Genomic DNA, 250,824 nt, shown 5'->3' with positions numbered 1-250,824 from the left:
GCAACAGGAGATGACCAAACTGAAGGGCAATCTACAAAATTCAAAGGTTCCCCCGTTGTTACTAATGCTTGTTTAGCATTGCAGCAATCACTAAACAGTTGTGGGTTATCACATGCTACCATGTGTGATCCACATGTCTCAATGCATGTTGGCAGCCTGCATTTTGAGTTTCCTGTTTTGACACAACATGCATGTTATTGGAAAGCCCTGCACTATCATACTAATTAAGATACAGGGTTATTCAAATGATGGATACACTTTCATTCATGTATATTTCCTTGAATATACATTGAATATGAATAATATACATACAAGAGAGAGGGGAAGGTCTAAAGTTTCGAATACTACCGCTAGAGTTCAGTTACGTAACCAACCACTGGAGTGCACATGCTCGTGCCACCAAGGACCCTTCAGTTCAGTTCCAAGTAAGATGGCCACCATGCAGCACAAGGTTTTCTGCGTTCTTGAGTTCGGCAAAACTGAGTCGGCAACAGCAGTGCAGCGAGCATTCAGTCTTCGATTCGGCATAGAACCACCAATTAGGAGGAGCATATACCGTTGGTTTAACCAATTTCAGCAAACTGGATGTCCCTGCAAAGGAAAAAGCACGGGCCGACCGCGTGTGTCAGAGGAGGATGTGAGACGAGTGAAGGCAGTTTTGTGCGCAGAAAGTCAACTAATGCATTTAGCAGAGAACTTGGAATACCTCAAGCAACTGTATGGCGAGTTTTGAGATGCCTTTTACTGTACAAACCATACAGCTTACAACTTGTACAGGTGCTTCTCGAGAGTGACAAACAAAAGCGTATTGAATTTTGTGAGAACATGCTAGACAAAATGGAGGATGACACATTTCTCCCACGCGTAGTGTTCAGTGACGAAGCGACATTTCACCTTAGCGGTAGAGTGAACAGGCACAATGTTTGTATATGGGGTCTGGAAAATCCCCGTGCTACACTGCCACATGAGAGAGACTCACCAAAGGTAAATGTGTTTTGTGCCTTATCGCACAGAAATATTTACGGACCATTTTTTTTGGGCGGAGAGCACTGTAAGTGGGATTTCGTATCTCGACATGTTGGAACACTGGCTTGCTCCTCAACTGAATGAAGATTCCCAAAACTTCATTTTTCAACAAGATGGGGCTCCGCCCCATTGGCACCGTGCTGTTCGAGGATTTCTGAATGAAGCCCTTCCTCACCAATGGATAGGTCGCATAGGAAATTAAGACCTGGCTCTTCTGTCGTGGCCCCCTGAGATCTCCTGATCTCACACCATGTGACTTTTTCCTGTGGGCGTATGTCAAACAAGCCGTGTACGTACCACCTCTACCACAAACTGGGCGAACTGAAGAACCGTATCACAGCTGCAGTGAACTCAGTTACACAAGAGATGCTTCTTCGCGTGTGGGATAAGTTTGGCTACCACTTAGATGTTTGCCGAGCAGCAGGCGGTGGCCATATTGAACATCTGTAACCTCTATTGTAAGTTTGTAAACTTTAGAATAACTTTTGAATAACCCTGTATATGGGCATGTTCTCCAGGTGACATATGATGAATGCGACAATGTGACAATTTCACAAGTTTTCCTCATACACCCATTCATTTGAAAAGGACACAAGCTGCTGCTTGAACTGAGGTCAGACATCTCTAGTTCTAAAGTTACTCAGGGTAATACATACTGGAAGCTACGCAGACAGTAGCTAGTAGCACAAAATATTTCTACATTTATTGGTCTATACATCATAAAATACACCTGCACTCATGTGCCTTACAAATAATTGGCTGTACCAAAGTTTCAGTTTGAAACACCTGTCATCTTAAGTGTCCATGCCCACTGTGAGGACACATCTGCCATATCTGGGAAGTTCACAAGGATTCCTTGCTCGTCATTGGTCCACTGAAAATAAAGAGATGAGATTTGTTACTAGGGATGACCAAATCCACATAAAGTTTTATCCAGATATTGGATAATTTTCTATTCAAATGTGTACCTTATCTGGAGAGTTTTATTATTTATCCATTTTACAGGCTATCCACATATTATTTTATTTGACTGTATGTATTTTCATCAAGTCTGTTTTATCCAGATTATCCGTTGCATGTGGAATGGATATTAGATAATTTGAAATCCGGATTTTGTTGTCACGTGTAGGTAGCATTATACATTTGTTGTATATTAATATGATCTGCTGTCTAAGGCCCAGAAGGTGTACCATCAATGATAGCCTGTAGTTTAGGCTATATTGTGGAAACAGTAATGATGACGATAACAGTTCCTGTACACCACAGGCATTATGAATGAATGTAGAGTTGGGGGAAGGGAAGACATGCCTTCCTCAATATTTGCAGAAACGTGTGCATAATTTTCATCACATGTTTTTACTAATAAACATGCAACTCAGCAGAGAAATAGTGCCATAGTGTGAAAATTTAAACTTTTTTCTCTGGAGGAAGGAGGGCTTGGTGATTTGTCCACACCCCATATAACTTTTCACAACTTCCCAATTTTTTGCTATATTTTTAAAGTTACCTTACTCTCCCTAAATACAAACGTATATCTCCCAGATAGAAGAATATGGATAAACCTCTGACTCCACACATTCTCAATCTCAGCCATAGTGGAGTGATGTGACTTGATGCCCTGGGTGCCTTTTTCCCTCTCGGGCCAGACCCACATAGGCTTTGCATTCGAAAACGTGGTCAGTGAAGTGAATCCTGTCTTTGCTGTTGTGTGTTCATCTCTTCTCCACCTGTCCTCATAATGTTGGATAAACACTTACATTTTGGAGCTTGATAGGGGATCAAAACTGGGAGAGCTTATACCAAAGTCAAGACTGCTGTAACAATTCAGCTACATGGTAGCTCTGGTTTACATAAAAAAGTGATTGTGATTCTAATGTAAAAATGCTGTCAGCCAACTGTTGTTTTTCACAGCAATAAGTCTTGCAGCAAAGGAACCAAATGGCATTCATCAAGAAATGTGAGACATGTAATTAATATAAATCAGGTTTTAAGGAGAAGAAAGATGTTTTGACTTTTTTTTTACCATGGATTTTTTAAAAGTGTTAAGCAGTTATATTAGATTAATGTGGAAATTCTGTCACTCCAGTTATATAGTGAGTGACTTTTTAAATCATTTTAATGCTGGGTGCAGTTTAATTTTTGTGAATGAGATTTTTTGGAAAAATAACACTAATTTTGTTAGACCCCAAGTTATGTATTGTCTCATGTCAATGATAAAACCATGAAGGTGGAAATTTTTGTCTTTTTCACTTAGTACAGTTTCTAACTGCATTTTCTTTACATATTCCTATGCTAACTTGTATGACCTAACAAGCATTCACATGTTACCAATGACAACATTTATCCAAACATAAAACCTGTTTTTTCCCAGGACATTGAATATCAAAATGCATTTAGCTCAAAGTAATATTTAGCACATTCGTGGTTTTGGCATAGGTGCGATGATAAGAAACAGATTTTTGTTATTTTTTTATCCTTGGTTTTAACACAATTGCACTTACCTCAAGGTCACCATCATAACCCAGCATGCTAATCGTAGAATCAGGACCTAGCTGGGGGGCAGCAAGTAGCTGACTGCCATCTGCAGGCCATGATAAAACCATAGCATAAAGAGAATCATCCTTCTTGGTATACCTGCAGGAAATTTAGATATTAACAAAAATAATTTGGAGGAAACAATAGGTCAATATTCAAAGCTTGTAAAGTTGAATTTATGTATTGTAGGAAGGAACAGATGTGAAATTTTAATAGAATACTGATATTTACAGATATTTTCATATAAGACACTTCAATACATTTATATTTTTCATATGAACATACGTTTTATAACTTATTTCTCTTGTAGTCTACGGTTATTACAAGCATAAAAACACAGTTTTTCGTTGTGACGTTTAAGGAGACATTTATTTTTAGTTTGACTAAAGATATAATTATAACAATGGTTACAAATTTTTAAACAAAAAAGAATCAGTTATACAATGCATGTTGTCAGTGTAACAAGCAGGCTGTTTCATTTTTATTTCAGATAAAAATTTTGATCACATTATTTTTTATTTAAAAATTATGAATCCCAAATATCATCAGGCAATTCAAAATCATTATTGCATTCACAGAGTTTCTTGATGTTTTCCGTTACATTGAATTTTAAAGATTTTAGATTTAAAAAAAATAAGTTTTATAACTTGTATCATATTCATTATTTTGAAATTAAATCTTTGCACAGTCATGGTAGAACTAATAGTATTAATTAAAATTTGTTTAAATACATTTTATGCACAGGTAGGCTAATTGGGACTGGACCTACAGTTTAAAGTGGTGGTGATGTGCGTCCACCAGGGAGTGAATCCCTTGATTACAAGATGACAGAATTACCACTACACCATTGGGGAGGCCCAATAATAATTAAAATTGGGATTTTAATGACTGAAAAATGGTGAGTAAACACTTGAGTAAATTAAAAGTTCACTTACTACAAGTATAGGCTTTTATTATTTATATTAATGTTCTTTTTAATGTATCGAAAGAATTTATGGTTGTGGAATTTTTACATATTGGCTTTTTGAAATCTAAGGTTTGACCTATGCTAGAAACAATAAAGTGGACCTCCCCAGTGGCATAGTGGTAGTGCTGTTCCCTTGTAATCAAGGGGTCCCGGTTTCGATATCTGGTGGAGGCACATGTCACAGTTGTTCGGATCTCACTTTAAACTGTAGGTCCAGTCTAGATTAACCTTTCTGTGCATAAAGTGGACTTTAAACAACAATTCAGTTCAATCAAATGTTATTACATTTTAAAAAATGGAATGCATTACTAATAAACTGGTTTGAAATTGGTTGCAGACTTTGCAAAATTTCTCTCTCATCGAAAGTAACAAACAGATTTTAGCAACACACAAATGACTGGTTGCAATACTTACCATACCCCTGATGAAACTGTATCATTCTGGTAACTCCATGGCTGTGTTGAATAGATGGCTTCCCCATTAACACTCAACCACTGACCCATTTGTCGCAACCTTTCCTCATAAATTGGAGAAATTTTCCCCTCTTTCGTTGGCCCAACATTTAACAAGAGATTACCTACAAGGAATGACCTCTGATTATTATCGGTATATATATAAATAACTAAAAAGGTGATTTCTGTTAGAAAACATGAAGCTTTGAATGAATGAGTTAAAAGTTTTGGGTGTGTCTACATGTATGGACAGTTTGCACCTTTCAAAGTATATGAGGAAAGCATCGTCTTATCTAAGATCCTTACCTTAGAGAGTTAAAGCAGTGGGGGGGGGGGGGTCTGTAGAAGGGTTAAAAGTGCAAGGTTGTAAAAGGACCTTCAGAGGACACATTAAATCAGCACATATTAAAAAGATACAGTTAGTCTAAAAGCTTCCTCAGAAACAATGCAAGAAGCCTGCTTTTCTCCAAAACCCAAAAAAACATTTGTTAAAACTCTGTTTTCATCCCAACATTTATGCAGTTGGGAAGATAAAAAGTTTGTCGGATGACAGTAAAATCAGCACATTAAATAATAATATTCCGGAAGCTTAAAATAACATTAGAAACTTGACACATTGAAGGGTCCAGCTCTTGCAGAAGTGGCTATGGGTGAGAAGGCTATGTCCAATACGAAGCCAAGTTAAAATGACTTCTTGCTGGGAGGGGCAGTTTGAAAAATGCTATACACCAATGGTGGGCTTGATGGAACAGAGCTTATTTTCCACTATCATCCCTGCCAAGTGTCAAGAAGGAAACAAATATATTCTACACGTCCCTAGCTGCACATAGTAAACAACAGTTCTTTTTTTTTCTCTCATCATTTCTGTATTTCTTGCTAACACAAAATGAAATTCAAGCTCATGATGGATGTTAATTTGACTGGTAATTATTTTGCTGTTTTTCAGTTGAAAAGTGGACATTAAATTGAATACTGTATTTACTCATGTATAATGCGAACTTTTTTCCAAAACTTTTGCCCCCAAAAACTTTGGTGCGTATTATGCACGGAATAATTCAAACAGCCAACATGAAACCGTAGAGGGTCATTCCATAATTTTGGGACACTTGCATTGATTTTTCATGTTTACGGAAACATATCATGTTATATATCGTTGTAAAGCTTGAATCCTGCAGTTTCTGAATATGGAAACAGTATTCCATACAAGATAACGACACTAATGTGAAATGCGATTGAAATAAGTTCATCAAAAAATGAGGAAATGTTCTGATTTTTATGGTACTTTGGATGAAAGAAAACATAAGGAAAAAGGTAATAAAAATTAAAATGTATTACTGGCCAAATAATAAGACATACATGGAGTGTGTAAATTCCTTAATGGAAGAAATCTTGTGCTGCTAACTGCTATTTGGAAGGTCCTGAATGTGCCTCGTATAAATGTTACATTAGTCACGGAAAGAAAAAGTATATATTTTGAAAATGAAGGAATAAGCAATTGAATAGGTATGACGTCATTCACTCTTGATCAGCATAGCAACAGATTGACAACCTAAACCTAAGAAAGCCATTTCTTGAAACTGGATTGTACTGCGCATTATATAAGAGATATAATTTTTTGTCACTTTTACCCATCCAAAACCAGAGTGCGCATTATACACACGCGCGAACTATACACGCGTAAATACGGTAAATGTGTTCCATATGTGGAAAAAATAAATTTTTGACAACAAATAAAGTAACTAAATATAGATACAATTTTTACTAAGAGTTGGAAAGCAAATATTTAGGAGTAATTTTAACAATGGAAAGTCATATTAAAAAGAGAATTAAATACGATTTTTTTCAGGTAATTCACAAACTATTATCCTGTTATCTTATAATAAAAGATATAATAAATCAAATCCGGGAACTTTTCTAACGGTGGAAGCGGCCCCGGTGCCTACCCAGCGTCGAATAACATGGGTACCTGGGGGAAACCCTGGGGGGTAAAGGTGGTCAGGGGCATGATGCTGATCACATCACCCCCACTCACAACCGGATCAAGAAAGTGTGGGGCGTTACCCCCACACCCCCTATACGCCTTCATGGCATGGTGCTATGCACAGGGGAACACTTTACCTTTTATCTTATAATAAAAAAATACACATTGAAATACCTATCAGTAGTTTTGTCTGTAGCGTTATATGAATGTGAAATATGATTCATTTAGAAGAATATTTGGACCTGAAATACGAGGGACACGTCAAATGGAAACTTTAATTTTTTTTTGTTTTGTATCTAGTATATTTCTGCATTTAAAGTTGCATAAGTTTGCTGCATTTTAGCGTAAACCCATTGCCGATCTACTTATATTTTCAAATCTGAGTTAGTGCCTGTATTACTCAAGAAGAAGAATATTTTGAATCTATGTGCAGTCGCTTATGAGCCACCACGAAGGTCTTTCCACCTGCGTGCAGATGGCCATTATCGAACTTCCTCCTCTACTTGTTAACTTGCTGATATGGTAAGCATGCAGACAGACATTGAATTTTCATTTGGCATAGAATGTCTATAAGCTTTAGGCTTCCAGAGGGCAAGAAACCACTGTTCTTCGCTGGTTCAAGTGTATGCATGTACCAGGTAACCAAGAAAGTTCATGCGGTTTTAGTACAAAGAAGAAAAGGTCCAAAACAAATGTGTTTACCTTATATTTATTCTGCAAAATATCCACCATCCGCTTCTACAACCTTCTCCCATCTTTGTACAAGCCTGTAGATGCCATGTTTGAAAAAGTCTTTGTGTAGGGCCGCAAAAAACTGCACCACCGCGTTTTCAACCTCCTCGCGAGTTTGGAAATGTCGATTGCGCATATGGTTGTCCATAGACAAAAAAATATGGTAGTCTGATGGAGCGATGTCGGGTGAATACGCTGGATGTGGCAGAAGTTCCCAGCCGAGAGAAGAAATCACCTCCAGGGTCATCTTTGCTGTAAGCGGTTTAGCGTTGTCTTGGTGGAAAAGAACACGTTTCCTATTCACTAATGCTGGTTGTTTTTTTGCAAGCTGTTCAGCCACTCTTTGCAATTGCGCGGAGTACACCTCTTTGTTGATGGTTTTACCACTTTCCAAGAACTCATAATGCACAATCCCAGCCTTAGTCCACCAGACACACAGCAGAACCTTCCGCTGATGAATATCAGGTTTTGCAGTTAAAGGTATGCTGTCATTTGACGATAGCCAATGGTATGAGCGTTTCTTGTTATCGTACTTACCCACTTTTCATCACACGTCAAAATGCGGTCCAAAATTGGACAGTTGGTGTTCCTAGTGAGCAAGGAAGCGCAAATGTTCAGTCGTTGGAGACGGTTCGCAGCAGTCAGCTCGTGCGGGACCCACTTACTCAGTTTCCATGATTTGCCAAGCTCATGTAAGTGCACACGAATTGTTTCAGCACTTACGGCAAATCGTTGAGCGAGTTCTTGACACGTTTGACGTGAATCCTCTTCAATTGCTGCCTTCAGTTGGTCCACATCGAGAGATTTTGGTCTGCACGATCGAGGTTTCTCTGCCAGTGTCTCATCGCCACTCGAGAAGGTCTGAAACCACTTTTGCGTTGTCCGTTCACTAATTGTATTTTCTCCAAACGCTGCACATATTTTTCTTGCTGCTTCCGCTCCTTTTGTGCCCAACTTGTACTCATACAGTAAACACGCCCTGATTACTGCATTCGACACAGCCATGGTGACTGCGAATACTTGCTCCCGAACTATCGACTGCGACCTGTTATCTACGTTAGCCGACGTGCCAAGGAATGAGCTTTCCGCCAATCACACATACATGTACCCCTGGCTTCTGAACTGCGTACTACCCCACGAAAACTACGGGCAGTTGTAAAAACCGCATGAACTTTCTTGGTTACCTGGTACTTTAAAATGATGAAAATTGTATTGTGTAGCTTACTTGATCAGTGTTCGAGGCCATTTTGTAAATAACATTCGATACCTCATGTACATTTGAGCTGTTTACATTTTGTCCTGTAATTGTTGTTTGACTTTTAAGCTTTTCATGCTTCTCCCTCGTACGTGAAGAAACAGATGAATGAAGAAGGCTACATAGTACTGATCTGTATAATCCATTTCATGATATAATTAAAGCAAGAGGACTTAAGTGTGCGTGTGTCTATGTGGCATGCATGAGAGAAGAGTTCACAGGACCGTTATTGGGAGACTTGTAGGAAAGCCATGACGAAGGTGGAAGCACTATGTTGAGATGGTGCAGATTTGTTTGGTCCATTGCTCGAAGTGGAAATTCCTAGCTGGGGTATGCTTGTATGGATCAAAATGGAGACAGTGCAGTAGGTGGGGGAATGCTTATGCAATTTTTCCTAACTGGGAAGGATATTGATGAAAAAAAATCTTAACTGGGGGATATTGCCTCATGACCCTCCGCCTTCATTTTGAGCACTGGGTTGATCTTGGAATAGAGTTTTAAGCCATTAACTGTGGCGGATCTATATATGGACTCTCTAAAAATTGTATTTTTTTGCGGAGCATCTATGTATAGACAGTATTTCAAAATTGTTGTATTGCGGCAAGTAATTTTGTAGATGCCACTTTAACATGCTTTCTTTTAATCTTTTTCTCTGAGTGTTTTCCTGCATTTTACAATTTGTGGCAGAGTCTATGGGTTGCCCAAATGAAAGTGAGAGTCTTGGTTTTTTCTGTAATGATTTATTGGTTGCAATATATGAACATACAGGAAGTAAAAGTGATTCATGTGTGACATATCGTCTACACATAGTCACCTTGTCTGCTCAAGTAAGTGTCACAAGGTTATGGATACCCTGAGCGAAGAACGTCCATGGTTCAATGCGGAACCAATCTTCAGTGGCATCACGGACCTCGGCATCGTTGGCTCCACTAATACCTTCGACGAGAAGGGCCCATTGCTTTTGGATTGGCTGGATGCAGGTGGGACTGTCAACCACATATTGAACTACCCTAAACAAACTGAAATCGGCCCTCAAGAAAAAGCGACCTGGCATGTTGCACAGGTGAGCCTTGATCTGCTGCAGCGTTTCTGGTGGGAAGTCCTCGACCATCCTACAGCCCCGATCTCTCGCCCTGCGACTACCACATCTTCGGGCCACTAAAACAAACATCTGAAGAGCCGCCGGTTCGCCAACGATGCTGAGGTTTGTGATGCCGTTGAAGATTGGTTCCGCAGTCAACCACAAACATTTTTCGCTCAGGGCAACCCTTGTGACGTGCTGGAACACTTGCTTGAACAGACAAGGTGATTATGTGTAGAGGATATGTCATCCATGGATCACTTTTACTTCCTGTATGTTCATATATTGCAACCAATAAATCATTACAGAATAAAACCAAGAGTCTTACTTTCATTTGGGCAACCCTTATATAAATTATTTTCCTTAGCTTCGTTATGTGATAAGTCTTTTTATAGTTATTTTTTACGTTATTTATTTATGATGAAACGATTTTGCACTTGCATCTATATAGAGATGATTTATTTTTTGGAAGCACTTTCCTTCACTGTCACCGCAGGAAAGGGGTTAATGCAGGAAAATTATCCTGTATTGTAACTTCAATATAATATTGTATTGATTATACGCAGACATGGATGTCCGCAGAATTTTTTCCAGGGAGGGGCAATAAAGGTATTTTTTTCCAGGGGGGCAAACTAAGGCAAATTTTCCCCAAAAATAGGGTTGTTCCCTAAAAAACATTGCTTAAATTTGAATTTATGGTGTTCATGCAATAATAAACGCATATTATTGTGGCTAAAATGAAATTGTATGTGTGAAATACATATTTTTCGGTTGACTTTCATTTTCCATGGGGGGCAGACCTCCCCCCCCCTTGCCCCCCCTTCTGGACGCCCATGTACTCGGAGTAGTACATACCTGCACAACTGACAGTTGTAATAAGACTTGACAAAAGTTCTTCTATTCCCAGATAATCTTCAAGTTTTGCTTCTCGTCGAAATCCCCATGATTTTGAGTCAACTGTCATACAGTTTTCCCACTTGTGTGGCTGGAGAACTCCTGCAAAAACAAAGGTAAATAAATAAAAATGGAAAGTATCTACATATTTTTCATAAGTAACTTTAAATTTTTAACACATTTACTCAACTAATTATCGAGTTACTTGATATCTTCACATACAAAATTGATTGCATGGTAGTCTGCAGGAATTTTTTTTAGGGGGGAGGGGTATACAAGTATATTTTTCCAAAACCATGCCACTCCTCAAAAAATACTGCTACAATTTATGGTTAACAAGTTTCTCTAATGGCCTGTATCAGTCTTACTTGTAATTATCAGTCCCTTAAAATAATTAATGCATATTACTGTGACTGAAATGAAATTATATGTATGAAATGCATATATATATATATATATATATATATATATATATATATATATATATATGGTAATATTTGTGTTACGGTCATAGGCATGTGCATACAGGCATGTGCATACCCTCTGATTAGGAAGCCAAAAGTTTTGCTGAAAGTTAAATTTACAAAACCGTGTACAGAACTCTCCAAAACAGCGGCATATCTATTTAGAGTTGGTGCATATCCCATGAAAATATCATTTATTGTAATTTCTGATTGTGGAAATGGAGCTAATAAGTATTTACCAAGTGAACAAAAGCTGAATTTAACTAAATTCTCAATCTTCTTAATCCAAAAATTTCATTGCGCGCGCACACACACACACACACACACACACACACACACACACATACACACACACACACACACACACACACACACACACACACACACACACACACACACACACACACACACACACTCTCTCACTCACTCACTCTCACTCTCTCTCTCTCACTCACTCACTCACTCACTCTTGTAAATTCAATGCACACATATTTACAAATATCGGATAGCATATGAAGCACTGTTGGTTCAAGATTAGAATAAGTTGTAAAGGGTCTAGCAATTTGAACATCAGAACTTTGAAAGAGTGTTGTGGCAACACTGACTGAAATGATGAGATTGAACTGTGACATCTGTGTTCCGTAGTCTGTGGCAAGTTATCATGTAACAATGCATAGAAGGTGCAATACAGCTTGCCAAACAATGGAATTATTGCAGGAAAAGTTCCCCGGATGAATTCTGTCCAAAAAGGGTGATGTGAACTTGCCACCAAGATCATGTGATCTAACCCCCCCTGGATTATTTTCAAGGGGGTTATGTCAAATGTAAGGTCTATGAGACTAAGCCACGCACAGTTCGTGACCTGAAACAGAACATCGAACGAACCATTGAGGCTATACCATTCAATATCTGTGCAGACGTGCTGGAAAATTGGACATTCAGAATCCATTCCACCCACCGAAGCAGAGGAGGACATTCGAACGACATATTGTTCAAAACTTAATGCCATTGTTTCCTCAAAAAATAAAATAAAAATATATATGTCATTATCATTTGTGGTTTTCATTCTATCTAATTTTAAAGTTGTGACGTTCAAATTAGTAGACCCTTTATGAAATATCCTATCTAACGTTGTTGGTCTTTGATCAGTTGATACAAGAGTTATAAACACCTCCACTTTGTCACTCACACATCCAATTTCCATCCTGGTACATAATCACCACCTCGTTGCATGGAGCTTTCTTCAGCTTGAAAATTTTTCATTTTTTTTCTAAAGATGATTATATTGTTTATTAGCAGTGATAAAATCCCTATACACTGAGATTCTAATTATAACACTATTAAGCCTTGTTTCCATGATATGAAAAACTCAATATGCTGATCAAGGCAGAAAATTTATTTAAAACCTAAACTAAACTTAACGTTTCAACTAGGGATGTGACGAAGCTGAAAATTTACCGATGCCGATGTACTCACCGATAATTTTTGGAACCGATGCCAATATTTAACCGATTCCGATACATAAGATTATTAAACAGAAATGGTATGTTATTTTCTGCATGACAAAAATAAATTTGCTATGTACATTTCTATTGCATATCATATGCATATACATATATATTCTCAAGAGATGCGAATGTACATTTCCATCTACAAAAGGTTATGTGAACCTAGAGATTTAACATTAATACACAAGCAGTTCTTTGAAATACAAAATGAATTCCTGTTCTGCCAGATTCAACTTCAGAAACACGAGATTTGGCACTTCAGGAAGTAACCTACTTCTTCTCTTATCTCAAATCTGTTCAGCAACACTGAACACTCAATCACTGAATACTGACGCAGCAGGTATGCCCAAGTATTTTCTCAGCACTTGCTTCAGGTTTGAATACTCATTTTTGAATTTCCAATACAACAGCAGATCCTGGTTCAGCAATGTACTGTTTTATTTCCGATTTATAGTTAGGTTGATCCTCTGAATGAGAGTTTGCAATAATTTTATTACAAAAACTCTACAATAATGACGAATCATAACCAAATTTTCAATAAATCTTACAAAACTAGAATATAAAACTTATTAGAAGGTAAAACTCTAGTATAATCTGTACCGGTTTAAATATCGGATTTTTGCTGATTCCGATACCGATGCCGATATGTCAATTTCGGCCGATTTTCATACATCAGTAATCGGCTTCGGCACATCCCTAGTTTCAACCTTCTAGCAAGGTCTTCTTCAGACTCTGTACCCAGTACAAATGAAACAAGGTACAAAACAGGAAGATATATATACACAGAAATCACTCCCCTCCAGACAAGGTTATTAGAAAGTTGTTTTCTCTCTAGAACATTCCAGCAGGTGGCTTTCTTGAAAGGAAATTTATCCAAATAGCCTGTCAGGTGAAAGTACAGTTGACAAGGGAAGGCCACCTGCTGGAATGTTCTAGAGAGAAAACAACTTTCTAATAATCTTGTGTCTGGAGGGGAGTGATTTCTGTGTACATTGATGAGGGAAACTGAGCAAACGTTACAACATCACCTCTTCACACAGTACACTGGCCCAATCGTGCAACCAATACCTAGCACTAACATTCCTCCGTCGTTACTGGGTTCAGCCTCCTGATAGAGGTAATCAACCCAGTGGTAGAGGAATGAAAACCTGCAAGGTCAACACATTATGACAGGGAATAAAATGTCACCTTTGGGATGAAAATAAGACAGTTATCGTAGATCACAGAAACCGTCGGGATGAGCACGGTAAACGCCGCAAGCGAGTTGAATCACGGAGGATGCCCGAGTCGAGACGAGGTGCCGATTTGGCCAGGTAAGTGTGGAGAGAGCTCTGTCTTCTTCATCTTCCCTCTTCTCGGCCAGGCGAGCCAACGAGTTAAACTTAACCGCTCGCTTTTCTTCAAGCTACATCCTTGTCTCTCCAGCGATCCCCATCACTAAATGGAGTCACACTTCAATATATATCGTCCTGTTTTGTACCTTGTTTCATTTGTACTTGGTGCAGAGTCTGAACAAGACCTTTCTAGAAGGTTGAAACGTTACGTTTAGTTTGTTTTATAATAAAATAAATTTTCTGCCTTGGTCAGCATATTGAGTTTCTCAGAGATTCTAAGTGAAAATATTGGAGAGGCTACAGCCCCCATGCACATGCCTATGATTATTATAGTAAATATTGTAATTGAGGGCGGAAGAGGGATAAAATTATACCAGGCAGGAATAAACAAGTACCTTCGTCGCCAGCTATTCTAGTGGGTTTGCTTTCAAGTGGGATAATAGTCACAATTTAAAATAAATAATATACCAAATATTATGTTTCAAATATACGAGGGTGGTTTGAAAAGTTCTCAGAATGGAATAGAAAGAAACGACTTACAACAGTGATTTTTTTTTATTTTTCAATGTAGTCTCCCTGTACACTAATGCACTTGGTCCAGCGATGTTCCAATGCCTTGATCCCATCTCGAAAATTAGATTTCTCCAGGCCTGTGAAATACGTGTCAACTTCGGCTATTAGTTCTTCCTTTGAAGAGAATCTCCGTCCACCGAGGAAACTTTTGAGTTTGGGGAAAAGATGGAAGTCTGAGGGAGCCAAATAAGGCGGATGTGGCAACAATTCGTAACCAAGTTCATGAATTTTTGCCATGGCAACGACACTTGTGTGAGGGCGCGCATTGTCCTGATGCAAGATGATTTTCTTTCTTGCCAAACCTGGCCTCTTTTCCCGTATCTTATGCTTTAGTTGGTCGAGGAGATTAGCGTAGTATTGTCCCGTAATTGTTTGACCAGTGGGAAGATAATCGATCAACAGAATCCCTTTCGCATCCCAAAACACTGACGCCATCACCTTTCCGGCCGACCGTATTGCCTTTGCTTTCTTTGGTGGTGGTGAATCAACATGTTTCCACTGCTTTGACTGTTGTTTTGTCTCTGGGGTATAGTAGTGGACCCACGTTTCATCTGTTGTCACAAACCGGCGCAAAAAATCTGTTTGGTTTCTCTTAAAACGAGTCAAACATTGTTCGGAAATGTCCAATCTGATACATCTTGCAGATAATTTTCTCATATCCAATTCAACTGTTAAAATGTGATCCGCCCGTTCGGATGACATTCCTATAGCTTCAGCAATTTCACGCACTTTCAGTCGGCGATCCTCCATGACCAATTTATGCACTTTTTCAATAATTTCTGGAGTAGTAGCACATTTTGGGTGACAACTACATGGATCATCTTCTAAGCTGTCCCGACCAAATGTAAACTCGTTTGTCCACTTTGCAACAGTTGAATATGAAGGAGCAGAGTCCCCCAGTGTGTTCAGAAAATCGGCATGAATTTCCTTTGCTTTCATACCTTTCTTTACGAAGTACTTAATCACCGCTCGAATCTCAATTTTTTCCATCTTCACAAAGCACTGCACGGGAACAACTACAAAGTGACGTCCGCACCACAGATCTCTACCCAGAACACTGACGTGCCACGTGTTTATTAATAAAGGATGGCCTATTACTATGCGGGAACCTCGTTGTCCTAGCACTGACATCTGGTGGTGATTCCGAGAACTTTTCAAACCACCCTCGTAAATACAAAGGAAGGAAGAGTCATTCCATGCAAAATCAACACAGCCCCCAACTTGACCATCTCAGATTTTCATGAAATTTGGGGAGTTGAAGCTATGCATGGAACTTGGTAACTATGAAAATTTTTACTTTCATTTGTCTTGTAATTATTAAATTATTCAAGGCCAAAGTTAGCAGAAATTGCCGTTTTTGAGCCTGCTTAGCTATACTAAATGTGCTGTAATTCCACCACTATTTCACCTAGGAAGCTCAAATCAAGTCTATTGTACAGGGAACAGAACAAGCTTTCCACTGATATATAACAAGCTTACCTTTGGATAAAAATATAATTTTGTCACGTGACCTTGACCTTGAATATCTCAAAACATGTCATCACCAAAAATCGTGAAAAAAATATATTTGGTCTCCCATGCCATACTATAAAACATATCAAAAAATCATTCTGGGACTGCAATGGGATCAGAAGATACAAAATAATATGTGTAACTATGCGATTGATAAATGCCTCATTTCATGAACTAAGTCAAAAGTCCTTTAACGCCCTCTACAAAATGTAAAGGATTTATCCTGGTCATGAAAAAAATAGGTTAGCCACAGGGAGATCCCTAGCTGTGTTTGTCAAGCGCAGATCCGGCATATTGTTGACCGCCATACTGAATTCAACGCAAAAATTTCAAAGGAAAGGGGGTGATGTGATATATCAAATTAGGCTAGAATTTCACGAGAAATGAAGCAGCAAGGTTTTTTAAAAAATAATCATTAGCCAGCAAAAAGTTATATCTTTCAATTACGATATATGCACATTATAATGTTGTCGATATTCCTGTGAGCACACTCGTTGACGACTGTCACACTCATATAGAACATTTGGCAATGTAGCAGGTGCAACAACATCGCAAGCAGCAACTATGCCTTCTCTCAGATGGTCAATATCATGGACTTTTAGTGCATGCACCATTCTCTTCAAATGTTTCTGAGGGTAAAAGTCCTCCTAAGATGTTAGATCTGGGGAATGTGCAGGCCTTTTAATAGATCCCCCCATCTGCCGATTAATCTACCTAGAAATTTAACATGAAGAAATTGCCAAAATGTCCACATACTGTGGTCACACGTTGTCCTGTTTCAAAACTCTGGAAAAATGCCATAACATGTAAGCAAGGATGAAAAACCTGTTCACTTAACAAATCCAAGAAGCCCTCATCATTTAAGGTTCAGTTGTTGAATATGGACCAACCATTCCCATTCTCCATACACTATACCACATCATTAGCTTACCAGCAACAACCATTCGGCTGGGATCTGTCTACTATAGATTATCAAATCACAAGTATTGCATATTAATTTTATTAACTTCATTGTGAACATAAAAATTAGCCTCGTCACTGAAGAATTTTTCATTCCAAAGGAAGTGTCACGTAATTGTTTGAGATACTTTTCCCAATATTCTTCACTATTCAACTATTTGGTGAATATCGCTGATTAAAATCATATGCAATGGTGCGTATACTTCTTTCTCTCCCAAGATGTCAGCGTGATCTCGATGAGTTCCTAACACGTTAGGAGCATTCTAATGCTTTGTTTTTAACACATCGAAAAGGAGAAAAAGGTTACAAGCATGCAGTAATAATTTTTTGCTGGTTAAATGTATGTTGGAAAAACCTTCGCCGCTTCATTTCTCGTGAAATTCTAGCCTGTTTTGATGTATCACACCCTTTCCTTTGAAATTTTTGCGTTGAATTCAATATGGTGGTCAAAAATATGCTGGACCTACGCTTGACACACACAGCTAGAGATCTCCCTGTGGCTAACCTATTTTTTTCATGACCAGGATAACTCCTTTACATTTTGTAGAGGGCGTTAAAGGACTTTTGACTTAGTTCATGTAATGAGGCATTTATCAATCGCATAGTTACACATATTATTTTGTATCTTCTGATCCCATTGCAGTCCCAGAATGATTTTTTGATATGTTTTATAGTATGGCATGAGGGACCAAATATATTTTTTTCACGATTTTTGGTGATGACATGTTTTGAGATATTCAAGGTCAAAGGTCAAGGTCACATGACAAAATTATATTTTTATCCAATGGTAGGCTTGTTATATATCACTGGAAAGCTTGTTCAATTTCCTGTACAATAAGCTTGATTTGAGCTTCCTAGGCGAAATAGTGGGGGAGTTATAGCACATTTAGTATAGCTAAGCAGGCTCAAAAAGGGCAATTTATGCGAACTTTGACCTTGAATAATTTAACAATTACAAGATGCACGAGACTAAAAATTTGCATACTTACTAAGTTCCATGCATAGTTTCAACTCCCCCAAATTTCATGAAAATCGGAGATGGTCAGGTTGGAAATTGCACATATCTGTGTTGATTTGGCATGGAATGACTCAGAAGTAAGAAAGGTTATTAGATCTTATCAGATAAATAAAGAACTGTACTTGTAGTAGAATTGTAATTACCTGGATTGTAGCGATCAGAACAAGTATAGAAATCTCCATGCTCACAGCTGCACCCAGGAGTACACCACCTATCATTGGTTACTATAGTATCCTTTACAGGACTCTCGTTGTACAACCAAGCAAGAAATTCTTGAGATTGCCAGTAATGGTCTGGGCCTGCATCGCCATCCGACCACAACACTTCTGGTTGGTATGTGTTGATCTATACGGAAATTAATGAATTAGCAAGGTAACTCATGACTCCAAGACAATAAAATACCCTTACCTTCACTGTTTCTATATATGGTCAAATTCTGTATTCAGGGCGATCATGCCTCTTGTACAGGTGTAAATATATTCATTTTTAGTTAGATCCAAAAAGTAAAGCAGTGTTAGCAAGATAAGGAAAGTCAAAAGTCAGTGTTCGTTCTTAGTACACTTAATGCTCAAATAGGCTAATCGGGACTGGATCTAAAGTAGAATCTGAACCACTGTGTATTATGTCTCCACCAAGTGTATGAGGTTTACCCTCAAATCCAATTTTACAGCACCATCCTATAGATTATGCAACAAAATCATCCCGTTCGTACAACAGCACAAAGATCTTGGAGTCATTTTCGACAGCAAACTCACTTTCAGCCACCATATAGATTACATAACTTCGAGAGCCATGAAAACCCTTGGGCTAATTTACAGATATCAGACATGTTTCTGCCCTCAAAACCTACTTTACATCGTGCGTCGTACCTGGTTCCTGTATTTGGTCAATGGCCTGTGATAGCAATATAAAGAGAACAAACAAAGTGGTAAATTGCTTTATCAGAATAGTCAAACCTAGATGTCCAGCCCTTGCAAACTTTTCCAAACATGAAATTCTATCCACTCTTCAAATTCAAGATCCTTCCCTTCACCGTCAAGTTTCAGATCTAATATTTCTTTTCAAAATCATGAATGGACAACTTTTCACTAACGAACTCTTGCCACATCTTCACATCCGGATCCCACGTACCAACAGCAAATGCAACAACTTCTTTTACACAAAAGCCTCAAGGCTATCCCTAGAACAAAGGTCATTTCTCTATAGGCTACAAACAAGGTACAATACACTAAATGATCCTCCAGGCTTCCATCTATCTAAGCAGGCTTTCAGAAATGCGTGCATCAAGCAGCTGAAGAGAAATTAATATTTGTTATACCGTAGTTATTGTTTTATTATTATTATTTTTTATTTTATTATTCTTGTTACATATGTGTGTACTTCTCATTTGTTAATTTCTATTTTTCTCTCTGTTGATTTCCTGATATAAAATGGATTCTCTCTGTATTCAGAATTTCTCAAATAAATAAATAAATAAAAGACTGAATCCAGATTATCTTATCTACAAGGTGACACCAGGCCTGTAGCTAGAAGTGATCTCCGGGGGGGTCTTGTAAATCAAGCCCATTTTTGAAAAATATAACAGTATTTAATGAAGGTAAAATTATGGGTGTGTGTGGGGGTCATTAAGTTATATAAAATTTATAAATATCATACAAATGGTACATTTTCTCCATCTTTTAAAACATCTCTTGAAGTGTTAATTGACTGATACTGAAATCATCCCTTACACACTCCACACTACTTTAGATACAGATATTTATATCATACACAAAAAAATGCAGCACAATATTCAATCACATTGCCTGCAGTACATTCCACGCCAGCCGAATCAATGAAACTCCTCTTCCTTCCCAAAACTTTAGAGCTGTTGGCTTTTGATGCAAATGCGAAGGGAATTTGCACGATGACATCAGTGTCACAGATTTCTGTCTAAACGGGAGGTTGCAATAGAGACAGTGAAGGTACAGATAAAGAAGCTCCCCTATGAAAGAACTTACATGGTTTAGCTAATCTTCTAAATACTTGCAGTTACTTAGACTTCAGCTCATAAACTAGATGAGCGAATGTAATATCTGCTGTTCATGTTCTGTGGATTTATCCTTATTTAAAGTTGTGAGCTGTCTAAATTTTCACTGCAAATAAATGACACAAAATAGTTTTACCTAATGTCAAGGGGGCAGATGGCAGTTCCAGGGGGCTGAGCCCCCCTGGCTATGGGCCTGGGTGACACTATTACCACTACACCATCAGGGAGGCTGAGGTCTTCCCTGCTAAAAAAAAAAAAATGCTTGGTCAGCACGAAGAAAACCCCAGTCGTAGGTTTTCATCACCGAGTTACGCTACTCATTCATAGGTCCCCAATTTCCTCACGATGATGGGTGGCCACTGGTCCCATACACAGGCCAAAATCTTAGGAGAAAAGTTATTACGCTCAACCCAGGAGACCCGAACCTGCACGTGTCCCGTAGCCAGAGCCCAAACGCCTTCGACCACACAGCCACAGTGTGGGACAGAAGTGAACAATGCAAAGAAAATAACATAATACCATAAGGAGAAAGTAGGAGTAGCATTATGAATGGGAGCTGTATGGAACACAAAGCCTTTACTTCTCCTTGCATTTTGAAACCGTAACAAATCTCCTACTGACCAACACTGTAATCTGCATCTTTTCTTTTAGTGAAACTTTGAACTTTACATAAAATGTCGTGTATTAATTATCTTTGGTGTTTAATAGCTTGTTGACTTCTTTATCCCAGTTGGGTGATGGCACCGAGTGGTTGATTCGTGGTCTTTACCAAATGCTCCAGGTTATATCGTGGCCTGTGCATGGATGCTTCTTTGCAGGTATCTCTTCATCAATTTCATCTAAGTATAATTCAGCCTCATCATCATCATCTGACAGAGGAGTAATGAAGATAAGAGAAATACAAGAAACAAATTTTTACTTCTACTACTTGAAATGTTTCTTTTCTCTTCGTTTAACTTAATTAAAGTTACACTAATATAATAGCCTTTTGATGTATACCTAGTGTCTGTTAATAATTTTCTGTTTCCCTGATGATATCAACATAGATCTGACGAAATATAGTATTTTAGTGCTTTTTAATTGCAATACTTTTGTTATTAATAGTTTTGTTTTATTGCAATCTACTTATTTATTGAATAACACTAATGTGCCACTCTGCAAAGGTGTATGAGAAAATATTAGAGAAAAGAATAAGGGAAGTAATAGACATGGATTTAGAAGAGGCAGATCAACAGTAGATCTGGTATTCACCATAAAGCAAATGCAGGAAAGGCACTACGAGTATGGAAATGATTTGATTATGGCATTCCTAGATATAGAAAAGGCATTCGATAACATGGACAGAACAAAGATTTGGATGGTTCTAAGAGAAAGAGATAGTGTGTAGAGTGCAGAGCACATACAAGGCCAACCAGAGCTGGGTGAGACACCAGTGGGAAGAACAGAGTGGTTCAGTATAAGTAAGGGACTAAAACAGGGAAGTGCTCTTTCCCCACTGCTCTTCATAATTACAATGGATGCAATTAATGAAGCGGTGGGGAAGAAGATAGGAGAGGAAGAGATGAAGGCCCTGTTGTTCGCTGATGACTTAGTAATATGGGGAAACCGTGAAGAAGAAGTACAGAGACAGCTTGATAGTTGGAATGAGGAAATCAGACGAGCAGGAATGAAATTCAGTGCAGAAAAGAGTGAGGTGCTAATAAAAACAAGAAACAGAGACAGAAATGGACCAAGAATAAAGATGGACACGGAAGAGTTGAGGGTAGTGGAGAGCTTCAAATATCTAGGAAGCATAATTGAGAGAAGTGGAAGAATAGATGAGGAGGTAAACAGAAGAGGACAAATGGAAGGTGCACTCTATCAAAGCATTCGAAGGTAATATATAACACATATGATGTGCCAATCATTAAATACTTAGCAGAGACTTGGACAATGACAGAGAAAGTCAAAGGGAAGATGCAGGCAGTGGAGATTAAATTTTTAAGGAGTATATTGGGGAAGATTAGAAGGGATAGAATAAGGAATGAGGAGATCCGACAGACAGTGGGGGTGGTGAAGCTTCAGCCCAGGATAGATCAGGCACAGATGAGATGGTTCAGACACATGAAGAGGATGGATGCAGAAAGACTACCAGTAAGAGCTTACAATGCACAAGGAGTGGGAATAAGGCCAAGGGGGAGACCAAGATGTTGGTGGAAAGAGCAGATACTGGGGAGTGTTAGGAGAAGAGGACAAGATTGGAACACCGTGGAAAGAGAGGAATGGTGGAAGATCAGGAACAAATTGGGAGGCTTGACTTCTATGCTGACCCAGCCATGAGGCAGGAAACGGCCAAGGATGATGATGATATTGCAATCGAGCCAGACAATGAAGGTATTAGCTTATATCTGAGCATTTGTGTAAGGTGATGTAATCAGCATTTTTTTTTTATCATTAAGAATTCATAACCTTTCTTTTGTTTTACAGAATAACTATATACAGTGTGTGGCATAAGTCACTGCCTTGCTGCTATGTGAATGTATGCTCACTTGAATAACTGCCACGAGGGAGAGTCTAATGCAGTTGCCAGTTACAGCTAAGCTTATGGCATTGTTGAGGTGATGTGAATGGCTGCATTGTTTATGCTCCTTTCTCCTCTATGAGTAGAATATTGTCAATTAAAAAGCATGTTTTTGTTTTGAAGAAGTGGTGCTGAAGTAAGGCATAGCACTGGGTGAAGACCTATTCACCACTCCATACTAAGGCTCTACTCTGCTCAGTCAAAGATGACCTGGAAAATATATATTCCAGGGGTATACCACATCCCCTGCGAATGTGGTTCACCATATGTAGGACAAACAGGGTGCACCAATCATGAGAGACAAAATGAACATCAAAACTACATCAGACTGTTTCAACCAAAGAAATCAGAACTAGCAGAGTGCAGTATTAATAGGGGTCATTCATAGAATTTTATTTTCTGACACCAAAATAATAGCCAAATGTGCCGGTTACTGAGACAGAAGAGCAAAGGAAGCCATAGCCACTTTCCGGGAAAGCACGAATCTGGACAGGGACGCGGGACACCAGCTCAGTCATACCTGGATCGCACTACTTCATAAAAGCACACCATTCACCAATAAAATGCCAGGATCCAGAGCAAACCAATCACAGGACAAAGTCTAAGCTCAGCTCTTGACGCTCACATAATTTACCTTATCCTGGTCTCCACTTCAACATTTCCTGATGAGAGCAATGTATGCCCTCGAAACATTGGACACTAACATTGAATTAACCAGGCTGGTAACATGAGAATCAGTTCGCCAGGGAAGCTACAATTCCTACTAGAATTTTACACTTTGAGCACTGATATATGTAACAGTACTACAGTAAACCTTACATTAATAAACTTTGCAGTAAAATTGCACATTCTGTTTTAAAATATCTATAAAATCTTTCAACAGTATTTAATTTGATTTGTAGATAAAATCATTAATGGATCCTGTCCACACATATTGTTGTAAAGTTATAATGGATTGAAAATCCAGCTTTCCTTTGGGGAAGTTGATCTCAGAAAATGTACATCACCTGAAGAATGTAAAGGTACAGTCATGGACACTTCTGGGTTGTAGTGATACCATTAGCTTTCAATGGGATTGTTACAACCCAGCAGTGTCCATGACTGTGCAATGCAACGTGCCACCACTCGCAACTCCAGGGTATGGAGTTGCGAATTGGCAACACACCGCTCCTTGCTCCGGCTGGTCAGTTGGGAGCACCAGTTCTCACCCAGGGATGGGGATTAAGACAATCCACCCTTCCTCCAGGAAGGAAACCACCGAATTGCGACACGTGACAGTAAATAAAATTCCAAATACTTTATAATTAAAATGTCCAAAATCTTTAATCACGAATCGCGCGCGTACGTACTGATTCGCACAAGTTAAAAGTTATAATTTATTGGGTCATGCACGCTCGCAGGCAGTCATAAGCAACTTATTTAACACGAGAGTCCGCGCACCGCCTTCACAGTTAATAGCAAGACCTCAACTGCTACCTCAAGCGCGAGGCGCAGCATAACAGATTGTTCTAACTTACAATACAAACTCATAACATAAAATAACACAAGAAAAACTGATAAATTATATAACCCATCAATGTTAATTAGCGATAGTAAGCTAAAGTTAGGGTTGGCAACAATTAAAAATGCCAACGTGGAAGTTTTTACATTGCCAAGAACACGAAGCGTGGTTCCCCCACTCCTAACATAAACAGCCAATAGGAATACGATATTTTATTGAAAACGAGGGAGAAATACTTTGCTATAATATTACAATATTAAACTATATAGAAATAACTAAAATTGTTTTATCAAATAAATCATATTTGCCCTTGCACATAAAAAAATGATTAAATAAAGATTTAGTTTATAACGAAGACAAATTACTTCAATCTTGTACATTGTTGAACAAAAATCGATATTAAGAAGAAATGTATTTAACTTGTGCTTGAAAAACAATGAAAACGTTGCATATATTATTTGGGATAATTATTAGCCTATAAATTCTGAATAAATATTGCAAAAATACGCGAATAATATAAGATAAAACGTAAATATATATATGAATTATGAAAACAATTAAGTATAAATAATTTAATCCAAGTTCTTAACTTGAAAGTATACCAATAAAATAAATGCCAATATACAACTGAAATCTGCCTAACATGGCGGTCGTTACAACTGTACAAACCAATATACTGTTTAAATGGGTAAGGAAACCATTGCTATTTATAAAGTTGCTCACAAGTTTATGTGTACATTAGCTTCTCTCTCTCTCACTGTCTGTCTGTCTGTCTTCTCGCACACACAGCACGTTCAAAAACTCCTCCAATCAACTTTCGTTGATGGCAGATACCATAAAAACAAGTAACTTCCCTAATAATTTTCTCGAAAGTGCTTAGTTTCAGTGCCAAGAGTGTTTAAATCTGTTCTGTGATCACTGGGGTCATAAAGAGGATTCTGAAGGCCTGAAGCAAATTTGATTTTGGAGTTCCTGTACTTCATTTGTTTCATTAAGAACATCTTAGATACTGGAAGTGTGTGTGTGTGTCAAAATTAAAAAAAAAAAAGTTCCCAGACCTAATGAAAAACTAAATTTGTATGAATAATTTCACAATATACTTACCAATTCATAGAGCTCAGGTATAGCTTTGGTTTCAGCGTAAGTTCTATTTTTAAAAAGCCCTTGCTCATCAGCAACATACAAGGGATTGAACCATTCAAATAAAGAATGATACAGCCCAAATCGTAAATCTGTTTTGCTCCTTATTGATTGTGCAAGATCTCCTAAAAACAAGTATGGAAAATGTAATTTTAGAACAGTTCAGTATTTGATATGCAGTTTGGTTTGAAAAATTGTAAAATTTATTTTTTGGCAACAAAAGTGCTTATACATAACATCTATTATTGTTGAATGTAGTTTGAAATATGTCACACTGCTGTTTCAGTTTTTTCTTAACTAGTTGATTACCTAGTGTTGCCCGGGTATTTATTTATCCCAATCTTCTATTAGAAAGGAAAATAATGCATTCTAACTATAGTGTAAAATGTAACTAATTTTATTTACAGGTATTTAAAAGTATAAGTACAGTATTCAAATTATAAAGTAAAATCTTTTACAAATTCACTATAATATTAATTAAATTAGTTACATTTTACCCCCTCTCACCCCCCCCCCCCCGCATGCTGATAGGTGATTAACTTGGAGTTGAACGGCATTTGCAGTGTCACTATGCATCTTAGCGACCCAGAAAACTATGGATTTCACTCTTATATCGGTCGTCGATTATTTTTACATGACACCCCTTCCCACCCCCACCCCTAGGGGTGCAGGGGTGTGTTACCCCCACAGTATTTCTTTCCAGATTGTAAGTCATATGTGTACCAAGTTTTGATTGAAATTGCTCCAGGCGTTCGAGAGTTATGCCGGAACAAACATGCATACATATATACTACACACATGCATCAATTTTTATACAGAGCATTCCCTGACATTCGCTACGAGACTCGGCGGCAAGTGGCCCGGCATCAGCGTTTGTCTTTCCCAGTGAACGGGTCCGCGACAGTCACTAGAGTCAGCTATTAAAATTACAGTTTTCATATTGTATACTAACCTTGACTACAGGTGTTGAAAATGATGTCCCTCTGCAACACATTCCTGGCATCTCCGAAGGAAATTGGCATTTACGCGTGCAAGTTCGTCTACTGTAATTCTCCCGATTTTTCATACAATACTCTCTTTTAACTCGGTGTGCGGATTGTCTTTGTATACTTTATTTCCCCATTTTTCTTTCCACTTTTATTCAGAACTGACCCTGTTACTCTAAACTTTATTTACAAGGTTTAATATAAGCGACTGTCGCGGACCCATTCACCGCGGTAAAGACAAGCGCTGATGCCGGGCCACTTGCCGCCCAGTCTCGTAGTGAATGTCAAGGAATGCTCTGTGTATATAGATTAAAATGTACAATTATAAAAATTACAATGAATTACTTTTATGGTGCTTTCAGTCTGAAGGGATGAATGACAATGTGTCCAGTTTCAGCTTGTATTGCTTGTCATTTCAATATGAAACTCCCATGCCATTATGTCATTTGTTGCTTATCACTTCAGTCTGAGAAGCTCCCTTAGACTTGTTAACTTACCAACTAAGTCTCTTTTCGGTCCAACATCCATGGCATTCCAGCTGAATGAATACTTGGACGGCCACAGTGTATATCCTTCATGATGCTTGCTCGTAAGTACTACATATCTGAAACATAAAATAAGAAAGCAAATCTATTTGAGTTAAGTAGTAATGTCTTAGAAAATGAAGAAAATATGTTGATCTTATGCTGCAAAGAGCAAGGATTTTAAGGGTATAAGTGTAAATTTAAAACCAAAATTACGGGGAATTAGGGGTCACCCTTTTCTAGACACCCATATGTCAAGCTCACTTCCATGTCATACACCCTGGACTGCATTTTGCAGACTAACGAGGTTCTAGTGTCTGTACCCATGGGACTTTGTTGTGTATTGTCATTTTATCACTATTCATCCTCATCTTTGCGATTTATCAAATAGGCAGAATGTGAAGTAAAATAAACAAAATCAATCAAACAAAACCAAAATTACCATACATTTTTCTTGTTTTGCATGGGTGGTTTTTGCAGGTTTCATGATGCTTACTGGTCAGAACTTCGAGGTGTGGCTAGAAAAAAACCGGATTGATGTTGCTGTCGACAAACGGCAAGCGCCTCAAGGTCAAGCGGTGCACGAGTCTATAACGTGATATCCTGCCTATCGACTGTGTGATTTCCCAGGGTGCATGGCGATCAGTTCCGCTGTAGCTTGTAGACAAAGTGAACCGTACATCTGTGCTCCGTCGGAAACATGTTAAGTGTGAAAGTGGAACAGCATATTAATTTGATGTATCTTATGAAACGCGAAAAATCCGCCACAGAAACTTATGGTTTGTTGAAGGAAGTATACGGTGATGAGTGTTTATCACGCACGCAAGTGTTCGAGTGGTTTCAAAGGCTTAAAGGTGGACGAGAAGTGATCGCGGATGACTCGCGTCCTGGACGGCCTTGCACGTCAAAAACGGAATCAAACATTGCAAATGTTGGTGAATTGATTCAAAAAGATCGTCGCTTGAGTATTTGAGCTATTGCAAAACAACCAACATTATTGCATTACGGTGCTGACCACCCTTCGTGAGCGACTAAGAAGACGATGACCTGATTTGTGGAAAAGCAAGTCATGGATTCTTCATCAGCACAATGCTCCTGTCCAAAGGGCATTGTCAGTCAAGGCTTTTTTGGCCAAGCATGGGATCGGAGTGTTATAACATCCACCCTATTCACCGGATCTCACTCAGTGCGACTTTTTTTTATTCCCAAAGATCAAATCAGCACTAAAAAAAACCCAGATATATGACCTTAGAATCTGTGAAAACAAAAGCGACGAAGGTCATGAACATGGTTTCAGAAAATGATTTCCAGCACTGCTTCCAGCAATGGAAGATTTGCATGGAGAGGTGTATCGATAGTTCAGGGGAGTACTTTGAAAAGGATAATGTAGGTATTGTACAAAATAACCAATAAAAGATTTTGTAGCGACAGTCCAGTTTTTTTCTAGCCACACCTCGTATGTACCTTGAACAAAAATTGTGATTCATGAAAGCGTAGCGTGCCTCTCATTTTGAGTTACGTTTAGCCTTGTAGAAGGCAGGAAATACTAAAGAATGCATTAACTTCAGCATAATGCATTTCCAGCTACAGCAGAGGTAAAGTGGAGTGAGAAGGGGAGAAGTAGGCGGAGCCTAGCTTAAGAGCATGCAAGTTTAATCTTGAACAGGACAGTCGGTTGGCAGTTTGAAGGAGAATTAGTCTGGGTTTGGAGTTTTACACAGTGGTCGGTTTCGAGTTTTGAAAGACAGTCGGTCTTTAGCTTACAATGAAACGTTGGTTTTGGAAGTTTGGGGAATAGTGAGGAAAGGTAGAGACTATTACTGAGTGAGAAGTTAAGAGAGAGTTTAAGACACTAATGGGAGTATGTGTGTGAGAGTAAAGTATGGAATTATTATTGATCATCTCTTCGAAAACGAGGTTTACATTTATATCTAGGTACCTCAGCAAGTGAAAATGCAGCAAAAGCGAGTGGCCATGAGCTAACGCTTTCTCCCTATAGTAAGGTCAGTAGAGGTCAACTGTTTAAGTTATTTTACATGGTGTAGATGCAGGGAATTTCGAGAAAATTATCTCATGTAACGGAATTTCTGTTGCCAAAAGACTGATTCAATTTCTGTAACACTAAAGTCATATCCGTCCAATCAGGAAAGATGGTATCAGAAAAGTTGGTAGACAAATTAAATGGTAGATGAACATCTTTCACCTCGACTGTTGCATTTACAAACATTATGAATGTTAGGTATTTTAAGATCTTGATAAAGGTACCCAAATTGCATATTCATCAACTTATTTGTGTCCCTCTGGGTGGCACATAATGAGGCCCTGGAGGCATTCAATATATTAGGTTTGTCCAAAAGGAAACCAAACTTTTTCAAAATAAATGTATTTACTTTGTATTCAGCTTAATTGGATTTATTGCCTTCAAAGTAGTGTCCTCCGCTGTTAATACACCACTCCCAGCACTTCTTCCACTGTTGGAATACATTCTGGAATGCAGTTTGGGGAATAACCTGCAGGACTCGGGGCAAATTTTTCTTAATCTCATCTATGGACTGTAAGCGGCATCCTTTCAGGGTGGATTTTAACCTGGGAAACTGAAGAAAGTCCGAAGGTGCCAAATCAGGAAATAAGAGGGGGGGGGGGGGTGATAGGTACAACAGGTGTGTTCAGCTTGGCTAAGGAGTACCGAATGTGCTGGAGCGTTGTCATGGTGCAGCGTCCGATACATGTTAAGTTTTCCACCAAAATCGTATGACACGACGTTTCACTTATTCCCACTTCAGCTATTTTACAGATGATCAACCGACGATTTTGTCACACCACAGCATGCACTTGCTCAACATGCACATCATATCTCTCGATGTTGATGGCCCTCCAGACTTTGCATTGTTTTCGATGGATGTTCTGCCTGCTTTGAACCACTCGTAACATTGTATCCGGCTCATACAGTCTTCCCCATATATGCTTCTTGCATTTTGAGTGTTTCTGTAAAGGTCCTACTCAATTTGAAACAATATTTGATGCACACGTGTAGCTCTTCGAGTATCTTCATTTTCAGTGTGTCAGAACATTGCCGCAGTCATGCAACACGATTTCACTTAACTGCTCACAGGATGAAAACTAAACAATGTAGGCTGTATGAATTGTAGCTTTCCTGGCGACGTGGTTCGAACAGATGTTCTCAGATTACCAGCCAGGTTAAATCATCGTTAGCGGTGCTTGAAACGTTGGAAGCTAATGCCGATTTAACCTGGCTGGTAAACCGAGAACATCTGTTCGAATGTAGGCTGGTGCACTCAGGATGAGAGAGAAGAACTAACAATGTAGTACTTCTGAAGAATCGCTCTACATGTCGCTAATAAGTTGACCAACGTGAATTGTTTCATTGGTGGACAAATTTTAAAGTTCAGTTTATTTTTGGACAAACCTCGTATAATATCCATATACGTACTTTGGAAGAAGTTACTGAAATCTCCTCCCTAGACTCATTTATTACATATAGCTATGCAATATCATTAGCAGATTTTGTTCATAAATTAATTAAGCAGTTCATTGACAATATCAACAACATTAATGAATTATACCTGGCTCCGGAACTTTGGAAGATGTCCGCCCACTCGTCTGGATCAAAAAATTCTGCTGTGAAGTCACGTGCAAAGTCTGCATATGTGAAACCAGGTGGGTAGTTGTCTTTCATATACTGGATTACTTCTGTATAGTTCCTCTCTATAGAGCAAAAGTATATTGTAAATTTAACATAGTGTATGCTGATTGTGTTGCGAGATTATACCTGTGTTACATCGAAGAATATCACTTGAGTTTTCCAGTCACAGTGCGTATAAAGAAACTTAAACTTTGTAATTCAGGATTACAAAATCATTAATTAGGAAAGAAGCATTAGTAGATTGAAAAGACATTTAAAACAATACTTTTTCACCTTGTTTAGTATGTAATCTTTTAGTTTCTTTGTAGCAGTAGGGGAAATTATGCCTCATTCTTATTTTACTATCAGTTTCAAAATATATCCCGCCGACAATTGATAGCGGTGTAAACATTATTGAGGGAAAACTTTCTTCGTCATTGTTGTGCAAGCTACAGAACTATGGGAAAGGAAGAAAACAAGTTTCAAAGGAAGTAAAGAAGTTTCAATTGTTCTCATTTCTTTACCTTTTTTCACTTCTCACAACGGTCAAAAGTAAAAATAACATTTGGCACATTACAGCCCCATATCTATCGGTAATCAAATACAGGAACTTATGCAGCAACATTGTAAGCGCATTGTGGAACGGAAACGTATTTAGTGTAACTTGTTTTGACAAAAATTTTGTAGGCTGCTTTTCAGATTCTATGTAGTTAAGATCTGCCTAAAAAGTTGTGTTTTTGTATTTATTCCCTACATTTACCACAGCTGTAGCAAGTTGCCAATTATGCTTTAGTTTCCACAAACATGTAAATCTGACATAAAAGTAAATTAAACTTAGGATCATTGCAGTGAACATCATGATATTTTCAGTATTTTTCCCACTACATTCTTCGGTTAAAGGAATTGTGACTTCATTTAATACCCCACCTCCATCCTAGTCGATCTTCCCTGGAAGACCGACTTCCCACATAATGTGAAATTCGAAAGTACTGTTGTGCAAATTTTTGTCTTTACTGGGAATATTTGTGCATTTTCTGACATATTTTAATTTTTTTTATATATTTTTCAATTTTTATGACTAGGGCCCGGGACTTTATGTCCTATAAAACTGTAAAATATGTATGTAATTATGCCATACAAATTGGAAAATTTGTCATAAAAAATTCCAAATATGTCAGAAATATGCAGAAATATTCCCAGTAAAGCCAAAAAAATGCACAACAGTACTCTCGAATTTCTCCCATACCCGATAGAGTAGAGTAGGGGCTGTAATGTACCGAATGTTATTTTTACTTTTGACTGATTTTTTTGAAAAGCGAAAAAGGCAAAGAAATGAGAACGTAACTTCTTTACTTCTCGTTCAACAATGAAAGAGAACATTTTTCCTCGATAATGTTTGCATGGCTATCAATTGTCAGCGGGATAAAAAAAGTGGGGTATTATTGTTCTGTACTAAGAACAATACCTTTCCACATCCTGCCATCGACAATATGAACTATCCGTTGTGCTAAAGCTACGAAAAAAAAAATATGAAATAACCGATTATGTGGGAATTACGAAATTATACAGAAATATGTCTTATTACAACAAAATTGAAGAAATATGTTGTAAAAACGTGAAATTGGTGAAATATGTTAAAATATGCTTTGTCAAGTTTGTTTATTTCGGCTGATTTTGATCAGATATATAAAGATCTCACGCCAATATTAGATCCGAAGCCAAATGAAAAATATGTTCTAACATAAAGTCCCGGCCCCTATTTATGACATAATTACGTACATATTTTACAGTTTTATAGGACACAAAGTCCCAGGCCTTACTTATTACTGTATTAATTTATGCAGTTACCAACCCCTTAAAATGACAATCATGCGATCATTGATTGGTATTCTTCAGTTCTTAATCTACTTTATGATGATAGATTGGTTCTGAATCTACTTTCTTTTATCTATGTTCATGATTATCTTTCAGTTATTCACATTGATCTTATTATGAAATAAATAAAAATATAATTGACAGGTTTAATTAACTACAGCCTGACCAAGATGAGAATAACCCTGGCACACCCTCAAACTAAAGTGGATAATCATTTGTTTCCTCTTTTCTCATTGTGCCTAAGTGCCCCTGTGCTGCCATATTTATAGCTTTCCTCCCTTGCCTCATTGTAAAAGAAATCAACAAAGTTAAATATTATGTCTCTACCTTGGCCGTGCACTGTTTTGCTCTTCATGATGGATACAAACACTTGGATGATGCTTTGAAGAACTCTGCACATTTTGGCAACTCAAGGGTAGGATTTCATGGTAAACACTTGTTTGCTGAAGAGAAACTGAAAGACAATGGAGTAAAACTGAAGAGTAGTTTGGCTATTGAAAGGATAACACTGGAAAAGCTACATGTGCAAACTGAGTAATTTATTAGGAAAAGAGTTCATGCAATAGATGTGAAGAATATGCAATGAAGTATTGTGAATGATGAGGGTAGATTCACAGAGAAATATGTTGCACAAATTTTTGCGTTGGGTGCCAAGTACCAGGATAAGCATACCAACAACAATAATAATGACATTATTATTATTATTATTATTACTACTAGTGGTGGTAGTAGTAGTATTATCAAAGACATTATCCTCATAAATTACGCAAAAAGGGAGGAGAAGTCTGTGCTAAAGCATTTGTTTGCTCACACGATTTGAAATATTTTCAACACCGTCAATTTCATATTAGTTAATGATGGAAAACAAGCACACAAACTGTATTTTTGATTGGCAGAAAATGAATGAGAAATGCATCCCGAAGATAATTTAGCTATGGCTCTGAACTTGACGAAACTGAGAAAACCAGGCTTTGCGAGCAAGAAAATTTTGCGAAATGTATTTTAATTTGCATAAAATTTGAAATCGAATCGGTGCCCTTGGCTGTCAATGTTTCCCCTCCCTAGAATTGACTTTCGTTGAAGATTGGGGCAGGGGGCAATGCCCCCCCTGTGGTTGTGCCATTGTGTAGGACACGTGTACATACTTGTAATTGAGATGTAGAGTGTAATGCACGCATATAAAATGTTGTTGATTTAGGCTCATTTTTAGCAGTACTTTTATTCTATAATGTTTCTTCCGAGTAACATCAGCCGGGTGATGTGACGTTCAACAGGGTTGCCAAATTGAAGACTCTGGCCTCATTCAGAATAAAGATGGTCGTGCTTGTACTCATCACAATTAACCAAAATGGCATACAAGCAATGGTAAATAACAACAATACACTCAGATTGCAAGTTAGGTTGGTTGGTAGACAATTTTAAAGAGCAGAGATCATATTCCCCCCACCACCTCATATTCTATATACTTGAATGGACACTGGATACCTGAAAACATGGCCAAATACAATGCTAAGTAGCTTTACAAAATGGTATCTGCAGGTAAAAAAAGGTGGATATGCTGGAGCTAAAATTCAGATAAAGCAGTATACTTACGTAACCAGAAACTCCAAAACCATTCTGATCGAAAACTGGGAACAGAAAACACTCCCCAGTGAATGAAAATTCCAAATTTGGCTTCATCGTACCATGTGGGCAGAGGGCGTGAGTCTAGACTCTCCCAAGTAGCTTCATACTGTGCAGAGACTATTTTCAGGCTAGCGAAAACACCCACCAATAATATAAGTAACGGAATTCTTGGAAGCATTTTGTCTGTCAACTTCTTCCTTTGTAGAGGGCTGGATCTACAATGGTTATAAATCTATCCATTTCACACTATATTAAAGTCCTAGTTTTTCTGAAGTCATGACAATCAAGATTTAGAAAATATACAACCACTTAACCTTGATAAGTATACACAAAAAATAAGATATGACCCAACAAGACAACATTAGTTCAAAGTAAACACTGGAGAAGTTAATGAATACTGATAAAAAATTAAAAAGAAGAAATTATCAGGTTTCGCCAATGAGAGCACCTATTGTAACCTAAATTACTTATCTGTTTATCTCCTTCAGGCAATATGTACTTTATACCGACTGGTAATCTTATTGTTCAGAAACAAGGTGGGTCCATGTAGCATATGATGTCACATGGAGGACCTAGAACTGAAGAATAATAGTATAAATTGTAACAGATTTATGCTTATAGAAAATAAAACTAAGCCAACAACATCCCAATTATCGAAATTGTGACTGTTTCAACATACCACAGTTAAAAAATAATTGTGTACTTATATGAAAATGATGAAAATAAGCAATTGTTAATAGTGTGTAGTGTACTCTCAACAATGCACAGATGATGCACAATTCTGACAGTCTCTCTTCTGCTTGAATGGCAGGATTTCAAAATTTTACCAGATCAGCACAATGAGTACCATCATTGTTGTTATTCATCTTTTGTAGAGCATAGCATACAGAGAGAGAAATGGAGGAAACTGGGATGAAGTCATTAATATTGAGATTACACTACAGCAAATATATAACTTTTAAAATACCGTATTGGCCTGAATATAAGCCGCACATTTTATCCAAATTTCAATTGTGAAATAATAGAATGCGTCTTATATTCGCGACCTTAAAAAAATCATGACATTTCATCATATCATATGAGAAAGGAGAGTGGAAAGAGGAGAGAAGTAGAGGAAAACAAAAAAGGGAGAAAGGCAGAGAAACAAACGTAGAGAGAACATGAGATGAAGTAAGAGAAAATGGAAATTCAAATTGTGTGCTATACGGTTTTACTGTAATTGTAGTACAGTAACTATACAGGTGTTATATTTAATTATAGGCTCTGTCCGAAAGGTACAAAGTACGAGAAACAAACGTAGAGAGAACATGAGATGAAGTAAGAGAAAATGGAAATTCAAATTGTGTGCTATACGGTTTTACTGTAATTGTAGTACAGTAACTATACAGGTGTTATATTGAATTATAGGCTCTGTCCGAAAGGTACAAAGTACGGACTTGAAGTATGGTCTTAGCGGAAGTGACGTCATCTAGTACAGTTCGAAAGCGCCAAGAACAGAAGTACGCAAGTGCACAGCTTGCAGTACAGACGGGAGCTGACTAGGTCACGTGATTTCCACACTCGTTGTTCATTTGTTTAAAATCACGGAGGTAATGGGCCAGCAAGTTGTTTTAAAGTTCTTATAATGTGTAGAAATGTATGTGTACGAACATTTTCTATGGTGAAAAACAAGTGTTTAAAACGTGGGGAAAACAACGAGTACTAAGTTTTATCTACTGGTCGTATTTGGCGCTGCAGTCGAATTGCAATTCAAAAGACTTTCACTTCCAATCCATGACTTGAAGACAGCACTCCAAGACCATACTCGGAGGATGCTCGCTTCAAGTACGGTCTTGCACCTTTCGGACACAGCCATAATTGTATCATAGTATATTGGCATCTCTGAACTCCCTGAATCTGCCGGTAAATGGTTACCGGTATTTTCTTTTCTTCCCTCGACTTATATTCGGGTATCATTTTTTTTTCTTTTCACTCCTTCATATTTTAGGGTGCGGCTTATATGCTGGGGCAGCTTATATTCGGCCCAATACTATATTGTGTACAGTGCGATCTGCAAGTATTGCTCTGCAAATTGTCCATGACTACTTTCATTAATTTCTCTCTTGTATTTTGTTAGTTTTTAAGGAATGGATTTTTACTTACGCTGATGCAGAGGTTGCTAAGCTGCTCGTCAAGTCAACCTTGCAGCAGGTTTTCGCATATGTAGTTCCAAACGTGCGCGCAAGAACATAGTTCCACTGAGACGGGTTCTATTCCGACACAACTGCATACTTGCAAGAAAACAGTTATTTAATTTGTAATATACAGACAAAATAGTACATCCATTAGCAGGTATGGACTTAATTGGTTGCAATCACTGTGCAGACGAACTTGGAACCGTAGATTCGCCAACTGCAATGTGTAGTGCGTTGAAGAGACACTGAAACTTTAGAGCGAGTCGAGCGAGACTGAATGCGTTGCAGAACGCGTGAAATCGGCGATACCAGTGTTGCACATCCCACTATTTTAACCCTATGTTTATTGTAGAGCGGCGAGAATGGCTGAATCTACTGTTCAGCGCGCGGTTTTACCCGAATGTTATTTTGGACTTCGTCCGAAGGGAAATTTTCTTCAAAGACAAGCAAGTTGTTTTGAATGCATAATCCTCCTTGCGGCAACAAGATCAAAGTAAAACAGGGCGTGAGGTGATTTGCCGTCAATGTGCGCACGAATTGTATCACGGGTGTTGAATGATTTGCTGTTTGAGTTTAGCAAGAGGAAACGATTGTTTGTTTTTTGACGACAAAAGAATCTCCGCGGTATTAAAAGATATCGCAGTGAGAAGAAACATGTTTATTATTTGGACGAGACGTCCTTCAACTCGGTGGGTGGGGGAAGGGGGAATAAAACATGGAAGGATACCAGCATGCAAAACCACGCCAGGGCTGAAGAAACCAACGATGAGGGGAAGGGGGAGGCTTATTGTTTCACCCACTGGCGGCAATGAAAGCTTTGTTGAAGGTGCATATTTACTGTTCCGCGCAAAGAAAGGGAAGGGTGATTATCCGCAAGAAATGGACAGACCAAGATTTGAATCCTGGTTTAGTGAAGTGATTCATAAATTGAAACCAGAGTAATAGCGACAGACAATGCACCTGATTGTATATATCACCAATAACAAATGATGCTTTTTTGGTGGTATAACTTGAATTGCGTGTGTCTTACAGGAACGGATGTATTGCGGACGAAGCAACCACGTTTTTCATAAATGTATTTCTTTCTAAACCAAAAAAAAAAAAAAATTGTCATTAAATTCAAGAGGGCCTATCGTTGTTTACTTTTATCTTTGTTCATTTTTATTTTTGCGTGCTCGAAATATACACACACGCTCTCATGTTTCGAAGATATTTCGCATTTATATTAAGTAATGACACATTTATTAAATAATCTATGCGCAGAAAGTACTTTTAAAATTTTATGTTTCAGGAGACAAAGAGAAGCAAAAATACATTCCACTTGACATGCATGCGGGTTTTGATGTGTTGTGCGGTTGGCAATACTGTGGATTTTCTCAGTGTCTGCGATGTAAGCAGTTCGGCGGTTGAGGAAAGACTGGCACGGAAGATTCTGAGCTCAGTTCTCGCGCGGATTGATACATAAAACCTGCTGCAAGGTTGACTTGACGAGCAGCTTAGCAGCCTATTTGGCATTTTGTTCGAATTCTTGAAGCTCTCATTTCGTAAAATAAACAGAGTAAACTTGGTGATGGACAATTTGCTTCGTAATATTCATGGGTCCCACTGTACATGATGTTGAATTTGATCGAAATGCAGTCGAGGAACCCTTCTCCCCTAAATTGAGTGCTTCAACTTCTACTCATACTTTAAAGTTCTTAGTACCTTCAGGGCAGTTGGGAAATTTTGGCAGGGACTAAATGAAAAAAAAGTATGAATTTCTTGTTTAATTACAGTTTCACATTGATTCTAACCTCAAAACGTGCACGCTGGCAGGATTTTGTTTCCAGAGAAAGGAGAATGCAAACAAGGCATAATATTTCCCCCATAATAGCATTGCTCCTTCAAAAGAAAGAACACACTTAGTTTGTTATCATGTTTCTGCAACACCCTCTGAATAAAATGAAATTATAATGTGTGAAGCATATAATTTTAGTTTGGCATTCATTTTCTATGGGGTGACCGTGCCCATGGACAAGAGGGCAAGAGGAACCCATGGAAAATGAATGTCAAACTTTAATTATATACTTCACACAAATAATTTCATTTCAGCCACAGTAATTTATGCTAGGACATGGATGTTTATGTTTGTCCGCAATTAGAAAACAGATAATTTAGTGAAAATTGGTATGTGTGAAAGCTCTGGAAGAAAGCTAAGGTTGTTAAAGGTCCAGGAATTTTATATAAATTCAATTCCGGTCCAGGAGAAAACCTTTTTATTTGTAAAGTATTTCAATTCTGTCCAGAAACCTTTTTACCAGATCAATTTAAATTCGGATCAGGAACCTTTTTTCAGATAATTAAAATTCGGTCCAGGAACCTTTTTTCCGGCTCAATTTACATACGATCCAGGAACTTTTTTTTTTTTTTTCAATGAAACAAAACTCAACTTGAGTCGAATTTAAATGGTGCGAGAAAAAAGGTTCCGTCCTGTTACGGAACAAAATAGAACCAATTAAAATGTATGGATTTCTGGATCCTTAATAATCCCAAGGTTGTTAGTTTTCAGGAATTGTAAATAAATTCAATTCCGCTCCTGAAGAGAAAATCAGCAAGTGAAAATGAGTTCTAGGCCGCAAAGAACCTTTTTATGTATAAAGTATTTCAATTCGATTCACGAACCTTTTTTCCTGCTCAATTTAAATACGGTCCAGAAACCTTTTTTCAATGAAACAATACGCAACTTGGAACGAATTTAAATTGTGCGAGAGAGAAGGTTCCGGTCCTGTTGTGGAACCCAATAGTTGCTGGACCTTTAGCAGCCCTGAAGAAAGCAAATAACGGAGGATACTTTCCGCTTAGGGGTATTCCTTTCTTTAAAAGAAAAAAGTCGGCAGGGCGTCTGACTACAACGTGGAAGACCTGGTTCGATTCCCGGGGTGGGTAATCTAAGGTGGAATTTTTCCGGCCTTGTCCCCGCATAAAGCGGCTCTGGAGCTCACCCAGCGTCAAATCAATTGATACCTGGGGAGGGCGTAAAGGCGGCGGGAGCGTGGTGCTGATCACATCACTTCTAAAATGATCGAGCTCGAGAATATGTAGGGCCGTACCCTCACATCCTCTAAGTATACCTCCATGGCAGGGGGAATTTTACCTTTTACCTCTTCTTTTTGGATCAGACCCTTATCAACCATGCTCCATATTCATTTTTCGAAGTTTCTACTAGTCTGAGGCGTCTCGTGAACGCATGCGGTGCATGCTGCGCATGCGTCAATTGTGGGAAAAGGAACAGCTTGCTCTGCGACGACATTAATGAGCATTTCTACATTCTAATTTCTTCATATAGGAGAAGTATTTATTTTACACGAGAGTTCTGAACTAAGCTTATATTACATTTCTTGGATTTGAAGTGACGCATGCGTCAATTGTGGGAAAATAATTATTACTTTCTTTCACTTCATACCCAAGAAATGTAATATAAGCTTAGTTGAGCGCTCTCGTGTAAAATAAATACTTCTCCTATATGAAGAAATTAGAATGTAGAAATGCTCATGAATGTCGTCGCAGAACAATCTGTCCTTTTTCCCCACAATTGACGCATGCGTTCACGAAACTCCTCTGTTACTAGTGTAGTCCAGAATGTAATATGAGGCCCTAAAATACTGTAAGTTCTGTGAGTTTTGATCATAGGCGTGAGCACACCTTCTGATTAGGGGGGGGGGGGGTAAAATTCTTCATAAAGTTCAGTCGTGGAAAGAAAATCTACACTCCAGCTAACTGCTTTACAAACTCTGTATTGAAGCATACGAAACAGAAAACGTTGATCTGGACTCAACCCCTCCCAAATAGGATTCCCTTGTACATTTTGCGTAATTTTAAACGTAATTATATACATGTCATACTTCTGATCCGAAAATGGAACTCATATTTACTCCATGTAAAGAAAAGTCGAATCTAACATCCACGGCATCTTTAAAACACGGTTGTGAATTGAATGCACATATATTATCCAAATATTTGATAGCATATGGAAGACTGTTGGAACAATCTCTCTTTCAGGACTCCAGCAGTCAAAAAGATCACCATCCATATGAAATGATGCAATACTCCTTGAAGATTCAAGTTACTGGGCTAATCTCTTTCCAAATTCTAAGTTGATCAGAGCCAAGCAACAATTATTGCAAAAAGTAGAAGAATTGCTTCATTTTGGCAGGTGTGCCGGCATCAGAAAACATGTGGGAATAATTTTATTTACGCAACATCTATTGGTAATTACTTCCCGGAAAGTGTAGTGATGATGAGGGTTTCCTTCCGCAACGGGGATGGAATTATGCAAAGCCACGTTAGAAGATCACTATACTGAAATCAGTCGCCTGATAGAAGCAAAGTCGAGGTGATAGGATCGGGTGTTTCAGTTTCGCGTTCTTGCCGGGCTATTGTTGTTTTCTACAATCTTTTGTTGAAGACCGGGTAGAAGTGCTATTTTGAATTACGTTTCACGTGAAGAATATGCCTCCTACACACTCCAAAATATATCGTAGGACACTTAAGGGACAAACGCGTGAAGTTGTCGCGAACGTATTGAAATTTATGCAGGAGGAAGCCGACCAAAAGGATCTGAAGTTGCCTCTGAAGAAAGTGATGGACCGTGTTTGTGCTGTGACTGGTGTCTCTGTAAATACAATAAAATCAATTAAAAAGGAAAGTTCACAGGTTAATGCGGGAACATCCTCGTCATATAGCACGCCATGTAGAAATAAAAACCGACCGCGACCATGTACAAATATTGACGATTTCGATATGTGCGTTGTTCGAAGCACAATAAACGAATTTTATACCACAGACAAACAAGTGCCTACAGTAAAATGTGTGCTCGCTAAATTAAAGACTTCAATAGGGTTTAAAGGGCAGGCGTCTAGTTTGTTAAAGATTTTTAGAAAACTCGGGTTCAGGTGGAAGAAAGTGCAGAGTAATAGGCGCATACTTATTGAAAGAAATGGTATTCGCAATGCGAGAATAAGTTATCTGCGTGCAATTTGTAGATATCGAAGGGAAGAGCGTCCTATTATTTATTCCGACGAAACATACATCCACAGCTCTCACACAACATCCAAAGCATGGTGTGACGACACTGTTCAGGGCCTAAAATCACCAGTATCCAAAGGGCAACGCCTGATTATTGTTCATGCAGGCACCCACAATGGCTTTATCCCGAACGCCCTTTTGATATTCAAGTCTAGTCAAAAAACTGGTGATTATCATACAGAAATGAATTCCAACAATTACACGCGATGGATACGGGAAATGTTATTACCAAATTTACCACCAAATTCAGTATTAGTAATTGACAATGCATCATATCACAATGTCCAGAAAGAAAGAAGCCCATCCTCTAATAGTAGAAAAAGTGAAATGCAAGACTGGTTATTGAAAAACGGGATACCTTTTACTAATGATATGTTTAAACCTGAACTGTACAGTCTCATAAAACTACACAAACCAAAAACAAAGTCTTACGTTATAGATGACATAATGAGTGAGCATGGTCTCACTGTCCTTCGTTTGCCCGCATATCATCCCGACTTGAACCCAATTGAGAAAATTTGGGGGATATGTAAACAAAATGTTGCCAATCGCAATGTCACCTTCAAATTGAACGACGTCTGGGAACTGTGCAAGGAAGTGTTTGCCGAAATTGGCGAGAAGGAATGGGAGCCCTGTTGCTGCAATGTCAAAAAGGCTGAGGAAGAATACATTCGTTTGGAAGGTTTGCTGGAACCGGAAATTGAACGTCTCGCTTTCAGTGTTGGTGACAGCAGTAGCAGTGCAGACGACTCTGTTTCAAGTGCCGGTGAGGATTCGTGCGACATGACAGATTCGGATTCCGAGCTTGATGGCATTGAGCAGTTGGAATAAAAACAACTTCGTTTCATCATGACATTTGCGGCATTACAATACACAAGGTAAGTTTATTAAATTAAATTGTTTTGCGTGTGCCTTTCTAGTCAGATGTCTGCTTTGTGTCACTGTCAGCCGCCGTTCCTTCGTTTACTTGCAACACTGCACAACGCGCGCTAACATCACTTGTTTCTCCTCCCCCACAGCTGTAGGGGCTCGCTTCGAGCTCGTACATAAGAAAACCTCATAGCTGTTCCGAAAATACGCTGGCCTCAACTTCTCTCCATACGTTTTCTTTACTAATTTATATGTTTTGTGTAAAGGATAGAAAAAAAATCAAGACGAGATTCTGGTTAAGTGTTGTCTCGATATATCATCCTTAAATCCGTCCTCTCGGTTTTTAGTGCTACAAACTTGTCACGTACACAAACTGCATTGTTGTTGTTTGAGGTAGAGGATCATAGATGACAGGAGCGACGCTTATATTTGGTGATGCATGAAGCAGTTTAGAAATTATAACACCATGAAGCCTTGTTTCCATGATTATGAAAAAATATAAATATGCTGACCAAGGCAGTAATTTATTTTATTAAAAACATAAACTAAACGTAACGTTACAACCTTCTAGCAAGGTCTTCATCAGACTCTGTATCAAGTACAAAAGTAACAAGATACACAAAAAGGGCATTATACAGGGTGTTAATTTTAACTTGACATATGAACATAGCGGGAGTGATATGCATGTGAGGAAAATTTGGTCCAAACAAACCATGATACTTGTCGGGGGGAAAGTTAATGGGGGGCAGGGTGGCACGTTGTGTTTTTCAAATAGGAACCCCCGAATTTTGTTTCATTTTGGGATTCGCGGAGTCAAAATAAATAATAATTATGCTTGACATGGGTGCAACAACATGCGAAATAAAAAAGATATGGCCATGTGTATGTTTGGAAACACGTAAATGTCGTGCATGGAAAAACGGTAACAGGCCCCCACGAAAATACGAAGAATGGCGTTTGCAGAGGAAAATTTCATTGCTGTCGATGGTGTCATTGAAGAGTGGAAGAAGTACCAAAAGAAGAGTGCGGAGGGGATAGGGGGAGGGGGCAGCATGCAACGAACAAAGTGGAAATACATCTGCTGGATTAATGCAGATGGCATGGAGATGAGGGAAACACAAAAACGTTTCAGGGATGCCAGAAAAGTGTAGGAGATGGGAAGGATGGAATGCAAATACTATTACCCTCGAACCTGTGGGGTGCTTGTTTCACGTGAGTCCCCTTGCCTCTCACCTGTGGGGGTGGGGTGGTGCGTGGGCATACATGCCTTACCCAAGCAAATGCTCGAAATGGTGACCATGAACGTCGATGCATTTATTTATTCTTGCATGAAATGACTGTTCACAACGCAAAAGTGTGGCGGCATCAATTTGTGTGCAAGCATTTCGTATTCGTTGCATCATGTCGTTGCGCGTTGTGGGTACAGTTTGATACACCATTCCTTTAAGAAAACCCCACAAGAAGAAATCTGGCGCAGTAAGGTCTGGTGATCTAGCCGGCCAATTGACAGGACCACGTCGTCCAATCCAGCGATGATGGAACTTGCGCGTTAATACTTCCCGAGCTATGGCAGCATAATGCGCCGGACAACCATCATGCTGATACCACATGGCCTGTCGCTGTGCAAGGTTTAGATCCTCCAGCAATATCGGTAGTTCGTCCTGCAAGAAATTGCGATACTTTCGCCCATTCAATGTACCGTCAATGAAAAACGGACCAATGAGTTTGTCACCCATGATGCCACACCATACGTTCACTGACCACGGGCGTTGATGTTGAACTCACGCAACCAGTGTGGGTTGTCGGCACTCCAGTAGTACATGTTGTGCCGGTTAACCTGGCCATGGTTTGTGAATGTTGCTTCGTCGGAGAACAAACAGAACGTCCCGAAAGAATGCCGGATTTCGATGTATTTGTCCACGTGCCCATTCACAAAACACCATCCGTGCACGGAAATCATCACCATGAAGTTCCTGGTTCAGGGACACATGGTACGGGTGAAACTTGTGAATCTTGAGTATGTTCCAAACACTGACATGTGACATCCCACTCTGGCGAGCTATGTTACGCGTGCTGGAATGGGGATCATACGCCACTGCAGCTAATACAGCGATTTCATTATTTTCCCCAGTGACAGTTCTTCGACGCCGTCTTTGTTGCGGACACACGCTTCCTACTGTTGCAAATTGCTTGACAACCCTGGCGAAAGTCGACCGCGAACGCACTCTGTTCGGATAGCGTCTGGCATATTCGGTGACAGCATTGTCCACATTCCGTCGACATTCACCATACATGAATATCATTTCAATTCTGTCTTCCACAGATACACGCTCCATCGTCCTAGGTATACCTGCACTTTTACCCTGCACTCACTTCGAACACGGGCACGTCGACTAACCTTCTGAAGCACTCGCGCCCAATAACCCAATAACCCCAAGCAAACACGGGCACAGAGAGCTGACTTCAGCGCAAGGTCAAATGGCCTAGTTTGTACCTTACGTGTGGCTGGCGTCTGATAACACAGCTGATCCGACAACGTCGGTGGCGATAACATACTCTTCGCGTGAGTTCTGGAAACACGATTTACATCCCCTACCCCTTCACTTTTCTGGCACAGGCACAGTTCGTTATTTTGTTTCCCTCATATCCTTGGCATCTGCATTAATCCAGCAGATGTATTTCCACTTTGTTCGTTGCATGCTGCCCCCCCTATCCCCTCCGCACTCTTCTTTTGGTACTTCTTCCACTCTTCAATGACACCATCGACAGCAATGAAATTTTCCTCTGCACACGCCATTCTTCGTATTTTCGTGGGGGCCTGTTACCGTTTTTCCATGCACGACATTTACGTGTTTCCAAACATACACATGGCCATATCTTTTTTATTCCGCATGTTGTTGCACCCATGTCAAGCATAATTATTATTTATTTTGACTCCGCGAATCCCAAAATGAATCAAAATTCGGGGGTTCCTATTTGAAAAACACAACGTGCCCCCTGCCCCCCAGGGGGGCCCTGTGCGGGGGCTCATTTGTACGCCATTAACTTTCCCCCCGACAAGGATCGTGGTTTGTTTGGACCAAATTTTCCTCACATGCATATCACTCCCGCTATTTTGATATGTCAAGTTAAAATTAACACCCTGTATATACACAAACTTCACTCCCTCCAGACTATTAGAAAGTTGTTTAACTTCAGTCCCCCATTCCAGTTCATTGTGTCTTCTTCACCTTTCTTCTCTATTTCCTTGGCTTCCTTCCATTTTCTCACCAACATTCTCTTCTCCCTTCCTATCTGCTTAGCCTCATCCCACTCTATGTCATGTCCTGTTTCTCTCGTGTGTTTAAATATCGCATTTCTCTCTCTCTTAAGTCGTACATCATCCCTATGTTGTTTCAACCTATCTTTCAGTCTCTTTTTTGTTTCTCCTATGTACACACTCTGACTTTCTTTACATTTTACTTCGTAGATAATCCCTTCCTCTTCCTCTTCTCTGTTTTCCTTTTTCTTGTTTGCATTCTTCGCTATTCCTAAGATGCTTCTTCCTCCCTTCCTGTAAGTTTTAATGCCCGCTTTCCTAAGCACTTTGCATATCTTTTCCGTGGTCTTGCCCATACTCCTTATTCCAAACCTTCTCTCTTTTTCTTTCTCTTCATCTTTTTCTTTCTCTTCCAATTCTCCCCTTCCTCTTTTCTTCAGTCATACAAGACTGTAGGAGGAGTGGATTCAAGAAATGCATAAAAGAGACAGGAAGACTACCAAGTTTGAAAGGCTTTCCAAAGATACACAAAGAGGAGATAAAGTTAAGACCAGTAATGAATTGCAGAAACAATATTTTGGAACCCTTGGAAAAGAAATTAAAGAAAGTTATTGAAGTGTTAGTAACACAGCAAGAAAGCAGAGCAGTTAAGAACAGTGAGCAAGTAGTAGACCTCATAAAAGGACTTAAGTTAAATGAAATAAAGTCGACAATGTTTAGCTTAGATGTAAAAAGTATGTTCCCAAGCATCAAGAGGGAACACGTTTTGGACATTATTAAAAAGAGAATGGGAAAGGAAATTATAGGAGAATGGGATAGTGAAAGGGTAGTGAAGGCGCTGGAAACCATTTGGAATAACGGTTACAGTATAATGGGAGATAAAATAATGTTAATGAATGAAGGACTGAATATATGTTCTAGCCTAAGCCCAGCATTGGCTGAATTGGTTATGAACGAATGGGAAAAGAAAGTGATAGAAAAAGGAGGTGACAAAATAATTCTGTTTTGCAGATATGTGGACGATTGTTTTGGCATATGGAAGGGAACAAAGAGGCAGCTCGACATTTTTGCCAAAGAAATTCAAGATGAAGAAAGAGGGATTTTATTGGAACTTGAATTAGAAGAAGAAGGCAAGTTAAGCTACCTTGATATATTGATGAAAAGGAAGAGAGGAGAAGAAATTGAAACAGCTTGGCATCAGAAGAAGTGTGCAGCAGGGGTTTTCTGCCACAAAAGAAGTGATGTAAGTGAGGGGACAAAAATAAATTTCATAAAGAATATGGAGGACAGAATAACGAAAATATGCACGAAGGAATGTGAAAAAGAAGGCAAAATAAATAGCCTATGGAAACAGCTGGAAAAGAATGGCTATGAGAAGCAGGATAGACTAGACATAAACAGAAGAAGGAAGAAAAGAGGAAGGGGAGAATTGGAAGAGAAAGAAAAAGATGAAGAGAAAGAAAAAGAGAGAAGGTTTGGAATAAGGAGTATGGGCAAGACCACGGAAAAGATATGCAAAGTGCTTAGGAAAGCGGGCATTAAAACTTACAGGAAGGGAGGAAGAAGCATCTTAGGAATAGCGAAGAATGCAAACAAGAAAAAGGAAAACAGAGAAGAGGAAGAGGAAGGGATTATCTACGAAGTAAAATGTAAAGAAAGTCAGAGTGTGTACATAGGAGAAACAAAAAAGAGACTGAAAGATAGGTTGAAACAACATAGGGATGATGTACGACTTAAGAGAGAGAGAAATGCGATATTTAAACACACGAGAGAAACAGGACATGACATAGAGTGGGATGAGGCTAAGCAGATAGGAAGGGAGAAGAGAATGTTAGTGAGAAAATGGAAGGAAGCCAAGGAAATAGAGAAGAAAGGTGAAGAAGACACAATGAACTGGAATGGGGGACTGAAGTTAAACAAAGAATGGAAGAAAGTGTTAGAAAGAGTGGAAAGGACAAGAGAGAAAGAGGAGAGGAGAAGGGAGAAAAATGAAGGAAAAAGAGCGTGAGATATTCTATATGAATATCTCTTCACATTCTATATGAAAGTAATTATGTTTAGCCTTTTAGGTGAAAGTACAGTTGGAATGTGAAAGCCACCTGCTAGAAAGTTCCTAACAACTTTCTAATAGTCTGGAGGGAGTGAAGTTTGTGTATATATAATGCCCTTTTTGTGTATCTTGTTGCTTTTACTTGATACAGAGTCTGATGAAGACCTTGCTAGAAGGTTGAAACGTTACGTTTAGTTTATGTTTTTAATAAAATAAATTACTGCCTTGGTCAGCATATTTATATTTTTTCAGTTTAGAAAGTGGGCCAGAGATGGCAACACTCAAGAAAACATCCACTATTGTAAAAAGAGAAAAAGGAAAGCGCTGATGTGGTGAAATAATGATTGTAGATATTAATACTAATTATAATGAAAGAAATAAATGAACTTAGCACAATAATAGGATATAAATAAGGCGGAAAGGGTAATTAATATTCAGTAATAGCATAAGTGATCATTATATAAAAGTAAAGAAGTCGAATAGTAATTACGATTCTGAGTCTATTACGGTTCCCACGAACTGAGAGTTTCGTGCGGCTTTTGGGTTGTTTTCCCAGGTGTAGCACCATTTCACGGCAGGCATCCAAGCACTTTTGGTAGGCGCATCTATTGCAGCTCCAAGTTAAGGTTAGCGCCGGCCAGACGGCGATCTTTAACTAACCCCTTTCTCTTTGTTTGTCTGGGAGATCGATTTTATAATGTGGATAAGGTAATGCCAAAGAAACGAGGAAAGAGAGGAGGCAGGAAAACGAGAGAATCTATTCTGGCAATACGAAAAAGGGAAGGAGGAGAAATCATAAAATCTCCAATCATCAACTATGATCCACTGGGTCTATTGCACGACGTTTCCAAACAGGAAAGTGCATATAAGCTGCAGAACCTAGATGTATATATCGTTCCAATTAGTATATACAAAGATACAAAGGGAAGCGTATCTAATGACCCACGTACAAGTAAAAATCAATCCAGCCAGGATCTAAAAGATTCATTAGCAAGACCAATGAACGAACCAAAAGATGTAAATAAAGAATAAGGAAAGGATGATGTTATTTAGATGAAGAAACTTAAGTAGCATCAGGAATTTGTAAATAAGGATGTAAATATACAGTATGTAGTAATTACAAGAAGAAAAAGCCTTAGTAATTATAAGAAGAAGATGCCTTAGTAATTACCAGAAGAAAAAGCCTTAGTAATTATAAGAAGAAGATGCCTTAGTAAGTATAAGAAGAAGATGCCTTAGTAATTACAAGAAGAAGAAGCCTTAGTAATTATAAGAAGAAAAAGCCTTAGTAATTACAAGAAGAAGAAGCCCAAAGAAGAGGATCGGCTGCAATTAATAAGAAATAAAAATAGAAGAAAAAAAATATTGTATGAAAAGATTTCCAAAGTTATCTAGTACTTGTACATATTATTCAAGAATATATTACGAATTGTACCCTCCGTAGTGGGTTAATCTATTGTTTTCTTTCCATATATTCGTAGTGTTAGTCACTTTGATCTCGATACGTTACTGACGCGCTAAAGACATTTCAATGTTAATTTCTGACACCTCGAGAGGAGCAAATTGGTACCAGAATTCAGTCATAACATTTTATTGGTTGAAGATATGTCGAAAAAAACCTTGACCATTGCATTTCTCGTGAAATTCTAGCCTGATTTCATATATCACCCCCTTCCCATTTGAAATTTTGAAGTCGAATCCAAGATGGCGGATTTCAAGATGTCCGCCGGAAACGCGGTATGGTCTATGACATTTTTCCCCTCGCCTATAACATGTGTTGGGACATTTAATTCTTGTCTGTCGCGTATTTTTTTTATTTTATTCGACTGTTCTACGACTTTTGGCCCACCCTGTATAAGAGTTTCACCATTTGTTCATTTTCTGAAAGATAGATTCGCGACTAAGGTTAAGAATAGTAATGATAATGAAAGGAATGTTTGAAGATGTGGTTAGTTGTGAAATAAAACTACTAATCAACTCCTATGTTTATACGTATAATAGAATTGAATTGTCCATTTGCGCTAGATTTCAAATTAGCTTCGAAAATTTAGGGGGGCTGTGTTCCTCCCAGTCCCCCTTGACTACAGAGCTAATTGGTGCCCGACCCTGTGGCCGAGTGGTTAGCACATCGCGCTGCGACGCCAAGGGTCCCGGGTTCGAATCCCGGTCGGGCTTGGTTGTTTGTGAATGTCCCGTCCATTCATCAATTTCATCTTTTCATGCCAAGAGTCACAAAACGCGAAGTAAAATAAACTAAATCAAATAAAAAACAAACAAAGCTAATTGGTGTATTATACACCCACCAATAATGACAGATATCACTTTGTATTCTCGCTTGGCAACTCTGCGTTTCCAGCGAACAATGCAGCTTTGGAGCACTGTTCTGAGTTTTTGAATTCCTTCCTGAAGTATTAGCATTGCGTTATTTCATGATGGAACAAAGCTAAATAACAAATAGTGCTTTGAAGAAGTAGACACCGCAAACATACATTGAGATAACACCAGCGAAGTTAAAATCAAAGATTTCTTACAGAGATTATGTCAACAAGTTTGTTTTGCAACGTTCGTAAGTAAAGTTTCTCGCACCAATCTTTTTCTTTCTTTTTGTAAAGTCCATTTGCTTATCAGTCAAGAGCGTGGGATTTTTCCACATAATCAAACAGCCTGGATGAACGAAAGGAACATTGAAATTGTATAAGAAAAGTTGACATGTCATGCTTGCTACTTCTGAACAACAAAAGGGGTAGGTCAAGCACGTAAGTCTGTTCATGAACTTGTTTGCGTGACAACACAAAAGCTGAACATGAAATTATCTTCGGGATGCTTAAAATCGGAAACAAAGCTGTATTATTGGGCAGCGATCAGTTCAACCACACACAGGTGGCGCCAAGTTACCGAGTCTCATCAGGCACGATGTTTCTTGTTTCATAACCAAATCTGAAAAGTTATACTCGTTTGCATTACAACTTACAAAAACGCACTCATGAAAGCAGGGGTGCCCACGGGAGGGATTATGGCGCAGGTTGCGCCATCGAGATTTTTTGGGGGTATTTTTTACCTTCAAATAATATAAAATTCAACATTTATATATATATTTTCTCAAATATATGTAAAAATTGTACGCCTTAAATGCACCATAATTAACCCATTAGATGAAGAGAAGGAAGTATTTAAGGGTATTATCGAAAGGGAGGGGGGAGAGAAATATCCAACTATTACACATTTGGCCTTAATTGGCACGTGGGTTTTGTGAGGATTCTGAATTAAACGTTTGGGGGGGCAGTATCCAACGCTAGGTCTTTGATTATGGGGGGTATTTTAGTTAGAGGGAGATTGAGCATTAAATTGAGGGAGTATCAAATTCTTGTGTATTATTATTGTCTTAGACTGTTGCGGAAATTCTGGTGTGGAGACTCAGAATTATTTTTTTGGAGGACGCAATATCCACTCTTCAATATCAACAGTAAGTCTAAAATCGGCATGGAAATTTTGGTGGTAGGATTGAGTATTAAATTCAAGGTGTGCGATTTGAAGCTCTTGATTAAATGTTAAATCTTAGATTGTCAAGGGATTTCTGTAGTGGAGAGAGAGAGTTCGAACATTAAATTTTGGAGATTGTATTTAGCAATATCGTATCCACACGTTTTCGATCCCGAACGTGCCAAAAGAAAAGCTGGAAAAGACTAAATATTTCTTGATCCTAAGAAAGTATTGACACCCCATTAAATTTATATTCTTGAAAACCTGCAAAGAAATATATGTAAATGTATTTTTGCTCGCTTAGCTCCCAACAATGTCTTGCGAGAATGAGTGTTTGCCGCCTTACTGAGATAAATGTGAAGTTTTATACTATACCTGCAGTGCAAGGCATAAGCGATATTCATCGCCGTATTATATTATCACCCTGGGCTTAAGAATTTCTAGCCGGGGTTCTGTAATGTCTCGTGAAACAATAATTGAATCGGTCATACGGCTGGAGCATGTTATTTGGTTGGCCAAGGTTACTTAAGGTAGACACGCTCTCGTAATTAAATACTTTGTATGGATTACACGATATGGTTTGAGGGCGCGAATTATATGATTTCGGGGTGAGACGCATGATATGATTTGGGGGACGCATGATACGAGGGGCGTACTATAATGATTTACACTTTATTTTTTTCAGGTCCCATGGTCCACCATTCGAGAAGTGAGGACTGGCATAGGAAGCTACGAATCTAGTCTACCGACTGCAGGCAGCAGTGCCAATAAAGGATTCCCGGTGTTCACACAGCATCACGTTACGTACATCATTGTCACTGCTGTTGTTGTTGTTATTATTATTGTTGGTACGTTTATCCTGGTACTTGCCCCCCCCCAGACAAAAATTCATGGTTGCGCCTGTGCTTTTAAGGAGTCGGACACATTCCTAACGATATTTATTTCCTCTCTCCTGTGAATTTGATAAATTACAGTCACGTCCCTTAGCAATATTTTTATTTTCCAACTTCAGTATGGCTACGTTTTTACATTGATGTCATATTTCAATGTGAATGTAAACTTTTAGAAGATAGCGTTGGAGTTTACGTATATAGTGTGCGGTTATAATATTTAAATTGTAGTGAGCATAAGGTTTGCAAGTTAGTTTTCATTTAAGTAAAGTTCGCACAATCATAAATATGTCGACTTCAGAATCATTTTTATTTTTTATCATCTTATGTCATATTTCTAGGTTAATTATCAGAAAAATGAATTTAAGAACTCATGATATGAGAAAGTACATACGAATACATAGTCACGTTCGAAACACCACACATGCTTGTTATCTCAAATATTATCACGTGGTGGTCAGAAAGCAGTGGCGTCTAATTCTAATACAATTACCAAAATATGTCCACATGAATGACAAAATACAGGACAGACTACTAAATAACGGCATGATCCCCTCGCCTCTTACGAGAATACAGGGTGTCCCAAAGAAGTATACACACTGTTACCCAGGGGTGCCCCCCCAAGGCCAATGGCAAATCCCCCCAAAATCATGTCATGCGTCCCCCCAAATTATATTATCAAACCATATCGTAATTCCCAGAAAGTTAATCTCATAGCGATAGTATAATGCGGTTCCTTTTTCAAAGAACTCACCCCCCACCCCACTCCCGCTTTCTTGGTGTAAACAAAATTATTTTAGTAACCCATAACAATAATTATGTGGATTTTATATTCAGTGCAAATTTAACTTGTTAAAGTAAAATTTTCTTGTGACAACAAATTAGGAATGCGGATTCGATCTCGTATGTTTGTTCCAAAGGATGCACCTGCTTTAAATTAAGCAGTATACCAACACTAAGCATTATATTTTCAGAAGTGATGTTATTAATGAATATCGAGAATATCGCTTATGTCTTGTAATGCAGCTACAGTATGAAATTTCACATTCGCCTCAGTAAAGCGCCAAACACGCCCCGAGAATCCACATGTAAATTAAGGCCTAATATGTACGAGGTGGATATTCTCCCCCCCCTCCCTTCGATAATACCCTTAAACACTTTCTCTTCTTCATCTAATGGATTAAATATGGTGCATTTAGGGTGTGAAATTTTTACATATATTTTGGAAAAATATATACATATTGAATTTTATATTATTTGAAGGGAAAAAATCCCCGAAATATCTCGATGGCGCAGACTGCGCCATAACCCCCACCCCTCCCCTGTGGGCACCCTGCTGTAACCGGAATTTCAAAACCAAGTGCGCATTGCATTTTGAAGTACTGGCATTGGAACAGTTACATTCCAATCTCCCAATGCAGATGATCCGGATCGGACAGCGCAGTTTTGTGAATGGCACTTGAAAAGAATATGCCAAACAGATGGATTGTTCAAAGGGGCACAGAAGAATTCCCTCAGCATTCACTGGACCCCACGCCACTATACATTTTTACATAGGGATACATAAATGATGAAGTTTACAGTACAGAACCGGCAAGGGTTGATGAATTGAATTGCAGCCATTGAACGAGAATGAACATACAGAACGAAATGATGATTCTTTGTGTTTGGATTTCATTGCTTCAGATTTCCAGCAGTACCTGGACCACACTAATATAATAATAATTCAAATTGTGTATATATTTTATTGGGACACCCTGTATTTCCTGTTTTGTATCTCATTATTTATGGCCGGTTTGAAATATAGTCAGTTCGTTTGAACGCCACTCCACTATAGAGAACAAGGGTGGTTGTTAGAGGTCCAGGAACACTTAAATTCTAATGACTTCTATTGGGTTCTGCTGTAGGACCAGAACCTTTTTCTCTCGCACAATTTAAATTCGGTCCAAGTTACGTACTGTTTAATTGAAAAAAGGTTTCTCGGAAAAGAGGTTGCTGGACCGTATTTAAATTGATCTAATAAAAAGGTTCCTGGACCGAATTGAAATACTTTACAGATAGAAAAGTTCTTTACGGTCCAGAATTAATTTACGCTTGCTGATTTTCTCTCCTGGACCGGAATTGAAATTATTTAAAATTCCTGGAACTTTAACAACCCTGCAGAGAACGCCCCGGTGTAAAAAATTTCCTGCGGTTGACCGTTCATGTGCGACACTGTTACCAGGTGCTTGCATGCAAAGATAAACGTACGAACATGAGACTGTAATGAACTATGAACTGTTCGTTATCTCTTCGGCAAAACGTTGAGTTGTTTTTGTTTCTGTTTTCTTTCCATAGAAAACGTACGATCGCCGTTAAAGCTGTCAGTCATGGCCAGGCTAGTGATATGGACGTTCCTTGCGCTGCTAGCGCTTGCAGCGGCACAATACGAACCTACCTGGGCGAGCTTGGACACGCGCCCTTTGCCAAGCTGGTACGATGAGGCCAAGGTCGGAATTTTCATCCACTGGGGCGTCTTTTCCGTTCCAAGTTTTGGATCCGAGTGGTTTTGGAAGAGCTGGCATGGTAAGAATAATTGCTCACTTATAAATTAGAAATTGTATGTACGAAGCTCTTACTAGGAGCAATATCAGGTAGACCCGTAGAAAGGCGGATAAAAGGCACCTTCCAAAGCTGCTTTGTTTTGACAACTAAGTCAATCAAGGGGTTCCGAGTTCGATATCCGGTGGAATCACATTTCACAGTGGTTTGGATCCCACTATAAAGTGTAGGTCCAGTACTGAATAGCCTTTCTTTGAATAAACTAGATTTAAAAACAAACTCCAGTGATTTCGCATAACTCATCATTCAAAACTAAATTTCAATTATGGGCTGCACTGTTAACGTAAAGTTCAAATCACAAACCCTGAGACCTTCTGTAAACAAAACCACGTGCATACAGAAAGCATTGCAAACTCATAGAAGTAAAATAATCCACACGAAAATCCAACGTTGTTACAGGATTCGTTACATAATGTAAAACAATGGCCAATTTCTAGTATGGGATACGCTGCCGCAAATGACGTCTCACTTTAAACCCAATGCTCTTTCTTTTTTTACTTATTGCTTCACCTTTATGGCTAACTCTTTGCACCAGTAATCATTTCCCATGAATTTGGCTTGTTTCTTGCGTGTGAATTGAATATATTTTACTTGCATTTTTTTAGACAAAATGATATAACATGGTAATGTATATTTCTAAAGATGATATAGATAGGAGTGTATTTGAAATTTGTTTGTAGATTTTATGTAAATTGTATCTTATGTAAATAAAATATATAATGGGCAAAAACAGCCATATGCATTGCTGTAAGTCCAATAAATATATTGATGATGATGATCAAAACAAGACAAAGAAATTTCGTAAATTTATTGCGGTTGGAAACTTTGACAAGCATCCTAATAACGATTTTTGTTCTGCTAAATGTAGTGCACTTCGTAAAATAACTTGGTGACATGGCAAGGCAAGATAAGTGTGAACATTTTGTAGTAATATGCATTGTAACTTTCAATGAGCTTAGAGATTTGTGTACATAATGATATTTTATAATATTGGTTATTTTCTAAAAATATTCATGTGAACAGCAAGAAAGTAGTGCAACTTAGTAATTTTGCCTGACTTATCCTTAGAAAAATAACATGCCGTGTTCTACGCGTGCGGGAAAGTCTCCGTGTTCTCCGAGCTTGTTTTCAAAACACCAGCAAGGACAGCCTTTGAAAAGGGGTGAGAAACAGATTCTACTCAATATTTATGTAACGTTCTGTCAGTGGTATCCTGAGAAACCAGTAAATGAAGTGGTTAAGTTCGTATCCCAGTGCAGTGGTGTGTCAGTGTCTGCAGTTTTAAGGGTTATGAAAGAGAGAATGACCGGGAGAGTAACAATGTATGCGCATGCATATTCGTCTGATGTTTTGAGATCGGGTTCTCACATTCAGAGGCTCTTATATAAAATGAATAGGTGCGGCGAACTATGAGTGTAACAGCAGATGATTTCGGTCATGAATCAGCTGACGCGGAGTGATACATCGAATCGGTGAGACCGTTTGTTTACAGAAGGTCTCAGGGTTGGTGATTTACACTATAGAGTATTTCGCGGTTTTCTGTTTTCCCGCAATTCTCGTTTTAACCACATTATAAATCCAAGGCATACGAGCTGTTCCACGATAACAATTCAGCAATTATTTTTCTAATCCAAATGGGCTTTGATTTTTTTCTTATTAGGCCTACACTCTAGAGTTTGGGAGGAAATCTGTGCTTTCGGTATGACTTGAGATGACCGGATCCCTCTCCGATTTTATTCATATTTGACATAGTCACTAATTGAGGCCTCCTAATCACGAATCTGAAGTTAAAATTTGTCGGAAACGTCTAGAAATTGTGAACCATTGGCGCTAGCCCCACGAACCATTGGCACGTGGTTAGGTTAGTTTCGGTTAGGTTAGGCAAACGTAAAATTTGGTGTCGTGGTAGTATCAGGATCTAGAAATTGCAAATAATTGCGAACCATTGACGCTAGCCCCACGAACCATTGGCGCGAGGTTAGGTTAGTTTCGGTTAGGTTAGGCAAACGTAAAATTTGGTGTCGTGGTAGTATCAGGATCTAGAAATTGCAAATAATTGCGAACCATTGACGCTAGCCCCACGAACCATTGGCGCGTGGTTAGGTTAGTTTCAGTTAGGTTAGGCAAACATAGTTAAAATTTGGTGTCGTGGTAGTATCAGGAATATATATATATATTTGCTTGTGAAACAAAAAAATTCGCTAAAATCGACGGCTTCATTCCGAAAACTAACGCCTTATTTTGCTTATTTTGCAATTTCTAGACGTTTCCGACAAATTTTAACTTCAGATTCGTGATTAGGACACCTCAATTAGTGAGTATGCCAAGTATGAAGAAAATCGGAGAGGGGTCCGGTCATCTCAAGTCGTTCTGCTCGCTTTCCTGTAAGGCGTAATGTGTGTTGCCTAACTATGCGGCGGTGATAGAAGTTGCCATTAAAAATTTGCTACTAAAATCAACTTTTCACCGTAGAATTAGACAACACACATACCGCCTTGCAGGGCAGGGAGCATTTCAGGATCTAGATCCCCCATTTATATTGCTGGTGACTGTACACGGTAAAAAGAAAAGGAAGAAGAGAAAAAAGTTTTTTTTAGCCTATCTGTGCATAAAGTGGACTTAAAACAATTCAAATTCAAGACAAAACTAAATGGGTAGAAATGTCCAAGCAAGTGATGATGAAAATTTGCATAAAGTTTGTAGATGAAAAATACGGACCCTGTGGGCCTGTATGTTACGCCCCTGACTTGTCCTTGTTTGTGTGTCACTATTAAGCTGGATATTGAATTTCTTCAAATCTATAAATTTAACAACGGAGATGAAAGATATGCAAAATAGCTTTAAAACAATATGAAACTTACGTATAAATAGGCTACCCTAAACCTCATTTTCTTTTCCAGACAATTCCTCTGCTTACGTTGATTTCATGACTAAGAACTATCCTCCTGGATTCACATATGCAGACTTCGCTCCAGACTTTACTGCTGAATTTTATGATCCACAACAATGGGCTGAGATTTTCCAGAGTTCTGGTGCTAAGTAAGTACAGTGGAGCTTTGAAACTTCCAAAATACATTTTGTCCGTTATTGAAACACTTCTAGTTTCGAATTTCAGAAATGGCCATTTTTGTTTCTCACGGTTGTCCGTTGTTCGGAAGTTTTAATTAAATCGGCGCTGGGGTCTAATTTTCAGTGGTCGCGTCCGTTATTAAGAATGTCTTTTGTTAAGAAGTAATCTCTCCATATACAACTATGTATTTCTGCCGGGAATTAGAAAATGTCCGTTATTTAGAGCTGCCCGCTTTACTGTATTTGCAGAACACTGTAAATTCGTTTGTATCATTTTATCTCCCCTTGTCTTCTTTTGGTAGGATATTGAAGGCTGACCTCTATACAAGCACAAGATTTTTCATAAAGTGTGAACACTGATAAGCAGGGAAAGGATTCTTAAAATGTTTTCAAAAAGTTGCTGATAAAATGCGTTTATTCAATGCTCTCTTTTTCTGCGCCTTCTGTATATAATTCGCGCGGACCGCAGAGAGAGCTGTGGATCTGCCGAATAGGTTTCGTTGAAGATTGTGTTTTTTCTCGCGGGTTTTGCTACATTATCTTGTGAACTATTGGGGCTGCAATGATTATATTATACCAAATCTTAGCTCTTGTTCTGCTCTACAAAATGAGACTATAGGATTTCATGTAGCTGCTCAAGAAGAGTGGAAATAATTTATTTTCGTCTCCAATTTTTTAACAAAACATGAAAGAAAAGGAAGGGAAAAAGTGATGAAGCATCAAAGAGGGGGTGAAAAGGGAATAAATGTGCTAATCTCACGAAAAGGTCCAAGAAGGTGGAACAAAGTGTGTTCATTTTACTTGATTTCATGTCCTAAAATACATATCTTAAACGATCGACTTTAATTTTGTAAAGGTGCTGCTAAGGGAAAAAATAGAAAGGACCTGCAGATACAGAGGATGCAAATGCACGATGCAATAAAATTTCACTGTAGGGCATCTGGCTAGACGTTGGAAACGTAGACAAATGTGCCAGAAATGCGAAGTAAAATATGCCAAATCAATCAAACGACTTCAAGTAATTTTGAGTAATAATGTGGAAAATAAAATATGGGAATATTTGTTTTAATTAGTTGAGAACGCCCCCGTCCTCACGCATACAAATTGTACATACCCAAGGTTCATATTGACCCGTAAATGTGACTACTAATATAGTGCATCATGATGTAAGCTTGATTTTGGTCCCTTTGAATATTTTTTGTTGGTGGCCATTTGTGTGCATGTATTCATTTGTCTATGAGTACAACAATTCTCTTTATATTATTGAAGGCATTGAGGAAGTAGCCCAAACGATGTGAGTATTCGTGATTTCCACCTCTCAAAAATGTCGGTCACAAGTCCAATTCAGTAACCAGAACAGTTGGGCCATCTAGAGTTTTTGTGTGTCAAAGGTTGGGTTTACGTTCGTTGACAAATTTAATGAAATTGGTCTTAACGTTGACCTTGTTTCCGACGCTTTCCGAACCATGGAAAAGTGAGTCAAAATCAATTTGAAGAACTACTTGTGGTTACATAAGTCTATTAAACTATTGATAATATCTAGACAACAATGAAAGAAAACTAAATGAAAATTCACGTCAATGCTCTAGAAGGAATTCTAAGCTGATGAAATGTTTCATATTTTGAAATATCCAAGAAGTTTTTCGAATGGAGGGGAAAATTTGAAAAAAATCGCCCATTCACATGCCAAAGGACCAGCCGAGCCTTAAGACAGGGCCTCCCCGATGGCGCAGTGGTAGCGTCGTCGCCTTGTAATCAAGAGGTCCAGGGTTCGATACCCGGTGGAGGCACAGTGGTTCGGATCCCACTTTAAACTGTAGGCCCAGTCCCGATTAGCCTTACTGTGCATAAAGTGGACTTAAAACAACAAATCAATCAATCCTGTTAAGACTACATTCAAGAGTAAGTGTAAAATAAATGACGTGAGGCTGTGTTTCTTTTCGAACATTTCAGTGACAGCACATAATGAAAATATAATACGTATTTGGTAACTTGAAGTTTTTCGCCAGTGTTTTGTCAGCTGCCAAGAGTGAATGATTTGTGTGTTGTGAATTGCGTGTTTGTCTGTAGCGGAACACGAATGTTTTTACAGGTATCCGTTTGAAAGTGATGCGTTATCTAAATGTATAAGATAAACACTGCTGTTTGAAACTGAGTAAACTCCCTAGGAAGTGTTTTGTGCTACCACTTGTTCACTGGCGTACGCAGCATTTTTTCGTGGGGGGCTGGACATTTAAAATTGGCTAGTGCATAGCTGCGTTTTAGGGGCGGGATAAACAATAAAATATTTCGTATATTTGGAATTTTTCACTCTATTTAAATTATACTGTATATATGCACTGTAATAATATAACTTTTAAGCACACATCAATGCTTATTTCAAAAATAGATTTTCACGAATTCTGCTTCCGCTGAACCCCCTTTTCTACAGCATATCAATGTACTTAACCACTCGTTAAAAGACAATTTCAGTACACCGTTGCAATTATGTAAGTTTTATCTATATTTTAACGTTTAGTTAATAACGTTTCGCTTTTGTTAACGAATTCAGCTTCCAGTTAATGCTTCTTTTTATATTAGAGTTCTTAACAAACGAATTGTTAAAAGTTACATAATTCCAATGCTAATGTAATAATGGAATAGTACAAAAACGATAATTATCAACCAAATATTGTTAATTTTTAATTAGGTTTTACGGAACAAGATGCAAACCCAGATCCAACAAAATGGTCGATGACTTGACGTGGTTCGTGATTTCTAATACCACATTTCTATCAATAAAGAGTAGGGCCTGAAGAGAAAAAATCTCTTTATCTCTCTGCGATAGAGAAAGATATTACCGGCCGATAGGGGGGCGGCGAAAGTTAAGATTCCCAGGTTCGAATCTCGCCTAATTTCACTTGTTGTATTTCTGAACTACATTTTAACTAATTTCAGTCTTGAAAAATGTCGTTCAACCGAGCGTGTGTGTAGAAACGGATAATACAGAAAGTATTTTCAACAGTGTATTTATCTAGGAAAGGTTTCTATCAGTTTTGTTATAAATTACGAAGGCCGGCAATGAAAATGGGACACCTATACTGCAGGAGGCCTTAGAAAGAGCGCTTCGCGGGCTAACAGCAGACGTCGCTCGCACGCTGTTGCCGATACTCTCGTGTCGTCTGCTCCTCAGCCGAACAAACAGGCCGAGGTAGCAAGAGGCAGAGGTCACTCACCCTTCCAGAAGGGTGCAGCGAGCTAGCTGTGGCAACCGGGCTCGCTCATTCGCGGAGCTGATTGGTTCTCGCAGACACACCCCCACATTATCGTCTGCTGCAAGCCCGCGAAGCGATCTTTCTAAGGCCTCATGGAGTATAGAGCTTCGAATCCTCGCTTCCTACTTGTCATTACTTGAGACCACACAATCTTCTTCTTAGCTCCAGAAGATTTATCCAGGAGCAACTTTCTTAGACGTCATCCATATAACTCACGGACCACCAGGCGAGTTGAAGAGGAAACCTTGAAACTTCGCCGCGCTTGATTGTGCTCGTACTTAAAAAATGTCCAATACTGACCCACGTGTTTGCATACCGAATTGTAATGCTTGTAAAGTATATAAAAGGCTTCGCTGGAAGTGATCTTACTAACAAATGTGGTGCTCAGCAATAAAGAAGTGATTGCTCAAAGATGAATCGCTTAGACAGGTTCGCGACATTTTTCTTGCATGTAGTAACTTTGCGGGGGAAAGAGGGTACTTGCCCCCCCCCCCCTCATTTTCAAGTTAATGGCACTTTTGTTAACCTCCTGATACCTGAGGAGCAAAGCAATGAGCAACGTTTACAGTGCCGGATCTACACATCTTGGGCCCCCTGAAAAATATTACCAAAGGCCCCCCACATACTAGGGATGGCCAGATCCGGATCCGAAATCCGGATCCGGTTGGTTCCGGATCCGGTACTTCCGGATCCGGATCCAGAATTTTCGGATCCGGATCCCGTGCTTTCGGATTCGGATCCGGAATTTTCGGATCCGGATCCGTTTTGCCATCCCACATGCGCTTGTTTGGAAAGTAAGAATGTGCTTATAACATATTGTTACCTGCTAATATACATATATATATAATATACATACATATATAGTGTATGTGCGCGCGTGCGCGATTTGTAATTAATTAATGCACTTTCATGGGAGGTCTAAGTCTCCCCCTCCGATTTCCATGAAACTTGGCAGGTGTATAGAGCCCCCCCTCAAATGTCAAGTCGAGGAGAAATTGAAGTGGGGATCTGACCCCGAAACCACGTAAATATGGCATAGGAAGGAACAGGGGGCATAGGGCCTCTCTATACACCTGTCAAATTCCATGGGAATCGGAGGGGGACACAGGGGTCAGATCCTCACTTCAATTTGTCCTCATCTTGACATTTGAGGGGGTTTTGCCCCCTAAAACAGTTTTTTAGCTGAACCAAAAAACACGTATTTCTTCCTTTGGGCCCCACTATACGCCTTCCAAGTTTCATGGAAATCGGAGAGGGACACTTAGATAACCTCCCTTTTAACACTTTGTAATTATATAACACTGCATATATTATAATGTTTTATTTTAATTTGTAAAACTGTAACTGTAGAAGAATTGTATAATTTTTGTATAACATTTCTATCTTGTTATATGTGTTAAAGGTTTCATCCTGGAATGGAATGTCTCACATTTATGTGTATTTTCATTTCCAATACATTCGAATGAATACATATTCGTTTCAATGGCATTTACAAAATCACCTCTGACATTTTATGTTAAACAAGTAAGATTATTTTTGTGCACGAGTGTGTTAGCCGATGCGTAGCAAAGTATTTTAGGAACAACACTTGAAAAAAAATCTAATGAAAGATTTCCTTGTAATCGAAGATCATAATACCTTTTAAGGTGTGGTAATATTATAATGGGATTGAGATACGAAACTCTCGGATCCGGATCCAGATCCGAAACTTTCGGACCCTGATCCGGATCCAGATCCGGAATTTTTGGATCCGGATCCGAATGAATCCGGATTTTTCGGATCCGGATCCGTTTGGCCATCCCTACCACATACCCTAAATGTGCCTTCATGGCACGGTGCTATATGCACAGGGAACTTTTCCTTTACCTGTATATATTGTATTCGTTTATATTTTACATACGCATATACGAACCTTCTACTAAGTCAATGGCTGAGAGCCCCCTAAAGGCTTCTTTGTCTCCGCCCCCCGCCGCACTGCGGGGTCTTGCGGCTTGTAGATCCAGGCACTGAACGTTTATGATTTCGCGAATGCAACAGTTATTAACAAAATGGTCCTGGACGCCGTTTTTATAGGATAGAAACCTTTATTCGTTGGACCCCAAAAGTTAAGCCCGAAAGTTCGATTCTGCCCCTCCCCTCCTGTCACGTGCCAGTTTCACACGACACAATGAATGTTGCAAGGAGGAATGGTTTCTCGGAATCGACAAGAGATGGCAGCACGCTATATATAGAGGAGTGAAGGAAATTATAAAAAACTTAGAGCGGAGAAGAGGGATTATATATATTATAGTAAATTGAGAAATATATAAAAGAAGAGTTCAAATACTATAATAGAAGTAAATAGAATGATGTATGTAGTAATTTAAAAGAATTAAGAATATGGCCGCATACGAAACGTTTAGGAAAGTTATTAGGTGAGCAAATGAATTCAGAAATGTATCTCATCTCAATTTCTTTTTTGATTCTCTGACGAGGAGAACATCGTCAGCTTTTGCATTTGTCCGTTCCCCGGTGGCGCTGTGTCAAATTAGACGCCCCGAAGCACTTTTCGGTTGCGCTTTTTATTAGTCGCACTGGGCCATTGGCAGCGCTCGTTATTAGCGATCCTGGTTATTCCCCTTTGGTCGTCAAATAGGAGGTGGCGCTATTGTCAGTTTAGTCGACCCTACTCTTTCTACAAGTATAGCTTGTATTGCTTGACAAAGAAGCGGGGGGAAAGCGAGCACATAAATAAGATTACGCTTTAATAAAAGAAGAAGAAATTCAAAGAAAAAGAAGAAGAAGCCATTTCCATATTAAAAGAAGAAGAAGCCGTTTTCATAATAAAAGAAGAAGAAGCTTTTTCCATATTAAAAGAAGAAGAAGCCTTTTAGAAGAAGAAGAAGCCTTTTAAAAGAAGAAGAAGCCGTTTCCATAATTAAAAAAGAAGAAGCTTTTTCCATATTAAAAGAAGAAGAAGCCTTTTAAAAGAAGAAGAAGCCATTTAAAAGAAGAAGAAGCCTTTTCGATTATACATATACATATATTTTCTCTGTATTTTGTCAAGTTCTCAGAATATAGATCCGCATTTTACTATATCCTCTTGGCTATAAAACGCTTTCTTATTTGGAATTCTCAAACAAAGAACCTATCCCCCTGAGATTAAGATATCTGTAGCCGTGGTAAATAACATGTAAGTACGTACCCACAAGGGGCGTAGCACTCCCTCCCTCAAAGTTAGATCCCAAGTCACTCAAGCGTATCTCCTTTATGTCCCATATGCTATGAACCCAAGTAACAAACTTCATTTCTTTGTTCTCTCGCCATCCAAAGAGGAAAAGTACTTTCCCTTTTCATCTGCAAAGCCGCTATTGTATTGTAAGCATCAACGATGACACCCTCTGCTTTGATATTAAGAAGAAAAGAAAAAAACATTTGTTGGAAGACCTCCGTTCAGCCTTAGGCGCCTTGACCGCGGCACGCTTAACGGCCGCCAGGACGCCAACTCCCGTCAAATCGCGTGCGATATCTCCGCTATGGAAACAGCTTCGAGATCTCAGAATTCTAGTTACAATTACATTCAAAATAAGCGCGTTAATTGTCACGGGGGATGTTGGAAATGTTATCCTCGTGCATCCACACCTTTTCTGGCATGCTTTTAGGAAATTTCTCGTAGCTTTGGTAACAAGACACGCTAAAAGGGAACTTAAGTTTCCTAACACCTCGTGGCGCCAGAGTGCCAACTGAAAGACATGGCTCTGAGCATAACTTGTGGATTTCTTTCTTAACCCCATTTCATTTCAGTAACTTCGCGATCTCAGTTCAGTCGTATTTGCGATTTTCTATTGTTTTGTAAAGTGTTTGTTAAGTGTTATATGCGCTTTGCTATAGTTTTAATAATGGCACATACGTACACATTACAACAAAAGTTTTTATGTACGATTCGTATGTGATTACAATTCTTGTGGGAACGTTCGTAGACGATTTTCAACAGAATTCCCAGGTGTGCCTGTTCCACACAGAAATAACGTGCGAAACCTTGTAAACAAATTCAGGGAAACAGGATCTATTCTCGATAAGAAGCGAACGGTAAAACGGCGTGTACTTACCGAGGATAAATTGGACGATGTCGGAGAAAGATTAGAACATACTCCTCAAAAATCGCTCCGACGACTTGCACAGGAAACAGGAACATCCGAAACAACAGCATGGCGAGCTACCAAATTTTTAAAACTGAGACCGTACAAGGTGACTGTTGTCCAGGAACTGCTACCACGCGATAACCAGAGTCGGGTAAATTTCTGCAACTGGATTTTGGGGAATGTTAATGGTGGGGTAATTGATCCACGTTTAATATTCATCTCTGATGAAGCATGGTTCCATTTAAGGGGCCATGTTGTGTCACAGAATAACAGGTATTGGAGCTCAGTTAAACCCGATTTCATACACGAAACTCCTTTGCATGACCAGAAAATCGGTGTTTGGTGCGCAGTAAATGCATAGGGCCCATATTTTATGAAAATACCATAAATGCACAGAGATACAGGGACGACATACTCACACCATTCTTTCAACAACTAACTGACACGAAAAGCCAGTCAGGGTTTTTCCAACAAGACTCTGCCACTCCACACACAGCTCAGGAGTCGTTGGATTTCATTCAGGAAATATTTGAAGACCGGGTTATTAGCAAAGAATTGTGGCCCCCACGGTCCCCTGATCTCACCGTATGCGATTTTTATCTATGGGGGAAATTGAAAAATAAAGTCTATGCAACAAATCCCCACACATTAGAAGAACTGAAGGAGAATATTAGGAGAGAAACTGAAGCAATTTCAGAAGCTGAACTGTTCCGTGTAAATGAAAATTTCCTGAAAAAATGCCAGAAATGTGTGGATGCAGGAGGACACCATTTCCAGCATCTCTTGTGACAAGGTACGTGCTTATTTTGATTATAATTGTAATTGACACTTTAATGATTGAAACTGTATTTGTTGCAGGAATGAATTTGCAATAATTATCATAACATAGTAGGTCATTACAGTAAAAATTGGCATCTCTGAGAGTCCGATCTGCCATCTTCCAAAATATTTTTTCTTAATTATTAAGGGCCGTGCCCTCCCGTCCCTACGCTTTCGACGCCAGTATTCCCATGAAGCCAGAAGTACACCCAGCGTAAAGAAATTATTGTAGTTTAGTGAAACAAAAATAGGGGATAGTGCCAGTGGCGCCAACTTAAATGAGCCTGTGCGGCTCGGTCCCACACAATAATTTGCCTGTTATATTTTTTTTAGAAATAAAGTCTCTGCGATTAATAAAGGTTTTCATCATTAAAGACTGAAAGAATTCTCACAAGTTTAATTACTAACTGTTTTCAAAATGTTACATATTTTTTATATGAGACTTTTCAGTGTCCTATATAATTTACACCATCCACGGTCATTGCTATTAGAAATCTAAGGGAGGTTAAATAAGGGCTTATAAACAGGATGAGAATTGATAGGCTTTCATTTGATTTTTTGTTTTTTGAAGCCTTCATTATACTCAGAAGTTTAGGAATTAAGAGAACTCCTTACCATAACTAAAATAACATAACTGTAATGTCGTATAATTAAAATATTATAACATTCTGACCAGTGGCGAAGCGTGACATTTTTACGTAGTCGTCTCAAGACTTGCCAAACGTCAGGGTCAATCTTTCAACCCGGAAGGAGAAGGGGGCATTCCTACATTGATAATAATGATGATAACAGCGTTCGTACATGACGTGTGAAGTAGAGATGGCTAAATATATATATAGAAAAATTGTTAAACTTCTCTCTCCGAAATTCGGATTGCTTCCGAAATCCGGGTAGTATAATTTTTGAATCGAGATTTTTAGATTTTCCGGAATCCTGATATTTTTGGCCATCCCTGGTGTGAAAGTAAGATATATATTAGGGAAAAGGTTCTGTGTGAGTAAGTATGTCCATCACCTCGAGAACAAAAATCTTGATCAATCTTGTTATTTGTAAGCATAGTAAACACAAAACAGCAGGAAGTACTTCGTGTTTTGTAAGCCAAGAACATTCCCCCCCCCCCAAAATCGATATTTGAACCGCAGGATCCAAAAAAAATTTAAAGAAGAAATACTATGAAGAAAATAGAATGGATCCAGAACTGCTTTTTTTTTCAGTTCTTTCTAGCACTAACCGTGGGGAAATTTATGCTTTAGCTTACTTATATTTTTTCTATGCACCATTACTTTCATCATGTATGCTGTGTAAGTTGCGTTGCGATGCTCTTCAATATTTTTTCCTTTATCTCAAAAAACAAGAGCGTTGCATGCTTTACAGTGCTGGACATTCTGAGAAGTTTCATCTTGATGCCACAGAAACTCTGCCGTGTTTGTAAACAAGGAGGCTGAAAAAAAAGGTATCTTATGACCAGACCTTCAAAAGCAGGGGAAAAGTGGTCGAAGGACCTTGGATTCGCAGACCTGCTGCGATGAGCTGGCCCGTTTCACACCATTGCACTGAACGGAAACGCAGGGGGACGGTTGGGCACGGGGGGAGAGGGGTGTAGAACTGGGCTCTCCTTTCGATGCGCTAAACTTAGCGAATCTCTTGCTGTTTAATGGTGTTACTTGACTAATTTCGCTCAAATATACAAATATTCTGATTTATTTTTTCTTCTTCCCTAAAATATTTAAAAAGCAATATTTTTATTATTTTGCTTTGTCATCTCCGCATCTCCCGATGACCGGACGCTCGCCTCTGATTCTGACTTCGATTAAAAGCTGAGGTTTCAAAGGGACACTCAGCACACATAAGGACAACACACAGAATTATACTGGCCATGGAGACAGTCGCCAGAGCCTCGTTATCGACCATTTTGTTGGATCTGGGTTTGCAACTTGTTCTGTAAAGCTTAGTTAAAAATTAAAAATATTTGGTTGATAATTATTGTTTTTATTCTATTCCATTTTTTACATTAATATTGTAATTGTGTAAGTTTTAACAATTCGTTTTTTAAGAACTCTAATATAAAAATAGGCATTAACTGGAAGCTGAATTCGTTGACGTGACGTGATGACGTGCCTGTATCATGGGAATTTTTTTGTGGGGGGACAAGATTTTATACCAATTTTATATATCTTCACACAAAAATGGGGAGGGGGGGTAGTTTCGTTTGATTGACTTCTTATTGATTTTTAGTTATGGTTATTACGCACAGTTTTTCTACCTACCTGTGGGTGATCGCGGTGATAGGGCTGAAATGAAACACCACCTCTTATGCCTTTAGAATCGGTTTGGAAAGGTGGGGAGGACGTGCTGCTCGCATTAATACAAGTTTAACCAAACGGACAAACTGTTAAGAATAAGGTTCAGTACACTAACAATGGCAGTGAGCTTGAGCAGTTTTGTACGTTTTATGTTAGCAAACCTGAAAGCCTAAAGTACAATGGGATCTATGAGTATTAACGTGCAAATTGTCCATGACTATTTTCTTTCCTTTTTCTCTTACATCCTGTGTGTTTTAAAGCAATGGATTTTTATATATGCTGGTACAGAAGTTGTCAACAGCTTGTTTTGAGTTTTCTTTTAATTCTTGAAGCTCTTATGGGGTCAAATAAAGTGCACGAACATGGTGATGGACAATTTGCACGGTAATACTCATGGATCCCACTGTACCTAATGTAAACATATATTGTTTAAATATGTCTGTATTATATTGTATGGCAAATTTTGTCTGACCAAAATAATTTGAGTAAATTATTCGGCATAAAGGGGGGGAAGGGAAAGTTCTACTTTGGGGGGAGTGCATCATAGGCCTTGGGGGGGGCACCTTTGCCCTGTATAAATGTTAAATTGGCCAGGAGGTGTCCTGGACTTGATCCCAGTGTCAGATTAATGCTCCTATAGTTTTGCTGAAGCCTTCATTATACTCAGAAGTTTACCAGAGCTTGAAGTGAAAAATGTTATCGGGGGTGGGGATGAGCCTTAAGATTAGCTGGAGGATGCTCCTATGGTTTACCATGATGACAAGGAGACAGCTGGTGATCCTCTATGAAAAGTTTGCTAGCTGGGGGATACCATCCTCCTGCAATCCCTACTCACTTCAAGCATTGGAAGTAACACTTTTATTGATTGATTGATTTGGTGTTTTAAGTCAACTTTATGCACAGTAAGGCTAATTGGAACTGGACCTACAGTTTGAAGTGGGATCCGAACCAATTTGTGCCTCCACCGGGTATCGAACCCGGGACCCCTTGATTACAAGGCTACGATGCTACCACTGCGCCGTTGGAGAGGCTCAAGTATATAACGGTCAAATATTGAGTAACAGGTAATTAATCTAATTGCCCGTTATTAAGAATTAATTACAATTGGTAATATTAAAATCCGTCGCGAATACAGGTGTCTAGCGACTGTCTTAGCCAACACTAACTTGCTCAACCACCGTTTTTCGCCCGAATTCGGATTTACATGCATTCTTATGGGGAATAGCAGGAAAAGAGCAACTTCTAAACCAATAGACCGAATTGGATGAGATTTTAACCAGCGGAAGACCACATCTTGAAAGTACTGATTCCAGAATTTGAGCCTAATCAGAACAGAACTACGGGAGTTATGAATTATTAAAGATTCATCGCTGGATTCAATGGGTGACGATACACTACTGAGATAGAACTCTCTGTCCGTGACTGACACAATAGCGGAGGATTTAGCCTAATCTCTGCACGAGGGGCTGCTACCAGAGGTTAAGGACCGGAGTGAGCGTTGACCAGGATAGGAGGACAACGGTCAAAGCACCAGAAACAATAAATTGACACCTGAACACAGAGACTAGAGCGTCACTTCGTTCAAATCTGGAATAAAAGGGATGATTCGGAATAGCGAGAAAACAGTTTGCCTACAATCGCCACCGGAGTGTGAGCTACGTGTGACCTAGCTCAGAGTCGCGATCAGACCCGTGGTCTGGATTTGTCTTTTACTCGCGTGAGTGTTTAGAGTAGAACAGAGTAGACCCAGGGGGGTCGTTTCCCCCTCGCCGTCAACGCATTCGTGCACATAGTACGTGTGGTATGTGAGAATAACGCCAGACACGTCCACCTGTGTCAATCGTCCGAAACAACGTCCTAAGTTAGCAGAAGTTAATAACATTTAATAGCCATGTGAGTCCATGTGAAACCGTGAAGGACTGACCTATTACTGCGCTAGTTGTCGTATGGAGTCGACAGTGTAAGTGTATCGCCATGGACGTCCCTGTGAAGTGAACGAGTGAAGCCAGGATCCGATGATGCCATACGGAACTGCCGGGAGATCAATTTTCGCCAACCAGGATAACCGCAAAGTGCAACAATGGAGTGCGGACGTCTTCCAAAACTGTAGGACCACTTTCACCCTACCCAGGTCAGAGGGAATGCAGCGAAGGTAAGATCAAACCATGTGCGTGTGTGTGAGAGATGACGCCAATCTACCGCGAACCTGCGTAAATCAAATCATTGCATAACCTAAATCAGTGCTATGGCATACCTAGACATCGTTATTCCGGCAGACTAATCATGTTATAGATCAGAGTTTATGTTAACAGCAAAAATAGTTGATTGAAATATATTTATACCTTCAGAAAAGATAAAAGGGGTTCGCAAAAGGAACAATTATTCATTTTATACTTAAAATCCTAAACGGTAAATTGTAAACGGCAATGTAGCCAAGAAATAGCATGAGTACAGTCAAAGTATTAATTAATCTAACCTTTGTAATTGTCATATTGTCGCAATATGCCATGGAATGAGTGTATGAATGAGAGATCGAGTGAAAGAGGGCAAGATGTACTGTCTATTTATATGTGTTTTAATATATGTGTATATTCTGAACCACTGTAGTATTATGTAACGTCATTTCAGGTACATAAAATCGAATCCTCCTAGGTTAATTCTCGGTAACTCCGACTGTAGGCACTTATCCTGACCGTATTATAATTCATGTAATGTTTAACCCGCGTGACAGGTGTCACGGGGAGCGATTCTGCGTTGTTGCGTTGCTTAGTTGAGTTAATTTTTCAGCGCGTGACAAGTAACAGTTTGACATCTTCCTTCTATTCTCAAACTTTGTACACCAACGGCAAAAGAAACAGTAGGCGAATTGTCCATCACCATTTTCATTCGGTTTGTAATCCACAATATGATGATAGTGAATTGAAATAAAGACGTCAATAAGCAGAGGGTGTAGGAAAGATAGTAATGAAAATAACGATGGACAAGGAAAGATAGTAATGAAAATAACGATGGACAATTTGCCTACCAATACCTTTGCCGTTGACTGTACTAAGGCACAGCTTATGATAATTTTGTTTTCATTTTACACACAAGCCTCTACTCCTTAAAATGTCATACACTGTCCCAATTTGAACACGAGGTCTTGCTCTTTGCAGTAAGACAAAGAATTGCTTAATTTATAAGTTGCTACTTAGCCCAAATAGATTTGACGTTTTCTTTTTATATGTTTTAGATATGTTGTACTTACAAGCAAGCATCATGAAGGATATACACTATGGCCATCCAAGTATTCTTTTAGTTGGAATGCCCAAGATGTTGGACCAAATAGGGATCTCTTAGGTACGTAAATTAAATATTAATTAAAATAATAAAAACATTAAGTTTTCCATTATAATAATACTTTTCAGAGATGTTTAAAGATAAAAATTCTGTCTGGATAAACAATTTCTTTGAGGCCTCCTTCGCTACTTCCTTATGAAATATGGTTTTGGAGGGGGTGAATGTATTCCTATTCTGCTCAGCTTATGTTAAATACTACACTATAGTGGAACCACAAGGAAAGAAACCTGCGCAGACCCCATCGCGCTGGCGGGTGGGGGAAAAAGACAGGGGGAAAGAGCCTTCAGAGCGGCCAACGCCAGTGTTGCCAGACCTATTGATTTCTCGGTAGGAATCCATAATAAACTATTGCTATGGCACCTCCGACGGCCTGCTCAAAAACAAGTTTCCTGGTCACCTTACTTGAACATGGAGGGGAGAGTGGAACTCCACTCAGCCATGAAAAGTGCTGTTTGAACTGTGAAATTATGCCAAACGATGTGCTAGGACATTATTATTATTTTATTACTATTACTACATTACCATGGGCGTCCGGAAGGGGGGGCGTTGCCCCCCCTGGAAAATGAAAGTCAACCAAAAATTATATATTTTTCACATATAATTTCATTTCAGCTGCAATAATGTGTGTTAATTATTGCATGAATATGATACATTGAAATTTATGCAATGTTTTTTGAGGGAACAACACTATTATTGGAGAAAATGTGCCTTCTTTGCCCCCTGGAAAAAAATACCTTCCTTGCCCCTGCCTGTAAAAAATCCTGCGGACTTCTATGTACATTACTATTTTTAGATGGTTGTATTTTATCCCAGCCGAAAATCTATTTCTATTTTAGTTATTTTACGTCGCTTTTGTGCCTCTACGGGTAAGTACGACAACAAGGATGAATGAAAAACTGATGAAATGGATGAAGTGATACAAACACGGTGAAACGTCCTTGCCTTACTAGGTAGAAACACTGACTTCGTAGCGTGGACAAATTATTTTATATATGTGTGTGTGTGTATGTGGTGGCCGCGGTGGCTCAGTCGGTAACGCGTCTGATTACCATGCTCAAGGTCCCGGGTTCGATCCCCGGCCGGTTCAAATCCGGGAACTTTTCTAACGGTGGAAGCGGCCCCGGCGCCAACCCAGCGTCGAATAACATGGGTACCTGGGGGAAACCCTGGGGGGTAAAGGCGGTCAGGGGCGTGATGCTGATCACATCACCCCCACTCACGACCGGATCAAGAAAGTGTGGGGCGTTACACCCACACCCCCTATACGCCTTCATGGCGTGGTGCTATGCACAGGGGAACACTTTACCTTTTTTGTGTGTGTGTGTGTGTCTATTATATATTAAATGCAGCAACATAGAGGCAGCATAACTGACGAATAAAGCATGTGAGTGTTAATAACAAGAAATTTGCTAGAGAACGAAGCGGCATAGTTCAATTACAAAGGAAATAATGCATGCCCTACCCCGTAGTTGCTTGGAACTTTCATCGGCTTGAAAATACTTAATTTTCTATCCTTAATATACTATTCTATACTTAAATACTTAATTTTCTACAAAATTATAAAGCGGCATGAACGTCCAGAAGGAAGTGCAAGAATGGTCGCCACCCCCTCCCGTTCTGGAAAATGAATGTTGACATAAAAGTACTTATTATTTCAGACGTATGAGTTGATTTCAGTTACAGTAATTTACATCCATTTTTTATAATAGGGATGTAGGAACGTGATAATTTCAAACTCAAGTGGTGTTTTCTGAGAGGGCAACATTATACGGGGTAATATGCCTCGTTTACCCGCCTGATAAACATACATTGTTTCCCCGTCGCTGGAAAAAATCTGCAGACATCCTCTTGCCCCCCAGTGCGCACGCCTATGCCGCCCCCGAGAAGGTCGTTTATCCGCTACTATTAGATCATCGGATTTTGTAGCAGATCTTCTGATTTCCCAAGGAACAATCTTCCGATTTTTTCAAGTCTGACCTGGCAACACTGCCCCGAGCACCGATAACGGCAGGGAAGATGCGCGAACGCTTTTGAGGGAAGGTTTTTTTCCTTGTGGTCGAGCTATACTTATGTTTACTGCATTCTAAAGCAATTCTGTTTCAGTGGAAGTTTATTTGTCAGTTTGAAGCAGTGTGCTGCTGATATTCTTTTTACATTTTGTAACTTGCTCATTGGGTTGGCAGCCAGTTTTCTCTAGGATGCATTTATTAAACCCATTGAATCATTTGGCATAAACATCTTCATCCCATCTCATCCCACAAATGTGGAAAGTGAAATGGAAGAAACATTGCAACTCAGCTGAAAAAGGCAACGTAGCAACCTGCTTGCATAACAGTGCACACAATTCAATAAATCGATTCATGTTCCACACCCACAGTACATTGATGATACGTAGAATAAGCAGTGACGTGCACTGGGTAGTAGGTAGTCTAGCAGAGAGAAATCAATCAATTTCACATCTCTTATTATTTTCAAATCACAATATTTATTGTCTTGTTAAAGCCACAGTTCATATGCAACACTTTCTTTTTCACGCGCTTCTCGTCCCTCGGTGTGATCCGCGGACAAAACTGGCCTAGCTCGCTCTTTTTCCGCCTTAGCAGTTCCAGGTAGAAACGGGTTTCCGAAGGAAAAGAGAAGATTTCTGCCTCTACCTCCCTTGCCCCCTCGCCCCCGCTGCAATGGTTGAAAGCCCGTGCTTTCAGGTCCCTCAGTCTATCTCCTATAGGACAGATAGGGAATTGGTTTCCATTCGATTCCTTTGTAAATCCTCTAAAGAACTCAAGGGAAAATTTTCTGCAGTACTTATGTTCTCTGTATTTACACAACCTTTTACACGTTGTACAATATGTATGTATAATATGGGATGTAAAAAAAAAAGAAAAAAGTAAAGTGTTCCCTGTGCATAGCACCACGCCATGAAGGCGTATAGGGGGTGTGGGGGTAACGCCCTACACTTTCTTGATCCGGTCGTGAGTGGGGGTGATGGATCAGCATCACGCCCCTGACCGCCTTTACCCCCCAGGGTTTCTCCCAGGTACCCATGTCATTCGACGCTGGGTAGGCGCCGGGGCCGCTTCCACCGTTAGAAAAGTTCCCGGATTTGAACCGGCCGGGGATCGAACCCGGGACCTTGAGCATGGTAGTCAGACGCGTTACCGACTTTTTTTTTTTTAAAAGGAAATACCCCCTACACGGAGGTATCCCCCACCATTCACTCTTTTTCTCACTTTTACACTTTTCAATTCTTACATTTTTCTTTGTTTCTTATCAACTGGACGAACACAAATACCCATGCCTTACCCGGGACTCGAACCCAGAACCCCTGGCGTTGTAGCGCGCTCTGCTAACCACTTCGCCACGGAGGTCGACACCGACTGAGCCACCGCGGCCACATAATATGGGATGTAGTTTTATTATTTATGAAATGGGAACGTATTTTGTACAGACAATAATGTAATGCTTTCTTTCTTTATTTTTTTTCAAATATGGAATATATAATGATTAAATTACAAATATTTGCTCAGGCTCTCTCTCGCTCTCGTTTTAGTAGTATTTTTTTTTTAAATATACTAATCTCTTGGTTTCCAACGGATGTACAGGGTCCGGCGGAATGAATAGCCTGATTTGAGTCACGTAGTACATCGTCGCTGTTGCGCCTGCGCAACGAAGTATGTGCGCGCTGCATTGAGGAAGGACTGCCATTTGCAAGTATGGCCTTGTGGAGTTCGGAACATCGAGCATTCGCCGTTCAGGCGTATTTAAAAAATAACGAGTCTCCAATCACGGTGCAGCGACTCTTTCGTCGCCATTTCCAGGGGGGCCGATATCAGAACGTCCCGGATCATAGGACGATTCTACGGTGGGCGCAACAATTCAGGACTACTGCATCGTGTGCAAAAAAGAAAAGCCCGGGGCGACCAAAGACACAACGGACCCAGGGGCAAGTGGAGGAGGCCCGTCAAGGACTGATCCGAAGTCCTCGGCGTTCTGCTGCCAGACATGCCTTGGCGCTAGGAATGTCAGATCGTTCCCTGCAGCGCATCATCCATGAAGATCTCCACTTCCACCCCTACAAAATGCAGATCGCACAGAAACTAACCGAACAAGATAAACATGCCCGACGAACCTTTGCGTTGCGTTGCTTGGAACTTTTAGCAGCCGAGCCGCAGATGCGGAACAACATACTGATGTCGGATGAGGCTCATTTTGATCTGCACGGTGGTGTCAATAAACAGAATTACAGATACTGGGCGCCATTTAATCATCATTGGCTGCATGAGCAGCCCCTGCACAGTGAACGTGTGACGGTGTGGTGCGGTGTGGCATCGTTTGGCATCATCGGTCCATATTCTTTTGAGGATCTTCATGGACGTGTGGTAACGGTTAATAGCGATCGCTATGTCCAAATGTTACATGACTTTCTCCTTCCAAGGGTGAACAGAGACATATGGTTCCAACAGACAGGACGGGGCAACAGCTCACACGGCCCGCCGGTCCATGACTGTCTTGCGGCGTTATTTTCCTCGTCGATTGATTTCCCGATTTGGGGACATTAATTGGCCATCACGGTCGCCCGATTTGCCTGCCACTGACTTCTTCTTGTGGGGCTACCTGAAAAGGCAAGTGTACGCTACACGTCCTCATACCGTGGCTGAACTGAAGGCAAGGATACGTACAGCCGTGGAGACGATCCCATTGGACATGCTGGAGCGGATGATGCGAGCTTTTGTTCGCCGCCTGGAAGAATGTGCTGAACGTGATGGCGACCATCTGTCGGGCGTTATCTTCAAAACAAAGTAAAATAGCATATATGGTATGTAATGGCATCTATTATTCTTTGTTTTCAATGTGTGTTTCAATAAATTATTCGATTTGTTTCGACGTTCTATCCTTTTTATATCCTACTATTCATTCTGCCGGACCCTGTATTTATTTAGGCAAGAGAACGCACATTCATATTGTTGTTGGTTTGGTTTATTTTACTTCGCTTTTCTGACACATTTGGTTATTGCGAAAATGAGGATGATGTGATGAAATTAATGAAGGGACCTCTGCAGTGAATAATGAAATAATTTGAAATGAAAAATGTATCTCAGAACTCAAGAAGCCAAATGAATATTATTGAAGAAACTACAAAAAAGTGTGTTTTGTTACCTGTTTTGTTTCTGTGCATAAAGTGGACTTAAAACACCAAATCAACCAACTGTGGGGGAGTGGTTATCACAGCGCGCTACGACACCAGGAGTTCCGGGTTCGAACCCCGACCTGGGCATGGGTGTTCTTTGTGTTTGTCCCTTTATTAATTTATCGTATCATCTTTGCAATTAACCAAATGTGAGAAAAAGCGACGCTAAGTAACAAAAATCAAGTCAAATCATCGATTGATTGCTTGATTTGGTTTATTTAACTTCGCTTTTCCGCCACTTTTGGCTAATCGCGAAGATAATACAATATAATTGATGAAGGGACACACTCAAAGAATAGCTACCCATGGCCAAGCCGAGATTTGAACCCAGGATCTCTCGCTTAGTAGTCAAATCAAATCTTTTTTATTTTCAAATAGGGTGGGGGTTACGTGTACTTTTTTTGTACTCATTCATCATTTTGCAATCTTTTCCTGTTATTGACGTTCTATTTTTAGGAATACTGGGCCCTAAAGGGGGGATGGGTATGAGCCACACCAACCTCCCCCCCCTTGAGCATGCCACTGATTGCTACCCCAAGTGTCGACGTCACCGCACGTCAATGAGAATGAGTGCAACAAAAGCTTATACAGATACTATTTTGTTCTGATAATTCGAAGAAGTGTGAAACTAGGTGTCAGATGCCTGTGAAATGGCTTTTGGCAAATGCATAGGTTTTACCCAACTTAAATCCTTCCTCATTTACGTTAACATCTGAGTGAATCAATTTGCAAGGAGACTATAATGGTTTAAACGCTCAGCTTTCAAGTACGAAATTCGATTTTTGTCCCCATTATCTGAATTCTGGCACACTGTGCACTGGCCTTAAATGTCAATATGTGGTGCCAGAAATCAGTTTCTACAATTCGATGTTTCATTTTAAAAGTAGTTTAAATTATCTATTTCAGTAGTTTAGAATTAAAGTTTTTAGTTACAGTGATTAGAATGTTTTCTTGTCCACACGTGAATACTCTATTTCTTTAAAAAAATTCTTGTGAATATGATGAGACTTGGCGATGTTATAACTACATATTAATAATTTAGAAACATTTTTGTAGTTTGAAACCATATGTGTGTCTACTGAGAAATTATATTCACTTTCCACAATTTTGTAGGGGACCTAGCAGCAGCTATTAGACAGAATACAGACATGAAGTTTGGACTTTATCATTCACTCTTTGAATGGTACAACCCACTCTACTTACAAGATCAGGAAAACAAGCTTCAAACAAATAATTTTGTTGCAACAAAGACAATGCCAGAACTGTATGAATTGGTAAGACAATATTGATATTTTATTAAGCATGATAACAAATTTACTTCAAAATCAATTCAATTTCGTATGCTGAAGTATGTGTTTCAGTAGCATTGTAAGACTTGTTAAAAAAATTTGTATCATTGCATTTATTTTAAAATGCATAGTTTTCTTGTGCATGGGCGTAACTTGGGACCTAATTTTGAGGAAGCAGAATTATATTTGGGTCTAATTTTGAGTGGGTAGAATCAAACTGAGTCTAATTTTGAGGGACAGATTTAAACTTGGGCCTAATTTTGAAGGGGTAGAATCAAACTGGGCCTAATTTTGATGGGGTAGAATCAAACTGGGCCTATTTTTGAGGGCAGAAGAACTTGGGCCTAATTTTGAGGGGGTAGAATCAAACTGGGCCTAATTTTGATGGGGTAGAATCAAACTGGGCCTAATTTTGAGGGGGCAGAAGAACTTGGGCCTAATTTTGAGGGGGTAGAATCAAACTGGGCCTAATTTTGAGGGACCAGAATCAGACTTGGGGCGTAATTTTGAGGGGGTAGAATCAAACCTGCGGCTTAACTTTGGGGAAAGAGAATCGAAAAGTTTTCCATCCCATAAAAACAGCATCCAGGATTATTTGCTAAAAATCTGTGACGGTTGTGTAATTACATATATGACTCTTTATTACTTTGCTTCGCAGGTCAATTTTAATAAACAAACCTGCATTTTTGGGGGGGGGGGGCAAGTGCGTTCCCTTGCCCCCGCCAAGTTACGCCTATGTTCTTGTGGGTGTGCAACTTATATTCTACATATGTACTCATTTTCTTGACCAAATATATGAGGTTTGTGGTGCTTATGTCACCTATTGACAGGATCTATGACAAATCTGTGACAAGGGCCAGTTGTAAACTGCCCTAGACAACTGGCGTCCTTAGCAGAAGGGACAGGGAGGTGCATCACCTGAATAATCTGGGAAATCTGGGCTTATCCCACCAATAACTCAAAGGTAATGCCACTTATGTTGATTTCCTAAGGAAGAATGGACTCCCATCTTTACTACATGTGACTGTACAGTAATGAGAAGAATATGAGTTGTCATTACGCACAGATCTAATAAACATGTTTTCAAAATTGGATCGGTGATGGAAAAAATTGTTCTTCCTGGTTTTCCTATTGGTATCTCCTGGACGGACATATCCAGGGGATACCAAATGAATATTTACTGAACATTGCTGGACATTTCTGTGTATCAGAAATCCAGCATGAATATCCAGAATATATCCATTAGATGTCTTCTCGATATTTAGGTGATATATGGGGAATCAAAGGTCCTCCTTCGTGGCCGTGTGGTCTAAGGTGCTGTGGTTTGGCCTCCTATTGCAGAACGGCATGGGTTCGAGTCTGCCTGAGTTCAGTCTCTGGGTTCTCGGCCTGTGTATAGGACCGGTGGCAACCCACCATCGTGAGGAAATTCGGGAGCTACGAGTGAGTAGCGTAACCCAGTCTCGGAAATCTCCTATAACAGCTGGGGGTTCGACCCCACATCACCCCAATACCAGTTGGAAGAACTCCACACCTCTAGGTAAGATTGTGGGAGGGAGACTGGCAGTTGGGAGATAGGCCAAGTCTCTTCCAGGGCTGTCGAGCCACTGGTTATTTATTATTATGGGTAATCAAATGTAATAAGTCTGTCAATGTCATGCATTTTGATATTTTTAGAATTTTATCACAACTGTATGCATACATGTATACAAATGCACTTACTCGTGCAGTTACTGATATTGTTTATTAACAATTTAAGTGGGCTTTTTTCTGTTAATGCAATATGGTATGCTCTTAGGTGGAAACTTATGGACCTGAAGTCATCTGGAGTGATGGGGAGTGGGAGGCCCCAGACTGGTACTGGAACTCCACTATATTCTTGTCCTGGCTCTATAATGATAGTCCTGTTAAGGAAACTGTAGTAGTAAATGACCGTTGGGGGCAGAATGATATTCTCTGCCATCATGGCGATTTTTATACATGCTCAGATAGGTATAATCCAGGTAAGTAGTTAAGATATTTTATACGCTTATCTTTCAAATTGAATTCAATCATGTTACAGCCTTTCTTTGCAATAACTAATGTTTCATTAGTACTAATTAATAGTCTCTCTCAAATAAAATATAATGAAGTAACATGCATAATAATTTATCACATTATGTTATCTTAGTTTCCTGTAAATTTTCCACTCTTATTCATAGTTTACTATGCTCTTTTACAGTGTTCAAATTGAAAAAAATTGTAGAGGAGGAGACTTCAAAGCTACCTATTTTCATATTTTGAGATTTTTAACTGATGTGTATTTTTGAAACAAAGGACCGTATAAATTTTCCATGGTAGAATTCAGAATTCCTTATGGGAAACATATGTGCCAATTTATAAAGATTACATTTGCTATTACAGGTGTTCTTCAGCCACATAAGTGGGAAAATGCCTTGACTGTGGATAAACAGTCTTGGGGTTTCCGTCGCAATGCCCAGTTCTCAGATTACATGACAATGGATGAAGTGGTGGAGCAGTTGGTGACAACCGTCAGTTGTGGAGGTAATCAGTATGCTAATTAAAGGTTTTGCTTTGTAGGGTGGGGATCTTGCATGATGATTCTCATATGAGAAAGAACTGTACATATGTGTCAAAATACTTGTGTAAAACTAAATTCCTGGAACCTTAAAACAAGCCCTAAATACAAATTTACTAATGCAGGTATATTATACAATATTTCATTCCCTGATAAATTATTGATTTATTTTGGTGAGATCCATTCGAAAGTTTGAAAACATTTAAGATGGATATTTACACATTCATTTACAAAATACAAGACATTAACATTGCCTTCATTTTACATTTCAGAATGCCACTTTATGCAAGTAAAAACATCAACACTAGAGCTCGAATGAACACAAAGACAACATCTGACATAATTGCTTAATAAATTCTTACTTCACCAGAAATTCTTACGTCACAAAGAAAAAACTGTTTTCTTATGCTTGTAATAACCGTAAACTACAGGAAAATAATTCACCAGATTGTCACAGTCAAAGTTGAACCAGCATATATGACTGTTAAAATATTCAACCAATTGCTACTTTAGATAGAAACAGTAGGGCATATGACAAAAGCTAATTTTAAAAGTTCTTATTAAATTGCAAGTATTATAATATAAATGATAATTTAGATTGTAACCTGTGGTCATTTTTTGTATACAAGTGTTTTTTAAACTAACAAAGAAGAGTGTGTACATAGAAGAAACGAAAAAGAGGCTGAAAGACAGGTTGAAACAACATAGGGATGATGTACGACTTAAGAGAGAGAGAAATGCAATATTTAAACACACGAGAGAAACAGGACATGACATAGAGTGGGATGAGGCTAAGCAGATAGGCAGGGAGAAGAGAATGCTAGTGAGAAAATGGAAGGAGGCCAAGGAAATAGAGAAGAAAGGTGAAGAAGACACAATGAACTGGAATGGGGGACTGAAGATAAACAAAGAATGGAAGAAGGTGTTAGAAAGAGTGGAAAGGACAAGAGCGAAAGAGGAGAGAAGAAGGAAGAATAATGAAGGAAAAAGAGCGTGAGATAAAGAGTCCAACCACATTCTAGGTGGAAGAAAATATGTTTAGCCTTTTAGGTGAAAGTACAGTTGACAAGGGAAAGCCACCTGCTGGAATGTTCCAGAACAACTTTCTAATAGTGTGGAGGGGAGTAATGTTTGTGTATATATATCGTCCTGTTTTGTATCTTGTTACATTTGTACTTGGTACAGAGTCTGAAGAAGACCTTGCTAGAAGGTTGAAACGTTACGTTTAGTTCATGTTTTATAATAAAATAAATTACGGCCTTGGTCAGCATATTTAATTTTTTTCAAATGTTCTGTTCTTCATCACCAATTTTAACAGGGCAGAAAATATTTTTAAAGTTTGATTTAAGTCCACTCTATACTCATGATAGGCTAGTCGGAACTGGATCTGTAGTTTAAATTTTGATCCGAAACACTGTGCAATATGCCTCAAATTAGGATCGAATCAGACACTCTGAGAGAATAGGTTGTTGTTTCTTGTTATCTATTCATTTTACTCCTCACCAGTTCAATTTAACATGTCAATGGGAGGAACTGTAATAACTGCATGTAATAATAACCGTCTATTCCAGGCCTGAACTCATAGTCTTGCAAAACTATATACTCTAATCTCTAGAAGTCAGCTCCGTTTCTGTTTGCAGTATGCTATATTCTTTATAATAAAACAGTGCAAATGTATGTTAGAATTGATTCGCCCTTCCAACTGTAACTACTGAATCCCCACGGCATTACCCCATTTATACCACCCTGTTTATAGTTATCACAAAAAAAAGTGACACAATCAGAAGCAGCCAGGAAGAGGAGACAAGAAAAACAATATTCACAAACTGTCCTCCCCCAGAAAATATTCTCGTCCCTGCCTCTCCACTATTTTTATCCTAGCATCATCACTGATACTGTTATGCAAGGACCATAATAGGAGTTGTAGATATCTACATCTACTGAGATGAGGATTCATTCGCATTGCCTCATGGATGAAGGTCCTCCTCCTTGGTCGTGTGGTCTAAGGTGCTGTGCTTTGGGCTCCGGCTGCGAGACGGCATGGGTTCGAGTCCACCTGGGTTCTCGGCCTGTGTATAGGACCGGTGGCAACCCACCATTGTGAGAAAATTGGGGAGCTACGAGTGAGTAGCATAACCCAGTCAAGGATATCTCCTAAAATGACTGAGGGTTCGACGTGCTGACCCCACGTCACCCCATTACCAGTTGAAGATCTGCACAGCTCTACATATGTAGGATTGTGTGAGGGAGACTGGCAGTCGGGAGACAGGCCAAGGACCTTGCAGGGCTGTCGAGCCACGGATTATTATTTTTATTATTATTATAAACCAATGAATATTTATTTTTGTTGCTGATAATATGATATAAAAGAAAATAATAATACAAATTACAATCTTCTTCTTAGGAAATATGTTACTTAATGTTGGTCCCACAAAATATGGAATGATTGCTCCCATTCAGGAAGAAATATTACGCAATCTGGGATCATGGCTACAAACAAATGGAGAGGCTATATATAGTAGCCAGCCATGGACTTTCCAGAATGATACCCTAACTCCAGGTGTCTGGTAAGTACATATGCATATATTTATTTTTGTAATAACTTCAGATCCTATCCTCCAAGGCAATGAAAGTTTGCACTGATGTCTGATCAGAATTATCAAGATGCAAATTTAAATTATTCATTGTAAACACACGAGAATGCTTTTAGGATAATTGGATCTTAGTGCTTAAAGATGCTTTGTCATTTTCCTGTACACAGAAGTTTATTTAAGTTCAATTTATGTACATATAGGCTAATCTGAAATGGACCTACAGTTTGAATTGGGATCTGAATGACCATGTATCTACAATCGGAATTAAACCCATGACTCGTCAATTACATCATGACAATGTTAGCCACTATACTCTTAAGAAGGCATAACCACACACACACACAAACACAAGCAATTCTACATTAGAACAGGTCCACAGCTGTCATTTTTTAAACTCATCATCATCCTTTGCCGTTTCCTGCCTCTGGCTGGGTCGGCATAGAAGTCAAGCCTCTCCATTTTTTCCTGGTCTTCCACCACTCCTCTCTTTCCACGGTGTTACAATCTTGTCCTCTTCTCCTAACACTCTCCACTATCTGCTCTTTCCACAAACATCTTGGTCTCCCCCTTGGCCTTATTTCCACTCCTTGTGCATTGTAAGCTCTTACTGGTAGTCTTTCTGCATCCATCCATCCTCATGTGTCCGAACCATCTCATCTGTGCCTAATCTATCCTGTCCTGAAGCTTCACCACACCCACTGTCTGTCGGATCTCCTCATTCCTTATTCTATCCCTTCTAGTCTTCCCCAATATACTCCTTAAAAATGTCATCTCCACTGCCTGCATCTTTCTCTTGCCTCTCTCTGTCATTGTCCAAGTCTCTGCTTTGTATTTAAACTAAAATTTGCATAACCTTGGACTGCCAAAAAATGAGCAATAGTCACAAAATAAGTTTGAACTTTTTTATATATTTTATGGCTATTTTCAAGATAGTTTCAACAGGTTTTAAAAACGTGTATAATTCAGGAACTGATAAGGGATGGGCTTCATTGAACATTCCATCATTTTTCACTAGTTTTTACTTCCTTATAAAGTGTGCCACTATATACGCATCTTTCATGGCATGTACAAAATTTGTGTATTTTCAATAATATTCTGTCATGATGCGGATATGTTGCTTCTAGATATTTATAAGTGTTTATGATGTAAAAATGGTGTTAGTTTACAAGATACACTTTGTTTGATTATAATTAAAAAATATGAATACTTATCAGGTACACAAAGAAAGAAGGTGCTGTATATGCTAGTGTCCTCCATTGGCCAGAAGATAATGTTCTGACACTTGCTTCTCCACAAACTTCAGAGTCTACAACAGTAGTCTTATTGGGTAGTACTGGAAATCTTCAGGTTAGTAATGAAACTTTGGTAATATTTATTTCTCTAAAGTTATAGGTTTTATGGACTTGTATTTGTTTACTATTAACTAGAACTTTGAAACTACAAGTCCTATTCATCGTTTAACAGTAAAGAAATAACAATTGTTCATGTAACTATGGAGTATTTTTAATAATGAAATTTGATATTGAAAAGACTGAGAAGCTATTTTGAAAAGAGTAGCATCGTCTTTTCAACAAATGTGATAAATATGACCTTGAAAAACCTTGTTAAGACAACTGCTTAATGAAATATTAAATACTTCAACATTGAACTATCTGTTGAAGCAGTTTAACTCCGCCTTTACTTGTATCATTTTGAGGGCATCTTAATTTCCATTTATTCAATCTCTACTTTGATTCAGAGCTATACCAATCACCATCCGCCTGTTAGTAGGTGAAGCAAAGCTTTTTCTTCCTTTGTCGAAGCTAATAGAAACTTAACATACATTTTTACATGTAATTGTAATTTATTCTTGTTCTGTTGACTACATTGTAGATATTTCTATCTGCAGAAGTATACAGCACATCATTTGTTACATATAACATTAGCATGATTTCAGTACAAATACATCCACTTGATTACTTATTTGGGATGCAGTATGATTAAAGTTACAAGTATATATTATTACATATCGGCTTGATTACATACATGGCATATAGCAGTTATGGTTTACAAATATATATTACATACTCTTGATAACATATTTGGGATGTAGTTCAGCATAATTCAGTTACAAATGTATATTATATCCACTAGATTACATATATGGGATGCAGATCAGAATAATTGAGTTACAAATATATATTACATACCCTTGATAACATATTTGGGATGTAGTTCAGCATAATTGAGTTACAAATGTTTATTACATCCATTAGATTACATATATGGGATGCATATCAGATTAATTAAGGTTTCATACATGTTGATATATTGTGTCCAATTGATTATGTACATGGGTGAGAAAAATCGAAAAATAATGTGGGAGTCTATTAGAAGGGCAACCTTGACTTGCTAAATATCAGGCATCACAGTGTCACAGGTTGCTGGTAATTTGTTGTACATTGCTTATGTATTTGTAGTTTTGGCTATTTAGCATCACATCTCTGCCACTTGTGTTTAATCATGATGTTGATGATGCAAAAATTTGATGAAGGGACAGTCACAAAGAACACCCATGCAAGACTGAGCCTGAAATGTGGGAATTTTGGTGGCAAAATCAAACGTCTACAACTTAACGTGCTCGACCACTACATTCCTATGGGAATTGTCACCAAGTGGCACGCATTGTTCTTAATAGACTGTGAAATGGTTTCAACCAGTTTTTGATGCTAAAGTAGGTAAATGTGGAAAGACTTGAATCAATGGGTGTCTGCTGGTATCTGCCTTAACATGATAGAGCATGTTTTTGATGTATTTAAGTATTATACACATGTTTTTTTTATCAAACATTATTTCAGGACAATGTGTTCCGTGAAATGTCAACGAATGCACAGTCATAGACATTTCTGGGTTGTAATGACCCAATGACTCCTGCTTACAGGTGACAATTCTAAATCATTCACTGAAACAGCCCCTAAAATGAAGGTGCGGGGTGTGAGCGCTGTGTCTAAATGGGGTAATTGGACAGCTGCACCATAAAGGCAGTCTGGATGCATATGTTTCCTAACAACTAGTCATGCAGTTCATAAGCCTACTGGAAGAGACCAAGCATTAATTCTGGTTTCAGCAAGACACATAGGGCCCGGGACTGTATGTCCTATTACACTGTAAAATATCTATGTAATTATGCCATAAAAATTGAAAAAATATGTCATGAAAAATTAGAAATATGTCAGAAAAATAAAGCCAAAAATATGCACAATAGTACTTTTGAATTTCTCATTATACGGAAAGCTAGTATCTTTCAGAGAAGATCAATTGAAAGGGGGGGGGGGATGAAGTTAGAATCCTTTTAACCGCAGAATGTAGTGGGAAAATACTGAAAATATTGTGAGGTTCACTGCAATTATCCTAAATTTCATTTACTATTATGTGAGATTTACACCTTTGTGGAAACTAAAGCATAATTGGCAGCTCGCTACAGTTTGGTAAATCTAGACCAATCAATACAAAAGCCCAACTTTTTTAGACAGATTTTGATGTTTCGCCATGTCTAAATTCTGCAATACGGAAGATCTTTTTGAATATTCTACCCCAGTTTCGCACAACTTGCAAAGCAGAATCTTGTCATATTTGGAGAGCACATCTCTCCCAAATTCTGTAACATAGCCCCTCAGTTTCACCGCAACAGATTCTTTACAGGAGGCATTCTATTCACTCACACTGCTACATGCCTGTCTGAAACAAATGGCCTATAAATTCTCCAGTATTCTATCCAATACCAAATGAAAATTAAGTTATAATATATAGTTCCGGACCCTACACATGATCATTAACTATGCCTGTAGAGCCTCCTCCTCCCCTTCAACAACCAGAAAAATTTATAAAGGAATGGATGCAGCCAGATCTGTGGACCTAACAGTTCTAGATTTCTTGTGGAATTATCCCAAGAATGCAGTGTACAGAAGTACAGAAACCCCTCCCCCCAAAGTGGAGGAGCTGAAGTTGAACATCACTAGTGCAATCCATAATGTAACTGGAGAATACTTCAAAGCAGCTGGAAATACAGTGAGATATGTTCCAAATTCGTGCTAATGGAATTTGCTGTAATTTATAAAGTACACTGAATCAAAATTTTCAGTATTTGTTGTGCTTTTAACCTGAAATACTGTACCTTAAATTCTTTATGTAATATTCTACATAATTTTATATAAAAAAGTAAAGTAAAGTGCTCCCCTGTGCTTTGCACCATGCCATGAAGGCATATAGGGAGTGTTGGGTTAGGGCACCACACTTTCTTGATCTCGGCCGAGCTGGGTGTGATGTGATCAGCACCATGCCCCTGGCCGCCAGAGTTTCCTCCAGGTACCCACTTTATACGATGCTGGGTGGGCGCAGGAGCTGCTTGAACAGGTTGAAAAAGTCCTGGTTCTCCCCCACCGGGGATCGAACCCAGGTCCCTTGCATGGTAGCCAGATGCCCTAATGACAGAGCTACCGCAGCTATATAATTTTATATATAATACACAATTATATATAGAATATTTGATGTTTGATAAAGTTTGTTAATACTTTTCCTACTTATTACTGTAATAATAATAATAATAATAACCCATGGCTCTACAGCCCTGGAAGGGCCTTGTCCTATCTCCTTACTGCCAGTCTCCCCCACAACCCTACCTAGAGGTGTGGAGATCTTCAACAGGTAATGGGGTGATGTGGATTGTCAGCACGTTGAGCCCTCAGCCGTTATAGAAGATATTCAAGACCAGGTTACGCTACTCACTCGTAGCTCCCCAATTTACTCACGATGGTGGGTTGCCACCAGTCCTATACACAGGCTGAGAACCCAGAGACTGAACCAAGCCGTCCTGCATTCGGAATCCAAAGCATAGCCCCTTAGACTGGATGGACAAGGAGGAGGACACTTGTTACTGTATATACATTTCTGTTTATGGTGTAAAAGTTTCACAAAATTCATGCTGATAACAGATAATTTAAATTAAATATGAATTACTTGTTTCATCCTTATCTGGGCAAGCAATGTTTGTAACGTGTCCGGGCAAGCAGTGTCTGTCAGACACTGCATTGTTTTGAATGGCTCTTGTCCTTCTAATGCAAGATTTTTATGTTTCATCGATGTGGAAACAACCGAGTAACATGATATTTAACCTAATCATCATTGTTATGTCCATAATTCTTGTATTCATCATCATCATCATCGTAATTGCATGTTGTAATTTTTGCAGCATAGTATATGAAACATGTTAGGCCGGAAGGTAGCGTGAGGAAATTGTTTTATTTGCTCATATATTTTTCATTTTTTCTATATTATTGCTAATAATATTTTTATGCGATGTCTTATTAAATACTTTATTTTTGATTAAACATTTGTTAATACATATTCAAGTAATATTACAACTTTAGTTTGTACACTGTGTCCGACAGACACTGCTTGCCAGTTTACGTAAGTGAAACCCCAAATATTTTTTTACGCCTGACATACTTTATCAAACAAAGTCAAATATTGTGAAAAGAGAAAAAAGAGAGAAACAAAGAAATTCAAAAAATATCACGTTCGCAGGGAGTATCATTTGGAGTATGTCACAAAAATATAAGCAACAGTGTCTGATAGACACTGGTTGCCCGGAAAAGGGTTAAATTACACAAAAGAAATGCCTGTTCTCATTTTGACAGTAAACACTTCTTTATGACTACTTTTGCCATGTAAATAAATCTGTCGTTTTGCATATTTCACCAGATCCAGGTAATCAGAATAATATTAACCAATCTAAGGCTTTCTTCGTATCAATGATGTTTATAAATGAAAGTATTAGATTATTATGTCAATGGAAGACTAAGTGGTGATGTAAAAAGTAAGGGTCTGATTGGGGTTAAAGTATTAAGATTCACATAGTTTATTGTATTTTATTTTTTTCAGTGGGCAAGTACAGGTGATGGAATGAAGATAACCCTTCCTGCCAAAGCACCAGGCAACTGGGGATGGGTTTTGAAGCTAACGGGCATCACAAACTAAAGCCAATGACTTCAACAGCCTTGAAAACATTTCATGTTATGTACTGTATTGAAAGTATACAATAAAAGTATGCTCTGCATAATATAAATTGGAGATACTTTACAGTGTTGTCATTGAGTATTAGATTAATATAGTGAATGGCGAAGATAATAGTTGGAAAATTGAATCTTTTTTTTTAATTTTGCATCCTGTGTTGTTTTAAGGAATGGAATTCTGTTGATGCGATATAGATGTGCTCTGTTTCTTGATGTTTTCATTTCAATTTGTGATCATCACATTGTGGAAAACAGATTGAATGAAAATGTGATTGACTGTTCACCCACTATCACTTTTGCCGTTGAGATCCATGCTGACAAACAGTACTGGTCCCATATTCTCAATGGCACCAATTTTCAGTACGAAAGAGATGAAATCCTAAGATCTAGAGTCCCGGATGCATGGCTGTCAGTCATATATCCAGGGACTCTACTATGAAGAACTATTTTTTTAGCTCAGTTTCAACTATAGGTATCGGTAAGATATGAGAACCATGGAATATACCTTCAACATCCACTAATGGGATATAGTGACGTCCTAGTTAACTACGTACTACAAACCTAAGACACTTTGCCATAACTAACGTGACGGGAAGATGCTCCTTCTAGACTGATTTACGAGTAGATATTGCCGTAAATACATCATAGAATACTGGAGGAAGGAAAGGATATTTCTTGCAAACAATGTTAGCACACAATTGCTATGATACAAGCTTTAGATTTTTCCCATTTTTCTATTAAGTCTGCTGGTACCCAGGGGCGCTGAAACCAGGGGGCCGGGAGATAGTTAAATCTAGTTGCTGTTTAAGTCCATTTTATGCACAGTACGACTAATTGGGACTGAATCTACAATTTAAAGTGGGATCCGAATCACTATGTGCCTCCACTGTGCATCGAACCCGGGACCCCATGGTTAGAAGGTAATGAATCTACACTACACCACTGGGTAGGCTCTGGAGTAAAGTTAAAGGCACTGGACAGTGGATAATGTCAAATCAATACTGCATGCCAATAATGTATATAACTTTAAAGTTATAATTATATAGCTTCATAATTTCTTGGGTATTTCACTAGTTCTTGAAAGAAAATCAATATTTCTGGATGAAAAGTAGTGAGATATAGTAATTTGCCTACTGTTTCACATGCAAAATCAAACAATTAAAATATTTGCAAGTAAGATAATATGTTTTATCCTAAATTAAGATCATCCCTCTATATAATATTTATAACTTTCATTTGAATATCTTATTTCACTTGCAATATTGGCCTAGAGATATAAAGATACTAGTGCACTTGCTCTGATACTGACTGCTTCTTTCGAGAACGTAGTTTCAGTGCTTTGCATCATCTCAAATGCTATTTATGAAGTACTATGACCCAAAAGTGTCTTAATTCTGTGGCACTGTGTCACGTACACAAGGAAATGCTGGATAATATCAGTAAAGATATCATGAAGGATTTCATTGAACACTGCGATAGAAGGACCATCACCTTCGGAAAAGTTGAGTAGACGTTGGAAATATTATGTTTTGAAATATGTCATTGTTTCATTTAATCAGGATTAGCACTTTTTTTTATTTACACCTGTGAACACATGTGTGTTACTTGTGGCTGGAAGTTGCACTGTTATATATTTATACTACAATGCGTAACCAACATTTTGCAAAAAATATGTGTGTGTGTGTGTGTGCATGTGAGCATGTGTGAAGATATTAAATTCCAAAAATGGATTGTTGGGAATACGTATTTTAAACAGAATGTGATAAATTCTCAATCAAAAGTATCATGTTGTGTAATTATATAATCAAAATATAGTATTTTTTTCTCTGGCCAATAAAAGTTTGATATTTGTGTTTTCAGAGCTAGTTAATTGTAATTACAATTTTCCAAAGATTAACTCAAATTAATTCCTAGCTCCATAATCTTGAAGAAAATGGAAAGAAGTCGGTATTTATGTTTTACTTAACTCTGGGCTCCCCCAAATATCGGAAGAAATCGGCGTCTATGCAGGTACCTCAAATAGGTGAACTAAAGGATTGTTAGCTGTGAAGGTTGGTGGTGTAGTAGTCTGCATTGTAGACCATGAAGCTGATGGCATGAGTTCAAGATCAGAGTAAAACAGAAACTTTTGTTTTCCTTCAAAATTGTACTATGTCTTCGAGATTTAAGCAGAGAAAATATATCCATATTTGTAGCCCTTGAGCTTTTCCATCACGATCAACATTGCCATTCATGATATCAGCAGTGGCGTCTCGTCCCTTGGGGCTTCCGGGGCTTAGCCCCTAAAGAAAAACGGACGTATTCACGTAATTATCAATCAACATAACACATAACTATCACACAGTCTTTTAAACGGCGATTTTTACGCACGTAAATTCATCGTCTGCTGCAATGGATACGACAGCGCTCGTAGCGGCATTGATGTCAATTATCGTTTTCCGGGGCAAGTCGCAAAGGAAGGCGTGGCCTACACCCACCTACGCTACAGTGAAGGTCACATGCTAGCAGAGAGAGGAGGGGAGAGTGCAATGGATTTGAGTGCTGATTCGGGGCTACTTCTGTTGCGTCGCGTTCGATCTCGCATGTCGTTCTGTAGTGTTTTGGTGGCTTTCATTCGCTATGTTTGAGTGAGTTTGGCAGGGTTGACGTTCAAACACAAATTGATGAAGGACATAGGCTGTCAATTACAAGACACAATGAATTTGTCCGGAAAAATAGGCATATATTAAATAGAATTATCGATTGCTTAAAATTCTGTGTGTGGTCGACATGAACTTGCTCTACGAGGACATAATGAAAGAGAACAATCTTTAAACAGAGGCATCTTCCCAGATTTATTATCCCTTCATAGAGGAGGGAAAACTAAAGAGGGAACTTCGTGTTCTTTATTGTAGTGAAGAGTTGAAAAACATAAACTCTATCAGTAGATTGCATTCATTTTTTATTTAAAATTATTTAGAGAGTACCTTTTAAGAAACAGTAAAAATGACAAACATAGTTTTAATAACTCCAGTGGCAACAGCTGAATCTGAACGATGTTTCAGCACATTGAAGCGTATTAAAACCTGCTTAAGAAATGCAATAGGACAAGACAGACCAAATGCCTTGGCACTTGCTTACAATAGAGATAGAATACATTTCAAACATAGAGGGCTTCATCGAAAAGTAATAACAAAATTTGCTGAGCAGAAGAACAGGAGTCAACGTTCGTAGAAAAGTATGTTTCACAACAATACCTGTTTCTTTTGTAATCATGTGAATTGTCATTATATTTTAAATTCTTTAAAAAAATAAGTCCAGTTTTGTAGTTTAGAAGAAGATAAATACCCGTTTTTTTGTAATTCATGTAATTTGTCATTACATTTTGAATTCTTTCAAAAAGTAAGTCCAGTTTTGTAGTCTAGAAGAAAAAAAATACCTATTTTTTGTAATTCATGTGAATTGTCATTATATTTTAAATTCTTTAAAAAATAAGTCCCGGCCAAATTTGAGGCCATGAGACGCCACTGGATATCAGCGCCAAGTATCATGACAGTTATGTAAACAAAGATACTGGATGGTACAGGGACTCACACCTGCACTCTCAGGAACCACAGTCAGCTGTGTTAACCACTGTTCTACACTAACAAGTCAATAACACTTGCCATTGGTTAATGAAGGAAGAAAGTATAGAGAAAATAAACAGTGTACATTTTCATTATTAATATTTATGTCTATTGAGTAAAGAGGAAAATTTTCTCAGTATGATATGGAAATTCTGTTAGGTGACTGTAATGCACAGATTGGCAAAGAAGAGACATTTAAACCCACGATTGGTAAAGAAAGTCTTCATGAATTAAGCAATGATAATGGTATAAGATTGATTACTTTTGCAACCTCAAAGAATTTAATTGTGAAAAGTACCACTTTTAAACATAAAGATATCCATAAATATACCTGGTCTTCTCCAGATGGTAAAACTCATAATCAGATAGATCATATTCTCATTGATAAGAGAAGGCATACTAGTATAATTGACGTTCGTACACATAGAGGTGCTGACTGTGCCAGTGACCATTATTTAGTAGTTGCTAAATTAAGAGAAAGACTCTCAGTGATAAATCATAAGCAACAAAATCTAAAAGTTCTAAAATTTGATCCAGGAAAGTTTACTGATGAAAGAATTAAGAAAGATTACCAAATTAAACTGTCAAATAGATTTGATATTTTGCAGGATTTAAATGATGATGAAAATATAAATGAAACAGACGTAAATAAGAATTGGGAGCACATACGTAATGCAATAGAATCAGCAGATAACGAAAGTATAGGATACCATAAACCGAGAAAAAGTAAGCCATGGTTTGATAATGAATGTCATCATCTAATAGAAATAAGAAATCAGGCTAGACTTAGGTGGTTAAATAACTCTGATGATACAAATCTAAACAATTATAATAGAATAAAGCGAGAAGTTAACCGCACGTTTAGAAGTAAAAAAAGAAATTACTTGAAAAGCAAAATTAACGAAATTGAAACAAACAGCAAAAACAAAAATATCAGAGATTTATATAAAGGTGTAAATGAATTTAGAAAGGGGTGGCAACCTAAAGTAAACTTGATAAAAGATAAAGACGGTGATTTTCTAGCTGACCCAAGCGATATTCTAAATAGATGGAAGAACTACTTTAATGACCTTTTAAATGTCCATGTAGGAGATAAATCAGAAATAAATGAAGTCCACACAGCAGAACCTTTAGTTCCAGAACCTAACTTGACTGAAGTTAAAGATGCTATTAAAAGGCTAAAGAATAACAAAGCACCTGGCATTGATTTAATACCAGCTGAGTTAATTAAATATGGTGGAAATTCATTAATATGTCAAATTCATAAATTAATTTGTTTAATATGGAATAAAGAAGAAATCCCTCAACAGTGGAAAGAATCCATAATTGTTCCTGTGTTTAAAAAAGGTGATAAAATGAACTGCAATAATTACCGTGGAATTTCTCTACTCTCAACAACATACAAAATATTGTCTAACATTCATTTAACAAGACTAACCCCATATGCTAATGAAATTATAGGTGATTATCAATGTGGATTTAAATGTAACAGATCAACTACAGATCAAATTTTTCACATCAGACAGACACTTGAAAAAAAGTGGGAATATAATCAAAATGTCCATCAGCTATTCATTGATTTCAGAAAAGCATATGATTCGGTCAAAAGAGATATATTATATAATATATTAGTAGAGTTTGGAATACCTAAGAAGCTTGTTAGTATGATAAAAATATGCACCAGTGAAACAGAAAGTAAAATTCGTGTGGATATTAATATGTCTGACAAATTTACAATTCATGATGGGTTAAAACAAGGAGATGCATTATCTCCATTGCTCTTTAATTTTGCCTTAGAATATGCTGTTAGGAAGGTAAAAGAAACTAAAGAAGGACTAAAATTAAATGTTGTGACTCAGTTGTTAGCATATGCAGATGATGTAGACTTACTGGGGGATGATGTGAATACAATTAAGAATAGTGCTAAAATATTTTTCAAAACTGCTTAAGAGATAGGTTTGGAAGTTAACAAAGAGAAAACTAAATACATGCTTACAGGCCCAAACCAATTGTTAGGTAATAATCAAAATCTAATTATTGATAACAACTCGTTTGAACCAGTTTCCAAATTCAAATACTTAGGAGTAATATTAACAAATGAAAATTATATTAAAGAGGAAATAAAAAGTAGGCTTAATTCAGGAAATGCATGTTACTTCTCTCTTCATGAACTTTTGTCTTCTCGTTTAATATCTAAGAAACTAAAAGTTAAAATATACAAAACAGTAATGTTGCCTGTAGTATTATATGGATGTGAAACTTGGTCCCTTACATTGAAGAAGGAACATAAATTGAGAGTATTTGAAAATAAGATCCTTAGGAAAATATTTGGACCTAAAAGGGATGAGGAGACAGGTGAGTGGAGAAGGTTACATAATTTAGAAGTACATAATTTGTATTCATGTCCAGATATTATTAGAATAATTAAATCAAGAAGACTTAGGTGGGCAGGCCATGTGGCACGAATGGGAGAGGAAAGAGGAGTTTACAGGATTCTTGTTGGGAAACCTGATGGTAAGAGACCTGTAGGAAGGCCAAGACGAAGATGGAAGGACAACGTTGAGATGGACCTAAGGGAAATCGGTAGGGATGGAAAAGAGTATATAGAACTTGCTCAAGATAGGGAAAGATGGAAGGCCTGTGTTGCTGCAGCCATGAACCTTCGGGTTTAAGAAGGCTAGAGAGTTAGTTAGTTAGTTAGAGTAAAGAGGAAAATTGAGGGTATGGTCAATGCCACTTACGTGTTTTACACAGGAGAATAATACGGGTTCGATAACCATGGGTGGAACATTGGACAGTGGCTCAGATCCCACTTTAAACTGGAGGTCCACTCGCGATTAGCATATCTGTGGATAATTTGGACTTCAAAAAATTCAGACAGCTAACAATAAAAAAATCGAAATCGCCTGGAAAACAAGCGAGTAATGCAAAACTTGGAGCACGTAGTTCGCTTTGAAGCCATCAGATAGAGTTACTGTAGTGAAGGTAAGCTCTACCGCTATTATGTGTTCTTGTAGACACTTCTAAGAAAAACAACGATTTTCTCGCTCGATTTCGACGTTTGGTATCAGGAAAACATACGAACCGTGGAGTATTCGCGATTAAAATTAACCGATATGCCATCTGCCGGGATTTTCAGGAAGTACTCTAAGTAGGATACGTTGTGTTGAAGTCGTTTAAAGCATGGTGAATATGCGAGAGAGTAATTAGGTCTACTGTTCAGGTCTTTTTTCTCTAAATAGTTTTATGGGTCAGAACAAATTAAAAGTTTTCATGTGTTTCCACCCCGTGGAATCAACAAAATGAAATTTGTTAATAAATCAGGGAAAATGTAATTGACGGAAGATTGGTATGGGGGATACAATACTGTAATTCGGCAAGGAAATTACGAAGAATGCACGAGTCTGCTTACTTTATTTTTCGAGAGATAAATATATATTTCCATGAAAGTAAAGTTTTAAATTGTACTTTATAAATAAAGCTTTTTTTTTTCGAAAAATCATGAAGCGTCTTATGCGTCCATGTATTACCGGTATTACGTATGTGTGAAATTTGGAACAGGTGCAAGTCGATTAAGAGGGAAGATGAAAATAGTTTGAGAATGAATTAATGTCAAATGTAACCAGAAAAAAAGTGGACATGCTAATGTTACTGTTTCATTCAGTACGATGTCCTTTTTCAGTGAGGTAGCCTGGTCATGAAATCGTGAATATTATTATTAAACCAGACTTTCTCTTTCGAGAAAGAACTGCAACGATATGTTCGCAATTTTCTCCTGTCCCAGCTTTTCAAGTACAGGTCAATTTCAATTCCTTTATTTTCAAATAATTTCCGAGAACCCCAGTTACATGACGTGCAGATCATACAGCACTGCTTTGGACAACCAGTGCGTATACATAGTTTCGTCTGCATTTTCCGTGTTATTTTTGCCTATCATAATTAAATGCTTCGTTCTCAGTACAGCTTCACGTTTGTTAGAGTACCTGGAATTCACATCGCATTCGCAATATTTAAAAATAATGCGTAATTTAAACGTTTTCTACCATACCAGTCATAACAACACGCTGCTCTTTTGTACTACTGCTGAATGTAAACAAAGATGTATCCTACTTAGAGCGGCCATATTGGAAGCGACACTAGCGCTCAGGTGGTAATTTTAATCGCGAATACCTTCAGCATTGATCTCAGCACATGAATGCGGCTTCCCAATGAACTACGTGCTACAAACTCCAGACATTTCGTCAATTTTTGTTGCGATTTCGGTATCGCTAGTTTGGTATCAGGAGCACATAACTGCTTAAGAGCATGCTCTTAAGCCACCACGTGGGATATGCACTTTGTACACTGACTTACGAGTAGATATTGGGTGAAATAAAGCATAGAATGCTGGAGGAAGGAAGATAGATTCCTCGCAAACAATGCTAACGCAATATTGATAGAATACAAGCCAAGCTTTTCTAAAGTTCGTTATATTCTAATTGAGTCTCCTGTCAACTGAAATAGACGAACTAAAGACTAACTCAACATGAAGGTTGCTGGTGTAGTGGTCTGCATTGTTGACTATGAAGCTGACGGCCCGGGTTCGAAATTCGAGCACGACGGAGTTTTTTTTTTATTCCAACGACGTGATTTAAGGAAAACAAAATACTTAAAAAATTAAACTCCTTGAGACGTATCTTTGTCAATGTACACTGTCAATGTATGTACTTGACTTCGTGTGGAGTCGTGATGTCAACGCAAAGTTGGACGTGGCTTAAATTACTGAAATAAAGATATTGGACCTTACAGGACTTCCAACCCGTAACCTCCCACACCACAGTCAGCTGCTTTAACCATTACGGTAAGCCAACACGTTAAAAGCACATGGCATTTGATGTTGAAAGGAGAGAAAAGGGGTGGAAATGCATTGCGAGGTATTTAAATGGACCTTTAATGTCTGTTGCGTGGTAAAGAGAGAAATACTCTACGGCAGTTACGTTTTACTCATATCAGAAAGTGGAATACTAACGAGTATTAGGAAGCATGGTGCACGGAGTACCTTCCGAAGCCACTAGTTGGCATTAGTGTAGCTTCTACACTCTACCGCGGTTATGTGTTCCTGATACCAAGGGCCAAAGTCGCTGGCTTTCACGGAACTTTTACGTTAAACAACCATTTTTCACTTGATTTTGAAGTTTTGGTATCAGGAAAACATAAGAGCCGTGGAGTGTACCTTGACCGTTGTTTCCCTTACACTAATGCCGTCTGGTGGCTTCCTAGTGAACTACGTGCTAAAACTCGAGACGTTTCGTTATTTCCCCAAACGATTTGCACCTTCGGTATCAGGAGCATTTAACTGGCTAGGAGTATGCTCTTCAGCCACCACGTGGGAGATGCACTTTGTAGACTGATTTACAATCAGATATTGCCGTTAAATACCGTTTAAAGAGCTAGAGGAACAAAACGAGATTCCTTGCAAACAATTTTAACACACAATTGATGCGATACAAGCGTTTGATCTCCGTTAATTTCTTATTCAGTCTCCTGGTACCGCAAATACTTAAACTAAACACTCACATGATGTTGATGTTTATGGTGTAGTGGTCTGTGTTGTTTATTACGAAACGGGTGGGGCCCGAGTTCGAGACTCGAGTTCGATGTACATGTTTTTTTTATTCCAAATTTATAAGATTTTATTAAGTAAAGTAAAATATATGAGTATTTGTAGCCCTAGAGCTTTCTTTTATTTTTATCAGTGTTCTCTTCCCATTCATTTTCTCATGCGTTTGTAGTGTCTTATTGAACTAGAGCCTTGCAGCATAGTCAGGTTCCACAACAACTACTGTACGCTTACAAGTTAGGACAACGTGCCATTTATTGTTGAAAGAAGAAACTCTGTGGAGGAAATGGATGGTGGACATTTTCATGTTCTACGCAGAATTAGACACCCCAGCACGCCCTCAAGCTTCATTTTTCATATCTGGAATAAAAACTGCCATCTTCAAAAATTTCAGTCATTTAAAGTATAGATTAGAATTAATGCATTTTAAACCTAATCATTTGGAGTTTCTAACTCTTCATGATCCTGAGAAGCCAGGAAATTATTTTCCTAAGTCGAGATTCGAACTGGATTTATTTTTCGGTCCCGCTACTGACCTTACACAGCAATTGCTACATAATCACTTTGAATCACTATCGCAAATGTTACTACAGCAAACTGTCTTATGAAGATTACCGGAACTTTTCTTCGCAGAAAAAAAACAGCAGTGCAAAATTATAAAGCTGTGACCTATGAACACTTTTCACAGCAATCACGCGAGAATTCTACCGTGAACAACAAAATTTGACAGCTTGTAGTGGATCAATTTCTTGCTTCCTACTAGCCCTCGTAAATCAAATATTTTATCCCTTGTGTATGAAGCCATACAAATGTACTAGCAGATTCATGAGTGTGGCTAGTGCCAGGATAGTGTTTCCAACCCTGAATAACAAGCTCGCAAATTTTAACTTTAGTTCTGTAGAAGTCAGGTAAAAAAAAACTTTTCATTGTTACAAGGTGCCTAAGAATAACCTTGACATGCATGTGATTGTGACATTTGGTGTAGTAGAAATCTCCAAGAATTTTGGGCAGAATGTATACACTAGATAAGAAGTACTATACAACTCAATAAAACAATATCTACATCTACACGTAAATAAAACAGCAATTGAAAGAAACTATGTAATTTATTAATTTTTTGAAGATTGTTTGTTTCGTTACAAATTTAATTAACAAAAATATCAACTATTTCCAGTTCTAAATCCTTAATCGCATGTCATTCTCATACTATAAAGGATAAATCTAAGCATATTGCTGATAACATGCGTAAATTGTCATGATCTATCAAAATATACAAACAGATTTTAGCTAGCGATGATATTTTTGGAATTGGGCCATTAATTGGCAATAAACTTGGCACAAGTCAATTGTGGTCACACTATGATCACGTGGCGACAAAGCCCAATTTATGGTCATTGGCACTAAATTCAACTTTATAGCCCCTCAATATAAACTTTTGGATAAACTCTGGCCAGTAGCTCCAGGTACCCCTTCGAAGGGATGGGTGGTCAGTTGGAATAAAATTTTTGACAGCATTGTGCCTGCGAAAAGAAAGATGAAATGTCGTGTGTTGCATCCTTGAAATTTGAAAGGGTAAGTGGGCATTTATTGGAGCTACTTCTACCCCCTTTTTAAGTGGGTGTACGCCACTGGCCCGCAATAACGACATGCTTGCTTTTAAAGAACAAATATGTATTATTCTTCAATCTTCACTTGGTTTCCGCTGAGTACAGACCATTAGAATTTATACTGAAAATTTAAAATTGTTAAATGTCATCTTCATGTAATAAAAGTATTGATTCCTTTCGATCGTCATCACAGATAAGTTCAGATGTGCGTAGACTGCCTTCCATAGACGGAAGCGATTGGAAACACTAGTTTCAATGTCAAGGTTGTGCTATGAAATCAGAAAAACTGTGTAGGGAAACGAAACTATCAAGTTTCATTGATATACCACTCATACTAATCAACAATAACAGTATGTTGCTCTTTAGTGAGCTGAATCATATTCGTAGCTTCTCAATATTCGAGGCTTTCGTCCTGTTTTCAATGAACTTGCAAATAAGCATGATAAATCAGTAACTTGCGATAAACGGGGACTTTAGCAGACAATGTGTATAGCTCATTGTCCATTCAAGCTTCGATCCATTGATCAATTTCTGCCACAAGTTTTGATCAGATTAAAAGATCCTTTCTTCACCCCACCCCACTTTCAGCGCTAACAGTTTTGCATTTAAAAAAACAACTTTTAAATTGTACAAAGACGCATAAACTGGATTAATACAACCCAGGAAATGTCAACAACGAAATTGTACAGCAACAAACAACTAAAATGCATTATTATAAATATGTCGCAGTAAAATAGGTTAGACGCTTGTGAGTTTTTCTGTTCGTAGCATGCCGACCGCAGCCTCGCTTCTCCTCCACAGTTCCTGCCTTGCCAAAGGGTCGAGAACCAGCTTGTTCACGTTTGACTCCTCCTGCAAATATAAAAGGGCACGCATTATTCTAGAGCAGTTGTTCTCTACCTTCGTGAGCCCGCGGCCTGGTACAATATTATTTTAAATAGTCGATGCCCCGATCACAGTAATTTTATTCATAAATACATTTCTAAGTTTTTAAACGTTACATATTGAATTACACTTTTAAAATGGAGGTATTCAATCTTTTCCCAAGGGAGGTAAATTATCTGTAGTTCAGAAATTTACCGGTTATGGCGCTGAAATCAAATATACTAAAATTACGCTTTTAAAATAGAGGTATCCAATCTTTTCCCAATGGAGGTTAATTATCTGCAGTTCAGAAATCTCCCGATTATGGCGCTGAAATCAAATATACTAAAATTACGCTTTTAAAATGGAGGTATCCAATATAGTTCAGAAATGTACCCTTGAAATTAAATAGTAATATATAAATTGTCATAATCATGCAGAGTTATAGGTCGATTATGCCTGGGTTTGCTGACAAAGATAAAATAAGGATCTAATGAAATCTTGTAGATATCTCAAGCCAACATCATTAAACGACGACCATATTATTTAGTTTGTAATGTAACAAAGCTGTGCAAGCTGTGGCAGCGATTGGGTTCCAAAACTTGGGGGGCAAGGTGCCAAAACTAGGGCATAGGGCGGGTGCAAAAGTGATCTAATCGCTGCCACTGTGAGCAAGTGTGGAAAATCCTAAATTGACTCTTTTTTAGGGAAACATAGGATGCCTAAACAAAAACTTGGAACCACTTTTGGTCTAGTTTTGTGGAGGAACATAGTGATTCGCATTCCACATTAAAACTGTAGATCCAATCCTGATTACCCTATCTATTGCATAAAGTGAACTTAGAGAAACAACTCAACAACACCTACAAACCAATTTTGGTTATTGGCAACAAGCAATATATTAGTGGGCAAGATAACACCAGAACTGTTTCTTAGAAGTCACGTGGCTTTTGTTTACATTAGCTTCGTTGTTGCAGTGAATGGAGAATAGACTACTCACCCGGCTGTCGACGAAATATTTCCCCGTCACTCCCTTCAGTTCAGCTGCCACTGAGAGGTACACGTGAGTCTCTGCTCCAGCCTTCACAGTCTGGGAATAAAAATAAATAAATAAAATAATCAGCTGCACGCACACAGACAAATGAATGATCATGAATTTCATAAAGATATTAATAAAAGACACAGTGAATTTATGGAATTGAAATAATAATAATAATAATAATAATAATAATAATAATAATAATAATAATAAAGCATCATGAGCGTCCGCAGGGTTTTTCCAGGGGGGTAAACTAGGCACATTCTCCCCATAATAGTGTTGTCCCCTCAAAAAAACATTGCTTCATTTTGAATTTATCGTGTTCATGCTATAATTAACACATACTATTGTGGGTAAAATGAAATTATATGTGTGAAATATATAATTTTCGGTTGACTTTCATTTGCCATGAGGGACCGTGCCCCCTTGCCCCCTTTCCGGACGTTCATGTAAAGCATACGGAGACGGCAAAGTTTTCATAACAGAAATGTGGGTTTGTAAGGGGTGCCCTGAGAGGACATCCCGGTGGAGGATCATTGCACAGTGGTTCGGATCGCACTTTAAACTGTAGGTCCAGTCCCAATTAGTCTATCTATGGATAAAGTGCACTTCATACAAAAATTCAACTCAGTTCAACTGAGAAGGCACCCAAACGTCAACATCCCTTCCACGTAGTACAGACAGACCATACATGAAGAGAAAGAAAAAGTCAGGGTTTCTTTAAGTTTATCCAGAACTATCCGGCCATATTTCCAAGAGACAGGAAAAACATGCTTATACCTTGATTGATCTCTATTGAGAGACAAAGGCTCTGTCCGAAAGGTGCAAAGTACATACTTGAAGTGTGGTTTTGACGGAAGTGACGTCATCTAGTACAGTTCGAAAGCGCCAAGAACAGAAGCACGCAATTGATTGATTGATTGATTTAGTTTATTTTACTTCGCGTTTTGTGCCTCTTGGCTAATTTGCGAAGATGGGGATGAGTGATGAATTGATGAAATTGATGAATGGACATTCACAACAACCAAGCCCGACCGGGATTCGAACCCGGGACCCTTAGCGTCGCAGCGCGATGTGCTAATCACTCGGCCACAGGGTCGGGCAGAAGCACGCAAGTACGCAGCTCTCAGCAGAGATGCTTGGTGACTAGGTCACGTGATTTCCGCACTCGTTGTTCATTTGTTTAAAATCACGGAGGTAGAAAGCCAGCGACACAGGTTAAATATACGTTATGGGCCAGCAAGTTGTTGGTTAACCCTGGAATAGTACCTAAAAAAATCTATGTTTAATGGTACCTATACGTCCCATAGACGTACACATAAAAAAAAGTTACTATACCCTCTATAAATGATTTAATTTTTTTCCATACTCTTCTCGCTGCATTTTAGATACTTTTTATTGTTAATGAATATAATTAAAATAACATTTTTCCGTAAACTCATACATTTTAAACATTTATAAACTAGGTTGCATAGAAAGAGTCATAATATATATGCAAATACGAGTAGGTAACTCGAACAGCAAGAAAATAATAAACAAATAAAGATTATACTTAGGTATAAGACAATCCCTTTAACTAGGAAATGGATGTAAAAGTATTAATGAAGAATACATGAACTAAAATTTACTCTCTATCACTAACAAACAGTCATTTAGACTAGCCACAATAACTGGAAAAAACTTCATGAATAAAAATGTTCACTCCTCCTTCCACATCCAGAACAGTAAATAGTTACAAACAAATCAGTCTTTAAATTATCATTTTTTAGAAATGTGGCAAACGATGAAAGAATGCTCGCCACAGATAGGCTTTTTGCAGTTACAGCAGATCATTTTACTCATCCTTCTCTTTTTATACGAGCAGTAAGTACAGTACTGCCTCTTTCCAGATTTCGCTGTAGGTTGAACCACAACAGGTGGATCCACAACGCCAAGGCAATTTTGTATGCTGCTTCTTAGAGTGTGAGGCATATGTGGCTGTTTCATTCGTTCCTTCATCCATGGAAACGTTAGTTGATTTGCCAATTTGATGAGGAACTGAAATCTCGACAAAGGCTTTGCGTCGTCATCTTTTTTCTTTTTCTTGTAAAAGTTGAGCACATATGTTATGTAAGAGTTGTAGCATGCAATATTGAGCATGTTGTAGAACTGGTTCATTGGCCACCTTCTTGTTTTTCGTATGCAAGAAGTATTCGTGACACACTGGTCAAAGGCATCAACTGCTCCCTTTGTTTGATTATAACAGAATTACCTCAGGCTTCATACTGTTTTCATTTATTGCATCGTCGTCATGCATTGTGGAAATAAGAGTGACCAGTTTGTTAACACGTGGAGTAAATGAAACTGCTGTCAGATCCTCATGAAAAAGAAAGAGCGATGACTGAGGAGGTCGTGAAAGATAACAGGGGTCCACAAACTCCTTAGGAAACTCAGGTTTATTTTTCTTCGTCGTCCCAATCATTGTGAGGACAAGTACGAAAGTTCACTTTTTGTCATCTTTCACACTTTAAGTACTGAATTGCAGTACACAACGAAAATCATATGCAAATTTTCAAAAGTGAATGATTGTCGGTTTTCGGACAAGAGAGCCTCCTTTTCTTGTACATGGAAAAACTTCTCTCGACTTCCACCGACACAAGAAGAGCGTACTTGAAATGAACAATATCACTTGCTGTTAAGTGACTTTCAATTCCATGGAGTGCATTTTTCTTCCCAGACAAAATGTCCGATACAGAGCACAAAACTTTGTACCCCTTGTTTTTTAACAATAATCCGTCTGGCGACAATGTATATTTACTGATAGAGGGGTAAATCACATTGATGAGCTGAATTGTTACACAACAGCTTGTATCAACAATACTGCACAGAATTTCTTTGTTTCTTCAAACACAGTCGTTCAGAACGGCGCTGAAGACAATGAGACGAGAGTCGGGAACCTCTCTCCTTCAAAGGATTAGATTTGCATATAAAACGCCCCTTCTTTCACCAAAATGTAGAGAAAAATGCATAAGATGATTTTTAAAAGGCCGAAAAATGACTTAAACGGTTTAAAAAGTTTAAAAAAATTACCTTTACTCCAAAAAGGGTCAAAAATGCAAAAAAAAAATGCCCTAACAAAGGCATCTCAATTAATTCACTATCTACTTATGCAATGTTTCTGCCTTACCAAAAAAAAGATGCATTTGCATCAAAATTCTAGCAATAGTTATAAGAAGTCATTATCTTCTAACATGGGAGGATGGATTGCTATAGAGCGACCACAACAAAAGAAGCTTCCCCTTGATCCCTTGAGCTCGGGACATAAGGAAGCATAGTTCACCCTGCCTCTCCCCGCCTCGCGGAAGTACGGTCGTGGGTCTGCGCAGGTTTACTTGCCTGTGATTCCACTATAGACACCGTACCCCTTTAAACACAACGCTCCATCAAATATATGCCTCTTGCACCGACTTCCATACCTTTGCGCACATGGTGATCGGTTTCAGGACGTAATACAGCCACTGGGGTTCCACGTCGAAGATGCTTGTGTTGACAACACCTGGGTGCAGGGCGTTCACCGTCACACCTGCGAACACACGAAATCAAATATCAACATCTGTATACAAAAGCTAACACACACTGCTAAGCATGGCCGTATTTAGAGGGGGGGTTTCTAGGGTTCAAACCACCCCCCCGAAACATCTGACATGTTGGATTAATGGAAGTTCAGAAACCAAAATCTGTAACTATTTTCAATTTTTTTTTCGAATCATCATACTAATACAAGGAGACAATGTTGAAACGATAGAGCTAGAATTTTCATACATTTGGAATTCTGAAAGTTGAGTGAAACAGGATTTATTCTCGGAATTGCAGCCCACCCATGACCCCTCCATTTTCATTTATGCTGTCCTCTTTCCAGTTTAGTTCCTGCGTCACAAGGAATATACACTGAAAATTCCCTTATGATTGTCCCAAAATTCCCTTTCCAACTTTTAAATTCCCTGTCCGATAAAGTTGAAATTCCCCCTGATAGGAGTTCAAACCTAGGATCTCCAGTTTCGTAGCGCATTACGCGATTGAGGTTACAATCCATGCACCAGGATAAGTTTTTAAAGAGAGTAACTGGTTCCACACTTTTCAAAATTCCAAAAATTAAGTTGTAAGGTCAAAGAACAAGAACTTTATGACTAAAATTTCTATCTAAATTTTAGAGCTTTTTCTTGAAGGTATCTTAAAATTTGATAACAAAGTATAATAATTGTACATTTCAGTACACACTGTACGAAACGTAAAAAAAGGAAAACAAAAACAAAAAAAACTTGTGCTCGATATTCACTCATCTGCTGAATTGAGTAAGCCCCCTTAAGGATATAATAATAATAATAATAATATTATTATTATTATGGAATATTATGGAATAAAATTTTAATTATTATTGTATAATTATTGTTATTATTTCTATTATTCAAATTTCTGGCGACGCCCATAGGAACAATTATGAATGAACCCCCCCCCCCCCGAAAATTTTTCTTGCCTACGGCCATGCTGCTAAGTACTTACACTACAAAACCACACCAAGACTACAACGAACGCCATAGTCCACTACGTAAGCTCAAGGGTAAGAAGATTTCCTCAAACCCAGCAACACACAGACAGGGAAATACATATCATTAGGAAACATTAAAAAAATATAGCTGTTTTCACACTGATCGTTTGAGATATGTATTTTAGGACATGAAATCAAGTTGCACACTTTGTTGCATCCTTTTACATCTTTTCGTGAGATTAGCACATTTATCTCCTTTTTACCTCCTCTTTGATGCTTCCTCACCTTTTTCCTTCCTTTTCTTTCATGTTTTAAAAAATTGGACAGAAAAGTAATAGCCTCATTTTGTAGAGCAGAACGAGAGCTGTAAAATGGTATAATGTAATGTATTTAGTTATTTGCAGTGTTGACTAATGAATGTTAACGTAACTGCTTCAGACCTGAATGAAGGCATTTTATCAGCACCTTTTTTGCACATTTTTAGAACATTTTTTTCCCTTTCCCGACCATAATTTTGCACCTAAAAATCCTTTCCCTACATATCATAGATACAACTTTAACAGAACCATCCACAGACAATCACACAAACAACGAGATACAAAGACTGAATCAACAGGTTATCAGAAAAGATAAGCAGAAGTTGTTAAAAAATTCCAACTTAGGGCAACATTCAGCACTAAGAAAACACTCAGAAAACCCCAAACAAGTCAGTGAAAACTGGATGCACCAGTGGCGTATGCTGAGTCCAATATCTGGGCTATCGCACTATGTCACATGGTCCAAGGCTATGGATAGAAATAAATTTACCAACTCTAAGAATTCAGGTTGCTAACTAATAGGAAATCAGGTTGTCAACTCATAAGAATTCAGGTTGCCAACTCATAACAAATCAGATTGCCAACTCACAGGAAATCAGGTTACCAACTCATAAGAAATCAGGTTGCCAAGTCCAGAATCAGCATCATCATCTCACTGATATGAATAATATTATTTACAATTTCTGATCGATTTCTCCCCTGTATTTTATTCTCTAGACTTCAGGCTTCGCCGATAGCTTAGCTAGCCTAGAATATACGCTCCTGGCATACACAACCATGTGAATACAGACGAGCTTACATAGAAGAATCTGGACGTCCTCCTCAGAAGAGGATAAATGACCAGAAGCAGCATACACAGAAAGAAGAAATAGAAAGTTGGTACATAACTGAACATGAATCACATGGAATTTAATGGTTCAACATAAAAGTATTAGTACACAAAGAACGAAATTGGAAACAGAAAAATCTGAGAAGCAGCTTTCATAAAAATGGATCAAAACTCTATTAGTCATCCTAGTTCATAATTCAAGCAAATATGTTCCGCTCTCCGCAGAAAACAGAAATTGTAGCAGAAGTGGAGCAGAAAGTGGTTGGAATTGCGGAAGGAGCAATGGAGTGCAAGGTCTCGTAGGGTCGGCAAACAGAAATTGTTCACCTGAAGACGAGAGAAGGGGGTGTTCTGTCGAAATGTAGTTTTAGAATAGTTGTAAGTAGTAGAAGCACTAGACAATGGGATAATGTCCAGTGGCGTAGCAACATATCGCGAGACCCTGGGTGAGATTAGAATGCGAGGCCCTCATCCGTTTCTAAATTGAAATCTCAATGTGAATCGATACAAAAATCTTCAAGGATACATCAGCAAATTATCATATTTAAATAATAATACATTACTGAATAAAATGGTATTTAATAATTTCACTCTTTCTTTGTTTTCCGTGAGCTGAAATAAGAAGCTGTAGGAAGGAAGCAAGAACTGCTTATATTCTCCATTGCCTTCTTGAGTTGCAAACAACCCATTTGTTTCCTGGCGATTGGAGGTGCTTTATTATTAACATAATTAAATCGGGAGTGCAAGGTCTAGAGAGAGAAGAAAAGATAAGAAAATTCGAGAAAAGAATAAATGGGTAAAAATGTCCACGCAAGTTATCGTGTTTTTTTGCGTAAATGTTTTACATGAGAAATATGATAATAATTATCACTTTTTACGGGGCCCCTTAGGCTTAGAGCCCGCCCCCCTGTGTGTTACGCCCCTGATTTGACATATTGTAACGTTTAACTAGAATTTAAAGACAGATAGAAACAGAATGTTTTAATTTTATTGGCTACAAAAATTAGCCTTTCCATCTTTGCAAACCCCCTCACTTCTATTTAATACACTTTTTGTATTAAATATGATACCCCATGAGACGCGAGGCCGCTGGCAGTCGCCCACTTCGCCCACCCTTTGCTACGCCACTGCAATATAATAAATCTCTGAAATGTCTCATATTAATTGTAATATCCATTTAATTTAAAAACCCCGATTTTTGCCAGGTTTAGTGGCACTCAATTACATTCTAAACTCAACGTCTTGTACGAATGTAGAGAAACATCATCATTACATTATTATAATGACTACGAATTATGTACAGTATGGGGTGTAAGGGGTGATCTTCCACGTAGTACACCCAAATGTCAACCTCACTTCCATGTTAGTACAGTGGGATCCATGAGTATTACCCTGCAAATTGTCGATGACTATTTTCATTGATTTTTCTCTTACATCCTATGTGTTTTTAAGTGATGGATTTTTATGTATGCTGGTTCAGAACTTGTCAACAGCTTGTTTTGAGTTTTCTTTTAATTCTTAAAGCTCTTATTGGATCAAATAAGATGTACGAACATGGTGATGGACAATTTGCACGGTGATACTCATGGATCCCACTGTACACCCTCGACTGAAGACTAACGAGGCTCTGGCGACTGGCCCCATGGCCAGTATAATTTTGTTTGTGTTGTCCTGTTCTTTTGTCCTTATGTGTGCTGAGTGCTCCTTTACAGCCTCAGCTTTTAACAGAAGTCAGAACATTTTAAGATTTTTAATTATGCAACGTTAGAGTTGTTCTTTGTAATGATAATGGGCTGGCCCCCGTATAATGTGACGGGAGCAAAATAGCCTAAGTGCTGACGCTCCCACAATTTTAAAATCAAATTCAAATTATGTACAGTATGTAACATACTTATTCGTACACACGGATTTTCAAAGAAAATGCTTTAATATCTGAAAGGAAATACACTCTTTTGAAATTGTTTCTTTACAATTCAATAAGTAATATCATTAGAAACATAAAATCTTACCCAAATTCTGTATAACCAATGACAATAATAAATTAAATGAAACTGAAAGAGAAACATGCCATTTTTTGTACAACTTTTCTATTCGTACACTTAATAATATAAAAGAAAAAGTATATTCAGAGCAAATTGACTGACAGTTCTAATACTTTGATGCGTTTCCTTTGGCTTTAATTACTGCTTGACTCCTGTTCTTCATGGAATTCATAGATCCTAACCACAGTGCAATGTCTTGAACTACAGATTATTTACCTACTCCGGTGAAACATTGGATCCCAAAGCGTGATTTTAAAATATTTGATTCTAGCGCCGTCATCTGGAAATGGTTGAACTACAGATTTACCTCCCATGGGAAAAGATTTGAGACCTCCATGTTAAAAGCATAATTTTAATGTAGTTGATTCCAGTGCCAACATCATGAAATTGCTGAACTACACATTACTTACCTTCATTCAGAAAAGATTGGATACTTCCATGTTAAAACCGTGATTTTATTTGATTCCAGCACCATCATTGGGAAATGGCTGAACTATAGATTATTTACTTCCCATGGAAAAGATTGGATACCTCCATTTTAAAACCGTAATTTTAATGTATTTGATTCCAGCACCATCATCGGGAAATTGTTGAAATGCAGAGAATTTACCTCCCTTTGCAAAGATTGGATAATCCATGTTAATACCGTGATTTTAATATAAGCGACTTCAGCGCCAACATCGTGAAATTGTTGAACTACACATTAATGACCTCCCCTGGGAAAAGAATGGATACCGCCATGTTAAAGCCATGATATTAATATATGTGATTTCAGCGCCTCCATCGGGAAATGGTTGAACTACAGATTTACGTCACACGGGTAAATAGTGAATACCTTCATGTTAAAAGCGTAATTTTAATTTATTTGATTCCAGCGCCATCATCGGAAAATTTCTGAACTACAGATAATTCACCTCCCTTGGGAAAAGATTAGATACTTCCCTTTTAAAAGCGTAATTTTAGTATATTTGATTCCAGCGCCATCATCGGGAAATTTTTGAACTACAGATAATTTATCTCCCTTGGGAGAAGCTTGGATATCTCCATTTTAAAAGCGTAATTTTAGTATATTTGATTTCAGTGCCGTCATCGGGAAGTACCAGAACTTCAACAAATGATGCCTTTCCCAGAGGAAGATAGTTCAGCCATTTTCCGATGATGGCGCTGGAATCAAATATATTAAAAATCACGCTTTTAACATGGAGGTAACCAATCTTTTCCCAAGGGAGGTAAATTATCTGTAGTTCAGAAATTTCCCGCTGATGGCGCTGGAATCAAATATATTAAAATTACGCTTTTAAAATGAAGGTATCGAATCTTTTCCGTATCGTTTGTGACGATATTTTCTTGACGATATATGGCGATATCAAATTTCTGATATCGTCCATCCCTAGTGGCTACTTCGTACACTAAATTTATCTTTGCAGCTCCTTGTCGGAAACTATTGGCGAGACCTACCGAAAACACACGAAAAGTGAGGAGAGTAGAAGTTTAAAATTCTCCGTTTCCTCCGCAACCCCGCGCCAATCGATGCGGAGGCGAAGATAACTTTTCGCCTCCGGAATTCCCAGCATTCTCCATTGGAAGAATTTCGCGCCGCTTCCGCCTCAATGGGCGAGCTTGTACTTGATTACATGTATTTTCCTGCCTTTGGGTCGCTTCTGTATCAGTGTGGGTCCAGCCATAGATTTCAGTATACTCAGTGTTTGTTCGGAGTTCTGGGGAGTTCAATTCTACCAGAGGCGCAACCACAAATTTTTGTCGGGGGCGGGGGGCAAGTACAAGAAGGATAAACGTCAAAAATGACCGGTATAATTATTTCCGTACATTTGACATATGTAACTTTCATGTAGAACATATGATTTACACATATGCAACATGAAGCGACGTAAATTCAGAAGATACATATGCAATATGCATGTCAATACTAAATAGTGCACGCATTCCAAGAAAATTTTTAGATCCAAATTTTTGCAAACTGAGAACAATATTGATTTAGTAGGGTGCAATTAATTTCACGGGGCGCCATGGCATTCTCTTTATTACAACTTTTTTTTAAAACTTAGATCGTTCAGTGCCCACGTCCAACTTCTGCCTCCCCCTAGCTACGGCTCTGAACTTGATGAGACTATAAGAAAAGCAGGCATTGCGATCGAAGCGAGCATGATAATTTTACGAAACGTATTTGTATTTCCATAAAATTTGAAATCGAGGGTGGCATAATTGCCCCTCTGTGCCCCCTGCAGGTGCTCTTGCTGTCTGGAAGAAAATTGCAAGAAATATATGAAAAATAATTTCATCTTGAGTATAATTTTGTCCTGCTACTCGTAGATTCTGCTAGCCTTGCTTTTCTTTACTTCAATGTTTGTCCCCCCTGTGGTTGCGCCACTGTAATTCTACTGTAAAGGTCGGTATTGCTGCTACAACCATTTTCGTCTTCTTCTTCTTGTAAAAGAACCTTCCTTCTATACTCTAAGACCAAACCCAAATAGACTAACCTAACCACCACAGATTATTTACTACCCCCAAAAGCTTGAAAAGGATGTAGCAGCAATCACTACCTACTGAAAAACACAAATTAACATCGTTCCACCCACCTGCACCCTCCAGCTTCCTCGCTAGGTCCACGGTGAACATGAGAAGGTAGAGCTTCGAGTAGGAGTAACACGTGGACGCGTCCAGGGAGAAACTGTCGAGGTCCAAACTCTGTACCACGTGGTGCAGGCAGGAGCTCACGTTCACCACTCTGCTGGGGGACGACTTCACGAGGAGACCTGTGGGGGGAGAGAAACCATTAGTCCAGTCTCGTTCGCTGCACGTTTTGACACTCGGTGTAGTGCAGGTGTATCCAGTGTCAGGCTGGTGCAAGGAAATGACGTTCAACCAAGTAGACGGAAAGCGGTGTTCAAGTTGAGAAGATTCAACAAATGCCTGTCTGCTGCTTCAAACGTTCATTTGATTAGTTAGCACGTACCACATGACCATACAGCACACACTACACCGTTCCAGAACGTAGTGCAAACGGTGCAGACACCAAATACACTACTCGACACCAAAGCAACGAAGTGGACGAGTCGGAGTTGCAGCGTGTAACCAACGGAGTCCATTAGTGGTGACGTCACAGCAGACGACGCGCTAGGACTGAGTCCTCGCAACGAGATAACTTGTTTTTTTCCTATTCAAGTCAATGCTGTTTTCCTTCGGAAGGGGTAGCTTTAATTATTGTGACAGCAGTTAAGAAACAAAATTATGATGCGTATCGTACATCAATGTAAAGATGAGATTTCGGAGAATACGACTATATATCACACGTACCTTACAGAGAATAATGTAAAGAATAACTGGAGTAAGAAAATCATGCATTTTCAAAACATTCCACTTCCGAGCACAGTCGAAGCCGAAATGGTGCTCAAACTTTAAGCGTGGTGATTTTTCCACAGAAGATGGTGAAAGGTGTAGGAGGCCAGTGTCAATGTCAACTCTGGAAAAAGTGAATCAGGTTCATGACCTGATTTTCAGTAACAGACGAATTTAACTTCAAGCGATAGCTGAGACCTTGCACATATCGAAAGAACGTGTCCGGTCAATAAGCCATGATCAGTTGGACATGCACAAGCTTTCCGCAAAATGGGTGCGCAATCGTTTGAACGCCGATGAGAAACGCAAACGTGTGACTTCTTCTCAGGTGATTTTGTGGTATTTTGCGAACGATTTATTGAATCGGCTTTTTATCCAGGATGAAAGTTGGTTCCACTACTTTGATCCTGAGACCAAACAGCAGTCATGCGAGTGGCGCCACTCAGGATGTCCCAGGCCAAAGAAATTCAAAGCACAAATGTCCGCAGGCAAGGTGCTTGCCTCAATATTCTGGGATAAGGATGGTGTTTTGTTATCAGACTGCCTTCCAAAGGGACAAACCATAACATCAGAGGATTACTGCAGTCTTCTGGCTATGTTAAAGGACGCTATTAAGGAAAAGCTCTGGGGAAAGTTGAGAAGAGGGGAGATGTTTCTGCAGGATAATGCTCCCGGTCACAAGGCTGGAAGAACAATGGGTTTTCTGAAGGACCTAGGGTTTCAGTGCACCACCCACTGTACTTACCAGACCTTGCACCCTCTGATTATTATCTCTTCCCTACTGAAAAAAGTTTTAAAAGGACAGACATTTAGAAGTGATAACGAGGTTATAGCAGCTGCCGAACAGTTTTTTGCAGACCAGGAGAAATATTTTTTTTCGGAAGGGTTAGAGAAGTTGGAGCAACAAAGTTCCAAGTGTGTTGACCTTCGGGGAGAATACGTTGAATAGCCTGAAACTTTCGCACCTGTAGCTAAAGTCCTTCTGGGTTTGGTCGAGAACGTATCAGCCCCCCCGTATATATCTTTATCTGTGCTTCGACGTTGTCTGGTTCCTCCCAGCGTAGAGATGTTAATTAATTTCGCTGAAAATTTCTACGTAGTACATCTCCTGTGTGTGCCTAATCTTCAATAATTGTCACTTACCATGTTTTACACCCGAACCCTTCAATTAATAACATTATGAATATGTATATACACACACATTTATATATATATATATATATATATATATATATACAGGGTGGTGCAAAATTCCGTTTACAACGCTTGGGAGGTGATTCGACAAGTAAAAACAAGGAAAAAATGCCATGTGAAAAAATGTCGAAATCGGCACCGTTTTCGAGTGACAGGCGTGCGAAAATCGCCTCACACCATGTTTATAGCACAATAACTCAAGAAGGAAGAAAGATATCAATGTCGGAATAAAATAATACAAACAAAATCGTACCTGACGAATACAATGGTGCAGCAATTGAGGCCCAGTGTAAATTGCGCAAGGGGACTCTCAAAGAAAGTGGGGAATCCCCTGATGGAAAATACAGGAAATTTACTACTATTTTCTACATAATGTTGAGATCGGAATGTAGGCAGTAAAAAATTACGACGTATGTCCACATGTCCAACTACTGCTGGGACACCGTCCCACACTCGGGAAATAGGAAAATAACTGCAAATTTCCTGTTGTACACGGTTCACATTGCGGTACGAAGAAGAAAAGAAACCAATTTGTCGCATGTCCCACTACTGCTGGGACACAATTCCAAATGGAAAAAATACGAGAAAACACTAAAAAAACGTTTTCAATCCCTTAATGTTGACACACTACTTTGCAGTACAAAAAACAAAAGTTAAACAATGGCCACATGTCGTCAGGCTGTACATACTACAAGAGAGCTCCCCAAAGAAAGTGGGTAATCCTCGAAGGAATGAAGAAGGAGAATGGCGAGAAAACGCACACAATGGCATGTAACATTTCCGGACACAGCACATCTTGAAGGGATTCCACTGAGAAGCGCACAACCTCCGCACATGCAGATCGATGGTATGAAGAACAGCGATCTCCAGCATCTTCACTCGCACCTTTCACTAAAGGACACTATGCTATGCTGTTAGGGGCTCACAAACACCGGTATACTCAGAGACTTTGTTGAAAAAGTCCGCCATTGACTTGAAGACAAAGATGGCATCGGCGAAGCACTGATTGTCTGGTAAGCGAAAATACCTTTGGCATGTCAACAATTGTCCCAGCAGCGGCACTAACACGAACAACGAGATCCTCAGCACTTTCCACATGGGTTCCATACACGAGCCTTTTCATTTCTCCCCACACAGAGAAATCCAGTGGTGTGAGGTCGGGGGAACGAGGTGGCCACGGTAAAGGTCCACCCTTGCCAATCCAACGATCGCCGTAAATATCGTTGAGTAAGGCCGGGCTCCCCGGTCGAATTGTGCGGGGCCGCCGCGGGGTGAAACCAGATACGTTGTCTACCTGCCAGTGGCACGTTTACCAAAAGTTCAGGTAATACGTCATGTAGAAACACCCGATTATTCCCAACACACAAAGTAGAGGACAAAATGTACGGGCCTATCAAGTGGTCACCTACTAAGCAACACCACACATTCACTGCGAACCTATGTTGATGATGGCGCACAATGATTGCATTCGGATTGTCCATATCCCAGACGTGGCTGTTGTGGCTATTGAACATGCCGTCTCTGGTGAACATTGCGTCATCGGTCCACAAAACTCTTGTTGGGAAATCTGGAATGGCAAGAGTTTGTTGCACGTACCATTGGCAGAAATCCATGCGTAGGGGAAAGTCCGTGGGCAGTATGTAGTGCACCTTATGCAATTGGTATGGGTGCAATCCCTCCTCCTGAAGAACGCGGAACATATTGCTATGGTGGGATTGTTGCGTACGAGCAATGACACGTGTGTTGGTGTCAGGACGGTCTCGTATCGCGTCCAACACGTCCTCTTCAAATTGCACAGTGCGCACAGTGCGGGGTCTTCCACAATCCCACCTACGGGGTAGTAGAGATCCAGTTTCACGCAGTCGAGCATCAAGTCTTTGAAAAAGTGCATGTGCTGGTAACCGACTATTGGGAAAACGTTCGTGATACGAACGCCATGCTTCATATTCCTTGGAGCAATTCAACCACACACACACGCCAGACTAAACCCTACGCTGCGACAGGCAGAACAGACAGGAAGAACAACGGTCGACTACACTCTCTACGTAGTATCCACCAACACTAATACGTAACAGGTGACCTACACTCCCACAGCGCCTCTAGTGGGGCTTTCTGTATCAATTAGCTGAAATCAATCTCAGCGTAATCTGACGGCATAGCGTCATTTTCGGGTGAATTTCCTATTTCCCGAGTGTGGGACGGTGTCCCAGCAGTAGTAGGACATGTGGACATACGTCGTCATTTTTACTGCCTACATTCCGATCTCAACATTATGTAGAAAATAGTAGTAAATTTCTTGTATTGTCCATCAAGGGATTCCCCACTCTCTTTTAGAGTCTCCTTGCGCAATTTACACTGGGCCTCAATTGCTGCACCATTGTATTCATCAGGCACGACTTTCTTTGTATTCTCTTAATCCGACATTGATATCTTTCTTCCTTCTTGAGTTATTGTGCTTTACACATGGTGTGAGGCGATTTTCGCACGCCTGTCACTCGCAAACGGTGCCGATTTCGACATTTCTTCACATGGCATTTTTTCCTTGTTTTTACTTGGCGATTCTCCTCCTCCAAGTTGTAAACGGAATTTTGCACCACCTTGTATATATATATATATATATATATATATATATATATATATATATATATATATATATATATATATGGGCATGGACGTCCGCAAGATTTTTCCCAGGTAGGGACAAGGAAGGTATTTTTTCAGGGGGGTAAATAAGGCACATTTTCCCCAATAATAGTGTTGTTCCCCTCAAAAAACATTGCTTAAATTTAAATTTATCATATTCATGCAATAATTATCACATATCAGTGGCGTCCGGCGACAACTATGAAGGGTAGTGCCAACGTGATCAAGAAATCGAAAAAAAACAACCTCCGCAATGTCCCCCCTCCTGCCCCCTCCTTGAGGTTGCGCCACTGGCCAAGATGTTTATCCTCGTTTGATAACGTGGAATACAACGTGTGTTTAAGTAATAACGTACTAATCCGATTCATCTTCACTCACTAATCTATCTTTATACACTACAGGACACTTTCCTAAAAATATAACAATTACAAGAGGAAAGGAAAAATAACTCCTATCACCTTCTCCTCCCCCATGAACACGTATTCTAACTGGATGTCGAAAATATCTTTGTTATGAAAAGAAATTGTCGAAATGCCAAAGGAAACTCGCATCATCATAGGATATTTTAAAAAAGTCTGGATGGCCCTCTTGGTGCATCTATCTATTATCAAAAATGTTCATTTAACTTTGGAAAAATACTAGGTTCGTTTCTCCAAAAGTAGGCGGAAATTACTTTCCCAACGGGTCTTACAAATCAGTCGTATTTAGCGACTTTTCTCTGAAGGTGGCAACTGTGTCAACACTGCGAAAGTTCCCTCGCCGTGCCAGGCGAAGAGGGCACGGTTTCTTATGGGCTAACCCCGTCCCCTACCACTTTGTTCTCGGCTCATGGTGGAAATGTTCCTCGCTGAGACTTCTTCAACCCTCTGCACGTGTGTCAACTTGGTTAGGCCAGATCTTGGACGGCACGGACTGTTGCCTCGCGAGGGAACGAACGAAACAGCTGGCGATGCAGTGAGGAGGTTGGGGCGGTCGTCACGTCAGCTTGACCGATTGCAAGATTCGAATCTCCTTGTAAACTATCAATATATTCATTTAACAATACTTGGTGAGGTATGCGTTTCTTCTGAGGGTAGTGCCATGGCACGGCGGTTCTACCCCTTGAGCCGCCGCTGGCTGGAATGAAATCATATGTGAAAAATATGTAACTTTTGGTTGACTTTCGTTTTTCAGGGGGTAGGGCACGACTCCCCTTGTCCCCCCTTCCGGACGCCCATGTGTATGGGGGGTAGAAAAAGATCTATCTTCTCCCACCAGCTTGAGTATACGTACCTGAGAGTAAGTGCGTGAGGAGAAAGGGTCCCAGGTAGTTGGTGGCCATGACCTTCGAGTGCCCCTCCTCCGTGAAGCCCCTGGTGCCCGCGACGCCGGCGTTGTTGATGAGGACGTGCAGCCTCTTCTCTGTCCGCAGGATGTCGGAGGAGAACTGGCGCACAGACTTCATGGAGCTCACGTCCAGGTACCTTACCACTACGTTGTCGTTACCTGTCTCGGCGATGATCTCGTCTGGAAAATGGCAATGGTGAGTTTAAAGCTGTCAGTACACGAACAACACATTGGATTCAAGGCTCAAAGGAAGTGACGTCAAACACGGAAAGTGTAAACATGTGAAACTTATCAGAAACGAAAGGTTTTTGTGACTTGCGAGAAATGCAATTGAACATTATTGTCTGGATTTATATAATACAACATGCGATGAGTAAAAATATGTAATAATGCAGTAAGAAATATGATTATAAATTATATTCAACAACCAACCGTAAATTATTTTGTGTTGATGTTAAGTTATAGTTTAAAAATAATAATGTAATATTTATTTGTCCGTAGACCCATGTCGGAGCTTTCAGATTGTCAATAAGAATATTGTTAAACAACTTTCAAGTGCCAATTTGGTGCGTTTTGGAAATGCTTCTTCAATGACAATGGATGATGTTTAACTTAACGTCATCACGCAGTGCACTTTGGGAAGAAACAGCATGAAGTCGGGCAAAGAGATTCTCACGTGTTGAGGAAAGAGTATGAAAAACCTTCTTACAATGTTGCCATAACTTGTACGTACACATTCCTCATATGAATATGGTAATCATACCTTGAATCACTTCGGCAAAGATCATACGCACACTGCTTGCCCAGCGTGTTTGCAGGACATTATCTCTTTGCCCTTAATATGGCGGCGAAGCGTGATCTCGCGCAATGAATTATGGGGGAAGTTGTTCGTCGAATATCATCCATTGAATCTTGTAGGGATGGCTTAACCAGCATGAAGTCAGGTAACGTATAGTCAATTTTATGAACATGTGCTCCCACCGGAAATAGTAAAGACATAAGGGAAACAAAATTTGAACTCCAAGAAACTCATCGTTATCCCTTTATGAGCAATGAACAACCAAATGAGAACTACCCGCACCTGACACAGGCCCGTAGCCAGGCAGGGGCCAGTGGGGGTTGAGCCCCCCCGGAACTACCGTCAGCTCCCCTGGCACTGTCGTCATTAGGTAAAACTATTTTGTATAATTTGTTTGCAGTACAGAGTGAAAATGTAGACAGCAGATATTATTTTGCTTCATGGGCGGAGTTTGAGTTTTTGCTTTGGGGGGGGTAGACTCTGGGAGAAGCATATGATGTACCTGAGGGTTGTTGAATATCCCCTAGCTTATAAGGGGTCCGGAGACCTTCACCGGGAAATTAAAAACAACAACTTAAAAACGCTGAGTTCTAGGCCATTTAGATTTGAAAATGTTAAATTTCCTCGCTTAAGTAAACAAATATTAATTAGTATATTGGATGTCAGTTTTAAAATAAGCAAAACAATACAATTATTGCATTTTGCATTTAATTATTTTTTTATTGATACAATACTCGTATTACTTTAAAAGAGTTACGGTACAATAGTAAGCTTCAGAAATTTTAGAAAAATTTAATTGAAAAGTTCTTTTGATGCCTCAGCAGTAACTGTTGACTCAACACAAAGCCATTTTACATTTTTGTTTCTTCAAACTACACATCAATCAAATTGTCTAAGACCAGCTATTGCGGCGCAATTACCGCACATGCCATTATGCCAAACGTCAAGATTTGCGGTATGGCTTCATAACAAAAATATATTAATTGAACTTAATCATGTGTTATTTTTTTAGTATTTTTTAAGTTGGGGGGCAAGCCACCCTGGCCCCTCCAGAACTCCGCCTATGGTAATCACTATGATTGAATGGTGTCCTTTTTTTCTTGTGTGATATAAATACGTATCTGTATTATTAAAAGTAGTATGGAGTGTGTAGTAAGGGACGATTTCAGTAGCATTCAATTAACACTTCAAGTGATATTTTAAAAGATGTAGAAAAATGTAGTATTTGTATGATATTTCTAAACTTTATGTAACTTAATTACCCTCCCCCCCCACACACACACACAATTTGCCTTCATTTAATACTGTTAAACTTTGGAAAAATGGACTTGGTTTACAAATCTCCCACTGATAACCCGCGAGCCTCCCCAGGAGATCAATTCTAGCTACGGGCCTGACCTGACAGCTAGGAGGTATGAAAACAAAGATCCTACAATTATAAGAGTTGCAAAAACAGATTTGTCCGTAGCAACCGTGAAATCTTACCTCTGGCCTTGGTTGCTTCGTCGACGAACAGGCAGGCGAGAATGACCCTCGCTCCCCTCCGGGCGAGGTTCAGTGCCGTCTCCTTCCCCAGACCTTCAAGACAAGAAGACACAACAGGTGTTGCACAAACGATAAACGGCTTTAAACGTTGTAATGGTCAGTTTTGCAACTATCATTGTTTGCTTTTACCTCTTGAAGAAATTCTCAAGGTATAAAACCCTTTTAAATGTTGATTCTCGTTTCCAATGTTCATTTCTTCGACAATGAAAAATAAATCTCAGAGTTTGAGCATTTGTGTTTATCCGGCAATTGTAACATTTTAGTGAATAAAAAATAATTTCTCTCCGTATAATTCATTATACGGTGGGATAATTAGACACTATTTTCTGTTGAAGGTAAATTAATAAATAAATAGCTATTACAGTTATGTATAGTTATACCTGACGGTTTTCAATTACAAATGAAAGCTAAACTCTTACATGCAACGAAGTTAATTTAATACTTGTTGTACCACATCCCAAAGCATTCTAGGAAAATAGCATGACTGTCAATTTCATGCAGTTTCTTGACAAGATAGTTCAATTTTTGAATAGCACACCTCTTACCCCCACACCCCCTATACGCCTTCATGGCGTGGTGCTATGCACAGGGGAACACTTTACTTTTTTTTTTTTTTTTACACCTGTGAAGTGCGGCAAATGAATCCAGAGGCGTCTCGTGAACGCATGCGTCAATTGTGGGAAAAGGACAGCTTGCTCTGCGACGACATTCATGAGCATTTCTACATTCTAATTTCTCCATATAGAAGAAGTATTTATTTTACACGAGAGCGCTCAACTATACGCTTATATTCCATTTCTTGGATCTGAAGTGACGCATGCATCAATTGTGGGAAAATAATTATTACTTTCTTACACTTCAGATCCAAGAAATGTAATATAAGCTTAGTTCAGCGCTCTCGAGTAAAATAAATACTTCTCATATATGAAGAAATTAGAATGTAGAAATGCTCATGAATGTCGTCGTAGAGCAATCTGTCCTTTCTCCCACAATTGACGCATGCGCGGCATGCATCACATGCGATCACGAGACGCCTCTGAGAGAGAGTGGGTGAAGGAGAGAGATAGTTTAGGTTAGGTTAGGTTAGAGATATGTAGAGATAAGTCACATTTCCGTCATCTCTATAGAATCCAACATTTGATTTGGCAATTTGTAATGTCGTGGGCAAAATGGTCGCTTCGGAAAGAACTATTTAAGTACTCTAACTCTGTTACAGTTAATCTCTTTCGAAACCAGTACTTGAAGTAGGGAGAGCGTGAGGCATGCTACACCTCCCCCCTCTTCACGGAAAATTTCATATAGCACATATATAATTTGCATAACCATGTCATACATATTGCACTATTTCCATGTTAACCAGAGGCGTGGCGTGCATGTAGCCGGTGTTACCGCAGGTAACGGCAAAATGTAAAGAATTAAAAAGTTGTTTCAATGAAATGATACCATTGTTAAATACGTTAATGAACACCGTTGCCGTCGAGTAGATTTTCCCTAGGACATTTTTTCTGCAGCCGACAGAAGCGAAGAGGGAGGCCGCTCCGCTACCCTGAAGAGGCACCAAGGGAGAAGAGGGCGCCAATGCAAGGAAAGAGCGGGGAAGGACTTTGGGGTTATTCATATGCCTGTTAAGAGGCCCTGTTGCCGTTCATACCTACCGGATCAGCCAGTGTTGTCACATTGGATTGGCAGAAAAGAGCTAAATCCCGCCTAAAATAGGAATACCATTTCTGTGAAGCAACTAGAGGTAGACTGCAGAGCCAAGGCTGGATTGAGCTACAACTGAGACCAGTTAGGTAATAGACGAAAATATAGTTCCTTGGTGAGATTCGTGATTTGGACAAACCTTGCTCCAAAATACTAAGTTGGCAACAGTAGTACACACAGCTGGACTTTCCTTCCACGAAGGAGAGGAGTTCTGTCGTCTGCTCAGTGCTCACCACACAAACCTCAAACTGACCCGAGAAAAGTGTGTATCTTCTTCTTCCCCTTCGCAGCTCATTTCAAAGAAACGGAGACATGAAGAATTGGCAAAGGTCTACCACTATTCATTGGATTTTCGTGGTAACTGTCTCATGAGTGGTAGTTCTTTCTAGGAGTGTTTGTAGCTAAATCACTGTGCCGATTGCAAAACAAGAACAAAATGAACAAATACGTATCTAGCTCGAAGACATGTTTTCTTAACCGGGGGGGGGGGGGTGATAACGTCTAGCAGGCATAATTGTCGTACTGATAGCCGGTAACACTTTTGAACACGCCACTGATGTTAACCCATATGCGGATTCCCCACATATCCCCAAACTCTACCAAGCGTTCACCCAGCTAAGCTGGAAATTTCCATTTCGAGTACTGCTCAAAACTAACCCAAAACTTGTGATATACACACATTTATACAGGTTGTATCAGAAGTGATAGTGCAAACTGAAAGGCTGAAAAGTACAATAGTAGAAGCAAAAAGTCTCAGTAAACATGTGCGTCTGGAGGGGGGGGGGAGTCGAACGGGTCGGCGCCCTTTGGAATTGACATCGTTCATTCAAAGATACAAGAAAGCTGAACGTTTGTTACTCTTATTGTTAAGAACAGAAATGAAGTTCATTTAGTTTGCATTCGAACAGAAAAATCAAAGTCAAAATGATTGGATGCAAGACATTGAGTGAAAAATACACGAACAATGTTATATTCTACCATTTTATCCAAAGTACAAATGTTTCCACAGTTTTCAAAATTTTAATAATTACAGTTGTAGGTGAGAGATCACACAACAGACTTTATGGAAAAAAAAATCTCCCTAACTTTTAAAGCCTTTTCTTGAACGAGACCTGCAAAAGTTAATATCAAAATGCATTTCAGATAGTAACTGCATAAAATGCAAAAGAAATAGTGGAAAATGGTTGTGCTGGTACACTCGTTTGGTGGATCGAGTCTCCCCATTTATATAATAATAATTATTATTATTATTTCGAATAAAATTTATTTTTGTTAGTTTATAATATTTGTTATTGTATAATTACATTTATAACCGTGGTATTAACACTTATTATTATTATTCTACTATTCAACTTTTATCATTTGCCCGACCCCCCCCCCCCCCTCACCCTGCAAAAACTTCTGGTAACGCCCATGGGATCCCAAACGTTTGCGAGATAATTGCGAATGTATTGTTACGATCCGCCACTGACGTCATCGTTAGTACACATCGTATGCTTTTCACGTGTGAGGTGCCATGGTCCTACCACAAATAAGGATATCCTTATCTGTGGTCCTACTGAGTAACAAAGGAGAGAATTGAAAGGTTCACGTCAGTACACATTGCTGTTGCTTTTATTACATGGTCGGTAGTGTTCAGTGTTAAACAAAGAAACCTCGGAGTGTGCAAGGAGACAAGCGTGCGATGTGTAGTACAAACAATCAAGTCAGTGGTGGACCGTAACCATACATTCGCAATTATTTCGCAAATTGTTCGTGTGCGACCCCACGTTTACTGAGACTGTCTTCCATCTTCTTCTACAGAGGCTTCTACTTTCGTGTACTTTTCATCGTTTCACTTGGCGCTATCACTTATTATACACCCTCCCTAGCAGTTTTTTTTTTTTGGTGGGAGGGGGAGCTTAACCTACCTGATCCTCCTCCGGTGATGATCACAGTCTTGTCCTGCATGTCCACCGACCTCACACACCTCCTGGGCTTCCTCTGAAACACCATTCGGAAGATGTCTTTCGCGAAGAAGAAGACGAACCTAAGGATGGTGAGGAGCGTTAGCTTCTCTTCCAGCAGTTCGCCAGTGCTCAGATTGAAGTAGATCTGGAAGACAAAGCAAAATACCTTCTCGCTCAGGAATCCAGTAGCATGCGATGTTACTGAGCGTTTTGAAGTCCGTTAAAAGGGAACTTAAAGTAGAAAGATATATATTTCATGGCTCCATCAATAACTATGCAACCATTTACTTGGACCAGTGGCATGGCTCTGTTGTCTGTGCAGTGCATCCAGTGAATACAGTGTAACATTGACATTCTAAACTGCATTACTTTATATTTCTCAATTTATTATTATTGCTACTATTTTTCTGATGGAAAGTTTCTTCTTTCAAAAAGAAGATATCTTAATATACCTGCAGAGGCGTCTCGTGAACGCATGCGTCAATTGTGGGAAAAAAGACAGCTTGCTCTGCGACGACATTCACGAGCATTTCTACATTCTAATTTCTTCATATAGGAGAAGTATTTATTTTACACGAGAGCGCTGAACTAAGCTTATATTACATTTCTTGGATCTGAAGTGACGCATGCGTCAATTGTGGGAAAATAATTATTACTTTCTTTCACTTCAGATCCAAGAAATGTAATATAAACTTAGTTCAGCGCTCTCGTGTAAAGTAAATACCGTGCGTCCATTTCGATCTGGAGCCGAGAGATCGGGAGAAGCGTGGCGGGCGGCGCTGACGGAGAAGCCGACATTTGCGGGATGTAATGCCCGCTTATTTTTATAGACATATGCAGACATTTATATAAATATTGCAAAACGATCACTAACCTGTGTTATAACACGCAAAAGTTCTTCTGTAATTCATCCAAGTTCTGCTCTTATATACACAAATAAATACGCTATAGAAACGATGTTAAGAGCCACAGATAAAAAAGCATTTTAATCATGGTTTTGATCAGTAACGTCCTGCTTAAGTTTATATCCTTGAAAGAGTTTTGTGGCGATGGGAATCGTTTGGAGGTTTCGAATGTGCAAGACTGTATCAGGATTACACTGCAGACGAAACCGATAAAAGTGAATGGTTTTCGTGAGCTTCCTCGCAATCCGAAATCTCCGAGCTCGAGTTTTTTGTTCCTTCGCGACTAGATGAAGACAGAGTTGTAAATATAGTGGCGAGCAATGTAAACCAAGAGCGTGTTAATTTCGTACTGTGCGCAAGAGTGTTATTCTTGGTTACTTGCAGTTACTTGTTTGTGTTATTGTAGTGTGTATGTGTGACGTGTCAGTGAGACGATTGGAATGCCAGCCGCAAGATTCACGTTAGAACAAAGATTTTTTATGTATGACACGTACCTACGTGAAAACAAACTCGTGTAGAGACGTGTGTAGGTAATTTGTACAGAAATTCCCATGCGTTTCAACTCCACACAGAGATACGGTTAGACATCTTGTCCTTAAATTACGAGAAACTGTATCGTTAAATTTTAAAACACGTAAGCAAAAACGACGGATTCTAACCGAAGCAAAACTCGATGAAATTGGTGACGCGTTAGAACGTTCTCCAAACAAACCTCTACGCCGTGTTTCACAAGAGGTGGGCGTGTCAAAATCATCGGCACATACAGTCACTAAGCTACTAAAATTAAAACCATACTCTTATAACACAGGTTAGTGCTCGTTTTGCAATATTTATATAAATGTCTGCATATGTCCATAAAAATAAGCGGGCATTTCAGGCCGCAAATGTCGGCATCTCCGTCAGCGCCGCCCGCCACGCTTCTCCCGATCTCTCGGCTGCAGATCGAAATGGACGCACGGTACTTCTCCTATATGAAGAAATTAGAATGTAGAAATGCTCATGAATGTCGTCGTAGAGCAAGCTTTCCTTTTTCCCACAATTGACGCATGCGCAGCATGCAACGCATGCATTCACGAGACGCCTCTGTACCTGTATAAAACGATAGTTCGTCCTATACTTGAATACGCTAATGAATTATGGTTTCTGACAGCCACGAATCACCTTCTAAAAGTTGAATCAGTTCAAAAACCTTTTCATCACGTTATTATGCACAAAGTTTCAGAAAAATTACTATGAGCAACATTATTCCGAGTGGTTAACACAGTTGAATATGTTTACCTTAGAAGAAAGAAGAAAAATGAAAAGGATAAATTTTGTACAAAAAATTTTAACTTTCCAAATAGATAGTATCTCAATTCTTACATGTTTAAATAAGCCAGAAGTTTAGTAACTGATCTTGTTGAAACCTACAATTTGAATTTATGATGATGCATAAGATTGTAGGATCCACTGTGTTATTTTATAATTATGTATTCATACATAGTGATGTGCCTGATTTCAAATTGTGCTCATCACGTAAAATAAATATATTATTATTATTGTTTCATTCATTGTTCCAGCTGACTGTCTTTCATGTACTAAAAATGAAAGCGAGAAACAATGCATATCTGTGTCGATTAGTTTATACATATAATCCTTTTTCTTCTCTTTTATTCAATTTTATTTTATATTCAATCCATATCCATGAAGCTTACATGTAATCAACGTGTATTCTTATATTACATTTTTGCATTGTAATAATAACCCAGACAAGGGACTGTTGTAAGAACTGTCCTCGAGGACAAAACACGCCCGCTTTAATAAAGATGATTTATTATTATTATTATTATTATTATTTAGGGTATCCAGTGCATTTAGTGACTTTCCAGTGTTGTGGTTTGTCCAGTAAATTTTCCATGTAGCAGTGTAACTGTCCATTGTCGTGTTCAGATAAATAACACAAATCATTGTGACTAAGAACCTTCTGTAGTACATATGTTCACAGGACACCTTTAAAGCTGAATTATTACCGAAATTCAAAATTACGAGATGTGGTTTTCCTAGTTTGTGATCCGTCTACAAATCAGTACTGGGAAAAGTTCGTGTATTTCGAATGGTGAGATTGAAGCGATATTTTATTACAAATATTATTGCTTTGTGTGATATACAGGCTGCAAGTCACATCAATTAACTACTGTGTCCAATAAAATAACGAGAAAACATTTTTACCAGAGACATTAGAATAATGTTGACGTAATTAGGGGTATGCAGGACTGAAAAAAATCTATATAAGTCCGGAAATTTTCTAAATTTCCCGACGTGGTGAAAATCTCGAATTCTGCACACTATTTTCCCCTCAATTCATTGTTTTTGGACCTCTTGAGTAAAGACAGTTAATTTCAAGAAATTTCAGACACTTATAGAGCAGAAAACACCAAGAATTAACCATTCTTAGAAACCTTCGTTTGGAATTTCTCGGAAAGTTGGGAAATCATGCTCCGAAATCTGGATCTAACCATGACAATTCATGCGCCGTCATTTTGAATTACTGTTTTTTGTTTTACATTAACTTTCTGTGGGTGAGAGCAGATTAAGTGGTTTCTGTTTGATGTCTGTACGGAAATAGTACAAAAAGACAAAAAAATCATTCATGAACAATTTATATATGTTTATGGCAAGGATGCAAAGCGAATCCAGTTTCTATTTATACAGTGGACTCTGAACTTCGTCGGCCTCCGTGGCTCAGTGGTTAGCATAGCGCGTTATGACGGCAGGGGTTTCGGGTCTGAGTGGGTGTTCTTTGTGCGTGTCCCTTCATCAATGTCATCATATCATCACTCATCCCGATCTTCGCGTTTAGCCAAAAGTGGCAGAATGCGAAGTAAAATAAAGCAAATCAATCAAGTCTGAACTTGTCAACAACGCCAAAATATTTTCAATTCAGTTTCAACTTTATGATTTGTAAAATAATAATAATAATATTAAGAGGTAAAATACAAAATTATATGCCTGGAGGGAAAGACGTGAAATCTTGCTCTGTCTTCAGACTTTTCATAGTTTCCACACCACTTCACGAGTCCACCACACAGAATAATGTAGCAGCCTATGTGATATTGTGAACAAGACTGTAAGTTTTGAAAAGAACACACAATCTTTGCTGGGTAAAGAAGTACATCACTCAGATTTCAAACCAATGATTTCATCGCTGCATGTTATACACTAGGGATGGCCAAACGGATCCGGATCCGAAAGTTGCGGATCCGGATCCAAATGTTCCGGATCCAAATGTTCCGGATCCAAAAGTTCCGGATCTGGATCCGGATCCGAAAGTTTCCGATCTGGATCCGGATCCGATAGTTTCGTATCTCAATCCCATTATAATATTACCACACCTTAAAAGGTGGTATGATCTTCGATTACAAAGAAATTTTTCATTTGTTAGTCCTACAAGATTTATTTTCAAGTGTTGTTCCTAAAATAATTTGCTACGGATCGGCTAACACACTCGTGCAGAAAAATAATCTTACTTGTTTAACATAAAATTTCAGAGGTGATTTTGTAAATTCCATTGAAACGAATATGTATTCATTCGAATGTATTGGAAATGGAAATACACATAAATGTGCAACATTCCATTCCAGGATGAAACCTTTAACGCATTTAACAAGATAGAAATGTTATACAAAAATTATACAATTGTTCTACTGTTACAGTTTTAAAAATTAAAATAAAACATTATAATATATGCAGTGTTATATAATTACAAAGTGTAAGACTAACAAGGGAGGTTATCTAAGGGTCCCCCTCCGATTTGCATGAAACTTTGCAGGTGTATAGATGGGCCCAAAGGAAGAAATACGTGTTTGTTTTGTTTCAGCTAAAAAAACTGTTCTAGGGGGCAACCCCCCCTCAAATGTTAAGATGAGGACAAATTGATGTGGGGATCTGACCCCTGTGTCCCCCTCCGATTTCCGTGAAACTTGGCAGGTGTATAGAGGAGCCCAAAGGAAGAAATATGTGTTTTTTTGTTTCAGCTAAAGAACTGTTTTAGGGGGCAAAACCCCCTCAATTGTCAAAATGAAGAAAAATTGAAGTGGGCATTTGACCCCTGTGTCCCCCTCCGATTTACATGAAATTTGGCAGGTGTATAGAGGAACCCTATGCCCCCTGTTTCTTCCTATGCCATATTTACGTGGTTTCGGGGTCAGATCCCCACTTCAATTTCTCCTCATCTTGACATTTGAGCGGGGGGGGGGGGGTTGCCCCCTAAACCCGTTTTTTAGCTGAAACACAAAAACATGTACTTGTTCCTTTGGGCCCCTCTATACACCTGCCAAATTTCATGGAAATCGGAGTGGGACACAGGGGTCAGATCGCCGCGTCAATTTGGGGTATTAATTACAAATCGCGCACACGCACTATATATATATGTGTGTGTGTGTGTGTGTGTGTGTGTGTGTGTGGGGTGTGTGTGTGTGTGTGTGTGTGATGGTGTGTGTGTGTGTGTATTAGCAGGTAACAATATGTTATAAACACATTCTTTCTTTCCAGAGAAGCGCTCATGTGGGATGGTCAAACGGATCCGTATCCAAAAAATTTTATGATCCGGATCCGAAACATTTTTGGATCCGGAACCAACCGAATCCGGATCTGGCCATCCCTATTATACACAAGTTGCTCTTCGGAAAGTACAAGGTAACACAGTTGCTGAAATCGTGCGAGAAGAGTTTCAGTTGGCTGACGGCCAATAACTGCCCTTTAATGGGATGAAATCTGTTGAACTCCGTCTATTACATTTGCACAACATTTAGGTTCCATTGCAACGTATGACTATTGTGTGCAAGGGCGTGCTGGCATATATTATAGCGTCTAGAATACCTGGTTCTGATTGGTTAAGAGACGGATGAAATCGCAGTGGCGCTGTTGTCGACCATGATATGTAATTTTTGTCTGTTTTAAATGATAATAAACGGAGTTTCGCTAAGGAATTGAGCTATAGAGAATTTCCGAGAAAGAATTCATTCCTGTGTGGCTTTTAGCGTGCCCTAGTAATGCATTTTCTTCCTTTATACACTCCTCACGAAACGTTTGGAATCTTGTTATGTTAGGTATTAGGTGATAGACACAGGCACATCCTTGAAATGCAACAACAGCTGGTATACGTCTGTCTGCTGGACATTCTTGAGTTTTCGCCGACATATGCCACCGTACCTATTACCTATTGGTAGGGAGGTGAGGTTCTGGTCTTATTTTTCCCTAAATTTCGGTAATTTTACCGTAATTCGGTGTTATTTTTCGCGGTTTAGAGCAAAATTCTGTGTTTTTTTAAAATTTAAAATCGGTGATATTTTTTACATGCATTTTTTAGTTTTTTTATGCTTAAAATTTTCACATTGTTTTAGTTCTGGAAAATTTAAACAAATTTTAGTTTTAATGACAAAAAAATAAGGCTTACCTTTGTGAGAAATTACCAAATTGCTTCCATTTGGAAACTATTTAATCTCATCAGCCACTAAATATTAGTTTATTGAATGATAACACCAAAATCTTTTAACACAATCATACACATCACATCACAATGCCAAAAAATCCCTCTACGACCTAAAAATACCGTTTTGTATACACACATACACGCACTCATCCGAAGCAAACACAATCTCCCTGAAAATTTTCCCGTTCATACGAAATTTTCCTTCTGGGAAGATCCCCTACCCTGGAGCAAATTCTATTTCAGGTTAAACACTGTCAGTCATGTCTGCACCAAACTGCAAGAAATGAAGCATGATGATCTGTTTTGAATCGAAATATACCACCAGCTAGACTACAAATCACAGAATAGCGCTTCAGGTATTTTTTTTAACAAAAGAAGTGTTATTATCAGTTTCTATTGCATATTTCGCGGCGTTTTCAGCGTTAAAGTGTAAAATTTGTTTTTATTCTGAAAAATGTCAGAATTCGCGATATTTCGCGATTTCGAAACACCGAAAACTTGCCCCCCCCAAATACATTTTAAACACTTTATTTTGATTTCGGTGTTATTGTTAAAACGAACACTTCACGTCACTACCTATTTCCTAATGTAACAATATTGCAAACTTTTTGTGAGGAGTGTATTTTGTTATGGATATATTACTTGTGAAATGGTATTTTTTTTAAATTAAAATATTTTTGTCTTAGAATAAAAATATTGTTAGGTGTAAAGGGCTTCTTCCTATTCGCGTGACTTTTTCTATGTAGGGTAGAATAGGGCCATCAGATGAATAGGGCCACTCACAACATAAATCAATCTAACATTTTATAGAAGTGAGGGGGCGAAGCCAGCGCCACACCGTGTGTCGACTGTGAGCCTGTACAAGTTTATTGTGCAGTTGGATTCCGTAAATGTTGGATGCTGATTGTGTTGGGCAGCAGTTTTCATCAACAATCGAAGGTAAGTGTTATGAAATATGGCTTATTGTTAATATTTCTATCATGTATTCATTCTTGTTAGGCGTTCTTGTTTTGTTGAAGTTTAGAACTTTAATTTCCTTAGCTTCAACAAAGACCGAGACAACTTGTCATGAATTCCTTCTTTATCGGAAATGAAACAAAGCAGGGTTGCCAACTCATTTCTCTATATATTACCAATCAGGGTGAATGTGCCACTTTTCTAATTAAAATGTGAAATGTATGTAATTGGCCTGACGTTGATAAATAAAAGTAATGTCTGTTTTCTCGTTCTTTTTTTATTTCAGATGAGAAGATATAATCGTAAAACACAGCAGAAATGCAGTGAAGATGACGTTAAGGAAAGCAGAACAGGCAGTGCGGACGTTGTCTCAACAATCCAGGAACATAAGAAAAGGAATGTTTCAAAAATTAGTACTTATGAGCATGCAAATCTTGCCGTGGCCGTATTCGCCCCATCTATCCTATGTAAATCAGAAGAATTATCAGTTCTAGGTTCGAGCATAGGTATTTGGAAATTTGAAACTTTCCAGCGAGGGAACTTCTTTCGAAACATCTGGATTTTGGTGTAGCCCAAATGTGATCTCTTCAGAAAGTACTCAACTCTCAACCTCTTATGCACATGATAACTGGAAACTCCATTGTCGCAAGCGAACGTAACGAAGCTTCGGTGCTTAGACCTTGTAATAGTTAATGCTGTGTTGTCCATGTTTGTTGGGTAAATGTCCCTTCCTCCACTTCGCCACCATGCATTCTAATCGTCGCTTTTACTCAAAATGGAAGAAAAGCGACATTATATAAGTCCACTTTATGCACAGTAAGGGTAATTTAATCGGGATGGAGCTACAGCTTAAAGTGGGATCCGAACCACTATGTGCCTCCACCGGGTATCGAACCCGGGACCCCTTGATTACAAGGCGACGACGCCACCTCTGCGCCATCGGGAGGCCCATCAACCACAAGGAAGGGAGATTGAGTATCCAGAAGGGATGTTCTCTCTCACCCCTCTACAAATAGCATCCTGTTTCTTTACCGCGCTCGCGCGCATGACCAGGAAAGGACCCCTTTTCAATGTATTTATAATAAAACAAGTCGACACAGGAAGCTATAGTATTATATCCTCTCAAAGATATTTCGAAGGATGTTGGGCTAACCCTGTTCAGCTTTCTCTTGATATCCCCAAGGACAGTTTTAAATTCTTGAAGTCAAAGATATTTGAAGTGCCTCCCGGATATTGTAGTGGTAACGTCACCACATTGTAATCAAATGTTCGCGGGTTTGTTACATCGGTGGAGGCACGCAGTGGTTCGGATCACACTTTAAACTGTAGGTCCAGTCCCGATTAGCCTATCTGTGCATACAGGGTGTGAAATCACTGCAGATTGGTGGGGGGAAGGAGCACACAGACACTATATATATATAGCCCCAATCCAGCCACTCACTGACATAAATGTTCTCCATGAAGGAAGCCCCGGAGTCGAAAAATGCCCGATTACGACCCCCCCCCCGAAATCGTCCCAAAAAGCCCAGAAAATTAAAAAATAGCTCAATCGATCCTTCCTTAAGGGTGAAAATGCCCTTTTTCACGTCCTTAGCAACCGTTTCCAAGGGCATTTCTTACAGCACATTTCTCACAGATCAATAGCACACAGATAAATGAACTCCTGGTTTCGAAAAGGTGCCTGAAACAAGAGTGACATCTACATAAGAAGTTGATTCAGTCCAGATACAATTACGCATATATTGTTATACTCAATGCGTAAATATCTACATCGCGCTTGTTTTAACTAAATCTTTAAGGGGTATAATGACATGCAATTCTTGAGATCTTGCCGTGCTTGTTATTGTCTATGGGAACGGACGTTGCTACGGAACTTAAAGAAATCTTATTTTCACCCCGAAAACTACTGTTAGGGAATTATGCTAGACTTTTCGAATTTCAAAATATGAGCGTCAGAATGTATAACAGAGGAGAGGTAGGAATTTGATGGGAATGGAGGAAAACAATTATTTTATAATTACGTTTACAAATGTGAAAATGACAAAAGACATAAATGCTGATTTTCCAAAATGGTGTAGCTATTCAATTCGTTGATATGAAATATCTAACTATTTTGAAACGGACAATATTTACCCAGTTTATTATTATGAAAATAGACAATAATATGTTGAATATTTGTACAATATTAGAGTACACATGGACTTATTTTCTAAACTTTTCAAATTAACTAACTTATACACTGTTCCCCTTTATCCAATACAACATGCAGATATTTTCAAAATCATTAAGGTCATTGAGGAATCCCATCTATAACGTGATTGCGCCCACAACGTAGCCGAAGGTCACACATGTAAGCGTACGTCACGGACACTGCCGGCTTGTAACGATTCCATTGAAAGTCCATGTATTCATTGCAAGCCGGCAGTGTCCGTGACGTCCACGTCGAAAGTACTCGAGTATATGTATATAATGTCATTAAATATGTGTACTGTCTTTCATTCAAAATGTAATTGCAAATTGAAGATTTTGCTGTACTACTGATGCAATGAACAATGATTTGCGTAAGAGAGGAGGGACAAGAATTAATAGGCATAATAAGAAGATAATAGTTTCCTGCATAAAATTCACATATATGTGCTATTATGTGTTTTACTAATATATTTATATACTTCGTGGTTGCTAACGAAAGGCGATGAGAAATGGAGAAGAAATATAAAGTCGGTCTAATTTCTGTGTTCTGAGGATTGCTGGGTTCAGTGTCCTAAGAGATGAGGCTCTTTGTTGTCCGTTCTTTTTGTATGTTACCGATATTATTCCAGTCAAGTATATTCGAAACCCAAACTAATTGTTTATGTTCGTTGTTAAAACAAAAATTCCCCCCGGAAGAGTTTGGTGGGGGGGGGGAATTTCAGGACAAGATTGTTGGTGGGGGGAAATTCTCCCCGTCCCCCACGGGATTTCGCACCCTTTGTGCATGTAGGGGTCGTAAATATTTGAAGGAACTATACGTTGATTGTTTATTTTAATTCGTGTTTCTGCTACTATTGGCTAATCGCGACGGTGAGGATTAGTGATGATATGATGGAATTGATGAAGGGGCACTACTCAGGTTGAACATCCATGCCCTGACCGGGTTTCGAATCGGGATCCCCTGGCATCTTTGCGCGCCGTCCTAATCACATCGCCACGGAGGTCTGTAAAGGAATTATACATCGCAGATATTGGAAATTGACTGAAGACGCGAAATCAGTGATGTCTTAACTAACGAAATGGTAGTTCTATCTGCTTGTTCTTTCGTCCAGGCAACATTTGTCTATGTAGTGGTAATGGTAGAGAAGCATGGACGTCGGCAGGATTTTTCCATGGGGGCAAAGGAGGCATGTTCTCCCCATAATAGTGATCCCCCATCAAAAAAACACTGCTTCAGTCTGAAAATATCATGTTCCTTCAATGCACTTATAATAAATAACTGAATTACTGTGACTGAAATGAACTGTTTGAAATTTTAGGTGGACCTTTATTTTCCAGGGTGGCGTACCCCCCTTTCTCCCTTCCGGACGTCCATGTAGAAAAGCGTAGTCAAACAACCAATCAGAGAAACAGAAAGCAAGTAACCACTGATGGGACCAAACGTGGAACCTCTTAATTACAAATCATTCTTAACCAGTACCAGAGACGTCTCCTGAACGCATGCGGTGCATGCTGCGCATGCGTCAATTGTGGGAAAAAGGACAGCTTGCTCTGAAACGACATTAATGAGCATTTCTACATTCTAATGTCTTCATATAGGAGAAGTATTTATTTTAGACGGGACCGCTCAACTATACGCTTATATTACATTTCTTGGATCTGGAGTGAAAAAAAGTAATAATTATTTTCCCATATCTAATATATAAAAATGGATGTATGTCACTTCAGATCCAAGAAATGTAATATAAGCTTAGTTGAGGGCTCTCGTCTAAAATAACTGCTTCTCCGATATGAAGAAATTAGAATGTAGAAATGCTCATTCATGTCGCAGAGCAAGCTGTCCTTTTTCCCACAATTGACGCATGCGTTCAGGAGACGCCTCTGACCAGTACACTATTGTTGAAACACTAGTTATCTCACCATGCGTTTAATAACAGCAGCCGACCTCGGTCATATCATTTCATCATATCATCACTCATCATCATCTTCGCGATTAGCCAGAAGTGGCAGAAAAAAGCGGAGTAAAATCAACCAAATGAATCTAAGAACAGAAGAACAAATATGTTTTCACATACCTTGAAGCCGGATCTAGAGAACATGGTGAGGGACGTTTTACGTTGCACTGGAAAGAAACGGAACTGGGGCCCAGGAGAGACGGGGAAAGTGTTGAGCAGGAACTTATCTACATTTATCTCCAACAATTGAGCAAACGGATTAGAAGGTCAAGCGGCTCCTTCGATTAGCTTCCTCCAGTCAAATGCAGCTGAAATCGAAAGTTGCCGTCGAGGTCCAGGAAGATGTTTTTAGAAAGCGGCCTCTCCCAAAGACCAGCTCCATTTTGGACTTCCTCGTGGAACAGCGGAAGCGCCTGACTGGTCACATGTTGAGACAAGTTTTTACGTAAATGCTCAAGGGAAGGAAGGTAAGGTGCCGCGATGGGCAAGGTTCGATAGCAGAGGGGCAACTGGGACATTCGTCCGAGGCCCAGCGCTTCAGGGGGCCCGCGCCAGATACAAATAATGGTTTGTACGGTTTGTCACGAGTTCACAGGAGCCTTGCATGGGCGTCGTGAGGGGGGGGGGTCGAACAGGTCGGTGGACCCCCCTGGAAATTGACATCGTTCATTTAAAGATACAAGAAAGCCAAAAGCTTGTTACTCTTATTGTTAAGAACAGAAATGAAGTTAATTTAGTTAGTATTCCAAAAGAATAAACAAAGTAAAAATGCATTGGATCGAAAACATTGAGTGAAAAATACAGGAAAAAGGTTATATTCTACAATTTCAAAGAACACATGGTTCCACAGTTTTCAAAATTCTAATAATTGAGTTGTGGGGAGAGGTCACAAACAAACTTTATGAAAAAAAAAATCCCCCTAACATTTAAAGTCTTTTCTTGAACGAGACGTGGAAAAGTTAATATCAAAATGCTTTTCAGATACTAACTGCATAAAATGCAAAAGAAATAATGGAAAATAGTTGTGCAGTTATTCACTCGTTTGGTGGATCGAGTCTCCCCATTTACATAATAATAATAGTAATTAATAATTATTATTATTATTTCGAATAAAATTTATCTTTATTAGTTTATAATATTTATTATTGTATAATAACATTTATAACCGTGGTGATAATACTTATTATTTTTCAACTTTTATCATTTGGCCAACCCCCCCCCCCCCTGCAAAACTTTCTGGCGACGCCCATGGAGCCTTGTGCTTCGAATCTAATCGGATCTCTCTTTACTTCATGGATTGTTCTGACACTTAAAAAGATTCTAAACAAGGTACTACGTACAAATCGTGTTCAAATATTTTAATGAAAATTAATGCACTATTTGATTAATTATAGTGAAATTATGAAGTGAAATGTGATTTTATATGAAAGAATGTAAATTCCCCACAGGTCAAAATTCAATAAAAATGAATAAAATATATGGTTTAAAATGCCTACTTTGATACATATTGAACATACCCAGTTTTGTAATTAAATATACTGACAACATCGCACCAGTGGTATATAAGAAATGAAAAGATACACTAATTTAGAAACTTTTATTGGCCTCCCATAATTCTTGGTTTCAGTCTTCGACATGCTCTACTTATTGTTCTTAGATAACAATACGAAATATATAAATTAGTTTTAAATGTTAAAATAATGTTTAAATTGTGAGCATATTGGCCACCTGCACTTCAGACTACGAACAAAAATCCCTGATTTTTTTTTAGCGTTGTGGAAAATATTTGTTAGGGGCCCATATACTATATTGGATTAGCCACACTGTCTAAATATTCGCTTCAGGATCAATTTCATATTGACAGTATTTCTTCCGGATACACTGTACAGTGAGATCCATGACTATTCCCGTGCAAATTGTCCATGACTATTATAATTCATTTTTCTCTCACATTCTATGTGATTTTAAGCGATGGATTTTTATGTATGCTGGTGCAGAAGTTGTCAACAGCTTGCTTTGAGTTTTCTCTTAATTCTTGAAGCTCTTATGGGTGAAAAACAATGCACGAACATGGTGATAGACAATTTGCTAGGTAATACTAATGGATCCTACTGTACACATGGTTATGTTTTATTTTCCCATGTCTTAGATAGCAAACTTTATATCGTGACTTTCACCTTCCGTAGACTAAACAGATGCACATAACGATATTCTCAAGTTTACTCTAGGAATTATTTTTTTTAAATCTCAATATTAGTAAATATCATGCATTCGTCATTGTCAGGGTTTAAGTACCTCTCCTATATGCTTACTACGTGTGTAGGTTAGGCTGATCAGATTTGGTGCTTTTATCATTATAATTGCACACTAATATGACAACACAAGGAATAAAACAAAACGCACAGGGCATAAAATTAATATTTATTGTGAACTTACAACTATAATTAAAATAGACATCGGATCAAATTTACACTTCTCAAAATAAATACAAATCAATCAACATTCAAATCACAAATACACATATCCACACACTCACTACCAAGGTCTGAAACTTCACAGCTACACAAGTTATCAGACAGCACAATGTTCATGTATTTACACCAGTAGCTGATACAAAAAATATAATTATTTACACTAAATACAGTATTGTTTAGGATATTTACATTTTGCGGCTATTATTAGTCTTCTTATAGGTGCGTTGATTTTCTGATTATCCTTCTTCTTTAGTCTAGTGTATGTCTTTAGTTTCCCAACTTCTATATATTGGGTTGGTGGTATGGCAACTGTACCTTGTGCAAAATTCCATCACCATAGTCTGTGTTAACATAATTTTATGTATTAAATCACTCCAAACAGAAACGATCTCAATTACAACCCATGGTTTGGTTGCTTTGAAATTCTAATTCCTTTGACTGGAATATAAGAACACTAAGTCCGTTCTTGAAATTGCACATCAACTCTTAATATTATATTATTTTTACATGAGAACTAAACAGTTTTCTAGACACTCTGTACATAAACAGTGTTGCAAATTATGGGTGGACCAACATTCTATTCACAGCATTAGCGAATCAGTATGCCATCTTGTATTTTCCAACGAATGTAGTGAATGAAAAAGATATGCACTTTGCCTCGACTTATTAGGAAAAAAATGTGCATGTCCATGTGTGTGAGGATGTGTGGGTGCTCGATGCCCTTTTCATAGGACGTTTGAAGATCGTGGGAAGCCAGTTTCATTGTGAATGAAGAAGGCAAGATTTGCTAGGAGACTTAGCCACGTTGTCACCGAAGTTGCCAAATTGAGGGAAGAATTAGTAAATGGGTGATTCCTGCGCAGAACTTCAACCAATTTTACACTGCGCATTTGTGTACAGCAGTTTCTTCTGTATGAATTTGATTCCAAACTGAATTTTTCAATTAAAAACACACTATATTTGGGAAAGGGATATGAAAGGGGAGGAATGGCTTCAATCAGGAAAAAGGCAATTTTAATATTTGAGGCCCATGTGTGATGGAGCAAGTTTCGTTATTATCAGTTAATGTTTGTTCGTTACTTAAGTGTTTCAGTCTGCAACCAGTTTAGTAGCCTATCTAAATCAGGTGTGGATTTATATACATTTGGGTCATTGTGACCAGTCGGGCTACGTTGTGAAATGTGTTGGATTCGGACCAACTCGTGGACGTCTGCTGGCTGTGTTGGTGTTTACTCGTTGGATACACTGGGCCGATTGGCGAGTAAAGATTTGGCTACACGTTTCATGGATGGTTTAGACGATTGTTCTACGAACATTGGTGACATATTTTCTACATTTGCCATGAAAAGTTAATTGAATCCATTGCCTGGTGCTTTTAACTATACTCGTCTTCAGGTGAACAAATTATTTTTGCCGGTTGTGGGAATCGAACCTACGATAGACTCGGTGCGCTAACCAGGGTGCGCCGTGGAGTACTTGGTTCGTAGGTTCGATCTTCACTACAGGCAAAACGAAATTTGTTCACCTGACGATTATAGAAGAGGAGCTGCCTCGAAACTAAGTGTCAGAATAAGTATAGTTAAAAGCACCAGGCAATGGATTCAATTAACATTGCATACTAATGATTCAGGAACCGACGTCTTTCGGTTCACGTACGTTATCCGAATTGCGATTAGTATAATAGAAATTAATGCACTTCTCTACAAATTTCCTTTGCGTAGCGGGGATTTTTAGTCAGAAACGGCGCGAATTATGGACCACATGTTTTAGGGATTGTTCAGGAACAGAGATTTGGGTTGAAGTGACCTGCTCGTGACACGTTACGAAGATATATAGACAAGCATCTTCATTTCTATTGCACTAACCACAACTCGGACAACGTACGTGAATGGAAAACCTGCGTTCCTGCACCATCCCCGAATTGCGTGGCCAGACCTTGAAGGTCTTGTCGCTACCGAGGGCAAGGGTCTCCTCGATATCGTAGTGGTCAACGCCGCCGCCTTGAAATCAAGGTGCCCCGTGTTCGATTTCCTGTGTATGCGTTCTAAACTTACTTTGCTACTAACTGCAATGCCTCGCTCTTTAAGTTTTGACATTTCTCCTTCAGCAGTAGCATGAAGAAACACGACAACGTTAGGTAGCTGTATTGTAACACGCAAATAATAGAACGCATCAGGGTGAAAAGGAAGGATATTTGAATTCCTGCTGGAATTTTGGACTTGACGCAGAAGTTTGAAGCACCCACACCCCACTACACAGGTACCCTCCAAAGTCTGCAAGAAAGATGATGCAACGCAGAGCGACAAAGACTCGACCAGTGGGAAGAATTACATTGCGCCTGTGTGTAGTGACATGTTATGTTGTAGATTTCCTGTATTTAAACTGTGAGAGTGCAAACTAGCACAAGAATCCAATGAAAATCCTCTGGCTCATTTTCAATTTGTTTCCAAGAACAAGTTCTTACACTGCTAGTACGCAGTGGGTCAGTTGTAATTTCTCTTTTATAGATGTTGCCTATCATAAATTACAAGAAGCATATTTCTGGACATCTACATTAAGATACAATGACCATATAAAGTATTTGGTTAATACTTACATATACATCAATGAGTTGACACAAAATAAATTACGAAGTGAAAAATCCCTGAGACAAGCAATAAAAGACTATTTACTTTTAACATGTGAACAACCAAAGATAGCAGAGTGAATTGCAAGGCATTTCATCACAAAAAGCTTATATTGAAAAATGTATTACAACAAATCTTCGGCAGAGTGTAATAACTCGAATGATACTATTTCTTTGAAAAATATTTCACCGTCTTGTGACATTTAGACTTATGTCCGATTTCTGCATGTACTGTTTGCAAACCATGAAACTGATTGTGTATGGAAATGTTTATAAATACGCCAGGAACTATGAGCCATTGACACACCTTTCAAAAAATTGGTTGGTGACTGATACCAGAATGGTTCTCATACTCGTACTTTGTCGTGTTGTTTGTCGAATATGACATAATGTATTTCCCTTGTACTTGGAAACTTCTTAGTGTTCAATTTGCTAGACTTTACGAAATATAAGAAATCAGCAAAAATATGGATTAATTTTTACTGATACATTTATGACTGCATGGAACTATATCACACTTCTTGAGAACAACACAAAATATGTAGGATCTGATAATTCCAATAACAAAATCTTACGCAACCCAAATAAACACGGCAGCTTTGAATCTTTGCAATTAACACCTAAAATATATGGCGTATTTGCTGTTTTAATGAGTAACTATAAGCAAGCCAGTTTTGCAATATATTGGTGGAATATAAAAACAATCGTCTTAGGCTTGTTCGGGTCAAGTTTTGTACATTAGTGAAATTGGAAGCAGTCGCAGGTAGATTATCCTGTACATATTCATTTCGGTCAGTCATATTCAGCCAGGTAACATTAGAACACAGAATTATTTCTTACTTCCCAAAATATACAATATGAAGATGGGTAGAATATTACATTTCTAGGAAAATGTGTACTTTGAAGGCAACAAATTTTACAAAATTTAACAAGATCCTTCCCTTTCAGTTTGTTGGATGGTTGGCTTAACAAAGCTACAAAGATGGAGAGCAGATAAACGAGTTGTTAACGAAATAATATATCAATGCGTAATCACTTTGGTTGTATTCCTTCAAGTTTCTCACAGCTACCTGCTAAAATGACCTTCGAAGCTCGAAGTTCTGAATACTTGATTCCTTTCCAGCATTCTGACTTTATGCTTTGTTACGTCATCATGTGCTTTTCAGACTCTCTGCCGATAGATGATAGATGCGTTGATGAACTAGGGCACTATGAAATTGTTTGCCTCGGATATTCCGTTGTCGTGAACGGTTCAGTCGATATTTCTTCAGTCGTCGATGTTACAACCATGCTTTCGGTTATCGTGGGTGTCGACACCTCATGCCCATCTGTTGATGCTGTCACCGTGTTCCTTTCTGTAGTGGATTGGTCAGTTAACCATCTCTCTGTTGATAACCTTTCCACTGACTCAATTACCTCATGTTCTTCTTCCGCTGGTTCAATTTTGTTCACTGATTGACTTAACGTAAACCGTTCGGTCGTAACTCCATCACGTATTTCCTTCTCGGCCAATAACTTCTCTGCATAACTTGCAAAGAATCGTTCAGTTTCAGAACCTTCCATGGGATCTTCATTGACTCCTGATCTTGAAGCCGAATCTGATCTTCCTGATCGCCTGTTTGTTTCTTGTTCACCATTTTCTTTTGCGTCTGCTTTAGAAGAATCTGCAGTGCTAGAGCCATCTGGAGAGTCCCAGCGACGGGGGTCTAGATTCAACACCAAAGGACTGAGAAGATTTGGATCGGCTGGAGCAGGAGGCAACACCCCAAAGACTGCAGGAGCTGTGCGAACGCTCACAGCGGACGCGGCTTGGTTCAGGTCTCCGCCAGGATTGTTGATCACCTTTCCTGCATTGGCATTCACAGGATTTGTTTGAGTCGAAATGACTTGGAACACCTTTTGATTCTCCGAAAAACGTCCTGGATGCGACGAGCTCCAATATTGGTGTCGATCAGCTGGTTGGTTGAAAGTGCCTGTGCTAAAGTGATGACGGTTGTTGGATGGCAAGTACTGTGCGCTGCTGAGATGATTGTACGATGGACCGAAGTTGTATCCACTGTTCGCTCCGTATGTGTGTGGTTGGGACTGATGCGGCTGAGATGAATAGGAGGAGGTGCCACCATCGTATGGAAGTTTATATCCTTCAGTCTCTGGTTGGCTGGGTTGCGGTGCGTAGTTCGAGAACGGAGTAGTTGGAGGATAACCGTTTGCAGCAAGAGGGTTATAACCCAAGTAATTGGCATATGCGAGAAGTTGAGGAAGCTGGAAAGGAGAGACGTAGGGGAGTACAGGGCGGTATATGTGTATCTGCGGAGGAGGAGGCGTCGCTGGGTACGAAGAAGAGCGGCGCCGTCCCCACAGGGTGTACATAATCATGAGGCCGGTCATCACGGCAGCGATTTTGGAAAAGGTGATCAGTGTAATGAGTGCCAGGATGGCTCCAATCACTATCGGGATTATGGCTGCTACTCTCGCCAGGATATTCAGAATGAGTGGCATCAACATGGGCAAGCGGTGACTCTGAAGCTCTTCTGCCTGTCTACCTGCAACAAGAGAGAGAAGATAGCCTTAGAGCTACTAGAGTTACTACATGTTACGTTACACGTACAGAATGGTAAGTATCCAAAAATAAACAGTTATACCATATAGTCAGTATATTGTGGCATTTATTAATGGTACCCAAATATGTTGAGTGATCGACTTACGATTTCGCCACTAAAAGTTCTGGGTTCGAGTAGCAACCTGGGTAATTTCGTCCAATTGTCATTCATCCTGGTCGTCCCAATTAACTTAAAAGAAGCAGAAATCTACTTAAAATTGATTTATTTTATTTTTTGACTACCTTTTTATTAGTTGCATCTTATGTAGCTACAGTACTCAGTATGTACTGTCGTAGCATTCGTTATACCAATGTGTATGTTCTCAAACATTATAGAAGTTTCTATCAGGCACTATCATTAATAATGTCAAAGCAAATTTAATAAGCATGTGCTTGCGGAACGTGAACATCTATGAGAATGGCTTGATAATGTGCTAACTCTATGGATTTACAATAGGTAGATTTAGATAATTTTAAAGTTAACCTAGGTTTATAAATTGGTATTCAAATACTTCAAAATTTGTCAGGCTGGGAAACAAAACCTTCTTTTGGGTTGGGGTGTGAATGATGTGATGGCATGGATTTTGTTGGGAGCATTGAAAACTTTCAAGGAATTCAGGTAAATAGAGAGACAATTTTAACATTTTCACTTCGAGACTTCCTGAAATGGATCTTACTCTGTTGCATGACATGGGATTTTTCCTTCTGGACATTCAATTTGAGAAACCGAGAATTATACCTAGATGTGTTGAAAGTAACTTCTATAGTTGCCTTTAATTTTTAAATGCAAAATAGACTTGCGGCGTTAAGCTTCCTTAGATAACTAAGGATGGAATCCACACAGGAATTCATAAATTTTCTAAGTATACTTAAAATATGTGATTCTGGAAAATTTATATCAAAGCTGTTTCTCAAACAATAGACGTTTTAGAAAGACTTTGCTGAGAAAGGTTCGATATCCAGCGAAGTTATGGAAGAGGTAGACTTAATATTTTGTCCTAGGATATTGAGTGGACAGAGAATTTAATTATACTGAAAAGTTCTCTGACGACACAGGATCCATTCTCTGGAAGGTATATGTCCCATAAGTATTGCCTTGGGATCTTACCACACAGCATGTCTGATGTATTACCTTTGTTTCAAGAATTGCTGCCTGCAGCTAAAGAAAGTGTATACTTTTAAACATATCTGCATTCAGAAGTTAGAGCCATGCATATATTTACATATATGTCCATAATTACAATTTAACTGTCAACATTACCTTTTTGATTTCAGGAGAAATATTAAGGCAATAACTTGAATCTAATTTCTTGAAATATAAAGGTGGACGCATTGTGCCATTTGGAAAAATATACTTTACTAATTCTTGGTTAGTTAGTAACTGAAGTGAGTTCTGGATATACATAGAATGTATAGATATGTGGAAGATTCCACTATTGTTCGAAATATTTTATAACAAGTTTAAATTCTTTAATATTTTTACATTATTTGCATTTTGCATCCAATATCAAATATTTGAATACGAATTGGATTGCAGGCATTCAGTACAATACCGTGGGATCCACTAGCATTACTCGGCAAATTGTCCATGACTATTTTCATTAATTTTTCCCTTACGTCCTGTGTGTTTTTAAGCTATGTATTTTTATGTATGTTGGTGCACAAGTTTTAAACATCTTGTCTTGAGTTTTTTTTAATTCTTGAAGCTCTCATTGGGTCATATAAAGTGCACAAACATAGTGATGGACAATTTGCTCGGTAATACTCATGAATCCCACTGTACTCGCATGTTAAATGGTAATAAGTAATTTCAACCATCAATTCATTTTCAGTTTATCAATAATATACAACTAGATCAATTGGCTGGAGACATCAAAGAAAACTAAATTGAATTGATTTTCTTAAAAACTTTATATCTTAACATATGCAGACACTGTACAAAATAAATATAAAATAAATAAGCATGCACTCATCTATGAACAGCAACGTGACTTATGAAGTAGAAAAATCATTTTTACTTCATGAACAAATTATCTTTACAAATTTTATATATACATTCTGTACAAGGATATGATCGTGGCTATTGTGTAGCACAATGTGACTGTTCGTTATGTGATAGATTTTTGACACAAATGTCTGAGAGAAACAAGTTTCATTCCAAATTTTAAGTTTATATATCAAAATAAATGGCAAAACAGACTTAATACCGCTAACACACACAACCAACAATAGATTACTTCCTCGAAACAAGCTGAATAGAATCCTGCGAGTTAAGTACCTTCCATTCATCAACGTAGTCTTAATCTGTGTATGACTGACTTTTGGTATTGTGATATAGCAGTTACGTTACGATACTGTTTCCGTGGAATGTTCCTGAGCAGTAAATGCTCCCATCGTGCTCTGTTCGACGAATCCTTTCTCGGTCGATTCCTCCGAAGTGGAGACTCCTGTTGAAGACCATTCTGCGGAGAATTCCGTTGTTGAGAAATGTTCGTTCTGTTCAGTTATCCCCTGTGCCGACTCGGTGGACGATGTTCCATCTGGGGACTTAGTAGTAGCCAACAGTTCAGCTGTGTGCTTCTCTGTGAAAGGTTCTGGCACCCAGAAGTGATCAGTGATCAGATGTTCAGTTGCAACCTCAATGGGTGAGTCAGTTGAGTTGGATGTGCCAGTGAAATCAATTGGATGAGCTTCAGTAGTTACATTCCTTGAATCAGACGAATCATCAGAGCTTCGTTCAAACGATCCGTAAGAACCACGTACATAGTGCTTCATTTTTGGTGCCTTGTGTCGTAGAACATGAGATCCTAGATTTAAATGCAGTGGCCGAAGAAGTGCTGGTTCGAAAGGGGCGCGAGAAAGTATCCTGAAGATCCTGGGTTTGGTTCGAACACTAGACGCTAAGGGAGCCCGGGTTGATCTGGTGGTGTTGGTGACAAATGACAAGCTGTTATTTGTTGGTGCGGACTGAAACATCTTCTTCTGCCAACCGCCCTGCGTCTCCCAGTATTGACTTGAAACCTCTGGTTGGCGGTAGCTGTCGGTGTCGTATCCGTAATGAGTGTTGGGATCCTGCGAGTAACTGGATTGGTCCTGGTATGCAACACCACTATTGTAAGCACTGCTCGTCTCATATGGGTACGACTGCCCCCCATAAGTATCCTCAGAGGAGGAATGCACATTGCCGTATCCTCCCACGAGCGACGGTGGATGAGGCTGGAGTGCCGGGAAAGCCTGAGTCCCGAAGGAATGAGCAGGTGGAAAGTTTAAGAATCCCTGAGGAGGGAAGCCCATGTGATTGCCATATCCAGGAAGCTGGGGGGGAAAGGGCAAGAAGGGTGGGTAGATGTGAACCTGCGGTCGAGGGGGGAAGGGCGGGGATGGCTTCCGAGGTCTCCCAAACACCATGGCCAGCAGCACGAACCCGCTTAGGAGAGCAGCCAGCTTGGAATACACGGCCATGGATGTGAGGACAACCATTCCGCCCAGCATGATAGGAACGATGGTTGACAGCCTAGCCGCGACGGTTAGCAGCACCGGGAACACATTTCTCAACCTCTGGACATTCGATAGGAGCTGTCTACCTGCAAGTAGAAGAAGGTTGGAATCCTGTAGCAGGCAATAAGTAAATTGTTTCCAGTAAGCACAAAACAATACACTATTCTACAGTGCGTATTTATAAACGCGCAGTGATAAGGTCGACTGACTGTGCTTTAATAGACAATTCACCCCGTTCTAGCGAAGTGCAGCAGTTATAGCACTTGAGTTAATGATCTAGCCCTGACATCGTCTCTAAATGAAATTCAATCCCTTGGCGAATTCTAATTAACCGTAATTATAAATTATTTCTATTTCTTCTTATTTATTTTTAATTTTCGTAGCGTCAAGTCTTCCACAATGTTGGAGAAGTGTGTGGACAGAAAGTCTGGGCTCATTGCTAAACAGTGGCGACATCTTCATTTTGAAAAGTCAGATATGTCGCACAAGAAGAGTTCTTGCAGGAGGATTGTTATTTTCAAGCTTAGTCCACAAGTATATCAAGATCAGGACTTTTCATGGTGGGTTATGGCATTTCGAAGTTTCGACAACTTTGTTGCCCTGCCTTCTAGTTCGTATTGTGGCCTCATCTCCATGTCTTGGTTGCAATTCTTATTTTTGTCTCTTACATTCCGTTTCGCACGGCTCTCTGTTAGTTGGGTATGGGAATCTTGAAGCATTGTATAATTATATTTCTATTGCCACGTATTGCCTTAGGACCAGATAGTAGGAGCAATACTACTAATTTAATTTCCTCCGAACATGACGAGTTTTATGTAGTAAACTTAATTAACAGTAATTGAAATGGTTTGATTCGGTAGACTGTCACTCATCCAAGTACTTTCCAGATATAACACTGCTTAATTTTCATTTCCATTAGATTACATTAATAAACTGGCATATTAGATTTGTTCTTAATTATCTCTAGGCATTTTGTGAATGCGTCTTCTTGGGTCTCGTTCGCCTATGGTATTTATGGTCGGATTATGGCGGTGAGGTGGTTGTGGCCAGAATTTCAACAACTTCTGTCGATTTATAGCTTCAACACAGGAGTCAGGCAGCCAACCTACAAGAACTCACATTGCTGAGACCTCATTTGCTTGCTGAGCTGACCAGTGAAGTGACGGGTCCTCGCACAGGAGCCATATTTTTTACCTCATCCATCTTTAAGTCTGACGTCTTTCTGGTTCAAACATCATCCACGGAATATATAATCTGTGCTTCAGAACGTGGAAAATGGAGACTATCGCCTGTCGCATCTAGTCCTGTTCCGCGCGGGCGGCCTTGTGTGCAAATGGAGCTTCCCAGGACCTACAATCCTCCGAAAGTGTTACCAGTGTGGCTAAACCTCATTGAAACCGAAATCCTCCCAGCGACACACATTCGTTGGCGGAGAGCACCAGAGGAAAACTGAGATAACTGTTCAGCACCAGATGTGCTATTTTCTACACGACGAATGCGAAATCACTTCTCTAATGTAAACAGTCGTTAGGTAACGAAAATGTCGTTCAATGGGAATGCAACAAACTAACAAAACATTATAGCACTCTTCGAGAAATTTTTGAGGTATTCAAGACCTAACTACAACATTTTAATATGGGAACTGGGGACGTAACACCTTTACGTTTAGCAATGTAAGAATTTCTTTGTCGTTAGTAGTGTATATTAGTTGTTTCAACGCAATACTTTGTAGGTATCCTCTTTTTTTATCAATTGAATATCACTTTTTGACATATTTTGACAATTTTTTGTCGATGTTTTAGCGTTTAGCGATGTTTTAGTACAAATTTTCACTATACTCATTTTTTTTCCACTCATACTTGGTAGGTATATTATGATGTTACGTGATACAACTTAACCTATCCTTTTTTTACGATTATTTAATTTTTTTTACGATCCTAAGTGATATAACTTAACCTATCATTTTTTTTATTTATGCACTGTTTGAACGTCATCATTTGAGGATCATATTTTGTAGGTATTTTTTTTTATCAATCGAATATAAGTTTTTGACATATTTTGACAATTTTTTGTCGATGTTATAGCGTTTAGCGATGTTTTAGTACAAATTTTCACTGCACTCATTTTTTCCATTTATACTTGGTAGGTATATCACGATCTTACGTGATACAACTTAACCTATCCTTTTTTTTTTACGATTTTTTAATTTTTTTTACGATCCTAAGTGATATAACTTAACCTATCATTTTTTTATTTACGCACCGAACTAACCTACAAGGGACTCTGTTTGTTTTAATATTTCAGTATTATAAGGTTTTCACAAATTTTATATAACCTAAAATGTGTTGGATGTTGATTTTTAGTATGTGGCAATTTTTTATGAATTTTAAAACTGTTCCGTCACCCTCTCGTTCTTCACGTCGTAGGCGAAGGACTTCTCCGCAATCAGGATGACGCTGCATAGGGTATCCTCGGGCAAGACATCGTGGAACTCGCAAACACCCACTTTACAAAAATTCTACTATATGATCTTTCACTGGCTAAGCTAACCTACAAATAGGAATTGGCAGCACTGACTTATAAACCCACTGGGTCTTCTTGGCATGTTTTTTCATGATGTGTTGCCAGGCTATTGGGCATCTTGGCGTATACAATGTATATATTTTGAGAGGGGGGTTATAGCTTTTTTATGCTGTACGAATAGTAAAAACTTGACAGTGACAACCAACAGAGTAGGTAAACCTACATCCAGGAACTGGCAACACTAGTTTCTGACAGTGAATTTGAAATAAAATATTAAACAAAATACATGAGTAAGCACTGTGATTACAAATAGTACCAGTGTTGTGCCCCCAACTTTAACTGGGCAACTGGGGGAAATAATTGTACAACAATTTGTACCTAATTGTACAATACTTGTACCTAATTGTACAACATATACACAGACATAAAAGAAAGAGTCTTCCCGTAACTTACTTCATGTACAATTTAATATGATTTTACAACTGTGAAAAGAAAGCATATGTGTTCTGTATGCACACATTTATTCTTATTTTTCGAAGTTGAATGAAAACACGTGTTTTTACGCTCTCGTAATACTGACCTTGCTCCACTGATTTTAAATTGCTTCCATCCGCTTTTTTTTTTCTGTGTTATTTCCGCATGCACGCAACATTCGCTTTCAATAGACAGAAGGAGTGTTAGTATAGCAGGTTTTGAGTTTACAATTTATTAAATTAAACAATAATTTATGTAAGAATATACTTGTACTTACCGAACACAAAATAATAAAAGCACATGTGAATGTTTGCGTGTGTTCATGTTATATGACGACTGAGTAAAAAAATAATGTTGACTCCCCGAAAGATAAAAGTTCCCGGTTCGACATCAGATGCATGCAAATTTTATGTTTTGCTCTCCAAAATCTTGATTTTTATGTTTGTGCTATTTGTCATACAGCAGAGGAGAAGAGGGGAGAGGGGAGGGGAGGGGGTACTATTAGCGCCATCTATTAGCAAACAATAGAAATAAAAAGTAGGGTCAAACTTTTTCAACACCCAAAAATTTTAAACGTCCTCGCGTAGTAATACGATCTAGCTGAAGATGTTTGAAGGAGTACTCTTAGTCGACGAAGCTAATTGCTAGGGCCCATATATTGCTAAAATGTTCTTTAATTTACATATTTCTCATACCGCCATATGTTGTTCTAGTTGACTTCTTCCAAAAAAATGCTAATTAGCGAGAGTTAATTAAGCCAGGCAAGTAAAAGAAGCAAATAGGACAATATGTGGCGGCGTGGAAATATGTAAAAATTCGACTCGATTCGAATTAAAATTGGGGGATATTTTGCATTTTTTCCTATAATGTACAAAACATTTACCGTACATAATCTTTTCCATTTACAACAGTATAAAATAAGAGGAATGTGTGACAATATCCATATTAATTAGGAAGGTATGTCGTATGCTAGGTTAGCTAATTGTGTCTTCTACAGCTTCACTGTTTAGAGGAAAGATGGAAAAAGAGAGCTCTACGGAAACTAACGCTCTTAACAATATTGTACGCCCCGTGAAAATTATATATAAATAAGGCATAAGCGTATTATCTACTTTCATGTCAGATTTTCCCAACCTGTGAGCTGTAGTGTTTAGGCGACAACCGACCCGCTCAAATATAATACTGTTGACAATATTGTACGCCCCGTGAAAATTATATATAAATAAGGCATAAGCGTATTATCTGCTTTCATGTCAGATTTTCCCGACCTGTGAGCTGTAGTGTTTAGGGGACAAGCGACCTGCTGAAATATAATACTGTTGACAATATTGTACGCCCCGTGAAAATTATATATAAATAAGGCATAAGCGTATTATCTACTTTCATGTCAGATTTTCCCAACCTGTGAGCTGTAGTGTTTAGGCGACAACCGACCCGCTCAAATATAATACTGTTGACAATATTGTACGCCCCGTGAAAATTATATATAAATAAGGCATAAGCGTATTATCTACTTTCATGTCAGATTTTCCCAACCTGTGAGCTGTAGTGTTTAGGCGACAACCGACCCGCTCAAATATAATACTGTTGACAATATTGTACGCCCCGTGAAAATTATATATAAATAAGGCATAAGCGTATTATCTGCTTTCATGTCAGATTTTCCCGACCTGTGAGCTGTAGTGTTTAGGGGACAAGCGACCTGCTGAAATATAATACTGTTGACAATATTGTACGTATATTGTATTGTATAGGAGACTAGAAGCATATAATTTGGCGAAAAAAAAAAACCCAAAGTAAGGTCATAGAAAATAGTTAAAAAAAAGTGAGCAATTATATTTTGCATTGCACAGCATTTGGTATTAAATAACATACCCCCAAAAAATCTCTGCATTATGCGTTCTGAAAAAAATTGCCCTACGTGCCAAATTACTGTGTCAAGTAAAAATTTTCAAAGGCACTGTCGTACTTGTGTGCCGGGAAAGCGAATATGTGCGACCAAACTGTGCTCTAAGTGTGGAAACAATTTTTCTATTGACTACTTCAAGCGACACCAGCTTACTTGCAAGAGCACTGGAACATCTCTACCGCAACCTTCCAAGCGAAAGGTAGAAGTAACCTCCCTCGATGCATCGCCACCTACCAAATGCGTCAAGCTGACGAAGAAAGCAGACCGAATTGCGTTTGAGCATTTATTAGAAGACTTTAACATAACATCAGACAGCTTCTGCGATGTGCGTAGTTTTCTGGAGAGCGAGCGAGCTAAGATAATATCCATCCTCAACGATGCATTGGCTACATACTCCACTAAATTCTATGCCGTGCTATGCTGCAAGTATAAGAAACCGTCTGATGAAATACCGGTTTTTTTTCACAATGGCTCGGGATATGATTTCCATCACTTGGTTACACATCTAGGGTACGACAATGCGAGAATCAATGTCCTGGCGCAGAACGAGGAGCGTTATATTAGCATCAGCAAGTGGGTGCCGATCCCCAACTCAAGCAACAGCATCGAGCTTCGGTTCCTCGACTCTCTGAGGTTCCTCCAGGCAAGCATCGATGCTCTTGCTGGGAAGCTCAGAGACGACCAACTAGCCATTACTACATCAAGTTTCCCGAACTTAGATGTCGCACTCATCAGACGTAAAGGGGTCTACCCCTACGAATACGTCACAGACCCTTCCAAGTTCGAAAAAGAGTTGCTGCCTCCCCAGGATAAGTTCTACAGCCAGTTGAGAGGTTCAGGTATTACCGACGAGGAGTACAAGCATGCTCAGTCTATGTGGGTCGAGTTGGGTTGCCGAACTTTCGGTGATTACCACGATGCATACCTGAAGCTTGATGTGACGCTTCTAGCATGTGCGACGTTTGTTGTGGTGGGATCATTGGGGGAAATGTGATTCTCCCAATATGTCATCTGACTTACTAGCATATGCGATACGAAGAACAGGTGTGTATGTGGCTTACTAGGATTAGGCTCATGGTAATGAGGTCCTAGTAGCTGAAACGTTGTCGGGGTATTTTGCAATTTTTTTTCAAATATGAACACGTTAAACTGGACTGTCTCGGATTTTGAGTTTTGTATTCGCCCCCGAGAAAATTCTATATAAAATAACATACCTGAAAATTATATTCACAGTAGATTCATTTTTTGAGTTTTGTAATTACCCCAAGAAATTCTATATAAAATAACATACCTGAAAATTGTATTTACAGTAGATTGAATTCTTGAGTTTTTGTATTCGCACACAAGAAATTCTATATAAATAACATACCTGAAATTCTATTTACAGTAGATTGAATTTTTGAGTTTTGTAATCACTCCAAGAAATTCTATATAAAATAACATACCTGAAAATTGTGTCGCTATATACTAGACTTTTTGATTTCTGTGATTTTGGAGAAAGCAATGGCATCCACCACCAGTTTCAATCGTAAAAATGATAAAACTGAATGTGTTACTTGTGGGAAGCTAATCTCAAGGAACAATTTATCGGTACACAGGGCAAGATGTAGCAAAACAGGTTCGAGAATTAATCGTTCGTTACCTTCTAAGCCCTGTGCTCGATGCGGAAAAATAATCAGCATTGCAAATTTAAGTAAACATCTCAAAATTTGCAAACCATCGATCGAACAAGGAACATCGAAAAGGAAAATCAATAATTCAGAAACGGAAGCTTCCACTTCCAAGCAAATTAAATTATCTAATGAACGCAAACCAATTAGATCTGCATTTAACGACCAACTCCAGGATTTTTCAATTAAGTCAGAATCAGGTCGTGACATTCTTAGTTTCTTGGATGAAACGAAAACATCTGTACTAAATATTTTAAAAGATAAACTTGAAAACAACTCTATAAAAGTATACGTTGTTCTGTTTTCTGAATACGAGAAAGTTGATGGCACAACGAGTATTTTTTATCATCGTACAAAAAACCAGACTCTTTATTTGGCGGACGTCGAAAATTTGGACAACTTCTATTATAAAGTTTCCAACGAGCTGGTTAAGAAACATGACGATTTCGAGGCTAAAGGGTCGGGATGGTCTCTATGTGGAAGTCCTCACACGTTAACTGTTTACGTGAACCAATTCTCGCCTCTTCGCGCTTCCAGCTACGTTCCTCTTCCACCGAACATTCAACACAAGAGGGCTGTGTTAAATATACAGAACAGCGATAAAAAGTGTTTCCTTTGGTGTATATTGGCTGCACTGCATCCTGTTCATTGGTCAAATCATCCAGAACAGGTTTCTAATTACAAACAATACGAGACCGACTTTCAAAGTGTAATGTCTGACATTGAATACCCGGTGACATTGTCGGATATAACAAAGTTCGAAAATCGTGAAGGAAAACGCATCGCTATTAATGTGTATTCCTTCACGTCAGATAAATATCTTGTGCATCCCGTCAGGATAAGCGATATCGACGATGATGATGCTCGTGTGATTAATCTCCTTCTCATTTCAAACGAGGATGTTCATCACTACACGCTAATTCGTTCACTATCACGTTTGGTCAGAAGTCAATCAACCAAGCATGCAAACAACATCGAAGTTTGTCCGAGATGCCTAACCACGTTCGACGATCAAAAACAACTCGATTATCGAAAATACACCGGACGTCAAATTGCTATCGAGAAACTTGCCGAACATAAAATTTACTGCGGCGACAACAGACCGGCTAGAATGTTGATGCCCGAAACGAACGAAGTCGAAGAATTCAAAATGCACAAGGCATTGTTGGAACATCCTGCAATCATCGTCGCAGATTTCGAGGCGTTCCTCAAACCACTCTCCTACTGCGAACCGGATCCCGAACTTTCCTCCACAACGCCGTACCAGCTTCATCAACCTAATAGTTTCGGCTATGTTGTTGTGCGACGTGATAAAATAAATGAAGCATATATATACCGCGGGCCAAATGTAATCGAACACTTCCTGGAAAAAATGGTGGAGGAGGTTGAGGTAATTGGTAGCGTACTGCTTACATCAAAACCGATGGCACCTTTAACTGAAAATGAACTTCAAAATTACAATTCCACTGAGGTGTGTCCGGTATGTGATCAAAGTTTCACTGATGAGAACAAAAAAATATTCCACCACGATCATTTCAGCGGAAACTACATAGGTGGAATTTGCAACACGTGCAATCTTAAAATCCAGAAACCTAAATTCATCCCCATATTCTTTCACAACGGAAGCGGATATGATTTTCACCACCTTGTGAGACATCTTGGCTACGATCCGAAACGTATAGGTGTCTTGGCCGAGAATGAAGAACGCTACATTAGTCTCAGCAAGCAAGTGTCGATTCCGGGAACGAAAAATACAATCGAGATGCGCTTCCTGGATTCGTATAGATTTCTCTCTGCAAGTCTGGATGCTTTAGCGAACAAACTCACCGACGATCAATTTAAAATAACTAGAGCTAGTTTTCCCAACGTAGACGTAGAACTCGTTAGACGTAAAGGGATTTATCCTTACGAATATGTCAGTGATGGTTCTAAATTTAACGACGACGCTCTTCCACTTCCAAGAGAATTTTACAGCAGACTCAGAGAGAAAAAAATCACGGACGAAGAATACCAACACGCGCAACTCATGTGGGAGAAATTAGAATGTAGGACACTCGGAGACTACCACGATGCCTACTTAAAATTAGACGTGACGATACTCGCGGATGTTTTTCAAGCGTTCAGGAAAACGGCAACGAATATTTATAAATTAGATCCAGCGTATTTCTACAGTCTACCGGGATTAGCGTGGTCGGCAATGTTATTCCAGACAAAGGTCAAGCTGGAACTGATATCGGACGTTGACATGTTGCTATTTATCGAAAGAGGGATACGAGGTGGAATGGTGCAATGCGTACAGAGACATGCAAAAGCTAATAACGTACACATGAAAGAAGATTACGATTCAAATCGAGCATCGAATTACATCTTCTACGCCGACGTTAATAATCTCTACGGACATGCCATGGTTCAGAAACTTCCTTACGGGGGATTCGAATGGTTAGATCCCACTTCGATAGACATTATTCATTTCGACGATAGCGAGTGTGGTTTCTTCGCAGAGGTAGATCTCCAATTCTCCGACCACCTGCACGACACGTTTTCGAATTTACCTCCGACTCCCGAAATCAAATGTCCACCCGACTCGGTTCAAGACAAGCTTTTGTTAACATTGGACCCTAAACAGAGATACGTCGTCCACTACAAGAATCTCCGGTTTTTGATTGGGAAGGGTGTTCAGATAGTAAATGTTAGAAGAATACTAAAGTTTAAACATTCCATGTGGTTAAGACCTTACATAGAAACTAACACACAACATAGAACAGCTGCCACTTCCGATTTAGACAAGGATTTTTTTAAATTAATGAACAATGCGGTGTACGGAAAGACCATGGAGAATGTTAGAAAGCACGTAGACGTGAAATTAATTTCCGATAAGAATAAATGTCGGAAGTGGATAGCCGATCCTAGATTCAAGTCGAGAAAAATTTACAACGAGAATTTAGCACTTTTCAATCTACATATAAAATTGATGAAATTCAGAAAACCAATTTACGTTGGCGCAACGGTTCTCGACTTGTCGAAACTTTACATGTTCGAATTTCATTATGACGTGATGAAAGCCTTCTACAATGATAAAATATCACTTTTGTACACGGACACCGACAGCTTCATTTACAGCATACAAACACCTAACCTATACGAAGACATAAAAAATCCTTCCATGCTTGAGTATTTCGATACTTCTGCGTACCCTCAACCCAACAGATTTGGAATTCCATCCCTCAACAAAAAAGTCCTAGGTAAACTGAAAGATGAATGTAACGGTGATATTATTGTCGAGTTCGCGGGTTTGCGTTCGAAGATGTATGCCATGAGAACAGAGAGTAGCGTCACGAAGAAAGCAAAAGGTGTGGGCAAAAATACGGTGGAGAACAAACTCACCTTCCACGATTACATCGATTGCCTTTACTCACAATCGACGATACTAAGCATAGAACAAAGAATCCAAAGTGTAGACCACGTGATTACAACAAACAAAGTTAGGAAAGTAGCATTAGATCCGCATGACGATAAAAGATGTATTTTGTCTTGTGGAATCCACACGTTGCCTTGGGGACACTATCGTTTAGAAATTAGTAAAAATTGTAGGCAATGCAAATGAAAAAAAAATGAACTTAAATAACTATAACTAAAATAAAAAAAAATTAACTATCTCACATACACAATAAATAACTAGCAAGGACAATGAATCACTTTGGTTTCCGAAAGCAAACAATGGAGACTGTACACCGCACGGCAGATCATGAATTTTTACCTTCCATGTTATCTAAACTCAACGGTCTGTTGATCAATCAATTTTCGGAACGCTGACGATTTCGGATTCGCGACGATCGACGTGACGAGGAAACCCAACGACGGAAAATACAGAAACAAAATCAACGACTTTCTAAACGTTGCAACGTTGTGAGAATAAATAACCAGCATGCCTATGAATTTGTTCGGTTTCAAAAAACAGATCATTATGGAAACCATACCAGATCATGAAGTCTTACCTTCCGTGTTACCTAAACTCAACGGTCTGTTGATCATTCACCTCAACAGCATTTGGACGAAACTGAATGACGATGTGGGCAAGATGTTTTATGTTTTTAATAACAATTTACATTTCTACGAAATTCCGATCGACGGGAAACTTCAAATCACCGTGAATCCGGAAAACGCAGGCGAAATCAAAATTTCTACCGGCAAGAACATTTTTCGAATCAAGCACGACAAGATGCTTTCTAACATTACGTACGATGTGTCTGCAGGAGATTATTTTTACATAGAACTCCTCGGAGATTACGACAAACTTATTCCTCTTTTTGTAGAATTACGAATCGTCTATCCTATTATAAATAACCGTTAACCAAAAATGCCTAACGACATTTTCGGCAACACCAAGCGTGTAGACCACGCAGAAGAGATTCTCATGTTGGACATTCGAGTTAAGAAGTTGAGGACCGATTTGATCGCTTTGCAGGAAACCTTAAACAAAAGTTTAGAGTCGGAAATCGCTACGCTCCAAACGCAATGTCTCGACCCCATTCTGAAAATCGATTCCGAACTGAAAACGCTCATAAAAAATTATGTCGACGTACCTTCTTACGACAACGTTCAAAATATACAGTTGAGCGTGGATTCGCTTCAAAATGATTTGGCCAAATTACAGCAATTTCAATCGAAAAATGAAGATTTGGAAAAATTGAAACTCGAAATCGAAGAACGAACTTCCGCAATAGAAAAGAATTTCTCTGAACTTCAAACCGTCGTGAACGATATTGATGTAGAACGCTTGCATGTCGTCGTTTCCAAATTACAAGAAGAATTCACCAGCACGTTGGAAGAAATTAAATCCAAGTTGCAGACTTTGGAAGATACAATGACGAACCTACCATCGTCGGACGAACTGCAGGTCATCGGTAAAAGCGTCGCGAACATAAAAATTCAATTGGAGGCCTATCGAGATTTCGAACACATTCAAACCACCATCGCTACGCTTCAGGCGTCCTTGGAATTGATCAACGAAGAAATTAAAAATATTCACGCTGAAGCGAGAGCGTTGACAAGCATTCAAGACACGTTGAGCACGGTTCAGCAGAAGATCGAATATTTAGAAAATTTGAACGTCGAAACGAATCTCGCTCATTTTCATCACGTACTCGACAACATACAGGGTGACTTGGAATCGTTACGGACGAGCGTGCCTTCGAGCGAAGATTTGGAAAAATTGAAAACGGCGGTGACGGCACTATCCGATTCGAACGACATCAAAAGTTCATTGAGCGATCTCGAGAGTAAAGTGGCCAATCTCCCCACCTCCAAAGAATTGCACGCTTTGAAAAGAAACATATCTCGAATGCTGAAACGACTAGAAACGGAAACGGCGAACGTGGAACAGATTCGAGACGAAATTAGTTCGCTGGTGTCGACGCTGCCCACTTCGCAGAGCGTCGCCGACCTTCACACGCAGTTTACAGAGATGCGAAGCATCGTGAACGATCTTACCGAGAAGAGCTCGAAATTGAATCAAGTCGAGAACCTTCAGAACATTGTCGTCAACATCAGAGATCAAGTTGGAGTGCTGGAATCCACGCAGGAATCGACGCTGGCCTCTTTCGGTGCCAAGTTGCAAGAACTCAACGAAAACTACAAGCAGTTGAACGTGGAAGTGAAAATCAAACCGTCGTTTTCTGCCGTAACGGATACCATAGTCGAGCATTTGCTGCCCATCGAAAATAAACTCGGACAAGTTCACAGTAATCTGCTCGGCGTCGACACTAAATTCGCTAAACTGCATTCTCTGCAAGCCATCGAAATCAACAGCGTACCCAATCAACAAAGAATCTCCACGTTCGTCGAAGGTAACAAACTGTACATGTTGCATCCTTATCATCCGTACTACAAGTTTCTCCTCGATGGCACGATTCAGATAAACGAATTTTCGTACTGGTCTCACGGTAGAAAAGCTAGCGTTCCCACCATGACCTTGATATCGAATCGTGGTGTCCAGAAAGCAGGAAACATTCCTCTGGCACGTTGGAACGAAACGCGCAACATATATGAAATACACGAAGACGAAGATCTCACCGTTTTCGACGTGAGTGCCGGCGATAAGCTGATCATTCAAAACACGAGCGAAGTGCCACCCTCTTTGAATCCCATCACGCTTGTGCTTCTCTTGAAACGTAATCTCTAAGAAAAAATGTCTAGGCAAGCCATCGTCGAAGAATTGCATAAACCTGCACGCCGTAACTACGAATGTTTGGCTGTGGTAACCAAGGACATCGACGACCTCTGGCAAAGCGACCTCGTGGAGATGAGTAGCGGCAATTTGAAAAACGTACATAAATTGAACAAGGGCAACAAGTACCTCCTCACCGTCATAGACACATTTTCGAAATTCGCATGGGCTCTACCTTTGAAGGCGAAAACGGGAACATGCGTCACGGAAGCATTCAAATTAATTTTTCGCGAAAGCGGCGGCAGACAACCACGGTTTCTGCAAACGGACAACGGTAAAGAATTTTACAACGCCGTATTCCAAAAGTTTATTCAAAAACACAAGATTCGACATTATTCGACCTTCAGTCACATCAAAGCCAGCATCGTGGAAAGATTCAATCGAACCTTGAAAACACACATGTGGAAACGATTCACGCTTCGGGGAAATTACAAATGGGTCGACATCCTGCCGGAACTCGTCGACACCTATAATGATACGGTACACAGAACGATAGGCATGAAGCCAGCCGACGTTACCAAGTCCGACGAGCAGCGTTTAATTTCTACAGTTTACTGTCCAAAGTACACGCCCACGACAAAAAAAGCTAAATACAAAATTGGAGACCGGGTGAGGATCAGCAAATTCAAACGCACCTTCGAGAAGGGGTTCACAAAAAATTGGAGCACGGAACTTTTTACGGTGGTTCGAGTTCTACCCGGAAACCGACACACGTATATAATAAAAGATAGTAGCGGCGAGATTTTGAAAGGAAGATTTTACGAAGAGGAACTCTCTGAAACAAAACACCCCGACACGTACCTCATCGAGAAAGTATTGCGTAGGAAAGGTGACAAACTTTTGGTCAAATGGCTGGGACTTCCGGAAAAGAGTTGGATCGACGCGGACGAAGTGATCTTGTGAGTACGTGGAACGTGGTGAAGCGTCTACCGGATCCGGAAAGTCAAACGAGAAAAAAAAAGAACGGCGAGTTGCTTCCCGACAGCATCCACTGTCTGATCGTAGGTCCTTCGGGGTGTGGGAAAACGACACTGCTCGTGGACAATTTTCTCCTCGCACCGAATTGGTTAGATTGGAAGAACAGGCACCTGTACGTGTTCTCGAAAAGTTTGGAGCAATCCAAATACCAGCAACTGATGAAACTGTACGATGGTCTGGACATTGCAACGTTTGCCTCGGAAATAAAACCACTCGACGATTGTCGTGAAAATTCAGTCGTTGTGTTCGACGACGCCATCCTGGAAAATCAAAATGAAATTCGCAACTTTTTCACGCAAGGTCGTCACAAAGGAATGGATTGTTTTTACCTGGCTCAAACGTTTTCCAAAATTCCAAAACAGTTAGTGCGCGACAACGCCAATTTCATATGTTTGTTTCGTCAAGATCACACCAACCTCAAGCACGCGTACGATGACTACGTAGGCGGAGACATGAACTACAATCAATTTTCGGAAGGCTGCTCTACTTGCTGGAACGGTGACGATTTCGGATTCGCGACGATCGACATGACGAGAAAACCCAACGACGGAAAATACAGAAACAAAATCAACGATTTTCTAAACGTTGCAACGTTGTGAGAAACGACGTATATAAATAACGTCATGACGAAACGAAAAATCGAAGACGAAAATCTCAAGCTTCGCGATTACCTCGCGAAACGCTTCAAAGGTTGGAAATCCGAGAATCGCGGATTCTACGAAGAGAAGAAACGTCAGGATCAACCCGTGATCGATGCCATCAGCAGTCTAGGTAAAGAAATTAAAAGTGTCACGGAACAAAATAAAAATTTGATTAATGAACTCGTACCGCTCGCAGCTAAAAGTTACGCCGTACCCACACCCATTTCGAGCATTCCTTCGACACCGTTCGAACTGAAGGATGCACCGGCACGACGTCGAGCCATAGGCTGCACGTCGTCTTCGGATAAAATCGAGTTGGGACCTTTGGCACGAGACTACCTGAGCACGGGGAAATTCGACAAGGATGAAGTGTTCGGATTGTATCCCAGCATGGAAACCAGCGAAGGCGGCGGTGTGGTGTGGAAGATTGGGAAATCGAAGGTGACCTTCGAAGGCAACGACATTAAAGTCAATTTAGGCGACAAGGATAGTTGGAACAGGTATCCGGGTACGGTGGGACTGTGGGAACTCGTCGCCAAAAAGCAGCCGAAAGATTATACCGACGAAGATTACCAAAGGTACAAGGAAATTCTGATCATGACGGATGCCTTGTACCAGAACAACGACGCCTCGCAGAATAGGGTGAAATCGAGCAGCGGCGAGAAGTACAGGAATCTCATCAAACCGATTTGGAACCAGGTCAAAACAGGCAGCGGCGTCAAACGCTACAACACGTTACCCAAAGAATTCGTTTGGGTGGACGACGTTAGGAAACTCGTGGACCGATTGTTGGTGATAGCCGGCGAAGAGAATGCAGGCAACCGTAATTTCTACAACGAGAAGGTTGGCATCGTGGACATGATCAGCACGAAACTTTCCAACTTCATCGTGAACGACGACAAGGGCATAGGTTACCTGATCAAAATCATCAACACGCTGCCTCCGAAATTTTGGAACGTGGCCGAAGGAAAGGGACTCGTGAACGACATCATCAACAAGTTACCTTTCGAGATGCATTTACCTGGCTACCAGTACTGCGGGCCGGGTACCAAACTCGAGAAAAGATTGGAGAGAGGAGACAAGGGTGTGAATCCGTTGGACGCGGCATGCAAAGATCACGACATCGCCTACAACACCACGCAGACGGATCTGGATGCACGTCACGAAGCAGACAAAAAATTGGAACATGCAGCTTTCGAAAGGTTCGTGAGCAGAGACGCATCGCTGGGTGAACGGGTCGCCGCACTGGGTACCACCATCGCCATGAACACGAAACAAAAATTGGGGTGGGGTATATAAATAACATACCGTAAAAAAAAAAACTTGATATATAAATAACACACATCGTAAAAAAATAATCTTCGGTATATATAAATAACACACATCGTGAAAAAAATGCAATTAAATTTCTCTCTAACACTCTGACAACTGAAAAAATGAGCGATCTCCAAGCATTAAAACAAATGCTAAATTTGTCAGTCGAGTATGTAAAAATTCAGGAATTGGAAGTCGACAAACCTTACACGATAACTTCCGGTTCAATCGTTTCTACCCAGTATGGTCCCAAGGTACGCCTGTTGCTCAACGCACAATACAGTCTATTTTTACCAGATCGATACGCTAACATGTTATCCGACGAGAAGCTATCTATTTTAATCGAGAACAAAACTCGAATCGTGTACAAGGGGACAAAGGAACTTCTTGGCAAGAAAACAAAGCACGTAATAGAATTTGTGTAACGACTGCGAGGCCTTAAAAATATATAAATAACATACCGTAAAAAAACTACACAAGAAAAAATCTCAGAATATATATATAAATAACATACCGTGAAAATAACACAGAGCATCAACATGAAGCCCAAGGGTGTCGTGTACCAGATACCATACTCCAATCTAAAAAATCTAGGTGCTCTCGATGGGTTACTCACCAAGAAACAACGCGAGAAGAAACGTTCTTGCTTGTCGAAAGGACACGGAATGAAATTGCTGCTCAGCACACCTCAATTGAAAAGATTGCAGCGTTCGCGGAAACAGCAAAAGATCGGAGGTTTCATATTCAGCATCCCGGCCATCCTGGCAGCATTGGGGGCCGTTGGAAGTTTGGCCGGCGGAAGTGCCGCCATCGCGAAAACCGTCATCGACTCGAAGAAGAACAAGGCCGAGTTGGAAGAACAGAAACGTCACAACCTGGCCATGGAGAAGAAGGGAAAGGGCGTGATGAGAAAATTTAAAAAAAAGAAACAGAAGCACTCACCAACCGAGACATTGAATCTCTGATCGAACCGTTACAAATCAAACACTTCAGAGGAGTTTTCATGTCCGACTCGTTACCTTCAACCGTCAAAAGAAGAGAATGCGGAGTAGTCAACTTGGACGGTCAAGAAAATCCAGGCACGCATTGGATATGTTACCACAAAAACAACAATGATAAAGCATTCGTTTTCGATTCTTTCGGAGGTGTTCCACCTACAAATTTAATTCATTATCTGAAAACGAACAAAACCTCTATATACTACAACGACGAACGCATTCAAGATTTCGGAGACGTGAACTGCGGTCATCTCTGCCTCTCCGTGCTCGCGTTTCTCTCTAAAATAAATAACCCTACGATCGAGGATTTCCAGAAAGCATTGTGGAACCTCAAACAGCATCACTAGGATGGGCGTGTTCCATCTCACGAGCGAATCTTCAATCTTGAAACTCACGCTGCACGACGACATCGTCTATCCTAAATCCGTGGCTCTGCGTGCATTCTACAGCATGTACCTCATACCTAACGTCACGCAGCACAACAACAAAATTAGCGTCGGAAGCGAACACATCGTCGTCACGCCAGGCCAATACAATCTTTCCACTTTGCAAGCTCAGTTACCCAAAGGCACATATTTTTCTCAAAATTCGGTCACGCACAGAGTGGAAATCCTATCCGCGACGGAGACCGTGGACCTGGGCACCATGGGAGAACTTTTAGGTTTCGAGAACGACACCAAACTCGAAGCTGGCATCAAGCACGTAGCAACCAACATTCCTAAATTCTTGGCCATAGAGACTCTGAACGTACACTGCAACGTGGCCGAAGGTATGATCACGAAATCTTCGGACGGATTGTTAGGAAGTCACAAGCAGACGGGAATCATAGCCACGTTCAAACCAAGTTCCGAGTTCATGGAACCGATCATCTACACGCCCTCTTCGCCGATCTATTTTCCAGTATGCCGCAACCGCATAGACGACATAGAGTTGGTGGTGACGAACGAGAAAGGAGACGTGGTGGATTTCGCAGGTGCCACTACGACGGCCATCGTGGAGATCAACGTATAATAAATAACCATACATGTAAAATGGAGCAAATCGAAAGTTACGAATTGCAATCTTTCCCTCCCAACCGTCGCACGTTCGCCAATCTCAACGAAGCGAACAGGGAGATCGAATACGACGTGGACGTAGGCGATGGGTTCGTTCATCCTCACAGAGCGGACCTCTACCTTCAATTCGACGTGGTGAAGAAGGAAAGCGGAGACGCGTTTCCCGCAGCAGCAAACTTAATACTCGTGGACAACTTCGTGCCTCACCTGTTCTCGCAGGTGGAGGTGAGGAAACACAACACCGTCATCGACAGAATAGATTATCCAGGCATCACGTCGACGGCAGTGGGAACGTTGAAATTATCCAAAACAGACGCAGCATACTACCAGGCCGGGGGATTCGAAGCCGGGACCAAAATATCGACGAGAAGTCACACGGTGCTCTTTCCCATGCGTCTGCTGCCGGGTTTCTTCTCGGACTACAAGGAGATCATGTGGAAGGGAGGACTGCGCGTTACGTTTCGAAGAGCGGCCAACGACAACGACGCATTGATGCGATACGCTACTTTGGGTCCGGACGGCACCACGCCGCTGCCCAACACTTTACCCGAAGCGGCCAAGTGCGTCATCCGGAGCATAGAATTGAGAATGCCGGTGGTGGAATACGAAACGAACTACGCCCTCAAGTACAAAGCGGAGATCTTGAAAAGTCCGCAGGTGTTGATTCATTTTCACGGTTACCAGTGCGTGCAGAAGATGGCGTCGGGAAGTCACATGGAATTCGACGTGACGACGCAGTTCAACAACATACAGTTCGACATGCCAGATTTCGTCGTAGTGCTTTTTCAGACCGGGCGCGATAACAACCAGGAGAAAGATTCCAGCAAGTTCGACGACTGCAAAATCAAGAACGTTTATCTCAAGAATGGACGCAACGAAGTGTTCCCGCGCGAGAATTACAACCTCGACGTGACCAAAGACGATTATCTCAAACTTTACGAAGCGTTTTCGGCTTACAAACGCGTAACCGAGGGAAGCGTGGACATGTACTACACGCCCAGCGAATTCAAAGCCCGGAGACCCATGACCGTCATCAACACATCTAAGAGGAAGAAGGTTGTGGTCAACGATCGAACCAACATCAAGGTCGTCTGCGAGTTCCACGATGCCTTGCCCGAGGATACCCTATGCAGCGTCATCCTGATTGCAGAGAAGTCCTTCGCCTACGACGTGAAGAACGAGAGGGTGACGGAACAGTTTTAAAATTCATAAAAAATTGTCACATACTAAAAATCAACATCCAACACATTTTAGGTTATATAAAATTTGTGAAAACCTTATAATACTGAAATATTAAAACAAACAGAGTCCCTTGAAGGTTAGTTCGGTGCGTAAATAAAAAAATGATAGGTTAAGTTATATCACTTAGGATCGTAAAAAAAATTAAAAAATCGTAAAAAAAAAGGATAGGTTAAGTTGTATCACGTAAGATCGTGATATACCTACCAAGTATAAATGGAAAAAATGAGTGCAGTGAAAATTTGTACTAAAACATCGCTAAACGCTATAACATCGACAAAAAATTGTCAAAATATGTCAAAAACTTATATTCGATTGATAAAAAAAAATACCTACAAAATATGATCCTCAAATGATGACGTTCAAACAGTGCATAAATAAAAAAAATGATAGGTTAAGTTATATCACTTAGGATCGTAAAAAAAATTAAATAATCGTAAAAAAAGGATAGGTTAAGTTGTATCACGTAACATCATAATATACCTACCAAGTATGAGTGGAAAAAAAATGAGTAAGTGAAAATTTGTACTAAAACATCGCTAAACGCTAAAACATCGACAAAAAATTGTCAAAATATGTCAAAAAGTGATATTCAATTGATAAAAAAAGAGGATACCTACAAAGTATTGCGTTGAAACAACTAATATACACTACTGTCGTTCTAACAAGTGGTTCTCAACCTTTTTCAGTCCGGGACCCACCCTGAAGGATATTACACTTCATAGGACCCATAAGCATGTAGGAGTGTGCATCCAGTTTAAAATCATTAGGGTTCGGATAGTTATGCAAAAAAAAAGGTAAAGTGCTCCCCTGTGCATAGCACCACGCCATGAAGGCGTATAGGGGGTGTGGGGGTAACGCCCCACACTCTTTTGATCCGGTCATGAGTGGGGGTGATGTGATCAGCATCACGCCCCTGACCGCCTTTACCCCCCAAGGTTTCCCCCAGGTACCCATGTTTTTCGACGCTGGGTGGGCGCCGGGGCCGCTTCCAACCTTAGAAAAGTTCCCGGATTTGAACCGGCCGGGGATCGAACCCGGGATCTTGAGCATGGTAGTCAGACGCGTTACCGACTGAGCCACCGCGGCGGATAGTTATGCATTTTGCATATTCCATATGCAAATGCATATTTAAGGATTTTTAACTAAAAATGCATATTTGTATGAAAATAAGTTGATGTTGTCTATATTTTTGTATCCACAACCAACACCGAGCATATATTGTATTTATTTTCCTTCTCCTCGCTTCTCTTTTCTTTATCTTTTCTCTGTCTTTCTTCTTTCAACAACTTCAAACAAGCATCAAAATTATAGAAGACGTTAAAGAGGTCCTCGCCCAGGTTGAAGATCCTGTGTATGTACAGAAATTGGATGCAGTATTGAAAACGAACAGTGGTTTTGCAACAATGGTGAAAGTTTGCAAAATTCTGCATACAAATGGACAACGTGTGGATGATCTGGTACTTGATGTGTCTGACTTTGTTGCCCTAAAAAACAGTCCACTTGTATCTTGCGAAGTGGAACGTGTGCTTTCTGAATATAACACTATTCTAGCTGACAACAGAAGGAGTTTCAAGTTCGAAAATTTGAGACATCATGTTGTTATCAAATGCAATAATGATCTTGATCTGTAATGTATTGTGTTTCATTTAACACAGAACCATATTAATTGAAAAAAATCTGTGTAGCAAATGAGCATTCAGAATAATGCATATTCATTGCCTGGAATGTAATCTTTCATAGTTTGTAATATACAGCATTTATAAATTAAACGGGTTTTTAAAGTGCATATTTTACACTTTTTAGTGCATATTTGCATGCATATTTTGCGTTCTTTTAGTGCATAACTATCCGAGCCCTAATAATCATATTTATGCTAACATCGAGTACTTTAACCTTTAGACCGCCAAGCGGGTTTTCGAGAGTAACCTCTCTGGCCGCTGCCTTTGCGCGCGATTTTTAAATTTTACACTTATTTCAGAAGAACGTTATATCTCGGAGACTATTTGAGCAATCTACTTCGGGTAACTTTTGTTTTTCAGTTAGAACATCAGGGCATGCAACCGTGGAGGAATAAAAATGCCAAAGCCAATAAGAGGGGTTAAGTGGGTTGCGGCCCCCAACTTTCAATGAAAAAAGTCGTAAAAATGGGGAGTTTTTCACATATTCGATAATGTAATGCACGCAGGAACATGAAATGACTTTCATTCGGTTGAGAAAGGACCATTCTTTGAAAATAAGGCTAAAGTTTATTTCTCCTTCCCAAAATAGCGGGGAAAGAGGGGCAAACTCCCCATTTGTATGATTTTTTCATTGAAAGTTGGGGGCCGCGGCCCACCCAACCCGTCTTATTGGCTTTGGCGTTTTGATTCCTGCACGGTTGCATGCCCTGACGCTGCAACACAAAACTTACCCGAAGCAGATTGGTCAAATAGTTATAACATTTTTTGTCAAATACGTGTACAAATTTAAAATTCGCGCCAGCTTCCATACGTAACTTTGGGGGGTCCTGGGTGGGTAGGTTTTCTTCCACATGACATTTCAAAGTTTTGTCTGAACATCTGTCAGCCTTTACAACCTCACATACAAGTGTGAAGGTCCTAAAAGCACGTGAATGTTGTAATCGGCACCATGGGTCATATATGACCCATTGGCTGTTTAAAGGTTAAAAAGCTCTCTTTTAAGCTTGCTTAAACAAATTACACATACTTCATTCTAGAAAAGTACATATGTAAACCGCAGCAATCAATTTGTTCATAGGCGGTTAGCATTGTAATCCAAGCATTCTCGTTAGAAATGTGATATGATGAATGTTTACACCTTTCGGCAATCGCATACACAAGGGACACCTAAGTCGACATGCGTAATAAGAACTTATTGCTGCAAAGAAAATATCAGATTCACTTAAGTTAAGCATCAGAAAGAGATGCCGGTGAAAAGAATGATAGAGCACGCATAATCGAAATGTAGAGATTATACTACGTAGAACACGGATTGAATTTAAATTTTAAAACAATATATCTGAGCAATTTAAATATAATAATTTTAAGACACAGTAAATAAATGTTCGAACCCGACTTCGCTTCGACCTCATCTTCACAATTAGCCAAAGTGGTAGAAAATTACGTAAAATAAGAAAGTACTATATCTTTCCTACCACCACTTGAGTTACTATTTGGAAGCGCGTATAGCATAGGTAAAAACTTAATTTAAATGTTTTTATTTCTTTCGTTGGATTTGTTAACAGTTATCTATTTAGAGTATACATGATTTTCTAGAATTTCATGTTTTGGAAAATTTCAAATCCGCGCAGTTAGGGTTAGAATGTTCAATCATAGATAAAGTGATGGAAAGCAAATTACTATAAATTTTACTAATTTTCGAAAGATTTTTTTATAAAAGTGCAGAATGATCTATTAAATATTTATATACGTATAAACCGAATAGATGCAACAACTTTTTGATTCTTTTTTGTCAACTATTTAATAAAAATAGAAACAAATAAATAATAAAATTATGAATTTAAAAATAAAATATCCTGTACGATTTTGTATTCCCACGACTCCGGAAACGTGCACTTTGGCTATAGCCAATTCTTTTATTGAGATTTATTTTATATATATTATAGTAATTATAATAATATACAATAATAATATAATGTAATATATATATATATATATATCTACGATTGTTCGATTGAGCATTTATAGTGTCAACAATAATCAAAAGAAAAATATGACCGGTGTCAAGACAAGAATATACGTTTTTATGAACAATTTGTATTTTCCTAAGTACTTATTTCTTGAATTTGTTCAGGCAGGCAATCGGATTGGCAGATGAATTTCTGGCCATCCGTGCCCACTCCTCTTGCCGTCTCTCAAGCTGAAAATTACCCTTAGCTGAGTTACCTAGTTAACGTGAAGGTGGTGGTCGCCCGCAGGGAGAGTCAAGGAAAGGAGTCACTTAAGCGCCCTCTTCCCACCCCCCCCCCCCACCACACACACATATTTTTCATCGTCTTTACTCAGTTTTCCTGTGTCTCTGTTTGTGCTTATTTTCTCTCTACTAGATCATTCCTTTTTCCGCGTTCCGGCATCTTCCGGAATCCATGTGAAGTAGAAGTAGTAGTATGTGTATAATTGTATAATTTCCTTATTATTCTCAAGCTTTTATAGCTTGTTACTATTCCTTCTTTGTTTATTTTTTGTTTCGTCTGTTCTTAGTTTTCTCCTCTGTCTAAATTTTGTAATATATATACATATAATTTACTTTTGTATTTATGTAACTTTTGTATTTGTATTCGTATCTAAGGTTTTGTGTAATAACTACTATGTGTGTGTATTCATGTATTATGTATTTATGTAAATGATATTTGTATATAGAAAATTGTAATGCCTATTGTAATTGGAGCATTCGCTCTGTCATAGGCGACTGGTTAATAAATAAATAAATAAACGTTAGTCTGTATCCTCTCTCTCAATATATATATATATATGTATGGGTAACCAGGGCAAGAGTGAACATCGGGGCAAGAGTAAACATGGCATTTCCGTATATTTGGCAACACCGCAAAACAAATAGCGTAAACCGGGAATTCGACATGGCTACCGAGTGTTAACAGCAGCAGAACGTTCGGCCTGGACTCTGATGCCGAGGAAAGTGGCATAGTGTTGAAAACTCCCACCCGAGCAAAGTTTTTGCAGGTATGTGTTACATTTGATAGTGTAGTATATACAACAAGTGGAAGGTTGTAATTGTTCGTGCGAAAGACACCATTCCTAAGTATTATTTTGATATGGTGTAGAAAGAAAACACGTGCCCAGGCAAGAGCTGGCATCCACGATTGTGAAGGACGACAATTCCGGGGCAAGAGTGAGCCCCTCCTCGAGAGATGTAATATTGACATGCTTACATAGTAAACACTCCCACCACATTGCAGCCATAAATTACAGCCTTTGGACAGATCTTTCTTTTCTCCTTTTAAAGCAAAGTACGACAAATGTTTGGACTTATGGATGTCAAATCATCCAGGGCGAAAAGTTACTCACATTGATCTTGCTAAGCTTGTAACAGAAGCTTGTAGCTCAACAGCGACGGGTGCAATTGCCTCTGCCGGATTCAAATGTACTGGGATATATCCTTTCAACCCCGACATATTCCAGGATGTCGACTACGTGATCTCCAGCCTTTCAGAGCACCAAGTGGCAGAGCAAGTCCATCACAACGTTCCAGGCAGTTCTGTCACAGGAAATAGTCATCCAGAGGCAGCTTGTAGACAAGATGATATCTCAGACGGCCAAGTAACACAACAGATAGTCCACCAGGAAGGAAATGAACCAGTTCCATCCACTTCAACGCAAAGTATTTTAGATATTTCTCCACTTCCTCTCTTACAGGCATCTAACACAGGGCGAGGGGAAAATCAACAGTTCTTACATCGTCACCACATAAAAATATGCTTATAGAAAGAGCAAGGAAACGAAACTGTGCCGGTCGCGCCAAGAGAAGGTCATCATTGGAGCCAGCAGTGACAGGTGAACAATCCAAGAACATACCTTCGTTTCATGGATCTGATAATGAGACTTCTTCTGTGCAAGCTGACGAAACAACACCTCATGCTTCCAACACCAGCCACAATGCACCTTGCCAGTTCTGTGGTGAATTGTTTGCTGAAACTCCCGAAGGTGAAATGTGGGTACGCTTTGCCATTTGCCAGCAATGGTCTCACGAGCAGTGCTCAAACTTTGATCCTGCACAGCCTCTGAATGTGTGCGACTACTGCAAGTGATTTTGTTTGTGTTTCATAGCTACTTTCTGCATCACATTTTCTTTCAAATATGTTCCAACTACAATATTTGAGCTCTTATGGTGTAATAGTTTTGTATTCCATTAAATGTCTAATGTTTACTTGTGTGTTCCTTCTTGCCCCGTGCCCTGTTTATTCTTACCCCACCCACCGGGGCAAGAGTGAATTTTTTCAGAGTTTGGAAATATTTCCTGTGGCACATTTGTAGTTTGCCTAAGTTCATAAATGTGACATTCCTATCATACTAGAAACTTGTACTTTTCATGTGATACCATTGTCATATCTTTACTGTACAGTGGGATCCATGAGTAGTACCGTGCAAATTGTCCATCACCATGTTCGTGCACTTTATTTGACCCAATAAGAGCTTCAAGAATTAAAAGAAAACTCAAAACAAGCTGTTGACAACTTCTGCACCAGCATACATAAAAATCCATCGCTTAAAACACATAGGATGGAAGAGAAAAATTAATGAAAATAGTCATGGACAATTTGCACGGTAATACTCATGGATCCCACTGTATGTGTTTCACTTCAAATATGTCTTCCGAAAAAAAATGTTCACTCTTGCCCTGGTTACCCATATATATATATATATATATATATATATATATATATATATATATATATATATATATATATATATATATATATACCTCTCTCTCTCTGTTTAACTCAACTTCCATGTTTGTCTCTTCCCTCTCTCTCGCTCTCTATGTCGGACTTCAATAATCTTAGTCTCTTTTTCTCTATTTCTTCCTCCACATCTCTTCTTTCTAATCTTTAGAGCAGCGGTTCCAAAACTTTTGTGTTTCACGGAACCCTTAGAGCTTCAAGATCTTTCCGCGATGCCCAAGTCAGAATGAAGGCTTATCTAACACCTGCAACCAGTGATGTGCCGTAGACTATAAGTTTACGTCTACATGCGTTATCTGCGCGTAATCTACACGAAGATTACATTGGCTTATAGTTTACATAGTCTACTGTAGACAATGCAAACAACAGGGAAGAACGACATCCAATGCTCTTTGAAAGAGAAAATATTTTTTTTCTTCAAACATGTCGATAATCTGGGCCTATAACCAACTTAAGACCATCCGAGGTAATCAAAGTTATCGAAAATGGGGAAAAGGGACTACAAATGACAAATGACAGTCATAGTGAAAACTGACATTATTTTTTACACTGACAACAGGGAAAGCTAAGAATGGGTTTTTGTCTTATTCCTGCATAGGAAAGTGCATGTGTCGTTAGAGTAGATTTTTCCACGAAATTTCCACGTGTGAAATGGTGGAAATAGAAGTAAAACATATCTTGTCATTCTACGGACATCGCATTTCTTTGTCTTTGGGTATGTCGCGACAAGTTTATTTTGCAATCAATTAATACGTAGTGAATTGGTTGAACGTAAATGAATACTTAAAACACTTATTTCTGGACAGTGGAATACTTCACGCTCTCTATGTCCACCTGCTGATGCTGGTGGCTGCTTCTACAGAGCATTCATTCCCTGACATTCGCTACGAGACTCGGCGGCAAGCAAACCGGCGTCAGCGCTTGTCTTTCCCGGCGAACGGGTCCGCGACAGTCGCACGCTACAGTCTGTTTTTTTTTTTTTTCGCTCTCCCTGCCTTCGCTCTCTTTCCCTTTCTGTTGACGTTGCAGACTGACGCCAGTATAATCGTCCCTCGGAAGTTGTGTTGTGTCGTGTCCGTGTGTTGAAGATTGTGGCTTAATATGGCACCACAAAAGTTTACATTACAACAAAGGATTTATCTTGTCGAGTGTTACTTCGGATAGAGGAATTGTGGAGAAGTGCGACGACGTTTTGCAACGAAATTTTCTGGTGTTCCCGTTCCACGTAGGACCACTATATTAAACCTCGTAAAAAAGTTTAGAGTAACAGGGTCAGTTCTGAATAAAAGTGGAAAGAAAAATGGGTAAATCTAAAAATAAAGTATACAAAGACAATCCGCACACCATCCGCGAGTTAAAAGAGAGTATTGTACGAGAATTACAGTAGACGAACTTGCACGTGTATATGCCAATTTCCTTCGGAGATGCCAGGAATGTGTTGCAGCAGAGGGACATCACTTTCAACACCTTCTGTAGTCAAGGTTAGTACACAATATGAAAACTGTAATTTTAATAGCCGACTCTACCGTTCACCGGGAAAGACAAGCGCTGATGCCGGGCCGCTTGACGCCGAGTCTCGTAGCGAATGTCAGGGAATGAATGCTCTGTAGAACGATGCGCGTGCACGGAGAACTCAGAGTGCCATGTTGTCTACGTTGTTTACGTAGATTACATAGCTTACATAGTCTATATTGTCTACACGTAGAATGTACACAATCGATGTTTACGCGTAGACGCACATCACTGCCTGCAACGCTCAGTAATTGTGGTTAGGTTGCTTGCCTTAAGTTAAGAAATAAACACACATTTGAAATTCAGAAACATTTTATATGTAAAAAGTACTAAATCCAAGTGTAGACTAACAAGTAGGTGTCATTTCAGTGAAAATATTGAAACATTTCTTGCGCCGGCTCACACTTCATGAACCACTGTTTTAGAGCATGCCTTCTTCTGAAACATCACAACTTTTCCATTTTCACACCCACAACCCCTTGAAAAATATTCTCCCGGCGCTCATGAAGGCGAAAACACGCGAAACGACGCATTCTACACTGAATTGTTGCGTGCCGTACACGTGTCATGAACAGGGCAGATGCGTATCTTCGACTTCGCCATTCATGTCATGTAATTCCCTTTGTTGCCTTCACTTCCCTTTCACATTCCTCCGCTGCATAATACGCATTCATGACAAACGCTTAGAGAGATTCGTCGCGCAACTTAACCCATGTCCAACCACCTGTAATTGCTTCCAACCTCATTGCCAGGACATGCTATGATAATCCATGTGCTTTTACATACTGCTTCCTCCCCCAAGTTTAGGGGTACCCATCCTCCATAAGGCCAATAGCGCGCCCCCCTCCAAGGTTACGTCATAATCCCCATAAAGTATTAAATTTTGAGTGAGTGTATTGCTACCATATTACTGAAAGTCACTAGCTTTAATGAGCACTTTACTTGACCATCTTGGGCGGAGTTTGAGCTTTTGCTTTGGGGGGGCAGACACTGGGAGAAGCATATGATGTACCTGAGGGTTGTTGAATATCCCCTAGCTTATAAGGGGTCCGGAGACCTTCCCCCGGAAATTATAAAACAACAACTTAAAAACACTTGAGTTCTAGGCCTTTTAGATTTCAAAATGTGAAATTTTCTCGCTTAAGTAAACAAATATTAATTAGTATATTGGTTGTCAGTTTTAAAAGAAGCAAAACAGTACGATTATTGCATTTTGCATTTCATTAATTTTTTATTGATACAATACTCGCATAACTTTAAAAAAGTTACGGTACAATAGTAAGCTTCAGAAATTTTAGAAAAATTAATTTGAAAAGTTCTTTTGATGCCTCAGCAGTAACTGTTGACGCAACACAAAGTCATTTTACGTTTTTCTTTCTTCAAACTGTGCACATCAATCAAATCGTCTAAGACCCGCTATTGAGGCGCAATTACCGCACATGCAATCATGTCAAACGTCAAGTTTGCGGTATGGCTTCATAACAAAAATGTAGTAACTGAACTTAATCATGTGTTATTTCTAAGTCATTTTTAAGTTGAGGGGGCCAGGCCCCCTTGGCCCCTCCAGAACTCCCCCTAAGCTTGACCTGCCCCAAATATCATACTTTCATTTACCTAACGAGCAAAACTAGTAGCAAAACTGACTTTGAACCTGTTAAAGTAAATTAATTGCTAGGGAATATATATGTTGATTTCCTCTACCCCGTCTCATTGCAAATACTGCAGCATGGCAAACATATTTACATATATTTTTGAAAAATATATACATGTTGAATTTTACATTATTTCTAGGGAAAAATCCCCCACCAAAAATTTTGATGACGCGATATGTGTTATGTTTAGGGAGCGGAAGTTGACCTAAAACTATAGGTATATAACCTATAAAATGTCCTAAAAAATGGGAAAAAATGACGTAATAAATGCAAGAAATAACCATTAAATTTGTTAGTTTCAGGTTAAAAATTGAAATGAAAAGGTAATTAAACAAAATGCAATCTGGCTTTAGAAAAAAAAGGCACGATATGATACCAAATGCACATTCAATTAAAATATGCAACGAGGATTTCCAATAGAAACAACCGAATAATTTTAAAACAATTTAGTGAAAAAGTCGTATACACTGAATCAAGAATATTACCAAAATGAAAGAAGTGACAAAATATGACGAAACAATACACCGAATAATGCGAAAAATGACTGAAAAATGCCGAAAATCGGAGATAATTACCTAAAACCTGAAAATTTGCAAAGAATTCAAAAGAAATCACTTTAAAATTACCGTTTTTGGGTTCTGGAGGAAGTGTAATTTTGTGTGTTTCTAATGGGCATCGTGTCCGAGATGTCAAAAGAAAAAAAAGATGACATTTCATCAACTTCAACTGCCTAGTTATGTTGTTATATTTAAAATAAGCTTTCATATTTTTTAAATTTCCTATTGTAATACCCTTTATGTAAATTATGAGCATTATCGTTATCGGTATTCTTCTATGAATTAATGTTTTGTAGATGTTAATTTCGTCCATATCTTTAATGAAGGAATAATCCAAACATGTCTCTCACTTAACGTTTCACGACAGTGAAAAATTTAGGACAACAGCATTTTCCAAATCTGAAGTTTTCAATATTGGAAAACAAATGTTTGGTGGTTCATTTCACCTAACAGTCACATAATCAGATGTTTGTCTTAGAAGTCACAGGCTACTCCCGTCTCTTTAACTCTACCCGTGTGTGAATTACAAGTGTGTTGCGCCCAGCTTTAAAAACCATTAACAACAAAATCAGTACATTATGTTGTACAGCGACTACAGTAAAAATCGTGCAACACGACACATTAAAGAGGTTTTTTTTACAGCCATATAAACGCCAAATGACTACTTATACTTTATTCAAAACCCTGGGGGGCGTGGACTGGAATTTACCAATTGCAAACGCTGTACAATGGCCTTGGAGAAAGATAAATTACAAAAGGGGAATGTTTTTATTGCCACTAAGCAGGGCGAGGAGTTAGACAATGAACAGCTGATATCCCCAAAACTTGTCATATTGCAACGAAGCCATTAGTCACAGACTATTGACTTTCTGTGCTTAGAGAAATCGCTGAAGATGTTTCAGGAGGCGAAACTATGGTAAGTTTATTGCCATCGTTGAAGAACTGCTTGGACGGTAGACAATTACTTCTTATGGGTTTCAAGAAGCTGGTTTTTATGTTAGGCAAGACATTGTAAAGCATTTGGACAAGAGCGCACGCAGGATTTTTTTCTCAGGGGGGGGGGGCAAATTCATAGAAACATTTGTTATTATTATTGCTATTATTATCATTATTATTAGTTATTACTACTACTACTTTGCAAATCATAGAATTGAAATTGAATTGAAAATACTTTGGCGTTGTATACAAGTTCAGACTCGAATCTACTATTTAGATAGAAACTGGATTCGCTTTGCTTCCTTGCAATAACCATCTATCACTTTGTCATTTTGTACTTTTTCACAATGCACAGATATCCATCAGAGACCACTTAATCTACTGTCCTTTGTGGTACCTCAGATCCATAGGCGTAACTTGGCAATTTTTCGGTTCTGCGCATAAAGGGACAAATTGAAACAAGCAAACAGCCACAGTTATGTAATCAGAAATAAGGTATTGGCGCTAATCAAGGGGGACGCCTCTGGCGCCCCCCGAGGGTTGCCAGACCATGAAATATGTCAAGTCAAACACCTCCCAACATATTTCCCTGGGCACCAGGGTGCGAAATCATTGAAGATTGGTACTATATATATATATATATATATATATATATATATATATACATTTATAATAATAAATATACAAGTAACTTAAGATTTAAAATTATAATTATTATAAGTATATACATATACTTTTATATATATCAGATATTTAAAAGAAGCAAACTAATTCCTATACTGACTGGTTAAGGATGCCAATAAATGACAAGATAGTTTAAATATTTTTATTTTATTTTTAGTTTTTGTTTAATTTTTGTTTTCTAATAGTATAAATCAATTTTATTTCATAGTTATATTTGTCTTGCATTGTTATTTTACCTTTATTATGAATATAATATATCAATATAACATTTGTTATTGGTGTCTCTTGAATGAGAGAGAAATAGATTACTTTGTGTGTGTTTTCGATACCATCCTTAGTAAAGGATATTTGAAGTAAAAAATAATTGCTCGCCTTATGTTTTTATAACACTCTCCCCCCGGAAAATGTTTGGTGGGGGAATTTTTGAAGCCAAGACTGTTCGTGGGGGGAACCCCCCTGTCTCCACATGATTTCGCACCCTACTGGGCACTCCCCTGCATGAAAACAACGAGGATTTGAAGCAGACGAAGAATACTGGATGGAAAACACGGGAAATATGAAGAGGCAATGACATGCAAGGGCTGTTTTGTCTCACTTACAGGTCATAAGTTACAGCAACTATTAAAAAAAAAAAAAAAGCAAAGTGCCCCCTTGTGCTTTGCACCTCGCCATGAAGGCGTGAAGGGGAGGGACCCACACTTTCTTGATCATGGCCGAAGGGGGAGTGTGATCAGCATTCGGCTGGGCCTTTGGCATGCAAATGGGCGTATTTTTTCAAATTTTCCTCTCCATTCGAAAAACTTCTTGGATATCGTATCAATCCCTAAGATTGTATGTTTATTTTATTTAAGTCTCTCTGAACGCTTCATGTTGACCAGGGCATTCACTTGTTTTTCTCAGCTGTCTCAAGCCTCTTAGGCATGTTTACAATGCATTGTGTTGTGCCATGCAGACCTCCTGAGCATTCAGGAAACAGGTAATACTTCTGGTTACAGAGTCGGCGGTTTGCATGGTAGCAATGATAATAAACACGATTCGGCATTGAGGAAGAGCTCGATGGCCTGGGAATATAGAGGTGAGACAAGCTGAGGGTGGATGGACTTTTGGAATTGAGTTGGTTGAGAGAGGTGGTCAGCAAGGCAGGAGGTCAGTAGTGGAAGCACGCTTTGGTCAGCATAAGAGAGAAGCTTACAGAGGACTTCGACTATTTCGATTCAGCTAAGAGACTTCAGATAGACAGGTAATTATCCTACACCCAGCCATGATACAGGTTCAACGGTTCACAAAACCCAACGGGTGACCATTGTCTTTTCTGTAGTCTAGTCCCTAGTGTAAATTTGTACCTTTCGCATTGCCAAGCGAGAACTCGTCATGTCAATGACGAGTGGTCTCATCAAGAGGATGAATGATGAGTAGTTTACATCACCCCAGCAATTAATTGCAGAAACAACTGGTTCAGATCCCATCATTCTTTAGAATGACACGATATTTCAAAATATGAAACATTACATCAGCTTAGAATTCCTTCTAGATCATTGACGTGAATTTTCGTGTAGTTTTCTTTCATTGTTGTCTAGATATTATCAATAGTTTTGTGATTACATAAGTCTATTAAACTATTGATAATATCTAGACAACAATGAAAGAAAACTACATGAAAATTCACGTCAAGGCTCTAGAAGGAATTCTAAGCTGATGTAATGTTTCATATTTTGAAATATCCAAGAAGTTTTTCGAATGGAGAGGAAAATTTGAAAACATTCGCCCATTTGCATGCCAAAGGTCCAGCCGAGCCTTAACCCCCGGAGTTTCCTCCAGGTACCCACTTTATACGACGCTGGGTGGGAGCTGGAGCCGCTTGAACAGGTGGAAAAAGATCCCGGTTCTCCCCCGTGAGGTCTCTCGCATGGTAGTCAGACGCCCTAACGACTGAGCTACATCAACTATTATTATTTTGCAGTATCCTTCGGCACGTAAAACCATGGATCGAGGGCAATAGATTAAGTGGTCTCTCACTGATTGATATCTGTGTATTGGGAAAAGTACAAGAACTGTTCATCAACAAAGTGATAGATGTTTATTGAAAAGAAGCAAGGTGAATCACATTTCTATCTAAATAGTAGACTAGAGCCTGAACTTGTACACAACGCCAAAGTATTTTCAATTCAATTTGAATTTTATGATTTGCAAAGTAGTAGAAACTAATAATAATAATAATAATAACAGTAATAATAATAACAGAAAGTTTCTATGACTTTGCCTCACCTGAGAAAAAATTCTACGGACATCCTTGATGCTATGCCAAATAAAAGAAACAGTAACACACTTATTACTAGGGCTCAGATAGTTATGCCCTAAAAAGCTCAAAATATGCATGAAAATATGCACTAAAAAGTGTAAAATATGGACTTAAATATGCACTTTAAAAACCCGTTTAATTTATAAATGCTGTATATTACAAACTATGAAAGATTACATGCCAGGCAATGAATATGCATTATTCTGAATGCTTATTCGCTACACAGATTTTTTTCAATTAATATGGTTCTGCGTTAAATGAATCACAATACATTACAGATCAAGATCATGATTGCATTTGATAACAAATTTTCGAACTTGAAACTCCTTCTGTTTTCAGCTAGAATAGTGCTTATATTCAGAAAACACACGTTCCACTTCGGAAGATACAAGTGGACTGTATTTTAGGGCAACAAAGTCAGACACATCAAGTTCCAGATCATCCGCACGCTGTCCATTTGTGTGCAGAATTTTGCAAACTTTCAGCATTGTTACATACCCACTGTTCTTTTTCAATACTGCATCCAATTTCTGTACATACACAGGATCTTCAACGTCTTCTATAATTTTGATGCTTGTTTGAAGTTGTTGAAAGAAGAAAAACAGAGAAAAGTTACAGAAAACAGAAGAGAAGCGAGGAGAAGATAAATAAATACAATAGGTGTTGATTGTCGATACAAAAATATGCACATCAACTTATTTTCATAAAAAAATGCACCTGCATATGAAATATGCATTTTTAGTTAAAATTCCTTAAATATGCATTTGCATATGCAATACGCAAAATGCATAATTATCGGAGCCCTACTTTTTACTAATGAATGAAAGGAAGAATGAATATGCGAGAAGACACCCACTCAGTTTCGTTTCCTCGATTGTCTAAAAATCCAACCCACCAATCTCCCAACCATAAAACGACGAGGAATTCCTGTACGAAAGGAGGTTATCCCGTCAAACGTGCCATTTTGCAGAAACAATCGAAGGAATTCACAGGAAGAAGTTGATTGAAGGGTTTATCTTTTCTCGGCCTCTTTTCTCTGCGATTTTCCTCCCACTTTGCAGAGACAGAGAACAATTAATTACTTTCTCTTCTTTTACACTCTTCTGCTGTACGTTTTTCTAAGACCGTTCCTTGGGCCCAATTCACAGCCTCCCGGACGCAGTAAAATGATAGGTATTGGATGCTCGAGGAGTGGTTCCCATCGTAAAAAGTTACTTTCATCGGCTTGAAAATACTTAATTTTCTATCCTTAATATACTATTCTATACTTAAATACTTAATTTTCTACAAAATTATAGAGCGGCATGGACGTCCAGAAGGAAGTGCAAGGATGGTGTGACGTTCACTAGTCAATCACTTGCACGATTACATTTCGTTCATAAATATTTAAAACTAAAACGAGAAGGTGAAGATACAACTTCTATGGATCTATATATTAGTGAAATAACTGAGCAATATGCAGTTCACTATTAACTATATTTCAATTTTTGTCAGACACACTACCACATAATGACTATTGATTCTCGTTGCTATAGCAAAGTTAGAATTCCAAATATTTCGTTTATACAGCGTATAGCGCAATAAATAAAATAATAAAACATAATTAACGTTGTACAAAGTAATTATTATACATTTTTTGAACCGTTAATATAAAGTGATTTGTATAATATGAAATTAATAATTTCAATAAACATACAATTATATTGTGCGGATTCACAGGACCGTCACAACATTCCCCTCCTCCGGGAAAATGAAAACTACCAAACAGCTAGGAGTTTTCATTTACAAATCAGTCCGATGTTTATCAACATAACTAAAACAAAGTTACAAATGCACAATATCATCTGACATTCGACAACAACGTGCACATAAACAGATTTGTGCCTAAGAGGTAATAACAAGTCAGAACATAATACAACATTCAATTGTACAAAATGATAAACAGAATGGTTTCCTTTTTCCAGTATCTACTCTCATAAATTTAATTCTCAGACAAGAGTTGATTCTTCTTTCCTTCCGAACAGTTAAACACTAGAAGATTTGAAAAGTTCACCTTGTCATAATATTGCTGGTTCATTGTGTAAAGAATTGCATTATTGTCCTTAATTTCCATGACAAGGAATGGCCCAATATACAAGTTGAACAATTTATGAATCTGGCTGTTAATTTTAGAACTAACTTGCCTATTTTTTATCATAACCAAATCTCCTGTTTGAAGTTTAATCGAATTCAATGCATTCTTAATCTTTCTACTTCTTCTAGATTGTCTAGTCTTGATTTCGGCTAAAAACAATTTGCGTTTCCATGGCAAAGATTTAATTTGTTCCGGCCAGCCAATTTCTTCAAATATTGAGTCCTTCATATCTTCATGTAAGAAAAGTTCACTAGGAGTTAATCCGGTAACTGAAGAGCAAGAATGATTTAGTAACTGAATAATATAATTTATTTTTGGATACCAACTGGTGTGATTATCATTGCAGAATAATCGCAGTAATCTAACAATCTCCTTATTGTACCTCTCAATAGGATTAGATTTCGGATTGTATGTAGTGGTAGTAATATGCTTAATTTTCCTTGAATCCATGTAGGTTTTCCACTCATTTGATGTAAATTGGCTCCCACAATCTGATAATAATACATTACATACAGGGTAATGTTTAAAATATTGTTCTTCAAAACGATTGATAATTTCCCTGGCAGTCGCTTTTCTTAACGGATAAATCATAACAAACTTTGACATAACGTCTACAATTGTGAGAAGATATTCACATGTATGTGATCTTGGTAATTTTCCGATTAAGTCAATAGAAAGGAAATCGTGTAGTTGTTGCGAAATGACGTGATATTCATCTCTCCGCAATGGGCGACCTACAATCTTGGTTCGTGCACATTCTAAGCAATCTTTCAGGTAATAATATATTTCCTCATGTACGACCAAAAATATGCCCTTCTACAAGCTGATAAAACCTTCTGATAACCAAAATGTCCATTTAAATCATGCATTTTGTGCAATACCAAAGGTATAAGCTCACGTGGCACTACAAGTTTACAAATTTCATCTGAATTGGGTTTATAAAAAAGAATTTTGTTGTGAAGAAGATACTTTGAAAAGTCTTTATCAGTTGTACTATTTTCCAGGTGAGAAATTACGTTATTACATTTTTCATCTGCTCGTTGAGCTTCTAACCAAATAGAAGAATCTTCCACAATTACTTGATTGATATATAATTTATCATCAAGTGCACAATAAGTAGTACAAGGCGGAAATCTGCTCAACGTATCAGCAATATTATTCGAAACTCCTGGGACATGATATAACGTGAAATCAAAACACTGCAGTTTGAGAGCCCATCTCGTAAGACGAGAATTAAGTGATTGTGCAGTTTTAAGCCAAGACAACGACTTATGATCTGAATATAAGTTGAAATCAGTTCCTTTAAGATATATAGCAAATTTCTCCAGAGCAAATAATATAGCTAAAGATTCCAATTCGTGTGTACTATATGTAATCTCTGCTCCTCTAAGAGCACGACTGCCGTATTGTATGACACGAATTTCATCATTATCAACTTGCCAAAGTACACAAACCAATCCTTTCTGGCTTGCATCAACAGAAACACAAAATCTCAACTCAAAGTCGGGTTGACTCAATGCTGGTGCTGAAATTAGAGCATTCTTTAGTAACAAGAAAGCTTCTTGACACTGAGGTGTCAAATAAAAAGGCACATTCTTGCGTAAAAGATGATATAATGGACTAGCGATATCTGAAAATCCCTGTATAAAACGATTCCTCCAATTTGCCAGTCCTAAAAATTTGCGAAGTGACTTCTTGTTTTGAGGAACAGGAAACTGTAGAATAGCTGAGTCTTTATCATGATCGACCTTAATCTCGGAACCAGACACTATATGACCCAAAAACTTAATTTCAGTTTGGAAAAATTTGCATTTCGCAAATTTTATGGACATGTTCGTCTTCTGCAATGTCTGTAGAACATAAGATGTTCAAAATGCTATTGTTGGGCTAAATATTAAAATGTCATCCACATATATCATCAGAAATGAATGAGTTGGTGTTTTAAGTCCACTTTATGCACAGTAAGGCTAATCGGGACTGGACCTACGGTTTAAAGTGCGATCCGAACCACTGTGCCATGTGCCTCCACCGGATATCGAACCCGGGACCCCTTGACAACAAGGCGACGACGCTAGCACTGCGCCATCGGGGAGGCCCCCAGAAATGAATGAGTTTCTGGTCCAAACACCTTATTCATTCTCTCAACAAAAACAGAAACAGCTGATTTTATACCAAATGGCAAGTAACAAAACACGTGCTGTCGTCCTCGATACGAAAAAGCTGTGTACTTATACGAGTCGGGCCTTAGTGGTATTTGAAAATATCCACAGGAGAGATCAATCGAAGAAAAATATCTTGCACCCTTAAAATGTTGAAGTAGCTCGTTTATCGGTTCAACATGGGTAAGTGGTGAAATTACATGTTGGTTTAGGCGACGAAAATCCACCACTGGACGCCACTCACCGTTAGATTTTGAGACGATATGTACAGGGTTTAAATAAGGCGAAGACATCTCTTTAATTATTCCCCAGGCTTTACATTTTTCTAGTTTCTTTTCTAACGCTGCTCTTTTGGCGAACGGTACCGGATATATAGGTTACTTAATTGGTTCCTTTGTGTCTAGTTCAATTTGATAAGGTTCTACAAATGCAGATCGGGGTCGATCAGAAAACAATCTATGATATTCTATTATTAGATTCTCAAGCTGAGACTGCTGCTCCGTGTTAAGTGATTCACATGACCACACCTTCGTTGTGATCTGATCTAGAGAAACGATAAGTACATTTTCTGCTTCTTTGACTATAGTAACTTCCTGCATCTGGCAGCGATCCATATCAGTTGTGCTTTTGCTAGAGTTAAATGGCTGAACCAATTCGGAACCAGTAGACGCCATCAAACTAATTTCGTTTCTTCTAAAATCAAGTACAGCTTTGAATTGCCTTAAAAATGGTATTCCGAGAATTAATTCAGCATGCAGTTGCTTCAATACAAACATCTCCAAAGAAAAAAAACTTCCGAGTTAATTGAAATACTTAAAATCTTTCGACCAGCAACACGAAACTTCTGATGTCCTGCAAACGGCAATAACTTAAGTTGATCGACTGTATCCAGTTTGGCACTCGGAATAATTGATTTTATACTGCACCATAATTCATAACTGACTAAATTACACTGCCTTCCACTGTCGATGACACACTGTATGGTAATACCGCAAACTGTTCCTGTGATCAGAGGTTGATCAGTAATAGGAGTAGGTATGCCAGTATCATTTAAAGTCCAAGTAGGTTCATCTTCGTACCAATCTAACTGGAAAAATATTGAAAGTGGATAACAATGATCAACTTCAGATAAAACGGAATTACTTAATACAGCATACTGACAAGTTGTGCTTATATTATCACTAAGATATGATTTAGACGGACCCTCCATTATGTTAGTGCGAGCAAACTGCTCCACGTTCACCCGCGACGTTCGTTTAATGTTGCTTCAGGGGCAGAAGAAATGAACTGTTTACAAGAAGTTTCTCTTGGATCGAAAGATGGAGCATTTTCATTCAATGGAGTATTCTCCACTGCAGTTAAATTGCAACTGTTCCCCGTTGACAACTGAGAAGACGAATATCCGCAATTGGCACATACACTGCATGGTTGGAATGAGTGGAAATTATTGTTAGAGAACTGAGAGTTAGGACGCAGTGTAAATTGCTGTTGTTCTTGCTCGTTTCTGGCATTGAAACTGTTGCTCATAAATCTATCATTATTGTTGAAGTATCGAGAGCTTTGTGAATTTCTATTTTGCCGGGAATTTTGAGTTACTGCACCATTACGTCTGTAACGATTATATGGTCTGTTAGTTAGGTTAGGCTTCCCAAAATTATTATTTCTACTAAATATCATCGTCTTCTGGCTGGAGTTTGATTGTTGGTTTTCAGCAACAAATGGAACATCTGTACGTGGACTCTTAATTATTTTATTTTCATCGCTAGAAGAAACAAAATGAACACTATCATTAGGTCTTAAGTTACGTCTCGAACCTTGATTCCCATTAGGTTCATTATCGTTCACAAACGATGAACTTTTAGCAACACTTTGAACTCTCAGTTTTGCCCTTGCACTATTATTGTCGGCAAAACTTTTAGAATTATTCCCATCATGTCGGAAATTTTTTTCACCTACATTATCATGAACATTAAAACTCTTGTTCGATCTTGAATGCACTAAATCCAACCTCTTTAGTATACGTTATACATTCCTGGAGTAACATTGGGAAATCACAGACAAAAACGCTCCTTTGCACATTCACAGATTATCTTCACATGGCGAAACTTTGGTCTGATTGGCTGTTCCACAGAATCCAGTCGAGGAAAGCAAGTAGCAATTAGAACATGTCCTATTCCTCCAAACCAGTCAAGCAGTCAGCCAGGCGGTCATGATTGCTACCTAGAAAGTTAGTTCAGCACCAACTAGGGCATTCCAACTAGAAATCCAGTTCCGTGTGATAGGGGCTTTAGTCAAGTGTATTTTAATATGCGTTAATAAAATTTTAATAATTTACAAATGCCTTGTAAAACTCGAGGAAAAATCAAACCTATTTTTTTAGAAATTACATTTGTACAATTTTTGATGGTTTGCTGCACAGAGAAAATGAACTTGTTCAAACGTGGCAACAGGAGCATTACCGGCATGCTCGAAAATATTCTCCTGATTGATTGATTGATTGATTTAGTTTATTTTACTTCGCGTTTTGTGCCTCGTGGCTAATTTGCGAAGATGAGGATGAGTGATGAAAGGATGAAATTGATGAATGGACATTCACAAACAACCAAGCCCGACCAGGATTCGAACCCGGGACCCTTGGCGTCGCAGCGCGATGTGCTAACCGCTCGGCCACAGGGTCGGGCGAAAATATTCTCCTCTATTTCACCTCGTTTTTATTATTATTATTCATTCGGAAGAAAGGTTCCAGGACCGAATTGAAATACTTTACAGATAGAAAGGTTCTTTGCGGTCCAGAACCCATTTACGCTTACTGATTTTCTTTCGTGGACCGGAATTGAATTTATTTAAAATTCCTGGACCTTCAACAACCCTGGTTAAAAGTACTTGTGGGGGTTGCATAAACAAGAGAGAGGGGGGAGGGACCAATGGTGAACATAATTTCTCATCGTGGTCAGTTACCAGGTGTCACGAATATGCGAGCAGGAAGGGATTTATCGAGAAAGCTTTACAATGTTTGCAAGTTCCAAATTTTCCGCTAGTCGCCGCTTCTGTCACGCATGCAGCGTTATCGTAAACCGTTGCTAATTTACGAGCTGCTATGAGGTAATCTTTTAGCGCTTGACCAATTCCCTCACGTTATCACTGGACACTAGGCAGCTTGTTGACTGAAGCCCTTCCTGACACCCATACATAAGTAATTTGTCCTTGTTACAAACAATTGTACAATCGGGTCGTCTTTATTTACAAATTGTGGTAGTTATACTGAAAGCAACTCGGACAGGCGGCCAGTGTTGCCACAATATGAGGGCACAATTTCCCTTTCCAAGGGGCAAAATTTCCCTTTTTGGATCAATATTTCCCTTCACCTAGGCAAATTATATAATAATAATAATAATTAGCAGTGGCGTAGCATGGACATTTCGGGTGGGAACGCCAAGTCCGAAGGAAGAGTCGGCCCTTTCTTGCTTAATAATTTACTTATGGTATTAGTCGCCACAGGTATTATTTGCCTGAAGTAAGCTGGGTTTTCAATAAAACATCATCATTGCATGTTTTAGCTAGAAAATTAGATGCCTCATTATGCCACAGATGTTTTGAACTCTGGTGTTCTATACCTTTCTTTATACCTTTCTGCATGACGCAAGTCATTAAAAACCTACCTGAATCACAAGCGCCTCTGCACAACAGTAGACGTCATTGTTGTGGGCGATCCAACTACTGATTGATTTGGTTTATTTTACTTCGCTTTTCTACCACTTTTGGTTAATTGCGAATATGAATATGAGTGATGATATTGATGAAGAGACACTGACAAAGAACAACTGTGCTCACGCCGGGATTCGAACCAGGGACCTCTGTCGTCTTGGCGCACTGTGAAAAGCAGAGTGGATGATCCAAATATCGTACACTCTACTGACGTAACAGTGCCGATTAGTAATTCAGACCACTGTTTATTACATCTTGAGAATGCTGATAAACATTTTAAAATAATTTTCTCCAGAGACCATTCGATGTTAAGTGTTTTCAAATGAATGCTAAACATTTCCATTGACACAATATTAAGTAGTTAGATAATAACGAAAAAATACAATAAAAAAATAATAGTTTTGCGGGTTAAGTGGTAGAGCAGTTACAGGCTGAATTTCTATCACGAGGACTTCACCAACTTATTTGACAAAAACTGTGTTGATCTTTTAGTTTCTAATACACATCGCTGTTCGTGCGATAAATTATACAATGCAGTGGCCATTAAGAAGCAGTATATTTGAGATTGGTAAAGTTACGTCAGTCAATATTGCGTATTGTAGCATCACACAGCACGAGTTGCATGAGCGCGAAGAGCGAAGAACCGGGTAAGAATTCTGCCGCTGTCGGTCTGCTTCAGAAGGCAGGAAGGGTCACATGAACCAATCACGGTAGACCTCTCGTACGCTGGCGTAAGAGAGCCCATTTACGCGCGTGCTGTAGAAATGGAAGCTTTCCCTCCATAAAGGCAGCAAGGAATATAGGAGTCCTGTACGCCGAACCTGCTCGGCGTCCGGCCGGGAAAGGCATTGAAAAGAGATGCTAGAACGAGTGTTGAGAGTGGAGCGTTGCAAGCGGATCGCGAAAAATAGCCATTATAATGCCATGAAGGTCAAACATATTTGAAATTAGTCACGTTTTACTTTATAATCACAGCATTTTAGCATTTTTGAAATTTTAAATCTGGGAACGCCGGGCGTACGGGCGTACTATAACACTACGCCACTGATAATTAGTAGTAGTAGTAGTAGCAGCATTATTAGTGGTGGTGGTGGAAGCAGTAATAGTACGTAGTTAAGTATTCCATTGAATTCGTTATTCGTTTGATAAAAAATATTTTTTTAAAATTTCACATTTTAGTTTCATCACCAGACCAGATGCCTCAGGTTTGAATCCTGGTCAGGAATTCATTTAATCGTTAATCCTCATCGTTACTATTTATCCAAAGATGCATAAAAGCAACGTACAATAAACTTAAAGGAGCAGTAACAAGTTGGAATAGCAAATTAAACAAATAGCATCGAAATGTGGATATGAAATTCTAAATTAACATAAACTGTAATAATGTAGTCAGATGACCTTAAAATTTCCCTGCAATTGTGGTATTTTTCATCGAAATTCCCTATTCCCTTTTGGCTAAAACTTCGGTCCGAATTTCCCTGCAAAAGGGAAATTTCCCTTCATGTGGCAACACTGCTGGCGGCTGGGAAACAGCGAATCAGCGATCAGTTGAATTTTCTTCGACTGAGATCGGGCATTTTCGAGTTACAAGGTACCGAACGTTGTTCGCGGGTCGAAACAAATGAGCGTTGGGTCCACCACATGTTGCCAAACGTACTGTAAAGTGAGAAAAAGTCTTTTCGGGCAACGATATCATGAGCAACAGAGGGTTAATGGTACAACTGAACACGTGGTCCTGAATGATGAACTTTCCGGAAGGGCCACCCACAGGTCGGAATCCAAGCAGACACACAGTCGTATTAATCTATAAGATTATATTTTATTTGAACTCTCTCTGGATGCTTCATGTTGACCAGGGCATTCACTTGTTTACTTCAGTTGTCTCAACCTCTGTGGTATGTGAATAATGCACAGTGTTGCGCTATGCAAACTTCCTGATGTATTCAGGACATAGGAAGTTCCATCAGCCTATGGGGTCAGCTGTTTGCAATAGAGGCAGTAAAAATCACGATTCGGCATGGAGGAAGGTCTCCATGGCCTGGGTGATATAAAGGTGAGACAGACTGAGAAGGGACTGACTTTTGATTTGGATTGAGGAGAGAGAGGAGCTTGGAGAAAGGAGTTGAGGGAAAGTGAGGCGAGTCCTGGTCAACGAGCAACGAAGCCTAGAGAGGTCTTAGTTTTATTTAATTCGTCGTTACTTTGAATGAAACATCACTCTTCAGATAGACAGGTAATTATCCTAACCCAGCCATGATTCAGGTTCAAAGGTTCATAATACCCAATGAGTGACCATTGTTTTTTCTAGTTGTTAAGCTGTTTAGTTTTAGTTGTGCCTTTCGCACTGCCAACCATTTGACTTGACATGCTAATGACGAGTGCTCTCATCATTGAGGATGAATGATGAATAAGTTACATCACCCATTGATTAATTGTGGGAGTGACTGGTTTTGATCCCATCATTCTGTAGAATGATACGCAGTCATATAAAGATAAGTGGCAAGAACAGAAGTACGCTTGGCAACGTTGCTTCGGGAGAGCAACTTCTACTTCGCAACTGAGTTTATTGACACCCTCCCCACCGGAAATGACTGGGGGAAAGAAAGGGCCAGAAATAGCCATCAAGGTCAACCACCAGTTGGCGTTGCGATCAGTGTCACGTGCCAATTCCGACGACACAATGAAAAACACAAGGAAGAAATGTTTCCCGAGAGCGACGATAGATGGCAGCACGCTATATAAAGAAGAGCAGAGTTCATTGTAGAAACTAGGAGCGGAGAAGAGTGATTATATATATTATAGTAAATGCAAAATACATAGAGGAACAGTATAAAAATTATAGAAGGAGTGAATAAAATGTTGTATATAGCCAATTAAGATAAATAAGAATATGCTCGTATATGAAACAATTATGAAAGTTAATAAGTGAGCAAATGAATTCAGAAATGTATCTCCTTTTTGATCCTCGTGATCAAAATCTGATTTAATACCTCTGACGAGGAGAACATCGTCAGCTTTTGTGTTTGTCCGTCCCTCGGTGGCGCTGTGTTCAATTAGACGCCCCGAAGCACTTACGGTTGCGCTCCTTATTAGACGCACTGGGCCATAGGCAGCGCTTGCTGTTAGCGATCCTGGGCTATTCCTCTTTTGGTCGTTACATAGGAGGTGGCGCTACTGTCAGTTTAGTCGCCTCTAATCTTTCTATAAGTATAGCTTGTGTCGTTTGTATAATGCCACAGAAGACGGGAAAACGAGCGCATACATGTAATAAATAGGATTACGCTTTAAAGGCAAGAACAATAAATTAGAAGAAAGACAAGAAGAATAAGCCTTTTGCAAAAATACAAAGAAGAAGAGAAGAAGAAGCCTTTTCCCTAATCAAAGATTGAAAAGAAGAAGATGCCTTTTACCAAAATAGAAGGAAGAAAAGAAGAAGAAGCCTTTTCACTAATCAACGATAGAAAAGAAGAAGCCTTTTCACTAATCAACGATAGGAAGGAAGAAGAAGCCTCTTCCCAAAAATTGTGAGAAGAAAAGAAGATTTCCTTTCAATTATACATATATTTATAAGAAGAATATAACCGACGTAAATTTGGAATCAGCATATATATATATATTTATATATATATATATATATATATATATATATATATATATATATATATATATTTCAATGTATATACAAGCTTCGCTATATACTTTCTCTGTATTGTGTACAGTTTTCAGAATATAGATCCGCATTTAACTATATCCTCTTGGCTATAAAACGCCTTCTTATTTGGAATTCTCGAATAAAGAACCTATCCCCCGAGATTAAGATATTTGTATAGCCGTGGTAAATAACATTTAAGTACGTACCCCCAGGGTGGCGCCCATAACGTGGAGCTTTACCTTAACTTACCCACGAAAGAGATGTAGCATCAGTATAGTTCTCGTCTTGCCAAAAGTCCTGATTGAAGTAGTAGAGAGATATCCAAAGAACCTTTGAGCTACTTCCCATATTTCAAAATACAGGGTGAGCATAAAGTCTTTCCATGATTACAAACTTTTATTGCTAAAGAACTATGCTAGATACAGATATGCGGTTTGTTGGAAATGGTAGCTTAACTCATAATGGTTTGTTATCAGTACAATTCGACATGTGCTCTCTTTGTTGCCCTTAGAACGTCTAGGCGATACCCAATTTCTCTCCATGTCTTTGCCAACATCTCTTCCGTCACCGTCTCTATAGCATCCCGTATTCGTGTCTGAAGAGTTTGCATATCAGGAACTGGTGAACCAAACACTGTGTCCTTAACGTAACCCCATAAAAAAGTCAAGAGGGGTTATGTCCGGCGAACGCGGTGGCCATGATATGGGACCGTCAGACAAGAGAATAAGAATCAGACAAAACAAAGCAATGGAAAAGAAACTTGATGTATTTCACTACTTATTGTCATAGGTTCTATTTGCCTATCTAGCCAGGAACCCCGGATTCGAATCCCGGCATGAACAAGTGTTTTTTGTGTGAGTGTCCCTTCATCAATGTCATCATATCATCGCCCATCCTCATCGGTCGTTGCCGTTAGCCAAATGTTACAGAAATGCGACGCTAAATAATAAAAATAAACTAAAATCACATCAAATTATTATTTATAATTTATCTGTAACATTGTCATTTCTTAAAGACAGTTCGAAACACGTAAATACTTTTCTCACAAACACAGTAAATTTTTTAAAAATTGCCCCTAATTATTGTCTTCTTGCTTCTCGCCATGTTGTTAGGTTGCGTGAATATCTTGTCACAGATACTGGAACAAGTTGTCCAGATGACCATTTATCGGCAAGAGCAGATCTTTCTGCCAAAGTTTCACTCAAATATTGCCCTTATATCGTGTCCTCCCGTTTCGCCATATTGCGTTTTCACATCCCCCAATAGAATTTCAAATGATTGACACGAACTTTCTAAGGCGAAACGGGACATCCCCTTTCGCCTTACACACAAAAAAAAATTCCCACCTGGGAATATTATCGAACTGAAGGGTAATTCATAAAGGGAGCGCAGAGCTTGTGATGTTGTCTGCCTTGGCTCCCATTGTCCTGTCGGTTAGGTTAGGTTAGGTTAATAATAGAGGAGAAGGTCTAAATATGGGCGATGGTTTAAATATGGGTGCTGCAGCCTAACAGAGGCTATTGGAACTGGTCATCTGTCAAGGACAAAGGTTGCGGCGCCAATTCGCAAGAGAATGTGGTGGTTAGTTTCGGCCTTGGACGCTGTTATAGAATTGCGACCTCCGAAAACTTTTTGCAGGTATGTTTTAACTCAGCGTTTTCTGAATTCTCATCTGCTTTGTATAGGTTATGATATTAGCGGTACATAAAATAAATGTGGACTTTTATAATGCCATGATTTGTTTGTGAAATATGTACCAACGAGAGCGAAAATAAATTGAAGAAGAAAAATAGCGTGATGGTCTAAATATGGGCTATAACATGAGGTCTAATGTTGAGATCACATTTTCAACAAATATTTGGATGTTTTTCTTAATTTTGATTTTTCCCATTCCGCGTGATTTTCAAAACAACAGATTATTCTTTTATAATGTTTTAGCGATAAATGACTGTTTTTTTAAAAATTGTAATTGCTTTTTGTGATATTGCGACTAGTAGCCCATATTTAGACAACAATTTTTAAATACATCATTTTACCATTTTTTGGAAATTGCTTTTTTTTTAAAAAAAATGGGGACCTTCTATACTTTAGAATGTTATTACATTTAAGTATATATTTCATAGATATGCATTTTAAAGGCAGGTGCTTGATATATTTATTTTTTCCCTCCGAAAATGACGAACATAAAAAGGGGGCCCATATTTAGACCTTTTCCTCTACATTAAAATTCCGGGAACTTTTCTAACGGTGGAAGCGGCCCCGGCGCCCACCCAGCGTCGAATAACATGGGTACCTGGGGGAAACCCTGGGGGGTAAAGGCGGTCAGGGGCGTGATGCTGATCACATCACCCCCACTCACGACCGGATCAAGAAAGTGTGGGGCGTTACCCCCACACCCCCTATACGCCTTCATGGCGTGGTGCTATGCACAGGGAAACACTTTACTTTACCTTTACCTCTACATTAATAATAATGACCGTTCATGTGGATAATATTCCCTGGTCGGAAATTTTTTGTATGTAAGTCGAAATGGATGTCCCGTTTCGCCTTAGAAAGTTAGTGTCACATAAATCACGCGAAATTGTATTTGGGGGGGGGGGTGAAAACGCAATAAGACGAAACGGGATAAGTCAAAACGGGCGTAATCCCTTATATCTAGTATATTCTAGCTAAACCCCTCACGAGCTACTGGAAATGACCCCGCAAGCTGCCGGTTCGCGATCGACGGTTTGGGGATCCCTGAAGTAGTATCTGGCCGGATCACAAGCAAGCTATAAGAATATATGGACAGTAACATTGCGGTTATATTTCGTCAAAAGCCGGACCCCGTGGCAGAGTGGTTAGCACATCGCCCTACGACGCCAGGGGTCCCTGGTTCGAATCCTGGCCTGGGCATGGCTGTTTGTGAGTGTCCATTCATCAATTTCATCACATCACTCATCCTCATCTTCGCAAATTAGCCAAAAGTGGCACAAAAGGCGAAGTAAAAATAAAGCAATCAACATTTCGTCAAAAGTCACTGTATTTTTGATTTGTACAGTCTGACTGTTTTCTTGAGGTTTAGCATATAAGTAATGGGGGAAAAATAAAAGTGGCAACCTTCATTTTTTAATTTCGTTTTCTTGTTCCCGAAACCCTTTTCAGCCTTCGTGACACCTCAGAATATTTATTCCCTTATTACTGAATATTTCGTTTCTCTTCTTGCACGATTCACTCCTCCCATCTCATTACCTGTGGACGGAGAACTCTCGAGAATTCACGGCCTTCCAATTGTTTTATGCAACAATGCCCAGCCGAGGTCGAGACCCCCAAGGGTAGGTCACTGTTGGATTCTCATGACTTCCTCCTGAATCCATTTCTCTGTTCATCTGGGTCGTGCTCCAACACGAGATAACATTGTGCTGAGAGATTTCTTCCCGTTTCGAATTGCCACTTGCAACGCCTTCCAGGCGGAATTTAACCATTTGGCAATACTCTTCCCTAACCGAAATAACAAGTAAGAATTCATATTGTTGCTACGTACAGTGGGAAGCAAATTGTCCATCGCAAAGTCCATGCACTTTCCCAGTGATCCATAATGCGTAAAAAATCATAATGCTCGCTATTTGACCCCTAAATCATAACCAATGTGTGAGATTAGCCATTTTAAGGAAAAATGGACATTTTGTATCCACAGAATTGACGTGGGGTTGATTATTTATATGTTTTAGACAAAAAGGATAATGTATGTCCTATTTCAATAAACATTTGGTAGCGCAGTAATACGAAGCAAGACACTTGAAGACCGAAATAGATTCCCAGAAATAGTTTAAATAATAATAATATTGATACTAACGATAATAATGATGATACTAGTACTAATGCTACTACTACTACTAATAATAATAATACTTAGTAAAAAGTTTTGTTAAAATGCATTTGTACACAAAAAAATGTTTAACGCCAGAAAAAAAGAGACTTCTTATAAAATCATATTCAAGATGATAAGGCATTACCTAAATAATATTAATTGACTACTTGCTATACCTTTCATTCTCTATCGTCCTTGAAATGCACTTTGGTTGCGAATGTGAATTTCTTGGACGTATTCTCTGGCGAAGGTCTTCAGATTATCTATTTTAATTCTCTCGCTACTTTCTCCTAAACTGACAATCTGCTCTTCAGAGTGCGTTGAGTAAATGAAAGAGCAACTACAAACACCTCATTCTTTTCAAGCCGAATTAAATTATTTTTAGAACGTTATGTAGCTACAGAATTTGTAGCTGCAGCGCACCACATTTATAAAACTGCAGCAATAGCTTTAAGTACCAGGTGGCCAGAATTAAAGTTACCCAACTCACAGCCCTCTGTAGCCTGTTTGAGGCATCGTAGAACTTTGAAATTTGGTGAATCCACTATGCAGACCATGAGGAAGAGGATGACGATAAAAAAAAAGTTCAATTTTCCGCCACCAGGTTGAAATGTGATGCTGTACTTCCATGATGGACGTAAACTGCTCCAATTGGTTATGGATTTGCCTTTAACTTGCAATCTTGCAATAAACGAGAGATTATTTTCTCGCAACTTCCAGCCACTAACAAATATCTTTCTAATTAATAACTCAGCTAAATCACTTAACGTGATTATTTGCAGATAGCAAATTTAAATTCGTAGACCACTTATACAGAGTTATTAAAAAAGAATGGTACAAAAGTAAGGTTAATTTATTTTTAAGTGAAAAGAGATACAAAAGCAATTCTGGTGGGAAAGAAGAAAGGAAGGTTGTAAATTTATAGCCTGTGGTTGTAGTTGACGTAAAATCCGCTAGAGGCGCTACTTGTTGTTGATAGCTAAAATGGCAATGTTCGAAACAACGAAAGTAGAGCAAGCATATTGCATAATGGAATTTGCACGAACAGGGGCAGTTGTTACAGTTCAAAGACACATTTTTTGTGAAAGATACTGTGTACGTTCCTCCATTACCACAGGACCTGGATAATTTAAAGCAGCGCATCTCTCATGCAGTGGAGCTGAAAACGGAGGATATGTTGGAACGCGTCTGGCAAGAAAGGGATTATCGTTTTGACATCTGCCGTGTTACCCAGGGTGCTCATATCCAACATTTGTAATTGCCAGGTAAATTTACAACCTTCCTTTCTTCTTTCCCACCAGAATTGCTTTTGTATCTCTTTTCACTTAAACACTTAAAAATAAATTAACTTTACTTTTTTGGCTCAGTCGGTAACTCGTCTGACTACCATGCTCAAGGTCCCGGGTTCGATCCCCGGCCGGTTCAAATCCGGGAACTTTTCTAACGGTGGAAGCGGCCCCGGCGCCTACCCAGCGTTGAATAACATGTGTACCTGGGGGAAACCCTGGGGGGTAAAGGCGGTCAGGGGCGTGATGCTGATCACATCACCCCCACTCACGACCGGATCAAGAAAGTGTGGGGCGTTACCCCCACACCCCCTATACGCCTTCATGGCGTGGTGCTATGCACAGGGGAACACTTTACCTTTTCTTTTTACCTTTTTTTTTACCTTTTACCTTTTTTTAATAACCCTGTATATACAGGCACTTCACCATACTCAAAAACTAGTAGAAACAAGTTACAGATGGTAACACTGTATATCGAATTATGATTGATTTGCCTTATTTTACTTAGCTTCTTGTGCAATTTTTTTTTGCGAAGATTGAGATGAATGATGATGAACCGAGATTCGAACCCGGGACCCGTGGCGTACTAGATCGAATACCGAATAACGAGCATCATGATAATAAATAACGGAATTTATTACCTACTGGTACAACTTCAATCCATATGGTTGTTATTTTTTTCACACAAATGTAGCAACCTAGGGGGCATGGGAGTCGGGGGGGGGGGAGGGTAGGTGGACCCACCTGGAAATTGACATCGTTAATTTAAAGATACAAGAAAGCCGAAAGCGTGATTCTCTTATTGTTAAGAACAGAAATAAAGTTCATTTAGTTAGTATTCCAACAGAATAATCAAAGTAAAAATGCATTAGATAGAAAACATTGAGTGAAAAATACAGGAACGAGGTTATATTCTACCATCTCATCCAAAGAAGAAATGGTTCCACAGTTTTCAAAATTCTAACAATTACAGTTGTAGGTGAGAGGCCACACAACACACTTTATGAGAAAAAATACCCTTAACATATAAAGCCTTTTCTTGAACGAAACGTGTAAAATTTAATATCAAAGTGCTTTTCAGATAGTAACTGCATAAAATGCAAAATAAATAATGGAAAATAGTTGCGCTGGTAATCACTCTTTTGGTGGATCGAGTCTCCACATTTACATAATAATAGAGGAAAAGGTCTAAATATGGGCCCCCTTTTTATGTTGTCATTTTCGGAGGAAAAAAATAATATATCAAGCACCTGCCTTTAAAATGCATATCTATGAAATATATACTTAAATGTAATAGCATGCTAAAGTATAGAAGGTCTCCATTTTTTTTTAAAAAAAGCAATTTCCAAAAAGTGGTAAAATTATGTATTTCAAAATTGTGGTCTAAATATGGGCTACTAGTGGCAATATCACAAAAAGCAATTAAAATTTTAAAAAACAGTCATTTATCGCTAAAACATTATAAAATTAATATTTATGAATAATCTGTTGTTTTGAAAATCACGCGGAATGGAAAAAATCGAAATTAAGAAAAACATCCAAATATTTGTTGAAAATGTGATCTCAGCATTACACCTCATGCCATAGCCCATATTTAGACCATCACGCTATTTTTCTTCTTCAATTTATTTTCGCTCTCTGTGGTTCATATTTCACAAACAAATCTTGGCATTATAAAAGCCCACATTTGTTTTATGTACCGCTAATATCATAACCTATACAAAGCAGATGAGAATTCAGAAAACGCTGAGTTATAACATACCTGCAAAAAAATTTCGGAGGTCGCAATTCCATAACAGCGTCCAAGGCCGAAACTAACCACTGCATTCTCTTTCGAATTGGCGCCGCAACCTTTGTCCTTGACAGATAACCAGTTCCAATAGCCTCTGCCAGGCTGCAGCACCCGGGAGCGCTGATAACTCCAAAACCCATATTTAAACCTTTGCTCATATTTAGACCTTCTCCTCTGATAATATTAATTAATAATAATTATTATTATTTTTAATAAAATTTATTTATATTAGTTTATAATATTTATTATTGTATAATAGCATTTATAACCGTGGTAATAATACTTATTATTTTTCCGCGGTGAAATTCTGCGTCTAATTTACCAGAAGGAATTCGATGAGTCGCTGCTCCTTCAGGGAGAGCCATGCAGGTGACCCAATTCGGAAGGAAAACTCGTAAACATAACAATAACTCCACTTTACGATCGGACCAAAGTGGAAAAAACATTGTTCTGGAAAAATTCCTCCGATCGTCGATGTAGAAATCGAAAGCTTCTCAAAATTTCTCCTCTTTTGCGAGAAGAAAACACGGAGAAATGTGATCCGACAAAGAAGAGAAGCCGCCCTTATCAATCGAGGACTTCCACGGTCACGATGGCTCAACGTTTCAAAGAGTGCGAGAGTCGGTAAAAAATCCATGGGATTATTTCCACCTCAAAACACGCCGTTCCTTTCTTGGCAGTTACTAAGGAATACAGACGCACGTTTTAAAGGACTCGAAAGTTTGATAACTGACCATCCAAAGTTTCAGTTTAACGTAAGAATGTCATTCCCGACAGAACTTAGGTGAGATATATACGCAGGCCGAGAACCCACAGATAAATAATATAATATATAAATATTCATTCCCGCAGAACTTATATATTAAATATAATGATAAAATTGTGAAAAACTAGTTTTACGTGGACAGAACCTGAGAAAATTTATGCGTACCATTACTAATAATATTATGCATACAGTAATGACCAAGAACTTTAATTTTCATGAGCTGGAGGTAACAGCCTTTTTGTATTTAATAAATACCTAATCCAATCCATTTAAATTTTTTTGACATATATTTCTTTTGTAGGACAGTTTTTTGTATAGAAACTTAATTGATTTTAACTAGACATAAGTTATAATGAATAGGTGCTGTTATATATCTATTCTTATATCATCTTTTACCCTTTCATGTAATAATTATTATTATTAATGGACCTATTTTAACATAATTAATATCCATATTAATATTATTAACATATTAATTAGAAACATATTATTATTGCATGTGATGTGATTGGTTCAGACCCCTCCCGAAATATAGTTCCCATATGTGCCTGTTTTAGAGAAACAATCAAACATTAAGCAGCAGAAGGGAACAGACTGAATTCAAACTGATTGAGGAGATTTTACATGAAATATTAAATGTACCTGAAGTGCTATCAATGGTAGTAATTAAAGTGCCTACTCAAGATCAAATAAATTGTAAACCGATATGTGTGAGAAGCGAATATAAAGTTTATTAATTACTGATAGAATCTGGTAAAAATACGTGAAACAGCTTAATTGGTTGAAGGTCGTTGTTGAGGTTCAGTCGATATTGTTTTACTTGTGTATATATGGTCTTTAATAAAATTCATTCAATAAGCAATAATTATTCAATTGGATAATATTTCTGTATTTTATGACAAGTATTGATATAATATAACATAGGGACAATAGGGTTATTTTTATTGCATGTACGTACAATGTTGTGCTTATAATTATGCAACGCTGTGTTCAGTATTTAAGATAAAAAAAAAGTAAAGTGTTCCCCTGTGCATAGCACCACGCCAAGAAGGCGTATAGGGGGTGTGGGGGTAACGCCCCATACTTTCTTGATCCGGTCGTGAGTGAGGGTGATGTGATCAGCATCATGCCCCTGACAGCCTTTAGCCCCCAGGGTTTCCCCCAGGTACCCATGTTATTCGACGCTAGGTGGGCGCCGGGGCCGCTTCCATCGTTAGAAAAGTTCCCGGATTTGAACCGGCCGGGGATCGAACCCGGGACCTTTAGCATGGTAGTCAGACGCGTTACCGTCTGAGCCACCGCGGCACCAATATCATTCAATCAATAAGTATATTGCCGATAATCGAAAATGGAAGTACATCATTAAAAGCAAATAGTGTAATTAATATATTTGTGGAAAGTGTCAATTACAACAATCCAATTTTTCTACAAAAGGGACTAATGTTTGTGATAAATTGACACCTGTTGGCAGATGACAGCGGACTGCTTGAGTCAAGGTTTTGATTCGAACTCTTGCCCCTGGGAATTTACTCGTGCCTTCACGTTTAACGAAATTAGAACAATTTTTCGCCCTGTTTCGCGTGTCGATATACCCAGAACAGAAGAGTTCTACACGCACGGGTTGCTCAGTGTAATTTGCAAACGCCTTCCTCGGGTATAATTACCTCCTGGGAGACACGTGCTTCCTCGCTGGGGGAAAAAAAGTTGCCTTATGACCTTGTCGTCTAAACGTCTCAGTCACCAACAAAGATCTGAGAAAATAGTGGAACTAAAAAATTGTGTGTTCCGGCAGACCTACAAAACGCAAGTAAGACCATGAGTTTCCAGAAGAGGGAATATGATAGCTTAAATTATATATTTCAAGCATAAATATTCCTTTTAGTCACAGTAGTACACATTAATTATTATTAGGAACTCATAATTACAAGTAAGACTGGTACAGGTCGTTGCAAGAATGCGAGAACTTCAATTTGAAGGAGATGCTTTGCTTCAATGCTTCCACTTCCCTTATCTTACCATCCAGTTCTACAGCCCTTTGTGGGCTTTGCCTTCCTCCACTAATCGTATCCAAGCTTCTCTATTCCTCGCTCTTTCCCTCCATCCTTGGATCTTCATCGTTTCCAGGTCCTTCGTGACATCGTCGAGTCATCTATGTTTGGGTCTACTTCTGTTTTTAAAGGAGTATATCTTCTCTTGTAATATTCTTTTTGGTAAACGATGATCTTCCATTCTATAGCTCGACCACAAGGAAAAAAACATTCCGTCAAAAGCGTTCGCGCATCTTCCCTGCAGTTATCGGTACTCGGGGCAGTGTTGCCAGGTTAGACTTGAAAAAATCGGGAGATTGTATCTTGGGAAACCATAAGATCTGCTACAAAATCAGATGATCTAATAGTAGCGGATGAAAACACCACTTGAGTTTGAAATTATCACGTTCCTACATCCCTATTATAATAATGGATGTTAATTATTGTGACTGAAATCAAGTCATACGTCTGAAATAATAGGTACTTTTATTTCAACATTCATTTTCCACAAACTTTCAAGTCGAATGCTAACAATAACAAATTAATTTGCCTTCTGCTGGTGTTCGGTGTACAGCTATCGTTAGGGGTGGGCACGCGTCCTGCACCATAATGAGAAAATGCATTACATATGTGAATTATATTTGGTGAATTAGACAGCATGTCTTCCTCAATAATGCAAGATAGCAATGCTTATGCTAGGGTGCCACCTATCCTCCCCATCTGCTAGAAATACACACACACACACAACACCCCCCCCCACACACACACATACATGTATAACATAATTTACCCACGCTACGAAGTCAGTGTTTCTACCTAGTAAGACAAGGATGTTTCAGTTTGTTTGGGTCCCTTCATGCATTTCATCAGTTTTTCATTCATATTGTCGTACTTACCCGTAGACACACAAAAGCGACGTAAAATAACTAAAATAGAAATAGATTTTCGGGTAGGATAAAATACAACCATCTAAAAATAGTAATGTAGTAATAGTAATAAAATAATAATAATGTCCTAGCACAATTGAGTATCGTTTGGCATAATTTGACAGTTCAAACAGCACTTTTCATGGCTGAGTGGAGTTCCACTCTACCTCTCCTCTCCATGTTCAAGTAAGATGAGCAGGAAACGTGTTTTTGAGCAGGCCGTTGGAGGTTCCATAGCAATAGTTTATTAAGGATTTCTCCCGAGAAATCCATAGGTCTGGCAACACTGACGTGAGCCGCGCTGAAGGCTCCTTCCCCCTGTCCTTTCCCCAACCCGCCAGCGCGATGAGGTTCTGCGCAGGTTTCTTTCCTTGTGGTTCCACTATAATAATATGTCCAAGCCATCCTAGCCTTCCCGCTTTTATAAATCTAACAATGTCTTGCTCTTTAAGTATGCTACTCATTTCTTCATTTGTTCGGATCCTCCACTCATTGTTTACTTGAACAGGACCATTCCGAATTATCTTCCTTTCAAATATACATAGCTTAAGTTCGTTTTCTTTAGTGACCGTCCATACTTCTGAACCGTAGGTTATTATAGGTCTAGTCAATGTTTTATATATTTTCAGTTTAGATCTTATTAACTTACTTTTCAATAGCTGTATAGCTTCATCTTCCCATCTTGGAAAATTTCCGCGGACGTCCATAAGCATGGTCATTGGTCAGTCCTTCCTCCGCCTGATCGTACGGTGTGTCATTTCCTTTCAATCTACGAAACTCCCTACTTTAAAATTATCAAGCCCTTTTTAAAGTCCTTGTTTGTCCCGTTTTTCAGTCCCTTTCATAGTGTCCTACTTTGCGAAACTACTGAACATGTCAGTTTTCCTGACATTCGTTCGCTGTTTTATCTTCTCTTAATTTAATTCCCAATGCCATTCTTCAAAGCGACACTACAAAAACATCATTCATCTCCCATCCACGTTTGCTAATATTTTTCTTATTACGGAATCCAGTTTGTACCTCAAGTTCCGTAACCCTTCTGTTGCATAATTTGTACTTCTTGCTTTCCTTTTCGCACCTACAATGTAGCCAGGGCGCCCGTACTTGCCCCCCCCCCCTGCGATTTCTGTAAATAATGTAATTCGAGTGGTGAAATTATAGCGATACTTTATAACAAAAATATTGTTTACTGTGACAAACTGTTACAGGAACTATTATTAATAATAATATTCTTTGGCGGCGATTAGGAGGGGCGTGGGGGACAGTTGCCCCCCCACTCTTTGCTACTTTTGTCCCCGCACTATGCTAAACCTTATCTACCAATGGAAAGTAAACTGTCCTTGTCCCCTCCCAAAACTTTTGGAATCCAATCGTCGCCACTGTTGTTATTTAAAATTGGGTTACGTTTAAGCTTACAGTCTATTTTACACTGATTATATAACTATAGAAAACAGCTACTTGTTCGACATGAATTAATATGTTAAGTACAGCTACTCGCCATAGAAGGGCCGAGTTGAGCAGACAGGTCAGTAACTCGTCCATAGATGCCGACTCCATGGGGCTTGGGGTGCTCAACCCCCCCCCCCCCAATGTTAGCGATGTGAGGGCAGAGCCCCCAATTAATTTTGCTTAAGAGGATGTAATGTATTATTTTGCTTATCTTGTAATGTTTACTCTGAATTGTGCCACATGAACTTAACTTTAAATACACATTTGTAATGTCCTAGACTATCAACCGCTAAACCATCAACTTTGGAAGGGCTATGACCAGAGACAGCAAAGCATATAACTTATTACTATATACTAAGTATATAATTATGAGTATTGTTAACATTTTTACTAAAAAGAGTTTCAAAAGACGCTGAGCATGAACTAGGGTAGTGGATGGGACGTTCGGACTACAAATGGCTCTCACATGACATTCAGAACGATATCATTGATATATTAGGGAGATCTGTTTTGCGCTCCGTGGTAGCAGATATTAAAAGTCGGGAATATTTTGCTATTATGGTTGACGAAAATTGTGACATATCCATCCGCGAACAATTGACATTCTGCATTAGAACTGTGAATGAAAATTTTAATATTTTTGAGGAATTCATGGGCTTTTACGAGATTCCGAACACTGAGGCCAAAACTTAAAAAAGGGAGAGAGTGAGTCATTCATTAATTTATTTCAGTGATCAGAGCCCAACCAATAATTTTGACAAGTCGGCGCCCCTGAACTCGTCCCAGTAACTCTTCCGCTCACTCGAGGAATGTAAACCAGCATTTATCCTCCTAAAATCAGGTCCAATCTGCTCCCTACGTTACCTTACACCGACGCTTTTACAGGAGCCAGATTGTCTAAGGAAATTCCCTCCAAGTGGCTAGCTTAACACAAGGAAATCTAATACTCAGCAATGCACAATCAAAAAAAACATTCCCACACATTTGCATTCACATATAGCTCTTAAACCCGATCATTACATTAGTTACAGTCACCGTGGCAAAAAAAAAAAAACAGGCTGCGCGTGGATGTTCTTTGCTGAGTGTCCCTTCATCTTTGTGAGCGTCCATTCATCGATATCATCATATCACTCATCCTCCAAATTTCGCATATTAACACTTGCAAGTTCATACATACTTGAAACACTCACTCTTGTTCACGAAACGAAATCGAACTATCTAAAGAACATAGATACTCAGAATTGTAATATCAGACAAAAAATATTTTTCATATTCCCAAAGTTTGACTAACTGCGTACCAAACAGGACCATTTTACAGAGGCATCCAGTTATACAATACATACGTTACCAAATGGTTATAAAAATTTTGAGAGAACCACGGTCTGTAAAAGCAAGGTGAAAAAATTGCTATTGGGATACAAATTCTATTCAGTTAAAGAATTTCAGGAATTAAATAAATTAAGACTGCATACACTATGTAATATTGTACTTTTACAACACTAGTCCACTATTTAATAAGAACTTAAAGCAGTCTTCGGAAAGTTACTTTTTAAGAGGTTACTGTTACTTGCTTCAAAAAGTAACAGAGTTACAGTGAATCATTTTAAAAAGTAACTCAGTTACAGTTACTTTTTGCCAGAAATTTTCTTGCAAACATTTACATACAACTGGTGATCATTAATTGGAATAAAATAAACATATGAATACGTAAATGTGTTTTATTTATGCTTCTGGTTGCAACATACATTTATGTTATTCAGTGTGGAGGCGGAAGGTATTGCTGTATGGAGGAGACAAATTACCAATCATTTCTCGTGGAGGGGGGTGGTTTCAGTTTCAAATACTAAAACCACTTTTCCAATTCCAAATAACAATAAAAAACATATATTTTAAATAAAAAAATATCCCACATTTTAACTACGCACACGCACAGCTGGTAATGCAAAAATTGATCAGGTGCCACTGATGGATTAACTTTGCAATTATGATAAATAAAATACATGCATCACCTGGAGTGTTGCTAACGAAATGAGACACAACGGAACATGCCTTTTGAAATTCGAAACAAGAAATGAGACACCAGACGAGAGACAAGACGGCCGGTACAGTCTAGTTATCTCGAGAATATATATATATATATATATATATATATATATATATATTAAAAACAGTTGCAAATACTAATTTACTTGGAATAAAGTAGTTTCATTGGAAACCCAGACCAGCGTTTATTATGTCTAACGAAGGGTATCATGCAAAGAGTAGTCAATGAATATCTAGTATTTTTTAATATTCTTTCGAAACTCATCGTTACTACCATTTTTCAGTTTATTCAAGGTTATTAATTTTATGTTGTATACTCTAGATACAAATGCAATTCACAAAACACTGATTCAGCTTCCGGTTTTTTGTGAAGAAAATTGTTAGAGAATGGGCAGTTCAAGAAAATGTTGTAAACTGTTCGTAGAATATTGCGGGCTATGATTTTAATAAAATTTATTATTTGTTTATGATGGCCGCGGTGGCTCAGTCGGTAACGCGTCTGACTACCATGCTCAAGGTCCCGGGTTCGTTCCCCGGCCGGTTCAAATCCGGGAACTTTTCTAAGGTTGGAAGCGGCCCCGGCGCCCACCCAGCGTCGAATAACATGGGTACCTGGGGGAAACCCTGGGGGGTAAAGGCGGTCAGGGGCGTGATGCTGATCACATCACCCCCACTCATGACCGGATCAAGAAAGTGTGGGGCGTTACCCCCACACCCCCTATACGCCTTCATGGCGTGGTGCTATGCACAGGGGAGCACTTTACCTTTTTTTTATTATTTGTTTATCCTTTTAAAAGTTCATGTGTTTTTAACATTTTATAAAGGTTTTATTATAGAAAGAGATATTTATGAATAGTAAGAGTAGGAGATACTTCTCCTTGTGTAATGAGCTAAGAATTGCAGTTCTGGATACTTTTCTTGTTCACAATACACATTTAGAACAATAGTTTTTGTTGCTCCCCGGCGGCAAGCTTAGAATTTAAGGAAAGGAATCCATTTTCACAGTGCACAGAAGTTCTTATAAGAATTATAGCAGTAATGAAAAAGATCACTCACCAGTGGCGAAGCTCCTATGAGGCTTTTGAGGCTTAGCCTACCCAAAAAATGTTGAAATTAAAATGTTCTTGTACCCTGTAACAATCAAAGTTCGTTAAAACGAATTAAACTATGTAATCCGAACGTTTGGTTCCGCCGATCCTTCCAGATATCTGTCAGTCAGGCCAGAAAGAGAAGAGCGCGTTCGGTCCGAACTGTGAGGCGACGAAAAGCAGCTACAGCGTGAGCTGTGTGTAGGGTGGGAGAGGAGGGTACTGTAAGGAGAGGGGACTGCCGATTCGCTGGGTAAAAGCGGCTAGCCTCAGAACCAACTTGTTGTGCTTCTAGTCTTCTTGTGCAAAGTGCGTCGTTCACGCGCTTCATTGTTGAATGTTTAATTACTTCAAGTGCATGCGCGCGCGCGCGCGTGTGTGTGTCACATAGTGTATTTATGTTATAAAAATATAATACTGCGAAATTATGTGTTGAAAACTCTAAGAGGATTTGCAGTGAAATAAATGTAAGTGAACAAGACTTCGTGGCTCTCAGATGCTTAACCTACGAAATCTTGGACACACTGACTGTACAAATGGAAATACCTTTTGGAGATCTTGAAAAGATAAAATTTGTTGATTTGCTAGACCAAAATAGCTTTGGGCAATATAAACTACATTTTCCAGTGATGAAATTAAATAACCTTCTGTCCACATATCCATTTTTCAACAAAGAACGATTAGAAAATGATCTAAAAAATATCTATGCTGATGAAGAAAAGCATTTACCTCCTGCAGACCATCTAAAATTCATAGTTAGCAATGATCTTCAAACAATCTACAAAGAAGTAACACAAGTTACCAAGTTGGTCTTGATATTCCCTGTTACAACAGCTTCCTCCGAAAGAAGTATGAGCACCCTCAAGAGAGTAAAAAATGATCTCCGTAATTCAATGAAAAATGAAAGATTAAGTTCTCTCAGTCCAATAGCCATTGAAAAAAACTGGTTAAAGAACTTTCTATTGATCAAGGCTTCAAGGAAAGCGTAATTGATACTTTTGCAACAAACAAAAATCGACGCATGGACCTGCTGTATAAAAAAATAGAAGCAGATTTTTCAGCCTACCCAGTATTTACGCCTTAGCTTCGCCACTGTCACTCACTTATTGAACTTTCAGACCGAAGCAACACGCAACACATCTTTCGGAAAGCAATGTTCAGAAATAAGTTTTCGAACTGAAGCGACACGACAAGCTGCATGTGTCGCTTGTCACTTGCATGATGCTCGGACTGAATACCGTGTTGCCTCGGTTTGTTATTCGCACGGTGAGTGAACGCAGCGCGTCACTTGTTACTTGTCTCTTCGGTATGATATTTTAGATCGAAGCGGCACAGAGTCCTTCGGTCTATAACTAAGCGTTCACCGCGCATAGGAGAACAACATAACTTTAAAGAGAAAATCGACATAATTAAAAGACTAAGATTCATGTTGACATACTTGAAGGTGTTGATATGTTCATTCGCAGATTTTGGTTTACGACCAGTAGCTATTTACCACTGCAGAAAATGAGCAGCAAAGCATTTGCATTAAATATCTCTATCACAGATCAAATAAAAGGACTCGTTGTTCTGAAGCTATCAACCGAATGGACCTGTTTGTTACCCCCCACCCAGGCGACTTCCTGAAGCAGATTTCATTCTCAGTGTGAGGAATGTTGAAATCTGAAAATTTTTGCAAGAACCTGGGAAGGATTAAATGCGCACCTCTTCCTCCTAGCCCGCTGCTCTTTGAACAACAGGGGGGCAAGCAGATAGTTCGCGTCTATCCTTACAGCCAGCCTTGAAATTTTGCCTTAGGTGATTCAGAGAAAATCCCTAGAGTAGCAAAATTAGCTTTTCCACGTTACAAACACCCAAGTTAACGTGTCGTAAAGTAACTGTGAAAGTAACTGTAAAAGTAACTGTAAAATAAACTAAAAGAAACTAAAGTAACTGTGAAAGTAACTGTAAAAGTAACTGAAAGTTACTGAAAGTAACTGTGAAAGTGACTGTGAAAGTAACTGTAAAAGAAACTGAAAGTAACTGTGAAAGTAACTGTAAAAGAAACTGTAAAAGTAAATGTTAAAGTAACTGTAAAAGTAACTGTGAAAGTAACTGTAAAAGAAACTGTGAAAGTAACTGTGAAAGTAACTGAAAGTAACTGTGAAAGTAACTGTAAAAGAAACTGTGAAAGTAACTTAAAGTAACTGTGAAAGTAATTGTGAAAGTAACTGAAAGTAACTGTAAAAGTAACTGTGAAAGTAATTGTGAAAGTAACTGAAAGTAACTGTGAAAGTAACTGTGAAAGAAACTGTGAAAGTAACTGAAAGTAACTGTGAAAGTAATTGTGAAAGTAACTGTGAAAGTAACTGAAAGTAACTGTGAAAGTAACTGTGAAAGAAACTGAAAGTAACTGAAAGTAACTATGAAAGTAATTGTGAAAGTAACTGTAAAAGTAACTGTGAAAGAAACTGTGAAAGTAACTGAAAGTAACTGTGAAAGTAATTGTGAAAGTAACTGAAAGTAACTGTAAAAGTAACTGTAAAAGAAACTGTGAAAGTAACTGAAAGTAACTGTGAAAGTAATTGTGAAAGTAACTGAAAGTAACTGTAAAAGTAACTGTGAAAGAAACTGTGAAAGTAACTGAAAGTAACTATGAAAGTAACTGTGAAAGTAACTGGTGAAACGGTACTTCTATTGAAAAGAAAGTAACTCTGTTACAGTTACAATTCTTCAAAAAAAGAGTAACTGTTACTTGTAACTAGTTACTTCCAAACACTGACTTAAACATACCAAGGTATAATTTGTTTTCTTGATTTTACATTGTATTATACAATTGTTATATAAATAAAATAATAACCCGTGGCTCTACAGCCCTTAAGAGCCTTGGCCTATTTCCCCACAGCCAGTCTTCCTCCACAATCCTACCTAGAGCTGTGGAGATCTTCCTGGTAATGGGGTGATGTGGAGGGTCAGCACGTCGGACCCTCAGCCGTTATAGGAGATTTCCGAGACCGGGTTATGCTACTCACTCGTAGCTCCCCAATTTCACGATGGTGGGTTGCCACCGGTCCTATGCACAGACCGAAAACCCAGAGACTGAACCCAGGCGGACTCGAACCCATGCCGTCCCGCAGTCGGAGTCCAAAGCACAGCGCCTTAGACCGCATGGCTACGGAGGAGGACATTCAATTGTTATACTATTATAAAAGAACATAGTGCCCAATTGATGTATATTCTGTGGGATGTCAACATATTGTATTTTGTAATGTACAGTGGGATCCATGAGTATCACCGTGCAAATTGTCCATGTAGCCTAAGTTTCTCTCACATTCTATGTGTTTCGTATGCTGGTGCAGATGTTGTCAACAGCTTGTTTTGAGTTTTCTTTTAATTCTTGACGCTCTTATTGGGTGGAATCAGTGCTGTGCGTCTACGCGTAAACAACGATAGTCTACATTCTACACGTAGACTATTTTATACACGTAGATGACGTAATCTATGTATACAACATGGCGAAAGGTGATAACTTAGCAAAGGGCGCCGTGGAATTAAAATAAAATTATACTGAGTATCAGTTGCTGATGTGTGAGGAGAACCTTTCATACTCTTTCTTCCAAATTCGAACAATTTCTCACCTAGGAAGAAACCTAATATAAGAAATATTCTAGTGTTTTATGGCAAAAAGACCACTCTTGCCTCACGACTGCCATCTGTTGTTTCTTTTGCATACTATTTATCTTCTCCCATAGTTGATAATAGAAGAGAAGAGAAATTTTGTTGTAAATTGGATTCTTTTCATTTCGTTACGAACCAATATAGTTGAAAATGTCACTTTCCTTTCATGAAACCCTTGAAAATTAATGTTAATGCACTTTAGATTGTCTACGTAGTCTATGTAAACTACAACCCAATGTAATCTACGCGTAGATTACGTGTAGAGAACGCATGTAGACGTAAACTTATAGTCTACGGCACATCACTGGGTGAAATGAAGTGCACAAACATGGTGATTGACAATTTGCAAGGTAATACTCATGTATCCCACTGTACATGCACCAATGCCTCTCAGGGGTACTTTCTGCGTGAAAAGTTCTGCATAAAACTCAAACTCAATAAACTCATCGTCACGATTAGCCAAAAGTAGCAAAATCAAAAACCATGGCCAAAAAAGTGAAGGCTAATTCCAAACAATGTTGCAGTTCTGATCTGCAGAGACTGAGGAAAGGATCTTTGGCGCTGATGAGGAGAAATGCTCCATTATCGTTTAATAAGGCTATTACTGAAACGCGGACACATTCCTTCAAAAGCGACCGTCACGCCGTTGGTGTCCGCCGACCGTGGCAGCACGCGAGGAGATGGAATTCCGGAGGAGTTGGGGGCTGGGTCTCCTCCGTTATTTATTATTCGACCCACTTAGGATCTCGTAATTCCGTACTCGTAGTAAAAAGCGTAACTTTCTCCTGCGTGATACCTGCTGACCACGCACCACTTTCCTAACCCTTCCTTGCCACCAAAGTCTAGCGTCATAATTGCAAGAACAACCAAAAATATCGCTAAAGCACATGTTTAAAATTTGGTTTAAATAATACTAATTACGATTTAACTAACTAACTAACTCTCTAGCCTTTTTAAACCCGAAGGTTCATGGCTGCAGCAACACAGGTCTTCCACCTGTCCCTATCTTGAGCAAGATCTATATTATTTTTCATCCCTACCAATTTCCTTTAGGTCCATCTCAACGTTGTCCCTCCATCTTCGTCTTGGCCTTCCTATAGGTCTTTTACCATCAGGTTTCCCAACAAGAATCCTGTAAACTCCTCTTTCCTCTTCCATTCGTGCCACATGCCTGCCCACCTAAGTCTTCTTCATTTAATCATTCTAATAATATCTGAACATGAATATAAATTGTGTAGTTCTAAATTATGTAACCTTCTCCACTCATCTGTCTCCTCATCCCTTTTAGGTCCAAAGATTTTCCTAAGGATCTTATTTTCAAATACTCTCAATTTATGTTCCTCTTTCAATGTAAGGGACCAAGTTTCACACCCATATAATACTACAGGCAAAATTAGTGTTTCGTATATTTTAACTTTTAGTTTCTTAGATATTAAACGAGAAGACAAAAGTTTATGAAGAGAAAAGTAACATGCATTTCCTGATTTAAGCCTACTTTTTATTTCCTCTTTAATATAATTTTCACTTGTTAATATTACTCCTAAGTATTTGAATTTGGAAACTGGTTCAAACGAGTTGTTATCAATAATTAGATTTTGATTATTACCTAACACTTGGTTTCGGCCTGTAAGCATATATTTAGTTTTCTCTTTGTTAACTTCCAAACCTATCTCTTTAGCAGTTTTGAAAAATATTTTAGCATTATTCTTAATTGTATTTATATCATCCCCTAATAAGTCTACATCATCTGCATATGGTAACAACTGAGTCATACCATTTAATTTTAGTCCTTCTTTAGTTTCTTTTACCTTCCTAATTACGATTTAACCTTTCGAAAATTGGACTAGCTTTAAAAAAGACGTATACATGAAAAAGATTATGCAAGAGAGTAACATCATCTAGAAAAGAAAAAGGCAATATCGCTTCTTCCCCTTACGAAAATGTTGGACGTGCTTGAGTTTAGTTAACACAGACATTTATTTATTTGAGCACAACAGGCGAATGCCCAATTACAGAGTTCTATATTTTCTGATAAACATAAAACAAGTCAACGCTAAAGTAAATGTACACAACACAAAGTATAGTAACTAAAACAATGCGTTATAATAATAATACAAATTGGATTGAAAGAGTAATATAAAATATCAGACTATCCTGAAAAAATATAGCCTATATGAATACAAAATGTCAAATACGTTACAATGTATATACAATGTATTATCCTTACACTCTATGTTTCAGATCTGAACCACCACGTACAAAACAAAATAGAAAAAGATACTAATATAATGCATTATAATTTACATAAAATATGAAATTAATATAAACACAGTATAATTCAAGGCTGAGGACATGAGATTTCTTTCCTGAAAAATATGTGTAATTAATGTTTGTCACAAATGTCAGTAAGCCTTTAGTGTGACCCAGTGGCGGCGATTGGGTTCCAAAAGTTTGGGGGGGGGGTGCAAGGACAGTTTACTTTCCCTTGGTAGATAAGGTTTAGTATAGTGCTGGGGCAAAAGTTGCAAAAAGTGGGGGGCAACTGCCCCTCCTAATCGCCGCCACTGGGTGACCAGTTAGAGGCGTCATTTGCTGGCAAACATCAATATATTTTAAACGAAATCATAGTTTAACGTCAGGATATGAAAGGAATATGGAAAACATGCTAGTTTCCATGTGTTGAAGTAACTTAACATCTAGAATTGTGTAATATTAAACGAGAAAAGCTGGTTCTAAATCGTCTAAAAGAACGAAATTTAAGGACATTCTAATTTGTTTAGTTCATTTAAAAATTGAGATATACTCAGTCTACAGATTACACTGGGGAACAGTGAAATTGCGGCACAGTGTTTGAGAGCTAATTTAGGGCAATTTCATGCTGCTGAATAATGATATAATAATATATTTCCTGAATTGGCTCTAATTTATGAAATAAATGCAACTAAACCAAAATGGCGGAAACATAAGACATACATATAAATGAACTTCCAACAACAATTTAATATTTCCTTTTGTGATTATAATCATTATTATAAAAATACATTTATATAGGCCTATGATCATAATAATTAAGAAAATATGCACACAATGAAGTAACAAATTATGTGAAAAGTTTTCTATACGATTTCCTGCTGTATTGCTTTTTAGGACAGTCCCTCTGTAAGCTCCAACAGTAGTCGGCCATCATGTGGCGATTCCACCGTCCCTGGTACCTTTCTTCCATTATCCTTATATCCTGATGGAACCTTTCTCCCTGTTCTTCACTAAAATCACCAAGGTTCTCAGGGAATCTATCAATGTAGCTATGTAGAAAATGTATCTTCACACTCATATTAGCTCCCAATTTCTCAAAGTTCTCAACATAATTCCAACTATATCGCGGTAGTTTTCTGCTCTGTGATTCCCAAAGTTTTTGACGACGGACACAAAGCTCAGCCAGGCCTCAGATTCGATGTAAGACATGTAAGTTGTAAAATTGGCATCATTTATAAGTGTACGAATTTGTAGTGGTCCGTCAAAGATTCCTTTCTTCAATTTTTCAATGCTTAGTCCTGGAAAAGTGTGGCATATATGTTTGAAACAATCACCACTTGTATCTAAGGTCTTGACAAACTGTTTTATCAACCCAAGTTCAATATGCAGTGGCGGAAGGATGATTTTGTCCCTATCTATCAGCGGTTCATGAATGATATTAGCTTTTCCCACTAATATTTTTCCTTGGGGGCCAAACTTTTATCGTCCAATGCTTTTCTCTAGCACGACTATCCCACAAACATAGCAAACAGGGATATTTTGTGTACCCACTTTGCTGTCCTAGTAAAAAATTCACCATCTTCAAATCCACACACACACACGAGCCACTTATGTTCAGCATATTCAATTTTTTTCTAAAACAATTTTTATGTTTTGGTATTCTTCCTTAAGCTTTGCTGAGTGTCCGATATATTGCCTACCAATGCTTCATAAGTTGCCTAGCAACAATTTACAAATAAATAAATAAGTTTCTTTATGGGAATTTCAGCCCATTATGAAATTTTGATATTACCGATAAAAGCGTAGAGTAATTTTACCTCCTACATTTTACATGGTGTGTTTATTTTTATAACTGGAGTCAATTCAACTGAACCAATCATACAATTGGCAATCACAGCTGTTTTGTGTGCTGAAACTGTTATTAAACTTTATGGCACAAAATAAAATCTTTTTTTTTGTTCCCCAGTGTTATCTCAACAACAGTGCATCGATCAACTGACTTGGACTATCGGCGATGAAGCACCACCTAAAAGCACTGTATTCACTGGTTTAGTGAATTCAATCGTGGCCGTCCTTCGCTCACGGACGAATCTAAAGAAGGCCGTCCAAAATCGGTTGTTGTGCCAGAAAACATTGATGGTGTGCGAGAACTGATAATACAAGATCGTCATGTGACATATCGTGAGATTGACGCATCCCTGGGCATTAGTATGTCTAGCATACATACGATATTGCATGAACATTTAGCCGTGAAGATTTGTTCGCGTTTTTGTTTGTTATTCCGGATACATAAATAGCAACCCTAGTATTAAACACTTGTTTCAAATGCTAGGCAAGATTATATACAGAATATTCGATCTCTGGAGTAAGTGAGGACGATCTTAGAGTGTGCAAATGTAAATTTAAGTTCAGAATGACCACAAATCAATCAGGTGTGGAAACCTTTTTGAGGTATCGTGGAAATTTTGAGCGGGTGCTGGAGTGTGTGGATAAATCATTGAAGCCAGGTCTCAGAGGATGACAATTTTCAACCCCCTTACGTTCATGAGCGAAGTGAACTGAAGGCAGCAACCAAGACATCCACTTCACAGGAAACAGGAAGCTCTCTGCTAAGGAAACCTGGAGAAATATCTTGTAACTCGCAAAAGGAACCTTTGTGGGTGAATGTGTGTGTCGTCACTAGGGACCGAAAGTTGATGACCTATAGAATGTCCTAAAAAATGGGAAAAAAAGACGTAACAAATGCAAAAAATGACCATTAGTTTCAGGTTAAAAATTGAAATGAAACGGAAATTAAACAAAATGCAATGTTGCTTTTTAAAAAAAGGCACCAAATGATACGACATCCACATTCAGTTAAAATATGCAACGAGGATTTCCAATGGGAACAACCGAATAATTTTAAAACAATTTAATGAAAACGTCGTATACAATGAATGAATTTGTGTAAAAATCATTAATTTCCCGCATCTTTGCTTGTAAATTGCAATCCTGGGAGATATACATATAGGCATATGATCACCTTGGTGAAAGGACTCAAGAATATTACCAAAATAAAAGAAGTGACAAAATATGACGAAACAATAAACCGAATATTGCGAAAAATGACTGAAAAATTCCGAAAATCGGGGAAAATGACATAAAGCCTGAAAATTGGCAAAAAATGCAAAAAAAAAAAATGCTCTTTAAAATTACTTTTTTGGGGTTCTAGACGAAGTGTGATATTGTGTATATTTAATGGGCATCATGTCCGAGATGTCAGAAAAAAGATGACATTTCATCAACTTCCGCTGCCTAGTCATCACCTTCATTTTGGCAAAAATTAAAAAAAAATAGGCAGTTCAATGCTGCAGAGTGTCGTCCAAATTGCTTGCGATCCTCACGACCGTTTCCTTAGCTCGGCGCTTCCTTGCCGCCCCTGTAATTTGCTAAGGAGGACAGCAAAAGACGCAGACGTGCATAAAGTGGAAACCGCACGCAACAATCAATACCCACGCTACAGGAACTTGGAAACACTTCTCTTATGCAATGTTTCTCCTCAATTTGCTCCAATTGTTATCGCCGCTGCAGCCCGAGAAATGTGGGTGACCCGATATTTTTAACCTAGCTTTGGCAACGGCACAGCGAGGTTTTTTGGTGATCCTGGCCCAGGATTGGGTTCTTTCGCTGGTGACAAAAGGATCCAGTCTTGCCCTGAAATTGTGTGGTTACCAGTGGCGAATGCTGAGTCTAAGAACTGGCTATCTCACTATGACACCTGGTCCTAGGCTATGGAGGAAGGGAGAAGACTAGGGTCATTCTTAAGGTCCTCAAGAAAGCCACGTTGCCATCCCAACGGTAGTCAGGTTGCAAACTTATAAAAATTCAGGTTGCCAACTTTTAAGAATTCAGGTTGGCAACTACTAAGAATTCAGGTTGGCAACTACTAAGAATTCAGGTTGGCAACTACTAAGAATTCAGGTTGGCAACTACTAAGAATTCAGGTTGCCAACTACTAAGAATTCAGGTTGGCAACTACTAAGAATTCAGGTTGCCAACTACTAAGAATTCAGGTTGGCAACTACTAAGAATTCAGGTTGGCAACTACTAAGAATTCAGGTTGCCAACTACTAGGAATTCAGTTTGCCGACTCCTAAGAATTCTGGTTGCCAACTCCTAAGAATTCTGGTTGCCAACTCCTAAGAATTCAGGTTGCCAACTTTTAAGAATTCAGGTTGCCAACTACTAAGAATTCTGGTTGCCAACTCCTAAGAATTCTGGTTGCCAACTCCTAAGAATTCTGGTTGCCAACTCCTAAGAATTCAGGTTGCCAACTTTTAAGAATTCAGGTTGCCAACTACTAAGAATTCTGGTTGCCAACTCCTAAGAATTCTGGTTGCCGACTCCTAAGAATTCTGGTTGCCAACTCCTAAGAATTCAGGTTGCCAACTCCTAAGAATTCTGGTTGCCGACTCCTAAGAATTCAGGCTGCCAACTCCTAACAATCCAGGTTGCCGACTCCTAAGAATTCTGGTTGCCAACTCCTAAGAATTCAGGTTGCCAACTCCTAAGAATTCTGGTTGCCGACTCCTAAGAATTCAGGCTGCCAACTCCTAACAATCCAGGTTGCCGACTCCTAAGAATCCAGGTTGCCAACTACTAAGAATATAGGTTGCCAACTACTAAGAATTCAGGTTGCGAACTCCTAAGAATCCAGGTTGCCAACTCCTAATAATCCAGGTTGCCAACTTCAGTATTGCCATTATCTGGAATATAGGCTCTTGGTGGTTACAGTATAATACCTCTGCCAATCAGGCCATAGCCAGGATTTTATTTCGGGAGGGGGCTCATCCCATATCAGCAGCCACCATCTAAAGGTGAAAAAAAGGGTGCCTGGAAACCCTGAACATGTATTTCTCAGTATATTACAAATTATCATGCAAGATGTTCAATCCGGATAAGGAAGTAAAATTAATTACCACTATATACTATTTAAATTTTTTGTGGGATTTCGGGCGGGGACTTCAGCCCCTTAGCCCTCCCCCTTGCTACGTGCCTGCTGCCAATAAACAATATATCACTGGTAACACTATGAAGCTTATTTCCATAACAGAAAACATGTGCTGACCAGCAGTCTATATTTCAAGATAACAACGTGGCGTTTCAAACCTCTATCAAGGTTTTCCTCAGACTTGTAACCAAACTACTTATTTTATTTTATTATTTATTTTAGTTTGGTGTCAAGTCTGAGGAAGACCTTGATAGAGGGTTGAAACCAGTGTTGCCACAATATGAGGGCACAATTTCCCTTTCCAAGGGACAACATTTCCCTTTTTGGACCAATTTTTCCTTTCACCTAAGCAAATTATGTATATAATAATAATAATAATAATAATTAGCAGTGCTAGGAGCAGCATTATTAGTGGTTGTGTGGAAACAGTAGTAGTACGTAGTTAAGTATTCCGTTGAATTCGTTATTCGTTTGAATTAAAAATATTTTTAAAAAGTTCACATTTCGGTTTCCTCACATCCTGACCAGATGTCCCAGGTTTGAATCCTGGTCAGGAATCCATTTAATCGTTAATCCTCATCGTTACTATTTATCCAAAGATGCATAAAAGCAACGTACAATAAACTTAAAAGAACAGAAACAAGTAGGAATAGCAAAATAAATAAATAACATAAAAATGTGGATATGAAATTCAAAATTAACATAAACTGTTATAATGTTGTCAGATGACCTTAACATTTCCCTGCAGTTGTGGTATTTTTAATCGAAATTCCCTTTTCTCTTTTGGCTAAAATTTCGGTCCGAATTTCCCTGCCAAAGGAAAATTTCCCTTCATGTGGTAACACTGGTTAAAACGTCACGTTGTTATGTGTGTTTTTTCGGAAATATAGACTGCCTTGTATAACCATATGCAAGGTCTTTGAGTGTAAAAAAGAGAAATGTTTAGTTAGTTTGCCAGCAGATGGCTTTGATGTCGAAAGGGGCGTGGCTAAGAAATACTTTTTGGAAATACCGGAAGTCGGAGGAAAGCGAGCCTCGTGTGGAAACTTCACTTCCTACTGATTAGTTGACATAATCGGAATGGAACAAAGTCCAGGGAGTAGTGGTTTAGTATTTTAAGTTGTTTTATGTAGTGTATTTAGTTGGGATATTTTAAAGCACAGCACATTTTGCTCTATTCTGAGGTAGGTATTTTGGGGGAAAAATTAATATTAAAATTGGATATTAAAATGAAATTACTATAATCCCCTTTTGGTTAAATAAAGTGTTACGAAGTCTTAGTTATGTAAAGATTTAATTGTATAATTTAATTGTTTCTTGATTATTTATTGAATTTAGATTGGGGTTTGTATTCTTCTTATTATCATTTATGTAGTCTCAAGCTCTTCAGGCATGATGTTGAATAAAGCTCTTTACTATCAAGTCTTTACATATAATTCCTTAAAACCTACAACTTTACAGCTTAAGCCTTCCACTGCCATTTCTATATTTCTGCTAGGTTATTGAACCGGCTTTAGTTGTAAGCCTTGTGTCCTACTTAAAGGGCAATATTTACTGTGTAAATAATTCTATACGACGTGAAATAAGAAGCTGGTCATACTTGGTCAGCATATGTAGTTTTTCAATATATCGCATAAATGACACCAAACGTTGTGTTATGAAATGTCTAACACGAAGAGTATCTCTCCGTCTATACCAACTTCGAATCATGTGTAACTCGATTGTGAATACCACTATGCTGTTTTGGATTAGATTTCTTAACACTTCGATCAAATCCAGTTTCGGCCGACGGACATTCGGGTTATGTTGTCAAACTGCTTCAGCAAATTCGTCAGTGCGCCGAGTTTGATGTACAGAATGGTGGTTAACGAGACTTTTGAAGTTCTTTACTATTTGGGCCCATTTTTATAACGAAAAGTCTAGTTTTGATTCACGAGTCCATCTTTTATGTTCACTGTTGTCACCGAAATAACTCAATAAATCAAATGATATGGTTGGCATAGGTGTGAAACAAGGCTGCACATGCCAGAGTAGTCCGGCTCCAATGTGACCAACCACACTTATATAGTCTACATTGTGTTATCTATTCTACCGTTTCTGCCGTGTACCCCAGTGTAAAAGTCGGCCGAATCCTCAGGGGTCCCGGGTTCGAATCTCTTCCTGATCGTGGGTGTTCCGTGTGAGTGTCCCTTCATCAATTTCATCATATCATCACTTATCTTGGCAATTGGCCAAAAGTGGCAGAAGAGCGAAGTAAAATTCAAATCTAGACCTTAAATCTCTTCGTATTCTTTATCAAGTTCGAGTTTTAGAAAATTCTATTTTGGACAATTTTGAACAAACACATATTACGATAAAGAACATATTCAATTGAGACTTATACAAGTTTCAAGATATTTAATTATTTATTTAAAGACATGACACTACTGTAGGGTGTTTTTGTCAATAAACATATAAAGTGTATAAACGGGAATTCAAGAGTTAATATACTACATAGGTTGTAGTCTGTGCAAAGCTGCACTATCGATGTTCAACTGTTTTAGGGTTCTCGAATATTTTTTTGTAGCACTTGTGTTCGTCCGAGTGAGAAGCAAAATAAACTTCTCGAAATAAACTGTAGATGTTCTCTTATTAAACCAACAACTACAGAGTGTCTTGTATTATCACGTTGTTTGTTACACAGAATATGCAATCAATAGAATCGATAAGTACAATACCTGGTAATATGATAATATGTGTTAAAGTAGTATAAAAATTAATACAAAAAGTAATATGAAAATGAAATAGAAAGTAGGAACCTGACAAGTGAGGTTAAATCTTAAACATGGTATGACAAGAATAGAAACAGAGAAAAACAAAATATCCAAGGCAAAACTTATGAGCCACACATTACATATAAATGATGAGGTATATAAATAATGATAGTAAATAGCAAAAAACTGGTCCTTAACATCAATTCTTACACTTGAACAAACCAAGTATGTATATAGAAAATGACTGAACTGCTAGATAACGTCAAATCTTGTTTTGAAAGTAAGTTTCGATTTCCCTTGTGAACTTCCGTAAGCTTTGAAAGATGTCCACCTATCATATGATTTTGCAATTTCGAGAAAGCCTTCTATTAAGGTTGGCACGAAGGTATTATCGAAATCAAGCTACCGGATCTATGTTTTCACGAACTTACCTCCATATAACTAATGAGGCATTTTCTGTGATAGATGAGCTCAACAATGGGGGGAAATAGATCGTTCGTGCCTGCAAACCTGCACGCGAAATGGTGCGAACTGCATAGTCCATTTCCGGTGCATCCAAGCGTCGACTAATTTGTTCTCTTCGCGCAAGGCGTCAAGACAAGTTCCTGCTCGAAGAGCATCAAAGAGTTCACTGGGTTTTGCTTTTAGTAGGCTAGTGTGACTTGTTTAGGCAACTGTGAAGGAAACTACAAATATGGCCAACGTGACAGACGAGAAAACATCGACGCACATTGCTCTAAAGGCTTAGCATTTGGATTATCAACAGTTGCAAGGGAAGATGTTTTGACCACAACGACAAAGCCTCAGATATGAGACTTCAGGTTCTATCTTCTTCAGTTGTGGATTCCTCAGAAAATCATGTCTACATCCATGGTGCGAAATCAATGAAGATTGGTGGGGAGGAAGGAGCAGACACACATGCACACAATATATACAGGGTGTCGCAAAACTCTTTCAACAACGCTTCGGTGCTGGTAGATATCATAAAAACAAGTAACTTTTCCCTACAAAGTTTACCTCGAAAGCGCTTAGTTTCTGCGCTATAAGCGCTTAAAATCTATCCTGTACGTATGCAACCCAACACAGCAAACGCTTGCTCTGACATAACTACCAGGGGCGCGTGGCAGGGTTGCCACTAGCGTTCCTCTCTAAGGGAGATCACTTGAAAAAAACAATTTGGGAGTCTTGCCTGAGCAAAATCCAAAATATTAATGATACTTGAGATGTTGTAAGAAGCATTGACAGTATTTATAAATTGACCAAGACAAATAATGGGCAGACTGAAATTCAAGATTACTGATTCTGAAATATTTGCACGACTAATTGCTTGATTTGGTTTATTTTAATTCGCTTTTCTGCCACCTTTGGCTAATCGCTAAGATGAAGATGATATGATGAAATAACAAATTACACCAATGTCTAGACCAGGATTGAAACCCGGGACACCTGGCGCCGTAGCGAGCTGAGCTAACCACGTTACCACGGAGTGTTTCGTGTATCATGCAATATCAGGCAAGACTCCCAAATTGTTGTTTTCAAGTTATCTCCCTTAGAGAGGAACGCTAGTGGCAACCCTGCCACGCGCCCCTGGTAGTTATGTCAGAGCAAGCGTTTGCTGTGTTGGGTTGCATACGTACAGGATAGATTTTAAGCGCTTATAGCGCAGAAACTAAGCGCTTTCGAGGTAAACTGTATAGGGAAAAGTTACTTGTTTTTATGATATCTACCAGCACCCAAGCGTTGTTCAAAGAGTTTTGCGACACCCTGTATATATACAGGGTGTTTCCGGGCTGATGATACAAACTTTCAGGGATGATAGAGAAGGGCACATGTATGAATTTGAGATAGCAACCCTGGTCCGGAAACGACTTAGTCGAAAGTTATAACCGAGAATCGGTGTATGAAGATGTAATGCTTTTATTACCTCCACAAGTTTCACAAGCTGCTACATTCGCAACAGTTGTTCAAAGTGGTGTACCCTGGCTTCCCTGCAGGCACGACATCGTCGCACAAAGTTCTGGCGTACCCGTTGGAACAAACCCGGAGTCATTCGAAGAGTGTCACAGGAAGCGAGACTGCAGAGGATCTCCTCGCAATAATTATTGCTGCCTGGATACGCCAAAACTTTGTGTGACGATGTCATGCTTGCCTAACGTAACCAAACCTAACCTAACCTTATCGGCAATGGTTCGTGGGGCTATCGGTCAGCTACCGGGCATAATGGTTTGTGGGGCTATCCGTGAATGGTTCGTGGGGCTATCCGTGAATGGTTTTGGGGCTATCCGTGTATGGTTCGTGAGGCTATCCGTCAGCTACCCGGGCTATGCGTCAGCTACCCGTGCATAATGTACAATTTCCACCGGTGACGAACACGATAGTAGGTACTTTTCGGTGAAGAAGGTTGAAACACTGCATACCCACAACGTGAGTCAAGATGTGACCGCCCTATTGTGTGTTCCGGAAGCGAAGAAAGGAATTTAAAAAAGCACTCAGAATGTGAAAAATTGCGTTTGTTTTCGTGTAAAAAGCATAATGGCACCTTGAACTATGTTCCGCAATACACAATTGGTAAGTATAAACCATGCGAAACACAAAACATCCGATTTTAATGTGTCTCCGATCTATGAAACTGGTACCGTTTTGCTCAATTCTCTATTTTCTCATTCAGGACAATGACAAACACAAACATGCATATCTTAGGCGACACAATCAATCATCATTCATTAGATCGCAGCAAAGAAAATGGAGAGATAGAATAAATGTGCTCTATGCCTTGTCAACAAGAAAGACATTTCGCCAGTTGAATACAGTTTTGTTGTAACATTATTGCAAGTAATGTTATTGTTTCAATATTTCTACAATGAACGCATGTTATTCGGGCACAGGTTTATGTAATAGAAGATAATGGTACTTTTGTTAACCTCCTGGAACCTGAAGGAGCAAATTAACGACTATTTTTGTATGATTTTGCAAATGTAACAGTTATCAAAATAGTATTGTATGATATTTTTGTGGGTTTGAAAACTTTTTGATTCTGCCCCCTCCCGAAAGTTAAGCTCCAAGTTCGATTCTGACACCCCCCCCCCAACCCACGTTAGGTTACAAGTTACTTCTATGATGACAGTGTTTATTGACTTTCGTACAGTGGGATGCATAAGCATTACCAAGCAAATTGTCCACCACCATGTTTCTTCACTTCGTTCTATGCACCGAGAGCTTCTGCATCAGCACAAATAAAAATCTAGTCCTTAATTTAATTGAGTTGGTGTTTTAAGTCCTCTTTATGCACAGTAAGGCTAATCGGGACTGGGCCTACAGTTTAAAGTGGGATCCGAACCACTATGTGCATCCACCGGGAATCGAACCCCGAGATCCTTTGATTACAAGACGACGACGCTACCACTGCGCCATCGGGGCGGCCTCTAGTCCTTAAAAACGTGTAAGATGCAAGAGAAAAATTATTGAAAATAGTCGTGGACAATTTGCCGAGCATTACTTGTGCATCCCACTGTACAACGTAATGCACCTTGGCCATGCCATGAAACGTTGAGGAGAGAAGACCGGAAGTGAATGGTTACCCACGACGCAACAGAAAACGCAAATCGGCAGCTGGATTGTTCTTTGAGATAACAGTCTTGGAATCTGCCCTGAATATGCAATTGCATTGCGGTGAGAGAAGAGTCGATCCTTTTCTCAGAACACTAACATCTTGCATTAAGCTCACGCCAAGTTTCTCCCTCTTGTAATTACGATTGATTGCCCTTAATTATCTACAGACAATAGGAGGCACAACTTTGCACTTGGGTGTCTCAGGAAAATATGCTTGGATACCTCTTAACTTATTGATAACACAAAAGAAATATTATTTTCCTGTAGTTTACGGTCATTACAAGCATGAGAAAACAGTTTTTTGTTGTGACGTTTCAGGAGAACACATTAAAAAGTGAAGGGTTTTAAAAAGATTGACGGGAAACATAGAGTTGAATGTCTGGGAAGCTTCGATCATTGCAGAAGAACACTGGAATAAATTAAATAATGAAAATGGTAACATAGATCCAGTATGGAGTTTTCTTTTTCACAAATGGAGTAAGCCATCATCTTTAAAATTTAATGTAACAGAAAACATCAAGAGACTTTGTGAAAACAATGATGATATTGGGATTCATAATTTTAAATAAAAAATATTTTTTTTATCTGAAATAAAAATAAAATAGACTGCTTCTTTTCACAGTTAAGTTGCTATATTACAACAATGTAACATTGACAACATCCATTATATAACGGATTATTTTTGTTTAAAAAATTGCTAACCATTGTTATAACTGTATCTTTAGTCAAAATGAAAATAAATGTCTGATGAAGGGAGCGTGTGTTCTCCTGAAACGTCACAACGAAAAACTGTTTTCTTATGCTTGTAATAACCGTAAACTACAGGAAAATGATTCTACAATGCAAGCAATGCGTACAAGAAAAACTATAAAAGAAATATATGTGTTTTTTTTATTTATTTCTTAACATTCCCATTAGCAAAAATCATTCAAGATATGGAATCATATGGAAATTTTAAATCTCATCTTCAATCCATAAGTATGTAAATATATTTGGTATTATAATTCTTGCCCTTTCATGTCTATAGTCGAAGGTAATGTCAAAGGTAGAGTGACTTAATTTGTGGAAACTTACAATATGAAATATGATGAAGTATAAGACTGTATTATTTTCTTAAATTATTTTATATTTATATATTTCATTCTGTAATTTTGTATCTTCATATTTTGACATAGTATTGTACAGTGGTATCCATGCGTATTACCTTGCAAATTGTCCATCACCATGTTCGTACACTTTATTTGACTCAGTAAGAGCTTTAAGGATTAGAAGAAAACTCAAAACAAGCTGTTGACAACTTCTGCACCATCATGCATAAAAATCCATCGCTTAAAAACGCATCGCATGTAAGAGAAAAATTAATGAAAATAGTCATGGACAATTTGCACGGTAATACTCAAGGATCCCACTACGCTCATCACTTTAATACATATTATTATCATTACTGCTGTTATATCATCTTCATCATTGCACTTCACGTGATTATTTGAGATGCCTCACCTCAATGCAGCAAGTAAATCACTGTTACATAATGTCTCGTAAAAATTATTTACAAGATTTTGTGAAAATTTGAAACCGAAAGTAGACTAAACTTGAAAACTGTGTACACAGGTTTAGTTGTAAATAGAATTAAGCCAGCGAGGAAACGTGAAACGCGGCGAAAACAGCCACTGATAGCATCGGACATAAAAACAAGAGAGAAAGAAATGTTCCGCGCTAGTTACGAAGTATTTAGATAACCAAGCTCCTCTGCTCGGAAAACGACCCACTCCTCGCTTATGGTAGGCAGAAAGTTTTTTTTTATGTTCAGCTTACTTCGCTCCGTTTTACAAGAAGCGATTATTATGGCTTTAAATAAGTCGTCCTACCTTTCAGACTTGCCTTTTACGAGGTGCAACAGGATGATCGTGCTGTGCGATTTCTACATAATTGTCTCGTGTCCATATTAACGTAAATGACAAATTGTTTGCTTGTTCTGTCAGTTTTGTGGCGCTGCGAAATGTGGTACAAAGTTTTTAATAAGTTAGGCATTTTTTTAAAAAAATGCTTCTTGTTTCTACGGTTTCGTGAAATTGAGTCCCCGTGGGGAGTTATTGCCACAGATATTCAGAATAAACATAAAAAAAATTAAAGTGGCGGACCTCCGTGGTGCAGTGGTTAACGCAGCACGCTACGACGCCAGAGATTCCAGATTCGAAACCCGAGCTGGACATGTGTGTTGTCTCAGAGTGTCCCTTCATCAATTCCATCATATCAACCAAAATTCATCCTTATCGTTGCGATGACAAAATTGACAGGAAAACGACGTTAAATAAGAAAAATCAAAGAAAAAAATAGCAAGTATATATCACTTGCAACCTAACAGAAATATAAAATGAATCATATCCTGGAAACACAACAGCATCCTAAATATGTAATTTCTAGCGAAATATGCTCATTGGGTCATTTTCGACCCAACATCTTAATTTAATACTATGAATTTTTAGGCAGCATTAGTAATATGCAACTTGTCAAAATTGGTAGAAACGATTTTCGAATAAATCGGTTAATTGAAATTAATGTGGTATCTACAAGAGTTATATTAGATATATTTATTTCATTTAGTCTTGGTATATTCCTAAATTTAGTTAAGAATATTATTTTACTCTATATTTTGTTATTGTCGTTTATTATATTAATCCACATGTGCGTCGTTTCTATTTTTGTTATGATAATACATATTCATGTATTATGTAATATTTCTCATGGTGTGACGTAAGGGTGATAACTTGTAGTACAGTGGGATCCGTGAGTATTACCATGTAAATTGTCCGTGACTATTTTCATTGATTTTTCTCTTACATCCTATGTGTTTTTAAGAGATGGATTTTTATGTATGCTGGTGAAGAAGTTGTCAACAGTTTGTTTTGAGTTTTCTTTTAATTCTTGAAGCTGTTATTTGGTCAAATAAAGTGCACGAACATGGTGATGGACAATTTGCAAGGTAATACTCATGGATCCCACTGTACTCCTTACCTGGTATGATACCTTAAAACCATGACAAATATTTAAAACTATACTTTAAAGGAGAATGAAAAGATTACTGGTGTAAAGAACGTGCGTTTTGAATTGATTGAATTGTGTTTTAAGTCCACTTTATGCACAAAAAATACTAATTTGGACTGGACATACAGTTTAAAGTGGGATCCGAACCACTTGTGCCTCCACCGAGTATCGAACCCAGGACCCCTTGATTACAATGCGATGACGCTACGACTACGCCATCGGGGAGGCCCTGTAAGTTTTGAAGCTACGTTTATAATAAAGAGAAGCAACAAAATAAACTTACCATTTACAGCTTCATGTTCTCTGTATTCTTCAATAACAAGCTTGAGAATTCCTTCCTTCATATCCCTCGAGGCTTCAATGGTAAATTTTGGCGTCAGCCTTAAAATCATAGTTTTTGTTTTCAGTATCATTAGCAACTTTTCGATGAAACTGCTATTGGATAAATGTTCGTCCAAACTTCGCCCTCGTAGAGACAAATTTACCAATTCGCCGTCTGCTTTCTTGTCCACGAGCACAATTCCATTCGACACTCGGTAAACTTGCGACACCAACACTGAATCCAAGAAATCCATCAATTTCAATTTGACACAATCTTTTTGCGACACTAAGGAACATTTCAATCTTGGAGGCACTGATTCTTCGGTCAATGCAGCGTTTTGTTTCACAATATCGATAGGAAATGTCGATTGTGTCGACGTCGCACTGCCAACACCAAGGAATAGCACAGAAATGACCAGAAGTAACAACATCGTTGTCTAATTTAACCCAGACCACGGCGCATGGTACTCGTCCACTTATCATAAGCAATATTTGGGCCCCATTTCACTGGGAGAGCTGTGAATCCAGCGTGCACAGGCTGCTAACCACGCACCACACTGCCACAGGTCAAAATGTCCGCGACTGACGAGTTGTGCGAGCGCTGGTGCTTCGCATAGCTGGCAGACTAAGCAGAAGACGCGTGAAATCATTGGAGTGAGCACCACACATCGTCACGAAGGCATGAGAAAGTGTAACGCAGGGTTTCCAGCAACACAATAAATAACATTAACGCTTTTTTTCCCTGCCTGATACCTCTAAAATACACAGAATATGTTGGACAAGTGAATTTAATTCACGAGATGTCTGTTTAACGTCACTTTTCTGTCTCATTGGGTCAGTCATGATTTCAGATTTGCAGGTCTCATTACTAGGACCCGGGACTTTATGTTATAACATATTTTTCATTTGGCTTCGGATCTATTATTGGGATGAGATTTTTACATATCTGATGAAAATCAGCCGAAATAGGCAAACTTGACAAAGAATATTTTGACATATTTCACCAATTTCGCGTTTTTACAATATAGTTCTTCAATTCTGTTGTAATAAGACATAATTCTTGTATAATTTCGTAATTCTCTCGCACATTATTGGTTATTTCATAATTTTTTCTTCGTAGCTTTAGCACAACGGATAGTTCATATTGTCGATGGCAGGATGTGGAAGTTACGGAGGAAGAAAGGTGCCGTCTTTTCTTAGTACAGAACAATAACACCCCACTTTTTTATCCCGCCGACAATTGATAGCCATGCAAACATTATTGAGGAAAAATGTTCTCTCTCATTGTTGCACGGGAAGTAAAGAAGTTTCGTTCTCATTTCTTTGCCTTTTTCGCTTTTCACAAAAATCAGTCAAAAGTAAAAATAACATTCGGTACATTACAGCCCCTACTCTACTCTATCTGGTATGGGAGAAATTCGAGAGTACTGTTGTGCATATTTTTGGCCTTACTGTGAATATTTCTGCATTTTTCTGACATATTTGTAATTTTTCATGGCATATTTTTCAATTTATATGACATAATTACATACATATTTTACAGTTTTATAGGACATAAAGTCCCGGGCCCTAGTCATTCCCTTAGGATCTGTCCCATAGTCTATAGGATTTTTAAAACATTTTTCCTATTCTTATTTTTTTACTATTATTTATAGTCGCTTTTCTTCCACTTTTGTCTAGTCGCGCAAAGACAGGATTCGAACCTTGGATTCGGATTATTAGCCGAGTTGTTAAAGGTCCAGGAATTATAAATAAATGCAATTCCGGTCCAGGAGAGAAAATCAGAATGCGTAGTAAACGAGTTCTGCACCGTAGAAAACCTTTTTATCTGTAAGGTTTTTCAATTCGGTCCAGGAACCATTTTTTCTGATCAATTTAAATTCGGTCCGGGAATCTTTTCTCCGGATCAGTTTAAATAGAGTCTAAGTTCCGTATTGAAATTAAACAATACGCAACTTGGACCGAATTTAAATTTTGAGAGAAGAAAGGTTTCGGTCCTGTTGCGGAACCCAATAGCAACAAATAAAATTTATGCGTCCCTGGACCTTCAACAACACTGATTATGAGTCGACCTCTAAAGTCTAAACGCACTCAGCCACTGAAGTGGTTTCTGAAATAAACTATTATTATAGTTTATTAGTTACAGAAAGTTTTGTGTAATGAGTAGAGTACCATAATTTACAGCCGACCCCCGGGTTCGAATCCTGGTCTGGGCATGGATGTTTGCGAGTGTTCATTCATCAATTTCATCATATCATCACTCATCCCCATCTTCGCAAATTAGCCAAAAGTGACACAAAAGACGAAGTAAAATAAATTTAAAAAACAACTATAATTTAGAATATAATAAATTTCGAACTTTTCTATAACGAGAGGAGAAATATGTATTGCATATATTTGATAAAGTGTGTAATAAACACTTCGAGTGTCTTTCACACAAGCGAATACCATTTTGTTTTATGTTTACATTTTGTAAATTGTTACAAAATAACAATACAGCAAAAGAGAATCACTTAGCATATATTAACTTCAGTATAAAATGTTTGTAACTTAACTCCACTGTTAACAATTTTAATTGAAATGATACATATAGTATCGCTGGTGGCGAATGGTATAATTGTGCTGTGCCCCTATTTCTAGCATCGTAGTGGGTGCAAATAAATGGCGAAAAAAGATATACATATACACAGTGGCAGCGTTTGGGTTCCAAAACTGGGTGGGGGCAAGGACAGTTTACGTTACCTTGTTAGATAAGGTTTAACATAGTGTGGGGACAAAAGTAGCAAAAAGTGGGGGAGGGGCAACCGCCTCCCCACACGCCCCTTAATCGGCACCACTGCATATACACATACTATATATATGCATATCTTTCATGTGTGTGTGGGTAGGTACATATGAGATAGAATTCTGAAGTGTAACATTAGTGGCTTAACTCGTTCCACTTTTTTTACCCAGTCATATACAGAGGGAAAAACTTATTTTCTAGTGACTTATTCTGGAATTTTGCTATGAAAAGGTAATAACTTCATTATTCCATTTTTTTTGTATCTAACATTCATCTTTTTTTAAAAAAAAGGTTACGCCAAAGAACTCCACCAACTTCTCTTAAGCAGGCTACTGTCCGTTTCCACTCCGCTTGTGGTAATCGATGTAGATTCTGCAGTCTGTGACTGGCAACACTGGAACAACGGAGAAAATACATTTATTCGGAATGATTCTCCCAGAGAATTTATGTTTCTTTGAAATTAAGCACATGTACTACACATCTCAACCCTTTCCTTTTTTTGCACTACTTTCCTTCGGCTCTTTCTTTCTTTCTGTAGACAATTCAAAGACATGGAAACAGTTGTAGGTGAACAGTTCTTCCCAGAAGTCAGCTATGCTTGATATGTTCACTGCTAAGACCGAATAGTTTTTAAACAGAGAACTATTTTATATGTATTAAAAAAAATGTGAGTTACTTTAATCAAAATATGGAATTAAATAAAATAAAAAATGTATTTTATTTTCTGTTACCAACACAATGGATTACAAAAAAGAGTACTTCGAATTGTGGCAGGGGTTAATGGGAAATATTCGTGCAGAAATCTCTTCCGTAACTTCCGCTTGCTGACATTACGCTGTTTGTATATCTATGAATGGTTGGTATACATCAAACAAAATATTAGTATTTTTGAAATGAAACCAATGAAGATATCTATAGCCTGAACACGAGAAATAAAGATAAAATTCTTACTCTGTACAAGAAGGGACCTAAAAACTCAGCAGTTGATCTGTATAACAAGTTGCCCAGAGTGTTAAGACACGAACCAAAAGTGCAAAGGTTTAAAAATAAAACCAAAACCATGCTAATTGAACATTCATTTTACAGCATACAAGAATATACAGAGGCAACACCATCTTTTGAATGCATACAGTCATAGCTATCTATTGGACAGAGTGTGAAGGACTCAAGGTCTTGTGTACGTGTAATCAGAATAAATGTTAAAAGGTATGGTTAGTTACCATACATGCAGAGCTTGTTGTTGCACATCAAACTGAAATTGTCAAGTATAATATGTTTATATGCAAGGGTTATAATATACCAATATATATGTGTGTATCTTATGTTAAAATTACCAAACTTTATTATCATGTATTTCTATTTGACATGTCCTATACTACAGATGTACGTACCTACTTTACAAAATTGTAGTCCTTGGATGCATACTTTTATGTGTTGAAACGTGAAGCTCCTCATGTTGTCCATAAAGATAGATTTATTTTGGCTAAAAGGGCATTCAATCAGTGATCGAATTGGGCCGGTTTGAGCCGATATCATACACGTAGTAAATTAAGACGCAGAAAAGCATACCGGCAGTAAATGTTTAATATTGGCACTTAATTAGTTATTGGTGATCGCCCAAGTAGATACAGAATGGCTAACAATACACTACTCGCTCATTTCTCTCTCTCTCTTGCACGTTTGAGTTGTACCATACAGCACTCTGCACTCTTGCCCAACCCCGCCGTCCACATCGATCATTCGTCATGAGAAACGCAACAATAACGCAGAGAATGTGCTAGATAGTTCTAAATTGAACCAAATATAGGAATCAATTAACATACTGAATCAAAAAGACATAGAATCAACCAGTAACGAGTTTAGAATTGTACATAATATTGTTAAGAAAGGACGGCCTTTTACAGATTTATCACATGGCATAACTTTCAATAAATTAAACAATGTGTCAGTAGTTGGCAGGATAAATCACACTGATCATGCATGTTAATTTTATGGATGATTTTTGTGGTATTAGAAACTTGTGCATAGTGAGTGGTTTAATGTCTAATACATATTTTTACCTATTCATGCAATAACAATACAATATTGATTAATTTACATATTTAATTAATATTATTGTTTTAAATTAGATTATTATTATTATTATTATTGAGACACTTGGTCGGACCCTCCCCGAAATGCATTTCTTGATACCTGCCTAGCCACGATAAGTAAAGTACGTGAGCAGCCGAGAATCAAATAGGGTGAAATCTTTGGAAGTTATTGTTCTGTTTCTCTACAACTAACCCCATTTAATCAGCAGTTTCTTGATTACCCCGCCATAATGCAAGCACCAAAGGTTTTTATGGTAGTTATTTCAGCTCGCGCATTCAGAAGTAATAGCCCAGTATTTCAAGCATTTGGCAGTGCCATTTCGTGTTGAATCATACGTCCATTATTGTAAGTTCTTCACTCAAAATTGACGAAGTAGTCTTTATCTCATGATTGAGCATTCATATTGTGGTTATCTCAACAAAGAAATGAGAAATTGCATCAGCTGAAAATTAAAACAAATTATATAAGGGTTTGCTAATTACCACTAAATTGTTCACACATTTTGCATATAATGAACTGATCGTTAATTATCAACAGTCATTAATTGCCCTACAATAAATATTTCCCTGGCACCAAATATAGGTCACAGAAAGACAAACAAGGTACCGTCATGGTGTTGCTCACTATTGTGAAGGGCAGTAACATTAGAAGATTAGAGATAATCTCCCTACTCAATCTTAGTTCATTTGTTTCAGTTGCTGATGTATGTTCATAATTTTACCAAACATAAACATTCGCGAGCAGCAAGTTTCCTTCCAGGCAGTGGCGGCTGGTGGTCTGACTTTATGGGTCATGGGTGTGCACTTGTGCCTCGCGTCCAGAAGAAGTGTTTTATCACCCCTGGCCCTCTCAAATACTCCCTCCCTTTTTTGCGTAATAATGATGCTAAATGTACTGGTAACCACAGCTATGAACACTTTTTACTGGAAATTAGGCTATGGGAGAGTTTTATTTCATGAAAAATATGAATTTATACAAATTTGAAATACCGCGGCGAATTTTCCGTCGATCATGAGAAGAGCGATGTTATTGGGTAAGAGGATGTTATTAGATAATTCAACATTCGATAACCTGACAAAATCACTATAAACATAGAAATGCCGATCTACAATATTGTATATTTGAAAAATATTTAGTAAAAACTTTCCCCCTCGCTCCACTGACAAATGTGAACAAGAATAATAACAACATTTTCATACATGAAGCAAGCAGGATCGGGCGACTGCCCAGGGCGCCTCCTTGATTAGAGCCAAATCCCAAGCGTGAGTTTATTTTTTAAGTTCACTTTATGCATAGAAAAGCAAATAGAGACAGTCGATCTACAATTTAAAGAGGGGTCCGAACCACTTTGTGCCACCACCGTGGCGTGGCTATTTGTTTTGAAAAGAATTGGATTTAATGTTGACAAGAATTAATTGAAGCTACTGCAAAATCACCTAAGCAGAGAAATTATTGTTGTTTTGATGTCATTATGTAGGTATTAAATAAACACATACACAATAAACGCGTTCTTTAACAGCATTATAGTATCTTTAAAGTAAGGCTATTATTTTTCGTCATTAAAACCGTAAATATATAACATTATGATTTATATTGGATGAATATAAAATATTAAAGAAAATGACAGTCCTCACTCAGTCCACACTGCCCTTCTTCGTAGTTCAGAATTTGTCTTTCCCTTCCGCCTTATCTGTCTGATTACTGCAATCGCTGCGCGCTTTGTACGAGAAGCTAACTTCCCTCCAAATATTCAACAACGTTAAATATTACGTCTCTGCTTTCGCTATGTACAGTTTTCCATTTCATCGTGCTCACTTTGCAATGAAATAGGAACGAGCTTTTGATAGTGTAACAATTTTGAAACAGCTGACTGATCCACGTCTCCCCCCCCCCCCCTGAGCCGGTGGATAATTCGACTACAGCGCCACAAGGACAGTTTATTTTGGCCACGCAAAGGCAGGGCAAGAAATTGTTTAAAGCACGCGTTTCGCTTTCAGTTGTCCTCCCCTCCCTTCTGTCTTCTTCCTTGTCATGCTCGAAACAGGGTGGGCGAAGATGCCATAGAAATGTCCCTTTTCCAAAAGAAAAATCCCTCGATTTACGGTGATGTGTGTGCTGCCTCTACTCCGGCACACGATCTCGAATGGAATGGGATTGCAACACTGCTGTATCGTGAACACGGCACTAGCAGTGCGAGTTTAGCCCATAATACTGCTAGCTAGAAGAGCAAATCCCTTCTCTTTTCTTGCGTGCTGCAAACAGCGGCCAACGAACACCCAGCGACTTGTGTTCCTAGCGAACGTATCTCAGCGGAAAGCGCTGGCAAATCGAAGCCGATGGGGCGATGGGGTGTGGAAACGTTTGATGTTTTGAAGGAGATAGTGTTCAGTGAATAAGCATTATAAAAAAATAATTGCATTGCAGATTTATTTGGGTGTGCACGTGCGAATAGGCAGAAGCCCGCTACTGATTCTAGGTAGTTTCGTCTATGCAATGTCGCAGTTCTAAAAAAGACCCACTACACACAGAACCCAAAACGTGTCAATTGACACATATATATTGACTCCAATACCACATTAACGTGCATAAACTGCAAATTATTCACTTTTTGGTGTGTTAAGATACACATAGAAATGCATAACAGGGCACTTTTATCAGCTGGTGTTCTGGATGATTCACTAAAAATGCATCAATTGGGAAGATGAGACAAGATCATTTCAAAGACAAAAAAATGTCACTTTTAATGCATCAATTGACACCGCTAAATGTATAATGTTTAGCCGAGGCGGCTAAAAGAAAGTATTAATTTAGCATTAGTATACTATAGTTCAGGGTGCGAAATCATTGAAGACTGGTGCGGGGGGAAGATCATCTGAATCTACACCCCCATATACGTGTGTGTGTGTGTGTGTATGTATATACACATGGACGTCCGCAGGATTTTTTTCCAGGGAGGGGCAAGGAAGGTATTTTTTCCAGGGAGGCCAACATGGCATATTTTCCCCAATATTAGTGTTCATCTCTCAAAAAAACATTGCTTAAATTTGAATTTATCTTGTTCGTGCAATAATTAACACACATTATTGTGGCTGAAATTAAATTATATGTGTGAAATATGTAATTTTTGGATGACTTTCGTTTTCCAGGGGGCCACGGTCCCCCTTCCGGACGCCCATGTATGTATATATATAATACACACACATATATACATACATAAATTATTATGATATGGATATTTATAATGTTAAATATAAAAGTCAAATAATTATTAAATATTTTTAAAAAATATTATTATTAAATACACAAAGTAAATAATTAGTTACTTTTATATATATCAGATATGTGTAAAGTAGCAAATTAATTCCTTTACTAACTGGTTAAAGATGTCAATAAATTACGAAATAGTTTTCTTATGTACAAGCTTTTGTTTAGTTTTGTATTAATACAAAACTATTATAATTTATAATTATGCATTCTTCTTTTATTGCACGCATATTGTTATTGGTGTAGAGAGAGTAATATAATAATCTCTTGAAAGAGAGAAAGCATTCTGCACTCACCATTTTGTGTTTTTTCGATATTATCCTTAGTAAAGTACATAAGTAAATACTAATTGCTTATATTTTGTTGTTACAAGAAAAGCTCTCCCCTCGGGAAATTTTTGGTGGGGGGATTTTTGAAGTCAAGATTGTTGGTGGGAGGAAATCCCCCTGTCCCCCCAGGATTTCACACCCTGCTATAGTTTAGAAGAAAATATATTATTCTGAAATAAACAAATGTACGAAAGAAAGGATACACTTACACTATGCATATCTATACCAAGATGCATTGGTGGTTGTTCGCGGATAGTCAAATTTGTATTAAGTTCTGGCCACACTGCCTGGGCCTTACTTACTAAGCCAGTACGTACATGTACAGTCAACGGCAAAGATAATGGTAGGCAAATTGTCCACCGCTACTTTGATTACTTTTTATTCTACATCCTGTGTTGTTTTAAGGAATGAAACTATGTTAGTTCGAAGCAAGCATTGTTCTCTGCTTATTGATGTCATTATTTCAATTCATTGTCATCACAATGTGCAATACAGACCGAATTACAATGTTGGTGGACAATTCGCCTACTGTTTCTTTCGCCGTTGGGTGTACCTGTACAGTCAACGGCAAAGATAATAGTAGGCAAATTGTCCATCACTACTTTCATTATTTTTATTCCAAATCCTGAGTTGTTTTAAAGAATGAATATCTTTTGATGCAAAGCAAGTATAGCTTTATGTCGATTGACGTTTATATTTCAATTTATGATGATCAGATTGTGGAAAACAGAATGAATGAAAACGGTGGTGGACAATTCGCCTATTATACCTGTAGACGTTGGGTGTACGCTTGTATTACAATACCGAAATTATGTCAGTGCACGTTGTAACAGTAACGATCGTTCTTAACATTGATTTAGTATCGTTACTTTGCTACAATCAGCACTGGCACACATAGGCGCCGACTCCATGGGGCTTGGGGAGGCTCGAGACTCCGCAATGTTAACGATGTGGGGGCAGAGCCCCCCCAAATAATTTTGCTTAAGAGGATCTAATGTATTATTTTGCTTCTCTTGTAAAGTTTACTCTCAATTGTGTCACATGAACTTAACTTTAAATACACATTTGAAATGTTTTAGAATCTAGATCATCAAGTTTGGGGGCTGAGAACCCTAAACCATCAACTTTGGGAGGGCTATGACCAGAGATAGCAAAACACATGACTTATTACTATATACTAAGTATGTAATTATGAGTGTTGTTAAAATTTTTACTAAAAAAGTTTCAAAAGACGATGTGATGTGCATGAACTAGGGTAGTGGATGGGACGTTCGGGCTACAAATAGCTCTCACATGACATTCAGAACGGGATCGTTGATAAATTAGGGAGATCTGTTTTGCGCTCCGTGGTAGCAGATATTAAAAGTCGGGAATATTTTGCTATTATGGTTGACAAAACTTGTGACAAATCCATCCGTGGACAATTAATATTCTGCATTCGAACTGTGAATAAAAATTTTGATATTTTTGAGGAATTCATGGGCTTTTATGAGATTCCGAACACAGGCCAGAACTTAAAAAAGGGAGGGAGTGTGTCATTTCATTAATTTATTTCAGTGATCAGAGCCCCCCCCCCAATAATTTTGACAAGTCGGCGCCCCTGCTGGCACATTAATTCACTACCACAGACCTACGGAAAATGGAGGTTTTTGCTTTTCCCAGACGCACCAGCAGCCCGACTTATGAGAACATACCCACGTATGAATGCGTTTCGGAAGCAGCAGCGCCGGAAATAAAAATGACAATCCTGAAATCAGGCCCGTAGCTAGGGGGGAGGGGGGGAACTTCCCTCCCTGAGAGCCTGCTTTGCCCCCCCTCCCCCCTGTGAAAAATACAGAACACATTCCTACCTAGAATTCTCACTATCTTTACAATTGTATCATGTGTTACTCTAGCAACATAACAAGGATTGATTTTGTGATTTATTAGGGTGTATGGGATTCCGTATGTTGTCGTATTAGGATTGGGGGAAAATTCCCTTTCAGATTCAGACTTCGGGAAATGATTTCGCAATTTCAGTATCTAGAAATTTGCCCCCTCTAGGATTGACTCCCCCCCCCCCCATTACAAATGATTCCTGGCTACGGGCCTGCCTGAAATAATCGCTTCCCAGCAAGGTGTTATGTGTGTTGCCTACCTCTACGGCGGTCGTGGAAGTTACCATTGAAAATTTGCTATTAAAATCCACTAATTTAATCGACTTGGGAGAGTCCATTCTGTGTCCTGTCTCGACTGTTTTCAAATTGCAGTCGTGATGCGAAACTTTCCAGCTTTCTTTTGGTTAACTCACACACTGACTCACTGCCATAAATATTCTCCTCGGAGCCAAAAAAATGCTCCATTATGAACCCCCACGAAATTGTCTCAAAACAACGAGAAAATTTTAAAAAATCACTCACTGGTCCCTTTTAAGGATGAAAACACCTTTTTTATGTCCCTAGCAACGTCCTTTTCCAGGGGCGAAATGCGACAATTTTTTTCTCATACTGAGGCCGTGTCCGAAAGGTGCAAGACCGTTCATGAAGCGAGCATCCTCCGAGTATGGTCTTGGAGTGCGAGTCTTTCGAATTGCACTTCGACTGCAGCGCCTCATACAATCAGTAGATAAAACTGAGTGCTCGTTGTTTTCCTCGCGTTTTAAACACTTATTTTTCACCATAGAAATCACATAGCATTTTCAAATGTTCGTACACATTAGAAGAACTATTACCAACAACTTGCTGGCCCACAACTTATATCTACCTGTGTCGCTGGCTTTCTACCTCCTTGATTTTAAACAAATGAACAACGAGTGCGGAAACCACGTAACCTAGTCACCAACCATCTGTGCTGCAAGCTGTGCACTTCAGTACTTCTGTTCTTGGCGCTTTCGAACTGTACTATGTGACGTCACTTCCGCCAAGACCATACTACAGCGCAGCGGCGTATACTCTGGGTAATCTAGGTAATCGCAGATGACCCGGCTGTATTTCTTCTTTTTTTAAAAAAAAAAATATACTCGTATATACATTTCTTCGCAATATTCTTCTAAACCAACTTCGATGCATACATTTCTTAGCTTCCAGCTCGCGAATGCTTCCAACCGTTCGCCGCTGAATGTCCGGGAACCTTTCTCCAGCCGGTGGAATGACTTCAGGGAATCTCACCCTGACGTCATTCCTCCCGCTTCCCTTACAACCCTTGGCGAGGAGGGAGGAGAAAGGACAGAGGGGGAGGAAACACTGCTTCTCAGGAGCGGTGATTCCGTGCCCAGGGTAAGCCCCTTCTTGTGAGAGTCCACCGGTCGCACTCTCAACCTTCGGAGCCTTTACCATTCCCTCCGCTGAACTAGGGAAAACATACCCGGTAGAGTGCGAAGAACAGGAAAATTGAATAACATGGGCAAACCAATTCTACGCTAATTTTCACTTTACATTTGCTTCTCTCATGCTGATTTCTGTTACTTGAACATAAATTTATCAAAAACAAAAAGCTTAAATATTGAAGATGACGCAAACTAAATTAAAATTCAAAGCTTAAGCAATTAAAGCACCTATATGCTGACTCCCCCCATCCTTGTATTTACAAAAATAGTGATTGTTTCTCTTCTCTAATCTTCAAAAGCAGCGAGAATACTTCTTTCACGGAACTGAATATTTTTTGAAGGGAAAGATATCAAAAATAAATTTTATATATATATTCGTTAATTTAAGTTGCTATATGGCGCCTCTTTAGATTAATAGTGATGAAGATGAATGAATTAAACATAAAATGAAAAAAACATCTCAGGCACGTAGTCAGGTGGAGGACTCGGGGGGGATGAAACCCCCCTCCCCGAAATCCTACAAATATCTCATTTAAAAAGTGTATAGTGGTAATTAATATAACTTCATTAGCGGGATTAAACACCATGCATAATACGTTGTAATAATCTGAGATTCATCTTCAGGAGTTCTAACCCCACTGTTTCAACTTTATGTGGCGGCTGCTAATAAGGGATGATCCCCATCCCGAAATAAAATTCTGGCTCTGGCCTGCAATGATTCGAACTTTTAAAACCTGTCATTTCGAGCTCGGAAAGGGATTTTTTTTATCATTCATAGGGAATTTCATTCTGAGCCAGGAACACAACAACAGAAGTTTGGCGCGTGAAACTGAATGCGTGTAGTCGTTGGCTTCGTGCTGTGCTTCGTGTTTATTATTTATTTAGGTGTTAGTGTTTGTCGTGATAGTGCTGTGTTAAAGGGTAATGGATGTGATACAAGATTTGCTGGTGAAACCTTTAGGAACAAGATCTTTTCAGGAGAAGTTGCAAATTGTTAATACAGGTAGGCCAGTGTCATTGCTTGAACTTATTTCTACACACAAAGAAAAAATCGGGAATATGTGAGGCATTTTCGCAAGCAAATTATGACAAAACACCATGGTTGACAGGAAGTATAAGTGTTAATAAGCTTTGCTTTTTTGTTGGCCGTGCTTACTTTTCGTGGCTGAAAAGAATGTATGGACGCGTGCCGGATACTGTAATCTTTGCAACGCTTGTGCCAAACATGAAAAATCCAAAAGTCACATAACTTCCATTGTTGAGCTGCAATCTTTCGCACAGACACGTATTGACGTGCAACTGGACAAACAGCGTGCTTTGGATGTGGTACAGCACAAATAAGTTGAAGTAAGTTGAATTTTGCACTTAAATTAATATTGCGGGGTTTTATTTCACTAGTGCACGTATTTCATTTTATATTTCACAGGCTGTTTTTTATAGCTTTATAATTTGGAATTCTACACGTATATTAAACTGCAATAACGAGAATTAATTGATTGTGGTCGTAGCAATAAGACAAACATTCCGACACAATATTCCTAAATCCAATATGGATCCTGACATAAATTACACGGAAACTTTTGGAGTTTGAGGATCAAGGGTCGGAGATTACCCACTCGATAGAACCAGCATACGCCACTGCTACAGCGCCTTGAATAACGTAGTGTGGAAAACGACCCAAGAAACTGGTTCCCCGAGACGATGACGAGTAGATGGCAGTGCGATCGACCCAGGTGCTAATTTTCTTATGAAAGTAATGCGGCTTAGTTAGTTTTTGGAATATATTGTGTAGATTTGTTTCTCTAGAAAGGCGGTAAGTGAATTGATGGAAACAGTTATATTTGTGGAGTGATTTGCAGTCACGAAATGGCATTAATTAGGAAAGAAAAGTAAAATAAAATTAATAAATAAATAGCATGCGTAACACAAGAAGAAACATCGCAATGTGATTCCAGACGTCAGGTCTTGGACTGTGTATTAGAGTTTATTTTTCTATGTTATTAGAATATAAATAGTATCCTGAGAGATATTTCATACCGAGGCGACAAACCACAAATGTCGCTTGAAAGCGAGCAGTTGGAAATCAATGCAGCCTTTCGAAACGTAGGGACAAAAGCTCTGACTGCACCGTTTCCTCAAGGAGATTTTACACCAAAGCGACATGCGACAAACGATACGAGGATTTCACACCAAAGCGACACGGGTCATTCGGTCCAAGGCAACTTTCATACCGAAGTGACACATGTTGCTTGGAAAGGAGCCAATCAAGAGCAACATTTCACATCGTAGCGGCATGACGGGAAGCACAGGCCAGCGTTCGGTTGGTGAAATCCTCAAGTGATAAGTGTCGCGTGCCGCTTGTCGCTTTGGTGCGCAATCTCTTTTAAGCAATACACTCATTGCATCGCGTATGCGCGAACAACAAACCACGGCAACATGTTGCAAGCTATTGAGGAAATGGCCCAGTTTGAGCGACGCACAAGCGACAAAGCGACACGTGTGGCTTATCGTGTCGCCTAGATCTGTTGTTGTAATGTGCGGTTTATCGTGTCGCCTATCTGTTGTTCGCAAGCAACGCTTGCTAATAGACTGAAGGCACCATGTCGCTTGTCACTTGTCACCATGTCGCCACAATAAACGCACAAATATCTTGATTAATATTTGCGTGCGTATTAAAATAAATAGTGTGCTTCGTGTGCTAACGAATTCCTAAAAGATAGTACAATTTAGTTGTTCAAAAATAATTTTTTGATTTGTGGCGATTTTATCTTGATATCAAGCCAGAATCGCCACAATAAACTCATTAAAATTTTGATGAATATTAGTGTATTTATTAAAATAAATAGTGTGCTAACGAATGCCTAAAAGATAGTACAATTTAGTGGCTCAAATTTTTTTTTTTTATTTGTGGCGATATTATCTTGATATCAAGACACAATAAACTCATTACTATCTTGATTAATATTTGTGTGTTTATTAAAATAAATAGTGTGCTTTTGTGTGCTAACGAATGCCTAAAAGACAGTACAATTTAGTTGCTCAAAAATTATTTTTTTTATTTGTGGCGGATTTGATCTTCATATCAAGCCAGAATCGCCACAATAAACGCACAAATATCTTGATTAATATTTGTGTGCTTATTCAAATAAACAGTGTGCTTTCGTGTGCTAACGAATGCCTAAAAGATAGTACAATTTGGTTGCTCAAAAATATATTTTTTTTTATTTGTGGCGATTTTATCATGATATCAAGCCACAATAAACTCATTAATATGTTTATTAATATTTGTGTGCTAATTAAAATAAATACTGTGCTTTCGTGTCGCAACGAATGCCTAAATAATATTACAATTTAGTTGCTCAAAAATATTTTTTTGATTTGTAGCGATTTTATCTTATATCAAGCCAGAATCGCCACAATAAACTCATTAATATCTTGATTAATATTTGTGTGCTTATTAAAATAAATAGTGTGCTTTCAAATGTTTATTTCATAATCTATTCATTCAAATTTGCATTATCACAAATGGTTTGATACTTGGTTTTATTTACATTAAATTTGGCAACGTTCTTTCCAAATGCCATAAACAAGCGAAGTCAACCTCGACCCTTTACACGGGACGGGGTCTTTTCCGGTGGTTGGAGTTTTTTTTCTCATTTCGGCAGGACCGCGAGGGAAGGAGGGAGGGGTGCTAATGGCCCGCCTGCACGCAAATACGTCATATGAACGTCGTTTGCTGTTTGGACCCTCATGTGCAATGAATGCTATTTTACAGTCTGGAAGTGTGTGTGACTGTGTGAACATCCCGTGTCGCTTGTCCCATTGGTTTGAAAGTTTCCTTACACTCATGTCGATGGCACTAAGAAAGTTTTGTGGGGTTCCCCTAGTTGTTTCATGCAATCATCATTATCATCATCGCCGCGATTAGTTTAAAGCGGAAGAAAAGAGACAGTAAATATCCAAAATACAAATGCTTCAGTGTGTATATCTTTAAAAGAAATGATGATAATAATAATGAACCTAATTCATACACAAAAATTTAGTTGCCAAGAACATTCCACGCGTATTTTTTCTCCCGTATTATTAACGAAAGTATGGCGATAACAGGACGTGGTCGACTGTCTAGAATGTTCGTTAATATTTTCGCGACCACTGTACCAAATATCATAGCAATTATCACATTCATAGAAATGCTTCATGTAAAAGAATCAGACGTTGCAGCGAAAACTCCATTTACTTCCATTATAAGCAGTCGAACACCAAGCACCGGGGTCAACACCAGCGCCTCTAGCGGATCATTTTCGAGTGGAACCAGCCACAGAGCGCAGAACCATGCCGTTTTCCACACTACGTACTTCAAGTCTGTACTTTGTACCTTTCGGACAGAGCCTTTATCCTCGAGATCAACAATAACGAAGATGATTCAATTCCTAGTTAGAAAAGTGCACCAAACAAGAATGACATCTACCGTACATACGAGGATGTTTCAGCCCAGAGATTATATACAACGTAGCATAGGCGCCGACTCCATGGGGCTTAGGGGGCTCGAGCCCCCCCCCCCCCAATGTTAATGATGTGGGGGCATAGCGCCCCAAATAATTTTGCTTAAGAGGATCTAATGTATTCTTTTTCTTCTCTTGTAAAGTTTGCTCTGAACTGTGCCACATGAACTTGACTTTAAATACACATTTCAAATGTTCTAGACCATCAAATTTGGGGGGCTGAGACCGCTAAACCATCAACTTTGGGGGGGCTATGACCGGAGACAGCAAAACACATTACTTATTACTATATATTAAGTATATAATTATTATTTACTATTATACATATATTAATCAGAGACATAATGAATTTAGCCGATGACTTGTTAAAGACTGTTTGGGAATCCCCTAAGAGAATGCAAATATTTAGGAATATTATTGATGTGAATGAGAAGGCTGGCCATACTGGACTGCGAGCACTTTGCCCTCGTCGGTGGACGTTGAGAGCCTCCAGTGTGCAACTGATCTTAAGGAACTATGAAAACCTTCTCAATTTTCTTGAGAAATTTTCTGAAGAAGATTCTACTGACGCAGCATCAAAATGTGCTGGATACCTGGAGACAATGCTTCACTTCAAGACATTTTTTTTCTCTCCCTCTACTGCCATGTGATGGGTCCAATAGAAGAGGTAAACTGTAAGATTCAGTCTCCACGCATTGGTGCTACAGAAGTGGAATCAAAACTAAAATACTTGACTGACATCTTTCAAGAAAAGTGAATGTGTTTTGAGCAGTTCTGGCTGAAATGCACAGAGGGCAAACCCAGCTTCGTTGATGAGCCAGAATTGCCCCGGCAACGTCACGTCCCTAAGAGACTTGAAAATCCTGATGCTGCCAAACATCATAAGTTATATACTCCAAAATAGTATTATAAATCAATACGCACTGACGTGTGTGACACAGCAAAATCATGTGTTAAACAAGGACATGAATCTACAGGACTACAAAAAGTAACAGCCGTAGAGAAAGAGTGCATCTCAGCTGTGAACAGTTGCACAACAAACTTTCAGCAAACGCGAGAATTCCGTAGGCTACAGGCCCGTAGCTAGAGGGGGGGCAGGGGGGGGCAACTGCCCCCCCTGAGAGCCTGCTCTGCCCCCCCTGTGAAAAATACAGAACACATTCCTACCTGCAATTTTCACTAATCTTTACAATTATATCATGTGTTACTCTAGCAACATTACAAATACACTTATTGATTTTGTGATTTATTAGGGTGTATGGGATTCCGTATAATGTCGTATCAGGATTGGGGGGGGGGGTTCCCTTCCAGATTAGACTTCGGGAAATGATTTCACAACTTTCAGTATCTAGATCAGTTGCGACATTTTGAGTAGTATTGTACTAAAGGTGCCTAATGTGTTTGGATGTTTTTCTTGGATGTGTTGCTATGAACTTTGAATTGCTTAATTTTTGTTTCCCAAGTCTATCTTTTGGTAATAGTGTGGTAGAGAGAGGGAGTGAATATTTTATTTTTGTAACTTTGCGTTGCTTTTCTGCCACTACTAGCTAATCGCAACAATGAAGGATGACGTGAAATTGATGAAGAGACTCATAAACAGTACCACAACTACAGGGGGCAGGGGGCATTGTCCGCTCCCCCTGACCTTGGACAGAACTCTATTCTAGGGGAAGCAAACATTGAAGTCAAAAACAAGACTAGCAGAATCTAAGAATAGCAGGACAATTGGGTACTCATGATGGAATTAGTTTTTACGTGTTCCTTGCATTTTTCTACCAGACGGCCAAGGGCACTTGCAAGGGGCACAGAGGGGCAATTGCCCCCCTCGATTTCAAATTTTATACAAATAAAAGAACATTTCGTAAAATTTTCTTGCTCGCGTCGCTCGCAATTTCTGCTTATCTTATAGTCCAAGTTCAGAGCTATAGCTATGGGGCGGCAGGAGTCGGCCCTGGGAGCCAAACGATCTATATGAAAAATAAATGTTAAAGAGAATGCCATGGTGCTCCGTGAAATTATTGCACCTATTAAAACAATTTCTTTCTATGAAACTTAATATGAAATATTAATTTGAATTTGAATTTAAAATTTTGGGTGCGTCAGCACTAAGGCTATTTTGCACCCGTCACATTATACGGGGTCCAGCCCCTTATCGTTACACATAACTCTAACGTTGCAGAACTAAAATCATAAAATCATAAAATATTCTGACTTTCGTTAAAAGATGAGGCTGTAAAGGAGCACTCAGCGCAAATAAGGACAAAACACAGGACAACACAAACAAAATTATACTGGCCATGAGGCCAGTCGCCAGAGCCTCGTTAGTCTGCAGTCCAGGGTGTACTACGTGGAAGTGAGGTTGACTATTGGGTGCACTATGTGGATGGAGCACCCCTTACACCCCATGAAATATTAATGATGACACTGTAATCCAAGAAGTCAGGTGTCAAAAAATGTATTTCAACTATAATATAATACAATCCACACAATATTTTGCAAAATGGTTAACATAACCAGTCGGCAAACGTTGTCTGTAGTGATGCAAGAGTCTCCCCTTTGACAGTAATAGAGTCCGTGATGGACTAAGGGACCCATGTTTTAATGTTTTAGCAAGTACAGAAAAAATGTATTAGCTACAAATTTTTACACAATTCATCAAAGTGTAGGTAATATGTAACCATTATTATTTAATTAATTCTATTTTTCTTGCATAACACAACACAATGGTGTTGTTGGATTCTCGTTAGATTCCTTTGTGCGTAAAAATCTTGCATACTGGAAACTAGAGGGAATCATTATGAAGCATCGTTTATAAAGGGCTCCCTTAATCAGTTCTGCAGAGAGGCCCAAAGTTATCTATTAACATTACACTGGGGAACAAAAAAAAGATTTTATTTTGCGGCATAAAGTTTAATAACAGTTTCAGCACACAAAACAGCTGTGATTGCCAATTGTATGATTGGTTCAGTTGAATTGACTCCAGTTATAAAAATAAACACAACATGGAAAATGTAGGAGGTAAAATTACTCTATGCTTTTCTCGGTAATATCAAAATTTGATAATGGGCTGAAATTCCCATAAGAAACTTATTTATTTATTTGTAAATTGTTGCTAGGCAACTTATGAAGCATTGCTAGGCAATATATCGGACACTCAACAAACCTTAAGGAAGAATACCAAAACATAAAAATGGTTTTAGAAAAAAAATGAATATGCTGAACATAAGTGGCTCGTGTGTGTGGATTTGAAGATGGTGATTTTTTTACTAGGACAACAAAGTGGGTACACAAAGTATCCCTGTTTCCTATGTTTGTGGGATAGTCGTGCTAGAGAAAAGCATTGGACGATAAAAGTTTGGCCCCCAAGGGAAAATATTAGTGGGAAAAGCTAATATCATTCATGAACCGCTGATAGATAGGGACAAAATCATCCTTCCGCCACTGCATATTGAACTTGGGTTGATAAAACAGTTTGTCAAGACCTTAGATACAAGTGGTGATTGTTTCAAATATATATGCCACACTTTTCCAGGACTAAGTATTGAAACATTGAAGGCAGGAATCTTTGACGGACGACCACAAATTCGTACACTTATAAATGATGCCAATTTTACAACTTACATGTCTTACATCGAATCAGAGGCCTGGCTGAGCTTTGTGTCCATCGTCAAAAACTTTTTGTGGAATCACAGAGCAGAAAAGCAGATCTATAGTTGGAAATATATGTTGAAAAATTTTGAGAAATTGGGAGCTAATATGTGTGTGAAGATACATTTTCTACATAGCCACATTGACAGATTCCCTGAGAACGTTGGTGATTTTAGTGAAGAACGGGGAGAAAGGTCCCATCAGGATATAAGGATAATGGAAGAAAGGTACCAGGGACGGTGGAATCGCCACGTGATGGCCGACTACTGTTGGAGCTTGCAGAGGGATTGTGCTAAAAAGCAATACAGCAGGAAATCGTATAGAAAACGTTTCAGATAGTTTGTTACTTCATTGTGTACATATTTTCTTAATTATTTTGATCATAGGCCTTTTTACATTTATTTTTATAATAATGATTGTAATCACAAAAAGAAATATTAAATTGTTGTTGGAAGTTCATTTATATGTATATCTTATGTTTCCGCCATTTTGGTTTAGTTGCATTTATTTCATAAATTAGAGCCAATTCTGGAAATATATTATTATATCATTATTCAGCAGCATGAAATTGCCCTAAATTAGCTCTCAAACACTGTGCCGCAATTTCACTGTTCCCCAGTGTTATCGACCTGCAAATATCAACTAGATACATTCCCTATTAGCCTACCTAGGGATTTATGTTAAACTTCATATTCTTTGGCAATCTGGAAAGGTCATTATCGAAATATTGCTATTTGATGTTTCTTGAAGTTCTTTTGTTCGTTGTAGTTTCAATATATCATCCCATTTCTGTTACTTATCTCTTTTGGGCGAGGGGGCAAGTGCCTTTGTGTACCCTGTTATATCTGCCAATGCGACACAATAAATTAAAAATTTGCCCCCTCTAGGATTGACTTCGTCCCCCCTACAAAGAATTCCTGGTTACGGGCCTGTTTCGCCAAGATTTGGATGCCGATAGGCTCTCCTTACACATGTCCATGCTTGGTGATATCGCCAAACAGAAGAAAGTGGTTCTAACCACCATGCGTGACATAAGGAAGTTTCTTTTGGAAGACAGCACCCTCCAGGAGCCAAATTCATGATGGTCCTCCGCACTGTGCCACTGACGACAGCCACAGCCGAAAGGTCATTCAGTGCTATTAGCCAACTAAAGACATATTTGAGATCTACAATGAGGTAGAAGAGACTAAGCAGCTTAGCGGTACTCCACATACATCAAACTGTGCTTGATAATTTGGACCTGAGACCGCTCGTTAATGAGTTCATAAAAAAAATAACCCACTGCGTAGAGCAACTTTTGCTTTGTTTTTAAATCATGTTCATATGTTTTTATTTATTTTATGTCACTTTATATCTTAGTGTACATGCTATTTTTTTATTATTGCAAAATTAAATTTAAAAAGTAAAATATTGTAGCAAGAACAAAAAAGTAAAATTATTTTCCTGCGATTTGTGTTAGCATTTATGTAAATAAATAAAACTGTTAGATATTCGTTATTTTATGGGTTATTTGCAACCCATCAGATGTCTGTTGCGGACATTAAAACACACCCATGCCCTCGCCGGGACTCGAACCCGATACCTCTGGATCAAAGCGAGTTGAGTCGACCACCCAACACGCTCAGCTACCAAGGCCGGCATAAAACTGTTAGGTTGGTTGGTCTCTTACTGTAAATACATACTTTTCAATAAAAATGTTAATTGTTATCTAAAAAATAAATGAGCAGACACAAAAGACATAAAGAGACTTTGAAACATTTTCTAAACGTTTTTCATGTTACATTTCATTTGCATGAGGAATATAATAGCGGCTTAAAAACTTCTATACGAAGACGTAATTTTTATTTTTAAAAAGGGAGGGAGGGAGTCATTCATTCATTTATTTCAGTGATCAGAGCCCCCCAATAATTTTGACAAGTCGGCGCCCCTGCAACGTAGTACTCAAAATAAGAAAATAGCTACATTATGGCTGTTTTAATGAAATGTTTAGAGATGTAACAATGTCGTATTTGCAAGGTTTGTTGTTGGTCATGGAACTGACGTTGCTAGAGAACTTAAAGGAAGGTTATTTTCACCACGGAAACTACGGTGAGTGATACTTCAATTTTTCGTATTTCAAAATGAGCGTCAGGATTTATTACAGAGGCAAGGTAGGAATTTGCTGGGAATGATGGAAAACAATTTTCAGTTATTTAAAAAAAAGTAAAATTGCTTTTCCAATTTGATGTCGCTATTGAATTAGTTTATGTATAAACATCTAAGTATTTGTACTAGTGTTGCCCACGAGACGAGACATGTCCCGTCTCGTCTCGAAGACGATACGAGACACGAGACGGGACAGCCTATCTAAAATTCGAGACGGGACGAGACTGACCACCTGTCTCGTCTCGTTTTGGAGACGACACACGAGACGGCTTCTGAAAAAACCTTCCGAACGGATTTAGATCGGCAAGCGGCACGTGTTGCTTCGTCGCTTGCGTGTCGTTCGGACTGGGCCGTTTTTTAATAGCGTGCATTGTGTTGCCTCTGTCTGTTGGTAGTGAATTCACAGTGAAAGCTTGCTTTTAGACTAAGGGAGATTTCACTTAGAAGCGACAAACGACCCGTAACATATGTCGCTTCAGGATTTCACCAATCGAACGCAGGTTTGTGCGGCCTGCCATGCTCCTACGCTGTGAAACGTTGCTGTTGATTGACTCGTTCCAAAGCAACATGTGTCGCGTGTTGCTTGTCGCTCCGGTCTGAAATCTCCCTAAAGGAGCGTGTTGCTTGTTGCTTTGGTGCGAAAACTCTGTGTCGCTTGTCGCTTCAACCTGAAAGCTATCTTGTGGAAATTTCACACCGAAGCGACAAGCGACACGTATAATTTACACCCAAGCGACACAATCTCCTTCAGTCTGAAGGAAAACATTCACCCCGCATCCATGAACAACGGACCGAGGCGACAAGACATCTGTATTGACTACTGAAAGTTCGCTTCCAAGCGACTCGTGTCGCTTGTCGCCTGTAAACTTTCGTGTGAAGAAATCTTCATCGGAAACTCTTCGAACCGAAGCTCCACGTTTCGCTTGTCGCTTGCTTGTTGTTCTACTTAGGCCGTTTTCTGGATACCGCGTATATAGCCGCGAGGGTTGTTATCCGCGCATGCGCGATGAATGCTTGCTTATAAACTGAAGCCTCCCTGTCGTTCGTTGCTTCAGTGTGATACGTCCGTGTCGCTTGTCACATTGAAAAAGCCACAGAAGAGAAGCGACAAGCAAGAAACATGTTTCGCTTGGATACGAACCCTCAGTAAACGCAACCTTCCGAATTGAAGCACCACGTGTGTCTTGTCGCTTCCGTGTCGCTCAAATTGGGTAGTTTTCTTAATATCGAGCGTAGAATCGCTTCGATCTGTTGGTACTGCCCGTGCGATGAATAGTTGTTTTTTTTTTTAATCATAGACTGAACGGAAGGGGATCCTGTCGCTTGTCACTTCAGTGTAAACCCCCGTGTGGC

The 250,824-nt window shown here is 38.8% G+C and overlaps 4 protein-coding genes across 6 annotated transcripts; 1 reads left to right on the top strand and 3 right to left on the bottom strand.

The window, feature by feature from the left end:
- Nucleotides 1-1,705: 1,705 nt before the first annotated feature.
- LOC145981556 (alpha-L-fucosidase-like) lies at nt 1,706-34,914 on the bottom strand. Of its 2 annotated transcripts, none has more exons than XM_083114879.1 (10): nt 34,856-34,906; nt 32,878-33,004; nt 30,617-30,758; nt 27,006-27,112; nt 25,487-25,647; nt 18,436-18,637; nt 10,885-11,025; nt 4,943-5,105; nt 3,528-3,660; nt 1,706-1,900 (listed from the first exon to the last, which is right to left on the bottom strand). In XM_083114879.1, the coding sequence occupies exons 2-10, from the start codon at nt 32,948-32,950 to the stop codon at nt 1,799-1,801; spliced, it is 1,224 nt and encodes a 407-aa protein (XP_082971005.1). In that variant the 5' UTR covers nt 32,951-33,004; nt 34,856-34,906; the 3' UTR covers nt 1,706-1,798. The 2 variants fall into 2 exon arrangements, with proteins under 2 accessions (XP_082971005.1, XP_082971004.1); XM_083114878.1 differs by lacking the exon at nt 32,878-33,004 and adding an exon at nt 34,144-34,391 and having other exon boundaries at nt 1,707-1,900; nt 34,856-34,914.
- Nucleotides 34,915-54,327: 19,413 nt separating this feature from the next.
- On the top strand, nt 54,328-89,221 carry LOC145981544 (alpha-L-fucosidase-like). The gene is made up of 9 exons (XM_083114854.1): nt 54,328-54,528; nt 57,465-57,603; nt 71,363-71,469; nt 77,771-77,931; nt 79,745-79,949; nt 80,350-80,490; nt 82,929-83,091; nt 84,333-84,465; nt 89,038-89,221. Exons 1-9 carry the CDS (start codon nt 54,333-54,335, stop codon nt 89,131-89,133), a joined length of 1,341 nt encoding a protein of 446 aa, XP_082970980.1. The 5' UTR covers nt 54,328-54,332; the 3' UTR covers nt 89,134-89,221.
- Nucleotides 89,222-100,036: 10,815 nt separating this feature from the next.
- On the bottom strand, nt 100,037-135,862 carry LOC145981373 (retinol dehydrogenase 12-like). Its single transcript, XM_083114611.1, has 8 exons — nt 135,710-135,862; nt 124,074-124,257; nt 120,400-120,492; nt 118,062-118,295; nt 112,193-112,369; nt 105,338-105,444; nt 101,844-101,933; nt 100,037-100,831 (listed from the first exon to the last, which is right to left on the bottom strand). The coding sequence occupies exons 1-8, from the start codon at nt 135,731-135,733 to the stop codon at nt 100,718-100,720; spliced, it is 1,023 nt and encodes a 340-aa protein (XP_082970737.1). The 5' UTR covers nt 135,734-135,862; the 3' UTR covers nt 100,037-100,717.
- A 3,627-nt stretch (nt 135,863-139,489) lies between these two features.
- LOC145981376 (uncharacterized) lies at nt 139,490-228,006 on the bottom strand. Of its 2 annotated transcripts, none has more exons than XM_083114614.1 (2): nt 227,363-228,006; nt 139,490-143,232 (listed from the first exon to the last, which is right to left on the bottom strand). In XM_083114614.1, exons 1-2 carry the CDS (start codon nt 227,829-227,831, stop codon nt 141,899-141,901), a joined length of 1,803 nt encoding a protein of 600 aa, XP_082970740.1. In that variant the 5' UTR covers nt 227,832-228,006; the 3' UTR covers nt 139,490-141,898. The 2 variants fall into 2 exon arrangements, with proteins under 2 accessions (XP_082970740.1, XP_082970741.1); XM_083114615.1 differs by lacking the exon at nt 139,490-143,232 and adding an exon at nt 145,282-146,872.
- Nucleotides 228,007-250,824: the final 22,818 nt, after the last annotated feature.

The sequence above is a fragment of the Lepisma saccharinum genome, chromosome 29, assembly GCF_977018435.1.
Source record: "Lepisma saccharinum chromosome 29, izLepSacc3.1, whole genome shotgun sequence".
In the NCBI taxonomy this organism is placed as follows: Eukaryota; Metazoa; Arthropoda; class Insecta; order Zygentoma; family Lepismatidae; genus Lepisma; species Lepisma saccharinum.
The sequence above is the reverse complement of the archived record's forward strand: the minus strand, read 5'-3'. Positions and strand labels throughout refer to the sequence as shown.

What these genes read in the sequence shown, in the direction of transcription:
- LOC145981556 (XM_083114878.1), bottom strand. Translation starts at nt 34,354, where the DNA reads ATGCTTCCAAGAATTCCGTTACTTATATTATTGGTGGGTGTTTTCGCT. An exon ending in GTTTTGGAGTTTCTGGTTAC is followed by an intron (nt 30,759 to 34,143) that starts GTAAGTATACTG and finishes TTTGCTCTATAG; the next exon opens with AGAGGAACTATACAGAAGTA. An exon ending in TACAACTGTCAGTTGTGCAG is followed by an intron (nt 5,106 to 10,884) that starts GTATGTACTACT and finishes CATTCCTTGTAG; the next exon opens with GTAATCTCTTGTTAAATGTT.
- LOC145981544 (XM_083114854.1), top strand. Translation starts at nt 54,333, where the DNA reads ATGGCCAGGCTAGTGATATGGACGTTCCTTGCGCTGCTAGCGCTTGCA. An exon ending in TGCCAGAACTGTATGAATTG is followed by an intron (nt 77,932 to 79,744) that starts GTAAGACAATAT and finishes GTATGCTCTTAG; the next exon opens with GTGGAAACTTATGGACCTGA. An exon ending in ACCCTAACTCCAGGTGTCTG is followed by an intron (nt 83,092 to 84,332) that starts GTAAGTACATAT and finishes AATACTTATCAG; the next exon opens with GTACACAAAGAAAGAAGGTG.
- LOC145981373 (XM_083114611.1), bottom strand. Translation starts at nt 135,733, where the DNA reads ATGTTCTCTAGATCCGGCTTCAAG. An exon ending in GAGGAAGCTGGAGGGTGCAG is followed by an intron (nt 105,445 to 112,192) that starts GTGGGTGGAACG and finishes GTGTGTTCGCAG; the next exon opens with GTGTGACGGTGAACGCCCTG. An exon ending in AATATTTCGTCGACAGCCGG is followed by an intron (nt 100,832 to 101,843) that starts GTGAGTAGTCTA and finishes TTATATTTGCAG; the next exon opens with GAGGAGTCAAACGTGAACAA.
- LOC145981376 (XM_083114614.1), bottom strand. Translation starts at nt 227,831, where the DNA reads ATGTTGTTACTTCTGGTCATTTCTGTGCTATTCCTTGGTGTTGGCAGT. An exon ending in AGAACATGAAGCTGTAAATG is followed by an intron (nt 143,233 to 227,362) that starts GTAAGTTTATTT and finishes CTCTTGTTGCAG; the next exon opens with GTAGACAGGCAGAAGAGCTT.